General features: G+C 41.3%; 1 protein-coding gene across 1 annotated transcript; it reads right to left on the minus strand.

Moving 5' to 3' along the window:
- Nucleotides 1-85,291: 85,291 nt before the first annotated feature.
- Nucleotides 85,292-86,380, minus strand: ACTBL2 (actin beta like 2; the record flags this gene model as incomplete). The annotated part of the gene is given in 5 exon segments (XM_082651876.1): nt 85,292-85,641; nt 85,644-85,746; nt 85,750-85,970; nt 85,973-86,272; nt 86,275-86,380. Coding segments are annotated over 5 exon segments (1,080 nt in total).
- Between the last annotated feature and the right edge of the window lie 201,978 nt (nt 86,381-288,358).

Genomic DNA, 288,358 nt, shown 5'->3' on the forward strand with positions numbered 1-288,358 from the left:
CAAGCTGCTTTACGAAGGTGTGCTTTGCAGTGACCCACCTTATACTAATTCCCTTTATAATGATCTACTTTGCTACACTCTTTTAAGGCATTTGCTAGTGAGCAGAACAGTAAAAATTCTCATAGCTTTGAAAAATTTCATCTGTCACTCATTGCAAGCCCTACCTTTGGTATCTTCATCTTTCCACATCAGTTGCTATAATTTCTTTCAGGGTATAATTATATATCCATGTTATTTCACTCCCATTTTTGTTACTCATTTCAGGACAAGAAATTTATAACAAAATGACATTCAAAAAAACTGAAGGATATCAATTTTGGGGAAAGACATTATGAAACTACATAGTAAGGAAATATAATATTTTTGACTTAAGTCCATGTGTATTTTCAAAAGGTAAAAGAATTTCACATCATAAAGGAAAATAAATGTAACTCTAAGAATAGCTTTTTTTTTTTTTTTTTCCCTCCCAGATGGTTTGTTAACTATTCTTAGTATGTATTTGATCTTTGGTGTTTTTCCAAAGTCTGAGCCAAAGTGAATATTGTCAAAGGCCATCCTCTTAAATGAGTAGATGGCTCCTTGCAGGTCTTCAGTTTAGTGTAACAAACATTTGTTAATCCCCGCTGCATGCAGGGTGGTGATACGAGAGAGATACAATCAGTGCTTTCTTTCTGAGAGAAAAGGGCACACAAGAACATAAGCAGTAATAGTGTCACTGGAGGAACAGTTATTTCCTTGGTTCTTTCTCCAGGGAAAGAATTCAGTCAGGAGGCATAGAGCAGTTTTAAGTAGCAAGAGTTTTATTAAGCAGAGTGAAAGTACACTCCCAAGAAAGGATAAGAGCGGGCAATCTGCAAACCAGAAGCAGTCCTGCAATGGGGAGGGGTTGAGTTTTTTAGAGTGGTGGTCCCTCCCTGTGTATTGTGTCATTTGACTGACAAATTGATTGACAGCTTTAGGTCATTTAACTTTTCTCTTAGTGTGTAGGTGCTTACCCATAAGCACCCAAGCAAACCCCACAGGGTGGGAGGGGCAAAAACCGCAATGCTAATTTATTATAATTACGGCATAATGAACCCCGGGTTACCCTGAGTCACCTTTTAGGTCTTGGTGCACCTGTGCTAACCTGTGCTGGCGGTTTTATCTTGCTTGGTCCTGATACGGCTGGAAACTTAGAGGTGGTCCTTGACCACAAGAGGGAGGATCTCTGGGCCTGTTCCAACCACCAGTGTCCAGGTAGGGGAGGGAAAGACGAACCATCCAGGATGGGGACCGTTCCTGTCTGACTAGCCACCTACCAAAAGGACAATACAAAGTCGATGCTGGGTCTGTAAGAAGTACTATGTTTTTATAATGTGGGAAACACTGAGCTAGCTCCTGTGGCACAAGTGAGAATAAGAAGCTAAGGTCTTTGTCCTCAAGGGTCTTACAATTTAGTGGGGGAGTGGGGAGGAGGACGATAAGAGCAAGAAGGGGTGGAGGAGAAAGGAATTAAATACAGAAATCAATATAATTACAAACCATGGCAAGTGCTATAAATTAATAGGTTGCCGTGTTGTACATGGCGACCTAGTCTGTGGATCTGTTTCTCTGAGGCAGTGACATTTAAGCCAAGATGAAGGATGATACATCAGTCAAGGTTTCAGCACATGCAAATGATAATATTTGAGGAGAACTTAACACAAGCACTCTTTGCAAAGTCGTGGGTGAGTGTAGAAAATTCATAAGGGGTAGAGCAGCATCTCAAGGATAGTTAACACTGGACCATCCCCTCTCTAGGGCTGAAAGAGTGAGGGGGCAGATTCAGAACTCACAAGGAGAGAGCCTCATGGACAGAAGCTGGGACATTGGACTGAGGAACCATTTCCTCTGAAGTGACTCTGCAGGAAAGGAGCCCGGGAGATAAATGCTGCAGCCTCACTCATCTCCCTCCCTCCTGCCTCCTGCTGGGGCCTCCTGTTGGTTGAGCGTAATGGGAAGCCAGTGGGCCCAGACAGCTCAACTTGTTGCAGCAGAGAGCAGAGTGGAGAAGGGTGGTGAGTAGGTCTGGAGGGGAAAGAGGAACTATATAATGGAGATGAGTATGACTCTATCTATTTGCAGGGAACGAGGTAGAGTAGGGGACTGTGGGTGTGAAGTGTAGGCAGGCAGCGGGAGAGCATGCACAAAGGCCAGGTGGTGAAATCCAGGAGCAGGAAAATCAGTGGTGAGCTGGGTGTGCGCCACAGGTTGGATTTTGGTCTATATCCAGAGAGCAGTGGGAAGAGATTGGAAACTTTTTCATGAGGGGGGGCAGGGGAGGTGGCAGGGAGAGAAGATAAACCGGATGAGATGCGGGCTTTGAAGAGATCCTGGTGGCTGTGCTGTTCAGGAGGGACAGGAGGAGGTCAGAGTTCAAAGGCTGTCACGGTTGCTTTGCAATGTTCGTATATTTTATATTCCAGTATGCTGTATATATGACTCTTTAAATTGCTCTTGTTAAGTTAATATATATAAGTACCTTTCCAGCTAGTACTTTTAATAGCGCCATAATATTTTGTTACATATGTAAGTGCCTTCTTTAATCTTATTGAAGGACATTTAAGTGTGGCCAATTTTCCTCTTCCATGTGGTGCTGCAGTGAATGTTCTCATACCTGAAGAAGAGATTCCTAGAGGGGGGATTGCTGTGTGTGTGCATGTGACTTTTTTTTTTTTTTTGGCTGTACGTGGGCCTCTCACTGTTGTGGCCTCCCCCGTTGCGGAGCACAGGCTCCGGACGCGCAGGCTCAGCGGCCATGGCTCACGGGCCCAGCCGCTCCGCAGCATGTGGGATCCTCCTGGACCGGGGCACGAACCCGTGTCCCCTGCATCGGCAGGCGGACTCTCAACCACTGCGCCACCAGGGAAGCCCGCGTGTGACTTTTTTATAGGTACTGCCAAAGTGACCTTGAAAAAAGCTGTACTGATTTTCACTTGCGAGGAGTATTTCTAACTGAAGGAAAAACTATATATATTTTCATAAACTAGAAAACTATACCTCACTTACAAAAATATATTTTAACTTTTTTCCAAAAACAAATCCTGACTATTCACTTGACATTACCTGAGATGCGTGTCCCTGTACCCATAATATGGCAAGTTAATATCTAAGTGACTATTTATAGACATATCACTTTAGGGGTATGTTCTTTTCTTTCCCTCCCTCCCTACCTCCCTTCCTTCTTTCTTACTCCTCTTTTTAATAAAATAACTTGAAAAATAGTAAACAATTAAAATATTATTTGATTTATAGATCCAGTTTTAGAATTTAAATATGATTATATTACAGAATTAAAATTGTTGATGGAAAATATTAACACAAAACATTTAGAATATATCACAGATTGGAGTAAATTCTAATGGGGAGTTTTTAGTTTTTTCTTTTTAATGGACTATATTATTTTTTCAGTCAGATAAGTTAATATTTTGTTAGTAGCCAATAAAATTTTGGGCAGGTTAACACAAAACAGACAGAAAACAACCAAACAAAGAAACCTGTGAAACTTATAGAAACACCCCAGAACTGATTTATTTATGTTGGATAATTTTGAATTATAAACTAAAAACAAAATGTGCTTGTATTATTTCATTAATCCTAGTTGCATGAATACCAAAATGAAGAGGAAAAGAAAAAACAGTAGTGATTTCTTGAGCAGGGGGATATATTAGTCATTTGGTTGCAAGTGACAGAACCTAACTCCACTGGGACTAGGCACAAAAAGGAATTTGCTCATCACATCACTAGAACACACAGAAGAGAAATGGCTACAGGCACCTGATCTAAACACCAAGTGATGTTGACAGATTGGGTTCCCCCCTTCCTCACTCTGTCCCCCATCCTTTCCCCTCCCTCATATTTCAGCTCTGTTGCTCTCAACGTTTCTTTCTTTCTCATTGCATGTGTCAGGCAAGGTGGCCGCCAGCAGCCCAGGATGCCAGCGTTGGAGTTTAGTGCCCCTGAGGGAAAGGGAGCAGCTTCTTACAGAGGAGACAAGGATGTTTCTGAGCAAACAATCAGCTGACTTGGTACTAATATAAGAAGCACCGTAACCTCTCTGAAATACACTTTCTACACTCCTTCAAGATTTGTGAATTTAGGTGAACGTTGGATGTAAAGTCTGGAGCACAATGCCGTGAATAAGGCAGGTGTCCAATAAATGGTAGTTCAAAACAAAAGAGTCGGGGGGTGGTGCACTTTGGAGAGGAAAGTGGTGGATTCAGTAGTCTTCTTAATAATGTCTGAGGTGCCCATGGGAGACTTAGAAAGAAATCTCTAGCAGACAACCAGTGACAAGGATCTAGAAGCTGGATAATATTTGGGAGAGGTGGTGGTTAGAATTATAGGAGCTTGTTACAGATTTTCAGGCCCCTGTTCTAGCCAGAGAAGCCTCAGCCCCCTCATAGTTACAGATGTGTATTTTGCACTGGGAAGATCTCACTGCAGGAGTGATGCCCTGGAGGTTGGAACAGTTTCTCGCTGGGGACTCTTCTGCCAAAACAGGATTGTGCTCTTCAGTTGTTCTCTCAGGAGATTCTGCCTAGAGCTTGGGTTGATCTTTTTTCCTATCGCAGTTTTTATCCATTGGACGGTGTGGGATTTTCTAAGCTCTCACTTCATTTCTTTGTTTAAAAAAAATTCTTGCCATTCTCATTTCCAAGTGCTATGTGAGGTCACAAGGGTGAACATTACAAACAGCAATGTGACAGATCAAGACAGTTCCTTATGGGATCAGATGAAGGATCTATCTGCAGGGTCCTGGAGGAATCTGTGACTTTCAGAGGGTACAGTCAGCCCCTAACAGTCATGAGGAGAACTCAGGGCAGAGAATACAACCATGGATATATACGAGCGTGGTGTCATGTTTAGCATGGAAGCTGCTGATTCTGAGGAGTCATTTGTAGACTTTACATAAATTTCAGTTTAATGTGGTTGCTCAATTGGTGGCGAAAAGTAATACCTATCATTCAGAATGATGTGTGAGAAAAAGTCATTGCTAAACGGGACCAATGTGGGTAAATTACATTAATAACAGGATGGGTGTATTAGTTTTTATTGCCACTATAATAAATGAGCACACACTTAGTGGTTTAAGACAACACACATTTATTATCTCATAGTTCTGTAGGTCAGAATCCAGTTTCATGCACTTATAGGCATGAGGTCCCCATTTTCTTGTTGGGTCTTTACCAGAGGTGCTTCTCAGCTTCCAGAAGCCACATGCATTCCTTGGCTCATGGCCCCCCTTCCTCCATCTTCAAAGCCAGCAATGGCAGATGGAGTCCTTCTCACACTTTGAATCCCTCTGACCTCCTTTCTGCCTCATCTCTCCTACAGCATCTCTCTGAGAGACTCTTCTGCCTTTCTCTTCTGCTTTTAAAGATTGTGTGATGGTACTGGACCCACCTGGATAATCCAGGTTAGTCTCCCTGTTTTAAAGTCAGCTCATCAGCAACCTTAATTCCACAATGGTATCTGGTTTAGTGTTCGATTGACTCACCAGGGGATGAGGGTCTTGGGCGTCCATCTTTGGAACTCTGCCTACCGTAATGGGTTTCATGGGAGCTGCTTCCCCAGTGGGTCTCTATAGAGTTCTTTAAACGTTCTCATGGTTCTTTCAGAGCTTCGGAAATGCTCTTATGTTTATAGAATGGGAGACACTGATCTATAGCAGATCTACAAGAGTGGAGAAAATATTCCTGTGTGCATGTGTGTGTGTGTGTGTGTGTGTGTGAGAGAGAGAGAGAGAGAGAGAGAGAGAGAGAGAGAGAGAGAGAGAGAATGCGTGAGAGAGGGAGAAAGCAAAAGCATGCTCTTCCTGGAGTTGGATGGGAGGAATGGCTTGGCCAATGGGGCAGTTTCTTGACTTTAGAGAAAAGTCAGGCAGGCAGGGTCAGTGCCAGCACAAATCTGCATCTAATGAGGTTAGTTGAGGCAAGAGATACATCAAAGAGGACAGGTCATTGTTTTTTTGGGGTTGGTTCCGGTTATGTTCAGGAGGTGTTAGGTCTGACTTGTGTCTCCTAAAATTTGTATGTTGCAGACCTAACCCTCAGAATGTGGCTGTATATGGAGATAGGGTCTCTAAAGAAGAAATTAAGTTATAATAAGGGTGGGCTGTAATCTAATATGACTAGTGTTCCTATAAGAAAAGGAGATTAGGGGGGCTTCCCTGGTGGCGCAGTGGTTGAGAATCCGCCTGCCGATGCAGGGGACACGGGTTCATGCCCCGGTCCGGGAAGATCCCACATGCCGTGGAGCAGCTAGGCCTGTGAGCCATGGCCGCTGAGCCTGCGCTTCCGGAGCCTGTGCTCTGCAACGGGAGAGGCCGCAACAGTGAGATGTCCGCGTACCGCAAAAAAAAAAAAAAGGAGATTAGGATGCAGAGATGTTGAGAGGAAGGTCATGTGAAGGCTCAGGGAGAAGGCGGCCGCATCTATAAGCCAAGGAGAGAGAGACCAATGCTACTGACACTTCAATACTGGGTTTCTAGCTTCAGAATTTCTGTGTTTTAAGCCACGCAGTGTTTGCTACTTTGTTACGGTAGCCCGAGTAGACTAAAACAGGTTTTATTTCCATAAGGGAGGCTGAAGATCCCCAGCAGAGAAAAGCCTGTTAGCTCCAGCATACAGCAAATATTGCTCCTTCCCCTGGTGGCAGCTGAGGTTTCCTCTGCGAGCACGGCCCTGGAGAGAACTCTCTAGCTCCTGCTTATGTCTGCTCTGGTTTCCTAAGGGTGGCTCTGGCCATTCCTACCCCAGACATCCCTCACAGGTGGTTGGGGTGATGGCGCATGCTGGGAGTGGGGGCGGGAGGGATGTGGACTCTTGTCTGCTGATTTCAGGGCCTGCCCAGAGGAGGACATGGCCAGCTAGTTCTGTGTACTCAGGCTCCCTTCTTGTCTCCTTCTTCAGGGTCCTGCAACCTGTAGAATGATGATTCTGGCAGCAGGGCTCTGGCACTCCTGGTTTTGGAATAACAGGAAAACTGGGGTGAAAGGTTAGGTGATTCAGATTCTTGTCCCAGTGTTGCAGGTAATTAGAAATTTTACCTTGGACCGGTTACTACTTTTCTTCATCTGTAAAGTGAAATGTTTGGATTCCACAATTCTGTAGTTCTGTGAATCATTAGTAGATGGCAGGGTGGATGGGGGATAGACTGGGAGTTTGGGATTGACATGTACACACTGCTGTATTTAAAATAGATAACCAACAAGGACCTACTGTATAGCACAGGGAACTCTGCTCAATATTCTGTAATAACCTAAATGGGAAAAGAATTTGAAAAAGAATAGATAGATGTATATGTATAACTGAATCACGTTGCTGTACACCTGAAACCAACACAACATTGTTAATCAACTGTACTCTAATATAAAATAAAAATCAAAAAATAAAATATGGAACCTGAGAAACACCACCATAAGAAAATGCAGTGCAAACTCTATCTTCTCTTCCTGGGAAGTGTGAAGCAATTCATAACTGCTTCTGCACTTCTATTACTGTGTTTCATGTAGCTATTCATTTGTTTAGCTAAAAAGAAAGATTTCACAATAACCCTCTTTTTGGACAGGATCAAAGTTCAACTCAGGAGATTCCAGAGACTGGCTATTAATTTGCTTTCTATTTTTAACCACACTTCATTCCAGAGAATAATGTTTTCCTCTGTGTTTCAGTGGGGCTATAGAAACAGAAGTTAGCAGTGAAAACATGCTTCTCAAAAACCCCACGCTGCCCTAGTGAGCACCTACCCTGCAGGGCATGCCCAAGTTCAAAATGTAGAACTCTGAGAATGTAAAATTTTCATCTGTTGTTAATTATTGCTGTATGTATTCAAATTCCTGAAGTCAGATGGTTTGTGTTAGTACATTAAATTTTCATGTCCAGTAAATATTTGTATGCACACCACCCAAATGTGTGGAGTAAACATAATGATTTCCACTTCCTGTAAAGTAAGCTTATTTTGAATTTGAAAATGCTTGCAGAGGAAAAAAAGCATCTAGGCAAAATGACAAGTTTCAGTTTGTAGTCACCTTCCCAAAGATTTATTTGGAGCAAAGCTGAGAGCATGAAGTGCAGGGTCTGTATATAAAACTGGAGAGTCCTTGCTTGGGCAAAATGTTCGTTAGCTTCAGTCTGTTTTCTAATTGGAATGTGAAAATATCTTTTGAGCAGAGTCCAGCCCAATTTTATTAGCTTGGCAGACCATTTTACCCTAATGGAAAATGAACAAAATGTGCACTTTTTTGACATTCAAAATATTTTACCTCTAGACCATGAATTTCTTTGGAAAATTTATATTTCTTGGATGAGATACACTGAATGAATGTGGGGGCTCTCACAGACCCAAAGGTAAAATTTGTAGTTGCTCATCTTATATTTATTGCTATTATCCCAGGTCTTCTCAGATCCTTTTTTTGAGGGGTCACCATTAAATGGTTCTCACAGATTATAAGGAAAAGTTTAAGAGAAAGCTGTGATTTCCAGGATATTATAAAGTAAACATTATAAAAAATTTAAGTAGGAGTTTAGAGTAATTAGGGGCAAATTCGAAGAGCAGGGAAATGAAGGAGAACTAGCCATTTACTATAGCAACAGGAGCAAATATAGAAAATGAAAAGCTTCTCTGTGGCCTTAGGTATCAGTGGCAACAACACGGCAGTGGGGACTTAGGTCTGAAAAAACAAGGAGTTTTACTTGATCATAAGGTACTAAATTTAAACTTCTAGCTGGAGCCCCAAATGGCCCTAAATTAATAGGAGTTTGCCAACTGGTGTGTGTGTGTGCACACATGCACGTGTGTCGGGGGAGAAGGTTTGGGAAGATGTACATACAAGGAACTAATTAGAATGCAAAACAGTGAAAATGTGCTAACTTGAGAGACAAACTTATTGGCAAGGGGTAGAGGGAGGGGTTAATGATGGTTTTGGCTAAAGCAATTGAGGAAGTTTCCATGAGGAAGTGCCGTTTTGTCAGGGCCTTGAAGAATGAGTAGTTTTTGATAAATAGGTAAATTAACAACAATAGCAGTGACAGAAACTAAAATTTGAACATGTTAGGCATTGTGCTAAGCTCTTTTCAAAGTATCATCTCTTATATCTCACAAAAGGTCTAAGAGGTGCATATAATTACTGTCCCTATTTATAAGTGAAGAAATTCGGGTAGACATAACTTGACCAATATCACACTTGAGTTCAAGTGCACTTGAATTCAGATGTATTGCTTCAAGCAACTGTGCTTTTTTTTTTTTTTTTTAAAAGAGAAGGGCAATTTAGAAGGAGGAGAAGCCTTGAGCAAAGAATAAATGAGCAGTTTTGGAGAAATTGCAAGGTTTTGTGTGGCCTAAGTATAGGATGTTTGGGGAAATGAAGTTGGGCTAGATGGCAGAGCCTTGAATAGCATTTCAAGGAGTTTTTTCTTCAGGCAATGGGGAGACATTATGGGTTTTTGCGTAGAGGGGTCATGTGATGTGACTAGCAATTATAGATAAGTCTGGAGGTGGCCTGAAGCATGGGTTTGAGAAGGGAGAGATTGGAGGTCAGGGGAGGTCAGGTTACAGAGCAACTGTGACACACAGGTGTGATGACAGGTGAAGACCCAAGGTGGGGTTGGTGGGAATGAGCGAGGGAAGATGAGGGAGACACTATGGGAAGTGGAACTGGCTGGATATTATAACTGCTTTGTATCTGGGAGTGAGGAGAGAGAGTTTTAGTTTCCACTATTTGGAATATAGTGATGTGACTGACCTAAGGAGTACAGCAGCAAGAACCTGGGAGGAAGACTGTGTATTAGGTTAGAAGCATGTTGAATTTGAGGGGCTATGTAATATTCAGATAGAGATGTCCAGTGGGAATTTGGAAAATCTTTGTCTAGGGCAGGGTAAGAAAATTTGGCAGACGCAACATAGAGGTAAGAGTTGAAACCTTGGAACAGAAATGGGACAAAAGCGAGGAATACCAAGGCTAAATCTCTAAAGAATACCCAGTTTTAAAGCAGTAGTTGGATGAATAGACATCAGTAGGAGAAGACTTAAAAGACAAGGTCAGGAAAAGCCTTATCCAGATTATCCTGGATTCCAAGGGAGAGAGTTTCAGAAGGGAAAAATCATCAAGAGTGAGAGGCAGGTGTATAGCACAAATTCTGAAAAAAGATCATTGGATCAGACGAGTGTTTCTCAAATCTTTTAGTGTCAGGACCCTTTTCCTCTTAAAAATTATTAAGGACCTTGTCTTAGTTAGTTTGGGCTGCTATCACAAAATTCCATAGACTTGGTGGCTTAACTACAGACATTTATTTCTCACACTTCTGGAGGCTGTGAAATCCTAGACCAAGGTGCCAGCACATTTGGTTCCTGGTCAGGGCTTGTTTCCTGTCTTGTAGACAGCCACCTTCTCTCTGGGTCCTCACACGGCAGAGAGAGAGAGGGCTCTGCGCTCTCTTCCTTTTCTTATAGGGACACTGATCCCATCACAGGGACCCCACCTTCATGACCCCATTGAAATTTAATAACCCCCCACTGGCCCCACTTCCAATACCATCACATCAGGAGTTAGGGCTTCAACATATGAATTTTGGGGGAAATAACAGACCCCAAAGAGTTTCCTTTTTATATGGGTTTTATCTATTGATAGTTACTATATTAGAAATGAAGACTGAGAAAAAATTAATTACTTAGAAAGGAATAAAAACTCATTCCATGTTGATGTAAAATAAATTTTATGAAAAACAACTATATTTTGCAAAGCAAAATTAGTGAGAAAAATGGTATTCTTTTACATATTTCGCAAATCTCTTTCATGTCTGGCTTAATAAAAGACAGATGGCTGTTCATAACTGCTTCTGCATTCAATCTGTTGCCATGTTACACATCATGGAACCTCTGGAAAATGCAACTGTGTGTTTAAAAGAGAATGAGAGTGAAAAAGCACCCCACTGTCTTGTCTATTTAGCCTTCCCTACCTCCAACCCAATAGTTCTATTTTAGGTAATGGTTTGTTTCCCTCACTGGATTTCATGCAATTTGTAATTATTTCATTTACTTTGTTTCAGTTTGTTTGTTTTTGGTTAGTTGGCCCTCTTCGACTGTAAATTCCACAAGGAGGGATTGCATCTTACATCTGCCTTGTCCGTCACCATTTCACAGTAGCTCACACTCAGTAGATGTTCAATATAAAATTATTGAGTGAATGAAGGAAATGGATTAAGGTAAATATAGCTAAGGGAGAGTTGAGTGGACCAGCTGGTGTCATTGAGGAGGTTAGGCGTAGCAGTGTGGGTGGTGAGGGAGGGTTTTCCTGATGCTCTGGAAGTGGCAGTAAGACTCCATAGCTGAAAACAAAGTCCTAGCGCCATGCCTTTCTTGCCATGCCCAGGTGTGCATAAGGGGAACACTGCAAGGGGAGGGCAGAGTCGCGGAGAGGGTTAGGGGTGTGGCAGAGTGCTTATGGCAAGAGAGCCTTTCTCTCCCCTCCCTGTGATGGTGAATGAGCCAGGACTGCTCCAACCACCCTACTAGGTCCAAGGAACTAGACTGAGTGTGTCTGTAGGAAGGGAAGATTGACATCCTGCTCCCTGAATGGATGCTTGTGGAGGAACAACTTGCAGCTGCCATTGGCACAGAGGAGAGTAGGCTGAGGGGCCTTGGGGAGAGCATGACATATGTCCCCAAAGGAAGGGAAGAGGTGTTCTTGAACGTGAGACTAATGCTGCTTCTCATCTGGAGACTTCTGAATCTGATAGTCCTGTGGAAGGACGAAAAAGGGTGAGAAATGCTCTTCACTGCTCCACGGCCTTCAGAGGGTCCCAAAGAGACATCAGCAATGCCTGTAACTCCACAGGAAGGAGCACCGAGGTTCAAGAGTCAGGTTGTAGTCACCGGTCCAGGTGAGGTGGTGCTCCATCTGCGCTGATGTGAGGAAGGGCTGGGGTGAAGTGGAACGATACCTAAGAGAAACACACACACACTGTTTTTGTTGATACCGCCATGTCAGTAGATGGAGCCACACTAACCAGAGCAAAATGGGGCCACTTGTCTCCACTGGGCTGTCAGCTAAGATGAACTTTCTTCCCTGTATCTCCCAGCCCCAAACTCTGGAGGTACTAGCCCCAGAAGGAAAAGGTGTGGGTGGGGAAAGGATATGCCCTAAAATTAGACGACTCCCCACCCTCCCTTCCAGGCAGCTGGAGTGAGAGGCGGAGCAAAGGGACAGATCACACCCTCTTCCTGACCAAGTCCCCTGAGGCCCAACATGGAGAAGGTTTTGAATCAGATGTGGATTGGAGGTTTAAACAGAATTGGGCTTTTAATAATTTCAAGTGACCAAAAAATATGAAATGTGGGAAATAGGAAGTGTGGTTGAAAGCAGGAATTAGAGAAAAAGAAAACCATTTTGTGTTAGCACCTCACTGAATTAAGATGTCTTATGGAGGAAGTTATAATTTGTTTACTTTCAGGTTCTATGGGCTTCTGACTACCCTGTGGGCAGTGACAATCCATGTTTTAGTCATCTTGCTCCTCGGCATCAGCTAGTGGTGCCTTATGTGAAATGAGAACACTACCCTACAGGTTCTTGTTAAATTGAGTGGCACATTTCTGTTCCAGGAAACCAGGAACACAGTAGGCTTGCTAGGAAGGGTTGTATGTATTCCTTTAGCCTTGACCTCCCTTAATAGCAGACCCATGAGTGACACAGAGAAGGGCAAACAGCCTTGATGACCAATTCCCTATTAGTTTTATTCTTTATGCTTTTCAATATTTCCTTATTCTAGAGGTAAGTAAGACTAATCAGGTCAAAGAGAACAAGCAAGTGGGGTCGAGATGGGAAAGAGACACATGCCTGGTCATAGCATCAGATTTTAGGAAAAGAAGCATACCAACAGGGGATTAATCTTCAAAATATACAAACAGCTCATGCAGCTCTATGTCAAAAAAACAAACAACCCAATCAAAAAATGGGCAGACGATCTAAACACTTCTCCAAAGAAGACATACACATGGCCAAAAAGCACATGAAAAGATGCTCAACATCACTAATTATCAGAGAAATGCAAATCAAAACTACAATGAGGTATCACCTCACACCAGTCAGAAAGGCCATCATCAAAAAGTCTACAAATAATAAATGCTGGAGAGGGTGTGGAGAAAAGGGAACTCTCTTACACTGTTGGTAGGAATGTAAATTGGTACAAACACTATGGAGAACAGTATGGAAGTTCCTTAAAAAACTAAAAATAGAAATACCATATGATCCAGCGATCCCACTCCTGGGCATATATCTGGAGAAAACCATAATTCGAAAAGATACATGCACCACAATGTTCATTGCAGTGTTATTTACAATAGCCAGGACATGGAAGCAATCTAAATATCTATCGACAGAGGAATGGATAAAGAAGGTGTGGTACATATATACAATGGAATATTACTCAGCCATAAGAAAGAACGAAATAATGCTATTTGCAACAATATGGATGGATGTAGAGATTATCATACTGAGTGAACTGTCAGAGAAAGACAAATATCATATGGTATCGCTCATATGTGGAATCTAATTAAAAAATATAAATGAACTTATCTACAAAGCAGAATCAGATTTATAGATATTGAAAATAAACTTATGGTTACCAAAGGGGAAATGTAGGGGGAAAGGATAAATGAGCTTGGGATGAACACAAGCACACTACTGTATATAAGATAGATGACCATCGGGGACCCACTGTATAGCACAGGGAACTCTACCCAATATTCTGTGATAACCTGTATGAGAAAAGAATCTTAAAAAAATGAATATATGTATTATTGAATCACTTTGCTGTACACCCGAAACTAACACAACATTGTAAATCAATTATAATCCAATAAAATTAAAATATTAAAAAAAAGAAGCATATCAGAGGGATGGAAAGGCAGGTGGAGAGAAGAAGGTGATGGGTGTAGAGTGGACTATTGACTGAGAAAGTCTGTTTCTTTAGAAGTTTACTCGAGAATTGTACTACATGTTTAATAACCCAGAGGATGTATTTACAGAAAACTTGGCAGTGAAAGGTTTTTTTTTTTATTAACATCTTTATTGGAGTATAATTGCTTTACAATGGTGTGCTAGTTTCTGCAGTATAACAAAGTGAATCAGCTATACGTATACATATATCCCCATATCTCCTCCCTCTTGCGTCTCCCTCCCACCCTCCCTATCCCACCCCTCTAGGTGGTCACAAAGCACCGAGCTGATCTCCCTGTGCTATGCGGCTGCTTCCCACTAGCTATCTGTTTTACATTTGGTAGTGTATATATGTCCATGCCAGTCTCTCACTTCGTCCCAGCTTACCCTTCCCCCTCCCCGTGTCCTCAAGTCCATCCTCTACAACTGCGCCTTTATTCCTGTCCTGCCCCTAGGTTCTTCAGAACCATTTTTTTTTTTTTTTTAGATTCCATATATATGTGTTAGCATACGGTATTTGTTTTTCTCTTTCTGACTTACTTCACTCTGTATGACAGACTCTAGGTCCATCCACCTCACTACAGATAACTCAATTTCATTTCATTTTATGGCTGAGTAATATCCCATTGTATATATGTGCCACATCTTCTTTATCCATTCATCTGTCGATGGACACTTAGGTTGCTTCCATGTCCTGACTATTGTAAATAGTGCTGCATTGAACATTGTGGTATATGACTCTTTTTGAATTATGGTTTTCCCTGGGTATATGCCCAGGAGTGGGATTGCTGGGTCATATGGTAGTTCTATTTTTAGTTTTTTAAGGAACTTCCATACTGTTCTCCATAGTCATTGTATCAATTTACTTTCCGACCAACAGTGAAGAGAATTCCCTTTTCTCCACACCCTCTCCAGCATTTATTGTTTGTAGATTTTTTGATGATGGCCATTCTGACTGGTGTGAAGTGATACCTTATTGTAGTTTTGATTTGCATTTCTCTAATGATTAGTGATGTTGAGCATCCTTTCATGTGTGTGTTGGCAATCTGTATGTCGTCTTTGGAGAAATGTCGATTTAGGTCTTCTGCCCGTTTTTGGATTGGGTTGTTTGTTTTTTTGATATTGAGCTGCATGAGCTGCTTGTAAATTTTGGAGATTAATCCTTTGTCAGTTGCTTCATTTGCAAATATATTCTCCTATTCTGAGGGTCGTCTTTTCATCTTGTTTATGGTTGCAGTGAAAGTTTAAAATGGCCTTCCTGTCGCTGGAAATCATCACAGACATGTTTAGATAAGGAGAGCTAGAAATGATGCAGTAAACATCTTTCAACATGATATTTTCAAATCTAATGACCTATTAGGGAGGACTGATGCAATCCATCATTGTCCTCTAAGCTCCAGACCCCATGGAGAGCTAAGCTCAGAGTGGAATAGTATTTAACTCCCAGGCTGAGGACAAGGGCTGAGGTGTCGGATTTTTGAGATATATCGACTGTTGCATAATGGGGGAAAATGACTGTGCCCATATCTGTACTTCATTTTCTGCTCTCTGTACTAGAAGGATTGGTAACAGCTTGGTTCACGCCTGAGTGCGGCAGATCTGGACAGTGGCGGCTTTTAAACTGAGACTCTGTTTCAAGGCAAGAGAAGATTTCATTGACTAGAAGCTATGTCATTTAGAACTAGTGTTGTCAGATAAAATAAAAATGCTCAGTAAAATGTGAACTTCAGGTAGACAACAAAAAATGTTTAATATAATTAAGTACCATGCAACGTTTAGGACATACTTATACTAAAAGAAAATTGAGGTTTATCTGAAATTTAAATTTAACTGAATATCCTGTGTTTTTATTTGACAAATCTGGCAACTCTACTTGGAAGTGTGTCTCATCAGTGATAAGTTGCTTTTCTCTTTTCTTAATTCAAACCAGGATCTGGTCAAGAGTGATAGGAAAACTAACTTCAAATGTTTGGGTTGGTTCTGGAGAACTTCTATGTGTACCAAGCTGAGAACAGGCAGGTTTGCAGACACACTGGACACCCTTGACTTTGCTTTTATAGATGTAATTGTTTTATTGTTGTAAAATATACATAACTTAAAATTTACCATTTTACCCATTTTTAAGTGTACAATTCAGTGGTATGAAATGCACTCACATGGTTGGTAAACCATCGCCACTATCCATCTCCAGAAGTTTTCTCTCTCCCCAGTCTGAAGCTGTGTGCTCATTAAACTGTAACTCTTTGTTTTCTCCCCCCACCCTCCTGTCACTGGCAACCGCCATTCTACTTTCATCTCTATCACTTTGACTATTCCAAGTACCTCATATAAGTGGAATTATACAAGAGTTGTCCTTTTGTATCTGGCTTATTTTACTTAGTGTAACGTCTTCAAGGTTCGTCCATGTTGTAGCATGCATCTTTTTAAGGCTGAGTAGTATTCCATTGTGTGTATGTGTCACATTTTATTTATATAGTCATCTGTCAGTGGAGATTTGGGTTATTTCCATGTTTTAGTTATTGTGAGTAACACTGCTCTGCACTTCGGTGTACAAATTATCTGTTCAAGCCCCTGCCTTCAATTTTTTGAGTCTCTACCTAGAAGTGGAATTGCTGGATCATACAGTAATCCTATGTTTAATTTTGGGGGGAACCACCATGCTGTTTTCTATAGCAGCTGCACCATCTTACATTCCCACTAGCAATGCATGAGGGTTCTAATTTCCCCATGTTCCTGATAATACTTTTCTTCCTCTCCTCTCCCTCCCCCTCCTCCCCCTGTAACTCCTCTTTCTCCTTTTGCTAATAGCCATCTTAGTGGGTGTATGTAGATATAACTTTTTCTTTTTTTTACCCCACTGTGCAACCCACTTCAGCACCCACAGCCTAGGGGCACAGAGGCCAGGCAATAATTTGGGGTCACAGTCTGCTGTGGCTTAGGGCACGATTTAGGGACATAATTTTTAAGGATGGTTTGTTACTTCTGCTATTAGTGTAAACAAGAATAGTTCATTCTTTCTTGTTCTGGACTCACAGTGACTTTTGGCACTGACATAATATTATGTATTTACTGCACAAGATATATCTAAAATGTTTGGATACAGATTTCCCAGTGGGGCTTTTAAACTAGCCCTGAAAGTACAATCAAAAGAGGAGTTCTAGAAGAGTTGCAAACAATGATAGCAGGACATGGCATGAATTTCTTTATTTAAGGTCTAGTTTGTTTGCTGAAACACACACTCATACTCGAACATCATGATTTTGTAGTCATACCTCATAGATCCATACTAAGGGGTCTGGAGAGATTCTGGGAACCTAGACCTAGAATCTTTTCCTGGATATTAGTTCCCAAGATATCTGAATTTTCAATAATAACATGCAGGACAGCAGTATCAGAGAAAGGAGTGGGCTGAATTCAAGGTTGAAATAGAATCTGCTTTCTCCTAAATCTAATTACTAACCACCTTTCAGAAAATAGAGGGTGACTGTTCCTATGGCAACAGAATCCTTAAAGCAAGAAAGCATTCAACGGCCTGACGTTTTTAGCCAGCTCTGCAGTGATGCAGCCTGCTGCTAAGGGAACCAAGACCCAGGGCCAAATGTAACCTCTCTGGCAGCAGACTCTCACTTCACAGCTCTCCGCTCTCCATAGTCCTTCAAAAGACATAGACCTGGGGCTGGCTGTCTTGCCTGTCTTTCAGCCTCCCCCAGACCACTTTCCCAACTTCCTGGTCTGTGTGTGTGTGTGTGTGTGTGTGTGTATGTGTGTATGTGTTTCTGTATCTGTTCATATCCTATCTGTCTTACTCATCTCTCTGCAAATCCAGATTCATTTTCTTCGTAGTTGTCAATGAATCATTCAAAGTGTACTTTTAGCTCAGAATTGAATAATGCCTTAGGAATAAAAAAGATTCTATTATTAAATGTCTCTTGAGCAGGGCTTTTTGGATTGCTTGTTAAGTGCAGGTCACATTTTCTTAGCTGTTCTTTTTCTTTTCTTTTAAAAATGTTTCTCATGGGTGCACCCTTCTGAATTTGTTAGTTTTATTTTCATTGGTACTAATAGTACTTCTAATTGTTGTTTCTTTACTTCTAAGTGAACAATCTGAGTGGCCTGCTTGCCGATTCCCCAGTTACAAATGCCATGTTATTTCTAGTACTCTCAGCCCTACTAAATAAATTCAGTCTTAAATTATGTGGGGCTGGACTCATCGTTTGCTTTATGTTTTTTTTTTTTTTTTTTTTTTTAACATCTTTATTGGGGTATAATTGCTTTACAATGGTGTGTTAGTTTCTGCTTTATAACAAAGTGAATCAGTCATACATAAACATATGTTCCCATATGTCTTCCCTGTTGCGTCTCCCTCCCTCCCACCCTCCCCATCCCACCCCTCCAGGCTGTCACAAAGCACCGAGCCAATATCCCTGTGCCATGCGGCTGCTTCCCACTAGCTATCTACCTTACTGCGTTTGTTAGTGTGTATATGCCCATGACTCTCTCTCGCCCTGTCACAGCTCACCCTTCCCCCTCCCCATAACCTCAAGTCCGTTCTCTAGGAGGTCTGCGTCTTTATTCCTGCTTTACCCCTAGGTTCTTCATGACATTTTTTTCTTAAATTCCATATATATGTGTTAGCATACGGTATTTGTCTTTTTCTTTCTGACTTACTTCACTCTGTATGACAGACTCTAGGTCTATCCACCTCATTACAAATAGCTCAATTTCGTTTCTTTTTATGGCTGAGTAATATTCCATTGTATATATGTGCCACATCTTCTTTATCCATTCATCCGATGACGGGCACTTAGGTTGTTTCCATCTCCGGGCTATTGTAAATAGAGCTGCAATGAACATTTTGGTACATGACTCTTTTTGAATTTTGGTTTTCTCAGGGTATATGCCCAGTAGTGGGATTGCTGGGTCATATGGTAGTTCTATTTGTAGTTTTTTAAGGAACCTCCATACTGCTCTCCATAGTGGCTGAACCAATTCACATTCCCACCAGCAGTGCAAGAGTGTTCCCTTTTCTCCACACCCTCTCCAGCATTTATTGTTTCTAGATTTTTTGATGATGGCCATTCTGACTGGTGTGAGATGATATCTCATTGTAGTTTTGATTTGCATTTCTCTAATGATTAACGATGTTGAGCATTCTTTCATGTGTTTGTTGGCAGTCTGTATATCTTCTTTGGAGAAATGTCTATTTAGGTCTTCTGCCCATTTTTGGATTGGGTTGTTTGTTTTCTTGTTATTGAGCTGCATGAGCTGCTTGTAAATTTTGGAGATTAATCCTTTGTCGGTTGCTTCATTTGCAAATATTTTCTCCCATTCTGAGGGTTGTCTTTTGGTCTTGTTTACGGTTTCCTTTGCTGTGCAAAAGCTTTGAAGTTTCATTAGGTCCCATTTGTTTATTTTTGTTTTTATTTCCATTACTCTAGGAGGTGGGTCAGAAAGGATCTTGCTTTGATTTATGTCATAGAGTGTTCTGCCTATGTTTTCCTCTAAGAGTTTGATAGTTTCTGGCCTTACATTTAGGTCTTTAATCCATTTTGAGCTTATTTTTGTGTATGGTGTTAGGGAGTGATCTAATCTCATACTTTTACATGTACCTGTCCAGTTTTCCCAGCACCACTTATTGAAGAGGGTGTCCTTTCTCCATTGTACATTACTGCCACCTTTATCAAAGATAAGGTGTCCATATGTGCATGGGTTTATCTCTGGGCTTTCTATCCTGTTCCATTGATCTATCTTTCTGTTTTTGTGCCAGTACCATACTGTCTTGATGACTGTAGCTTTGTAGTATAGTCTGAAGTCAGGGAGCCTGATTCCTCCAGTTCCTTCTTTCGTTCTCAAGATTGCTTTGGCTATTCGGGGTCTTTTGTGTTTCCATACAAATTGTGAAAGTTTTTGTTCTAGTTCTGTGAAAAATGCCAGTGGTAGTTTGATAGGGATTGCATTGAATCTATAGATTGCTTTGGGTAGTAGAGTCATTTTCACAATGTTGATTCTTCCAATCCAAGAACATGGTATATCTCTCCATCTATTTATATCATCTTTAATTTCTTTCATCAGTGTCTTATAATTTTCTGCATACAGGTCTTTTGTCTCCTTAGGTAGGTTTATTCCTAGATATTTTATTCTTTTTGTTGCAATGGTAAATGGGAGTGTTTTCTTGATTTCACTTTCAGATTTTTCATCATTAGTATATAGGAATGCCAGAGATTTCTGTGCATTAATTTTGTATCCTGCCACTTTACCAAATTCATTGATTAGCTCTAGTAGTTTTCTGGTAGCATCTTTAGGGTTCTCTATGTATAGGATCATGTCATCTGCAAACAGTGACAGCTTTACTTCTTCTTTTCCAATTTGGATTCCTTTTATTTCCTTTTCTTCTCTGATTGCTGTGGCTAAAACTTCCAAAATTATATTGAATAAGAGTGGTGAGAGTGGGCAACCTTGTCTTGTTCCTGATCTTAGTGGAAATGCTTTCAGTTTTTCACCATTGAGGATGATGTTTGCTGTGGGCTTGTCATATATGGCCTTTATTATGCTGAGGAAAGTTCCCTCTATGCCTACTTTCTGCAGGGTTTTTATCATAAATGGGTGTTGAATTTTGTCAAAAGCTTTCTCTGCATCTATTGAGATGATCATATGGTTTTTCTCCTTCAATTTGTTAATATGGTTTATCACATTGATAGATTTGCGTATATTGAAGAATCCTTGCATTCCTGGAATAAACCCCACTTGATCATGGTGTATGATCCTTTTAATGTGCTGTTGGATTCTGTTTGCTAGTATTTTGTTGAGGATTTTTGCATCTATGTTCATCAGTGATATTGGCCTGTAGTTTTCTTTCTTTGTGACATCCTTGTCTGGTTTTGGTATCAAGGTGATGGTGGCCTCGTAGAAGGAGTTAGGGAGTGGTCCTCCCTCTGCTATATTTTGGAAGAGTTTGAGAAGGATAGGTGTTAGCTCTTCTCTAAATGTTTGATAGAATTCGCCTGTGAAGCCATCTGGTCCTGGGCTTTTCTTTGTTGGAAGATTTTTAATCACAGTTTCAATTTCAGTGCTTGTGATTGGTCTGTTCATATTTTCTATTTCTTCCTGATTCAGTCTTGGCAGGTTGTGCATTTCTAAGAATTTGTCCATTTCTTCCAGATTGTCCATTTTATTGGCATAGAGTTGCTTGTAGTAATCTCTCATGATCTCTTTTATTTCTGCAGTGTCAGTTGTTACCTCTCCTTTTTCATTTCTAATTCTATTGATTTGAGTCTTCTCCCTTTTTTTCTTGATGAGTCTGGCTAGTGGTTTATCTATTTTGTTTATCTTCTCAAAGAACCAGCTTTTAGTTTTATTGATCTTTGCTATTGTTTCCTTCATTTCTTTTTCATTTATTTCTGATCTGATTTTTATGATTTCTTTCCTTCTGCTAGCTTTGGGGTTTTTTTGTTCTTCTTTCTCTAATTGCTTGAGGTGCAAGGTTAGGTTGTTTATTCGAGATGTTTCCTGCTTCTTAAGGTGGGCTTGTATTGCTATAAACTTCCCCCTTAGAACTGCTTTTGCTGCATCCCACAGGTTTTGGGTCGTTGTGTCTCCATTGTCATTTGTTTCTAGGTATTTTTTGATTTCCTCTTTGATTTCTTCAGTGATCTCTTCATTATTAAGTAGTGTATTGTTTAGCCTCCATGTGTTTGTATTTTTTACAGATCTTTTCCTGTAATTGATATCTAGTCTCATGGCGTTGTGGTCAGAAAAGATACTTGATACAATTTCAATTTTCTTAAATTTCCCAAGGCTTGATTTGTGACCTAAGATATGATCTATCCTGGAGAATGTTCCATGAGCACTCGAGAAAAATGTGTATTCTGTTGTTTTTGGATGGAGTGTCCTATAAATATCAATTAAGTCCATCTTGTTTAATGTATCATTTAAAGCTTGTGTTTCCTTATTTATTTTCATTTTGGATGATCTGTCCATGGGTGAAAGTGGGGTGTTTAAGTCCCCTACTATGAATGTGTTACTGTCGATTTCCCCTTTTATGGCTGTTAGTATTTGCCTTATGTATTGAGGTGCTCCTATGTTGGGTGCATAAATATTTACAATTGTTATATCTTCTTCTTGGATCGATCCCTTGATCATTATGTAGTGTCCTTCTTTGTCTCTTTTAATAGTCCTTATTTTAAAGTCTATTTTGTCTGATATGAGAATTGCTACTCCAGCTTTCTTTTGGCTTCCATTTGCATGGAATATCTTTTTCCATCCCCTTACTTTCAGTCTGTATGTGTCTCTAGGTCTGAAGTGGGTCTCTTGTAGACAGCATATATAAGGGTCTTGTTTTTGTATCCATTCAGCTAATCTGTGTCTTTTGGTGGGAGCATTTAGTCCATTTACATTTAAGGTAATTATCGATATGTATGTTCCTATTCCCATTTTCTAAATTGTTTTGGGTTCGTTATTATAGGTCTTTTCCTTCTCTTGTGTTTCTTGCCTAGAGAAGATCCTTTAGCATTTGTTGTATAGCTGGTTTGGTGGTGCTGAACTCTCTCAGCTTTTGCTTGTCTGTAAAGGTTTTAATTTCTCCATCAAATCTGAATGAGATCCTTGCTGGGTAGAGTAGTCTTGGCTGCATGTTCTTCTCCTTCATCACTTTCAGTATGTCCTGCCACTCCCTTCTGGCTTGTAGGGTTTCTGCTGAGAGATCAGCTGTTAACCTTATGGGGATTCCCTTATGTGTTATTTGTTGTTTTTCCCTTGCTGCTTTTAATATGCTTTCTTTGTATTTAATTTTTGACAGTTTGATTAATATGTGTCTTGGCGTATTTCTCCTTGTATTTATCTTGTATGGGACTCTCTGTGCTTCCTGGACTTGATTAACTATTTCCTTTCCCATATTAGGGAAGTTTTCAACTATAATCTCTTCAAATATTTTCTCAGTCCCTTTCTTTTTCTCTTCTTCTTCTGGAACCCCTATAATTCGAATGTTGGTGCGTTTAATGTTGTCCCAGAGGTCTCTGAGACTGTCCTCAGTTCTTTTCATTCTTTTTTCTTTATTCTGCTCTGCAGTAGTTATTTCCACTATTTTATCTTCCAGGTCACTTATCCGTTCTTCTGCCTCAGTTATTCTGCTATTGATCCCATCTAGAGTACTTTTAATTTCATTTATTGTGTTGTTCATCGTTGCTTGTTTCATCTTTAGTTCTTCTAGGTCCTTGTTAACTGATTCTTGCATTTTGTCCAATCTATTGTCCATTCTATCTCCAAGATTTCGGATCAACCTTACTATCATTATTCTGAATTCTCTTTCAGGTAGACTGCCTATTTCCTCTTCATTTGTTAGGTCTGGTGCATTTTTATCTTGCTCCTTTATCTGCTGTGTGTTTTTCTGTCTTCTCATTTTGCTTATCTTACTGTGTTTGGGGTCTCCTTTTTGCAGGCTGCAGGTTTGTGGTTCCTCCTGTTTTTGATGTCTGTCTCTAGTGGCTAAGGTTGGTTCAGTGGGTTGTGTAGGCTTCCTGGTGGAGGGGACTAGTGCCTGTGTTGTGGTGGATGAGGCTGGATCTTGTCTCTCTAGTGGGCAGGTTCACGTCTGGTGGTGTGTTTTGGGGTGTCTGTGGACTTATTATGATTTTAGGCAGCCTCTCTGCTAATGGGTGGGGTTGTGTTCCTGTTTTGCTAGTTGTTTGGCATAGGTTTTCCAGCACTGTGGCTTGCTGGTCGTTGAGTGAAGCTGGGTGCTGGTGTTAAGATGGAGGTGTCTGGGAGATTTTCGCCGTTTAATATTATGTGGAGCTGGGAGGTCTCTTGTTGATCAGTGTCCTGAAGTTGGCTGTCCTACCTCAGAGGCAGAGCCCTGCCTCCTGGCTGGAGCACCAAAAGCTTTTCATCCACAGGCTCAGGATAAAAGGGAGAAAAAGTAGAGGGAATTAGTAGAAGTATGAGGAAAGAAAGAAGGAAAGGAGGGTAGGAAGGAAGGAAGAAAGAAAGAAAGAAGCAAAGAAGGAAAGAAGGCAAGAAGGAAAGAAAGGAGGGAGAGAGGGAGGGAGGAAGGAAGGAAGGAGGGAAAGAAGGAAAAAAGACAGAAAGAAAGAAGATACAGTAAAAATAAAATACAGTATAATAAAGTTATTGAATTAAAAACTTCTTATTTAGAAAAAAAAAAAAAGGGACGGAAAGAACCTAGGACAAATGTTAGAAGCAAAGCTATACAGACAAAATCTTACACAGAAGCATACACATACACCCTCACTAAAAGAGGTAAATGGGGAAAAATCCTAAATCTTGCTGTCAGAGACCACCTCCTCAATTTGGGATGATTCGTTGTCTAAAGGAGGGAAGGAAGGACGGAAAGAAAGAAAGAAAGAACGAAGGTAAAGTATAATAAGGTTATTAAAATTAATTATTAAGAAAAAAATTTAAAAAAAAAACATGGACGGATAGAACCCTAGGACAAATGGTGGAAGCAAGACTATACAGACAAGATCTCACACAGAAGCATACACATACACATTCACAAAAAGAGGAAAGGGGAAAAAAATCATAGATCTTGCTCCTAAAGTCCACTTCCTTAATTGGGGATGATTGGTTGTCTATTCAGGTATTCCACAGATGCAGGGTACATCAAGTTGATTGTGGGGCTTTAATCCGCTGCTTCTGAGGCTGCTGGGAGGGATTTCCCTTTCTCTTCTTTGTTCTCACAGCTCCCAGGGCTAAGCTTTGGATTTGGCCCTGCCACTGCGTGTAGATCGCTGGAGGGCGTCTGTTTTTTGCTCAGACAGGATGGGGTTAAAAGAGCCGCTGATTGGGGGCTCTGGCGCACTCAGGCCGGCGGGGACGGAGGGGCACAGAGTGCGGGGCGGGCCTGCGGTGGCAAAGGCCGGCGTGACTTTGCACCAGCCTGAGGCGCGCTGTGCGCTCTCCCGGGGAAGTTGTCCCTGGATCCCGGGAACCCGGCAGTGGCGGGCTGCACAGGCTCCGCGGACGAGGGGTGTGGAGAGTGACCTGTGCTCGCACACAGGCCCCTTGGTGGCGGCAGCAGCAGCCTTAACGTCTCCCGCCCGCCTCTGGGGTCCGCGCTTTTTGCCGCGGCTTGCGCCCGTCTCTGGAGTCCGCGCCCTCAGCCGCGGCTCGCGCCCGTCTCTGGATTCCGCGCTTTCAGCCGCGGCTCGCGCCCGTCTCTGGATTCCGCGCTTTCAGCCGCGGCTCGCGCCCGTCTCTGGATTCCGCGCTTTCAGCCGCGGCTCGCGCCCGTCTCTGGGGTCCGCGCTTTCAGCCGCGGTTCGCGCCCGTCTCTGGGGTTCGCGCTTTTAGCCGCGGCTCGCGCCCGTCTCTGGAGTTCCTTTAAGCAGCGTTCTTAAACCCCTCTCCTCACGCCCCAGGAAACAAAGAGGGAAGGAAAAGTCTCCTGCCTCTTCTGCAGGTGCAGGCTTTTCCCCGGACTCCCTCCCGGCTAGCTGTGGTGCACTAACCCCTTCAGGCTATGTTCAAGCCGCCAACCCCAGTCCTCTCCCTGCGCTCCGGCCTCAGCTCTCAGCCCCGCCCGCCCCGGCGGGTGAGCAGACAAGCCTCTCGGGCTGGTGAGTGCCGGTCGGCACCGATCCTCTGTGCGGGAATCTCCCCGCTTTGCCCTCCGCACCCGTTGCTGTGCACTCCGCAGCTTGGAAGCTCCCCCCTCCGCCTCCCGCAGTCTCCGCCCGCGAAGGGGCTTCCTAGAGTGTGGAAACTTTTCCTCCTTCACAGCTCCCTCCCACTGGTGCAGGTGCCGTCCCTATTCTTTTGTCTCTGTTTTTTCTTTTGCCCTACCCAGGTACGTGGGGAGTTTCTTGCCTTTTGGGAGGTCTGAGGTCTTCTGCCAGCCTTCAGTAGGTGTTCTGTAGGAGTTGTTCCACGTGTAGATGTATTTCTGGTATATCTGTGGGGAGGAAGGTGATCTCCGCGTCTTACTCTTCCGCCATCTTCCGCCTTCCATCTGCTTTATGTTTTGAATGTCATAAGCAGACAGTGATATGAATAAATGAGTATACATGGACGCAGTTTCAGTCTTTGTCTTAAAGACAAGACTGAAATTTTAAAGTGAACTGGATGGAGTCTTAACAGAAATAAATACATTTTCATGCTGTATTTGACTGACAAGTTATGAATCAGTCTGGGGTATCATTTCAGGAGCCTACCGCCCAGCAGGAGATGGCTTGACAGAGTGTTGTTGGTAGCAGTTACTGGAAACGAATTGTATCATGTTTACATCTAGAACGTTGAGACTCTTTACCAACCTCTTTGCATTTCTTTTTCTGGGTTCACTATCCCTCACCTGAAAAATCTCTTAGTGGGGCATTTGGTTATTTGTTGTTGGCCAACGAACCCTGAAGGACTAGCCCCAGTGCTTGAGGAATAACAAGCTATGAAAACTCTGAGATAAAACATTGTTGATAACAGCCCCTGGTTCTGAGAAACAAACCTGAATTTATTATGCTTGCCAGGCAAGGGAGCCCTGTCTTTAGGAACACAGTCTCTACAAGTGGTGCTTGAGCAGAGCTTATATATGTTGCTAGGAAAGCACAGGCGATTCTAATTAACAGAAGTGGTGACAAGAATACTGCCTGACTCCTAGACCAGAGCAGAGCTGCTGTAACACACTCAGCATTCCATCTGTCTCAGGTTAAAGCTGGTTTATTTTGGCCTTGAAGTTCCTGATTTGATTTCAAACAGCAGGGTTTCTCAGTACTGTACTATGTCCTTGATGCTGATGTGATTTAAAGCACAAGGTTCTTAAGGTTATGTCCTAGATGCTTGCTAGCAGAGCTGTTTTATAGTTTTATTCAATGGGGGTTGGTGTGCAGGGGAGGCGGAGAGAGCCAGCCGTGGTTGGTGGTAGAAAGCAGAGGGGAACATGTTGAAAATAGATCCTGGATCACGGCCACATAAAAGTGCTTGCGCAGGGCTTCCCTGGTGGCGCAGTGGTTAAGAATCCGCCTGTCAATGCAGGGGACACGAGCTCGATCCCTGGTCCGGGAAGATCCCACATGCCACGGAGCAACTAAGCCCGTGCGCCACAACTACTGAGCCCACGTGCCACAACTACTGAAGCCCATGCACCTAGAGCCCGTGCTCTGCAACAAGAGAAGCCACAGCAATGAGAGGCCTCTGCACCACAATGAAGAGTGGCCCCCACTCATCACAACTGGAGAGAGCCCGCGTGCAGCGACGAAGACCCAATGCAGCCAAAAATAAAAATAAAAATAAAAAAAGTGCTTGTGCAAAAGAACAGAGCAGGGGACACATGCTGCTTGAGCACAGGGACTGTCTGTTGGACCTCCACTGCATCCCCCAGGCTTAGCCTGGCACCCAGAACGGAGCAGGTGCTCTCTAAATATTTGTTGAATGAATTCATGGTGGAGGAAGATGAAGAAAACAGTCTGATAGGAGAACAATTTCAGACAGTCGGAGTTCAGGCCCTGGGCCTGTGGCTGGGAGAAGTAGATGAGCACTCAGGTTCCCTGGCCCCCAGTAATTACAGGGGCAGATGCTCCAGCACAGTCACACCAAGTGGTGCCTGAGAGCGGGCCCAGCTTTGCTCTCATGGTGGAGTAGCGGCGAGGAGTGGAGAGAGGCGAAATCACAAGGGGGTTGATAAAAAATGAGTGAAAACACCCCCCTCCTCTCTTTTTTTAACCTTGTCTACTTCAGACACTGTGCTAGACACTTCACAAATGTGATCGGTGGTCCTGACTTTAGTGTCCTTACAGTGAGGGTAATAATCTCCTTATTATCAATGAGGAGTCTAGGGCTGGAGTGGTCATGGCACTCATCTGGGCTCACACAGACAGGGCAGGCAGGCCAGGTCCCAGCCCCGTCTGGTCTGTCTGGCCCCAGAGCCTCTTCTCCTCCCTGTGCAGTCTCCGGTGCCCCCCACTCTCTGAGATGCTCCATCCTGGTGGAGGCCACTGCTGCCTAAAGTAGGAAGTTGACAGGCCAGGTGGGACCCAGAGGCGTTTGCCAGGTTTCCCTGAGCCCGACAAGGGGCAAGGAGGACGAGGGGACAAGGAGGACGAGGTTCAACTTGTGGATGTTGGCTTTGGGGGCCTCAGAGGCCTGCCTTTCCAGTGCCCTGGCTGCTGCTTCCACAGGGTGGGACATGGAGTTGGCAGCAACCTGAGGAACCATACTCTTCATATCTCCATTCTTTTCTTGTTTCACGAAAAAATTAATAGAACTTGAAAACCTGATTTTAAAGTTGGCCTAAATGAGAACTATGCTAAGGCAATTTTGAAACATGAGAGTAATTCGTGAGGGATGCGGAACTATCTTGGCTTACCAGATATAAAAGAATACCATAGAGCTAGAAAATTAAACAATAATGGAGTATTTTTCAGTGGTAATTCGGCAGTATTCATCAAAACTGACAATAAGCAGGAATTTTATTTCTAAGAACTGTTCTATGGAAATACTGGACATAAAAACAATATGCTAGAATGTTCACTGCAGCATTGTTTGTAATAGCTTAAAAGTAGAAGTGCCCTAAACTTCCATCAATACAGTAGTGTTTATTACTTTAGCTTATTTTCTTAATTTTTAATGTAGTATTAATTGAATAGTATCCTAGATTAATTAGGATATGTCACACTATGGAATACCATGGAGCCATTAAAAGGAATTAGGCAGACCCAAATATGCCGACATAAAAAGGTTCTGAAATATATTGGGAATGAAGGAATGAAAAAAAAATCACAGAACAATATTGTGTTCTTAGGTTATAAACACATTGGAAAATATTTGGAAGGATACACACAAATGGATTTCAGTGATTAATTTTGCAGTCAGAGAAAAAGTCAAGAATGAGTCTTTCATGTTTTACTTAATACACTTCTTTGTGATTCTACTCTTCTATAATGAACATATTCATATGTTCTTTGTGTATTTGTAAAACAATAATATGGGGGAAAACAGAACCTGGTGATTTGGGGAATAAGAGGGACAGATGAATTCAAGATTATTTCAAGGTTTCACCCATAGGTGAATTGACCTGAAACTTCATGGACTAGACAGACCCATTGCTGTCATTGGTGTAGACCACCCATTTGAAGCCAGAAGACCCCTGGGCCTAGTGTGAGTTAAGTTTTTGTGGTCAAAGCGAAGATAGTCCCCTAAAGTGGTTTTGGGAGCTATTAAGAAATATTGTTTTATTGCATTCAGATTGAATATAACCTTACTGGCTATTATCAAAGAAGTGTTAGTACATTGAAGAAAGGAAAAAAAAATAGGTTGAAAATTCAGTAAGCTCCAGCAGAAATAAACAAGGCAGTGTCTCTTAGGAAATTATCAGGAGGCTCTGTGTCAGCCTCTGAGATGGGTGAGAAGAAAGCTTCCTTTCAGAGTTGCAGTGAGACAATTCTCTTTTCAAGCAGAAAATGGGCTAGACGACTTTCTTTGACCTAATGGCTTGTTGTAAAACGCTAAAACATTATAGAAGTATGCAGTCTAGCAAGGAATCTTTCCCCTTCATCCCTGTTTCTAATTCCACTCCCCTTCCCATGAATCACTGCTGTTACAGTTTGGTGTAAATGCATCTAGACAGTCTCCTGAGCATACAGGCTCACATATTTGCACACATACACATGCAGAAGCAAACACACGCACGACACATTTGCAGAGTTAAAAATGTATGTAAAATGGGACTTCACTATCATATTGTCGTTGACAGGAAGCTGAAACACTTCCAGCCCAGCCTGGTTCCCCTCTTTGGTGGAGCCTTTCTCTGCGTTTCTTAATGGGACTCTCCATTGTTTTTCTGGAGAGAAGGACTTAAACATAAGTCTTCTATATTTTCACTGACATACTCTGGAGAGCGGTGTAGGGCATCAGAAATGTCACTGAAGGGAGAGATGATGTAAATTTAGCTGAAATGAAGTGCAGAGTTTTCTATTTGGCTAGTTCGTAGCATAGTGAGTTTAAGAATTTGGGTTCCACAAATTTGAGTTTGAATAAGGTTTCACATTAATTATATGACCTTGGGAAAATTACTCAACCATTTAAAAACTCAGTTACCTCATTTGAAAAATAAGAATATAATGGTGCCTATCTTGTAAGGTGGTTTGGAGGACTTAACTGGCTTGCAAAATGCTTATCATATTGAAGGCATGTGGTTGACTGCTCAATTGAGTTAGACTTTATCATATTCCCATTTCAGGGTCACTTTTGAACACCCATACTTCTCTTCTAGTCTATCTGAATACTGCTCTTCTAAGGATTTGACTTGCTTTTAGTTTTGATTCTGGGCTTATGCTCGTTTTCTCTTTTCAATCTATCATCTCCGTTTAACATGCCAAGTCTCCTACATGGCATTTTGGAAATGAACCAAGAACAAACCCAAGTGTTTCACACACAGCTTCTTGAGCTTTCCTTAAATTGAGTTATGGCTGATCATTTCTTGCCCTTTTTAAAAAGCCATCATCTTTTGGTTTCTTTAATGACATAACTTTCCAAGTTGGTTTTTGATGTCAAAGAATTAGGAGCTTCCTTGTGTTTGGACCTGTGCACATTTGGTTGCTTTTGTGCTTGTTGTCACTAGCTCACTCTTGACTCTATCAGCCCATGGAGGATTGCCATATGTTAGTTCGGTATTAAATCGGATTATGCCTTAGCTGTACATCTGTTTCATTGATTTATCTATTCAAAAAATGCTTATTGAGCATCAGTGTGTGCCAGGAATTTTACTATGTTTCAGGGATGTGGTACAGATACAATAGAGATGGCCCCTCCTTCCATGAAGCATGAGGTCTAGCAGGGACTATACACATTAAATGATGAATCCCTAATGTAGCAGTGCCCTGGTGGGGGCTGCACAGGGCTGTGGGTGACTCCTTAACTAGCCTGAGAGATGGACCTCGGAGGGCTTCCCTTGAAGGAAGTGATACTGATGTGAGATCTGATAAAGTGAGTCAAGTGAGGAGTAGGCGAATATTCCAGGAAAAACAACACCATATTCGAAGACCTGGACGTGGGAAAAATCTTGGAGCATTTGAGGAACTGAAATAAAACTAATGATTGGAGAGGAGAGAGTGAGGGTGTTGAGTGGTGAGGTGGGATTGAAGCCATATGAAGGATTCAGTCTTTTCAGGAGTTTCTTTGATGGGTTTCTGATGATAAGTGGTTACATAGTCTAGACGGTTGCTAAGTTCAGTGATGATAGTATATTTGGACCGACCTCATTAAGCAGCAATATTTTATTGCTCTTTGGCGATTAATGAAACCTTGTCTCTGGCCAAGTAAACAGATTCTTAGCATGATATGTTTTAATTCAAGTCAAGAAGACAAAAGTGCAAGTGCTAGTGAATACCTCCAGTTAATACACAGGTAGAAGAACTTGGAACTAGAGAATCTTTCCTTTGTTTGAACAGTCTTATCTGCTCTTTGTTAGTCTTCCTCTCTCTTCTACTTTTCAACTTTTTCAATTTTGTCTAAATGTTATCAAATAGAGTAAACAAAAACCCAACAATAGATACTGCTCCAAAGCTGTGAGACTCAGGGCAACCTCAATGCGTCGGTAGTTAAATTTTTCCTTTCAGTAGCTGTGGTTAGAATTATCTATTGTTACAGCAGGTGGGTAGTGAGGAGTCATCCAAGACCTGTGGAGGCATGTGGAGCTGGGATACTACATAAAAAGGAATTCTAGCCTTTTATTGATATGTGTGTGTGTGTGTGTGTGTGTGTGTGTGTGTGTGTGTGTGTGTATATATATTTTACAGCAACAGAAATCAGTTTATTCTATATGTGAAACAGGAAAATTACCAGTAAGAGATAATAAGCTCCATTTACAATTTAACCCTTGACAGATATTCTTATTGTTTGTGCTTATCCCTTCTATGGGATCAAGGACTCTATCTTTGGAATTTTGGAAGGGTGGGCAAACATATTAGACTTCCTGTGGAAAAGTTATAATAACTAGCACCTTTAAATTCAAAACATTTTGCTGCTGTTATATGAAGGCATATCAGGGGACATTCCACCGTTTAAGAAGTGTTTCTCAAAGAGTGGTTTCAAGTCTGCCTGCTCTGGAATCAGAGTGCTTATTTAGAAAATACGATTTCCTGACCCCACAAAAGAACTATCAAATCCGAATCTATAGCATGGGAGGAGGAGGAATTGGAGAAAGTCTAGTCTTCTATTTTATGTAGAATTTACAAACTTATTTTTATTAACTAAAACCCCTAAATCTTAAGAGTGAAATGATGTAGAAAAATCAGTAAGTATAAAATATATTTATAAAAATAGAATACTCTATAGAATATCTGATATACATTTTTAATTTTAATTGATTCTTCATCATACCTAAAGAGTTTCACCTATGGATTTTTTGGTCTTATTTAAAAAGCAGAACAATTTTTTTCTTAGCAAGAAAACTACTGGTTCCCAACTGCCCAGTCCCATTCTTCTTAGGCAATCAAAATTCTCTTTCCAGCCCAGATTTCTCAGTGAATTCTCCAGTATGTGTATAGCTCTCATTCTAGATATTTCGAGATCTTGAAATCACAGTCTGTGTCTTTAGGGGAGCCATTAAATCCCACATGAGCTCTCTTTCCCTAACCACAGTAGGAAGGACTAAATTGCGTCCCAACACCATTGTTGGCTTACTATTGAGAACCCTTGGAACTGGTTTTTCTTTTTCTGTAGTTTAGTGCGTGCTTGTGAAAAACTATTTTGGGATAATAAAAGATACTGGCAGAAGGATTTTTTTATGTTAAAAGCCAACCTATGGCAGAAATGGCCATTTGACAGCTTTGTGTTGCTAAATTGTGTATTTATAGGTTTATTTTCCTAACATTTGCACTTTTTTGGGGCCGGGGGGAGGGTCAGGTAGACGTGGCCAGAAAATTTTGCACAATGAGGAAACCTTCAGTAAAGAAGTGAATTTTGCTCAAGGAAGGATTCCCAAAGCATAGCATATTCTTGGCCATCCAGAAAAGCATTCTCCCGGGACAGCGGGAAGTGTGGAGATAAAGTAGAATGAAAATGAGTGACGGGAGATCCAAATAGGTAGGAACACGGTAGAGAGCCTAGATTTTGATGAGAGAGCAGAGGGAAAGTAAGAAATAAGGTGTGAGAAGATGATCGTAGGAAAACGGGTTAGAAGAAAGCCCACTTTGGTTGAATTTAAAATGGACCAGAGAGAAACATGGTGTGAAAAGTAGCATGATTGAATGATATCTGGTGTGTGGATGGGGGCGCTGACAGAGGGAAGGTCGATTTCAGAGAGAGGAAGAGCCTTACTACAAGGTAAAAAATGATTCTTAATTAGTAATGACTAGTGGGATTTTTAGCATAGGTGCTGTGATGAAGGGACAATTAGGAAAAAATTATATGGTTATTTTCTCATCCTTCCTAAACACTGGCCATTATAAAAAATAGCGTTTTGAGAGTTAGATGAGAGTTAGATGTTTGTGCATGGCTACTGCAGGGCTTACCAGGGCAACATCTTCTTAGGCTCAGTTACATATTTAGACTCAAGTGATGACTACAGGCCACCTTTGTCCCCCCCGTCACCGTCCCCATCTATACAGAGTGCCAGCAGGGCAGTACCAGGCCCTCCTCTGCCGGGGACGGGGAATTCTTGCAGTGGTATTTACCACTGTCCACAAAGCTGCCCAGGAACCACTCTCTCGGACCCTCACATGGCAGGAATTAAGGCCCCATCTGGTGGGTATGGAAACAGCATTAATTTAGCAGCCTCATGTCCCACAGGAGCCAGTACCTCTTATAACAACTCCCATCACATGTTCGTTCCTAGGTCTGCCCAGTCCACATGCAACTTACTAACCAGGAGTCATTTTTATCATCAGTAATGTGTCCCGGCAACAAAGTAGACCCCATTGAAATCAGGTCAGCCAGGGGACAGAGAAAGAAAGCTAACTGAAGGTCATATTCGCATGTGGAAAGAAAAATGGTTTTGTTAACCCTTTACCCACAGATACTAAACAAGGCTCCAAAGGAAACCAGTATTAGTGGACTCCTGTTAAAATGAGTTGTTGGGGAGGTTTTGGAGTACTGGCCCAGCACAGCTGTGATAAACAAATGTTGGTGTGGAGGTTTATCACTCTGAGAGGGATTACCCCTTCTCGCCTTTGCCTTCTGTCTGGGACTTTCATCTCCCCTTTGTTACTGGACTAACCTACTTAACTCAACACATCAGCTTGGATGTTACCTATTCCAGGAAGCCTTATCTGACACCCCCCACCCCGAATGTGGGCTAGGTACCCCTTTTGTACACTCCAGTACCACCCTTATAATTCTGCACTTTTATGTTCGTCTCCCCTGCACTTCAGAGCAGTTGTTCATTCTTGTATTCCCAGAACTGAGCATCATTCCTGGCACATGGTAGATGCACAGTAAATAATTATTGAATTTAATTAAGTTGAATTGATAGTTTAAAAAAAATAACTGAATTGTCCATTGGGACAAGGAAAAGAGGGAGGGAGGCCAGAGCTCACTCTTGGGCTGGGTTGGTAGAGAAAGATTATGGAATTTCAGAAGGATTTTTAAGTCTGTGTGTGTGTGTGTGTGTGTGTGTGTGTGTGTGTGTGTGTGTGAGAGAGAGAGAGAGAGAGAGAGAGAGAGAGAGAGAAATGAAGAAACAGAACATCAGTAAAATCAGTTGTGCTTTTTCATTGGATCCTTCTTTGATAGTCTTTCAGAGGCTAAGATATAAATTATATTTTCAATTGTTTTTGATTGTCATGTTATCAGTGAGGATTTTCCTGACCTATTTAAATTGAACCTCACCTGTAACCCAGCACTTCCTATTCCCTTTCCAGCTTTACCATAGCACTTACTGCCCTCTGATATGCAATATATAATATTTATTTATCTAGTCCCCTCCCACTACAATGTAAACTTTATAAGGGAAAGAAATTTTATTTATTTTCTGCTGTACTCCTATCACCTAGAATAGGGCTTAGGACACAGTAGGCACCCAACAAATATATATTAAGTGAATGACGATGGGAGTGGTTTTATCTGAATGCAAGTCTATGATGGGACTGAACGATATGGACCTTAGAGGTTTGTAATTTACAGAAAGGATATCCTAATTTCTATTTGCTTTATATAAATGCGTCAAATGCCAAGTTCAACATCTCCTACAGATGAAATTTGCTCTAGCATGTCTAACTTGAAATGATAAAGAAAATAAATATACATAAATGTTGCATAGTGTACTTAAGCCAAACTAGTATAAACAAAATGCAGCATGTGTACCTACAGTACTGCTGTCTCTAGGTTGAGCTAGTTTGTGGTGACAGGGGAATGGCCTGTGGTCTGTGATCTAGAAAGGCCTTCATTCACGTGAAGCTATAAGGCTGCTTAGTGTGCTTCACCATGGTGCTCTCCTGGCCCGTGCATCTCAGTGATCAATCAGTACTCCTGGACTCACATGGGTCATGTGATGCAAGCAGGGAAATGTGGGTTCTCTGAAACCAGAGGGCTGAAACTGGTGGTTCCAATGGTCAGACCCTGCTTCACAGTCCCCATCAGGTCTGTGTAGCCAGGCTACATTCTCATTAGTTATTCCTCATAAAATCCTGCAATGTGGGTCCCCACTTCACTGATTTTTAGACAAGATAACAGGAATATAAAGGGAAACCTACCAAGAAAATTATTTTCTCTTTGAATAAATATTTTGATAATGGCGAGACCTAAATAATAAAGATACAGGGACTTCCCTGGTCCAGTGGGTAAAACTCTGCGCTCCCAACGCAGGGGGCCTGGGTTTGATCCCTGGTCTAGATCCTGAAGGCATGCCGCAACAAAGATCTCACGTGCCTCAACTAAGACCCGGTGCAGCCAAAATAAATAAATATTTTTAAAAAGGTACAAATTAAAGAGGGCTTATGGTTTCATGTGTATAGTTTCCACTCTCTTGAAATGAATTTCTCTCTCTTAGTGTTAGGCAACACCTTGAATTTTTTCATATCAAGATAACTGCTGTTCAGAAACATTGAAGATAGAGAAAATTTTTGAAGAAATGTAAGTTCGATGTACAGGCTGCTTCTGACCTATTTGCTTTCTGTCAAATTCTCTTTTAGGCTGGATGGTCCCACTTCCAGGTGTTCTGCATTTTTTTCACATGACAATTTCTGTTACCTTTCTCCATGTCTGCAGGGTTTTTCTTTCTTCCTTTCCTTTGTTCACATAGCATTTGTTGAGTGACTCCCATACCAGCCACTGAAGTTACATGACTGCAATCTTCTGATCACAGAACTTAGACATTGTTGGCAGATAGACTTGTCAGGTACACTTGTCCTTACTGCAAAGTTCAAGAGGGAAATCAGGCATCAGCCTCACACTGATATTTTTGAACACATGACAGATGTCTGGTAATCCTCTTGGAGGATAGCTAATTCAGATAGGAGGGTCACGTATGTATGCTCTCTACAAGAGACCCACTTCAGACCTAGGGACACATACAGACTGAAAGTGAGGAGATGGAAAAAGATATTCCATGCAAATGGAAATCAAAAGAAAGCTGGAGTAGCAATTCTCATATCAGACAAAATAGACTTTAAAATAAAGACTATTACAAGGGAAAAAGAAGGACACTACATAATGATCAAGGGATCGATCCAAGAAGAAGATATAACAATGGTAAATATTTATGCACCCAACATAGGAGCACCTCAGTACATAAGGCAAATGCTAACAGCCATAAAAGGGGAAATCGACAGTAACTCAATCATAGTACGGCACTTTAACACCCCACTTTCACCAATGGACAGATCATACAAAATGAAAATAAATAAGGAAACACAAGCTTTAAATGATACATTAAACAAGATGGACTTAATTGATATTTATAGGACATTCCATCCAAAAACAACATAATACTCTTTCTTCTCAAGTGCTCATGGAACATTCTCCAGGATAGATCGTATCTTGGGTCACAAGTCAAGCCTTTGTAAATTTAAGAAAATTGAAATCGTATCAAGTATCTTTTCCAGCCACAACGGAAGTCTGTGAGACTAGATATAAATTACAGGAAGAAATCTATAAAACATACAAATACATGGAGGCTAAACAATACACTACTAAATAACCAAGAGATCACTGAAGAAATCAAAGAGGAAATCAAAAACCACCTAGAAACAAGTGGCAATGAAAACACAACAACCCAAAACCTATGGGATGCAGCAAAAGCAGTTCTAGGAAGGAAGTTTATAGCAATACAATCGTACCTCAGGAAACAAGAAATGTCTCAAATAAGCAACCTAACCTTACACCTAAAGCAATCAGAGAAAGAAGAACAAAGAAACCCCAAAGTTAGCAGAAGGAAAGAAATCATAAAGATCAGATCAGAAATAAATGAAAAAGAAATGAATGAAACAATAGCAAAGATCAATAAAACTAAAAGCTGGTTCTTTGAGAAGATAAATTTCATAAACCATTAGCCAGACTCATCAAGAAAAAAAGGGAGGGAGAAGACTCAAATCAATAGAATTAGAAATGAAAAAGGAGAAGTAACAACTGACACTGCAGAAATACGAAGAATCATGAGAGATTGCTATAAACAGCTCTATGCCAATAAAATGGACAACCTGGAAGAAATGGACACATTCTTAGGAAAGCACAACCTTCCTAGACTGAACCAGGAAGAAATAGAAAATATAAACAGACCAATCACAAGTACTGAAATTGAGGCTGTGATTAAAAATCTTCCAACAAACAAAAGCCCAGGAGCAGATGGCTTCACAGGCGAATTCTATCAAACATTTAGAGAAGAGCTAACACCTATTCTTCTCAAACTCTTCCAAAATATAGCAGAGGGAGGAACACTCCCAAACTCATTGTACGAGACCACCATCACCCTGATACCAAAACCAAAGATGTCACAAAGAAAGAAAACTACAGGCCAATATCACTGATGAACATAGATGCAAAAAGGCTCAACAAAATACTAGCAAACAGAGTCCAACAGCACATTAAAAGTATCATACATTATGATCAAGTGGGATTTATCCCAGGAATGCAAGTATTCTTCAATATCCACAAATCAATGAATGTGATATACTGTATTAACAAATTGAAGGTTAAAAGGCATATGATCATCTCAATAGATGCAGAAAAAGCTTTCGACAAAATTCAACACCCATTTATGATAAAAGCCCTCCAGAAAGTAGGCATAGAGGGAACTTACCTCAACATAATAAAGGCCATATATGACACACCCACAACCAACATCATTCTCAATGATGAAAAAATGATCATAGTTTCCACTATGATCAGGAAGAAGACAAGGTTGCCCACTCTCACCGCTGTTATTCAACATAGTATTGGAAGTTTTAGCCACAGCAATCAGAGAAGAAAAAGAAATAAAAGGAATACAAATCGGAAAGGAGGAAGTAAAGCTGTCACTGTTTGCAGATGACATGATACTATACATAGAGAATCCGAAAGATGCTTCCAGAAAACTACTAGAGCTAATCAATGAATTTGGTAAAGTAGCAGGATACAAAAGTAATGCACAGAAGTCTCTTGCATTCCTATACACCAGTGATGAAAAATCTGAAAGAGAAATTAAGGAAACACTCCCATTTACCATTGCAACAAAAAGTATGAAATACCTAGGAATAAACCTACCTAAGAAGACAAAAGACATGTATGCAGAAAACTGTAAGACACTGATGAAAGAAATTAAAGATGATGCAAACAGATGGAGAGGAATAAACCTACCTAAGGAGAATAAACCTACCTAAGGAGACAAAAGAACTGTATGCAGAAAACTGTAAGACACTGATGAAAGAAATGAAAGATGATACAAACAGATGGAGAGATATACCATGTTCTTGGATTGGAAGAATCAACGTTGTGAAAATGACTATACCACCCAAAGCAATCTACAGATTCAAGGCAATCCCTATCAAGCTACCAATGGCATTTTTCACAGAACTAGAACAAAAATTTCACAATTTGTATGGAAACACAAAAGACGCTGAATAGCCAAATCAATCTTGAGAAAAAAAAACGGAGCTGGAGGAATCAGGCTCCCTGACTTCATTCAGACTATACTACAAAGCTACAGTAATCAAGACAGTATGATAATGGCACAAAAATGGAAATATAGATCAATGGAACAGGATAGAAAGCCCAGAGATAAACCCTCACACATATGGTCACCTTATTTTTGATAAAGGAGGCAGGAGTATACAATGGAGAAAAGACTCCCTCTTCAATAAGTCGTGCTGGGAAAACTGGACAGCTACATGTAAAAGAATGAAATTAGAGCACTTCTTAACACCATACACAAAAATAAACTATAAATGGATTAAAGACCTAAATGTAAGGCCAGACACTATAGAACTCTTAGAGGAAAACATAGGCAGAACACTCTATGACATAAATCACAGCAAGATCCTTTCTGACCCACCTCCTAGAGACATGGAAATAAAAACAAAAACAAACAAATGGGACCTAATGAAACTTAAAAACTTTTGCACAGCAAAGGAAACCATAAACAAGACCAAAAGACAACCCTCAGAATGGGAGAAAATATTTGCCAGTGAAGCAACTGACAAAGGATTAATCTCCAAAATTACAAGCAGCTCAAGCGGCTCAATATCAGAAAAACGAACAACCCAATCCAATATTGGGCAGAAGACCTAAATCAACATTTCTCCAAAGAAGATATACAGACAGCCAACAAACACATGAAGGAATGCTAAACATCACTAATCATTAGAGAAATGGAAATCAAAACTGCAATGAGGTATCGCCTGATACCAGTCAGAATGGCCATCATCAAAAAATCTACAAACAATAAATGCTGGAGAGGGTGTGGAGAAAAGGGAACTCTCTTGCACTGTTGGTGGGAATGTAAATTGATACAGCCACTGTGGAGAACAGTATGGAGTTTCCTTAGAAAACTAAAAATAGAACTACCATATGACCCAGCAATCCTACTCCTGGGCATATACCTTGAGAAAACCATAGTTCAAAAAGAGACATGTACCACAATGTTCATTGCAGCTCTATTTACAATGGCCAGGACATGGGAGCAACTTAAGTGTCCATTGACAGATGAATGGATAAAGAAGATGTGGCAGGCACACATATACAATGGAATATTACTCGGCCATAAAAAGAAACGAAATTAGGTTATTTGTAGTGAGGTGGATGGACCTAGAATCTGTCATACAGAATGAAGTAAGTCAGAAAGAGAAAAAGAAATACCATATGCTAACACATATACATGGAATCTAAAAAAAAAAAAAAGTTATTAGGTTCAGCCGATGTAGAGAATGGACTTGAGAACAGGGGGAGGGGGAAGGGTAAGCTGGGACGAGGTGAGAGAGTGGCATGGACATATATACACTACCAAATGTAAAACAGATAGCTAGTGGGAAGCAGCCGCATAGCACAGGGGGATCAGCTCAGTGCTTTGTGACCACCTAGAGGGGTGGGATAGGGAGGGTGGGCGGGAGACGCAAGAGGGAGGAGATGTGGGGATATATATATATGTATAACTGATTCACTTTGTTATACAGCAGAAACTAACATACCATTGTAAAGCAATTATACTCCAATAAAGATGTTAAAAAAAAAAAGATAGGTGGGTCAGCTTAGAGAATCCTCCCTTTGATTGGTCACCTCACACGGTCGCTTGGTGTACACACTGCATGATCCCAGTGGGTGCCGTTTACACAGAAGGCAGTGGGAATTGGGTCTTCTGGGGCTGTGCCCCACAGAAGCTGGGCTCTCCCAGAGGTAGGCTTGGAGGTTAAAGTGCAAATGTGTATTTGGGAAGTACAGAGAATACCAGTAGGGAATTAGGGGATGATACAGAGAAGGGAAGGGACTTCCCTGCGGTGCAGTTGTTGGGAGCCCGCCTGCCAATGCAGGGGACATGGGTTCAAGACCTGGTCCAGGAAGATCCCGCCTGCCATGAAGCAGCTAAGCCTGTGCACCACAACTACTGAGTCTGTGCTCTAGAGCCCATGAGCCACAACTACTGAGCCCACGTGCCACAGCTACTGAAGCCTGCACGCCTAGAGCCCATGCTCTGCAACAGGACAGGCCCCCGCAACGAGAAACCTGCGCACTGCAGCGGCCCCCACTCGCTGCAACTAGAAAAAGCCTGCGTGTAGCTACGAAGACCCAACGCGGCCAAAAATGGATAAATGTATTAATTTATAAAAAAAGAAGACTACAGAGAAGGGAAGGCAATAATACAGGGTGTGCTACCATGCCAGCTACCACAGTGGACAACTGGAGCTTCATCCTGTGGGGAAATCTGGGAAATGGTGGAAATACACGCCTCAGAATGAGCCCATCTGGGGGCCAGGGAGTTGTGGGGTTTATATAACAACTGCCTATAGTCATTGGTTGAAGGTATTAATTCCCTGGCCCTCTGGTCTGCTGCATGTGGGCAGGGAAGATTTCTGGTGAAAAGATCCCTGAGGTGAGAGATACAGGTAATAGCATCTGGATGTCACTTGAGTGCAAACATCCATGGGGATGGAAGGGGCGTATACAGCATTTCTACCAGCAGCCTTGCATTCTGGGTCTGGAAGTGACACAACAAGCAACTCTCTTTTCTATCCATTGATAAATGAGGATGAAACTCTTAATCTGATGTCGATGAAACAGTATGAGCAGAGTGATTAAGTGCTGTTGGGAGTTTAACAGTTCCTGGGTTTTAATCCCATCTTTGCCCCTTATATAGTTTACCTGTGTAATTTTGTCAATTTCTATAACTTCTCTATGCTTCAGTCTCCTCAGTTACAGAACTGGTACAATAAAGTGGTTGTGAGGATTAAATTAGGTGATATAAATAAAACACTTAAACATATCAGGTTGTTAGCGTCAGAGACGAATAAGTGAGTCTCCTCTCATATAATTTAAATTTTAATGGGGAAAATACTTGAGCAATCATATTATCTTAATATAACATGATAAAATTTAGGATAGTGGCAGGCACAAAGTATTTTGAAAGCAGTTAGCACACCCTGAGGAATCAAAATTACTTCCCGAGAGAAGTGATGACTAAACTCCTAGACAAGAGGGACTGGATGAAGAGAGAGACGTGTTACGTGAAGGGAATCGTTTGTTCCATGGAAAGGAATGTGTACCCCACTCACCTTTTTCTCATTTGAGTTGTGTGGGATGCAGAGCCTGAGGAGTGAGCTTAGGCCATTCCTTAAAAGCATTAGCACCTAACAACCTGTGTGAATGCAGGCAAGTCCCTCATCCTCTCCAAGCCCTCGGCTCTCCATCAGACCATGAGGGACCCTGCATAGTGATAAGGGCTCTGGCTCTGGCCAGGCAGGCACCTTGAGAAGCTCTGGTTTTGTGGGTGGCTGTATGGCTGCTGCATCCCACGATTTAGAGGGTTTGTGCTGGGAGTGCCTGCTCCCTCCCATGCTTCCCATATGGAGTTCTCAGCTCTTTGCCAAATTTCTCCCAGCTCCTTGGTGCAGAGGCTGCCACAGCCTGGTCCCAGATGGGCTGTGCTTTAGAATTTGGCTTTTTGGGGTACATTCTCCAGTTCGGGCCTGTGATGTGTTCTTGCTTATGTGGTTTCCATTGGTGCCTGCTGGGATTTGGCTGGCAAACCCCCAGCCCAGACTCAGGATAGAAGACAATGGGAGCCCCTCACAGGACTGCCCCAAAGTGTGGAAGGACCATGCTGTCTGTGTCTTGGGTCTCAGATGAGGTCTTTAATGCATGATTTGGTATCAGAACTAGGCTTCTGGTATTTGAGAGGTAGCACAGCTTTCAAAACATCACATCAGAGGATGTAACGTTCAACTCTGTGACCTCCCTTTCCACTGTGAAGGTTAGTACTTAAGAGGTTGGATAATTTAGTTTAGAGGGAGGATGTTAATATAGTTGCTTCTCTACCCAAGAGGACTAAGATAGCAAAATGAGTTTCAATGCAACTTAGCTGGTCAAATGATTGTGTTAAGACCCACGGAAGTCACCTGGCTTTTCCACCTCAGCTGACCATTTGTAAGGAAGCTACCTGCTCTCATCAGATCGTTTCTGTCTCTAATCACCTATGTCCATCATATTGTAGAGAAGCAAACTACTTATCAGTTAGGACTTAGTTCTCAGTTAAAGTTAGGTTCAGTTAAAGTAGTAGTAAAATCAAAACAGCAATAGCTTAAACAAGGCAGGAATTTGCTCTTTTATCTCACTCTCATATTTCTTTCTCATATTAATGTCAGGATGTAGGCTGGCCAGGGTAGCATGGCTGCTTTATGCCACAAAGTCTGTAGGCACCCAGGCTTCTTCTGTCTGGCTCTGCCATGCAGGACCTCCACAGCCAGGGTTATCTCATCGTCCAAGATAACTGCTCCTGTTCCTGCCATCATGTTCACAATCCAGTGAGTAGGACGAAGCAAAGTATAAAAGACTGTGTGATACCTCTCACAGGTCCCTTCCTGGAAGTTGCATATGCCTTTTTCCCTTAAATACCATTGGACAGAAATCAATGGTTTGGTCCTGCCTAGCTGCAAGGAAGTCTGGGAAATGTAGTCTTTTTTTCCTGGATGGCCACATGCCTAGCTGGAATTTGGGGGTTCTGTTACTCAATGAGGAAAGAGGGAGACTATATTAGGGGACAACTGGCAGTTTCTGTCATTAACCGGATTGGACTCTTTACAGTGGTTTGTCATCTTGGGCACAGAACTGCAATTTTTTGAGCCTCAGTTTTCTTATCTGGAAAATCACTATAATAATATTTACCTCATTGAGTTTTTGCAAGGGTAACACAAAATTAAATAATGTAATGTTTGTCAGAATGCTCTGTCAACCAGAAAACACCATACAAGACATTATTAGGCAATAATTTGTTTTTTAATTAAAAAAATAAATTTCTCTCATTATGAAAATGGACAAAAGGAGGAGCACAGTAAACACATTTTGAATCAAATAGAAATTACTTTGGAGACAGAGGCTGATCTAGGGGAAAATGTGGAGTTTCATCTTGTGAAATCAGGCAGAAACTCTCAAAGGCAAATATTCAAATGTGAGTTTTCAATTGCACATGGAAAGATGATGTATTCCACTCATAAGGAGTTTCCTTTGGTATTTCAGCATCATTAGCCTCAGCTCAAATCTGTAACAGGAGAGGCACTCATAACAACAAGTAGTAACAAAACCTTCAAAGAGTTTTTACAACAGAAAGGCTTTATTTGAATTAGGGGAGAGGGTCTTAAAAAAAGCGCAAATCCATTTGCCTATTTTGCCTAATAAGGTAATACTTTATAGCACATGATGCAGTGCTCTGGGAAAAGAATCAGCATTTTTTTCTCTTTATTTTAATGGGACCTGATGTAATAGGAATGGACTGCAGTTAATATTGCATATAATTATTTATGAGACTTGTAAACACCTCTTATTGCCAAGGCTCCTGGGCATATGGACAAAGTTGGAATGTTAGGTAGTAAATAGAAGCTGACTCAGCAAACACAGCTGCAAGGTCATTCTGTTAGTGGGCTCAATGGAAACACTGGCTCTTCTTGAGGACAGAAGTAGACAGACTCTCTGGGGAGAAAAATGACCAGGTTAGAGGCAATGGCCTCTTCTTTGGCCTGTGTTACTGTTGGGAACCACACTTTGCTGGAGGGAGGAGGTCTCCACAGTTCTTTGTGCCCATAGTGTATGGGCCTTTGCCATACTGGTCACTGAAATCACAGTGCAGCTCACAGAGGGGCTGATTCCATGACCCATGGACCCAGGGAATCACTTGAAGTACAGTTTTCTTGTTTTACGCGGAAGGAGCTGGAGGTGGGGAGAGTAAACTGTCCTCTGATTTTCTTGTCATATAGAAATAGCCACAGTAACACAGTGCTTAAAATAAACCTCGAATCAGGCATATTTGGACACAAATCCAGATTCTGCCAACTAATATCTAGATGTTTTGGAGTAAATTACCTGTATTTCTGAATTCTGCCAGGTTATTTTGAGGATGAAAACAAGATGTAGTAGACACTCAATAAATGCATCTGAGAGCTAGCTAAGGGATATCATAAAGAAGAAGGTCAAATACAGTTGACTTGTAGTTCCTTCTCTGCCCAGTGAAGCAAATGGGGCCTTATACTAAGCATGGTCACGTCCTCAGAGTTTGAGTTTTGAAGGCACCGTTATTTGTCCAGAGCATTCTAACTCAGAGAAAGAGGTAGGTTTATAAACCAAAGCATTATTTATGGGAAAAAAGTCTTCCTGACCTAATTTCTTTACTTTCCTTCATCGATTTCACCTTCAGGTTTGGATGTTTCAGACAGTAGCCTTCAGTGCAACTTTGATGCAACTTTCTCATGATACACAAAACTTAAAACTAATGCTTCACGTTTCTGAGACCGTTAAGAACACAGTTTTATTGGTCTCAATGATACACTGAAAGAATTACAAAATAAACATTTGTAGAGACCTCTGTAGTTTATAAAGTATTTTCATTTGCCAACACCCTGTATAATAGGTCAGGGAGATACTATTCTTTTTCTCAGATAAGAAAATGGAAGCTCAGAGGTTGAGGAACCTGTCTTGGGTCACCTAAATGGAATGGCCGTGCTGTGGTCGTTTAGGTTTAGGTTTCCTGTGCCTCAAGTTCATGCTGATAGCCTATTGTACTCAAGTCTGTGAAAGCCCCATTTCAATAGATCCAGGAGGATATTTGAGTCATTTCCCATAAAGATCAACCTTTACCTTTGGAATTGCTTGGGCCAACTTTTGTTTCATATGCATGTGTTGCTTATCACAATGTCTTGTGTTTCTGTTGCTCATTTCTCTGAGAAAATCCAGGCACATTCCAGACACTCAAGTCTAATCAGCTCCGATAGCAGGGAAGCAGGATTGGACAACCATGGGGGTTATTTGGCGCGTTCCCAGAGGCTGTGGGGTAACCTGTTCATTTCTGGCATTCCTGGAACAAGAATGAGCCCCAGTCACCTGCCATCTTAGGTGTTCTAGGTACTTGGCTCGTTGCCCCCTCTCCTTAGAATCATGCTCACATGCCCCTGCCGACCTCTTGGCTGTCCTCCCTTCTGTGCCTAACTTCTCAAAAAAGTAGTACACACCTGCAAATTCTAATTCCTCTGCTCTTATCTTCAACCTGTCGACCTGGCATTAGCTTTTTTTTTTTTTTTTCCCTGGCATTAGCTTTGATCTTTCCTCTAACTTATTTTCTCCAAAGGTCACCTCCAATATGAAGATCTTTATATGTTTTCTCAGGTTGCTTTCTCCTTCACTTAAACTTGGCTTCATTCCTCTTCTTGAAACTCTCTCTCTCTCTTAAATCTGCTCTGGTTCTCTTTCTAGCTCTCCAGATACCATTTTCTCTCCTCTCCTCTTCTCCCTTTCCTTCCCTTTCTTTTCTTCCTTCCTTTTCTTTCTTTCTTTCTTTCTTTCTTCCTTCCTTCCTTCCTTCCTTCCTTCCTTTTCTTTCTTCCTTCCTCCTTCCTTTTCTTTCTTTCTTTCTTTCTTTCTTTCTTTCTTTCTTTCTTTCTTTCTTTCTTTCTTTCTTTCTTTCTTTCTTTCTTTCTTTCTCCCTCCCTCCCTCCTTCCCTCCCTCCCTCCTTCCCTCCCTCCTTCCCTCCCTCCCTTCCTTCTTTCCTTCTTTCCTTCCTCCCTTCCTCCCTCCCTCCCTTCCTTCCTTCCTCCCTCCCTCCCTTCCCCCTCCAGCATCATTTTCTTCTTACATTCTACAACAGTGTGTTTAACCCATAGTCCTCTAAGCTTTATTCACATTTCCCTCTTACATACAGTTGCTTCTGTGATTTCATCTCTGACCCCAATTTTGAATGACTCCCAAATCCAAGGCTCAAGCTACGTGTTCTTTCCTTGGCTTCCGCCTCTAATCTCCCGATGCCTGTGGCACAGCTTTACCTACGCCTCCAGCCACCACCTTTAACTTGCATCTAAACACTGACTCTTCCTGATCGCTCCCAGGCGTCTTCATTTCTGTTGGTGGTGTCATTCCTCAATTCACCAGAAGCCGATGTTTTGTATTATTTTGGGCTATTCCTTTTTCTTCCTCCAAATGCGACATCAAAACTCTTTCTTCCTAACACCTCTCAAACCCACATCCCACTCTTCTGTTCCCAATGCCATTGTCATGGTTCAGACTGCCTCTATTGCAATGAATAATCTGTCTTTCTTTGGTTTCTACAAACGGCTGTACCATCCTACATGTTGTTGCCCCTGACTAGTTCTCTTTTATTTTCATTTGATATTATTTATCTCTATGCTTTGAGCTGCCACTTCCCTACCATATATTGTTCTATGCACTTCTTCATCCAATTTTAAAAATGAAAGAGTTATAATATAACTCAAACAGAAACCAGTTTGCTCTCTCAAGGAAGCCATAGACTCCCATAAATTTTAACGGGGTCTTCGCTTCCTGATGCCCTCCCCTATTTGGGTTGAATGCAGGTGGTAAGGAAAACGAAATCATCTGTTAGTCTTCTCTTCCTGTGTTGTGGTTTCTCTGGGCTGATTCCCTGGTTGGAAGAACTGGCTCCCACAGTGAGGTTTGATGTGCTGTCTCCGGGCTGTGGTTGTTCCGTATTAGACTTGAATGTATGCACTGCTTAGCCTCCCAGACATGGTTTGCAAAATTCTTTATTGTTTTTCCCTCTGGGGAGCGATAAGGTATAATGTTCCTTATTGATTTTGGAACTGTTTCTACAATACAAGCAAACACTTATCTGAAAAACCTTGTACTAATCACAGAAAAATGTGACCATGTGGGTCCTGGAGTGTAAGAATTTCCATAGCTATAGGTCTGTGGAGAGTTTTCTTCTTATTATTCAGGGTTCTGTTAAAAATAGTTCTCTCAATGGAAAATGAACAATGCAGAAACAGGATATTGGAACTCTTTCTGCATTAGTTCTCGTGGTAGCTTAAGATTAGAAAAACCCTTGCCTGCTATATCTCCCTGTAGGTGACTCAGACCCTAGATTTCCTTGGTTGCTGAGTGTTGAAACGTAATGGAACTTCTAGCCCCATAACCTTAAGACGACTCTGAGGGACTTCCCTGGCTGCCCAGTGGTTAGGACTCTGCGCTTCCATTGTATGGGGAACGGGTTTGATCTCTGGTCAGGAAACGAAGATCCCGCAGGCAAAAAAAACAAATAAATAAAATAAAAAACAGAAGAGTACTCTGAATACCAGAGGGGACATTATTTCTGGCTGCAGGGCACAAAGATTGTTGGTGACAGCCTGGACAGATGCCCTCCCCCACCCACCTGCCCACCTTCCCCACATTGTGTCCTGCCCTTGGTTCTAGTGTTTGCCTCCTGCTTGAGTGAAGAGATTTACGTGAAATCCAGTGGGCCTACCCTCAGACTTGCAGGGCCCAGGACGAGAGTACAAATAGAAGCCCATATATCTTACGTCTAAATAGTGAAAGTTATAAGTCAAGCTACAAAATGTTAAATAAAATATGTTCTATCTTTCTATCTTGACAAACATATCTTAATAATGAACTGCAAGGCCAGGTTTAAATTTCGACTTTTCAAAATCTTCAAAGTCTGGTTCCCAGACATCACCCATCCTTTTCCCTTCCCGGCATCAACTCCAACGAGCACCAGGAGGGGCCTGGCATGCCCACATCTGAGTTCTTTCCGCTCTCCCCTTCAGTTAGCTGCCCCTGGGGCTTATGTGGCATTTGCCAACTATGCAGCCCATTCTCGGTAAAACAGACCTGGGAGGAGACCCTCGCAGGCCCAGCAAGCAGGCTTGGGGATGTTTGGGCAAGAAGTTCCAGGATCCTCAGCGCACAGAGATTGGTCTAGAAGCGGGATGTGAGTGCCCCTTGGCCACGAAGACTCCTTATCCCGTGGAAACTGGTTATAGCCACAGTGGGTGTCCAAGGCAGGACTCCGCTTGCTTGGGTCTAGGAGAAGCACTGAAATGTGTCAAAAATCTGGGAAACAACATTTGGAGGCTCTTTCACTCTGACTTCATGTCATCTGTTAGGGGTGGCTCCCACCTGGTATAGAGAGCACATGAACCCCTCGGACAAGCCTTCAACTATATTATTGGCCTGAAATACCCCCATCCTGTATTTCCTTTGTTAAGTTTTGCCCTCCAGCATCACTGCTAGGCGTCCATGTAACCCTGGTACAATTTCAGCCTTTGAGAATCAACTGTCTGTTATGGTTCAGTGCCAGTTCCAGGGGATGCCGTGCAGTAGAAAGGTAGAGTCCTAGGCTTCCTTTCAATTCTCTCTCTTGCTTCCCAGATGTCCCCCACACGCCCACCCCTTCCTGCGCCGACTGTCAGATGCCTCTTCTCTCATCTCTTTTGTCTCCTTCACCCTGCCCCCTTCCTCATGCTTTCAGTACTTTGAAAATACCACCCCCTTCCCAGCCTTTTCTTTTTACCTCTTTCTTCAGTCATCAAAACTCTCTTTCCTTCAGAAAAGCTGTGTTAAGTGTATGAAAAATTTTCAGATTAATCCGAAAGAAAAACTGGAAAGGTGAAGAAGTTCACCTTTAAGCACCAGGCTGCCTTTGTCCACCTTTGTGTTGTCCCCATTCTCCCTTCTCAAAATCAGCTCTCAGGAAAGAATCCTAATAGATCATATGCGCATCTCTGATGTGGAAGACAAGACCTGAATTCTTCCAAAGTACGTGCCTGCCGTGCCGCTGCTGTGGGGCTGGGGAGTAGTATTTTAGGGCACTTGAAAAGGCTTTTGTCTTGAGGTGCTGGATGCCTGCAAAGCATGAGGGTCCCACCTTCAGGAGTGAGTCTACATGTCCTGAGGGACACTTTGTAGGAAGACTGTAATGGCAACCGTTTATGCCCAGTTTGTGCAAATTGGGATTGTCTTCCATTTAGGCAGGGAAGCGAAATGCATGGAAGCTTCTATTGCGACTGAGCACAAAGTGTTGAAGAGCCTGTTCCCAACGGTTTAGACAGGGCTACTCCCTGCCTTGCGTCGCACCTCCTCCCTCTTCCAGCACTCTGACTTCAGGAGTGGACGCAGCGTGCGCATGCAGTCACAGGTTCTGAGGTGGTGCGTCTGTGTTCTCTGCCGTACCTCCTTTCAGAACGGATCAAAAGGATAGAAAACATAAAGATTATCTTGTCTTTCTGATATAAACAATCTGTGGCTGCAGGAAAGGGGGCTGGAACTTGCGGCCTAGGTATTAATCACATTGATGGTTTGCTTGCCGCACAAACGCCATTTTAGGCCTGCGGAGAGAGAGGCCAGGAAGTGCTCTTCAAGTATGGATACATCAGTAACTGGGACACGTGTGTGTGTGTGTGTGTGTGTGTGTGTGTGTGTGTGTGTGTTCATGAATGTTACCAACTGAAGTGGTATGCAGCTCTATTTCTGTAGTTCTTACAGTGTAGTTGAAGTTACTCCTTCACATTCTCCAGGGAAGAAATTGAGAGATAATTTTAAGTATTGATACAACAGAAGTCTGGAAGATGTGCTCCGTGTTTGAACTTTGGCAAAATGTTTTTCCTTGGAGGAAACTTTGAAGGCTGAATGGTTGTGGATAGAGTTCAAGTTTTGAAGTTAGATCTGGTTTAAGTATTTCCCTGTGTGTGGGGCTGGCTTGCTTATTCTCTCTGATCCCATTTATTTATCTGTAAATGTAATGATAACTTTCAAATCTTTCTGGGTTACTATGAGGATTAAATGAAAAGAATTTATGTGAATTGTACGGCAGGGAGTTGATACTCAATAAAATTTAGAGCCCTTCTATGGCCAGAGACTGCTTTTGCCCAACCAATTTTCATATCCCTGTTTTGTTTAGCACCAGAACCCTGATTGCATTCAGATGGCAGTGTGCTCCGTAATGAGGCCATATTTCCCAGCTTCTTTGGCTGCTAGATATGGTCACGTGACTAAGTTCCAACTAATGAAGTGTAAGAAGTTGTTGGCTGGGAATTCTGGGAAAGTGCCTTAAAAGGGAGACAATCAACTAATGCAGGCTTTAAAAAATCTTTAACTCCCCAATTCCCCTGGAAAGTAGACATGATGGCTGGAGTTGCAGCAGCCATCATGGATCATGAGGCAACCTTGAGGGTGGTACAAAGAACTGTAGAGAAAGAGAGGTATCTGGATCCCTAATGATAGTGTTGAGCTATAGTACCAGCTGAGGACTGCCTACATCCACCTCTTTTTTTTTTTTTTTTAATTCGTGAGCTAAAGAAATTTTTATCTTGTTGAAGCATCTGTTATTTTATTTATTTATTTTTTTGCGGTACGCGGGCCTCTCACTGTTGTGGCCTCTCCCGTTGGGGAGCACAGGCACCAGACGCGCAGGCTCAGCGGCCATGGCTCACGGGCCCAGCTGCTCCGCGTCATGTGGGATCCTCCCGGACCGGGGCACGAACTCGTGTCCCCTGCATTGGCAGGTGGACTCTCAAACACTGTGCCAGCAGGGAAGCCCGCATCTGTTATTTTTGGCCTCTCTCATTAAGCAGTGGAGTGCAATTCCTAAAACACCTTTCCTTTATGCCCATATGCTCTTATTTAATCCTCACATTTATCCTGAGAGTTAGTATAGTTCTTCCTATTTTACAGACAAAGATACTTAAGTAGAGGGAGTTAAATATTTTGTCACACATCACGTGGCTATTTTGTGCCACTGCTGATTTCTGACTCTATTTATTGTACTTTCTACTATGAAGGGTAATCTTGGGTTTTCTCCAGATCCTTCTCTTCTAGGTCTTCTTGGCTGTATGGCATAATGGCTAAGAGTTCAGACTCAGGAGCTAGATTGCCTAAATTTGAATCCTGGTTCTGCCATTTATAGCTGGGAGATTTACATGCAAGTTGCTTGATCTCTCTGTGCCCCAAATTCTTTTCTGTAAAATGGGGATAACCGTAACCTCACAGGGTAGGTATCAGGATCAAAATGAGTTAACGTATGTAAAATGCTTAGAACAGTGCCTGGCATATAGAAAGAACTATGAAGTGTTAGCTATAATCATTCCTTTTTTTCTACAGCAGGCAGACGAATTCACTCACTGGACGCAAAGCCTCTGTTAGGACCATAGCTGATGTTTGAATGCTTTACCATTATTTCTCTCCCTGTTACAGGCTGTGGGTATCCTTAGCTAGTCCTGAGACCTTCCTGAGAGCACATGGGTGCAAGTGGAGGCTCCATGTAATGGCGCCACTGATGGCCTGGGGGGCCCGGGAATCCCTGGGGGTATGACGTGATGTCTGTTACGCAGGGCATGGGAAGAGGGGCTGGTAGGACTCTGGGTGGAGAGTACCAGCGCATGGGAGACTAAAAGCCAAGTAGAGAGTAGAGGCTCAAAAAATTATGTTGATATCTTGGGGAAGAAAAAGATGTTCTTGGCTAGAGGCAGCAGAGGGGAAAAAAAAGAGGATTAGAAAGAGCAGGAAAATCCTCCAGCCTGGTGATCATCCAGATGCTAAGTCCTTGGGGTTTCAGGTTATACCAGCCTGACATGTAAAGTGGGAAGGAGTAAGTGAACAATGGTTTCTTGTGGGTGCATTATCTAAATCTAAATATATATATATATATATATATATATTTGTCATCTGACAGTGAAGACCGTGATGAAGCTTCAGAGGAAGTGGCAGAGCAGAGCAGAGAAGGCGGTTAGAGGACGAGCCACTACTCAGCGCTTGCTCCCCTGTGAGCCCTCAGGGAGGACTCGGCCAGTCCCTCCCATGCAGCCCTGCCCCAGGTCCACCTCCTCCTGAGATGTTAAAACTCGGTAAGATTTCTAGATGTCTGTTACTCTCCTTTGTGATTGTTATGGAGGCCCTCTGTCAGTTTCCTCCTAGAATTTGCTATAAAACTCTTAAGTGAAAGCAGACCTCTGCACTTGTCAGCATGGTCAGTCAGGAAAAGATGGCGAAGACTCTCGCGGTCCGCAGGCCGAGGGGAGCACGGAGAGTGATGGTGACGGGGACCAGGCCTGGCCCTGGGGTTTGCCTAGAGGGGAGCGGGGCCAGGTGCAGGCGTGATCCTGGGGCCTGAGAGCAGAAAGGCTGGTGAGGGTCTCCTCCACTCCCCCTGCCTTGTTTGCCGAGCCACATGGGCAAATTTTGTATCTCTTCTACCACGGTTTTAAGTTCCACTGAAGTTCATTGTCTGCCGTAAAGGGGACACCTCTGTTTTCAGTGGGCTCTGTGCGGCCACTTGGTGGGCAGGAATAAACTTAGTATACTTGGCCACTGCGTGTTAAACCCCTTGTTTTTGTGTTTGAAAGGCTCAGTGCTTTCCTTTTCCCTGCCCCCAGCCTCCAAGTCACATGATGGTGTCGTGTGTCTTACACAGCCCCTCTTGCTCTCAGAGGGAGCACGTTAGGCATGAGTCAGCCCGGATGGGACTGGAGGTGGGGCTGCCTGGAAGCGTTTCTTACCAGCTCCTGGGCGCTGCCCCAGGTCCTACTGGTGGAGGTGGCCCAAGGCAGGTGGGGAGTCCCTGTCCACAGGAAGCAGTGAAGGAAGACTTTGGGAACCACAAGGAATGGGGCATCGGTTGCCAAGAAGATTCAGATCCCCCGGTGCTTGGCATTGCCCTTCCCTTCCCCCAACATCTTGGGGAGTTGCAGTTTGCCTCAGTTCAAAGCTGGTTTAAAGTATCGTAGGACAACCCCCCCTTGTTTATCCCATCTAAGTGGCTCCTGGATCCATTGGAAAAGAACTCTCCAAGGATGTCTTTATTAGTCATATAAATAACTTTGTGGTGTTGTGTGTGTCTGTGCGTACAGAACTTGTCTAAAAGATCTTTCAACCCCTAGGATATCGCCAGGGAATTTCTTAGATAACCACACAGGCGTTTGGGAGAGACGCTCTGGAGACTTAGTGTCCTCGGGGCCCAGAGCAGCTCAGTGGCAGCCTCTTCTGTGATACGAAGGGGGTGGGGGGGAAGGACACGAATCTGAATCCGCAGATGGACCCCCTGTTCCCCCCACCTCCCCGCATTGCTCAGATCTCCTTTCTGAGGCAGCCACGGCAAGTCACTGTGCAGGAGCCACTGTGCTTAATATCTGTTTTAACTCCTTTTGGTTGGGAAGCTATGGGTTGGTTGAAGTTGTCTACCGTTGTGTAATGAACCCCCTAAACAGAGCAGCTTAAAAGAACAATCATCACTGAGTTTGCTCATGAACTTGCGGCTCGGCCGGGGCTTGGCAGGGGCAGCTCGTCTTGCCGCACACACTGTCATTCGGGGGCATTTGAAAGCTGGAGTTGACCTGCTGGCTGGGGGCTGGAGCTATCTGAAGGCTCACTCACATGGCTGGCATTTAACCCTGCCTGTGGCTGGGACGTTAAGTTGGAGTGATCAGCCGACACCTGCGCGTGGCCTTTCCATGCGGCTGCTGCCTTTCTCACAGCGTGGCGGCTGGGTTCCAAGAGCGAGCGTTCCAAGAGCGAGGCAGAAAACGCACGGCATCTCTATGACCTGGCCTCAGATGTCAGTTACCACCATACTCTTTTGGTAGAGGTAATCCTTATTCAATTCCTGGAAACGTTCTTCTTTGACATTCTTTTAATAGTATGACTTCTAATTTACTTGTGCTGGTCTCTTGTGAAAGAGAACTAATCATCCTTGTATTGGGGTGCTTTTGTCACCCATACAAATTCTTTCCCCTTTCAGTGTTTTTCTTTTTGTCATTATGCTCTGCATCTGGGAAAAATTCTTGTTTATCTTCTACATATGATTTAATTTTCTGCATTCTCAATGCTGCTCTTTTATAAAAAAGATTGATTTAAATTCTGTTGTAGTATTTTTATACTCAGAAAGGAGTTAAAAGGTATATTTTTATACCTTTTAACTCTGCAGACTTCTTTTTAACTTTTTTTATGTCTAGTCCTTTCATCCTTTTATTTCTTAAAATTAAGAGTTTGTGTTAATTTTATTAACAAAGAAAGCAACAGCTGTCTGCATTTTTTTTTAAACAGTAAATCTTTCTATTTAAAGATTTGCTACCACATTGCTTTCTTCTACCTCTTTTGTGCTATGTCTACCTTTCTTTTATGCTGCGGAATACTTTCATGGTCCCTATGTTTTTTGTTTTGTTTTTTGTTTACTCATCCTTGAATGAGAAGAGGACTATTCCAGTGTAGTAGTTACTCTGAAAAGGATGGCTATGTTTGTTTGGGTCCTGTCACATCCTCCTGGATGCAGTTAGATTCATCCTGCCAATATGTTCAGCTCAGGCTGGTGCTTTTAGATGATGTTTGTAGTGATCTAGTGGACTGGGGAGATGCTGGAGGGACCTGACACCTGAAGCACCACAGTGAGGAAAATTCATCTCTGTGAATTTTATTTTCTGTGCTGCGGAAGTTGCTACACCCATTGCCAGGTTTCTGCAACCAGACTTCACTTATGGGCATGAGTTGGCACCCGTGGGTATCACCTCTGTTCTGGAGCAACTGGCCAGTAAGTTGAAGAAGGTGCTGATGAAAGGAGGATGGAGAGACCGAGTCCACGGATCAAGAGGATCCCCATGCAGAGAACTCTCTTGTTTCCGCTGGCAGGCTTTTGGTTTGGTGTGTCTTTGTTTGCTCTTGGGCCTCACGGCTTAGCTAACTGGAATGCTGCCCATGAGCTGGGACAGTATGGACACTGAGTGGAGGCAGGTCTTCCTGATTGCCCCTCAGCCTGCCCTACTTCCAGCTCTCAACCCTCCACATGAGGGACTATAGAGTATCCTGACAGGTTTTCCTTTGCTTACACGAAGAGTCCCATCACTTCCTAGGGAAGGAAAATTGGGATTCAGGAGTCAGTGTTTTCCCTCAGTCTGGATCCATCTACCCTTTAGCAGAAACTTCTTGACTTCTGTGTATATAAATGATGCCCTTCTCTTCTCTGAAGCACAAGGCTTTCCCCCTGCTCCACCTCCAGGTTTATACCTTCATGATAAGTTTGGCTCACTTCAGGGTAGAAGGATGTTGGGACTCCAACACTCACTTCACCATCTTTCCCCCACTCCTGGTTTGATAATTTAGGTATATCAACCTCAGGACTATTGACATTTTGGGCCCAGTGAGTCTTTGTTGAGGGGCTGTCTGTGTATTATCTCCTGTTCAGCCGTGTCCGCACCCACTAGATATCAGTAGCATGCTGTCCATCCACATGCCCCCTCCTCCCCATTATGGCAACCAAGATTCTCACCCCTCTGCTAACCCTAGCTGAGAATCATTGCTTTAGAGCTTCTGTAACATGCCATTATTCCCGCTATTCCCAAGCCAACTACAGACCCCAGAGCTGTAAGGCAACTCAAGAGATCACCTGATCCAGGCCCCTTCTATCAGGCAAGGAAGCTGTTGCCCTTTGCACTCAGTAAATGAGGTAAGATGATGAAGGTGTGGAGCAAGAAGCAACTGAGACTTGCCCGAGGTCGCCCCTCCACATTTATTCATGAGAGCTGGACCCAGGTTTCTTGCCTTCTGGAACTTTCCCTATATACTTGTTAGTCCCAGCTCATTAGTAGATAAAGTCTTCACACAAGTGAAGATTTCACACAATGAAACTTCACAAAAGTGTGTAGGATTTCTCTAATCCTGCTTATTTGAGAGAGAAGGAAACACTGAGAACAACTTAATTGACTTCTAAGGTATACATGTGGGCATTTTTGCCCTTGGATCTCATGTTGCCTGAAAGCTATCAGTTCCTCGTTCATTCAGCTCTGTGGCAGGTGGTGCAGGTGAATGATGGGGAGAGATGGACATGGACATTAGAGCTTACCAGCCTGACTCTCAACTGGTTCTCATCAATGTCAAGGAAGAGCTGGTTCTGAAAAAATGGGAGGTAGAGGGAATGTTGCTTAATTTAAATCCAGGGTGTTTGAGAGAGAGGCCGCAGCTCCCAGACAAGAAAATCGTGGCTGGCTTGTTGAGTAGGGAGTGAGCAAAAAATTGTACCGGGCAGACGTAAAAATAGTGCAGGGGAGATAGCGTAATTCTGTGTGACCGCTGAAATGCTAGCTGTTTGGGAACTGAGCAGGTATCACCCTGAGTGTTCGAGTTCTAAGGGGATCGTTAAAGCCCTCATTAAGCTGTGGAGCCAGGGCATCCCTCAAGGAGATGTACTCCCTCAAAACAAGAAGCAGCTCTGCAGTGTCAGCACCTGTATCTCCTCCTGCACCTTCCTTCTCCAGGGAAGAAGAAAGGGTTTATCATGCATGTTTGGAATGTACTAATGCGTGAGCAGAGCAATAAACAAATTCTTCCCTTATTTCTTCTGCTGATCTCATTTCTCAGCAATCTCTGGCAGAATGGTTCCCACTTCATGGGTGAGAAGGAAAAGCAGTCTCCAATAGGTTTTTGGGCCTCCGAGATAGAAGGACACTTAGCCAGAGCTGGTGCCCCTTGGAGTTTCCACCCCCACCGGCATCCCCAGCAGCAGCAGCAGCAGGCGTGGGCAGTAAGATTGATTCCCTTCTGTGGGTAAGGATCCTTGGAACCTGAGCTGCTAGAAGACATAATTCCTGGCTCAGGGGCTTTCAGTCAGATGAGAAAGGTAAGAATAGATGAGAAAGCCAAAACAAAACCCGGCACAACTGCAACCCCAGATCTCGAGATTGTCTATGCTAAATTCCTGTGGAATGGTCCAGGCAGCAGATGTGGCTGCAGACCAAGGCGCTTGGGGAAGGTATCCGGGTGTGGGCTCCTGTGTGTCAGCCTCGGAAGAAAAGGTGGTGCAAACGTCCCATGTGATCACTACAAAATCCTTCAAGGAGGATGTTATTAGTATCCTCATTTTATGGATAAGGAAGCAGAGACTCAAAAAAAGAGAATGAGGTGAACAACCTGTGTATCCTACTGAGTGGCTGGCACTGTACTCAGAATTTATAACAGGGCTTTAATTCCCACAACAATCCTGCCATGTATTATAATGATTTTCACTATTCTAATTTTACAGCGTCGGGAAACTGACGCTTAGCACAGCTGAATAACCTTCCTAAGACCATGCAGCTATTATATGACTTCAAGTCCTAACCTTTTTCCAATTTCATCACATAAATGTGACATTGATGAGTAAAGAGGAAGTGAGGGGACAGTCATGGCAGGGAGGGTAGCATAGACCGAAATGTATCCGATATGTGTAGAAATGTACAACCCAAAGTCTATGATGACCACAGCAGCCTCTCTGTGTGTGAATAGTCAGGAGATAAGTTTGAGAGGTAGGAGGGCTCAGATTTTGTTTTTTTGAACATAAATTTAGCTGGGATGTGTCAGATGGGTGGAAGGGGTGAGTCTGGAGAGCAGCCAGATCAGGTAGACAAGTACCACAAATGTCGGAATGAGTGAGAGGCAATACAAAGGAAAGGCCAGACAGCCTGGGTCGACGGCATTTGGCCTAAGAAGAAACAGTGGCATTAGTGTGAGCCTCAAGATTTTAACCACCAGGACTGGGGGAATGATGAAGGGCAGAAACAGGTAAATTCAAAGAGGCTACTTTTTTAATTGGTGGGTTGCTCTAGGAGTATCAATAATCAATACCACTTGGAACATTTTGATGGAAGCAGATTCTATCAGCTTGATGTATCAAAAATCAAATAATACCCTTAGAACAATGGAGAAACTTACTGGCCAGGAAGTTTGGTTCCATAGGTGTTGAGCTTTTGGTTCTTCTGGGTTGAGTTGGTAGCCTCAAAGCATTTCAGAGAGGTTGCATTTTATGAATCAAATCATCCTTTTAAAGTTCCTCTTAAAAAACAACCTATGTACTGGGAGAAAATATTTGCAAATGATGGGACCAACAAGGGATTAATTTCCAATATATACAAACAGCTCATTCAATTCAACATCAGAAAAACCCACAACCCAATCAAAAAATGGGCAGAAGACCTAAATAGACATTTCTCCAAAGGAGACATACAGATGGCCAACAGACATACAGATGGCCAACCTGAAAAGATGCTCAACATCACTAATTATTAGAGAAATGCAAATCAAAACTACAATGAGGTATCACCTCACACTGGTTAGAATGGCCATCATCAAAAAGTCTACAAACAATAAATGCTGGAGAGGGTGTGGAGAAAAGGGAACCCTCCTACACTGTTGGTGGGAATGTAAGTTGGTGCAACCACTGTGGAAAACAGTATGGAAATTCCTTAAAAAACTAAAAATAAAGCTACCGTATGATCCAGAAATCCCACTCCTGGGCATATATCCAGAGAAAACTGTAATTCGAAAAGATACATACACCCCAATGTTCATATCAGCGCTATTTACAATAGCCAAGACATGGAAGCAACCTAAGTGTCCATCGACAGAGAAATGGATAAAGAAGATGTGGTGCATATATACAATGGAATATTACTCAGCCATAAAAATGAATGAAGCATTGACATTTGCAGCAGCGTGGATGAACCTAGAGATTATCATACTAAGTGAAGTAAGTCAGACAGAGAAAGACAAATATCATATGATATCACTTATGTGTGGAATCAAGAAATACAATACAAATGAACTTATTTACAAAACAGAAGTAGACTCACAGACATAGAAAGCAAACTTACAGTTACCAAAGGAGAAGGGATTAGGGAAGGATAAATTAGGAGTTTGGGATTAACATATACACATTACTATATATAAAATAGGTGGACAACAAGGATTTACTGTATAGCACAGGGAACTATATTCAGTATCTTGTAATAACCTATAATGGAAAAGAATCTGAAAAAGAATTATATATCTATAAAACTGAATCACTTTGCTGTATACCTGAAACTAACACAACATTGTAAATCAACTATATTTCAATTTAAAAAAAGTTCCTCTTGACTGTTAACCTGTGTGGGATCCTAAATTGGCTCTAACTGCTACTTGGATTATTGAGAAACAGGGGAAGGGGAGCATAGGGGAATGACGTGAGTTCGCTGATATCCTTATTCATCCATACTTTCAATATTTATTTATTGAGCACCTACAATCTGCCATGAGCTCTTCTAAGTCCTGGGCACACAGCAGTGAATAAAACATTCATGGAATGTCCAATCTAGAATGCACTTCCTTTGCCAACGGGACCAAGAGGAGGGTTACAGTGGGGTGTTCTGGGGGTTCACATGTATCCTGTGATAATCCCATAGATGTGGTAAAGGCCATGCTGAGGAAAATGCCTGCTCTTCTCTTTTTTTTTTTGAATTTTTGAAACCTGTTTTTTTACAAATATTTTAATTAATTTATTTATTTGGTTGCGGCAGGCAGGCTCCTTAGTTGTGGCTCACTGGCTCCTTAGTTGTGTCACGTGAACTCTTAGTTGCAGCATGCACGTGGGATCTAGTTCCTTGACCAGGGATTGAACCCTGGTCCCCTGCATTGGGAGCGTGGAGGCCTAACCACTGTGCCACCAGGGAAGCCCCTGCCTGCTCTTCTCTTGAACTGCACATTTTGTCCTGAAATTCAAATTCAGTCACGCAGCCCCTGCTTCAGAATATGGTCTTCACATACCCCTTGGCTTTTCTAGAGGGGAGTTTACAAGAGACTGGGTTGCCCTCAACTCTTGGTCTCACTGGAGGCTGAGAAACCCTTTTGCTTCCCCTCTTCCACCTGGCACTTCTGGGACCTCAGTCTTGTCTTTGTGACTAAAAGAGCAGAGTATCAGTCAGACTTGGGACATGACTTCCTTGGAGAAGCTTAAACCACAAGAGTTTATGTAAAGGGCTCTTTATACCTCACCACACTGAGTATAATTTGGAGGAAGCCTGCAGACTCCAGATAAAGTTTTATTCTTTATATATTTATTATCTTTGCCATGGTCTATTTTAGTGAACATGGAAAACAAGCCTTTAGCCTGAATGGAGAGCCAAAAAGTGTTTTTAACTTATAAAAGTCCTAGCCCACAATCTTTATCGTGTTTTCTTTTTTTCTTAAGTTTCTTTGCTTAGTTGGGCCCGGGCCCTTTCTGGCTTGTCTAATTTACGCTTTGGGGGAGATAGATGACCCCTGAGGCTGGTCTCCTACAGAAAGGGAAAAGCTTCTCTCCTCATAGCCCTTCCACATGCACAGCAGGTTTTCCTTGGCCGAGCTGCTGTCTCTCTCCTTGAATGCCTGCTTGTCCTGGGGAGACAGGCACGCTTATTGTTCTTGGAGGAGGGGAGGGTTGAGTTACAGCTTTTCTCTCAAAGAGTCACGCTGTCTCTGAAGCCCCAAGTGGTCTGCTCAAGCCCAAGGGCAGTGTCAGTTCTCAGGGTCTCCACTAGGCTTGCCATCCCAGGGCCCCTACCTTCTCCGCGGGTGGTGGAGTGGAACTAGCACTGGGCTAAGGCGTAACAGCCTTGAATTCAGTCCTGGCTCCTCCATTTATTAGCATCATTAGACAGACCCCTTCACTTTTCAAGTCTTAGGTTTTTCTTCTATAACAAGAGGATGATATCACTTCCTCCGAGAATTGCTGTGAAGACCACGTGTGACAATGGATGTGAAATGCATGTAAATTTCACACACTGTATATACGTTCGGATTCATTCCAGTTTGCTCTGACCCAGGGTTCAGATGATCCACATGTCTCAGTGTTTCTTATGCCAGGGTGGCTGTGGCAACCCATCGGCAGGGATTGGGTCAGTTGATGGATAAGGGAAGGTAGGGGTCTATGAAGAGGAGAGCAGGAGGGAGAGTGGTGAGGAATGTGATAAGCAAACGAAAGGGAGTTTTATAGAGAGAGGGCTGCAGGCCGATGATGGGCTTGTTTTGGGAGGGACTTGGTGAGACACAGAGGTTCAAGCGGTGTTGCTTTGGGGCTCAATGCACAGAGCAGGGAGAAAGCTCTCCTCCGAGCCTCAGCACAGAGCTCAGCATGGCTTCAGCTTGGTGAGGGCTGCTGGGAAGGCAGAGGCAGCCCTGCCTCAGGCATCATGCTGTCAGACAACACTGGCACTGGCAAATACGTCAGACTTGAGTCACTGTCTTCCCAGGGCTTTCCAGGAGGAATATGATGGTGAGGGCTATTTGTGAGCCCAGGAGACATGCCCTGGGTCCTATCGGAGAAAACTGGTGAGGCTGATAGGAGGCTGGAGGGCTCGTGCCATTCAGGTGGGAATAGGAGTTAGTGAAATTGAGTTACTAGTCATCTGTTACACAAGATAGTGAAACCTGAGGAACTGGAATGATGCAGACATAGGGGATCACTATTTTAGGCACCTCCGAAACATTAGGGTAGAGGCAGAAAGGAACGGACTTTAGAGTCAGATAAACTAGGGCTCAAATCTCTGCAACTTCGGGCAACTCATATTGCCTCTTTAATGCGCAGTTTTTTCATTTTTAAAATAGGAATATAACCACTCACCCTGTAGAGTAATTGGGAAAATGAGAGATATTATATATGGCGGGCATAGCAGAATACCCACTGTGAGACAGATAGTCAATAAATTACGGCTCTCTTTATATCAACATCCTTTAGTTCAGGCCATGTGTTCCAATGGTGGCACCGCAGGGGTTGGAACAAATGCTGACTGACATGAACGGATCACAGGGGGACCTTGTCCCATTCCTCAGGACCTGGGGCAGTTGGAGAGCTCTTAGAGATTCCCTGGTATTTAGGGCCAAGGGCCAGAGTGGGTCGGTAGTTGGACAGGTTGAAAAACGTACTTGTCATTCAGCCCACCATCCTGTCCCCAGGAAAACCATGTGTATCAATTTCCTATTGCTGCTGTAATAAACTCCCATAAACTTAGTGGCTTAAAGCAACACAGATTTGTCATTTTATAGTTTTGGAGGTCAGAAGTCCAAAACGGGTCAGCAGCGCTGTGTTTCTTTGGAGGCTCTAAAGCAAGAATCTGTTTCCTTGCCTTTTTCAACTTCTAGAGGCTGTCTGCATCCCATGGCTTGTGGCCCCTTCCTGCATCTTCAAAACCAGCAATGTAGCATCTTCTCACCTCTTTCTCTCTGACTCTGCTTCCGTCATCACAGCTTCTTCTTCTGACTTTAGCTCTTCTGCTTCCCTCTTTGCATTATAAGGACCCTTGTGATTCCTTTGGGCCCATGCAGATAATCCAGGATAATTTTCCCAGCTCAATATCCTTAACTTAATCACAACTTCAAAGTCCCTTTTACCTTGTAAGGTAACACATTCACGAGTTTTGGGGATTAGGATGTAGACCTCTTTTAGGGGGGCATTATTCTGTTTACCACACGTACCTCTAGTGTGGGACTTGAAAGCAACTCTATTCTGGGGTCCAGTTTTGGATCTGGAGAAGGGCTGCTTCTGCGCTAACACTTTCTCTGCAACCCTCATAGTATTTGTGTGGGTGTCTCTCTCCCATTCATCATAAGCAACTTTACATACAGTGATTGTGTCTTGTTAATCAACCTCTTATCTTTTCCCGCTTAGTGTCTAGCATAGTGCTTTGTTCATAGTGGGCACTGAGTGCATATGTTTGCCAAACAAATAAACCACTTGGTTTATGCTTGAGTAATCCTAGGACATTGCTAGTTACAAGGGGGAATCCTGGAAAAGGCAGAGGATCGTACTTGTGGATGGTTTAGACAAAACCAGGGCTTCCTGTGAGTTGGTTCTCCCGAGGGGTCTTGGACTTACTGATTTTCCAGAAAATCCTCCTGATTAGTCGCACTAAAGATGCTGGTGCAGGTGATGGGGTGTGATGGGCTGCCCTCTTTCTCTCCCAGAAGGTGACTTAGGATGTAGAGGTCATGTACCTGCTAAGGGAGGGCCAGTGTTGTCTGAATTAGGATGTTAAGGAGGTAACTTAAATGTTTCTTTAAACACGTTGGGGAAAACTTTTGGAGTAGCTTTTAAAATATAAATATACATTGTAAAGTTATAGTAAAATTAACGTGCGGAATATAAAGCCTGGAGGTAGCCAGTTTCTGGTATGGAAAGAGTGACACTAAGCGAAATAAAGAAGAGGCAGTGAGTCGTCAGAAGTCCTAAGAAGAGAACAGAGGGCATCTGTGTATTGGTCTCCTACAGCAGCTGTGATGGAGTACCAAAAATTGGGTGGCGTAAAACAATGGAAATGGCCAGGAGTCTGAACTCAAGGTGTTGGCAGGGCCGGGCTCCCTCTGATGGCTCTAAGGCAGAATCCTTCCTTGCCTTTTCTAGCTTCTGGTGTCTTCTGGTGATCCTTGTGTTCCTTGGCTTGTACATGCATCGCTCCATTCACATGGCTGTCTTTTACTGTTTCTTCACATCATCCTCCCTCTAGCTGTTCTGTTCCTGTCCAAATTTCACCTTTTCAGAACACCAGTCATATTGGGTTAAGACCTGCCCTAATGACCTCACTTTAACTTGATTACCTCTGTAAAGATCCTATTTCCAAATAAGATTGCATTCTGAGGTACTGAGGGTTAGGACTTCAAGATATCTTTTTGGGGGGACACACAGTTTAACCCATAACAACCTATTAGATCCAAGATGGCAGCTCAAATATTAGATTGGGGAGCAGAATTGTCAAAGGTAGAGGAACAAGCAACCACATAGGAAGAATGGACTGTCAGGATGATTTTAAAGGAAAGACTGGGCCAGAGTGAAGAACCAATGGAATATAGTATTTCTTAGGTCATACCTAGCTTTTATTGATTTAGCATGATTTGAATTGGGGAACTCTGGACACATAAGTAGTCACAAAAGCATACTTACTGACACTTAATTGTGTCAGGAAGTCTATATTGGCTGGAGGTGGCTCTTAAGAGGCAGAGGGGGTTGGGGACAGAAGGGTGGATTGGGGTTAGGTCATGTGGGGCCTTAATGGCTGTTGAGGAATCCATATTTCAGTTCAGTAGGGAGGGGGGTCCAGGGACAGTTCTGTGCAGTCCAACGACACAATCAGAGCTGAGTTTAAAAAGTTTAATCAAAAAGTGGTGGAGGTTAGATTGGAGTAGGGAGAAATGAGATGTGGATTTTCCAAACAGGAAGGCTAGTGCAAGAGATTAGATGAGAGATCAAGAGGGCTTGAACTTAGGTGGTGGCCGTGGGCGGGCACAGGAGAGGAACCGTGTAAGAGTATCATTTTTTCCTAGGGCTGGGCTTGCTGCTAAGGGGAAGGGATCCGAGTCTTACTCAGTTTGTGAGGATCACTGGAGGGGATGGTTAGAGTACCCAGAACCGTTAGATATTTGAGGCAGTTCAGCGAACACAGTTCTTTTCTGAACATGTCATTGGGAGAGAGTCTGGTAAACTGCTGGATGGATTTTGAGAGAGTCAAAAGAGATCAACCCAAGGAATAAGGAGAACTGGGGAAAAGGAATGAATGATCTACATATTTGAAATAAGCCGAGGAGCTAGATAATGTTCTTTGATAGGTTTCCCTGTGTATGGTTCTGTCACACCAAATTAGAAGGTTTCATAGTCTAAGAGAGCCTTCCTGTGGAATGTAAAGACTTCAGACCAAGGGTCCAAAATAATCAAAATCTCTAGAAACACTTATTCCTATTGTGATACCATGTTATTTATTTTTCACAGAAGACTAGATTGAAAAAAAATTGTACTGAATTTTTGCTTTATTTTCTTTGGAATCCATGCAGGGTACAATGGATGAAGTGATAATTGCTAACCCCCATCTCTGGTCAAAATAAGCAAAACTTTGAATTAGACTTGGGAGTTCTCCAAGATACATTACCAAAGGACTTTTCATTCTGCGACTTGAATTCCATTGTCTGTCCTGTGACTAGCTGAATACTCTTTTTGCTGTATTTTCAGAGAAGATGAGTTTGATTCACAAGAACTTCAACATGGTGCAGAAGGCAACATTCATGTTACTAATATCTGTTCTTAGAGCCTGGGAAATCTCTCTGTGTTTATTGACTTCACTAGCTCTGAAAACCAGCATAAACTGAGGCATAAACTGAGAACACAGGGCTTGGAAGCATCTAATTTGGGCTTAGGTGTTTTTGATGTAATGGGTTACCTCTGAAGCCTCCTTGTCTTCTGTTATTGGTCACTAGTAGAGAAAGGCAGGAAGAGGTGTGCTTTAGAAACCAGGGTGTGGTGAGTTGCTGGCTTCAGGTCTCAGGCATGTGACAGCACAGTAACTTTGCATTTGGCAGTTTGCTGTCAAATTGTGGAGCCTTAGGATGTGCCAACCATGCAAATTGTTGTGCTGCTCTCGGGAGCGCGGCCCCTTTACACAGCATGAGGATCATGGGGACAGCAGATGGGCATGGGATGCACAGAGAGAAGACCAATCTTTAGTGGACTTTTCTTGTTCAGAAAGTATTGTTCTTCTAGGTTACTGCTGGTATCCACATCTATCACTGATCAAGGGTCCAGTGGAGAGAAAAGAAAATGATTCTAGGGATATATCATGAGTAGTGATCAAGGCCCAAGACAAGGAGCAATGATTCTGGTTCTAGCTCACAGCTCCAGGTTTGCTGTAAGTATTCACACCACAGCTCCTGCTTTGGTCATGGGCTCCTAGGGGCTCCCAAAGGGCACCATCTTCCAATTTTGATCCCTTTTTTCCTACATACCATGTCTTTTGGTCTCTAGAATTTCTCACAAGGTCAAGAAAGAAAGAAAAAGAGAACTAGTATTTGGAGAGAGGATACTATGTAGCAAGAATTCTTCTACAAGCTTTTGTTATTTCCTTTAATCCTAAGCGTGTTCCTCTCAAGTATCATGATATAATTTTACAGATGATAAAACTGAGGCTTGGAGAGGTTGTTCACATTCATAAAAGGTTTAAGAAGCAGAGCCCAGATTAGAATTCAGGTTTGGCTTGCTGTATGTCACTGTGCTGTCCCTGTCACTTTGCTTTCTGGGCTAGCAGGCAGAAGCTCCAGGCACCAGAGTCTTTTACCACCAGACTGTGCAGCTTTACATGAATCTTCCTACCTGTTCATGCTTGGTTTCCTGGATTGAATATGAGGACAGTAATTCTGACCCACCTCATGAAGATCTGCCGGGGCTAGAGTTTGTTGCAAAGAATAAAAGCTTTAGAAAATATTAAATTAATATTTACCGTAAGTCCACAAACATTGGACAGTATCAATGGAGTGCTTTTCTTTTCATTGCCCTGTCCCAGGCACTATGCAAACCAAGTGAAACAGGTCTGGTCTCAGCCCTCCAGGCACATGTGATAGCCACTTAAGTTAGATTTGTTTTAGGGCAGAAATAGGAAAAAGAAACACATCAGTGACTGTACAAATACAAACAGATACAGAGCATAAACAAACTGGTTAGAAACAAAATGTTCTTGGAGTGAGAGGAGTAAAATTATCTTGCAAAATCCTGAAAGAGAAAGGGAATACTTTGGTTAGAGTGTGTCTCAGTGGGGAAAGAAACCCCTTCTTTCCTGGTAGGTGGTACATTTTCTTGGCGGGCATGGGAAAGTTTGGAAGGCAGCTATGCTCGCCACTATACCGCCAACGTCGCTAATGGGCAGGTTTGAATAAAGGTTATTGGTGGATCAGGAGTAGATGAACAAGCATCCTAGATACAAGAGATGCTTTGAGAGGACAAGTTTAGAGACAAGAATGGGGCATGTTGGAAGGAAAGAAGGGAAGGACCCAGCTAGGAGAGCTGAGTGATCCCAGGGGAGTGCTGCAGTCTGGGGTGTCTTGGGTGCTTTGAGATGTGTGCTTTTTTAAACTGAAGTATTGTTGATTTACAATACTGTGTTGGTTTCAAGTGTACAGAAAAATGATTCAGATCATAAATATATATATATTTCAGGTTATTTTCCATTATAGGTTATTGCAAGATATTGAATTTAGTTCCCTGTGCTATACAGTAGGTCCTTATTGCTTATCTCTTTTATGTATAGTAGTTTGTATCTGTTAATCCCATACTCCTAATTTATCCCTCTCCCCCTTTCCCCTTTGGTAACCATAAGTTTGTTTTCTATGTCTGTGAGTCTGTTTCTGTTCTGTATATAGATTCATTTGTATTATTTTTAGATTCTACATATAAGTGTTATCATATAATATTTGTCTCTCTCTGTCTGACTTACTTCACTAAGTATAATATTCTCCAGGTCCATCCATGTTGCTGCAAATGGCAATACTTCATTCTTTTCTATGGCTGAGTAGTATTCCATTGTATATATATTCCAAATTTTCTTTATCCATTCATCTGTTGATGGACAATTATTTTGCCTCTATGTCTTGGCTATCGGAAATAGTGCTGCTATGAACATTGGGGTGCATGCAACTTTTTGAATTAGAGTTTTCATCTTTTTTGGAGTAGGACTGCTGAATCATATGGTACTCTGTTTTTTGTTTTTAAGGAACCTCCATACTGTTCTCCATAGTGGCTGTATCAATTTACATTCCCACCAACAGCATAGGAAGGTTCCCTTTTCTCCACACCCTCTCCAGCATTTATTGTTTGTAGACTTTTTTGATGCTGGCCATTGAGATGTGTGGTTTGTGTTCTGCTTCTGATCTGTAAGTGGTAAGAAAAGAGAAGCAGAGCTGAGGGCCCTGCGGTGATGGGTGCAGTAGAATCCAGTAAAACATGAGAGGCCTGCCTGGGCCCTGGCTGGCAGAGGTGGTAGTGGTGGTTGTAAGGGCCAGTGTTAAAACTGCATCATGGTGTGTTAGAGTACCCTCTCTACTCCCAACCTGCCTATCAAAACTGTACCCGGCCTCAGTGTCCACCGTGGATGCCACCTCCTCCATGCAGCCTTTCTTGATTCCACCAGACTGGTGTCTTGTCTCATTTCTCTGGACTCCCAATGCTGCTTTTACCTTTTCTTCAGGGACTTCACACATTCAGCTGGACTTCCCAGTTATTTATGTACATGTCATGTCCATCCAAATACTAATCTCCTTCAGGGCAAAGGAGTACTTTATTCATTCGGGGGGTTCCCCTGGCACCCAGAGAAGATGTACTAAACAGTGTTTGTGGAACTGAATAGAAGAAATAGTGAGTTGAGTAATAACGATGTGGCAGCGATGGGAATAGCAGGGATCAAGCCAGTAGTTCTTTCTTTTATAATTTCCTGGGATTTAAAAAAAAATTTTTTTTTTTGGCTGCAGTGGGTTTTCTTTGCTGCGAGTGGGCTTTCTCTGGTTGAGGCGAGCGGGGGCTACTCTTCGTTGCGGTCCCTGGGCTTCTCATTGCGGTGGCTTCTCTTGTTGTGGAGCACGGGCTCTAGGCGCACGGGCTTCAGTAGTCGTGGCAATTAGACTCAGTAGTTGTGGCTCACGGGCTCTAGAGCACAGGCTCAGTAGTTGTGGTGCACGAGCTTAGTTGCTCCGTGGCATGTGGGACCTTCCCGGATCAGGTCTCAAACCTATGTCCCCTGCATTGGCAGGCAGATTCTTAACCACTGCGCCACCAGGGAACTCCAAGCCAGTAGTTCTTGCCCGAGAAGGGGCATGTGTGGGTTCTAGCCAAGACTTCAGATATCTGAGGCTATCTTTGGTCTTCCTTTCCATCCCTCTTGTAGCTCCGCTCATCCTAGTGGGATAATACCGCCCACTCTCCTGCTGTATCCACAGTGGAAAAATGGGGGAAAAGAAGGAAGAAAATATCACTTATTAGGTACCTACTATGAGCCAGAAGTTTCTTAATTATTTGAATTTTCTTGATTATAAAATGACATTGGTTTTGGAACAATATTTTTGGGAAAAAATTAAAAACTACTGTATGTTACATAAATTTGTCAACTATAAGACCCATTTTGATTTTGGTACAGGAATTCTGGGATGTAACGTGAAGCTCGGCAGCCCCATCCTCTGCTTCTCTGGAGCCCTAGAGGTAGGACCAAGCCCTTCTTCAACTCCCCCAAGAACCCGTGTGAGTCAGCAGTGCAGATGTTACTAGGATTTCACAGGAGAGATGCCAAACGGGGTGTGTACTGCACACTTACAACAGACAGCTTACTAGTGCTGTTACTAATGAACTTTGTCAAGCGCTTTGCCACAAGGAGGTCCTTTGATTTCTCTTTTCCCCCGTTGCATCCAACCACGCATGCTTCTCTCTCTCCCACTTCTCCTCTCTAGCACCTGCAAAGTAAACTCCTCTTCTTCTTTTATACAGAGTAGTTCAACTCCGTCTTGTCTACTCCAGCATTCTCTCCTTATCAGCATTCACCCTCTTTTTTTTTTTTTCTTTGTGGTATGCGGGCCTCTCACTGTTGTGGCCTCTCCCGTTGCGGAGCACAGGCTCCGGACACGCAGGCTCAGCGGCCATGGCTCACGGGCCCAGCCGCTCCACGGGATGTGGGATCTTCCCGGACCGGGGCACTGGGATCTTCCCGGACCGGGGCACGAAGCCGTGTCCCCTGCACAGGCAGGCGGACTCTCAACCACTGCGCCACCAGGGAAGCCCAGCGTTCACTCTCTTTTGAAGCCAGTTTAGTAAATACTTTTTATGGCTTGACCGTGCCCTTTGTGATCTCACTCCAGTTCCTGATTTTCTTAATACAGTATATTATTTCTTAAAAAAGTACTGAAATCTCTCCAGGATACCTAGTGAATGGTTTTTGCCCCATCCAGCTAAATGTATCATCTAATTCACTCCTGTTGTTATCTGTGCTACAGAGTAGGTATTATTATTCCCATTTTCCAGACAGAGAAACAAGTGCAGAAAGGTAAAGCAACTTCCTAGTTACAAGGAGTGGCAGAGTCAGGATTTGAATTCAGGTTGGCGGACTCTGAAACCTGTGCTCTTTCAGTACAGAGATGTGCACACATCTCTGTTCAATACTGTACCCCAAAACCCCCCATTTCCCAGGAGGGGGCAAGCTCTCAGCCATTTTATCAGGGGGTAAATGCCAACTCAAAATCTACCAGACCCTGAAAAGCCTCTGGACTAGGGGATATACGAGGGTGGAGGTGGGGTGGGACAGAGAGGAATGGTTTGTACTCTGAACAAGTCTTCATTCGACCCAGAGAAATGGGAATTGTTCTGAGACAGTTGCAAAACTCAGTTTATAATCCAAGGTGGTAGATTAGGGGTTGGGAGTGAGGAGAGCCTCCGAGAGGCCTCCCAGAGGAGAAAGACAAGGGCACCCCTGAAGTGGAGCAGGTGATGGCTGAGGGAGAGACTGGCTGATGGAGGAGATGGCTCCCTTCATTCTGAAAATGTGCCCTTGAAGAAACAAAGGAGCCTGTGGCCAGGAGCTTTATCGCACTCTTGAAGTTGAGAGTTGGGAGACACAGGATTTTACAGAGCACTTCAGAAACCTAATATTAGGTTTACAAAGATTACATTGTTTAGGGAAGGAAAGGACTTTATACTACCTTGTCTGTCTTCTCCTAACCTTTCCGAAGAGCCTGGGGGCTCTGCGGGGGAAGTGTGGAATGTTGTGTGCTGATTGTTTTCAAACTGTTTCCTGTACGCAGAGAGTGATTTTTTTTTTTTTTTAAAGCTAGGGACTTTGGCTTTCTCTTTATTTCTTTGTTCTGTGTTATGCCCTGTGCATTATTTAGACATTTGGCAGAGATGTCGAAGTGTTTGCATTGTAAGTGGGGGATGAAGCTGGAGAGATGGAGAGAAAACAGGAGATAAGAGTTGAGCATCAGGGCCACAGAAGAGGAGGAAGGGGAGAGAGGTGTGTCCTGGGTCCCCAGGGTGGCCGAGGAGGGGAAGTGAGACCCTGGTGCCCTGGCCACAGCTGCTGTCTGAGTCTGCATCCAGCTCTGAGGAGGGTGATTGCCCTGTTTGCTTCCCTCCCCTCTCCCCCATCACCTGTACTCGTTTATTTTCTTGGCTGAAGGGCTGAGGATTTCCTGCTAAGATGAGCTTTCTGATCGGCTTTGCTATTCTTATTTTCCGTTCTTGGAGTTTTTCCCTAGAAAGACATTTTTATTATATCTGTACAGCACTTTTTCCTAACTGAAAATCTATTCTGGAAGTGTCAGAAAGAATGTCTTGGGCCAATGGATCGTGGTTGGTCAGCCTCCCTATTGCAGGCTGGATCTCAAGGCACAGAAATTGCAGGGATTGGAGACAGTGGCAGATGAATCCTCCCAAGGCAGCCCGGCTGCTGGCCTCCCAGGACTTTATCAGACACACTTTTCCTGAAATAGCTTCTTAAAACAACCAGAACACCACATCATTTATGAAATGAAGACCATGTGACATGAAAGAGTATTGGATTTAAAGAGTTTTATGGACATTCTGTTAATGTAAATCCAGTTTTCTTTACCATAAAGGATGTGACTGGAACTCCGAATCTGTTATCTCTTGCCTTCAGATAGAATTCATTAAATTGATATGCAGAGAAACTATATTTTACATTTCTAGGACTGAAGGCACCGTAATTTATTTGAAAGATGTTTATTCTCCAGTAGAGTCCTCTCTGCTCAGTTCTCCTGTTCTTTATGCCTCCCTGGCTAGGTCTGTGTCTGTAGCTTGGAGGAGACGGCTACTGTCCACCAATCTGGTTCATTAACATACTTCTAGCGATGGGTTTAGTGATGACGAGGAGGAAAAAGTCCTAACACTTAAAGCGCTCAGGACAGGAGTACGACTGGAGATGTGCACATACCATGTCTACATATTTCAAAACTAGAAACCAAACTATACCCAAAGCCTGGCCAGCTTCCTGCTTAGGAGCCCTGCAGTCTGTTCCCTGGGACAAGAAGCAAGTGCTCCAGAAGCTACAGGAGGATACTCCACTGGGGACCAGCTCTGCTTCCCAGGAACCAGCAGTGCTGTGGTTCTGCTGGGGTTGGTGGGAGCTGGGTCCATGCCCAGCACTCCTGGCAGGTCACTGGAACTGTCTGGATTCAGGATGGAACTATGGACCAAGTCAAGCTCCTGGAGAGCTGGGAAGGGGTTTTCCTCCACTACACCTCATTTTTTTGTCATGGGCTTTTCAAGTCATTCTAAGCACCTCTGAAAATGATACCACGGGAGCAGAAGAGAAAAGAGGGAGAGGCTGCGTGGTTATTTGGGGAAGTCAGTCTACCCAGACATATCTAGTAGATAATTTATTGTTTCAGCTTTAAACAAAAGCAAAGGCAAAGGCTGTGATACTCTCCTCCTCTCCCGCCATCTGACACAACCATGCCCCAAGGCTCTCGGTCCGCAGTGCCACCTGGCCTGGGGGGCTTGTGCGGCCCATTCCTCCTTCTCCTTTAATTGTCCTTCACTCAATCAATTACCAAACTTTCCAAAAACTTTCTTGTGAGCCTAAAAAGAGAAGGACAATCTTTGTGTTTTGGTGGGGCGGGGGCGGCTTCTGAAGCACAAGGCCCTGACCCAAAAGTCCACTCACTACCTTTCCTTGAAGGGGTTGAAGGTAGGACTAATAATGTGTCCTGCCCGTCAGGCTTGTGTTTCTGTCTGTACACAGTTCTCACTGTGTCTGAAGCTTACCCATGAGATTCCAAATGAAAGCACAACATCCTGTCGTAGACAGAATACTGCCCCCTGCCACCCTCCCCTGCAAAATGTCCATGTCCTAGTCCCCCAAACACATGAATATACTACCTTACCTGGCGGAAGAATTTTTCAGATGTGATTAAGTTAAGGATGTGGAGATGCGGATTATCGTGGATCATCCACTTACTATTTTTTTAAATTGAAGTACAGTCGATGTACAAAATTATGTAAGTCACAGGTGTACAATATAGTGATTCACCATCTTTAAAGGTTATACTGCATTTATAGTTATTATGTGGATCATCCAGGTATGAAAAAAGAGGGAAGCAGGAGAGGCAGAGGAGGAGAAGCAAAGGTCAGAGGGATGTGACTGCAGGCTTTGAAGGTAGCAGAGGGCCGTGAGCCAAGGAATGCAGGTGGCCTCTAGAAGCTGGAAAAGGCCAGGAAGTGGATTCTCCCCTAGAGCCTCCAGAAGGAACCCAGCCCTGCCAACCAGTTTAGATTCCCGACCTCCAGAACTGTAAGATAATAAACTTGTGCTGATTTAAGTCACTAAATTGTGGTAATTTGTTACAGAAGCAACAGGAAATGAATATACCCCCCTCCCAATCCATCTTAATCACCTGTTGCCTCCTTCAAATCATAGCCTCAACCCACTGCCTTTGGGATGCTTTTCCTTCTTTCTGACTAACTCACACCATTTCCCAGTTCCTACTAACACACACCACGGCTTCATATACTTGGATTGGGATTTTGAGAAGTCCCAGTGTACTCTGCAGTGTTTTAGGGGAAAAGAGAACCCCTATGTAACAGATGTACCAGTGAGCCAGGCAGCCAGGCAGCTGTGCAGGGGACCCGGGGTGACAGGCCAGCCGTTGCCTTCTGAGGAAATTGCCTTGATTGGGAAACCAGATTAGTTAACTGTGTGCAGCTCTGTGTTGAGTCACTTCTTGCCGCCCCAAGTCTTGACCTAAGCCTTTACCAAGCATTTCACGTGTGCTGTAGCTGTGCTGCAGACTTGCAAGGGGAGTTAAATGACTGTGTTTGGGCCAAGGTGGTAAAGGGGAAAAGGCCCCTTTGAAGCCAGAGTGTGGGAGGCAACAGTGATAATTAATTTTCCCCGGGGGATGCTCACCTGCAGGGAAGAATCGGAAATACTTTTACTGAGAGAGGCATGCTGTGGCCACAAGGGTTTTAGAATGAAATTCCTTTATGATGTGAGTGTGCCTCTCTGTGCAAATTACTACTTTTCAACCCTAGGATCTGGGACATGCAATAACAAAGTGGAGCTTAGGAGCTTGGTGACACTGGGGACGGACAACGCTAGGAAGAAGCAGAGGCAGCCTATGTGGAGCTAGCTTCTTCACAGCTGGGTCATTGCTCCCATTATACCCAGCCAAGGGCTCAGTTACCTTTAGCACAGGTACTGTAACAGTTAAACAGTAAACAGCGTGTATATCTTTTGCTATGTCCCACCATAATCATTAGGTGTTCAACCACTGCTCAGCTCCTGTGTGCCAGAGAATATGCATAACCCTTTTGATCTGCTATAAAACAGAAGCAGTTTTACAAATTGCATTTCTTATGATGAGCTTAAAGTTCTTTTGAAATACCATGACCCCCTTCATAATGTGACAGTTGTCATACATGCTACACACCCAAATCTCGGCAGTTCTATCTGTAAGCACAACGAAGAACCAGTTTTTCAACACAATCAGAAAGCTGGCTTAAGCCTAGGAAAGATTTTGGTTATTTAAGTGATACTGGAATTCAAACTCTTATGCTAAAGCCAAATAGGTTTCTGTGGGTAGTCCAGTAGGTAGGACTTTGCAATTCAACTACCTACCAGGTAATTCCTCATCTTCAAAAGGAGGGACTGGAAAAGATAGTAAATGATGGTGGAGGTTATGGGAGTGAGTGGTTGTTTTGGAATTGGTAGCAGTTGTGAGGATGTGATGACAGACTGAAGGTGATATTTGAGGTGGGGGGGGGTGTCTGCCACGAGAGAACAGAGTTGGGAAAAGAAGGTAGGAAATGGAGAGTCCACTCAGCAGGCAATGCTCTCCATCAGATCCACGTTTTGGAAGTGCAGATATTCTGGGAACGGTGTGGCAAGAGGAAAGAAGCAACAGCTATGTTCATTTTCTCCCATTCGCCCTCCTTTCTCCCTCCATCCACAACCCTTTACCACATTAGCTGGTTGGAAAATACGAAGTGATTAAAAAAGAACTGATAAATCAAAATTTGTTTTTCATTCAAGAAGTAGGTTCTATAAACAAATAGTCAAGTCGAATTTGTGAAGAAGCTTATGGACATAAGCTCACAGATGCTCAGTGTGTCCCCCTCATGTCACAGCACACGTCAGTCCTGTCCTCTGACTTATTGTAGACCCTTTGAGGGAGTCACTACTGCTGGCTAGACAGGCAGCCACCGTGGGTTCCTTCATTTCCTCAAGGCGTGGGGAAGGATTGGTTCCAACATGACTTCTTAACCACAGTTAATCTCTGATCTAGTAACTGAGTGACACCTTTTTGAAAGTGTTCAGTCTTTTTTGAATAACCCTGTACAGCTTCTTTGGATTTACACCCGTTTGCAGGCTACCATTGCATTCACTTGGTCTCTTCTAGTAGCATTCTGGTTTTGAAACTAAGAGCTAAACCTAGGTGTTTTAGTAACATGCAGTCGTTCTAAAAGGGATAGGAGCACTTATGAAAAAGAAGTCATTAAATTCTAGAAACATACATGGCACACGTAATTAGAGGGAGCTGCTCAGTTGTTTACAACTTGCATTGTGATTTGGAGCAAACTGAAAGGCTTCAGAAACAGGTCTTTTTACTTCTCTGAAATGTGTTTTGTATTACTGTGGGTTTACTGAAATCCTAAGAAGCTCTTAGTAATTTAATGCCAGCTAGGTGAAGAAGTCCGAGCACTTTTGTAGGCACCCATGTAAGAGAGTAGAGCGGCCACTAGAAGTCAATTTCATTATTCTCTTTTCTATTTCTCATTTTATTCCAGCCCAGGACATGGAATGTCTTGGTAGACTGAACAGCTGTGTATGTTGACTCAGAACTGAGAGACAAAATGTGTCCCTGTCTGAGATTTCTGAGAAAGTATTGTGATGAGATTTATTCAGATCACTTAGCAAGTATAAGAAGTGGGAAGTTTCATCATCAGTCCAGGAGCAATCATTTTTGAAATTGTCTGCACTTAGAGAATTAAAATGATAATCTTGACCTGGCTTGGATACTTTTATTGAAAGCTCCAGCGTTTTATGTAGTGTCAACCTACTTTATATAATTTCCTTAGACTTAATTTTTCCTTTCAGTTTGAAGTGCTCAATCTGTTTTGTCATTTAAATTAGAGCCTAGTGGTGAGAGTTGAATTATTTCTTAGTTTTATTGGATTTGGATTTTTTTTATGGCAGTCTTATTAGTCTTTCTAGAATGATTCTGCATAAGAGTTGCTTCTTTTTACTGTTTTTTCTTTATTGCCTGAGATAAATCAAGTATAGCTAAATATGTTTTCTCTCATTATATTAGTTTTGGCAATGTGTAATGGGTCAGTATTAAAAGAATTAAAGAATTAGTGGAAATGCTGCAGGTTTTTTGTGGGGGGAGAGGATGAATCGTTCGGGTTATCTATTCCCTTAAGACTTGTTAGAACCATATTAAGTTACCTAAGCATATTCCCTGGAATGGCCTGATATTTCATCACATTTGAAAGCATGTGTTTCCTTTCTAAAGCTGTAAGCCTTGATATTGCTGGGGCTGGAAATAAAAATTTCAAATGTCAAAAATTTCTCACACTGTATTTTCAAAGAGAACAGACTTCACTGATGTGAGTGGTTGATGCTTTAAAAGTTCTAAGCAAATGTTCACTTTCAACTGAAATTCTGTTCCATCTGCCTAGTGAATCCATGTGAAGCACATCACCCTCAAGTTATAGTCGTTCTTTCTTTGGTGTGGGTCCTCGTATAAAAACCTGGGAAACGGGCCCCACCGAACAGCACGCCAAATAAACATCATCTAATAATGTTGTAGGTTCATTCCAATGTATTTCCCCAGGTCTTGGTGAAAGGTATATACTCCAAGCTTGCTAGGAGAACATAATTAGGGAGTGTGAGAGAGGAGTATATGATCAATCTAGTCTCTTATTCCTATCTTGCAGAATCTTTTGATTCCTCTCTCAGTATTATAGTATGGAATTTCCAGCATCTCAACTTCACCTAATAGGGCCCAGCACTTAGTCCAAGTTTCCACCAATTATGGCAGCACACAATTGGAACCACTATCAATTATTATAGCTATCACATTAAATGCAACACACTCACTGAGAAAACTCCTAAGTATAACTTCAGTCTGATGTAAAACTATGCTTTTCTTTCTTTGGTAGAGCACACTTTTTATCAGATTTTTCTCTTTACAAAGAGCAGAACACTCTTTGTATGCAGATTTCCAAGATTTTTGTCTAAAGAGGTTAGCAAAACCCTACATTTCCTTTTTTGCAGGTAAGCCCTTTCCTCCAGATTTTGACTTCAGAAGTGAGTACCCTCAGTCATGTTGGGGTCTGACTCTGGGTCTAGAAATCGTAGAGGTGACTGTGGAGAGGGGCATGAGAAGAATGGGGGTGCTGGTCATTATGTGTTTGCTCCTTCCCATTGGTTCTTTGTCTTCTCTGTCTGGCTCGGTGCATTTGCTGGCTGACCTCTGGGACTATGTCACCTGCCCTATGGCTTCTTACTGGTTTAGGTCAATGGGAAACAGAGGATCTTGGGCAGTGAAAGGGAAGATAGTTCAGAGTTTTTATTTTCCCTTCCTCTTTCTTCTTTTGCCAGGGTACTGGATGGGACTGTGTTCCTCTATAACCACAGCTCCCATTGGGTGGCCGTCTTGCTGGACAGCTCTCACTGGGTTCTGGTCACACGGCTCCCTTTACTTGCTCCTTTGGGCTTAGTGATGATAATGACTTCCAGCTGTTAGCACAGAATGCCTCCTCATTCCTTGTGTGTTCCTTAATCCTGCCTAGACCTTTGTAAATAGTTTTAAATTAAATTCTTTTCAGTTAAAACCCTTTGGTTATTCTATATGTTACCTGCAAGGACCCTATCTGATAAAATTAACTTTTCCTTTCCAGATACCTCCAACATCTAAGGCTATTTCATTCATATTTGTGCAACCAAATGGTAAAGGCCTCATCAGATGAGGAAAAGATGTTGCTTTGGCTACAAGGGGGTGTGGCTGGATGTTTGGAGTCTCCTAGTTCTCAAATCCTCCTAAATAGCTCCACTCCAATTCTTGGATCCCATCCTTTTCCACCATTGCTCTACATTGCGGTACGCGGGCCTCTCACTGTTGTGGCCTCTCCCGTTGTGGAGCACAGGCTCCGGACGCGCAGGCTCCGGACGCGCAGGCTCAGCGGCCATGGCTCACGGGCCCAGCCGCTCCGCGGCATGTGGGATCCTCCTGGACTGGGGCACGAACCCGTGTCCCCTGCATCGGCAGGCGGACTCTCACCCACTGCGCCACCAAGGAAGCCCTGCTCTACATTTAACACGAACATCCTAGTGAATCTGTGAATTCAATCAGTGGAGTTTGTTTTTTAGGTACTTTAGCCTTATGTCTCTAATAGCTAAAATTTCTTTCAGCTCAGTCTGTGCTTTAAGATATATGTAGTAACTTGCCTTTGTTATTCTGTCTTTTAAACTGGCCAGACCCAAAAGAAGAGGCCATCCACCCCTCTACACAGAATTACTCACATCCTTTATATTGTTCCATGACAGTGAAAGGTTGGTCCTCCACAGCCTTGCCCTCAAAAAGCATTTCATTTTAAGTGATCCCAGGAGATACTTTAATGAACTGTTTCTCATGTCTGCCATGAGACACAAGATGCGCTTTCCTGAATACTAGAGGGATTTTTTTATTGCCTTCAGCCTGAATTGGGCCTGATGACCAATCCTAGATTTGCCCATTTCTTTAAGGGTCTGTTACTTGCAATTTCATTCTCTGGTATCAAAATATGTTTCAGTCAGCATACTTGATTTTAAGCAACAGAAATTGCCTTTAGATAGTTTAAACCAGAAAAGAAAGTTTTAGAAGGATGATGAGTAACTTATAGATTCCACTCAAAAATGGACAGAAACTAATTGGAGAGTCTAGGAAATAAGAAAATTAGTTAAAGTCATGCCAAAGCAATAGTCTGGTTAGGATTCTACCATGGGACCATGCCATGGTAGCCGTTGATGGCCTCCCTGTGTCGCTGAGGCTGTGAATAATTTCTCAACAGTTCTTGCATATTCAGGTCACTTTCTCAGATTGCAAGCGTCAAAATTTCACATTGGAGCATCTGATAGACTAAGTCTAAGCTCTAGCTGCTAGTGAATGAGTGTGAGCCTGGGCCTTGCCTCCAGCTAATGTTCCCACAAATGGGAATTCTTGCTAACTTAAAGGAGTGCTCAGATGCTGGTTAGCTAAAAGTCAAGACAAAACCCGAATGAGGCAATCACTGTGTAACATACCCATCCTGCCTTCTTGACTTCGTGGGTGATTAGAGTCCCTTTGCGGGGCCAATGTTGGAAGAGCAGTCAAGCAGACTGGGTATAATTATTGGCCATGGTGACTCAAATATGGAAGTCATGGCTACTCAAATTGGTGATGGTTTGAATTTTTTTTTAAATAAATTTATTTATTTTTGGCTGCGTTGGGTCCTTGTCACTTCACGCGGGCTTTCTCTAGTTGCGGCAAGTCGGGGCTACTCTTCGTTGCGGTACACGGGCTTCTCATTGCGATGGCTTCTCTTGTTGTGGAGCACGGGCTCTAGGCGCGCGGGCTTCAGTAGTCATGTCACACGGGCTTAGTTGCTCCACGGCATGTGGGATCTTCCTGGACCAGGGCTCGAACCCGTGTCCCCTGCATCGGCAGGCGGATTCTTAACCACTGCGCCACCAGGGAAGCCCAGTGATGGCTTGAATATTGTGATGGACATCATTTATGCTCTAAACTGCTCCTCTCCCTTTCCTCCTTCTCCCTAATATCCCAACTGGTCACAAAGCTTTGTTGATTTGTATTTCCTGCTACCAGAGAGATTTGATAATTTTATTTTTTATTATTTGTAGTTTTGGCTGATGAGTCAAATCACTAAGTGCCATACCTAGTGTCAAACATGAATAAAGTAGTTCTGAGACTAGGTGAAGGGAGAGAATGTTCTTGTTACTTTTACCATCTCTTTTTTAAATTGATACAGTTTCTTTTTCTCTGTTTCAACCTTTGTTTCTCTGAGACCATCAAAATTTAAAAATTGTATATTTTGTGTTTATTTTGCTGCAGATAATTTCTTCCATTTTGATAAAACTGACTATGTAGCCAAGGATGTAATGTTTTGATTCTCATCATTAAATTAATACCATTTTTTTAATAAATAGGGGTATATTTATGATTTCTTCTGGCATTTTACTAACTGATTATCTATAAATTGTAGTTTTCACATATAATAAGCTCTTATTACTCGGGTAAGTGAAGATTTATAAAAAGTTTATATTTCTGTGGAAGCCTTCCTTTTTTGGAACTATAAACCCTGTGGATTGCCCTAGAAGATCCCAGCATTGTTACTGGTAAACATAGCTTTCTCTTCACCGTTGAGGCCTGGTTTTACCTCATGATCCAGGTATGGAAAAGAGTAAACAATGTTGAGTAGCTACTATTTCTCAATTAAAAGAACAGGGGGTAATATTCGGGGATGTTCTGAGTGGGCCATAGAGAATATTCAGGAGACATGAAGTTAAAATATAATGTTGGTGTCTGGCTTTCTCTGTTCTCCCCCAACCTATAAAATAGCTAGGAAAAACCTCTCTTACTGCAACACCCCCATGAAGGGGGTATGAGTGCGAAGTTAACTCCTTTTTGCTGTGTCTTTGTATCGTATCTTCTCCCTTCTTCACCAGATGCTGTGTCATATGGCATGTATATGGTTACAAAGGCCTCATTCCCCATCCCAGAAAGAGCAACTTGACTCTTGACTTACATGTTGTCAAATAGCCAATTAAATAAGATTCTCCATTTTTCAAGTAGTGTTAGGGTGGTGTCTAGATAAAATGTCTGTCATCATATCACACTGGCACATCTGTTGACTAGCTTTAACTGAGTCTAAAATTTTAATATGGTTAGAACAGCAGATTTGGAATGAGATGAAAAACAAGGCAGGCAGCTCAAGGAGCCTCTATAGATTTTTATTACTTATGGTATTAGTTTTAAAAAAATGACAGCTATAGTTCAGACAGGTCCTTCATATTTAAAAAGGAAGTCTTAAAGTATCAGTTAATTTTAATGAGCAGACTCTCTACTGATATGTGTATATATATCCCTAAAGACATTCCAACTATACTTATCAACATCTGGAAGCAGTGTTGGCCAAACCGCATGCTTAGTCTCTAACTTCAAAAAACATTTTTTGAACAGAATCTTTTGTAAATTCTGAAAGGAAGCTGTGAATAGTTACCAGAAAAGTAGACTTTTCAATATATTATAATGTCTGAGTTATTAGGGAGTCAGATGCCTGAAACTCAACTCTAGAGCAATTTGGAGTTTAGAAAAAAAGAGAAAAATACCAGCAAGAATGTGAATAAATTAGAAGAGCTGAATATGCTATTGTACTCACTGAAAAGCCTTTCTTTTCTTCCTTCCTTCCTTCCTTCCTTCCTTCCTTCCTTCCTTCCTTCCTTCCTTCCTTCCTTCCTTCCTTTCTTTCTTTCTTTCTTTCTTTCTTTCTCTCTCTCTCTCTCTTCCTTCCTTCCTTCCTCCCTCCCTCCCTCCCTTTCTTCCTTCCTTTCTTTCTCTCTCTCTCCTTCTGTCTTTTTCTCTCCCTCCCTCCCTCTTTGTTCTTCTCTCTCTTTCTTTTTTTAGGCTAAAATTTTAGTAGCTTCATAACTAGCTCACACTCCAAAAGATGAGGTTGATTGATCCTTTGATAAATCAGAATAATGGGAAACTTTTATTGATAAGCAAAAACTTTTAAAATCCAGCTCTGTAGGCTGAAAGGCATAGGAGAAGTGAATGGAAAAGAGAAAAGATAAAGAAAGGGAAAAGAAAAAATATGCTTTAGAGGAAGGACAGCACAGCAAAAGTGACAGATACTAGCAGACAGGAGCTGAGAATAGAGTGGTAAGAAATAGATAATGCAAAACTGTGACATTCATGATGTATACCAGACTCCATGAATTCACTCGTTTATTCATTCAAACCACATTTATTGAGTTAATCATCTATGTCTGGCATTAGGAAAATCTTGGTTGGTTTAAAGGTGGACGAATACTATCCCTGTCTCTGTCCTCCAGACACTGATTGATGGGTGAGGGTGGGAGAGTGTGGACACATGTTATAAGTGCAATGATGCTATATGCATGCAAATGATACAGTGGGAGCACAAAGGAGGAACTTATCACTTTTCCTTGGAAAAGTTCATCCAGGGAGGGTGGGAATCACTTACAACGGTGTGAAATTCATCTGTAAAGGCTACCTCAGTGCTGTGCCATCTGGTGAACCACTGGTGAATAACAAGCCAGTCATACAGAGTGAAGTCAGTCAGAAAGAGAAAGACAAACACCGTATGCTAACACATATATATGGAATTTAAGAAAAAAAAATGTCATGAAGAACCTAGGGGTAAGACAGGAATAAAGACACAGACCTACTAGAGAATGGACTTGAGGATATGGGGAGGGGGAAGGGTAAGCTGTGACAAAGCGAGAGAGAGGCATGGACATATATACACTACCAAACGTAAGGTAGATAGCTAGTGGGAAGCAGCTGCATAGCACAGGGAGATCAGCTGGATGCTTTGTGACCGCCTGGAGGGGTGGGATAGGGAGGGTGGGAGGGAGGGAGACGCAAGAGGGAAGAGATATGGGAACATGTGTATATGTATAACTGATTCACTTTGTTATAAAGCAGAAACTAACACACCATTATAAAGCAATTATACTCCAATAAAGATGTAAAAAAAAAAAGATGGCATTGATTCTAAAATTTAAAATTGCAAGATAGAATGTTTCCTCATTCAATTCATCCATCATTCAGTCAGCGTTGATGAATAGGAGAATATCCAAAAGACCCTAGGTTTAAATTTGTCTGCATTATGGAATTCATATTTTCAGCTAATGATCCAGGGCTCAATAGTTCTCTCTCTTGGAGGTTCACCTTACCTGTCCCAGAAATTTTCTGTGGATGGGGAGATACGTTTTTTTTCTGTAATTGACAATGTAGGTCAGAGTGTTTGTGAGAACTACTCTGCAAACGGGAATTGTTGCAGCATATAAATTCAAGCTATTATTATTATTGCTATTATCTCTGCCTACCAATGACCTGAAGACCAGTTCATCCATTAAAACCTAACTTAACTGAGATTACAAGGAATGTATAACCTTATCTACTAGCTCTCTTTCTTTTTTTAAAATTTCCTGTTAATGTTTACGTGGTCAAACGTATCAGGTATAAAATTATAACATACGGATAAATAGGTTACACATATAAAAAGTGGTTCTCTCTGGATCATTCTACATTTATTTGGAAGAACTGAGCAGAAATTATAGGAAATTCAGGTATGAATTAATTTTAGTTTATTTAAAATTAATTAAAGAAGAAAGAAAACTCTAAGTCATAAAATAAAGTGCCTTTGGAGGTTAATTTTGGTTAAATGAATTAACAATTGTGTTGTCATATAAAAGAAAATAAGAAACAATCAAATTCTTTGAAAATTTTTAAGCAAAAAATGCATAAAGACTCCAATTTAGAGATTTAAAACACAAATATAAGCTTCCTAACTAAAACGAAAAGAGAAGAAATTCCTCTTTTCCTGAGAATGTGATAATGCCTTAATAAGCAACAACCCTCCAAATATTCTAAAATTTCAGAAAAAGACCCCTGAAAAATACAAATATCTCTGATATTCAGATAATGACAAACCACAGAATAGACTGAAATAAATGTGCTAGTACTTAAAATTGGTTGAAAATCACCATTAGATTCATTACAAAATTTTAGAGAACACAGGAAGACGCACTGATGTTTTCTAAGATGTTGATATCTTAGAGACACTTCACATTAAGAGGTATTGCTAGTTACTGGACATAATAAAACAGAATTATTCTAAAATCTTTCCAGTAATAAAATTGGAAATACTATACTGATACTAGAATTTATAATTTTCAAAGATGCTGCAGCTATGTTTTCCCACAGTGAAATCCTTGATAAGAGAAATATCCAAAATCATGGCCTATAGAAATTATTCAAGACATGCATTATTATGCTAAGCAATAGAAATAAAATTATCCGTGTCAAGCTGCAGCATACTGACATTAATTAATTTGATATTACAGTATCTTTCTCTCTCTTTCTATTTTAAAAGTTAGGCCTTAGCTGTAGTAGTTTTGCTGTTTTACAAGTATAATGAAGTTCGATAAGTTAGACATTAAAATGTGTTTGACCAGCAGAACTCCATTCTGAGCTGAAAATAGTTGATTTATAAACAATATTAATGGAACGCTGCTGTTTCATTATGCTAATTTAATAAGGAAAACAAAATAAGGAGTCACTAAAATGGTGACTGTTGGGGAATTAAGAAATTCACATTAGCTGCTCAGATAGCCAGATTTATCAGTATATTTTAAGATAAAATATTTCTTTAGTGCTTATGTAAATATGGATTTGCTTCATCCATATAGTTCATTATCTCTCTACAAAGAAGTAAAACAAAACCAAAATTCTAATAAGACATGTTTGCTAAATACATATACATTTTTTACAGGGTGGTACAGCCTGCTATGGTTAAATATTTTAAGCAAGAACTAGTATTTAAAGCTTAAAAATTCTGAAAGGACATTCCTCATTTTACTCCTTGTCACTTATTTTCATTTAAGCAAGTCTACATGCCTTTGAACCCTAAAGGTAAAGAAAATAGAATAGGATCTCAGAATCCTCCTTAAATTGATAGAGGTCAAGATATGGTTAGCTGGTGGGGAGCCCACAGTACTTGGATGGAGATGAGTTTGCTGGTTTACCCACTAGCGAGAGTGGAAGATTTACCTTGACTCAATTGCAAGTGGATAAAAGCAGAACCATTGCTATGACCTAGAAGTTGGGGAGAGTGTAAACGCATTGGCATGGAAGCCCATTCAGAAACATTTCCTGTGGATGATGGGAGGACTAGCCTTATCATACTCCTGCTTACTGATCCACATCTGCTGGAATGTGGACAGGCTGGCCAGAATGGAGCCCCCAATCCAAACGGAGTACTTCCGCTCCGGGGGGGAAGGGGTGATCTTGGTTTTCACGTTGCTGGGTGCCAGGGCTACAATTTCCTTCTGCATCCAGTCAACAGTGCCAGGGTACATAGTGCTGCCTCCAGAGCGCATGGTGTTGGCATACAGATCCTTGCGAATATCCACATCGCACTTCGTGACAGAGTTGAACGTTGTCTCATGGATCCCACTGGACGCAGTGCCCAGAAAGGAGGGCTGGAAATGGCTTCAGGGCATTGAAAGCGTTCATTCGTAGTGGTGATCACCTGCCCATCGGGAAGCTCGTAGCTTCTCTCCAGTGAGGAGGATGAAGCAGCACTGACCATTTCTTACTCAAAGTCCAGGGCCACGTAGCACAGCTTCTCTGTGACATCGCGAACAATCTCCCGCTCAGCTGTGGTGGTAAAGTTGTAGCCTCGTTCTGTTAGGATCTTCAGGAGGTCTCTGCCGGCCAGATCCTGACGAAGAATGGCATGGGGCAGGGCATAGCCTTTGTAGGTGGGCACAGTGTGATTGACCCCATCTCTGGAATCCGTCATGATGCCTGGGGTCCAGCCTGGATAGCCACATACGTGGCAGGTGTGTTGGAAGCCTTGAACATGATCTGAGTCTTCTCCTGGTTGATCTTGGGGCTGAGGGATGCCTTGGTGAGGGGGATGGGATGCTCATCCAGTGCCACGCGGAGCCCGTTGTAGAAAGCGTGGTGCCAGATCTTCTCCATATGGTCCCAGTTGGTGACCACTCCGTGCTCAATGGGATACTTCAGGGTCATGATGCCTCTCTTGCTCTGGGCCTCATCCCGCATGTCGCAGTCCTTCTGGCCTACGCCTACCATGACCCCGTGGTGCCGGGGTGCCCTACCATGGAGAACACAGCTCGGGGAGTGTCGTCACCGCCAAAGCCTGCTTTGCACATCCCTGACCCATTATGCACCACCAAGGCAGACAGCTCGTCGTCAGTCATAGTGCTGGCCAGAATCTTCCAGATGAGTGAACAGAAGTTAAATATAGAGTAAGTACCAGACTCTGGTGGGCAAGAGAGAGAATGAACAGGCTGAAAACACTTCAGAGCTGCCTTCAAAGAGGGGAGCCTGTGCTGTGATGACAGGTATTTAAAGGTACACATTGGCACCACCCGTGTCCTATTCCAACAGTTCTCAGCATTTCTGGGTGGGGTTGCCTCTGAGGTATTAATAATAATGATGATGATACAAATCATTAGTAGACCTTCCTTCATAAGGAGAAAATTGCCTACCAAATGGCCAAATCTCAGGTTACTGTAGTTAGGCAACCCACACATGGCTGTCAGCCTGGTTTGGTGCAGTGTCTAGATAACTATGATGATGCAATGGGGGATATAAAAGCAAGATGAAAGGAAGCTAGTGTGAGGTATGGGTAACACTGCCAAAAGGGCCACCGCCTCCCCGATTTACCTTCCGGGTCTATTTTCTCTAACTAGCTTTGACTTTTCATTCTTAATGTATTGTTCTTATGAGTTTGACTTTGCAAACTTTACTTTTTCAAGATTTTTTTTTTCCCATTAGATTTCTAACCCCACAGGATATCATCATGATAGAAACTGTTTTAATGAATGAAAATAATGAATGGCCAAGAGAGGCCTGACAGCTGTAATTATAATGCATTTGTATCGTGTAAAATTTAGGATATTTAACAGACTTCTAAGCCATTAGAGATCAAGAAAAATCAATAAAGTAAACCACTACATGTTTTCTTTTCTGATGTAAATTTCTAATAACCAGATTTCATTAAGCGTTACTCTGGGTGGACACGGTTCATAGAACTAGGTTTATTGTGTCCATGTTGATTGCACAGAGGCCGATTGCTCAGCCATCTTGTGTGACTTACTAAAGTGCAGATTATAAAAATTGTATTTATTTATTTGCAATAACTCTTGAGTTATACAGCAATGAACAAAGTTTAGCGATAAGGTAAATTTTAAAGTGATGTATTTGCACTGATATTTAAAACGGTTTGATCTTCAAGATTCATACACTGTGTTATAACATCAAATGTATCTGTAATTGTTAACATGTACACAATTGAAATAGTAAGTACTATATTAGCTTTCTTTCAATTTTAGGTTATATTACCTACCCCTGATCATTTCATAGGAATAGTATGTCTGAGTTTTAGTTTTAATATAGAAATATAGACAACCTGGTAATATGTGTACCATGATAAAATGTAGGATATTAGTAATGTCTTACAAAGAAAGAACAATTAAGGGAGTTCATTACTTTGTTCCTATACGTATTAGGTAAATAAGATATAATCTCCCCTGTCAGCTCTTCTAAAGCAAATAAATTTTTCATGCCCATGTCTGAGTTCTCCAAAACCTTCCTTTTGGTTAATTAGTTAATCAACTAAATAATGGTCATTTTGTAAGAGGTAGTAGCAGCCCTACAGTACTGGACATATGTGTATCCTGCAGTTGCAAGCTAGAACCAGGCAGTGTCTTTGCCCATGAGCTTCCTGGAGAGTCATGGTAACACCAAGCTGTGAGTGTCTAACCCTCTTCTTTGTCTACAAGTTGATATAGAATTATTTTTCTCTGGATTTTTCCGGTGCTTTACCCTATAATGTGACTTTAAAACCTTCCTTCTGACAACCAGTCATGAAAAAATGTCTGCTTCACTACAAAATCCATAGCTTTGCTTTTTTTTTTCCCACTAGGACTATCTTTTCCCTTAATTTTTTCTGTAACTGCAAAATCATTTCCTCCGTCAACAGAATTGAAGAACTTCACCCTCAGACCTTCACACTGAGTGGTTTTGTGTACTTCCTTTTCTTGTAGCACAACAAAGCTTTTGATTAAAACAATATTTTATTGCTATAGGATGGTGCTTCTGGAAATGTCTTTTTCTTTTTTAGACCTGTTACAAACTACATGCACATCCTACAAGACTGAAGAAAAACCCAAAAACAAAAAACCAAAACCCCACAACATTGCATTTAGCATCAGTTCCTATTTATGAATCTCTAGTGTGGAATATAAAACAAAGCCATGTTGATATAGGAGCCCATATGACACCAAGAACAAGCTTTAGAGTCTACATTTATGATAGCACTCTTCTTAGAATTGCCTTTGAACTGAGAGCTGGATGGTAATGAGTCCACACAGCATAATTGTTGCCTTGAGAGTGAGGCTGAGGTGTGCTTTTGCTAGAAGACAACCCCTGTTTAATTTTGATGTCCCAAGAGAAATTTTCATCAATTCTGTATTCTTAAAATAAGACTAAGTTCTTTTAATTAACCCCCAACAATACAAGAGGAACATATCATAATTCAACAGCCATTTAAAAATATCATCTGTGGGACTGGTTAAATTTTTTAAAAGTAGCAAGAATTTGTACGAGTGAAACATAGGAAGATGGGTTTACAAAGGCTGGGCTCTGGGAGGCTGTGCCTGAAGGTAAGGATTTCATAACCAACTGGAATTTACATACGTTTAGTTAGTTACCTAAACCTAAATCCTATGGGGGCCTTTATGATTAACTTTTGGAAGCCCAGAATATTATTTTCTTTTACATTTGGCCTAGTTTGACTATCACGCAGCTATACAAAATCCCAAGGAGGGAATGGGGTGTGGGATTATACGTAAGGACAATTAGCGAAGGTGACTTGGAGCAGTGCCCTACTCCCCATCACAAGCTCCTTATCACCTTGCCTTTTCCAAGTAACCTTCTAGTGATTAAATCCACAAATACTTATTAAACATCTCCCATGTGCTGGGCTCTGGTGATGTACTGGTGAATAGAACACAGCCCTTATTTTTAAGGGGTTAAATGCCTGGTGGGTGAACATCACCCCTCAGCAGGCTGACATGTGGTCACTCTGCACTGATGCAAGAGTAGCCAGCTTGTATTCTGATGGGGTATGGCCTGGGCTGCACCAGGCTTGTGCCATATTTTGAATATAATTCCCCAGTACACAGATAATCATGGTTGATGTATAGAGAGAAGGAGCATAGCGTGATACGAAGGAGGAGGGAGAAGCCCTTGAAGCTGGGGTGAGGGGGAGGGGAAGGGCGAGGCTAGGGAAGAGGACCCCTGAGCTGAGTCTCAGGATGAACAGGAGGCTGCTGGCGGTCAGTGGAGGAAATATCGCAGGTGTGAATGCAACCAACTTGGAAAAAAATCAGAGAATCAAAAATGTATTTGGAACTAGGTATCTACACAAGCGTCAGTAAGGGTTTGGGATGGGAGTCTGGGTCCCATTAGGCATGAGAGAACTCTAGAATTGGATGTAACTTTCCCTCTGTGCACAGAAGATTTGACTAGGGGCCCCTTGGCCATGTGTTCATAGAGGCCAAGTCTCAGTGATCATCTTCTGTCCCCAGACTCTCATCTCTTAACCAAACTGCTGAGACAGAGTTTTAATGAGGCCCCTTTCTGCTACCACCCTAGGGATTCAATTTAGAACTTGAGGCCAGCTACTTTCCTCCTTGCTCTTTACTTGTTTCTTTCCTTGTGCCCCACTCTCTTTTGTCCTTTGTAGGTTTTGCACACATATATACACCTCTTCCACTGTGTAGACTGCTCTGAGACTCCCCTTCAGCTGTACTCTGCTCTTAGTGGAGATATGATACATGTTTAATAAACAAATACATGGATGGGTAGGTAGTGAGATTTTTTCATGACACACACTGATCTATTCATTGATAGATTGATATAGCTGGCCACTTTTGAAAAATTAAGAACTGCTTTATTTTATAGTTAAATACTGTCTAATATTTACATCTCATATTGATAAAGTGGCTTGAGAACTATAATTGTTCACTCAGGAGAAGACTCTAACTTATAGCTTTAATAATTTCTTATGATAAATCTACCAGAATCAATTACTACTAATAATTATAGTGATTTTCTGTTTATTTGTTTTAATATATAATATTTTATAAAAACATATGAAAAATGTATAAGTACAACAACCACTCCCTCAAATAAAACTCAACTTACCTGTTTTTTTTTAAATTAATTTTTATTGGAGTAGAGTTGATTTACAATGTTGGGTTGGTTTCTGCTGTGCAGCAAGTGAATCAGTTATACGTATATATATATATGTCCACTCTTTTTTAGATTCTTTTCCCATGTAGGTCATTACAGAGTATTGAGAAGAGTTCCCTGTGCTATACAATAGGTGTTTATTAGTTACCTATTTTATGTACAGTAGTGTGTATATCTGACTCACCTGTTTTTTAAGGCAGGCGTGGGCAAGAGGGAGGAAGAAGTGGTATTTTGAAGTGAGGTGAGGTGCCACGTGGTCAGTTCCAGGAAGCACTTGGAAGGATAATTGGGATGTAAGAATTGTTTTAGTGGTGCAGCTACCACAGCTCCCAGCCCCCAGGCTGTGCTGGCCTACTTTCTGTGAGGAAGACCAGTGTTCAGTCCACGGGGTGATAGGGCTCCCCACTGATGCTTAACAGTACTGGAAATGAATTTTATGGCAGTTCTTCCTAACTTTTAACTTTAAAGTATGCCATAGATCAGCTTTTAGCTAGTTCGATTGACTTGTAAACAAAGTTGTTAAGAGGAGGAATGGATTCCTGTGTGCAGTAGGTGAACCTTGGAATATATCTTGACTCTAAGGAAAGAGGAGGAGAAGCAGGGGAGGAAGGTTGTGCAAATGGAAGTGTCAGTATTCACAGCAGCTTGGCCACTGCTGATGTGAAGCATATATTATCCAAGACTGAGGCAAGCTCCAAGCTGTATTGTGATTCTGAAAGGTGGAGAGAGTAACAACAAAATTTGTGAATACTGATCACTTAGTGTGTGCCCATCTCTTTGCTAAATGTTTTCCTTACACACACCAGTTCTTTAATCATCATGACAGTCCTCACAAGGTACCCATCTGAGAAGGATTAAACTGAAGCTTAATGAGAAAAGTGACCAAAGATACACAGAGTGATAGCGGCAGTGTCCAGCAGATCAATTCCAGAGCTTTGCCTGGAGATGGGCTTAAAGAAAGGGTGCAGGGCATCTGACTGGCAACCAGTGAGAGAGGCAGCCAACTAGGACTATGCCTGTGAAGACTTTGTATTCCCTGTTGGGAAACATCATCTTAAAGTGTCCAAATACCATCTTAGAGTGAAGGCCAGGTTGAATATTGAAGTCAAAAGAAAACCAAATAAAATTCTTGAGAATTTTAGCAGGTTCTTCCATGTTATTGATTGGAATATCAAGACCTCTCATTCTCTAAGTGGAGAAAAAGAAATGGTGACTTAATGTCTGGACTGAGAAAGAATCTATTATCTAAAATAAGAAAACAGCATAAGAGTGATTTCAGGAGGGAACAGTAGGATGGGCTACTAAAAAGCAAAAACTGTATCATTATGGTAAATGAATGCTTTTGATTGCAGCCATGTGGGAAGTGCAGTCCTCCAGGTGTCCGTCTTCAGACCCCAAATGGCATTGTCTCCACATATCTAGATTTGACCATGACATGCCAAGGGTGAAGAGTAGAAAGTGTGGCAAGGACTTTCTACTTTCAAGGGATTTAGGAAGCGTGGTGAGCACGGGAGAGCCTGGGGTAACTGAATCCATCTGACGGTCTCTGAAGCAGGCCAAGAGTAGAAGTCAACCAAAACGGTTAGGAACTACAGATTATAGAGGTGAAGGTGGCAAAACTTGAGAATAATAAAATGTTAGGTCAAAATAAAGACCTTAATGATCAGACCATCTTAAGAATATGAGCTGGAGTCAGGGATAATTCACTTGGGAGCTGAGGTAATTCACTGAGTGTGAGGGGACCCAGGGCCTGAAAGGACTTGAAGGGAAGAACTTAACAGACAGAGAGGAAACCACTCTGAATGTCGGTATGATCTGACACAGGCTGGGGCTGGAGAGATCACGGGTCCTTAAGGCTAATTTACTGAGTCCAGTCTTTCATTAAAACTCAAACAACAAAACATGAAAAAAGCCTTTCAGCCACCAAGTTGTGTTTGCTGTTTCTTCTTCATTCTGGGGAGACTGGCTTTGTGACTGCTCAAGTATCATGCCTGATTTCTTGCACATTTTCATTAAGATCATCTATGAGTCCTTGTCTACACAACGGGATTATGATTGTCAAATGCTGGAACACAGCAGTCTCTCTTCTCTGAAAGAGTGTTTGCTGCTCTGGGAATGTGCTGCCCAGGGTCAAGTATATAGAAGGGGAAGACCCAGGATGAGAAGGCTAACTTGGGGTTTGGAGGCAACGTAACTTACTTTCCAAGGGAAAACTTTGACTGGTAGGATATGACTCAATGTAGTTTATTCTTTCTTAAGTCAAGGGAAGCAGTCTTTCTGGGGAATCTCAGGAGACACAGCTAGGGAATCATTTCTGGTAGTTGGGACTAGTAAGGCCTCCTGAGGGTTTTCTTAGTTATCTTTTTGCTGATGGCATGGCAGCACATTATCTGTTGACAGGAATGGGCAAGGAGACCCTTTGGGGTAGAGTTTAGGAGAGGAGGGGACAGAACTTACAGAGAAGGTAGGAAATCTAGAAGAAAGTGAGGGCAGTGGAATATCAGAATTACACCTGCCTGTTGATGGTTTCTCTTCCTTTAGTTATGTCACGAGGTCCAGGAAAAATAACCCTGAAGAAACTACAGAAAAGACAGTCCTGGTATTTGCTGCAGGATCTGGATTGCTCATCGGGGCCAGCCCTCGGTGTAATGCAGAGCATGCAGACAGGGCACAGCTTCTTTGGTCCACATAGTGTTCTACAAAGGTTTTTTAAATTTTTAGTTTAAATATTTGCAACATAAGTAGATTCCTGAATTCCTACTTCTCTTGGAAAAAAAAAAAAGGAAGATCAAGCAACATTGGACCTCATTCCCAAACTACAGCTGAATAGCAGCTACACCCTTTAGCAGGGGTGCGAGTTCTCCTTTCCCCCTTGACCCCCATGTTCCTGTGGCGTTGCTCCCACCCAGCTTCATCCATGCTCCGTGTAGGCATGTGAGTTTAATATGTTCTGAGAAACTGAAGAGGAGCATGTGTTTTGGAGGGGTGGGGAGGGAAAAAGACAGATGGAAGCCTGTGTTCTGGGATCCTTTGTTGTTCTGGGGATGAGCTGGTATTCACAAGAGAGAAAAAATACTATGGGGCTGAATTTCTTTAATTACATGACAACTGCCCAATGTAATACTTAGTCTTTAGGAGTTTAAAAAGGAATTCAATTTGAAATATGGTAAAGGCAAGAGGGGAAGTTCTGTTCTTCATTGTTTTATTGAGTTTGGGATATGGTAGAATGGGTTTGTTTTACAGAAGGAAGGATTTTAACTAAACAATTAGAAGAAAATTGCTGAGAATATAATGCATTACAACTCTGTTTTTTGGTGCACTGTCTCTGTTGCTGCTTTGAAGAGAAAATTAAGAGGTTTAGTGCCTCCAGTTTTCTCCTGTTCTGGTTGGACAGGTTGAAAAAGAATGGACTGAGTTTTTAAATGGTGTTATCTCATTCTGGACCTTTTTTCCTCCTCTTTAAAGCAGGAATTCTGTCCTTATGAGGGAAATGAATGTGTTTTCACTTCTTCAGATCCCTTTCCTCTGAAACTATGAGTTCTTTGAAAAAGGGCACCCAAAGATGCCACAATATAAGAATTTGCCCAAGGAAAGCATTGGTTGAAGCATTCAGAGCAAGTCCTCCTTTTGTTACATCCAGCTATAAATGGAATTTGGGTCAAACTAGTAGAGTATCTGAAATAGACTTTGGGATTGAAATAAAAGAAGAAAAATTATTTTGATGGTATCGCTGGTAAACATTGATGATATTTTCAGTTCTAACCAAAAAGGAAAGAAGAAGGGCTTCAGGTTAGATAGAAGGTTAATTAGAAGTACTGTGTGGGACATAAAAATGCAAAAGAATTCAGGAATATTAACCCAAGGGCAGCTTTGCCAAAGGAAGTGAAGTGACTGAGGAGAGATATAAAGCAGAATTTTATTTATTTTATGTAAATCAAACATTCATTTACGGAAATGAAAGGTTAGCATATGACTCACACGTGAACCTGTCACTCCTTGCTCTAAAACTTTGGATGACTCCCATTCGCTGTGGAACAAAGTCCAAACAGCTTAGTATAGACTTTAGGGCCCTGTATTATCTGGCTCCAATCTACTTCCCAAGCCTGGTATTTCCCATCCTCTCTTCCCCCATCCAGGAATCTTATGTTTCAGGCTTCTGGACTAGTTGCTACTCCCATTCCCTTGGACTCGCTAATATTGGTTACTCCACTGGGAATGTCCTTTCCATCTTCTCTGTCCTTTGGCCTTCCATCAGTCTCAGATGCTCTCCAGTTTCCCCAGAGGAATTAATCTCTTGCCTTTCTCAATCCTATAGCACTTAGCTTATATTCTTGTTGTGGTTCTTATCCCTTTCTGTTTTATGTTATTTTGTACATTGTTGTCTCCCTCACTATACTCTCTAGATCGTGCCCACATTTTATTTCTAACAGTGCCTACCACAGGGTCTTGCAAATTTAGTTGTTTAATCATTGGGTATTGACCTCTACTTACAATGTTTATTTTTAAATGGATACTTGATTGATTGGGTTATGATAACATTCCAACATGTTCTGTGTATAAGTTCTAATTGAACACATCCAATACCAAACTCATCAGCTTCTCCAACATGCTCTGTTTATACCAGTGACCTCAAAATTTTCAAAATCATTCAATTTTCTAATTTGGGGGTCATTTTTGACTTAACCATTTTATGCTTTATTTTTTTTAAATATAATGTGGTATGACATCAAATTCTATTGGGTATTCTTTGAAATAATTTCTATTTTCTTATTTCTGCCCCTATTTGCTCTTAGTTCAGGCCTGGGTCACTTCACGGTTAGCTAAGTTCCAGAGTACTTTGCTGAATAACTCTTCCAACACCAAACCCTTCTGAAGACCACTGCCAGCGAACTCTTAAATCGTGTATACTGAAATCTCCCAGGCTCCAAATTTGCTTCCACATAAACTCTAAACTTCTCTGCCCTGCTCTGGTTCTACAGTAACTATCCAAACATCGTGGTTAAGAACACAGCTCTAGAAGCTGGCAGCGCTAGGCTCATCCCCACACTTACTAGGTCTGTAAACTGGGGCATTTCAGAACTTCCCAACGTCTCAGTTTCCTCTTCTCTAAGCTGAAGATAAGTGTATCTACCGCATAAAGTTGTCTTTGGTTTGGCAAGAGATGATACCTATAAAGCGTTTAGCAGAGTGCGTAGTAAGAGCAAGAGTGCAGTAGGTGTGGGCAACTATCATTACTGCAAAGGAGGTGAAGCCAGGCAGCAGAACAGCCCTGGCAAGGACCCTAATGGGGACTGAGCAGACCCTTTGTATGGTGCTAAGCAAAGGAAGTTAGGGATAGCTAAAGGGAGGTGGACAATTGGTGAAAGACCCTAAAGCCAATACTGAGTGGTTTGAATTCCATAAGCCGGGTAGGGATTGGTCATCCTGTGTCAGGGGTGGCTACAGTGAGTAGAGGTGGAAACTAAATTGTCTCTCAGGATTCATTGATTTAGACAGTGTACAGTCGTAGAAAAAGGCAAGAGGAGTCTCTTACTGATCTAGATGCAGTGCTTTCGTACTGCTGGGGGGTTCTGTTTGCACCTTTGAGCCCGTGTTGGCCTGATGCTCACTGGAGTCCTGTGGTAGAGCTGAGCATGGTCCATGGAGAGGGCAGGGAGGGTCGTGGCAGCCCATGTAGGCTTCTCATAAGTGACCCCACCACGTGAACCATGCCCTTCCTCATAATCAGTGGTGATTATTGGCAGAAACTGGAAACCTATAACTGGTCTCTGGTCCATTAGGCATCAGCAAGGGTTGTTGACATTGTTCTGAAGCACCCAGTTCTGGCCACTTCTTACTGGCTCAAGATGATTTACCTGTCCAGTAAGGACGCTATATATACCTTGCAGTTTTGTTTAGAGCATGAGCATTTGTTTAGGTAGTTAGAATTCTAAATACCTTTTGAACATTTTCTAATTTGTGTCTGAACATCTACAGATCATTTGTAAGAAAAAAATTCACAGTTCTATGTGAATGATAGTTTAGACATCAGCAGAGATCACATATTTATACAATATACAGCATATCTTTACTGTTTGCTTCAGGATGTGTGGTGAATTGGCTAATACTACTGGTTGTCAAGGATGGCACAGATAGTGGCACTGCAGGATCTTGTGTGCTGTACAGAAGAAACCTGCAATCATATCAACTAGGATAACCTTTAGTCCTGTTACATAGGCTTCCTGGCATAGTCCTGGAGACAGCATGGAAGAGAGGAAAGAACACTGACTGCTCCCAGAGCTCCGGGGGGGTTCCAGATGTTTCACTAACCACCTAGGTGGCTTTGGGCAAGCCACTGAGCTGCTGTGACTTCAGTGTCTTCATCTATAAGATGAAGTGAGGAGATTTCTTCTTATTTGGCAGATTGAACATATGTGTTTGTCTACTTGTTCTCTGAAAGCACCACTACACTTTGCAGTAAGGAAGTAAAAGGCAATAAAATCAAGGACAAAGAGAGCAGGAGAAGACGCAGAGCAATAACATTTTGAACGCAGGAAAGGTGTGAATAAGGGTTAAGCAAGCTGACTTGAGGAAACGGAAACCTCAGCTAGGAGTAGGGGAGGCCCAGAAGCAATCATGTTCTTCCTGCAGAGACTCAGCAAGGCTCAGTGATTTGGGACCCCAGGTACTTCTGAAACTGGGGGTACATTCGGGTCAGAAGTAGAAAAATTGGCTAAAGATATGGATCAAAAGCAGATATACAAAGATACCCTCCCTGCCCCTGCCCCATATCTCTGGGGCTTCAGCTGGGAAAGCTGGGCTGACCCATTTCTGGTTCATAGGGTCTTTCATCCTCCAGCAGGCTAAGCCCAGGCTTTTCCCCTTGGCTGGGCAGATTTCCAAGAGAGCAAGTTGAAGCCTGCAAGGATGCTTGAGTCTTAGACTGGGAAATGACACAGCATCTCTTCCATGCATTTAGCTGGGCAAAGCAAGCCACAAGCCCAGCTCAGATTCAAGGGGAGGAGAGAGAGATTCTACCTCTTGATGGACAGGGCTGCAAAGTCACATGAGCTACAAAGGGGAATGGATACAAAGAGAGGAAAACTTGTGGCCAGTTTTGCAAACAATCTACCATAAGACACCATAACGATGGGTTTCCTGAAAAAACCCACAGGTTTCAAACTTGCACCCTAAACAAAAGGCCACATGGGAAAAACGAAAAAGAAAGAAAGATTGGGGCAGAGAACTCAAAACTTATGCAAAGCATTAATAAAAACAATAATTGATAACTCAGGGAAATAATGTGGTCTGTGAAGGCAGGCAGCTTATTGTGGCTGGGGCCTGTCATGGCTGGTATGTAATAAGAAGCTGGAGAAATAATTGGGTGTGAATGTTGGCAGCACTTACGTGAGGGCAGGGCTGCTAGTAACTCACACAGTGTAAACAGAAGCGGCATTTTAAGTCAGTTTGGCTGCTCTTAAGGTCCTGAGAGGCAGTCCAACCTGCCAGGAGTCAAAAGCCATGCAGGGCTGGGCTGTAGCCTCTTTGGGGTAGAAGCCCAGGTAGAGGTGCTTGTTTTTAATTTTCAAAATACAGGCAAAACGGTTCCTGTTGCCAATGCAGCAACTGATACGAAAGCTTTTCCCTTGTCTGCTGAAATCTGAAATTCCACTCCACAGTCTGTTCTCTCATGCTTAGGAAATATCGCATGTGAATTAGTGTGACTTCTCCATTATACTGACAATTTTTCTCTATGCCAATCGCAGCGGAACCAATTTGTATGGTAGAACCACACCTTGTGGAATAGACTCTACTGAGGGGTTAAGTAAAAGTCTGCATAGTGCATGGAGAGGTCCTCAGCCTCCTTTCCCGACTTGCCTTCAAGAGCAGGCCTCCAGCCAGGCTTGCACCACCTGGGCAAGAGAGTGAAGGGTGAAATGAGCCAGAGAGGAAAGATGTACAGACAGTATCAGGTAGGGGTCTATCAAACAATCCCACAGTGAAGTGTATTACTTCAAGCTCCCAGTAGAGCTCCCAGTCAGCTTCTTATTGCCTCACTTTTAAAGTATGAGTGATGGCCAAGAACATTAGTCATCTGAAAACAGCTGCTAATATAAAGACAGACCCCAACAAGACAATGGGAACAAGAGGGCCATGAAAGAAGCTGAGAAAATGCAAGAAACAGAAAAGAAAAGCCTAAAAGAAGTAAAACTATGAATAATATCCTCGGGGAGATAAAAGATGATATTATCTATAAAGCAAGAACAGAATGACGTAAAAAGAAATATTCAGAGAACCAAAAAGAGGTCTTAGAGCTTAAAAACAAGATTGCACAAATAAACATTTTAGTAGCACAATTGGAAGATAAAGTTGAGGAAATCTCCCAGAAAGTACAACAAAATGATAAAGAAGCAGAAAAATAGGGGAAAAGAAATTTAAACAAAACAATCAAAGGATTAATCCAGTAGGTGCAAAACCCAACTTTTTTTTTTTCCGTAAAGGAAAAAAAATCGTTTCTAGAACTGAGAGATGTAAAATTCTAGATTGAAATTTTAAAGTTACAAATAGATGGGAGAATTTATCTCACAGCTCATATCATTGTAAGACTTAAAAATACTGGCACAGAGAAAATGTCCTAAAAGCTTTAGGTGGGAAAAAAAAAACCCAACAGATTACAATCAAATGAATGAGAATTGGAGTGTCATCAGTCTTCTCAATAGAAAAATGAGGAATTCTGAGGGAAAATGATATCCAAGCTACAGTTTCATACCCAGCCAATCTCACAATTAATCTGAGGAAACTAAAGCTTTTTTCAGACATGTAAGGTCTCAAAATTTTATCTGCCATTTACCTCTTCTTAGTTAGTACTAGTATATGTGCTCAAGGAAAACTAGAGGATATATTCCAGGAAAGAGGAAAACAAGGGATCCAGAAAATCAGAAACTCAACTCAGGAGATAAACCAAAGAAGTCTCCAGGATGATGGTGAAGGAAGATTCAGATACAAAAGCTGTGAAACAGGCTTGGAGAGCAACAAATCCAGAGAGAACAGGGGCACAGAAGGCTCCAGAAAGGTGTTACAAGGGGAAGGATAAAGCTCATAGAATTCTAATGTGCTTGATGCATTGAGAAAAGATTTATGCCTTTGATACAGATTTTGGGGATGGATATATAGAATATTAATTAAACAAAGAAAAGAGACTGTTATTAACTCTAAAATTGTATGTACGTAGAAATGTGGATGATACTGAGATGGTCATAGTACTGTAAATATTGAATGATGATTCCATAATAATTAATGATATAATGTACTGGAGTCTGGGGAACAGGGAATTCATGAACATGCAGAGGCATCAAGAATGCTAAATCTGGGCTTCCCTGGTGGTGCAGTGGTTGAGAGTCTGCCTGCCGATGCAGGGGACACGGGTTCGCGCCCCGGTCCGGGAAGATCCCACATGCTGCGGAGCGACTGGGCCCGTGAGCCATGGCCACTGAGCCTGCGTGTCCGGAGCCTGTGCTCCGCAACGGGAGAGGCCACAACAGTGAGAGGCCCGCGTACCGAAAAAAAAAAAAAAAGCTAAATCTTCCTCTTCCTTAATAGGAAGACACAGATAATATCTAAATCTGAAACATCAAGAAATAGCTACATAAATATGTTATTTAAAAATAAGGAGACAAAAACTAAAACGAACATCTAAAAAGAATTATTAGTTGCCTCTGAGGGGAAGAAATTGGTGGTAGAAAGAGGTGGGACAGGGAAATCTATGTGTTTTTTTTTAAATTATAAGCCTTTTATAACGAAATACCTTTAAAATATGCATATGTAACTTTCATAAGAATCAAAAGGTTAAAAAGTATTGGATCCTCACTAGAAGGAACTTTCTAAACTCACCATCCAGAGATAATCACTAATATTACTTTCACACATTTTTCCTACATAGTTGAGACCTTGTAATATACAATTTTGTTTCTTGCTTTCCTTACATATCAGTGTATCACAAACATTCCCCCAGTATTATATAAAACGCAAACAATAAATATCTCGATGAAGAAGAGCTTCTGGTAGATATTCTGGAATATCTTCATAAGATAAAATAATGAGCTAGGCTAGACACAAGAACCATATTTCCTGGAATTGAATGGGGGATGTTCCAATTTCCAGTTATGCTGTCTTCTTATCAAGTCATGTTTCCTTTTTTTTGCGGGGGGGGGAAGGGGTAGTTCAATATATGCGATATTTGAATGTATAAGCATCTGTGTCCATGGAGACATGCTGTCACCTTCAGGAAAAGTGACTCTGTGACATACAAGTTGCTTCAATTCAGTTTCACTGTATTTGGCAGTAACAATGACATCTTGTATATGCATACTGTTCTTTAAAGCTGTCTTTACCTTATCTCACTTGATTTTCAGAATAACTGTGAGATAGGTAAACAGATGATTTTTTTTGTGCAACCCACATTAATACTTAATATAATATAAACACTAATGACAATATCTACCCTAAATAAAACTTTGCATTTGTCTAAGAAAGGGCTTTTTTTGTGTAAAATTGCATGAGGTTCTTTGTTTAGGAGCATTGGGCTGTAGAGAATTCATGGAAACGCTGTAACTCTGATGAAATTTTGTTCCTTTGCTCACTCTGTCCATCCGTCCATCCATCCATTCACCCACCCATCATGTGTTGTCTGTGGACTGTAAAAGACGTCATACGGATAATCAGATATTTTTTGACCAATTATTGAATCATATCTGAGTTATAGCATGAGTTTCTATTCTCTTGCTCTGATGGTAGTTTCCCTGAAGACTTTTACCCTTGAATAGAATAAGCTCAGGATTGTGGTATTTGCAGGATCACAGCAAAGTCAGAGGCAGTAGGTGAGTAGGGCTGCTCCCTTAAAAGAGTAAGGAGGGAGAGCCATCCCCTTTTATGCAAGCACCCTGAACTCTGAGCTGGTCTGGGAACTAAAGGACTGGGTGGGTCAGGATAAAATGTCCTAATCCTAAAAACCAACCAACCAACCAACCAATCACCATTTCTTTGTCTAAAAACACAGAAATAGAGTTCAGAACCCATTCAAAAGGCATGTTGTGAAGATCACAGTAAGTTTTCTCATTGTTTTAAGATGTTTAGGAATCTCCATGGTGAAGGAGTTGGAAGCTTTCTAACTTTGACACATGAAAAATAGTCAAGGTTCAGCCCATCCAGCCTTGGTAAAGCTTGAGGAAGAACACAGGAAAGAATGAAAATGGAGCCTACAATTCTGGGTAAACTGCACTCTTCCAGCTTGGAGTCTGGCTTCTCTGGAAAGTGCAGGGAAGGTGGTGTAAGTTCCCTCTTTCCACTCTTCTCAAAGCTCTTAGAGAAGTTCTTTCAGCCGTCATCTCTATGGACTGTGTGTGTGTGTGTGTGTGTGTGTGTGTGTGTGTAACAATGTGTCTGGCCGGAGAAAGACTTCCATCTACATTCTGGTTCTTCTTAATTTTCATTTCCTTAGAGTCTATTTAATTCTTTAAATTTCGTAATTATTTTTAAAGCAAAGGAATTCCTTTGATTTATAATTTTTTAAGAACTTACCATTGTCTTGCTATGATCCAAAGAATAGGGTGAGTGGAAGAGCAGGTCCTACCAGAGAGTTCTGGGGCCATTGACTGCCTCACCCCTTTCCACCCCAATTAACTATGAGAATAAAAACAGCCACCAAACCTGTTATCCTTATCAGAAACCTAAACGTTCCACTTTATATCACACACGTGAAATAGTGAAAATAAATTAATTGAAGGCACTGTAGACTCTGAGTCATATAGACTTTTAAAAAGTTGTAAACAATTGCTTGCCATACAACCCAAGATATGTTTTTTCTTTTCAGTGTTGTGAATGTGGGAAATATGTGCATTGTATGCCTGCAGACCTTGTGGCTCCTGCCCTTGGAGCTAGGAATGCGGTGCTGTTGAGGATCCCTTTTCATCCCCTAGGTGGCAGCAGCATTCTTTCTGGCTCACGGGGGATATTGTTCTGTAGCACAGAGCACCTCCATTAAAGGGAGAAGCTGCAAGCCCCACCTCTTTAAGTCCTTACACTCAAATTTATGTTGTTCCTTCATATTTACTGCTATTTCTGAGGCAGTCTGACATAGTTAGTCTACTATTTACTAATGAGAATAAATGGCTTTCTCTTTTGTATGGAAAAATAATGGCTTTTTATTTCTAGAACCGTTCATACATCTAGACCAGGGTTTCTCAACTGTGGCATTGACATTTTGGGCTGGATAATCCTTTGTTGTGGGGCCTGTTCTGTGCATTATAGGTTGTTTAGCAGCGTCTCTGGTCTTTACCCACTAGTCACCAATAGCACCCTTACCTACCCTTCCCATCTGTGACAACCAAAGATGTCCCCAGACATTGCCATATGTCCTCTGGGGGAAAACATTGCTCCTAGTTGAGAACCACTCAGCAAGGTGGTTTTAAGTCTTTCCAGAGATTGGACCCTGCATTCCTACCCATTTAATTTTATATGAGTGTGTAAATTAAATCATATATACTTATAGCTTAAACATATTCTGCTTTTTGGTTTATTTGCTTAGAGGATACTTTTTCTAGAGAAGAAAAATAAAGTAGAAAAGAAAATTAAAGGTACAAGTATAGATGTTATACATCTCACCCTGGCCCCAGGAGAAGGTTGAGGTTTTCAAATTATAGTTTCCTGTTAATAATAATAACCACAGACATGTGGTTCTATTACTTTTTAATTCCTTTTGATTTTAACCAGCCTAGCTGAAAGTGAATCATGAAAAGGAGAAATACCATAAGAGGTTATACCTGCAAACAATTTTTCAGTAGTTGAAAAATTTTCAAAGAATTATAGAATCTCAAGTTGGAAAGGACTTAGGGGTAGCTTGGTCCAACTTTGGAATCTCTTAAATCTGGGATGCAGGCATCGGGTGTGAACTGAGTGGAAGGGAGGGGAGTATCATCACAGATGCTCAGGTGTGTGGCCTCTTCTAGGTGAGCAAGGTGAAAGCCAATTTAGAAGAGAGATTTAGTTCTTTGCAAAACAAAACAAAGTAAGGCAAAGTACACAGAACAAAAGCCAGCCCTTCCCTCACTCAGTCTTAGACTGTAAGTTCCCAGAAGAAGATGGCACTAGGACGGGAGGACACTATTAGGGCAGGACCCCCGAATCAGGCCCACCTGAGACAGGGTTAGAACCCAGGTGTGATAACAAAAACTCCACTTATGTTAAGGACGCACTTTTTCTGTTTGATCCAAACACTCTTTACATTATCAGAGCTTTCCAGTGACTGAGTGGGAGGAAGAAATGGATGTGAGACCGGAACCTAAATATGAATAAATTCTAAAGGTGTGTTCCCCACCTCCTCCCTCTTTGGGATGCCTCCAGTTTTAGAGGAGGGAGATACTTCTCTGGGCAACCAACCAAATCAGACTTGGACGTGTATTCAGAGAACCCTGTCAGCTGGGAGAGGACCATGTTCCCACCTTCAGAACAGATATGATTTCCCAAATAGAAGGGATGATTTCACTGGTGAAGAAAGAAACAAAGGCCAGAAAATGAAGTCCACTTGGCATCATTTGGGTCATCTTCATCTGAGCATGTAAAATTTGTGATGGAATCATGGGACAAAACACATGGTATCAAAGGGTTTAATACTGAGTGAGGCCTGGTGGGGGGTGGGGATAGTGTGGAAGAGCAGAGAGATAAGGCCAGTTCAAAGGTACAGGAGGTAGCTGTTCTTTAAAGGCATAGTCACATTTTACTTGAATTTTTCTACATTGTTGGGTTAAGCTCTTTCAAGAATGTCTGTCCTGTTGGGGAATGAGATATTTCCTAAAACTCATTTCCCCTCCCATGAATCCCATCGGTCAAGGACTGACATCCAAACGGTAGCCCTAGAGAGAGCAAGGTCCCAGCGTGAGACACATCTGAGGAGGCCTCCCAGCAGTGACTTGATTCTGTGGCCTCCATCCAAGATGTTCAGATTCAAGTAGCATCTTAATGATCTTTGCACTGCAATATGGGCCACAAAGCACTGTGGGTACTCTGGGAGGCTGGGTATGTAGAGCAAGTGAAGGTCATCAGTGAACTGGGGCCTGGGCCAGGGGTAAAACTCGATTCCCTAATTCTTGTTCCAGAATTCCAGCAGCTTGGCTTCACTGGGGCTGTTCATAGAGCTGTCATTTAATTTTTGGTCACTTATACACTATTTGCTAACTGTTCATAATTCCTGTGCAATTTCACTCATAACGTGGGAAACAAAGACAGCAAAACAAGAGGCCCTTATGCTTTTCTCTGCTGTCATCAGTGGATAAAATTGGCTGGGCAGAGTACAAGCTTTCCCTTGCTACACTAGATGGAATTTTTTTGGAAGAAAATGTATGTGTCTGCTGTTAAGTGCAAATGCCTTGTGAGGTGTCTAAAATGTAGCATTTATCCATCTATTTTTGTGGGGAGATGGATTAGAATCAGTAGATTAATCATTCAGTCAGCGAATATTTGAAAAGATACAAGTCGATGTTGGAGCTTCTGCTAGCCTACACTGAGTTGTACAAATTAGAAAAAGGCAGTCCTCCGGGCAGAGAGAGCCCTGCCCCAGGCCACATGACTTTAGTCTCCATCCCCTCTCAGCTGGGTGCCTTTGTGCAGTGTACAAACTGTACAACTGTACATGACTGTACATTGAGGCGAGAGAGTGGGACATCAATTATGCCCTTAGATTGGAAAATTTCCTGAAGAATTAGGTCTTGAGCAGAGTTTAAAGGAAACAGGCCTCTCTTGGGCATGGCAGACAGGAGGAAGTGGGTGGTTTATTCTGAGGGAAAAACTGTAAGGACCTGCTGGATTCTTGCCCCTGAAGCCTTTACCCCTACAGCTGGGTTAATGAAGGCTCCTTGCTGCTGTAGGAACCATCCTGACTGTAGGGAGAAGGGAAAGAAGGAGCTAAGAACTTAGCGTTGAATGAATTTCCTCACTGTTCAGCTTCGTGGTGCTACTTCATGCCTGTCAAGCACAGCTCCTTGTGTTTTTGATTCCTGCCATGTCTTCAGAGCTTTCTTAGTGGTGGAATTTTGTGCCTGGTTTCTGGCCTTCTCCCCATCACCCCTCGCTGCTTCCCTGTCCCCTCCCCCTGCCCCCTGTACCCAGGACTGGGGCCTATGACCCACAGGCCTTCCTGACTTTCTGGTGGCCTGCATGCTTCCAGGCACCCACGACATGGACTTCTGACCACTGACCTCACCTGTTCAGGTGATATGCTGGATCAAGGGCTCATTTTGGACCTTCAAATACTATTTATGCTTTTACCCCATGAATCTCTCCCCTGGTTTTAGACTAATTTTTAGAACAATGGTTCTCAACAGAGACTGCTCATTAGAATTGCCTAGGGAACTTTGTAGAATTTGGATGCCAAGGATACGCTCTGGATCAGTGAAATCAGGATTTCTGGGGATGCACAGGCACCAGGAATGTTAAACCTCCACAGGTTTATCCAGTGGACCGGCATGATTGAGAACCACTGTTTTCAACTACATCCACTATCTGTCCATCCTTAGATTAGTCAGCCTTTGCTGTGCCGTCATGTTCAGACTTGTGGCTTTCCTGCAGCCTCGTGAGTTGAATTGTATCCCTGGTTCCAGTTCTCCCTGGAGTGGCCTGGCTCCCCACCAGACAACCTTAGATTATGATTATGTTTTGGAGCCAGAAGGCTGAGAGGGGTATCTGGAGACCCTAAGTAAGTCTTTTGTGGTTTCCTTAGCCTGTAATTCTAATAAATGCAGTCCATCAGCCTTGTCTTGCCTAGGAAAGAACATCCTTTGTAGGCAGTCCTCAGTTTATGAATGGGTTGTGTTCCAAAATTTGTTTGTGGTCAGTTGTTAGGGATGTAGAACCCAATTCCCATAGTAACAGAGTTACAAAGGAAAGTGGCAGGTTGCAATAGTCTTCTGAATCCTTAAAACACTGAACTTTAGAACTAACAGATTGAAAGAATCAAGTCACTATTATTAGGTTGAACCGTATGAAACTGACATTTTTGTATATGTCAAAAATGATTGAATGTTGGCAATTTTATATGGGTTCAACCTATAATATGTTTTACTTTAGGCAGGAGAAGACAGTTTTAAGCAATAGATTGGAAAATTCAGAGCACATTCACCCTTATAAGGATCCTAAGAGGATCAGCAACCCTTTTCTTCCTACCCTCCCTCCTCCTTCAGTCTCTCCCCTTCTAGCCAAGTAGGCGAGGAACACAGGGCTTTCAAGGGAGCAGGTATACAATTGAGGAGGGCTTTCCCAGGTGTGGACTTCTCTTAATCCGGCTGGTGACTAGGGGTGGGGCAGGGGAGGCAAGTGAGAAGGGGAAGGTGGGGCTCTGATGTCAGAAACCACGAGGGGAGCAGACATTCCCACAGAAGCCATTTAGGTACCTCCTTTTTTAGAGCTGTCTTCTGGGAGGGGGTGGGGCAGCAGCTGGGGTTTTGCCAGGAGCAGGGCAGTCTGGAGGCGTGGGTGAAGATTAGCATCAATTCCACACGCATGGGCCACATGTCAGCTGAGTGTGTGTAGGTGAGGCCAGTGAAAGTTACCTGCCTTGTTGAGTGATGAGCATGTTTCCTGGAGCCTTGCTTGTGTGCGTTGTCTTACAATAGAAACTGTACATTTTAGACAACGGGCTGCTTTATGAGTCACAGAGTGGCCGTGTGTCCTCTTTCCTACTAATGCAGGAAAGGCCATTCTGTTTTCAGAGCTCAAGATACATGTCTGACACATAGTAGGTACGTAGTAAGGGCTGCCTTGGGAACAAGTAGTGCCGATTATTTTTCCTCTGTTTTCTATGAAAAGCTTGAAGATCGTGAGTGTGATTCCTCTGGAGGGAAACGTAGCAATTCTCAGAAAAATTTGTATCTATTTGTATTACCTAGGAAACTGATGACTTTAGGGGAAGGCTGTATGTTAGTTTAGAAGACAGCTGTTTTCTTTATTTCAACGTTAACTGTATTTTATAAAAGAAAACACCGTTTTCACTGATGCTTGTCCCTTCTCCAATAATCCAAGTTCCTATCTTCATTCTACATGAATTAAAATCCTATTTGTGTCCTACACTCATTCGATAAAGCGGCTTGAGATTTGTGCTGCTCCAAATGAATTTTAGGTCAAGAAAGGGAAATCTCAGAGTCTTAATGGAGTTGGCTGTCCGAGGACAACTGAGGATTTACATTCAGAACAAATAATAATGGAAATGAGATATAAAAAATAAAGATTTGATTGCATGGACTACAAAGATTATGGAAGCTCTTTTTTCTCCTTAGCCAAGCATAGGTGAATAAAAAAAAAATTGGAGGCCATGTACGGGAGCCTTCACAATTGTCTGGGTCACATCTTTCAAAAAGAATGAATGTAGCAGCAAACAAATAACTGTAAATTCCATGGACTCTGAAAAATAGGCTGATCTCTTAGCTTTTGCAAGTGATTTCCATAATGCATTTTCCTTCATCACATTTGAATGCCATCTGTTGCCTGTTTTCATGCGTGAGGTCAATTCTGAATCACTTTATGCAATTATGCAAATACAGTTTCTATGAAGTACAGGAAAGTAATGTTGCTTTCAATCATTTTTGAAAGCCTTCCAGCGATCGTCTCACTCTAGACTAGTAAAACTGTACTGTTCTTTCAATTGTTTAATGTATTTTAGAAGTAAAACTTTGTCAACATCTTTTAGAAATGGTACATCCAGCAGTGGTAATTCGACAACGAAAAGTCATACCAGAGAAAAGATGGCATGTTTCTTTATTCTGAAGGTAACGCAGGGGTCACGGTAAACAATAAAGGCGAGATGAAAGGTTCTGCCATCACAGGACCAGTTACAAAGGAATGTGCAGACCTGTGGCCCAGGATTGCATCCAGTGCTGGCAGCATTGCATGATTCTTCAGTGTATTTGTAAAAGAAAAAAATAAAAACAAAAATAATTTGCTCCCCCCAAGAAAAAAAGTTTTGTTTATTTTTAAGATGGTCTGGAATGGTCTTTAAGTTCTTTAGTCTGTGAGCATTACTAATTGCTACTCCCAGACTGGGGCCAATCTGACTATAATTGTATTTCTGCATAGTAGCCCCAGCAAAACACAGACATATTGTCTTACACATGCTGTGATAACCTTCTGCCCCAGCCTCAGTCAAGAGGAAGGATCATGTGGGGTTTTCTCATTATCTTTCTTCTGTGATTATGCAGCTTACACAGCAGTAGTCATGGACTGATCATAGCACAATACAGGAAGTGACATCATACCAGTACTGCTGTCTAGTATTTGTGTGTCTAGGCAGAGGTAGGGGCTGGGATAAGACAGAGATAAGAAGAGAAAATGTTTTCTCTCTAGAGCCTAATTAGAAGATTATACTTATGTCCAGAGGAACATAATAAAAATACTCTTACCACTGAGGGTACATAGACTGTATTAGACTGCTCAGAGATCAGAGTAAAAAAGGCAAAGATGCAACATCTAAAAATAGAAAGAGGAGTGAGTCTAGCCATAATTAGTGAAGTGGGTAGCTGGTATTGAAGGGATAAAAATTCAGTATATAAGAACTCTAAACAAAATGAACTTCCAGCAACTTTATAAGCAGATACCAAAATAAAGGCTATATTTGAAAAAGTAACAGAGCATCACAGAATGGCATAGAACACCCAGAAAATTCAATTATTCAATTAACACATTTACTGAGCACCTGCTGTGTTTCAAGTACTGTGGTTAGCACTGGAGTACAGCAGTGAAAAACATAGACAGTGTCCCTTGGAGATTATTCTATTTGGGAGGCAGAGAATAAACAAGTAAATGGGCAAATGAATCCATTTATGGTATATGGACAAGTAATAATATAGTTATTACAGTAAAAATTAAAGTAATATAATTCCAGGTAATACAAAGGGCTCTGAAGAAGTTAAAGCAAGATAAAGGAATAGAGCCAGGGGTGGTTGTGTTTAACAGTACAAATTTAGGACAGTCAGGAAAGTCTTCTCTGAGGGGGTTACATTTGAACAGAGAGACCTGAGTTATGTGAAGGAGTGGGCTATGTGAACATATGGGGGAATAAGGTCCCAGGAGGAGAAAGAGCTAGTGTAAAGTCCAGAGGCAGGAGCAAACTTGAAGCATACCTGGAAGTAGCAAGAATGCGGGTCAGAGGGAGTGAAGGGAGATGGGTAGTTGATGAAGCCTAAGAGGTAGGCAGGTCTGGCTCATATAAAGCATTGAAGACCATCAGTTATTATTATACATGGAAATACAATGAAGGATTTGAGCAAAGGTGGATGGCATAATTTGATTCATCTTCAAGAGTTCTGACTGGCTGCTACATCAAGACTAGACTGAAGGCAGAGTGGAGCCAAAGATGGGAGACCCAGGAAGCTTTAGCAGCTGTGCAAAAGGGAGATGATGGAGGCTTGGACCATAGTGGTATCGATGGAGGTGGTAAGAAGGTTTGGACTTGAGGCACATTTTGAAGATAGAGTCAACAGGATTCGCTAATGGCTTGGATAAGCGGTTAGAGGAAAAAGGGGACTCGGAATGACTCCTGTCCTCTGGACTGAACAGTTGTGTGAAAGGGGATTCAGTTTATTCGGAGTGTTTTTTTTAAAATTAAATATATTTAATGTCTAGTTTGGCAGGAAACTTACTGTTTTATTTTTTCAGTGTCTACTCTTAGTTATATATATATATATTTAACATCTGTATAGGAGTATAATTGCTTTACATTATTGTGTGAGTTGCTGCTGTATAACAAACTGAATCAGCTATACGTACACACATATCCCCATATCCACTCCCTCCTGCATCTCCCTACCACCCTCCCAATCCCACCCCTCTACGTGGTCACAAAGCACTGAGCTGACCTCCCTGTGCTATGTGGCTGCTTCCCACTAGCTTTCTGTTTTACACTTGGTAGTGTATATATGTTCATGCCACTCTCCCATTTCGTCCCAGCTTACCCTTCCCCCTCCCCATGTCCTCAAGTCCATTTGCTACACCTGTGTCTTTATTCCTGTCCTGCCCCTAGGTACTTCAGAGCAATTTTTTTTTAATATTCCATATATATGTGTTAGCATATGGTATTTGTTTTTCTCTTTCTGACTTACTTCACTCTGTATCACAGACTCCACGTCCATCCACCTCACTACAAATAGCTCAATTTCGTTTCTTTTTATGGCTGAGTAATATTCCATTGTATATATGTGCCACATCTTCTTTACCTATTCATCTGTCGATGGACACTTAGGTTGCTTCCATGTCCTGGCTGTTGTAAATAGAGCTGCAATGAACATTGTGCTACATGACTCTTTTTGAATTATGGTTTTCTTAGGGTATATGCACAGTAGTGGGATTGTTGGGTCGCATGGTAGTTCTATTTTTAGTTTTTTGAGGAACCTCTATACTGTTCTCCATAGTGGCTGTACCAATTTACATTCCCACCAACAGTGCAAGAGGGTTCCCTTTTCTCCACACCCTCTCCAGCATTTATTGTTTGTAGATTTTTTGATGATGGCCATTCTGACTGGTGTGAGGTGATATGTCATTGTAGTTTTGATTTGCATTTCTCGAATGATTAGTGATGTTGAGCATTCTTTCATGAGTTTGTTGGCAATCTGTATATCTTCTTTGGAGAAATGTCTGTTTAGGTCTTCTGCCCATTTTTGGATTGGGTTATTTGTTGTTTTGATATTGAGCTGCATGAGCTGCTTATAATTTTGGAGATTAATCGTTCTTCAGTTGCTTCATTTGCAAATATATTCTCCCATTCTGAGGGTTGTCTTTTCATCTTGTATACAGTTTCCTTTGCTGTGCAAAAGCTTTTAAGTTTCATTAGGGCCCATTTGTTTATTTTTATTTCCATTACTCTAGGAGGTGGGTCAAAAAGGATCTTGCTGTGATTTATGTCATAGAGTGTTCTGCCTATGTTTTCCTCTAAGAGTTTGATAGTGTCTGGCCTTATATTTAGGTCTTTAATCCATTGTGAGTTTATTGTTGTGTATGGTGTTAGGGAGTGTTCTAATTTCATTCTCTTACATGTAGCTGTCCAGTTTTCCCAGCACCACTTATTGAAGAGGCTGTCTTTTCTCCATTGTATATTCTTGCCTCCTTTATCAAAGATAAGGTGACCATATGTGCGTGGGTTTATCTCTGGGCTTTCTATCCTGTTCCATTGATCTATATTTCTGTTTTTGTGTCAGTACCATACTGTCTTGATTACTGTAGCTTTGTAGTATACTCTGAAGTCAGGGAGCCTGATTCCTCTAGCTCCATTTTTCTTTCTCAAGATTGTTTTGGCTATTCGGGGTTTTGTCTTTGCATACAAATTGTGAAATTTTTTGTTCTAGTTCTGTGAGAAATGCCAGTGGTAGTTTGATAGGGATTGCATTGAATCTGTAGATTGCTTTGGGTGGTACAGTCATTTTCACAATGTTGATTCTTCCAAACCAAGAACATGGTATATCTCTCCAGCTGTTTGTATCATCTTTAATTTCTTTCATTAGTGTCTTATAGCTTTCTGCATACAGGTCTTTTGTCTCCTTAGGTAGGTTTATTCCTAGGTATTTTATACTTTTTGTTGCAATGGTAAATGGGAGTGTTTTCTTAATTTCTCTTTCAGATTTTTCATCGTTAGTGTATAGGAATGCAAGAGATTTCTGTGTATTAATTTTGTATCCTGCTACTTTACCAAATTCATTGATTAGCTGTAGTAGTTTTCTGGTGGCATCTTTAGGATTCTCTATGTGTAGCATCATGTCATCTGCAAACAGTGACAGCTTTACTTCTTCTTTTCTGATTTGTATTCCTTTTATTTCTTTTTCTTCTCTGATTGCCATGGCTAGGACTTCGAAAAATATGTTGAATAAGAGTGGTGAGAGTGGACATCCTTGTTTTGTTCCTGATCTTAGAGGAAATGCTTTCAGTTTTTCACCATTGAGAATAATTTTTCCTGTGGGTTTGTTGTATATGGCCTTTATTATGTTGAGGTAGGTTCCCTCTATGCCCACTTTCTGCAGAGTTTTTATTATAAATCGGTGTTGAATTTTGTCAAAAGCTTTTTCTGCATCTATTGAGATGATCATATGGGTTTTCTCCTTCAATTTGTTAATTTGGTGTATCACACTGATTGATTTGCATATACTGAAGAATCCATGCATTCCTGGGATAAGCCCCACTTGATCATGGTGTATGATCCTTTTAATATGCTGTTGGATTCTGTTTGCTAGTATTTAGTAGAGGATTTTTGCATCTATGTTCATCAGTGATATTGGCCTCTAGTTTTCTTTGTGACATCTTTGTCTGGTTTTGGTATCAGGGTGATGGTGGCCTAGCAGAATGAGTTTGGGAGTGTTCCTCCCTCTTCTGTATTTTGGAAGAGTTTGAGAAGGATGCGTGTTAGCTCTTCTCTAAATGTTTGCTAGAATTTGCCTGTGAAGCCATCTGCTCCTGGGCTTTTGTTTGTCAGATGATTTTTAATCACAGCTACAATTTCAGTGCTTGTGATTGGTCTGTTTATATTTTCTATTTCTTCCTGGTTCAGTCTCGGAAAGTTCTGCTTTTCTAAGAATGTGTCCATTTCTCCAGGTTGTCCATTTTATTGGCATGTAGTTGCTTGTAGTAATCTCTCATGATCCTTTGTATTTCTGCAGTGTCAGGTGTTGCTTCTCCTTTTTCATTTCTAATTCTATTGATTTGAGTCTTTTCCCTTTTTTTCTTGATGAGTCTGTCTAATGGTTTATGAATTTTGTTTATCTTGTCAAAGAACAAGCTTTTAGTTTTATTGATCTTTGCTATTGTTTCCATAATTTCTTTTTAATTTATTTCTGATCTGATTTTTATGGTTTCTTTCCTTCTGCTAACTTTGGGCTTTTTTTTGTTCTTCTTTCTCTGATTGCTTTAAGTGTAAGGTTAGGTAGTTTATTTGAGATTTTTTTGTTTCTTGAGGTAGGATTATATTGCCATAAATTTCCCTGTTAGAACCGCTTTTGCTTCATCCCATAGGTTTTAGATCATTGTGTTTTCATTGTCATTTGTTTCTAGGTAGTTTTTTATTTCCTCTTTGATTTCTCAGTGATCTCTTGGTTATTTAGTAGTGTGTTGTTTAGCCTCCATGTGTTCGTATGTTTTACAATTTTTTTCCTGTAATTGATATCTAGTCTCATAGTATTGTGGTCGGAAAAGATACGTGATATGGTTTCAGTTTTCTTAAATTTACTAAGGCTTGATTTGTGACCCACGATATGATCTATCCTGGAGAATGTTCCATGAGCACTTGAGCAGAAAGTGTATTCTGTTGTTTTTGGATGGAGTGTCCTATAAATATCAATTAAGTCCATCTTGTTTAATGTATCATTTAAAGCTTGTATTTCCTTATTTATTTTCATTTTGTATGATCTGTCCTTTGGTGAAAGTGGGTTGTTAAACTCCCCTACAATGAGTGTGTTACAGTCGATTTCCCCTCTTATGGCTGTTAGCATTTGTCTTATGTATTGCGGTGCTCCTTTGTTGGGTGCATAAATATTTACCATTGTTATATCTTCTTCTTGGATTGATCCCTTGATCATTATGTAGTGTCCTTGTTTGTCTCTTGTAATAGTCTTTATTTTAAAGTCTATTTTGTCTGATATGAGAATTGCTACTCCAGCTTTCTTTTGATTTCCATTTGCATGGAGTATCTTTTTCCATCCCCTCACTTTCAGTCTGTATGTGTCCCTAGGTCTGAAGTGGGTTTCTTGTAGACAGCATATATACGGGTCTTGTTTTTGTATCCATTCAGCCAGTCTATGTATTTTGGCTTGAGCATTTAATCCATTTATATTTAAGGTAATTATCGATATGTATGTTCCTATTACCATTTTCTTAATTGTTCTGGGTTTGTGATTGTAGGTCTTTTCCTTCTCTTGTATTTCCTGCCTAGAAAAGTTCCTTTAGCATTTGTTGTAAAGCTGGTTTGGTGGTCTGAATTCTCTTAGCTTTTGCTTGTCTGTAAAAGTTTTATTTTTTCTGTCAAATCTGAATGAGATCCTTGCTGGGTAGAGTAATGTTGATTGTAGGTTTTTCCTTTCCATCATATTAAATATGTCCTGGCCCTCCCTTCTGGTTTGCAGATTTTCTGCTAAAAGATCAGTTGTTAACCTTTTGGAGGTTCCCTTGTATGTTATTTGTTGCTTTTCCCTTGCTGTTTTTAATACTTTTTCTTTGTATTTAATTTTGATTGTTTGATTAATATGTGTCTTGGCGTGTTTCTCCTTGGATTTATCCTGACTGGGAGTCTCTGCTCTTCCTGGACTTGATTGACCATTTCCTTTCCCATATTAGGGACGTTTTCAAGTATAATCTCTTCAAAAATTTTCTCAGTCCCTTTCTTTTTCTCTTCTTCTTCTGGGACCCCTATAATTAGAATGTTGGTGCATTTAATGTTTTCCCAGAAGTCTCTGAGACTGTCCTCAATTCTTTTCATTCATTTTTCTTTATTCTGGTCTGCAGTAGTTATTTCCACTATTTTATCTTCCAGGTCACTTATCCGTTTTTCTGCCTCAGTTATTCTGCTATTGATTTCTTCTAGAGAATTTTTTTTTTTTTTTTTTTTTTGCGGTACGCAGGCCTCTCCTGTTGCGGAGCGCAGGCTCCGGACACGGAGGCTCAGTGGCCACGGCTCACGGGCCCAGCCGCTCCACATCACGTAGGATCTTCCCAGACCGGGGCATGCACCCGCGTCCCCTTCATGGGTAGGCGGACTCTCAACCACTGCGCCACCAGGGAAGCCCTCTTCTAGAGAATTTTTAACTCCATTTATTGTGTTGTTCATTATTGTTTGTTTGGTCTTTTGTTCTTCTAGGTCCTTGTTAAATGTTTCTTGTATTTTCTCCATTCGATTTCCAAGATTTTGGATCATCTTTACTATCATTACTCTGAATTCCTTTTCTGGTAGACTGCCTATTTCCTCTTCATTTGTTTGGTCTGGTGGGTTTTTACTTTGCTCCTTCATCTGCTGCGTATTTCTCTGTCTTCTCATTTTGCTTAACTTACTTTGTTTGGGGTCTCCTTTCTGCAGGCTGTAGGTTTGTAGTTCCCGTTGTTTTTGGTGTCTGACCCCAATGGGTAAGGTTGGTTCAGTGGGTTGTGTAGGCTTCTTGGTGGAGTGGACTGGTACCTGTGTTCAGGTGGATGAGGCTGGATCTTGTCTTTCTGGTGGGCAGGACTGCATCCAGTGGTGTGCTTTGGGGTGTCTGTGACCTTATTATGATTTTAGGCAGTCTCTCTGTTAATGGGTGGGGTTGTGTACCTGTCTTGCTAGTTGTTTGGCATAGGGTGTCCAGCACTGGAGCTTGCTGGTCATTGAGTGGAGCTGGGTCTTAGTGTTGTGATGGAGATCTCTGGGAGAGCTCTCGCTGATTGATATTATGTGGGGCCAGGAGGTCTCTGGTGGTTCAGTGTCTGAACTCAGCTCTCCCATCTCAGAATCTCAGGCCTGATACCCGGCCGGAGCACCAAGACCCTGTCAGCCACATGGCTCAGAAGAAAAGGGAGAAAAAAACAAGAAAATAAAATAAAGTTATTAAAATAAAATTATTAAAATAAAAATATTAAGAAAGTAATAAAAAAAAGAGAGCAGCCAAACCAGTAAACAAATCCACCTGTGATAACAAGCGCAAAAAACTATACTAAGATAAACATAAAAATCAGAAACTAGTCAGTCGCATACAGCAAACCCCAAGTCTACAGTTGCTCCCAGAGTCCACCGTCTCAATTTTCAGATGATTTGTTGTCTATTCATGTATTCCACAGATGCACGGTACATCAAGTTGACCGTGGATATTTAATCCGCTGCTCCTGAGGCTGCTGGGAGACATTTCCCTTTCTCTTCTTTGTTCGCACAGCTCCCGGGGTTCAGCTTTGGATTTGGCCCTGCCTTTGCATGTAGGTTGCCAGAGGGCATCTGTTTTTCGCTCAGACAGGACGGGGTTAAAGGAGCAGCTGATTTGGGGGCTCTGGCTCACTCAGGCCGGGGGGAGGGAGGGGTACAGATGTGGGGCAGGCCTGTGGTGGCAGAGGCTGGCGTGACATTGCACCAGCTTGAGGCGCGCCGTGCGTTCTCCCGGGGTAGTTGTCCCTGGATCTCGGGACCCTGGCAGTGGTGGGCTGCACAGGCTCCCGGGTAGGGAGGTGTGGATAGTGACCTGTGCTCACGCACAGTCTTCTTGGTGGCGGCAGCAGCAGTCTTAGCATTTCATGCCTGTCTCTGGGGTCTGCGCTGATAGCCGCGGCTCGCACCCATTTCTGGAGCTCGTTTAAGCGGTGCTCTGAATCCCCCCTCCTCACGCACCCTGAAACAATGGTCTCTTGCCTCTTCGGCAGGTCCAGACCTTTTCCCGGACTCCCTCCCGGCTAGCCGTGGTGCAGTAACCCCCTGCAAGCTGTGTTCATGCCGCCAGTCCTCTCCCTGGGATCCGACTGAAGCCCGAGCCTCAACTCCCAGCCCCGCCCGCCCCGGCGGTTAAGCAGACAAGCCTCTCGGGCTGGTGAGTGCTGGTCGGTACTGATCCTCTGTGCGGGAATCTCTCCGCTTTGACCTCTGCACCCCTGTTGCTGCGCTCTCCTCTGCGGCACCGAAGCTTCCCCCCTCCGCCACCCGCATCCTCCGCCCGCGAAGGGGCTTCCTAGTGTGTGGAAACCTTTCCTTCTTCACGGCTCCCTCCCACTGGTGCATGTCCCATCCCTATTCTTTTGTCTCTGTTTTTCCTTTTTTCTTTTGCCCCACCCAGGTACGTGGGGAGTTTCTTGCCTTTTGGGAGGTCTGAGGTCTTCTGCCAGCGTTCAGTAGATGTTCTGTAGGAGTTGTTCCACACGTATGTGTATTTCTGATGTATTTGTGGGGAGCAAGGTGATCTCTGTGTCTTACTCCTTCGCCATCTTGAAGGTCCTCGGGAGTGATATTTTAGATATGTTAAGTTTGAAATCCCTGGTAGAGGCCAACTGGTGATGTCAAGAAGGCGACTGGATATATAAACTGGGTGCTTAGAGGAGACATTAAACTGGAGATATTCATGTTGGGCCCCTAAGTGTATAAATGTCATTTAAAGTCATGAGCCTGGATGAGATAAGTTTAGGGATAATGTGAAGAGAGGACGGGGCCCCGGGGCATTGCAACATTTAGAAGTGAGAAGGAGCAGGGGCAAAGGAGACTGAGAAGCAGTTGCCAGTGTCCAGAGAGCAGAGCCCCAGCAAATGGTTGGAGACAGTTCGAGACTGAGGGTGCTATTACCTCTGCCAAATGCTGCAGAGAGGAAAGGCAGGATGATGGTAGAGATGCCTCACTAGATTTGGCCAGGTGGGTGGAGATCTCTCTCTGTGTCTCTTTGAGTCTGTATATATACACTCCCAGAAAAACTGAGCCAGGCTATTAGAGTATCTCCTTTAAACATGCTTCTGTGCAGACAAAAAAAGAGAAAAGTTAATGAATTGTGGATTGACAATGCGTTAGTTGTTGTTCAGAAGAATTCAGGTGTTTACATATTCATAGGGCACCTAGTATCTCCTATTTCTTAAAATGTCAAAGGTCTTAGGGGGAAAGTACACATTTTCATTAAAATTTTATTGCAACGCTGATGAGTTGAATATGCTTTCATTTATTTTGATCTCCTTCAGTAACAGTTCATGGGGCATGTGGATACAGTTTTGTTTCCTATTAGGCTCGACTACTTTTGCAGTATATACCCATACCAAATCAGTATGTTGTACACCTGAAAGTAATGTAGTGTTATGTGTCAATTATATCTCAGTAAAAATTAAAATAAAATAATGAAGCACAGAAAGCAAGAACTCAACTATCATGACTATTCAGAATCAGAATAATAATAATAGTATTTTAGAGCTAATAGGGATGAAAAACATAGAGGGGTCTTAATATTTGAAACAGTAAAGCAATTTGATGTAATAAAAAGAGTATTGGTTTTGAAGTTAGAAAAATTTGGATGTGAATTAGCTCCACAATTTACTGTTTGATCTTCTGTGAATTTGCAGAGTCTTGATTTTCTAATCTATAAAATAGGGATGAATAGCACTTATATGCTTGTAGAGAGGATTAAATAAGATAATGTGTATAAAGCACGTGGTCCCAGGGACTTCCCTGGTGGTCCAGTGGTTACGACTCCATGCTCCCAATGCAGGGGGCATGGTTTTGATCCCCGGTGGGGGAACTAAGATCCCGCCTGCCGCAAGGCGCGGCAGGAAAAAAAAAAAGCACACGGTGCTGCATAGTGCATGCCTGATACGGGTCAGGAATTTACACCATGTCGGTTGTTCTCCTTTACCAGGCTTGAAGTCACGTCACAAAGGTAGCGTAGTAGGGCTGGGACCAGAGTCCCCACGTCCTGACTTGATTTCCAGACTTTTTCCAGTGAGCCATCACGGTCACGTATGGAGTTGAAGGAAGGGAGACATTTAGCTGCCTGTGTCTCAGCTCTGCAGTCAGAATCATTGGGACCCTCACAGGGGAGTGGTTTGTAACATGGGAACACTCTGAAAACAATCAGAAAGAGGCTGCCCTGTCCTTCAAGGAGTTCTCATCAAATATGGGCATCAGTGCTCACTTGCATAGGGAAATTTAAGTGAGAATCTTTGTATAACAAAGATTTGTGCAGTCTGTTCCAAAATTACTGGTCTTCCAAAGCACTGAGGGACCTGGGCTAGCTTTTTGTCATTTATTCCCAAAGGAAGAAGGATGTTTGCTGAACAGGTACAAGAACTGATCAAGTTTATGCTGTCTGTCATCATTCCCTTCTTCCACCCAGTGCAGGCTACTTATACATATTTTTAAGTCATGCACTTTGTGCATTCTTATCTCTACATCTTGGTTGTATCTTTACCATTTTCCCCCCTCCTCCTCTCTCCATCCACTGGAGATCTTCTTTCACTCTCTTTGACATTATGTAAAGTACCCATCCTCAGAAGCTAGCTGTATTCCAAAGGTTTTCTGGAAATTCCAACACGGAGGAGAGCTCTCCCTCCTCAGAACAATGGGCTACTATTTAATCTATAGAATAAAACTATGCAAATTTGACTGCCCACATTTTCCTGTGGCTGGCCATCTTTCTAAAATTTATACTGATCACACACAGGCCTCTTGACAGGTCATCTTAGGTCCAGTAATGGCAAAAATAAAACTTATAGGCCTGGATCATTTCTATCCACAAAATATATCCAGCATCATCAATGATATGAAAACGTGAACAAAGGATGGCTCTGAGCCACCCTGACCCCTGAGTAGGGTGATGGCTCAGGGCTGGTGCAGGTGGTGCTGATAGCCAGCAGCCCGTTGAGTGAGAGCTCTGTGAGGTCTAGGGCCCCCCTAGATAAAAGATTTTATCCTCTTTCCACTGGAAAGACCATGTCATTCCAGAAACAACTCCTGCTCCCATGTAAATCAACCAATCTGGTGTTCAGTAAACCTAGAGGCTAATGGTAAGATTAAAGTTTAATTATAAGAACACACTGGAGAGTGTGGAGTCCTGCTGAGTGCCTGGGCACACAGGTTGACCAAGCCTAGAAGAGCCAGCATGAATGCTGATGCAGTGGGCTGCTCCGCAAAGAGCATGTGCAATGGGAACAGGTAGATCCAAGTTCACATCCTGACTCTTGACTTAGCAACTAGTTATGTGTTCTTGGGCGAGAGGGTCAATCTCCGTGAGTCTCAGTCTCTTCATCTGTAAAATTGTGGCAAATCCAGCCTCTGCTTGGTTTCAACTGGGTGCACATTCAGCTGGCTCCTCAGCTGAAGGCTGGTTTATATTTTCTAATTTGCCTCCTTTTCTTCAGCATGTAGCTGAGATCAAAACCAGAAATGGAGAGAATAAAAGCAGAAATGGAGTCTGGATGATTTATTTGCACCCAGAGACCTGGATGCTTTTAGAGCCCATGAAGCTGGAGGAAGGTGCATTGCTAATAACTGAGTTGGAATCAAACTGACCTGGGTCTGCAAGATGCAGGTGGCTCCTGTGGCATCACCACGTTGAGCAGCAGTGAAATTATTTCTGCCAAGGCAAACTGATGGTTGCGGAACTATTAGAAACGTTTCCTCCTTAGAAATCTAGCATTCATTAAAAAAAAAAAAGAAATTTTTTTTCACACACACACACACACACTGTATTTTATTTTTACAAGAGATAAATAAACTGACACCAAGCATTGTAAATGTATGACCACAACAAAAGCAACAATGATTGCAATTACCACACACGAAACACTCTCATACTATGTCATAATATTGACATTCAGTCCAGGAATCCTCCACTATAACATCTCCTTTTTGAACCTTAATGTCATCATTTATAAAATAATGGATAATAATACCTCTCAGGATGGCTGTGAGGATTCTCAAAAATAAGGCTGAAATGCCTCACATATATTAGGTGTTTGGTAGATAATAGTTACTTTGTTTTATCTAAAAGGACAGGGTTGAGTATGAGAAGATATGCATGCCAGGAGATATCACAGTCCATAGGTTTTTTTTTTTTCTGTTCAAACAATAATTTTTCTTGTAGGAATGTTGATAGGATTAGCCCAAGACAGTTTTTCCAGCAGTGAAGAGTGGCATGATTTTGCCTGTTTTACTACTATTCATTCAGGTAACTGACATGGTTTCCTGAGTCACAACATTGCATCGGGTCACTCCTGTCCTTAGGACGCTTGTCTGGGTGGGTGAGGGATAGGAGAAGCTTGGTACTACTGCTGCCTCTCCTGTGTTCTTGCCCCCAAACCAGAGCTTTGGGTGTGGGCTCTGATGAAGTGGAGGAATGGTGGGTGTGGGGTGGCACGCCTGCCGTGGGTCAGCGGTTCCCCATGTGCTGCTGACTCTCTCTTGGGTAAGTGGAGCCACATTTCTTTCCTGGCAGCTGCAGAGCCCAAGCGTCAGCAGAGAGCTTTGAAGTTTCCTGGGGAGAAACGGCGTTCTGTAAAGAGAAGGAATTATTATTGCTTCCTGGCTTTGGTGAGTTAGCAATGGTCTGGTGAATTTGGAAAGCAGCAGTTGGCTTCGCATTCAATTGTTTTGACTTATTTTTAATCAAAAATAAAAACTCCTCTTAGTTAGATATGGTTAGCAAAAACAAACAAAATAATATAGACAAACAAAACCCTGACTTCCTTCTTTTCCCCAGAGCTGTGCAAATGTATATTCATGAATCAGAAAGTAAATAAAAGCAAATGAAAAATGGATGTGATTTTGTAACTCTCTCAGAACAAGCAGCAGGAATTTAAATAATATTAAATTTACTGACATGTTTTTTTCAGTGTGTCCTCAGAATTTGTTTTTAAGCCTTTCTTCTCTTTTTGAATAGGCCTTTGGGTGGGGAGTGTTTGTTGCTTAAGAGTGACGCAAATTCAGCCCTCCAACTTCGCCCCTTCCTGTTGCAGCATGGCTATTCTCCCCCCTCCCCCTCCTCCTAATACTGCATATTTCCTTCTCTTCCGTCTGTGTGTGAGGAATAGCTTTCTTGCCTAGTTGCACGCACAATGTAGTTATATTGCTTTTTGCCGGCAGTAGGAATGATCATGTGTAGATATAGGTTTATGAATGTGACTTTTATAGTAGACCTTTAATTGACCCAAGGGAGACACAGTGGATATAGCTGATGCAGCTGGCATGCTTGATTAGAACATCAATATTAGCCTCAGATTATCAGGCTTCTGTTGTATCTAAGGCATTGTGTTAGGTGAGACGGGATGTTTCTTTCTTTTTTTTTGGCTTAAACAACAGAAATATATTTTCTCAGAATTCTGGAGGCTAAAAGTCTGAGATCAAGGTTTCAAGAGGGTTGGTGTTTTCTGAGGCCTCTCTCCTTGTCTCATAGATGGCTATCTTCTCCCCGATTCCTCACATGGTCTCTCCTCTGTCTGTGCTTGCGTCCTGATCTCCTTTTTTTTTTTTTTTTTAACTTTTTATTTTATATTGGAGTACAGCCGATTAACAATGTTATGATAGTTTCAGGTGCACAGCAAAGTGACTCAGCCATACGTATACATGTATCCATTCTCCCCCAGACTCCCCTCCAAGATGGGATATTTCAAAATATAGGAGACACTCCGTGAGTGTCTGCAGAAGGTGTGTCACAAGCGATGCAGACCATGGAAATCCAGAGGGGTGGCATCTCTCCTCACTGGAGTGAGCAGAAGAGGCAGGCTTCATGCAGGAGTAGAATTCACTATATATATATATTTTTTGGGGGGTGTGATTTTTTATTTTTTAAATTTTTAAATTAAAGTATAGTTGATTTATAATATTGTGCTAGTTTCAGGTATACAGCAAAGTGATTCAATTATACATATGTTCTTTTTCAGATTCTTTTCCATTATAGGTTACTACAAGATATTGAATATAGTTCCCTGTGCTCTACATTGGTCCTTGTTGTTTATCTATTTTTTTTTTTTTTTTTTTTGCGGTATGTGGGCCTCTCACTGCTGTGGCCTCTCCCGTTGCGGAGCACAGGCTCCGGACGCGCAGGCTCAGTGGCCATGGCTCACAGGCCCAGCCGCTCCGCGGCATGGGGGATCTTCCCGGACCGGGGCACAAACCCGTGTCCCCTGCATCGGCAGGCGGACTCTCAACCACTGCGCCACCAGAGAAGCCCTGTTTATCTATTTTATATATAGTTGTGTGTATCTGTTAATCCCAAACTCATAGTTTATCCCTACTCCCCCACTTTCCCCTTTAGTAACCGTAAGTTTTTTTCTTTCTATGTCTGTGAGTCTATTTCTGCTTTTAAATAAGTTCATTTTTATCATTTTTTAAGATTCCACATATGAGTGATATCATATGATATTTGTCTTTGTCTGACTTATTTCGCTTAGTATGATAATCTCTAGGTTCATTCGTGTTGCTGCAGCTGGCATTATTTTATTCTTTTTTTATGGCTGAGCAATATTCCATTGCGTATATATACCACATCCTCTTTGGGATTCACTATATATTGAAGTGCATGTTGGAGGGGAGGAGGAAGGCTATTCTAGGCAGAGGGACCACAGGAAGCAAGTTATAAAGGTCAAGAATCCAGAGTTGAACTGGGGGAGAGTGAAGAGACCCATGAAACTAGAGCAGAATTGAGTGTTAGGAGCTTAGAAGGTGATGGAAAACAGTGAATTGTGAAAGGCAGGCATTGAGAGCACATGTGGAGAGAAAATCTGGGGAAAGGAGACCCCAGTTAAACATCTAAAAACAAAATCCTAATTTAAATGAAGGGATCAAGGATTTAGGGAGAATAGAGCCAACAGGTTAGAGAATTGGGCTGAGGTGGAATTAAAAGATAGATTTACATTAAAGGCAGGATTGAGAAGGGGATACAGGGGTGTTTCCTTCCTAACCTCAAACCCTGGCCTCCTCCTCTTCCTGCTTTCAGGCTTGTGGTGCTTCAGAGCAGGACAGTTTAACCTAGTAACTAAGCACGTGTATTTTGTTAATCCCAGTCTACCATATTGGCTCCATGACCTGGGGCAAATTACCTCTCTGTGCTTCAATTTCCCCATCAGCAAAATGGTATAAAAGAGTAGTAGCCATGTCAGTGTTGTTGAGAGAATTAAAAGAGTCAAAGCATAGGAGGTGCTCAACCACTACCTGGGCATTGTTATTACTTGAGGCTCTCCTTTGCTGCGACATTTCCTAGAAACTGGAGGTTGGGGATCTAGCATGCACCATGCATAGTGATCCCCTATTCTGTTAGTTTCCAGGTAACATTAGAAGAAAGTGTGTGAGTTAGAGTTTAGCTGAAATATAGAGACAACATGAAAAGCTTGTATGGCTACTTGTGAATTGAGAAGGTATCACTTGTTTTCTGTATGCAGAATGCTGTACTAAGTATCTGCACTTCTCCTAAGGGGAGAGGAAATTAAATTCAGTGACTGACAGAGCACTAAATGCTTTCCCATATATTCTCTCATTTAGTCGTTATCACTATCCCATGAGAAAGGAATCATTATTCTCTTTTCAGACAAGGAAATAAATTGAGAGCCATTAGGTTATATATCTATAGGCAAAGAGCTAGTATGGGATGCCTAAACCATGTCCCCTGTGATGAGAACAGTGGAAACAATGCTTTGCCCCTCTCCCTCCAAGAAAAACAGGGATTTTTCTCTTGAAATGTTAGAGGACCTGGATGATCACTCAGCATGTATTCCTAACCTCTCCACCTTTGTGATTACAGTTCCTGAATCTCTACTGATCACGGTGGATGGCAGATGAGAAATGTCCGTAGGCTAGTAGCAAATCACTCAGAAAAATTTAGAAGGCATGTTCATAAATTAGGGCATAGATGTCAACACTCTCATTTTCTGCCTGTGGGATGGAGAAAACGGATTTCATCAGGAGATAAACTGGTGTGTGAAGCTACGGTTCATAAAACTGTCACTGAGCTATATGTGAAAGCAAGCAAAGGTTTCTGGAACAATAGTTAGTGCCCAATTTGGATGGTGAAACAGACTACCCTGCCTGGATACTCACACTTCAGTAGTTTGGGCTCCCAATTGGGTGCTGGCCCATAGGATACTTAGTTGAGCCTGTGTCAGCTGTCAGAGAACCACATCCTTCCAGCCTGTCACTGTAAGTGTGTTGGAGGAGGATCCCCATGTCCGGGGACTCATGTCACATTTGCCTGAGGGGAGTGTGAAGGGGCTTGTGGTCCTGTGTGCAGCTTAGTTCTGTGCTTTGCCCCGCTGCCATCTACCTTCCTGTAGAGAAGGGGAGGGTGAGCCTGGTGAGGGTGTGATCCTGGGAAGGTGGTGCGGGGTGGACTTCCTTCAGCCCTAAGGCTCAGTCATTGCTGATGTCCTTTCACACATGGAGTGAGCCTCAAGCCTATTGTATGAGGCACCAAAGTATCATTTCATGCTACAAAACTCTGGCCAGCTCCTCCCTGTTCAAGCTCATAAGCTGAAGAGTCTTCCTAAAAATACCTGTTCTTAAGTTTTTGACAGGGATTGTTTTTAGTCAAAGCATTGTAATTTTTATTCCAAATGTATTTATTTGAATGGAAAACACACATTCATAGAAAAATAACTAAAGGCTACCAAAAGGCATCATGTGAAAACTGCATTTTCTATCCCCACCCTTGCTCAGACCCCTAATTTATTTCTCACTCCTGAGGTCATCACTGTATCTATTTTCTAGAGATATTCTGTATACAAAAAAAGACTGTATGGATAAAGATCTTGTTTTTATTCTTGTTTTTCATTTCTTTTCCCTCCCTCCCTCCCTCCCTCCCTCCCTTCCTCCCTCCCTCCCTCCCTCCCTTCCTCCCTCCCTCCCTCCCTTCCTCCCTCCCTCCCTCCCTCCCTCCCTCTCTTTCTGTCTTTCTTTCCTTTTTTTCTTTCTTTCTCTCTCTCTCTTCATATGAGTTTTCTTCAAATTTTTTCATTTGTCAAAGTATCTTGTATGGCAATTCTTATAGACATATGTATTAGTCAGGGTTCTCCAGAGGAACAGAATCAATAATGTATACTATAAGAAATTACAACTGTTTATTATAAGGAATTGTCTTACATGATTATAGAGGCTGGCAAGTCCCAAGATCTGTAGTCAGCAAGACCCAGGAAGAGCCAGTGTTTCAGTCTGAGTCCAGGGGCTGGAGGAGACCAATGTCCCAGTACATGCAGTCAGGTAGGAGGAGTTCCCCTTATTTGTGGGAGGGTCAGCCTCTTAGTTCCGTCCAGCCTTCAACTGATTGAATGAAGGCCTCCCACATTAGGAAGGACATTCTGCTTAACTTAGTCTACCAATTCAAATGTTAATCTCATCCAGGAACATCCTTCAGAATACCCCAAATTACTTTTGACCAAATAGCTGGGCACTGTGTGGCCCAGTCAAGTTGACACATAAAAGTAGCCATCACAAGCTGTTTTCTTCCTTTCTTTTAATTGTAAGTTTTCAAAAAACAGACAAGTTTTTAGATTCATAGCAAAATTTAGTGAAAGGTATGGAGATTTCCCATGTATTCCCTGCCCCCGCATATGCACATACCAACAGCCTACTCCACTGTCACTATCCTGTACCAGAGTGACACATTTGTTATGACCGATGAACCTATGTTGACACATTATCACTCAAGGATATATACTTTATAAGCTATTTCTCTTACCTTACCTGTAGTTTTCATTCAGTGGAAAATAACTTTCTATTGGAGGCTTTCAAAAATGGAATTGGCTGCTTCTTGAGTACCCTTCTGTCCCTGGAAATTTTCAAATTGATATTGTCTTATGGATGCTGGGAAAGGACTCTTTTTTGCACTCGTTGAGATAAAATCTAGAGCTGTGAAATATGGGCCATACATTTAATTTTACATTTTCAAGTAGCAGGAAGGTAAAAAGAAATAGGTGAAATTAATTTAAAAAATATATTCTATTTAACCCAATATATTCAAAATATTATTTCAATATACAATACAAATAAAAATATTAATAAGGTATTTTATATTCTCTTTTGCATACTAAGTCTTCAAAATCCAGTGTGCATTTTACACTTACAACACGTCTCAATTTTGACTAGCCGCATTTCAGGAGCTTAATGGCCATATGTAGCTAGTGGCTACTGGCTACCACACTGGATGTCACGGGACTAGATAGGACCCATTTCAGTGGTGAGTCTTGTTTCTGAAGTTATTTACAGAATAGCCCAGAAAATGGTGCTGGGCCATTTATGAGACGGCCAAGTGTGGACGAGTGGAGAGAGGTCAGGGCTGAAGACAGGAGACCTGAGTGCTTTCCTTGCAATCATACAAACTAGCAGAGCGAGTGTATGAACTTTGCTCAACCCCTGTATTTCAGTTTTTCACCTTTAAAATGAAATCCATGATACTTGTTTTACTCACCTTGCAGAACTGTTGAGAGGCTCAGAAGAGATAAAACATGTGAAGGTGCTTTGAAGAGTTGAAATCACATTAAATGTGATGTAATTGCTCAAGCAGAGTCAGCCATTCAGTGGTTGCTCTGTTCTCAGTCCTGCCACAGTCTTGTTGAACACCCTTAATCGCTTCATGACTCAGTTTTTCCAACTGTTAGCAGGAAATATTTGAAACAGTCCTTTGAAGTGAATGATACAATGGTAGTAGACACATTACATCGTAATGGTGTGGTTCCTGGGTGGCCCATCACAGCTCCTCAGCCCCAAAACATACCAAAATACAAGAGACATGTGAATAGAAGACATGAAAGAATAGAGGTCAGGACTGTGGGCTGCTTTGCTTCACATTCCAGCTCTGTGCTGGGCTAATTGTGTGACATGGTTTTCATACCTATAAAATGGGGATCGAAATAGTAATTCCCTCATAGATACTATGTGAGGGTCAAAAGCACAAATACACATAAGGGACTTATGACAGAGCCTGGCACGTAGTGATAAATACTCACTATTTTCAGTGTTACAGATACTGCCAAGAGATAGTGCTTATATCTGTTATCAGTTTCCTATGGCTCTTACAATAAATTACTGCAAACTTGGTGGCTTAAAACAATGCACATTTATTTTCTTACAGTTCTGGAGGTCAGAAGTCCAAAATCAGTTTCACTGGACTAAATCCAAGGGTTGGCCGGGCCACACTCCCTTGGAAATTCTGGGGGAGAGTCTGTTTCTTTGCCTTTTCCAGCTTTGAGAGCTTCATTCCTCACATTATTTGGCTCTCGGCCCCTTCTTCCCTCTTCAAAACCATCAGTGTAGCATCTTCAAATCTCTCTTTGTTTTGTCATCAGATCACCTTCCCTCTTGTCAAGTCTCCCTCTTAGGGACCCTTGTGATTATATTTAAAGCCACCTAGATAATCCAGGAGAATGTCTCCATCTCAAGATCCTCAACTTAATCACACTTGCAAAGTCCATTTTGCCACGTAAGGTAATAGTCACAGGTTCCAGGGGTTAAGACTGGAATATTTAGCCTACTACATACTCTAACTTTTTCTTTTTTTAATATTTATTTATTTATTTATTTGGCTGTGCCAGGTCTTAGTTGCGGCATGAGGGATCTTAGTTGTGGCATGTGGGATCTTTAGTTGCAGCATGCAGGCTCTTAGCTGTGGCATGCAGGATCTCGTTCCCCGACTAGAGATTGAACCCAGGCCCCCTGCATTGGGAGTGTGGAGTCTTAACCTCTGGACCACCAGGGAAGTCCCTAGTCTGACTTTATTTTAGTTTTATCCTCACTCTACCTCCTTATCTCCTCCAAATGATGTTGATATTGCTGTAGAAGAAGTAGAATGGCACATAGTTCACATCTGATTTTGCAGACTCTCATGTTTTATTTGCTGTTTCAGTTTGGAGAGTTACAATGTTTTTCTTTTCTAGGATTTTCATTCACTCTGTAAATATAAGAGAGCCTATATGGTGCTAGAAATTGAGCAGAACAGACAGAAACCCAACCTAACCTTATGGGACATGTGGGAGAAAACATAAATAAAACCACCACACAAACATGGGGCTGTGAAAGATAACTGCGGATGACTGTTGAGCATAGAGCAGATACTTTCTGTTTCAACATGATGTTTTGTATGTAACGGGGATGTTATGATTTTGGGGAGGCATTATGATGTAGTTGCTGCAGAAACTTTTCACAATTGAGTTTACACTTGCCTAGAGGTGGGAAACACCTAGGTATATAGGAAAAGGGTTGTTACTAGTGAAAGTAAAGAAATTTCATAAGAACTCTATCTCAACAGGAATCAAGCAGAGGTGAGCACCCCTCTCCAAAATGAGAAAATATTTCACCTGAGAAAATATTTCAGTGAATCAAGTTATTACATTTCTTTAGAAACTTTGAGCAGAGGATTAAGATTGGTTTCTGTTGCTTCATATGTTATAAATTTAAGTTTAAGGAATGGTCCATGCTGGGCCCAGGATTAGTGTAAGAGAGAAAAGAGCTGAAATCAGAATTTATGTTTTAGGATTAATGCTACTGGGAGAGAAATGATGCTTTAAAACCATGTTTTTAAGGTTGCCTCAAGAAACAAAAGTGCTCCCTTCGTGCACCATTGCTACAGGTGCTCAGTGAATGAGAATTTTGTTATTTACCTGTCTTCTAAGACCTGACTGCTAGGTCGGAGCAGATTTATGTTGTTGCTACGCCTTATGGAATAAACGCACTTTCAGGCCACAGTAGTTTCATGCTGGAGGAAGGGTGTAATTGGTTATATTTGATCCTTCAGTGTTTTTAAAAAATGAAGTCTCCTCATGCCATTTTTTCCTTCATACCATCCAAAAGTACTAATTGAGAGTGTCTGAGATAGCACCCGATGTGATTGTCTGGTGACATGCTTCAAATATTGAAGGTAGTTATGTCCTCATTGTTTTATCTTTTGTAGATTGACTAACTATTGTTAATTTCTTTTAAAAAGACATTAAAAAAAGATATTTATTTATGTATTTATTTGTTTATTTATGGCCACGATCTTAGTTCCCTGACCAGGGATTGAACCCTTGCTCCCTGCAGTGGAAGCTCAGAGTCCTAACCACTGGACTGCCAGAGAATTCTCACTCTTGTTTATTTCAGCTGACAGTTTTTAGCACCTGCTTATGCCAAGCAATAGGTTAAGGCTTAGTGTTGACTAAGAAAGGCATCATGATAGTGGATATAGGAAACTGTCCCACTAGAGAGATTAAGTACGTATTTGTAGGTAGATCAAAGAAATCTTCATAGAGGAGATGTATCTGGGGCTGGGTGTTGAAGAATGAGTAGGACAGTTGGGTAGAAAGAGTCTCTTACTTCATCACAGTTCCAAGAAAGTTTCAGGCAGGCTGATGGGGGGACTTCCGGCTAAGGTTGCCCTTTAGAGGATGACCTCTCCCTTTGGGATGGGTCTGCCTCGGTCTCCTCGCCCTACTCAGGCTGACAGCAGCTCTCAGGGATTGTGACATCTGCATGAATGAGGTCTTGGGTTTGGAAGAGCAGTGGCAGGAGACTCAGTCAACTCCTCTGAGCCATGGTTCAAGCCTTACCCACTTGGCCTGCACTTCACAATCCAGACTCACCCCTCTGATCGTGGAACCGATTTACAGTATGGATCATATCCATGGGAAGTGCACAGAGTTTGGTATGTTTGGAGTTTAGAGTATACAGAGAGGAACAATAAGAGGTAAGGTTGGCTGTGGAAAAAAGGTTCAGATAGCGGGTGGCCTTGGAGGCCATGCTAGGGAGTTTGGACTTCATCTTATAGACAATGGGGTTTAAAGCAGAGGAACACATTTATATTTGCATGTTTATAAAATTATACTCCTTATAGTGATGAAGGTAGATTAAAGTGACACAAGACTGAAACGAGGAGACCTGTTGAGAGGTTTTTACAATAGTCCAAGTAATGGATGTTGAAAGGCAAAGGAGTCAGGGCAAATGGAGAGACAGGAGGGAATTTATTATAGAAATTGTGAGGATTGAGGGATTCATTGTCATAGTGAGATGGGTGGAAGGATGGGCAGATCATGTCATTAGTCAATATAGTACACACTGGAAGAGAAGCCGATGGCATGGGGGGAGAATATGAAGTTAAGTTTTGGGACATGTGGAATTGCAGGTTCTATCGCCTATGTTTCCTGATGTGGTTTTTAGACCCTCTGCAATACTGGCTGGTCTCCTCTTGGATACACTCCAGTGCACCTCTCAAATGTGTTGTAAATTCCAATAAATCCGGTTCTGGATGTGATCAGAGCTCAGGGGAATGACAACTACATTTTTTAAATGCAGCCTAGGCCTGCATTAGCTTTTTCGGCAGCAGGCCCATGCTGTGGGCTTATTTTGAGCTTGTCATCCACTCAAGCCCTGACGTCTTTTTCACATGAGCTGTTTTCAAGGCAATTCTTTATTCTGGAATTGATTTTTTTTTTTTTTAACTTAGGTGCAATATGTTTCATTTGTTCCATTACATTTTATCTTGTGAGTTTGGATACATTATTCCAGCCTGTCAAATATGATTTTCAAATGTTGATTGATTCTCTTAGTCTTTCTCTTTGTGATACCTCCAAACTATGTGATCTCTTTGTATTTGAAAAGTGTGTTCCATCCTATTCGATAGAACAAAACAGAAATAATTGAGAGCTTTGTGTCACTCAAGACCTCCTTCTTATTTGAAAGATACCTACTCGTCAGTTCTCTTTGGGAACATGGCTTTTAACTAACCACATTTATCCATTATCAATTTAAAAATAGTACTACAGACATTGCTTATGTGTTGTTGAACTCAGATGCTCTTTGTCTCTAGAATTTCCCTGACCTGCCATTTTAGTGATCCTATCAAAAGGTAAGACTTGTCTTTAATGAGCCTGGGCTGCTACTCAATACTTAACCACTTTCTTTGCTAAGCTCATAAACTATCTGTTTAGATATGCATTTCCCGGGGTTTGATGTCAGACTCATGGGGATTTCATTTTCATAATCTTCTTTTGTCTGTTTTTGAAAATAAGAACTTTTGACTTTTTCAGTCCTTTTGACCTTTATCCTAGTCTCATGTATTCCCTCACCCCTGAGATTAATGTTTTAGCTGTTGCAGGTTCCTTTGGAACTTATTATAATACAGTGGTTAAGGGTACAGTTAACCTGCCTGGGCAAGAATCCTGGCTGTGAAACTTCTGGCAACTTATTTATCCCTCTGAACTCCGATTCCTTGTCTGTGAAATACAGTTAATAACAGTACCTATCAATTAAGTTGTTGTAAGATTAAACAAGTTAATCCACGTAAAGGACTTAGTGCCTGCCATGTAACAGGCACTCAGTAAATAAGCTCTAATGACTCTAGAATGTCATTTGGTCCAGATCTAATATCTGCTTTCTTAACTATTTCCTCAATATGTCTTCTTTCTATTTCCCTATTAACCATGATTATTCTCCTTTTTTTAAGAGTTTGAAGACTTTTCTTTTTGATGAAGATGGAGTTTTAACTGTGGCGTTAAAACCAATTGAAGGGAGATAGACTTGAGTCCAATAACTTGGTTTTCTTTTGGCTTCTAAAGTACAGAATAATTTATTGCTTATTTTATTTCATTAGAATGGCCTGTTACTTGAATATATTTTGGAATTAAACTCTTTCCTTTTGTTTTTGACTGTTGGGAACTGCTTGTTTGCACATGCACTGCATCACCCCTCTGGAGGACATTACTGAGTGTTGGAGAGCAGCGTATAAATGTTTGGGAGTGTCGGTTCCCACGACTGTAAAATAAGGGCCATGGAAGATTTTAGTATGTAGGGATTCTGTAGATTGGTTGGTGTTCCACTATAAGGTCTAAATATAGGGAAAGGTTTAGCCACAAGGGTGCTAAGCCTAGATTTCTAAGGGAGAAAAACATCAGGGCTTGAGGAGCAGGAAGTTCTTCCACAGAGTCTGGGAGACTCCTGGGATTAAGGGGTTCTTACCAATTTGCTCTCATCTCACAGCACCTCTATCCAGAACAGTATCAGGGATCCTGTGGTTGCTTCTTCAAACTGAACTGAAACAATTAACTGATTCTGTGGAACTCAGAATCAGGTTCTGTGAATTCTCCACATATAAAACCATTCTGTGTCAGATTGCTGTAAAATCATCTATTGGAAGCAAAATTCCTTCCATTCTGCAAATAAACAAATGGCCTTGTCCATGAATAAGACAGTCAAGGTTTCTATGCATGAGCCTCATGGAAGGGATAAGCTTTCCAAAGATAAACCAGACTGGACAGATTTAAAGTGATGAAAGCAGATTTTATTCAGGACTGTTGCAATAATGGAAAAGAGATCTCAGTGTAGATCTCCTCATATGGGCTCAATTCTGAATACAGCACGGGCAAGTGGGGATTTATAGCCAAGGAGCACGGTGGGGTGTTAGTGGATGGAAAATCACGAAGAGGAAGCACCAGGGCTAGGGGATTCTGGTTAAGCTGACTTAGCAGGATTCTTGCTGAAGGCAAACTAGGGTGATCAGATATCAAGGGTGGAGGATTTGGTCAGATATTGAGGGTGGAGATTATCTCTAAACTGACTTAGCAGGATTCTGGCTAAAACTGTGTTCTTGAGAATATGCCCAAAGACAGGACCTAGTTGAAACAGGAGGCTCAGAGGAGCTTGATGGAAATTTGGTCAAGGAGGGCATGTTGTCAAGCTCTGAATGAATACTCCTTTTTCTCAAAATAGTTTTGGTAAATTTTCCTTTTTCCTTTTCCTTCAGTTGCATTCAGTGTAGGGCTTGTGGAATCTTACTGCCATGGAGATAAGCTAGCTAGAGAGGATTCTTTAATTGATGCACTATTCATGAGATGAGATGATGAGGAATTTTTTTTTTGATCTTTCCATTCCCCCCCTACTCCTCTCCCCCATGAGCTTGTGCTGCTGTTTTGAACTAAAGCTCAAGAGGAAGCCTTGAAAAATTAGACTATTAAGTCTAAAGTGAACTACAAAGGTTCAAGGCAACACAGGAGACATTAGAGGAAAACTTAGTGAGCCTTAACATTTCATTTTTTCCTGTCTTCACTTGGACACTTTATTTAAAGGATGAAATCAGATACTTCTTTTCTCTGGAGAAATAAAGCCACAGTGTTTTCCCTTTTGTCTCTTGCTGAGACTTATTCAAGGGCCCCAGGAGAGGCAGAACACAAGTGCAGTACCACCTTGTTTAGGTAAATGTTCAGTTCCATTTTCTTGTCTCCACACTCCTCCATTGGTGGCCCCTTCCCCCCTACCCCCAGCTAGGCGTGGTCTTAGTGCTCATTCAGAACCCAGACAGAAATGCCTACTGAGGCTCGCTTTTGTAACTGGAGTCATAAAAATCTCTGAAATGTATTGTGCCAGCCAAACCCAGCTCTGCTCTGCGGAACCCTGCAGACACCTTTATTACTCTCTCCTTTCAGTTTTCCAGAGGGCATCATCACGGTGGCCTTTTATTGAAAGTAGGTTTTTGTCATTTGTGTGCTTGGATGGGAGCCAGCTATTGCCTGAAAAACCTCTGAACTACAAAGGGCTTACGCAGCCGGAGAAGCTTATTCCTAGAAAATTTGAAAATGATCTTCTGTTGCCTAGTACCTGAGACAGTTTTTAAAATGTGATCTCTGCCATTGCTGGTTTTAATTTGAATGGAAAGGGAATTTCCCTCCGAGGGACTTTCATTAGAAAGAGAAGGAGCAGCTCCTGCTGCCAAGCCTCACTCTGCTCAGTTTCTTATTCCTTGAAAATTCAGAGAACTCTGGCTCGTGTGCCTTTGTTTCTGAACCTCAGAAACTTGGTGGCAAAAGAAGACAGCCCTGTTTGCTATTGAAGAAGTGAGGGTCAGAGGGCTTGAGAGGCATTCCCCCTAGGTTGTGAGGAGCCTCCTGAAGAATTGTCTGCCTTCTTACTTTGTTCTTATTAATAAGCCTAAATGAGTGAACGCATGAAGTGGATTTTTCCATTTGTTTTAAGAATTGATTCATAAAGTACTGCTAACCCGTTCATTTTTTTCCCCCCTGCACTTGTCTATATGGAAAGTCCTGATCTAAGTTTGCTCTTCTTATTTTCCTGAACCCATAAAAAATGTCAACTAAAATGGATAAATGGCTATGATTTCATTTCCACTATATATTGCTATTGAGTTAGAGTTGAAACTTTGGGGCTTGTTTTAGAGTCAAATGTAGATCATTTATCACTCTCCACTACCCTTCTTATAGTCATCTCGATAGACCCCTGTCTACTACACATCAGTGGGCTGTGTACTTCAGTGACTCAGAGAAAGTCTCATATGTAGATGTCACTGTGGATTGCTTGATAAAGATGTCTGAGTGGCAAATATCCAGGCAGAAAAGCAAAAGCAAACCAGATAAATAGAAAAAAAAACCCCACAAACTCAATAATCTAGAGACCAATAAATGATCGATGTACAGTGTACTTAAGCAATAAATTGTATTCTAGATTTAGATTTACTTTGACCTTTCTTTTTGCCTAACTTCTGCTTCTTTCACTTTACAAAAGCTGTTCTCAGACTTTCAGGTAAACTGGTCATGGATCCAGATGGGAGCGCTCCCAGATGGGAGCGTGGGTGTTCTTTAGTTGACTCTCCTGCAGCTGGACTGTTAGGCAGCCAGTTCAAAATGACCCCACAGCCTACTGCTCCCATCAAGAGAGTGACCCTAAAGTTGGATGCTTCCATCCAGGGTCAGATAGCCCTCAATAAGATCTGGACATTAGGGAGATACCAGCTTTACTGAATGGTTAATGTAAATTCATTTTCATACATGAAATATATGAATATATAATTATATAAATATGTAATATATGTGTAATATGTAATATAGTTATATAAATATGTACATATTTATGAGTATCCCTCCATACAGCAAATTTAACTCCTAATATGTCAGTATGGTTTACAGCCGATGTTTTCAAGCCATGTTTCATTGAGTCTAGGGACTCCACAGAGGTGCCACAGGTGAGCCACTTGATGGGAGACCCTGAGAAGGTGGACTTTCAGGCTCTTCTACCACAGCTGATCTAGACCCTTTCTGTCTGTTTATACTAGGGCTGTGATGAGGTTCAACTGTGAGAAGAGTTCTCTAGCTCAAATTTTAAAAACTGCAGATTTAAAATGTCATTCTGGTGTGACCTACCAATCTCTTCTAGCTAGGATATTGATGAAAGCTTTCTTGTTGAAAGGATTAGGGTAGCAGCTCTCTTTTGGCCCTAGTCCTGCTACTGGTTCTGATTCTTCTCTGCACGATCCTCTCTATTGTATCCCCACTTGCGATTGTATAAGTCCTTTATACTGCAGAAACATCTATCACACCTGAAGCAGCCCTCTGAGGGGATGCTGTCTGAATGTTTTGTAAAGTCACAACACTTCTCAGAAATGTTTCTAATAGAAATAAATGGTCATTGGACCACCAACCTTGGGGCAGTGGCTTAGTTGGGATCCTTAGTTCTAGCTTTCTGTTTGCTTCTGGCACTGAAGTCTTTTGTTCAGATTGTATTTATGTTTACCTATATATACTTTTCTGATTATAAAAGTACTAACTACCACTTCTGGAAAAGCTGGAAAATACAGAAAAGCATAATAGATTATCTGTAGAATTTATCTTGATGTTATTTCTTTAGTCCTCTTGGTTTTACCTTTGACTTTGAAGAACTTCGCTCTTCACTCTGAATTTACCTCTTAAATTCTCTTTCCTGACTTTCACCTGAACCATGTTATTTTTCCTACATAATTAGAATAACAGAGCCTCCTTTTTCCTTGAAGTTTTAGATAAGACATGCATTTCTGCTATCCTCAGGTTGATCCTTTATTCTTTATTTTTTTAAGTATAAGTTTCAGGTATAGAGCATTTATAGTTCAACATCTGTACACACTACAGAGTGATCACCACCACAAGTCTAGTTACCATCCATTACCGTGTAGTTGAACCCCTTCAACTGGATCCTTTAGTTAGCTCTGGGTTACATTCTTTCTTTCATCCTCTATGACTAACTTCTTTAGCACTTTGGCTCCAATTAAGGGAATGATTTTTCTTTTTCTTCTTCTCTCACTCCTCATACACTGGCCCAGAGTGCACTCTCTTCTGAATGTTTTGATCTGTCTCTCATTCCTCACTTGATAAATTACTTCACTCGCATTCTCCAAATCTCTTTTGAGAGTCTTTTTTTTTTCTTTAGTAGCACTGAAAGGTTTTTTTCCTTTCTAATTTAATTTGTAGTTTTTATTTCATATATCTCACTTCTAAAACGTTCTGCGATCCATTAAAATAAATAAACAAAACAATGATTTGTATAAAGTTACAAAAAGATTTACAGGCAGAGTGGGGACTAGACCTTCACAGCCCCAAATTTCAAATTCTCTGATCTCTCTTCAAATGATGGTGTCTTGAATTACTCCCCAGTGGAAAACGAATAATATCTGAGGATGAAATTTTGATTAATCCTGAATAACATACAGTACTGACTCATGAGCATTCAGATAATTCATTATGACTTCATTTCAGAAGAGCATTAGAACAGGGTGGTCAGAATGAAGGGTGGACTGCCTTGTTCTTCCTGAAATGTACTCTCTTCACTTATCCAAGTACTTCCTATCCTTTGGGAGGATACAAACAATGACATATTTTCAACTTTTTTGGTATCTTAGTAGTGAGGACTTCCCTGATCCCTCCATTTAAAACAGGAACCCAGTATCACCCTGGCAATCCCTTTGTCCCTTCACACATTTTTTCCATAGCATTTTTAACATTTTAAGGTGTATACATTTTGCTTGTTTATGTGTTTATTGTTGGTTCTTTTGTCCCCTCCCTCCCTCCCCCACAGCTGGGTGTAAGGTCCATAGGGCAGGTATATATGTCTGTTTATTCACTGCTGAATCCCATTTGTCTCCCCTACCATACTCTCAAACAGTGGCCGGCATATAGCGGGTACTCCATAAGGATTTAATGGAAAGAAAAAAATCAACAAATGAATTGCTTAAGCCTCAAAACAAAATCAAGCTGGGTAAAGTAATACTGTTATCACCGTTTAACAGATGGAGGAATCCGTTTACCTCGGCTATTTGGCAAAAGTCTCAGGACTCAGAGTTCCCTTTATATCCTGTAAGCAACTAAGCTTTGCAGCTGATGAAAAGATGCAGTGATATACATAATTCATGGAAATGCCATGGAATTCATTTTACAACTCTAACTATAGACCCAGATGTTTGATGAGAACACTGCTTAAGACCCCAGCATATGCAAATTGGTTAGATCCTTTAGCCAAATGACAACCATGAGCAAACAGGACACATACCCTGTACATTAGACCAGTGTCTGACGGCTGCCCTCGACACTGTCAACACTTACACTGGTCTGTGTGTTTTAGAGATTCCCTGGCAGCATTTGTCATGCCGGGAACTTGGCAAACAGAGTCTCTCCATGGAAATAAGCTGGGAGGTTAATTTGGTTTCACTCCAGCTGGTTGAAGCTCCATCACCTGCTGAGTCGTTATGTGGTGGTTATTGTTCCTTTGCTCCATATCTACAGTCTGGCTGTACCATGTGTGTGGATGGTTACTATTAATAACCATAGTGAGTTTATGATTTTGAGCCAAAATTTTTTTTTATTTTATCACAATAGGGATTTGCTTTTGTTCTGAAATGTTAGGTAGATCTCTATGCCAACCATCCCAGGGCTGACTTGGCTGTTTATACTGGTGAGGATGTCTGATGGCCTCCTTTTTGTCTTCTCACTTTTTTATTGGTACTGGGCATGTTCTAGTTTAATTGTACAGCTCTAATTTAAAAGTAATACTTGGTAGATAAAAAGTATTGAAGAAGAGAAAAAAAATCAACAAGTGAACTTTTATATTACTAGTAACAAAATCTTTTCGTTTTAGAAGTACGTTGCCTATTCTATGAAAGAAAAGGCTGTGATATCATGTGTATAGTAGTATTCGTGATTACTTCCTATTGGTGGGGAAGTCTGGTAGGAGTCCCTGTGTTAAACTGAGAACAGTCTAACAGAAAGAGGATATGAGGACTCTCACTACTGTGCAAATTCCCAAAAGGCAGGGGAATGGACAAGTTTAGCTCTGGAATAATTTGCAAAAATAATAACACCCACTAAAATTGTGCTAGGTCAAATAATAATATGTGTCCTTTCTATGTTCTGGTCCTTTGCAAAAATAATAACACCCACTAAAATTGTGCTAGGTCAAATAATAATATGTGTCCTTTCTATGTTCTGTGTCCTTTCTATGTTCTGGTCCTTTGCCAACGCAGGTGTGCACACATACACATACTTGCACACTCTTACGCCCAAATATTCACAAAATTCCCCCTTATACATGGTTCCTGAATACAGTTCCATTTGTCCCTTTTAGAAGCAAGTGAACACTGAGAGACTATGGTAGTTCATGGAGGGAAATGTCCTGACCAGATATAGATCTCAGCTTTTGGTCCTGGCCCTTCTATAAATTCACTGTGTGAGCCAATAATTCTTCACAGCTTTAGTGTTGTTATTATAAACAGAGTTGATAATCTCTGTTGTACCAAATGCACAGGGTTGTATGAGATTCAGGTGAGACAGTGTGTGTGAAAATTGAGAATTATAGAGTATTGTTCACATAAAGACATCATGGTTGTTTTGAGTCTGCATTGCAGCCTGGTCAATGCAGGATGACAAGCAGGGGTAGTTCAAGCTGCCTCTCAGGTGTTCAGGGTAGCATTTGGGAATCCCAACCCTCACCCTTCCTTTTTCTGGAGAACCCTACTGAGGGAGCACACAGTAGGAAACAATAGCCAAATGGGAAACTAAATACCACTTTTGATGGGTAATTTTATGTATTAACTTGTCCGGGGTAAGGGGATGCAGTTAGTTGGTACAACATTATTTCTGGGTATGTCTGTGAGGATGTCTCTGGAAGAGATTAGCATTTAATTCAGTAGACTTAGTAAGATCTCCCTCACCAATGTAGGTGGGCATCATCCAATCCGTTGAGGTCCTGAGTGAAGCAGAAAGGCAGAGGAAGGGCAAGTTTGCTTTTTCTGCTTGAGCTCAGGCATCAGCTTCTCCTGCCCTTGGACACTGGAACTCCTGGTTCTAGGGCTTTCAGAGCTATAATCTCGGCCCCTTGATCCTCAGGCATTTGGACTTGGACTGAATTACACCACTAGCTTTTCTGGTTCTCTGGTTTGCAGATGGAAGATCATGGGACCTCTTGGCCTTCATAACCACATGAGCCAATTCCTATCATAAATTTCCTCTTGTATATGTCTATACATATCCTATTAGCTCTGTTACCCTGGCTAATACACCACTTTATTAATATTTGATAAGCACCCCAAAAATCTCATTTTATAAAAGCTGTATTGGAATAGGTTAGGCTCTAGGGCTAAGTAAGGCTTCCTATTTGATTGCTCTTGAATCTGACAGTCCCATAATCATGAGCAGAGGAGGTGGAAGGGAAGGAATGACAGGGTGGAGTGAGACGGAGAGCAAGTGAGAGTGAGCAGGCAAGCTGATAGTTGTAGCTATGAGGGAAAGAGGTGAGCCCTGCAGCCCAGCCTCAGTCATCACCTGTGTGGAGGCAGGAAAAATGTTAAGGGCTCCTGCTTTCCAGGCACAGTCACTCCCTGTGTCTTGGTCCAGTCTAAGTCCTGGACTCAGAGGGATTAGATGAATGATTTCCCTGCCTTGGAGTTGGAGGTGAGGGGTAGCTTATGAAGAGGTAGGCAGAGGGGTGTAAGTGTGTGGCCAAGGGACAGAAGTTCCCTCTTTACTGTGTCTGCTCAGAGAAGATGTATTCCACCCCAAAGGGGCATGGGAAGGAAAGAATACGGAGCCGTGCTGATGATAAGGGGCTCTTTATGGGACTCCAGAGGAGCTGTCAATTTATGACTCCAAAGAAATCTCTTTGCTGGTAGTTTGGTACCTTGTCAGGGTCATAATGCTAGCCAATCTCAGAAGAAAATCTAGGAATAAGATGGTGGACGTGTGTGTGTGTGTGTGTGTGTGTGTGTGTGTGTATTTATGAGTGTTTATTTTCCTCCTGTCTCCTAAAGATGATACATGTGTGAAACCTTGCTAGCAGTTACTTAGAAACTGTGTCTTATGTTTCCATCTTATAAGTACATGGACTGCATTGTAGGAAACTACTCCTGGGGGCATAGTTGGAATGTCTCTAAGAAAGCAAAGGTCTTTTTCAATAACTGTTGTTTAATGCAGTGTAGATTTTTCTTCTTTTTTTTAAGTTCTCAGAGATAAAATGAAGAAATGAGACTAAAGACAACAGGGTATTTTAAGAACTAACAGGCTGTATGTTTCAGTTTTTGTTCCTTCATTCAAAGTTGGCTAATAATGGGTAATGTAGGTATTTTATTCACATAGGAGGGAGGAGTAGAAATGCCTGTCTTCTATTAGTGAATTTTAAAGTTTTGTTTATTTTTGACTTTTTAAAAGTTAAACATTTTAAATATCTCTTGGTTAAAATCTGAATTTTTAAAAGAAAATTTGATGAGACTAAAATAGAAAATACTCTGCTTTTTATAGTGAATTCTGTTAAATGAAAAAGCTAGTGAAAGAGATTCTAATGAAACAACATCTAATGATTTTACACTGTTGATTCTAAATGTCCAGTGGGATTTCATGATTTCAACTAATTCTATCCCTTTACTCATTTAGTAGGTTATACATAACAATTAAAAACCCCAGAAATCAAAAGAAAGCTAGAGTAGCAATTCTCATATCAGACAAAATAGACTTTAAAATAAAGACTATTACAAGAGACAAAGAAGGACACTACATAGTGATCAAGGGATCAATCCAAGAAGAAGATATAACAATTGTAAATATTTATGCACCCAACATAGGAGCACCTCAATACATAAGGCAAATGCTAACAGCCATAAAAGGGCAAATTGACCGTAACACAGTCATAGTAGGGGACTTTAACATCCCACTTTCACCAATGGACACATCATCCAAAATGAAAATAAATAAGGAAACCCAAGCTTTAAATGATACATTAAACAAAATGGACTTAATTGATATTTATAGGACATTCCATGCAAAACCAACAGAATACACTTTCTTCTCAAGTGCTCGTGGAACATTCTCCAGGATAGATCATATCTTGGGTCACAAATCAAGCGTTGGTAAATTTAAGAAAATTGAAATTGTTTCAGGTATCTTTTCTGACCACAACGCTATGAGACTAGATATCAATTACAGGAAAAAAATATAAAAAATACAAACACATGGAGGCTAAACAATATGCTACTAAATAACCAATATATCAATGAAGAAATCAAAGAGGAAACCAAAAAATACCTAGAACCAAATGACAATGAAAACATGACGACCCAAAACCTATGGGATGCAGCAAAAGCAGTTCTAAGAGGGAAGTTTATGGCAATACAGTCCTACCTCAAGAAACAAGAAACATCTCAAACAACCTAACCTTACACCTAAAGCAATTAGAGAAAGAAGAACAAAAAATCCCCAAAGTTAGCAGAAGGAAAGAAATCATAAAGATCAGATCAGAAATAAATGAAGAAGAAAACAATAGCAAAAATCAATAAAACTAAAAGCTGATTCTTTGAGAAGATAAACAAAATTGATAAACCGTTAGCCAGACTCATCAAGAAAAAAAGGGAAAAGACATAAATTAACAGAATTAGAAATGAAAAAGGAGAAGTAACAACTGACACTGCAGAAATACAAAGGATCATGAGAGATTACTACAAGTGACTATATGCCAATAAAATGGACAATCTGGAAGAAATGGACAAACTCTTAGAAAAACACAACCTTCAGAGACTGAACCAGGAAGAAATAAAAAATATAAGCAGACCAATCACAAGCACTGAAATTGAAACTGTGATTAAAAATCTTCCAACAAACAAAAGCCCAGGACCAGATGACTACACAGGTGAATTCTATCAAAAATTTAGATAAGAGCTAACACATATAGTGCTCAAACTCTTCCAAAGTATAGCAGAGGGAGGAAGACTCTCAAACTCATTCTGCAATGCCACCATCACCTTGATACCAAAACCAGACAAAGATGTCACGAAAAAAGAACACTAGAGGCCAATATCACTGATGAACATAGATGCAAAAATCCTCAACTAAATACTAGCAAACAGAATCCAACAGCACATTAAAAGGATCATACACCATGATCAAGTGGGGTTTATCCCAGGAATGCAAGGATTCTTCAATAGACACAAATCAATCAATGTGATACACCATATTAACAAACTGAAGAATAAAAACCATATGATCATCTCAATAGATGCAGAAAAAGCTTTTGACAAAATTCAACACCCATTTATGATAAAAACTCTCCAGAAAGTAGGCATAGAGGGCACTTACTTCAACATAATAAAGGCCATATATGACAAACCCACAGCCAACATCATTCTCAATGGTGAAAAACTGAAAGCATTTCCTCTAAAATCAGGAACAAGACAAGGATGTCCATTCTCACCACTATTATTCAACATAGTTTTGGAATTTTTAGCCACAGCAATCAGAGAAGAAAAAGAAATAAAAGGAATCCAAATCAGAAAAGAAGAAGTAAAGCTGTCACTGTTTGCAGATGACATGATACTATACATAGAGGATCCTAAAGATGCTACCAGAAAACTACTAGAGCTAATCGATGAATTTGGTAAAGTAGCAGGATACAATTAATGTACAGAAATCTCTGGCATTCCTATACACTAATGATGAAAAATCTGAAAGAGAAATTAAGGAAACACTCACACTTACCATTGCAATAAAAAGAATAAAATACCTAGGAATGAACCTACCTAAGGAGACAAAAGACCTATATGCAGAAAACTATAAGACACTGATGAAAGAAATGAAAGATAATACAAACAGCTGGAGAGATATACCATGTTATTGGATTGGAAGAATCAACATTGTGAAAATGACTCTACTACCCAAAGCAATCTACAGATTCAATGCAATCCCCATCAAACTACCACTGGCATGTTTCACAGAACTAAAACAAAAAATTTCACAGTTTGTATGGAAACACAAAAGACCCCGAATAGCCAAAGCAATCTTGAGAAAGAAAAACGGAGCTGGAGGAATCAGGCTCCTGACTTCAGACTATACTACAAAGCTACAGTAATCAAGACAGTATGGTACTCGCACAAACACAGAAATATAGATCATGGAACAGGGTAGAAAGCCCAGAAATAAACCCATGCATATACGGTCACCTTATTTTTGATAAAGGAGGCAAGAATATACAATGGAGAAAAGACAGCTTTTTCAATAAGTGGTGCTGGGAAAACTGGACAGTTACATGAAAAAGAATGAAATTAGAACATTCCCTAACACCATACAGAAAAATAAACTCAAAATGGATTAAGACCTAAATGTAAGGCCAGACACCATTAAACTCTTAGAGGAAAACATAGGCAGAACACTCTTTGACATAAATCACAGCAAGATCCTTTTTGACCCTCCTCCTAGAGAAATGGAAATAAAAACAAAAATAAACAAATGGGACCTAGTGAAACCTAAAGGCTTTTGCACAGCAAAGGAAACCATAAACAAGATGAAAAGACAACCCTCAGAATAGGAGAAAATATTTGCAAATGAAGCAATTGACAAGCGATTAATCTCCAAAATATATAAGCAGCTCAATATCAAAAAAACAAACAAACCAATCCAAAAATGGGCAGAAGACCTACACAGACACTTCTCCAAAGAAGATATACAGATTGCCAACAAACCCATGAAAGGATGCTCAACATTACTAATCATTAGAGAAATGCAAAAAAAAACTACAGTGAGGTATCACCTCATACCAGTCAGAATGGCCATCATCAAAAAATGTACAAACAATAAATGCTGGAGAGGGTGTGGAGAAAAGGGAACCCTCTTGCACTGTTGGTGGGAATGTAAATTGATACAGCCACTATGGAGAACAGTATGTAGGTTCCTTAAAAAAGTAAAAATAGAACTACCATATGACCCAGCAATCCCACTACTGTGCATATACCCTAAGAAAACCATAATTCAAAAAGAGTCAAGTAGCACAATGTTCATTGAAGCTCTATTTACAATAGCCAGGACACGGAAGCAACCTAAGTGTCCATCATCAGATGAATGGATAAAGAAGAAGTGGCACATATATACAATGGAATATTATTGAGCCATAAAAAGAAACGAAATTGAGTTATTTGTAGTGAGGTGGATGGACCTAGAGTCTGTCATACCGAGTGTAGTAAGTCAGAAAGAGAAAAACAAATACCGTATGCTAACACATATATATGGAATCTAAAAAAAAAGGTCTGATGAACCTAGGGGCATGACAGGTATAAAGATGCAGACGTAGATAATGGACTTGAGGACACGGGGAGAGGAAAGGTAAGCTGGGATGAAGTGAGAGAGTAGCATTGACATATATATACACTACCAAATGTAAAATAGACAGCTAGTGGGGATCAGCTGCATCACACGGCGAGAACAGCTTGGTGCTGTGTGACTACCTTGAGGGGTGGGCTAGGGAGGGTGGGAGGGAGACGCAAGAGGGAGGGGATATGAGGATATATGTATACGTATAGCTGATTCACTTTGTTGTACAGCAGAAACTAACACAACATTGTAAAGCAATTATACTCCAATAAAAATGTTATAAAACATGTGCTTGGCATTGTGTTTGGAACTTAGTAAGTGTCCCATAAATGTTAGTTACAAGGATGATAACAACAATAGTTAAACTTAAGCATTTCACAAGCAAAAAAAATTTAAAACCCTGCAAATGATGGTAGGTACCGCAAAGGGATTTAGACAAGCATCTTCTGAGAAAAATATAGGTCTCCCAACCCAGACGTTTTAATTCACATATATATATATATATATATATATATATATATATATTTAAGGTATCTTTATTGGAGTATAATTGCTTTACAACGTTGTTAGTGTCTGCTGTACAACAAAGTGAATTAGCTATATGTATACATATATCCCCATACCCCCTCCCTCTTGAGCCTCCCTCCCACCCTCCCTATCCTACCCTCTAGGTCGTCATAAAGCATCCAGCTGATCTCGCTGTGCTATGCAGCAGCTTCCCACTAGCCATCCGTTCTACATTTGATAGTCAATTCAACAATTCTAAAAAGTAACAAAATTAACAGACAGCTCCTGCTATAAATCGAGCACAGGACTAAAGACTGTTGTGAAGAGTGGCTTCAGCCCACATATCTTCATTTGTTTAGACTTTTGAATGAGGTCCTGCACATGGTAGGTGCTCAGTGAAGAAAAGGAGCCAGTCAGCAATTTATGACACTAATTTTCACCCCCTCTTTCTTCATCTCACTGTACTTTTTTTTTAGAGGAATAAATGACACTAAAACTACTGCTATCACCTAGCCATTTGGAAGAACATTCATCATCTTTATTTTTTCCGACCTCCCAAAGTATAAGTGAATTTATACTCTAGCAAACTAGTGGGAAGAATGATATACTGATATGTTTATGCAGGATCAAAAAATGAATTAAAAGTTGAATTTAATCAGTGTGTGTGTTTGTGTGTGTGTCTGTGTAGTGTTTTGATAATCTAATTACCTACTTCTCTTGAACTGATTGATTATCTTGGTGTCATATGGACTCTGTGAACTTCTCAATATTATCACTAACCATTTTTAAGAATTTGTAATATTCTTATTGTGTTCTTTTTTTTTTTTGCGGTACGCTGGCCTCTCACTGTTGTGGCCTCTCCCGTTGCGGAGCACAGGCTCCGGACGTGCAGGCTCAGCGGCAATGGCTCATGGGCCCAGCCGCTCCGCAGCATGTGAAATCTTCCCAGACTGGGGTACGAACCCGTGTCCCCTGCATCGGCAGGTGGACTCTCAACCACTGCGCCACCAGGGAAGCCCTCTTATTGTGTTCTTAATTATCTATATGTACTGTCAGTTCTTTAAAAAATTTCTCTCGCTTTTTCCTTTAAGCAGGAGACCAACAAATGATTCCAATATTTGCTTAATTGTTGAATAGTCCTGGGACAGAAAAGAAACTAGTCATACATTTTGGCTGGCTCTGTATTGGCCATCTCTGCAGGGTTCAATTAGATGAGGTGCTGTGGGCAATAGAGCAAAGCATGGAGTGTGTCTGTAATTGATGAGCCTGTATGTCCTGAGTGGTTTGGGGAATAAGACTCATTTCCTCTAGCTCTGCCATATGAAGAATTTATCGTCTATTTGGAACAGATAAGGCTAATACACAGGAAAATACTTGATAAAAATACTCAATTATATGTAATTGCGTTAGCTGGGGCTTGGGCTAAGCTGCTTTATCTAGTGTCTCAGACTGCAGTGACTCGAACAAGAAAGGAGCTTATACTTCTCCAGGAATCAGTTGTCCAGCCCTGAAGGTGAGCTGGGCTTCTAGCTCACCTTTTTCTTGTTATTCTGCTGCGGGTGAATCTGGCTTATCCCTGCCTCTTCCACACTCCAGCTCACGGCAAGGCCAGAGAGACAAAGTAGAGCATGAGCAATGCCTTTTTAAAAAAATCAGCATTATCGAGGTATAGTTTACAGAAAGTAAAATGTACCTATTTTAAGCATACAGTTTAGTGGATTTTGACATATGTTTACACACATTTTACCATCACCTCAGTCAAGGTACTGAACATTTCCCTCACTCCCCAAAGTTCTCTTGAGCCCTTTGCAGTAAATACCATCTACTCTTAGCCTGAGGCAGCCACAGATCTGCTTTCTGTCATTATGGATTAGTTTTGCCTGTCCTAGAGTTTCATATAAATGAAACTATACATTGAGTATTTTCAGCCTGGGACTAGGGTGATGCAAATGAGGTGCTTAAGATGCATATTTAAGCAGACACTCACTCTCAGTTTCATGCTAGTGACAACGCAGCAATGCACCCTGTACTGCACTCCTTTGTATCTGTTCCTTTTGCTTGGTATACTGTTTCTGAGATTCATTAATTTTGTTGTGTGTATCAGTAGTTTGTTCATTTTTATTGCTGTGTAGTATTCTATGTTGTAAATACACTATAGAATCTTTTCATGTGTTTGTTGGCCATCTGTATGTCTTCTTTGGAGAAATGTCTATTTAGGTCTTCCATCTATTTTTTCATCGGGTTGTTTGTTTTTTTGATATTGAGCTGCATGAGCTGTTTGTATATTTAGGAGATTAATCCCTTGTCAGTTGCTTCATTTGCGAATATTTTCTCCCGTTCTGAGGGTTGTCTTTTTGTTTTGTTTATTATTTCCCTTGCTGTGCAAAAGATCCCATTTGTTTATTTTTGTTTTTATTTTCATTACTGTAGGAGGTGGGTCAAGAAAGATCTTGCTGCGATTTATGTCAGAGTGTTTTGCCTGTATTTTCCTCTCAGAGTTTTATAGTGTCTGGCCTTACATTTAGGTCTTTAATCCATTTTGAGTTTATTTTTGTGTGTGGTGTTAGGGAGTGTTCTAATTTCATTCTCTTACATGTAGCTTTCCAGTTTTCCCAGCACCACTTATTAAAAATCTACAAATAATAAATGCTTGAGAGGATGTGGAGAAAAGGGAACCCTCCTACACTGTTGGTGGGAATGTAAATAGGTACAGCCACTATGGAGAACTGTATGGATGTTCCTCAAAAAACTAGAAATAGAACTACCATATAACCCAGCAATCCCACTCTTGAGCATATACCTGGAGAAAACCATAATTTAAAAGGCTACATGCACCCCAATATTCATTGCAACACTATTTATAATGACCAGGACATGGAAACAACCTAAATGTCCATCAACAGAGGAATGGATAAAGAAGGTGTGGTACATATATGCAATAGAATATTACTCAGCTATAAAAAGAACGAAATAGTGCCATTTGCAGAGACGTGGGTAGACCTAGAGACTGTTATACAGAGTGAAGTGAGAAAGAGAAAAACAAATATTATATAATATTGCTTATATGTGGAATCTACAAAAATGGTACAGATGAACTTGTTTGCAAAGTAGAAATAGAGACACAGATGTAGAGAACAAACTTATGGATACCAAGGGGTGAAGGGGGTTGGGATGAACTGGGAGGCTGGGATTGACACTATTACTAATACACTGTTATGTATAAAATAAATAACTAATGAGAACCTATTGTATAGCACAGGGAACTCTACTTCATGCTCTGTGGTGAACTAAATGGGAAGGAAATCCAAAAATGAGGGGATATATGTATATGTATAGCTGATTTACCATGCTGTACAGCAGAAACTAACACAACATTGTAAAGCAACTATACTCCAATAAAAATTAATAAAAAAATAAATACACTGTAGCTTGTTTATCCATTCTATTGAAGGACATTTGGGTTGTTTCCACTTTTGGATTTCTAAGAATATAGCTGCTATGAACAGCTGTGGACAAGTATTTTTGTGGACATAAGTTTTAATTTCTCTTGGGAAAATAGAAGTGCAATTGCTGGATGATGTGGGAAGTACATATTGAACTTCACGAGACTGCTGAACTATTTTCAGAAGTGGTTATAGCACTTTATACTCTCATCAGCAATGTAAGAATTCCAGGTACTTCACAGCCTCACCAACACTTCTTATTATCAACCTTTATTTTAACTAGCTATTCTAGTAGCCATGTAGTGATGTCCATTGCAATTTTAGTTTGCATCCCCCAGTGATTAATAATATTGAACATCATTTATGTGATGATTGGCCATTCATGTATTTTTGTGTGTGAAATATCTGTTAAAATCTTTTACCCATTAAAAAATTTGGGTTCTCATCTTAATATTGATTTTTCTGTTACAATATCCATGTCACATATATGTACTGTAAATATCTTCTCCAAGGTAGCTTGTCTTTTCATTTAGTTAATGGGATCTTTCAAATAACTGAAGTTTTTAATGTTGAAGTATTCCAATTTACTAATTTTTTCATGGTTCTTGCTTTATGTGGCCTAAGAAATCTTTATACAACCCAAGATGTCAAAACATAGTTTCCTATGTTTTCTTCTAAAAATACTATAATTTTAGCTTTAACATCTTGGTCTATGATCCATTTTGAATTACTTTTTTTGTATGTTGAGAGCTAAGGGTTAAAGGTAACTCTTTCCCCATACAGATATCCAGTTGTTACAGCACCATCTGTTGAAAAGACTACTGTTTCCTCATTGAATTACCCTGGCCCCTTTTGAAAAGTAAACTGTCCATATTTGTGTGGTCTATTTCAATGATCTAGATGTGTAACCTATACAAATACTACACTGTCTTGAATACGTAGCTTTAGAGTAACTTTTGAAATCAAATAGTGTTTTCATCCAACTTTGTTTTTCCTTTTCAAAATTGCTTTGGCTGTTAGGTCTACTGTATTTCCACGTGATTTTTAGGACTGGCTTTTCAGTTTTCACAAAAGATGCTGCTAGGGTTTTTACTCTGATTTAAATATATAAATCAATTGTGGTGAGACCTGACATCTTAAGATCTTTAATTTCCCTTGGCAATGTTTTGTAGTTTTCAGTATACACATCATAGTTAAATTCATCTCTATGTATTGGGTTGGCCAAAAAGTTCATTTGGGTTTTTCATAACATCTTATGAAAAACCCGAATGAACTCTTTGGCCAATGCAATATTTCATGTTTTTGTTGTTATTTTAAATGTATTGTGTATTTTTCAAAAAATTTTTTTTCTCATATATAGTGTAGGCGAGGAAAAACTTTCATTTACCCTCTATGTTTGTGACTGGGGCCTGTGAATTAAACTGACAAAAGACAGATTAATGGGAGAAAAGGAATACAAATTTATTAACATTTTTATGTTCACAGGAGCTTACAGAAAAGAAATGAAACTCAAAGAAGCAGTTAGAGTTTGGTCTTACATTTCATTTCAGCAAAGGGTGATAAATTGTGCAGCATGACTAGACAATGGAAAAAGGGTTTGATCTTCTAGAGGCAGTAAATGCGGGAAGTAAATATATAAGGAAGCTAATGGAAGATAAGGGTTAGTTAGTAAGGTTTATTTATGCAGACTCACATTGGTGCCACCTTCCTGGTATGGGAGTGAGGAGGGGGACATCTTCGCAAAGGGAAATTTATGCCCTGCAGGTGGGGGAGGGCAGAGAGCTTTTCCTGTGTTTGCTTTTTCTCAATTGCCTTCATCTCAAAATAATCCTTATGTCAAAGTAGCATGTTTGAGGTGGAATATTCTGATCCACTTCAATATGAAGACAATATTTGTGTATTGGCTTCGTATACTGCAGACTTGCTAAATTTACTTATTAAATCTAATAGCTGTTAAAATAAACTTTTAGAGTCTTCCGTAAAAACAATTGTGTCTTATGTGAATAAAGATAGTTTACATCTTCCTTTTCAAACTGTACAGGTACACCTAGTATATTTTTTAACTTTATTTTATTTATTTTTTGTATGTTTTCTTTACAGTTACTGATTTTTAAAAAAATTTTTATTGGAGTATAGCTGATTTACAGTGTTGTGTTAGTTTCAGGTATACAGCAAAATGAATCTGTTATACATATACATATATCCACTCTATTTTAGATTCTTTTCCCATATAGGTCATTACAGAGTATTGAGTAGAGTTCCCTATGCTATACAGTAGGTCCTTATTAGTTACCTATTTTATATATTGTAGTGTGTATGTGTCAATTCCAATCTTCCAATTTATCCCTTTTTAAAAAATCACTAGTTTTATTGTGCTTTGCAGATATTACATTTTTACAAGTTGAAGGTTTGTGGCAACAGTGCTTTGTCAGATTATGGTTAACATTTTTTAGCAATAAAGTGTTTTAAATTAAGGTATGTACATTTTTAAGACATAATGTTATTGCACACTTAATAGACTACAGTGTAGTATGAATATAACTTTTATGTACACTGGGACACCAAAAAATTCCTGTGACTCACTTTATTGAGATATTTGCTTTTGCAGTGGTCTGGAACTGAATGGGTTCACTGCAATATCTCCAAGGTATGCATGTATTGTACCTTTTATTTATTTTATTGCTTTAATTACACTGGTTAGGACCCCCAGTGTAATGTTGAATAGAAGTGGTGAAAGCAACATCCTGCTTATTCCCAATCTTAGGGAGAAAGCATTCAGTTTTTCACTCTTGTGTATGATGTAAGTTGTACGTCTGTTACAGATTTACTTGAAAAAGTTGAAAAAGGTTCCTTCAATTCTTAGTTTGCTGAGAGTATTTATCACAAGTTGTTATTGAAGTTTTCAAATGTCTTCTGCAAATATTAAGACGATCATATGGGTTTTCTCTATTATTGTGTTAATATGTTGAATTACACTGATTTATATTCAAGTGTTAAACTACAGTGTATTCCTGGGATATTCCTTGCCCCATCCCCCCCTTCCCCAACTTGATCAAGATATGGTACAGACGGTCCTTGACTTACTATGGTTTGACTTACAAAAGTGATACACATTCAGTAGAAACTGTGCTTTGAATTTTGGTCTTTTCCTGAGCTAGTGATGTGCAGTACCATACTCTCTCATGGTTCTGGGCAGTGCCAATGTGCCTCAACTCCCAGTCAGCCACACCATCAGGAAGGTAGACAACACATATACTTAAAACTATTCTGTACTCATACAACCATTCTGCTGTTCACTTTCAGTCCAGTATTCAATAAATTATATGACATGTTCAACACTTTATTGTAAAATAGGCTTTGTGTTAGATGATTTTGCTGATTGTAGGCTAATGTAAGTGTTCTAAACATGTTTAAGGTAGGTTATGCTAAGCTATGATGTTTGATAGGTTAGGTGTATTAAATGCATTTTGACTAATGATATTTTCAAGTTACAATGGGTTTATTGGGATGTAACCCTATTGTATGTAGAGGAAGATCTGTACCAATTTTATACATTGTGAGATTCAATTTACTAATATTTTGTAAAGACTTTTTGTGTTTATGATCATAAGGGGTACTGGTCTTTTTTTTTCTTGTGATGTCTTTTTGGTAGCAGGATTATTCCGGCCTTATAAACTGAATTGTGACATGTTTCTTCCTCAAATTTTTTGAGGTACTTTTGAAAGATGGTATTATTTCTTCCTTAAATATTTTATAGAATTTAACTGTCAAGCTATCTGGGCCTGAAGTTTTCTTTATGGAAAGTTTTTTATTACAAATTTATTTTCTAATATAGAATAGGATTATTCACATATTCTTTCTCTTCTTGTGTCTGTTTGGTAGTTTATTTCTTTTGAGGAATTTGTCCATTTTGTCCAAGTTGTTGGATTTATTGTCATAAAGTTGTTAATAATCTCTTATGTGTCCCTTTTAGTATCTTAGAATCTATAGTCATATCCCCTGTCATTTCTGGTGTTGTAATTTGTGTTTTCTCTCTCTCTTTTTAAAATAAATCTAACTAGAAGTTTATAAAATTTATTGACATTTTCAAAGAACCAGTTTTTGATTTTATTGATCTTCTCTATTGTTTGCTTATTGTATGATACATTTATTTCTACTCTTTATTATTTACTCCCTTTTATATAATTTAGGTTTAATCTGATCTTCCTTTTCTAGCCTCTTAGGGTGATAGCTTAGGTTATAGATTTTAGTCTTTTCTTCTCTAATATATGCATTTAAAGCTAAATATTTTCCTATAGGTACTACATTACCGCATCTCACAAACAAAGATATGTTATGTTTTATTCAGTTAAATATACTTTCTAATCTCCTTTCTGATTTATTCTCTGACCTATGGGTTATTTAGAAATGTGTCACTTAATTTCCAAATATTTGGAGATTTTCCAGATATTTGGTTTTCATTGATTTATTATTCTCTTGTGGTCTGAGAACATATTATACATAATAGCAATCCTTTTAATTTTTTTTTCAACATCTTTATTGGGGTATAATTGCTTTACAGTGGTGTGTCAGTTTCTGCTTTATAACAAAGTGAATCAGTTATACATACACATATGTTCCCATATCTCTTCCCTCTTGCGTCTCCCTCCCTCCCACCCACTTCATCCCACCCCTCCAGGCTGTCACAAAGCACCGAGCCGATATCCCTGTGCCATGCGGCTGCCTCCCACTAGCTATCTACCTTACGTTTGTTAGTGTGTATATGTCCATGACTCTCTCTCGCCCTGTCACAGCTCACCCTTCCCCCTCCACATATCCTCAAGTCCGTTCTCCAGTAGGTCTGTGTCTTTATTCCTGTCTTACCCCTAGGTTCTTCATGACATTTTTTTTTCTTAAATTCCATATATATGTGTTAGCATACGGTATTTGTCTCTATCTTTCTGACTTACTTCACTCTGTATGACAGACTCTAGGTCTCTCCACCTCATTACAAATAGCTCAATTTCGTTTCTTTTTATGGCTGAGTAATATTCCATTGTATATATGTGCCACATCTTCTTTATCCATTCATCCGATGATGGGCACTTAGGTTGTTTCCATCTCCGGGCTATTGTAAATAGAGCTGCAATGAACATTTTGGAACATGACTCTTTTTGAATTATGGTTTTCTCAGGGTATATGCCCAGTACTGGGATTGCTGGGTCATATGGTAGTTCTATTTGTAGTTTTTTAAGGAACCTCCATACTGTTCTCCATAGTGGCTGAACCAATTCACATTCCCACCAGCAGTGCAAGAGTGTTCCCTTTTCTCCACACCCTCTCCAGCATTTATTGTTTCTAGATTTTTTGATGATGGCCATTCTGACTGGTGTGAGATGGTATCTCATTGTAGTTTTGATTTGCATTTCTCTAATGATTAATGATGTTGAGCATTCTTTCATGTGTTTGTTGGCAGTTTGTATATCTTCTTTGGAGAAATGTCTATTTAGGTCTTCTGTCCATTTTTGGATTGGGTTGTTTGTTTTTGTGTTATTGAGCTGCATGAGCTGCTTGTAAATTTTGGAGATTAATCCTTTGTCAGTTGCTTCATTTGCAAATATTTTCTCCCATTCTGAGGGTTGTGTTTTGGTCTTCTTTATGGTTTCCTTTGCTGTGCAAAAGCTTTGAAGTTTCATTAGGTCCCATTTGTTTATTTTTGTTTTTATTTCCATTACTCTAGGAGGTGGGTCAGAAAGGATCTTGCTGTGATTTATGTCATAGAGTGTTCTACCTATGTTTTCCTCTAAGAGTTTGATAGTTTCTGGCCTTACATTTAGGTCTTTAATCCATTTTGAGCTTATTTTTGTGTATGGTGTTAGGGAGTGATCTAATCTCATACTTTTACATGGATCTGTCCAGTTTTCCCAGCACCACTTATTGAAGAGGCTGTCCTTGCAATCCTTTTAATTTATTGGAACTTTTTATAGCCAAGCTATAAAAGTAAGTGGTCTACATTGGTGAATGTTTCACAAGCACTTGAACTAAATGTATATTTGGCCATGATTTGGTCTAGTGCTCTAGTAAATATCAATTAGGTCAAATTGGTTTACAATATTTTAAAAAATGTTCTATATCCTTATTGATGTTCTCTCTGCTAGTTCTACTAATTACTTAGAAAGAATTGAAATCTTCAAAAAATTTAAGATAACGTCTTTTTTACAAGATGTGGAAAAATTGTATAATTGATTTCCACTCAAACTCCATTGGTAGAATTTAAGTTATATGTTTAGACAAAAGTTAGGAAATGTAGTCCCTAGATGGGACTCATATACTTAGATAAAAAAGAGGATGCTATTACTTAAAGGAAGAAGAGAATGATGAGAAACTTGGGGAAAAATTACTCTCTGCCACAGTAATTAATTGTAACCTACCTGGGACAGACTACACATTCTGTAGGAATTCAGAGGAAGGAGTCTTCAGTGTGAGAGGAAGTTGTTGGGTAGCGAGACTTCAATGCTGGAGTAGGGCTAAAACAGACAGGGGATATAAGGAAGTTATTAGAAGGAAAGTGACAGGAGTAGAAATGAGCATAATGTGTGTAGCATACAATAGAGGAGAGGTTAGGGGGCTCCAGGAGTGAATTAATCTTGCAAGTTACTGGGAAATAAGGTTGGGAAGGCATATTGGAGGGTAGAATTAGGGACGGCCTTACATAGCCAGATAATGGACTTTAGATTTGCTTCAGCAAGCAGGAATTTAGGTTTTTGAGCAGGGAGACCATCTGATGGCAGAGGTGGTTAGGCTTATTTATCAGGGTGCTGTGTATCCTAAGGTAAGAGAGACCAGCAGGTGTCATATTCCAGGGGTGAGGTGATGAGGCTTCAGTGCAAATGGAGAGAATGCAACAATATTGATTTATTCTTTGCTGGATATATTGATATGTGCGCCAACTCCTACTCCCACTATGGCTACTAGAGACAAGTCACATGGATTGGTGAGGTCTAAGGGACCATGCATTGATGGGGAGTTTAAGAGCTCATCATCTCAGTCTTACTAACTGCCAGAAGGTACCAAGTCTCCTTTCCAGGGGAAACAAAGCTCTTTTGGAATCACAGTTGAACAAACACATCAGGAAGTTCTTTTTGTGACTCAAAGTCCAGTTCATTCCCAACCATCAGGCTTTTTTGACCCATACAAATGCTGTAAGTCACCTTAGAACAATGAATAAACTAATGGGAACAAAAGCTAAGCTGTTTGCCCTGTCTTTGGGTAATGATCAGCATCTGCTTCCCGGGGAGCACATTTTCCTGGGGAGTGTCATATTTCCTTCCATATGTGGCTGCTGCTCTGCAGGCTTCCTAACATCCTCCCGGCTGTCTTTCTATTTGGTAGCCAAATATCTCCAACTCTGTGCTTATTATTCTATATTGGGGTTGCCGTGGAAAATAAGGGAAACATGAGGCAGCTAATGACCACATCGTGGATGAACCACAGCTATTTGAGTTCACATCTAGTTCTTTAGTGTCTCTGAGGGTGGATATGGTCTCAATTAGGTTAGGAATGAGGTAGGAGGGATGGAAGAAAGACACAGCCTTTCCTTGATCTATGGCTTCTGGGTGGGATTCAAATCCACATCTCTCTACAGACCTGCACACTGAAGTCAAAACTCCCTACATGAGTCATCTGTGGGCTGCTTATTTTGTTTCCCGGAGCTTAATTCCAAGGCTGCATTCCCTCCCTCACCCTGCTTTCCACCTTCCCTTAGCATATCAACAGATAGAAAACTGCTCAGGCACCTTGTGGATATGGAGGGAAAGAAGAAAAAAAGAAAGGAAAGAAGAAAGGATAGAAAGAAGGAAGGAAAGGATATTCTATCATCAAGGAAGCATTAAACGAGATACACTGTGGGCAAAAGAAGACAAGAGTAGATACATGCACATTCTGTTCCACTTGTATTTCCTTCCCTCGCCCCAAAGATTCTCCTAGCCCTAAGTAGAAAACAGACAATTGGGCTCTGCTTTTCCCATCTCAACTCCTAACCTGGCAAAAATAACAACATTAATTTGCTGGTGCAGCTTCTGTGGTGAGGTGGAGATGCCCAGCATTCCACTTTTGACCTTAGTCTTGATGCAGAACCACCTCTTTCATGTGAATGCTATTTGGTCATCATGAGGTTTGCTAGGGTATGGATCTTCCCCTAAATGACCACTAGTCTGACCAAAATCAGCTTTTATGAACAAACATCAAGGGTAATGAGTTAATGAGAGCAGCATACTTGGTTAAGCAAATTTTATTTTGTCTTCAGGAATCTATTTTATGGATGCAAAGAAGTGCACTTAAATACCCTGTGGTTCTGATTAGCCTGCTTTTGGTTAACCCAAACATGCAGTTAGGCAAATGTGATCCAGCTTGCCCTTTAGCCCTGAGGCTAGCTTTCCCAAACTCTGGTGTAAGCAGTAAATGGCTACACTCAGAGGACTTTTATAATGTGGAGTGAATTTGTTTAAAGAGGGGTTACTGCTGATGAACTTCCTGGTAACGTGTCGCTGAAGGAGAATCCAAGTGTTGGACAAGAATTAAACATTAATATTTTCTCAAATCTGTAGTTTATGCATGTGAGCAAAGCCATGTGATTTTATTAAGTTGATGGTACAAAACATGCCTAAAAGTGATTAAGAGAAAGTACTATATACTTGTTTTTTTTTCCTGGTGATGTAAACTAAAGTGCCTGGAAAATCATAAAACGGGCTTTGTAATAGTTATGCTTAGGGTGCAAATTTGTCGTCTTTGGGGATGTTACCACCATCTCAAATTCTACATTATTGTCTTCTGGTGAATGTTAGTCCTTACCATATTCAGCTGTGATAGAGGGAGGCGTCAGTCCCCACCTTCTTCCTATCAACCCCCTTAGATGTTCAGGATTTGTAGGTGGCCACAGAGGGACAACTGTATTAGCGTGAAAGTGGAGTGAGCTGAGAGAAGTTGTGGCTTGCTGTGGTGAAATTCGGAAGAGCGAGATCTCAGGAGAAGGGCTGGAGATTACTGATGAGGACCAAGCACTTAAGTATGTATGTGGGCTCTGTCCCCTTCCCCCCACATTTTTTTTAACCTGGAACTGCAGCTAACTGCCCAGAAATAGGTTAACGTCTGTGTCACTCGGGGAGCATGGTGGCGTAAGCCCTGGGACTAGATCAGCCTGTGTTCAGTTTCTGGTTTTGAACTTACTGGTGGCTTTGGGCAAGTGCTGTAGCCCCTGAGTTTTAGTTTCTTCATCTGTAAAATGGGTGGAATAATAAAACTGTGCTGGCAGGCTAGTGTAAGGATGAGTGGTACTGTATACAAAGGGCCCAGTGCACAGTAGGTACTTAATAAATGGTAGCTATTATCTGATGGGCAAGTTGATATTGCCTCCCTTTTACAGACTGTTAACTAAGAAAGAAAAGTTAGGTGGTCTGCGGTGAGTCTGTAGTATTTTTGAGAATGCCTTAAACATCCTGGGTAGCAGTGGGCTGTGATAACCGGAATAAGAGAACGTGTTGTATGAAAGAGAATAAAAGCTTTAACACGAAGTACTATTTCAGACTCCTTACTGCTTTTCAGCTGTGACAGAAGTACTGCGCACAGCAGAGTGTGTGGGATCTGAGACGCGGCTGTGCTGGCTGTTTGTGAGGCAGAAATGTCTAGATGCACATGAATTACAGTCTTTTGAAATCTTTTATGTATATTTGAGTCTTGTGGAGGCATCTTTAATACTGCTGATTTAGAATTTAAGAGAGAAACCATTATTCCTTGTTTGTCCCCTAAGTGCCTTGCTCAAGTGTTTTGGTTTTTTTTTTCCCTCCCTTTCCCACTCCCTTTTAAATTCTTCTGGGTCCCTGGTATACAAAACAGGGGTTTTCCTTTGTTATTATCTTGAGCATACTTGCAGGACACACACAAATCTTAATGAAGTCACCTTATCCAGGCCAGTCCAGCTCCTCTCAGAAAGCTCTTGAATTTCATTTGCCATTTAAAGAGAAAAGGTTTAAAGCTGTGTGAGGTGGTATGACTTCAATGTTTGAGAAGTCTGCCTTGGCTGACTATCTAATACCATGCACCAGGGGGAATAAAAAACTCATTGTAACCGGAACAGCACTGACTCAGAGACGTGTTGGACAAAACATGACCCCTTAGGTAGCAAATGCGTCGAGGATGGCAGACCCCAAAGTGAGGGGAGGCAGTTTGCCGACGAGGGTCTTGGGAGGTCTGGTGGCCCTTAGGTGGGAATGATTCTGGACAGAGGGAGCTGGTGCAGCAAGACTGCTGGGAGGGCCACTAGTGTGGTGTGGAGGACAACTTAAGGGTTAGAGTTTGAAGAAGTTTTAAAGTAGAATTTAGCGTGGGATGATAGCTAAGGATATTTTCTCCATCCAGCCAGCCAACCAGCCAACCAGCCAGCCATCCATCTGAATCCTCTTTTTGGAGAAAGGTAAGACACTTTGCCACATTAATAATACATTGTCTTAAGTAAAAGGGAGGGTGTACTTGAAAGGTTGTGACTCTCCTAAAGACATGCTTGTTCTGTCACTGACTTCTGGAGTGCACGGGCTGGACTTCAGAAAATGCTGTTTTAGGAAGAGAGGGAACTTCTTGGAGAAATCAGGCTTGGGGTGAGCTCTAAGAAATCCCATCTAAGTTTCTTGAGGTCTGTGTGGATGATGAGAACTAATCTTACTTGTGACTGGAAAGGACTCTCCCTTCATTCCATTGCTGTCGGGCTCCACAGAGCTGTTCACAGATGGGTCTCTCTGAAATGAGGACATAAAAAACGTGCCTTGGAAAATCACACATCTCAGGAACACCTAGATGCTTAAACGGACATTTTGTCCTTGATGAAGCTGAGACAAAGAAAGACTCACCCCAAGCCCATCACATGAAGCCCTCAGTTCCCAGTCACAGGCTCTGCTTCTGAATCTACAGTGATCCTTCTGTGTCCAGCCTTGGCCCAGCGTCAGTCACGAACAGCTATGGTGCTAAAAACCCAGGTCTGATTGTGTCACTGCTCAGGAATTGTTACTGTCTTCCCAGTTTTTCAAAATAAAGTCCTAATGTCTTTATTTGGTATTTGAGCTCTTCCTCTTCACGAACCGTATGCTCTTAAGCAAATAGAACTACTTGCATGGCTCCCTCTGTACCACAATATCCTAACTCTGTTTTCAGTCATTCTAGTTTTGCTCTGGAATGCTCACCTCCACATCTTGCTAGAGTCAAATTCCACCTGTCTTTTAAGGCCTATTTTACAGGTTGCCTCCTCTGGGAAGCTTTTTTTTTTTTGACCTCTCTGCTAGAAATGATCTCTTCCCCCTCTTAATTCACATAGAATTTTGTTTCTACCTCTATTATTTACAATAGTGATTCTCATACTTTGCTAATAATGAGACTCACCTGCAGGTACTTGTTAAAAATAAGAAACCTGGGCCCCATCTCAGGCTTATTGAATAAAGCCTCCAGGGGACGAGTCTGGGAAGGAGTATTTTTAACAAATGCCCCAGGAGATTCTTCTCATCAGAGAAGGGAAATATCTTAGAATACTTGCCACTCAGACTGGTTTTTGGCTAGCAGTGTCAGCATCATCTGTGTGCTTGTTAGAAATGCAGAATCTTGGGGGCCAGCCCAAATCTCTGAATCAGGATCTGCGTTTTATTCAGATCTCCAGGTGATTCCTATGCAGGTTAAAGTTTGAGAAGCACTGTCTTACCATACCTTTTACTTGCCACTTCTATAATTAATCGTGCAGCCAAAACCCTCTTATCATCTCATTAATTACTCAAAGCAACTATTATTCCTATTTTTTCAGATGGGTTTTTAGAAACTTCTATTAAATTGAATCATGTAGAATGGTAAGTGTTAGTTTTTTTGCCTTGTCTACAAAAAGGGCAATTTCATATGTCTCAATTTTTTTTTCGGTACGGGGGCCTCTCACTGTTGTGGCCTCTCCTGTTGCGGAGCACAGGCTCCGGACGCGCGGGCTCAGCGGCCATGGCTCACGGGCCCAGCCGCTCCACGGCATGTGGGATCTTCCCGGACCGGGGCACGAACCCGTGTCCCCTGCATCGGCAGGCGGACTCTCAACCACTGCGCCACCAGGGAAGCCCCATATGTCTCAATTTAATAGTAAGTAGTGGTAGCACTGGGATTAGAACTTGGGTAGTTTGACTCTGGAGCCCTCTAGTAAACTTTATGCTATTATTATAACTATCATATATGCCAATGAATGTTGGTTTTCAAAAAAGAAAAACCCCTGGATTAACATACATTATTGAATTCCAAGGTTAGTACATGACAGTGTTCTGGAAATGGAAATGTGCTTATATAAACAGTATGAATATGAGATGGATATGGGGGGAGAAAGAAATAGAAAAGGAAGCAACTGAAATTACATACTTTTACCTCCACTTAGTCCATATGGAGTTGGAGACTACAGGTATTAATGCTAATTTTCTTCCAGACATATGGGACTGAACTATCCTTTGTTCTGACTTAGAATTTTCAGCTTGGTTTCAAATTTTAAGAACTGCAATTTCAGACTATGACTGGAATACAAAGTTGTTCTGTCTCTTAATTTTCAGACAGAGTAAGTTTACAGTAATAGGCTTGTATGGTTTTGTGTGTTCAGGGGCCAAAGTTTGGAAAATCTGTGGGAAATTGGAAAGGGAAGGAAAGATTTCTTGCCAAACTCTTTGATACGTTTGATCCTTTAGAGTGACTAAATACACAGTAAAGACACAACAAAGAATAGACTTTCATCAAGAGGCCAATGTGCAGTTGCCTCCCTCCCCCCCAAACAGGGTATAAAAATGTTTCCTATTTGAGAGTTATAATCAACTAATTTTTAGTGTGTGTGGTTCACAGAAAGACCGAAGTTTCTTAAAAGGAGTACTTGTTTCCCTGTGATTTTTGCTGACAACCCTTAGCATGCTACAGTTCTCAGTTTTAACAAAAGGGCTTTATGTGAAAAATCCTTGCTATATTTTAACATGATAAATGAGTCAAGGTGGGACTTCCCTGGTGGCACAGTGGTTAGGAAACCGCCTGCCAATGCAGGAGACACAGGTTCGATCCTAGGTCTGGGAAGATCCCACATGCTGCGGAGCAGCTAAGCCTGTGCACCACAACTACTGACTCCTGCTCACCTAGAGCCCGTGCTCCACAACAAGAGAAGCCCGCGCACCACAATGAAGAGTAGCCCCCACTCGCCGCAACTAGAGAAAGCCCGCCTGCAGCAACGAAGACCCAATGCAGCCAAACATAAATAAATAAAAAAAAAAAAGTCAAGGTGGTGATGACTTAGGCATAAGAGGAAAAACAAGGTATGCTCTCAAGACACTTAGATTACTGGCCTAGGACCTGGCAGGAGTAACTGGAGATAACAACTTCCCGAATTGTAGTTGGAAAGGAGTCTGTGAGAATCCCACTGTGGAAGTGGGTCAAGCTGCTTTGTTGATGCAGTGGGGTTATGGGGTGCGTGTGCCTGAGCTGTGCAGCTGTCCCTTGGTACAGAGTGGCTATAGATTAAAATGGACCTGTGGCAAAATAATATTCTGGACCCCCATGCATTTTCCAGCATGTTCTTCTGCAGTAAAACTTCTCATAAAATATCTTGCAGTTCCAGAAAACTGGCGTGAATGTTTCATCAGAACTCATTTATGCCAGTTTCACACCTTCCCCTCAATATTTACTTTGTATGCACCGCTCATACATTTTCAGAAGAAGGTGAATCTCAAAGGTTAAGAAAATGACAATTTCTTTAGTGAATGAAGCTAACAGTTACTGGTTGCTTTTTCTTTTTATGTGATTGATCTCTTCTAAACATGAGAAGTGTGGCCTTAAATTCAGATTGCTTTAGGAATGTGTTCTTTAGGAGCTGTGACTGAAGCACTCTCAACTTTGATCAGGTTAAAAATGCTATTGTAGTTTTGTTTTATGTTTCTATAACTGAGAGAAGGGACGTGTTCTATGTGTTCTGTGAGTAGGCCTTTGTATATCAATACCTATCACCTGTAATCATATAAACACAGACGTTTCTCTGGGCCTCAAACTGTGTGTCTGGTCCCATGCTTATGTAGGATTTAAAGAATATTGTTCTTGAACACTTTCTTTTTTAAAAAAATAGTCTAAAATAAATTCTCCCTCAGAAAGTTTAGAAGGAATGAATAAAACTAAAGAATGAATAAAAAGCAGGAACATACATTATTTAAGAACTTAATAAATTAATTTCCTATTCAACTATAGGCTTAGGGGGAAGAAGGAACATACAGGAGAGTGGTTCTAGTTCTGCCTTAATAATGTGATATTGGATGTTTTCCTCTGTCTACGGTCTGCTATCACTTCTTACTCCTGGTATATAGTCATGAAAATACCTTACTTCACAGGACTTGATTAATAAGAATACACAACCAGATATCATTAGTTTACCATGACCCTTAATTCATAAGTAATCATAAAAGAAATGCAGAGGAGAATCCTCAGTATGTCTTAGTATCCTTTGGATTAATCAGAAAAGTTTCTCAAAGTCACCCTTGCTATTCCCATTGGAAAGAACATTAAAATGAGAGAAAAGAGTCCATTGGGTCAAAAGCGTTTTACGTGTGGCATGTGCACAAGAGTAAACTGTGAATACTCTAAAAGCGAAAGGTTGGGACTTCCCTGGTGGTGCAGTGGTTAAGAACATGGGTTCTTAACCAATGCAGGGAACATGGGTTCGAGCCCTGGTCCAGGAAGATCCCACATGCCGTGGAGCAACAAAGCCTGTGCACCACAACTACTGAACCTGTGCTCTAGAGTCTGTGAGCCACAACTACTGAGCCTGCATGCCACAACTACTGAAGCCCATGCGCCTAGAGCCTGTGCTCCACAACAAGAGAAGCCACTGCAATGAGAAGCCCATGCACTGCAATGAAGAGTAGCTCCCCCTGGCAGCAACTAGAGAAAGCCCATGGGCATCAATGAAGACCCAATGCAGCCAAAAATAAATTAATTAATTTTAAAAAAAAAGTGAAAGGTTGAGGCACATGGACTGTAAACCCAGTCTACCAGAATTAAAGCCGTGAAGACCAGAAGGCTTCCCTTGGAGAACAGGTGTTACAGGTTGAATCGTGTCCCCTCCCCCACCATTTAATATGTTGAAGTCCTAATAACCCCCTGGTTCTTCAGAATGTGACCTTATTTGGAGATAGGGTCTTTACAGAGGTAATACGTTAAAGTGAGGTTGTTAGGGTGAGCCCTGATCCAGTATGTCTGTTCTCCTTTTAAGAAGGGGAAATTTGAAGCGCGCACACACACACACACACACACACACACACACACACACACACACACCCCATCATGTGAAGATCAAAGCAGATGGGAGCAATGCTTCAAAAGCCAAGGAACTCCAAAGATTGCCAGATTCTCCCTTACAGCTCTTAGAAGGAACCAACCTTGACAACACCTTCATTTTGAACTTCTAGCCCCAGAACTGTGAGACGATAAATTTCTATTGTTTCAACCACCCAGTCTGTGGTACTTTGTTATGGCAGCTCTAGCAAATTAATACAATAGGGTAGGAATTAGACCTTGAAATTCTATTCATAGGAACCTGTGCTATGTCTCCGAACACCACCATTCCCCAGACCTTGGCAAATAAAGCTCAAGAACTAATAGCATATTGAATTGTTCCAGATGATGGCTCCATTGAGCAATGTCTTAAATAAAACCTTCCCTGATTATCTCAGCTGCAGCAATAAAGCTAAGCAAAATTGACGAGGATGATCTTTCGGTTCACATACCAAAAAACGCGCCTTCTGATGTGCTAATGAAATCTGGGCTGATTGAACAAGAATTCATCACTGAACATAGTTACTCTCATTTTTCTAGGTCACTAGATCATAGAAAGAGGCTGATTGATTCACACCTGAATTACGCCAATTTGCATAAACTAATGAAATTGCAACTCAACCAAGGTTGTGAGGAGTTATCTAATTCATTATGCTGACAGAAGGGGAGGAAAAAGAGTGTCAGTCCCCTGGGTAGCCATCAATGTTACTCTCCCATGATCTAAAACGTATGGGAGAGAATTTTAAAGGTATGGGTCATCTCAGCCACTGGTGAACAAGCTACACTGGTATAAGAAATAAGTATAAGCCAGACATCAGAAATAGAGTTGGTTCCTGAAAGGATCCAGCCAAGAAAACATAAGCCACACCAGATACTTTAATACAGGGAATTTAAAAATTCACTATAAAGGTGTTAGAAGGACTATACAAGCAAACAGAGGAAGGTGAGGCTACCCAGAGATAGGGCTGGAGGGACAAAGTGAGGTGCTGGTGTTTCCAGAGCCTGGAACCCTGGGGTTAATGACAGGAGATGGGAGATCATCGAAGGGAACCAGCAACTGCTGGAGACCCTGTCCACAGCAGGAAGAGGGGAAGGTAATACCCTGGCTTCTATCATCTTCTCAGCCTTGTCTTTTTCCTCCCATTGCTGAACAGAGATGGAAGCATCAAGATGGCCAGGAAACATAGTTGGCTGGTGTTAGCTCCTTGAGTGAATGAAGGTGGGGTGGGTGGAGGCAGGGGAGGAATATCAGTTTCCCTTTGCTGCTATAGCCAATTACCCGAAACTTAGCGGCTTAAAACAATGCAGATTCATTCTTGTATATTTCTAGAGGTCAGAAATCCAAAATCAAGCCATCAGCAGAGCTGTGTTTCTTCTGGAGGCTTCTGGGGGAAAATCTATTTCGTTTCCTTTTCCAGCTTCTAGAAGGTTACCTGCGTTTCTTGGCTCGTGGTCCCTTCCTCCATCTTCAGAGTACATCACTCTAACCTTTGGTTTCCTTGTCACATCTACCTTTTTTTTTTTTTTTTTACTTTGATCCTTTTGCCTTCCTCTTGTGATTGTACTGGGGAGATTCTCCTGTATTACACAAATGAGCCCATCTCCAGGTTTTTAACCACATCTGCAAAGTCCCTTTTGCCATGGAAGGTAACATGTTCATAAATGCCAGGGGTTAGGATGTGGACATCTTTGGGAGCCATTATTCTGCCTATTACAAGAGGGAAGGTAACAAACTTGGGGGTAAATGAGCAAGTGACTGGCTCAAAAGGCCTCTTGCCAGCTCTTAACAGGCTCTTTCTATAATCTCCAGATGCTTTTTTGCACATCGTACCATAGTATTTCACCTAGCCCAATTCTTAAAGAGTAGTCCTTGGATTGGTTTTTGGAGGCAAAGCAAGTTCACTCATTTACAAGATACCGCACTGAAGGCTTAATGAAATGTTATCCTCGAAGACCTTGTTGGAAACTTTTATTTAATAGAATTATGTTTGAACCAGACAAATGCTAAGGTAGAAGCAGAGGATGGAAAAGAAAGAAATAGGGTTTACTTCAGTCCAGGGGCCTCTGGACATTGGCCAAGCAGACCCCTAAATGAGGAGAGCCCTGTATGTGAGCTGAGTTGTCAAGAGAAGGGTTCTGGCATCTTAGTGTACCTCTTGTTCATTTCTTATGTTTTAATTTTGTGTCTTGTGTGGGAAGAAAACTAGCAGGAGCCTTCCTGCCTTTGGTCTTTAAACCTGTCCGTGGGGATGGCTGGAGTAGCGTGCCTCACCCAGCTGCTCCCACCCATGCCAGGTCAGCCGCACGCAGAGATGAGCTGTTTTCAGAGGAGGTGAAGACCCAGTCAGACCATGGATCGACTCCAGGCAATTGGGAAATGTGGAAATATTTTTCAGAGAAAACAAAACCCAAACTCTAGTAACATAAAGCTTATAAGTGGTTGCTTCTCTCCTTCTTCACTCTTCCATCCTCTGAGAGTTTCCTGAGCACTCTCTCTCTTCCACTAATGAAGACGATGCTGTCTCGTGGGTGGCAATGCCTCCGACATGAGATTTCCCAAGCAAGGAAGGGCCCACAGGGAAAAGGTGGCAGATGCAGCATATTCTCCTATTAATTCTACCTAGAAATTTAGGAAGAATGATAATTGTGAGACAAGCCCAGACCCAGCTAGGCCCAACCCCAGGGGATTTTCTTTTACTGATTGAGAAATAATCTCTTCAGTGTTCATCTTCGTAGTTGTGGTGGTCTCAACTATGCCAGAGAGTATTATTTTGAGTCAGTGCATGCACTGTAAGAAGAGATCCAAATTCTCTGAATAGTGTAGGTCCCCGTGTTTCAGGAACATGGTGAGCACTTGCCCAGCCAGTCTCCCACAGGACTCCCTCTGCGGTCCCTCTGTTTCATATTCAGTGAGGCCTGGTAGAGGGAATGGTGCTGGTCACAGATGCTCTTTCAGTCTATCTTGGTCTTTGGAAAGGGAAGCTCCAGAAGAGAAAGGGTTGGGATCATGAAAGGGCTTGGCCCTCATGTGATAAGTTGCTCTGGCTGGTATTTATATTAGTCCACAACCTCCTGGCTGTGGCCATTTGGCTCCGGTAGCCACTTCTAACTTGGGATTGTGAAGATTCACAAGGAGCTGGCAGCAATGCTTGATAACTGAGGAGGAAGCCCTTTTAAGGTATTCAAACATGATGGTTAGGAATGAGATTTTTAAAAAGCTGATCATGGTCTAGCCCCCTCGTATCTTAGTAGGACATCAGAACCTTGGTGAGGATAAGGGACATTTGTTTTATTATTGAAGTATAGTTAATTTACAATATTATATTAATTTCAGGTGTATAATATAGTGATTCAATATTTTTATACGTTACAAAATGATCACCACAGGAACATTTGTTTTTAGAGGGGTGTGTGTGTATGTGAGAGAGAGAGAGAGAGAGAGAGAGAGAGAGAGAGAGGGAAGGGAGGGCGGGTGGGAAGGAAGGAACAAGAGAGAGAGAGCATGCAGGAGTTGTGTGTCTGGCTGGCTGGTAGGGGCAGTAGGATAGGGAAAAGGAAAGTTTGACAATAAGTAGAGTCTGGAAATAACACTTTTCTGCTGAACCTTTCAAGGGTCAAGTGCCCCTGTAATGTCCTCCTTGTTGGCTGCCGAGTGACATAGGTAGGCAGTCAAGGAGCTAAACGTATGGGTCTGGTTTGATGTTCTCAAGTGGTATGGGACGAAGTTGGTACCATTTGGCAATAAAGACATATTTATGGGTAAAATGTACTCTTGGAACTGCTTCTAACTTTTTGATCCTAGGAGGCTTATTGTACTTGCTATACCAATGGACCCTAATCTTAAATGAAAGGTCATTCAAGACTGTGTAACAGTTAGTGCTTTTTTGTTTTGTTTTGTTTGTTTTTGAGCAGCTTGAAAGTATATTGACTTTAACTGCTTGGAGACACCTGTGTTGTCATGATATCTAGACTGTAGTCTATAGCACCAGGTTTTCTATGAAGACCCCAGTGTGTGGTATGTGGTGGCACTGGTGGTGCTGGTGTGGGCTGTGTGTGTAGGGGAAGGTTATAAGGAAGTTCGGCGATAAATTATGGTCTCTGTATCCCTTGGTGTCCTGTTTAGTTTATTGAAAAAGAATTTGAGCAAGAAGAGCATTTTCTCCAAAAATAAATCTTTCTGAAACTTTTAGCTCTTGTAGTTCTATACACTGAGCACAGGGTCTGTATTTCCCTGTCCCTGCTTACTTATCTCTTGACATGCAGAATATGCTGTATTATCCTCAGTAGTGAATGGAAACTCAGAGAAAGGCTATTGGCAAGATAACCATAATCAAACAATACAATGTCTTGGTTCAAATAAAAGAGTATGTGTAGAAATACTTAGTGAACTGAAATGAATCTTTATTTTTAGCTTAAGCTTAAATATTTGGTATGTTTAAAAAATGCTCCTTGAAATGAAGTGATTCAAAATTGGGAGATTAAAGTCAGCATATGGACTTAAGAAATGTAATTGTTGTAAATAAACATAAGATTTACTGTCTTAGCCATTTTACAGGGTATGGTTCAGTGGTGTGTAGTATATTCACACTGTTGTGCTATCGATCTCCAGAACATTTTCATCTTGCAAAACTGTAACTCTGTATCCATTAAACAGCTAGTATGATTTGGGCTGCTAAGGAACATTCATCTGCAAGCATTGGCTGGAAAACCTGCTTTCAATTCTTTTGGATATATACTTAGGAGTGGATATTCTGGGTCATATGGTAACTCTTATGTTTAACTTTTTGGGGAACTGCCAAACTGCTTTCTCCAAAGCCTGAATCATTTTACAATCCCATCAGCAATGTACAAGAGTTCCAGTTTCTCCAACACTGGTTACTTTCCATTTTTGAAAATTATAGTCATCTTGGTAGGTGTGAAGTAGTATCTCATTGTGGTTTTGATTTGCATTTCCTAAATGACTAATGATATTGAGCATCTTTCCATGTGCTTATTGCCCATTTGTATATATATCTTTGAAGAGATGTTTATTCAAATCCTTTGTCCATTTAAAAATTGGGTTGTTTTGTCTTTTTGTTGTTGAGTTGTAAGAGTTCTTTATATATTCTGGACATGATTTGCAGATATTTTCTTCATTCTGAAGGTTGTCTTTTTCACTTTCTTGATAGTATTCTTTGCACAAAAGTTTTTAATTTTGATGGAGTCATTTATTTATCTTATTTATCTAGTTTTTATTCTTTTTTGCCTGTGCTTTTGTATCATATCTAAGAATTCATTGTTAAATCTGAGGTCATAAAGATTTACTCCTGTTTTATTCTAGGAGTTTTATGCTTTTAGCTCTTATATCTAGGATATTGATCCATTTTGAGTTAACTTATGTGTATGATGAGAGGTAAGGGGCAATTTCATTCTTTTGCACATGGATTCCCAGTTTTGCCAGCACTATTGTTGAAGAGATTGTTCTTTTCACGTTGAATGGTCTTGGTGCACTTGTTGAAAATCAATTGGCCATAGATGTACAGGTTTATTTCTGTATTCTCAAATCTATTTCGTTAGTCTACTATCCTTTTGCTAGTACCACACTCGTTTGATCACTGTAGCTTTTCAGTAAGTTTTTAAAAAAATTTTTGTTGGAATATAGTTGCTTTACAATGTTGTGTTAGTTTCTGCTGTATAGAGAAGTGAATCAGCTATATGCAGTAAGTTTTGAAATTGGTAAGTGTGAGTCCCACAGCTTTATTTTTCTTTTTAAATGTTATTTTGGCTATTCTGGGCCTCTTGCAATTCCATATGAATTTGTTAACTGGATTTTCCATTTCTGCAGAAAAGACTGTTGGAATGTTGATAGGGATTGCATTCAGTCCATACATCACTTTGGGTAGTGTTGCCATCTTAAAAAATATTAAGTCTTCCAATGTTTAAACATGGGATGCTTTTCCACATATTGTACTTAGGTTTTCTTTAATTTCTTTCAGCAGTGTTTTGTAGTTTTCAGTGTATAAGCCTTTCACCTCCTTTACACTGACAATATTTTATTTGGAAATTTACTAGTAGAAGATTTTTCATTACTGCAGTGTATGTGTTTTAAGCTGAAGGTAAGAGAGAAGTGATAAAAAATAAATTTGAAATCTTGGTTTATGTGAAATGTTAGATAAATGGCAACTTCTTAATAAAGAATGGATCTTAAAGGACGTATTAACAAAGAAGAGGAAATTGACATTTTAGATATAATTTTTATACTTATGGGTTAATTATGGGTAAATCTCTTAACTTTTGGATATCTAAAATTTCCACCTTTGGGATCCTATTCATTCCATCTCATTAATAAGCTGGAGAAGATGGTAGGTTGAAAACACATACCAACCTCTCCTCCCTCTCCAAAGTTTTGAAATGGCAGACATTGTTTTGAAAAATATAATGAATTCACAACTATGGTAGAAAACAAAAAATGTGATAAAAGTTAGCCATAAATTTAATATTTATATTAGGGTTAATGTAGTAAAAGAGCAGTGAAAATAAAATGCAAAAACATATGTGGGGGAAGAAAGTACTGCAGATAAAAGAGTATTTCTGGAATTCCCTTATGCTCAAAGTCCCAAAAATCAAAGCACAGAGGTGAACCTGGGATAGTCATAGGGAAAATAATTAAAGAACTACACTTGGAAATTCTTTGTCTCCCTCTTCTCTCAGTTTAAACTGAGGAGGAGCCAGAAGTAGAATTTTCTCCTAAGATACAACTCAGAGACTTGTCTAAAAAACAAAATAACCTGATTAAGGAGCACTCCCCAAATGAGTGTTGAAGCCAGATAGAGAAGAGAAGCAGATTGAAGCAATATAAAATCTCTACAAGTATAGAAGAAAGTGGAGGAGGGTGAAGGAATGGAGCAGTTGACTTCAGTGATTGCTTCTAGAATAAACTCTAACTCATTGAGTTGGGAATTCCAGGATAATCACTGCTTGGGTGGTGGAGCTTGACAGAGAGAGCTGGATAGTATGCTACAGACCATCTCTAAGAGGACTGAGGAATTCCTATACTTAAAACAATCTACCCACATACTCCACCCAAATTCACATATCACCTCACCTCCCCATGCAACCATGAAGGGCTAGCTGTTGTAAATAGAATGTTTACTTATTGACATGAAAACAGGAATTTGCATACACAGATGCAGATACTTAACCAGGAATCACTAAACACTTGAGGAAGACCAGTATTGTAAAGGGAAGGCACCAAATTTAATAAATAAAAGAATTAACGCAAGAGAAATTAGAGTTCAAAGGAAAAACAGCAGAAGGATTTCAGATAAGCTAAATTAAAATTCTCAGAAGAATTCTGGATAATTTTACTATCATGGACCAAGAATGGAATGATATGAAAAAACCAATTAAAATTATTAGCATTTAAAACTGAGAGGCAATTACAGAGATCAAATACCAGATGGGCCGTATGTTGGGATGGTCACAACTGAACGTGCAATTCCTGAGCTGGAAGACATACCTGAGGAATGTCCCCAGAACTCAGTTTTAATACACAAAGAGAAAAAATGTGAAAGAAAGGTTAAGATATGAAAGACAGAATTATTTGGAACTTCGAGTTTTTTATGCAACAAAAACACATATGTTTAGAGCAAATAAGACATTTATTAAACAGGAGCCTTCAGAGAATGTACTCCATTAAAACAAAAACATGTACCTAACAAGGAGGAAGATTTAGAAAAAAAGAAATATCTTCTTTAAATATTTCCTTCTCTGTTTTGCTTCTTCTTTCTGAAACTTGGCGGTTTCACGAGAGGCTGTTTCTTCCTCAAAAGCCCCGTCACACCACAAAGCTTGGAGTTGGGGTAAATTTTCTTCTTGTCTCTGGTTGCTCTTCTCAATAATATCCCCTTTCCTAAAAATCCTAGTTATGTTGAAGTCCTTGAACTTCAAAGTGTACCCCACACTACATTTCCTTGTTGCAGAAATTCCCTCAGTACTGTGACTCTTCCTCGTTCATTGAAGACTTGCTTTCTTTCTCTCCACACTTAAGTTGTAACTCCTAGAAATTTCATCATCCAGTAAGTTCCTTAGTTTCTCATTTCCGGTCGTCATTTTTTTCCACTCCCATGGTCATCCTTTCGACTTCGTCATAAATTGCAACTGTATCAACTTTGAAATCTCATTGTCAAGCTGTCTTCTGTCTCTTCAGCTCAATATTTGACCCCTTCAGTCTTTTGGGGTCTTCAGTCTGCCAGTTTTCCTGTGTTACAACCTGCTTGCCATTGCCATCCGTCTCTACTTCTTACCCAGCTTCCATGGTTCCTCACCATGATCATCCACTTTTAAACATCCCCAAGCCCCTTTCCAACTCTTGCTTTTTACATGAACAAAAATCCTCAACCCTCAGTTAAATCCAAATTTACAACTTCTCTACATCTAAGCAGCTGAACGTAGCTCTAGTAAAACACAATCTTTCTAAGTGGTCTCATTTTATGTTGTTGACTGGAAATTTCCTGCATGCTGTCATTATTACTCAGTATTTCTAATATGGATCCCTCATAATTTTGCCTTTCCATTTTCCTGATCAGTATTTCATGACCTCTTCTCCTTCTTTAAACCAACCCTCCAATCTTCCCCACTCATCTATACTTAGCTGATGTTTGACTCTTATTTTGTTGGAAATAAAAAAGGAAATATACATAACCTCGAATATTTCCATCTACTAATCTGTCTGTATCTGTGTCCATGTTCTCTGTCTTGCCTCTTGTTATAATGGACAAATCATCATATTCTCAACTAAGGTGAGTCTCTTTGCTTACCCACCAGACTCCATCCCCTTTTACCTGCTCCATGACTTCTCCCTGAAGTTTTCCCCACTCACTTTGTATGACCACATTTCTTCTCCACCAGATCATTGCCCAAAGCCTACTAAGGTGTGATATTGTTGGTCTTGAAAGAATCCTCCCTTAACACTATATTCCCCTTTAGTTACCCTCTATATCAGCACCAAACTTATAACTCTCCTTCCCTTTAGAAAAAACATTCTTGGAAAAAGTATCTATACTCACTGTTTCTACTTCATTATCTCTTATAACCCACTTTATGGTCAAGTTTTGAACCACATATCCCACAAAATTCACTCTTAGTTGGTCAGTAATAATAAACAACTTGTCAAATCCAGTGGTCAATTCTTCGATCTCACATGGATTCCTCAGCAGCATTGTACAGGGGAAACCCCTCCTTTCTTCTTTATATCTTATCTTTTCTTGGTTTCCAGAGCACTACACTCCTAATTTTCTTCTACTCACTGACTGGCTTTCACTGTCTTCTTTGCCAATTCTTTTCTCTCTTCCTTATCGATATATTTCAGAATGGTCTTTCCCACATTCATTGTATTTCACCTAATATTACTTTTGAAAAAAGGAACTCGTTTTAGAGTAGAAGGCATATATAATCTAAAAATAAATTATGTAAAATATTAGGAAGAGGGAAAAGGAAAATTGATCAAAAGGTACACAAATATATAAATTTCAAAACAAGAAAGAAAATATGCATAGTTACTGCAGTCCTTGTTTCATCTGTTCACAAGGCTATGGTTGAAATTTGTACCTATCTTCATTCATGCTATTTTTGTCCTCATCCAGAATCTCAGTTATTCAGGATTTTTTTTTTTTACTTGATGAGGTAACTAGACTGTCTCCTGAGAAGTCTGAGCTCTCTCTCCAACCATGTTGGATTTATTTAGAGTCTGAGTCGTTACAGGTCCTATTCATACTGGGTTACTTTAAAACTTTATCATGGGGCATAGATAGAGTAGAAGGTGCTCCAAAGAATTCCCTGGGTTCCACATATCATCTTTTTGCCTCTTCGTTCTGTAGCAACCCTCATTTCCTCTGATAATACAGAACAGTCATTCCAGGTGGGAGAGTAATCCCCTTCTTTGATGGTTGGTTCAGTGGCGTAAGAGGCCTTAAGTGACCAGGAGGCCAGTTGCAACTTCTCATTCAGTGGAACACTTGTCATGTCTCCTGGTGGGACTGCTTCTCCCTTGGGAACTAACACCTCTGTCTAGCAACTCCAAACACATAAAGAATGAACATATCATGAATCGATAATAAGTTATATTAATGAAAAAGCCACTCCTACCTCTATCCTTGCCTCCTGGACTTATTCTGACTAGAGTGGAAACAACATTTATTGCATATTCTCTAGGACCATAGACTACAATTTGTAGGACAGCACAAGCCTGGCAAGGTGCTGTTTCCAGACGGTGCTGTAATTGAATTTTAAATAGGCTAGTCCCTCATTCCAAAGCAGCAGCTTCTTCTGGGTGATGGGGTACATAGTAAGACCAGTGGATCCTGCAGGTATGAGCCTGCTTCCTCCCTTGCACATTCCATTTCTCACATGAGTCATCATATTGGCTGACCTAACTGTATCCAGAACCTACTGGCAAGAAAGTCTAGACTTCCAACATCTGTAATACAGTGGAGAGCATAGAAGGGAGTGGGAATGGATGCTGGACACCACTAGACAACATTAGTGTATACAGCTTGCTCTGTTACATGAGGTGGGTCTTTGTGCAGACGTACCTTTGCTAGAAAGACCTTCCCTGGCCACATTATATGAAATACCACCCTTCTTTTTTTCCTGTTTCCTCACTTTATTTTATAATGCAAATGTAACTATGGAAAACACTGATATTTAGTTACATGCTAACTTGTTTATTGCCCATTTCTCCCACTATTTATGTAAGTGACATGAGAGAAGAATATGTGGTCCTAAAACAATTCTGGAAATATAGAAAATACTCAGATATTTGTTAAGTGAATGGAAGAAGCAATATGAGCAAAGGAACCATTAATGCTGCTAGTTAAGCAAAATTAATGTATCATAATAAATCTGGAATTTAATTATGAAGATTTTAACTTAATAGACAAAGCAAGGTACAGAAGAAATTTAAAAGTGTGCTGAGATTCTTTTTCTTTTTTCTTCTTTGTATCTGTATATGGGCATGTGTATGGGGATGAGATATAGATACTCATTAACACTGGAGGTTGACAGGGAAAAGTGTTTAAATATGTATGTAAAATTTCATACTAAGAAGCTTCTAGTTAAAGTTGGTGAATCAAACATATTTGTTAGCCTCCAGTCCCTTTCAAAAACCCATTATAATTATAGGAAAAATATTTTTTAAAGCTATAATCCCACAAGAAAAAAATAGACCTGGAGAGGAGACAACAGCAACATTTTGGAAGCTGGAAAGCAGAAGGGTGAAGGGTTGCTGATCCAGCGAAACAGAGAGAGCTGACTTTTAAACTGGCAGTGGGAAAGCAAAGAAACTTGATATACACTGTGGTCCCCCAGTCTTAGGAACTGGCAGTGCCAAGTGCCTCTGGAAGTGGGAGGCAAAGGCAGTGCTTGGTCGAGGATGGTGGGTTGAAACCTTGTTTGTTAGTAGTAGGCTCCTAGATCCTAACTCATCCCATGCACTTGCAGCCTGCCTCCATCCCCTCCTGACAGTGGCTGTAAGTTTACTGTATGAAGTGTATAAACAGAAGGTCTGGACCAGGGTGCAATAGGTAGAATTGAGGGTGGGGTATTGAAAATAAGGTGTTAAGTGAGAGTTTACTTTCTGACTGTTAAGACCACCAACCTTCTTCCCCCATGTTTTATTGTTTGCCAGATTTATGCCTTTCTAGCATGGCACATAACCAGTCCAAGAAAAGATGTAAAAAAGACCGACACTGGGGCTTCCTCAACGTGGTGGCAAGGGCAGACATCCCTCACAGTAATGCCCCAGGCACAGCATATCCCCAGCTTTATAGCACCTCACTCTAAAAATGTGAGTGGATGGAGAGAATCACTAGACATTTAAGGGGAGACTCTGACATGAAAACTAGAGACCAGGAAAAAAATAGAAAAAGAAACTTGGGAAAACAGAGACCGTGCAGGAAGATGAAACTTAATAAATAAATAAAAAGAGTAAACTTACTCTCATTAATATCCTTGGAGAAATAAGGTATTCCATTTATGATATAAAAAGCAGGAAGCTATAAAAACAAAACATTTAAAGGACAAAAGTAAGATTGTTTGGAAATTAAAAACAGGAAAACAAATTTAAAACTCAGTAGAAGATTTGCAAGATAAAGTTGGGAAAATCTCCCAGAAACTATATAGCAAAAAGACCAAAAGATAGACCAGAGAGAAAAGAAAATTTAAAGGACCAATTCAAGATTTCCAGATGTTTCAGAAAGTGAGAATGGAGAAAACAAAGGGAAGGACATTTAAAAAGTAATCCAAGAAACATTTCCAAAGCTGAAGGAGTGTTTCTAGAGTGAAAGGGTATATAAAATGCTCAACACAATGGATGAGAAATCTCAGAGATGTGTGGACAAAGAGAAGTGGAAAAAGAGAGGGGAACAGGGATAGAAGGAAAAGGGATGGAGGGAGAGGGAGGGGGGAGGGGCAGAAGTGTGGGGGGAGAGGGAGGGAGACAGGAGGGGGAGAAGACGAGAAGGAGAAGAGATAGAAGAGAGAGGGAAAAGTTTTATGCTTTTATAAGTTCTCATATTTTTATAATTATGAAGAGATAAAAGGTTCAGAGATTTTATCACATAAAACTTCAAAATTTGTGTCCACAAGGAAACCAATTAATGAATGGCAAACATGAGACCAGGAGGGAATACTTGTAATCTATGACAGAAATGATGGCTTAATCTATATTACATAGAGAATATCTACAAGTCAATAAGATAAAGACACTTCAATAAGAAAACAGGAAACAGCAGAGAGTGGCAAGTTGGAGAAGAAACACAAATGCTCAATTAACAAATAAAAAATGCTCAATTTTACCAGTAATCATAGAAATTCAAATTAATATATTCTAATACCATTTTTGCCTATCTGATTGGGAAAACATTTTCATGATTTGTAGTATCCATTGTTGCAAGACGGGTTGGGGAGAAGTAGGGGACACTCTCATACACTAGGTAGGAATCCAAATGGCTGCCACTTAAAAAAAAAAGACATTTGGTAGTATTTATTAAAATGATAAATATATAAACCCTTTGACCAATCAGATCTATCCTTTAGCATCTGTCCTACGGAATACTGCCAGAGGGGCACAGAAATACATTTATAACTATGTTCAATATAGCGTTGTTCATAATGGTGAAACAATGAAGGAATGAATCTAAGTGTCCACCAGCAGGAGATTAATTAAAAACAATTGTAAGAAAAACAAAAAAGAAAAAACAATTGTAAGTTCATACAGTGAAAGAGTACCTCCTTATGAAAAAGAATGAGTCTGATCTCTATACACCAAATCTCAGTTTAAGGAAAATTCAGGCAGTGCTAATAGATATTGAGGATCCACAGTGTTTTGCTGATGAGTGCAGTTGCTATGGAAATTTCACGTAAACCCAAACTCCTTTGGGAACGAGTGAAACAGGCTTTCTTGAAGAAGTGAGTAGGTGGGAAGTAAGTGTCGTGCTAGAAAAGACTAGGAAAGCGGGCAGGATGGTGTGCAAAGGAGCAGAAAAAAGGAAAACAGATAATTTACCGAGGATGGAAAAGAGACCTGCTCACCTACGGTGGAAGGTCTCGGTAAAGACAGGTCTGCCAGTCAGGGGACATCCACTTGAAGAATGTTGCTGCCTTGCTGTTCTCTTTCCCTGAAGAAAACCTAGAGATCCAAGTAGAAGACACTTTGATGAATAGATGATTCATACGAAAGAAGAAAGTTCTTGGTTTTAAGTGTCATCAAACCAGGGAAGAAATTATGTGCAAGAGTTCTGTAATTTCTGCCCCACCCCAAACATAATTTAAAAATAGGAGAGTCAGTTGCCTCTCTCTTACAGAGTTTAGATCAGGTTTTGGAAACCTTTAAATGTAGTTGGCCAAAGTTCTGCCCTCTTACCTGCTGGCACTAAGAGGGCAGTGAATCACATCCTGCCTCCGGACTCCCACTTATAGGTGTGGATAGGAGAAGAGGAAGGGAAATTTTATGGTAGAATGGGCCAAGTTATATCACTTGCCCATCGTTGTCCTTGAATGTCACACAGAGAAGACAGTGATGGCCTGTCTTCTGTGCTGGGATCATGTTTGCCCCTCTGGATTCTGCTCTCCCCTTTGAATCCTGCTTTCTGCTCTGGGAGACTGACTTATGCAGATTATTTCAAGAACTCCCTTGACTTTGGACTTCCGTTTGGGTTCAACCAACAGGGGCACCTGCAGGAGTTCTGCAGAAGGGCTGAGAGGGAGTTCAAGCTGTGATTGAACTCCGCTTCTGCTACGCTGCCCCAGGCTGGCTGTTTCCCTCCAGTTAAAGGTCTCTGCTCCTCACAGGTGGCCTGTCTCTATGCAAGAGCCCTCTCTTCTGGGTTGTTTCACTGCTCAGTAATTTTCGTGATCCTTTCTAAGTCTCTTTTCATGCTCTTTACTGTATGTATGACCCCGAACAAGTCTCTAAACCTTTTTGAACCTCAATTTTCTTATTTATAAAGTAGTTTAAGAAAAGGTTACCTGTGTCATAGGGTTCTTGTGACAGATGAGAACAAGTACTGTTAACAGTACTGGTGGAGCTGGTGTGTCTCGTGTAGCTCATGACCTATAAACTTCAGCTTTTCTAGTCCTCATGCTTCCCTCTTGTTAGCATCACAACAGCCCTACATTCCCTCCCTGATCATCACTCCAACAGTTTCAGTAGTGGAGTCTGTCTCTTGTTAGTTTGTAATACCAGCTACTTCTCATGTTTACAGTTACATTTTGGTATTTGGGTAGTTTTTTCCCAGGAAGCATCTTCTAATGCCATGACTCTAAACAGTACAAACAATGTAGATACCCCAGCTGAAAACCTGAAGGACATTTTCAGATTTGGGAATGGCACTGGTGAGCAATATAACTGTGGTACAGGTCAGGAAGGGCTGGACGGAAGAGAGAAAACACTTTCCCGCTATTCGATGTTGTCTAAATGCCACGTTTGGAGAAATAATAGTAGTATTTCATTGACACATTTTAATACCCCAGAAGGGAAGCCTGCATTTCTGTGGGGCAGAGACTGCCTCCCCAAATCCATTCGCTGCTTCCTGCCAAGCTGGTGTTAAAAGGTAAACTGAGACATATTAAACATTTCAAGAATTTACTTGAGCAAAAATTGACTTGAATCGGGTAGCATACAGTCTAGCAGATAGAAAGGAGCTCCCAGGAATTGTACGAAGTGAAACACTTTTATAGTCAGGGGGGAGCAGGAGAAGGAAGTTATAGAAGGCAAAAAGTGGGTTGGTTATTGCAAGGTGACTTTCCTTCAGGGGGTGGCAGGGGTCTATCTGGCAGAGTACCTAGGTAGTGCTGATCAGATGATTCCTGACTGACTGGTTTAAGACTCCATTTCTGGGAGAACAGAAACTGTAATTAAGTCTCTGTTTGGTGATGTGGGGCTTAGCATAAGGAACTCCATTTTGGGCTGTTGTCTTGCTTTTAACACTGGCACTTTGCTGCTTGGTAAAAGTCAACCTTTTCTGCTTCCTTGTCCCTAAGGTGTGGCCATGGACTAAGTCTGGACAATGAAATGTGATATGGAAATATGCTGTGTTGTCCCAAGTATTCTTTAAGGGAGGGGGCAAGTTCCTTCTTTATTCCTTCCTTTTCCCTGCTGTTTGGAATGCAGGCACAGTGGCTGGAGCTCAAGGAACCATCTTAAAACCATGAGTTGGCAAGTTGAGGATGGAGAACGGCCACAAGAGTGAAAGCCTGGGCTCCTTACTGTGGGTTCACCAGATTAACCCTCAGTTGCCTGCCTCAGGCTCGTATTATGTGTTTACACCACTGTTGTTATTAACTTCTTAAAAAATAATGCAGCCCAACCTAGTTTTAACTGTGCATCTCATCTCTGAGTTTGGGATATTGGAGACAAGAGCCTAAGGATGTTTCATTTTTCTTGGATTACAGTGAAGCACTTGGAGAGGTAGAATTCGTATGCATTTCCGGATTTTAGGACTTTTCTTGCCAGTGATCCATGCTACTGCCATAATGTTCCTTCTTTCTCTCTCCTTCCCTCTCTCTTTCTCTTTTTCTTTTCTTTTTTTTTAAATACTGCGGTTCAGGGTTAAGTATTCCAAATCTGGTCTTTATTGGGGTTTGGATTATAGTATTATTTGGAGGACTCTTTAATGTGTTTCCAAAGCCACTGCCTAATTGTAGAAATTTAGTGTTGAAAAACAAGAGAACCCTGCTGTAAGCAAGAGCCCAATAAATTATTCAGAGTTTTTAAAGGCTGCTTTATCATCAGATGTTTATAGTTTCATGGCTCAAAGCACAGAGAAAGAACATACAAGTGCCCTTCAAGCTGTCCTCTTGATGATGGTGAAATGTCACTGCAAGCCCTGCTTCTCTGCCCTCACTGTTTGCTCTGTCCCTGGGATTTAATGGAGGTGGCAGTTTAATTATTACCATAAGCCCACCCAGGTAGTTAGATACGGGTCAGTAATAACTCAGTGAAGGAAGGAGCTACAGCAGCACAGAATGGGTACAAGAACAATTAGTCCTTTTTAGGCCAGAGAAGAACCAATATTATAACATAAACTCCTCAGCTCTAACATTACCACTTTCCCTAAGTGATCATAAAATAAACCAGAATCTAAGGAAAACTGTGAGACGTGTGTAATGCTGCCACACAAAAGACCTACAGATGAATGTGGATCAAACTAATTTTCAATGCACAACCACGTGGTTGAATACCAAAAGAAGCCAAAGAATACCCAAAAAACCAAGTCAAACCAAAGCTGCCAAACCCCCTACCTAAACAATAGCGTCATAGATGAGATATGAAACTGCTGAGTTTTTTGTTTTGTTTTCCTTTTGGCAAGCTCAGGGGAAGTGCCTGTGTGCTGTGGCTTGAAAAGCAATTATTTATAAATTATGAAAGCATTGCCTCTGTTCATGGATCCATATAATCTCTGCATCTTGACAATTAGGAGGCAGAAAATATTACAGATAAGCCCTCCCTCGTGAGCTGGAAGGAGAATGGCTGGTGAGATGTTTCCAAATTGGTTATTTTTGGTGTGTTGGGGGTGGAAAGGGAAGAAAGAGTGTTGAGGAAGTTGGGAAGCCTGAAGTACCCAAGTAATGTTTGATTTGTGAGCAGAGGGTCTGCACTACTACCTTATCAGTCTATTGAGGTCACTATTTTCTCTCCTCAATTTGATGGTCCATGTTCTTCAGTTTGTTCTACACCAGCATTTCATTTTTACCTGTGCTTCCTTGAAATCACCTGTGATGTGCCTCAACCAGGAGGTTGTAGGGTACAGTGGCTGAACGATGGATGCAGGACATAGGCTCTGAGAGTTAGAAACTTGGTCCCCCACTTCCTAGCAAGTGATTTTGGGCAATGGACCTCCTTTCCTATCTGTGAAATGAAGACATGATTATTAAGATTAAATGAGTTATTACTTGTAAAGTGCTTAGAGCAGCATCTGGTATACAGTAGGTGCCATATAAATGTTAAAGATTTTAAAAAATAATTTTTATAAACATCAGAGTTATAAATTAACTACTCAGAATGGATAAATGAATGAGACATTACCATCTCTGCAATTGAGGCAAAATGTGTGTGTGTGTGTGTGTGTGTGTTTGTGTGTGTGTGTGTGTGTGTGTGTGTGTAATCATGGTGGGGATTTGGTAGAGTTGGGACTCATGAGGCAAGAAAATGCCTGAGAATCTCTGGTTTTACACTCTTACCAGTATTTTGATCATGGCATCTCCAGCAGTGAAGGCCTCACCAAACATCCCCTGGATTTCAATGTCATGTGTTTGATCAGGAGATACAGAGAGGAGGTGAGGTGTGCAATGAGCTGTTACACAGTGAATCCATGTGGGCAGACATGGGCCATGCTCTTCTGAGGCAGGGTGGTCAGAGCAAAAGCGTTAAAGACACAAAGAGAGACAGGTTCAAAAGATGTGGCCTCACCGTGAAGGGCTGTACACAAGCCTGGTTGCCAGGCCAGTGCAGCAGGCAGCACCCAGGAGTGGTGGTCGCTGGGCTGCTGGCAGACCCCAGACAGGCCCAACAGATGGGGCAGGGGACAGATGCTGCCAAGCTCTCATGACCAGGGTCAGAGGATGCTCCCCATGAAACAGTCTTCCAGCCATCTTCCAGCAGTGGTTACACTGGGAACAGCATCTGTTTTGAAGGCAGAAAGAGAGAGGTTCTCTGCTCTTGTTTCTCTCAACTTCAATTTCATCTGTAAAATAGGGATTTTAATAACAATTTCAACTTCATCGGTTTGTTGTAAGGATAAAAAAGTGAGTGTAAAAGTCCTTTAAAAATGGAAGTACAGTTTACTGATATCAGTTAATTTTATATAGATGATATATACAATTTGTGGTTTGTTTATAATGCGGGATTGACAGTATACAGTAGTGATATACAGTAGTGATAGTCCTAAAAAGTGTGTAATGATTTTTTTCTCATAGATACCAGCTCCTTTAGGAGACAACACCATGATGTATTAATTTCAGTGATTTTTCACTCCTTTGTTCTACAGTGCTTTTCTCTAATTAGATGTGGAACAGAGTATCTTGTTCCTCAAATAAATCCTGTGGGAAAGAATCATTTTATAAGGGAATGTAGTGCCTCATTAGCTTTTTTTTTTTTAACCTGAAGTCTGCTCAAAGTAAGATGCTGGCATATGCTATTGTGCTGTATTTACACACCTCCACTCGCTCACCCTGCCCCCTTACCCTGCTCTCCTCCCTCCTCCCCCCCCAGGACCACAGCTCCCTGGTGGGTGACAGCGCAAGTAGCTGGCTTGCCAAGGTTTGGGGAGATGCCATTTGTGGAGATGTTTAATTTAAATAATCCCCCACATTTTCTGGGGATAGTCCCTTTTTAAAACAGCACCATATTTACACTGTTTATTAGAGGACTCCTCTAATCAGTTATCTAATTACTCAGTCTTTTTAATTTTTTTATTATGATTACTTTTTGCAGTACGCGGGCCTCTCACTGTTGTGGCCTCGCCCGTTGCGGAGCACAGGCTCCGGAGGCGCAGGCTCAGCGGCCATGGCTCCCGGGACCAGCCACTCCGCGGCACGTGGGATCTTCCCAGACCGGGGCACGAACCCGTGCCCCCTGTATCGGCAGGCGGACTCTCAACCACTGCGCCACCAGGGAAGCCCCAATTACTCAGTCTTGATAAACTTGAAATGACTTGAGATGAAGTCAATTTCATAGTAAATTAATGGTAAGTTATTTTGAATAACTGTGCACTATCTGATAATTTTTTAAAAACCAATTCCTTTAACAAAATAAAATCAGGGAATGAAATAAGACCCAGGAAGTCTTATTACGTTAAAGAGAAACATCTGAGATGTTTTGTGCTGCTTCTTTGAAAACTATGAAAGTAGAGTGAAACCATCATCTATGAAAGATAAAATCACTGGAAAGGACTTTAAAGGTTTATAATTACTTGGTAAAAAGATTTATGAAATCTAAAAACTAAGGAGAAAGAACAGAGTGAATCAATCAAATATCTTTGACGCATGTGGTAAAGCTTCCTTGGAGTTCCTTATAGACTGGTTTTTAAAATACAGTATTTGATGAGCTGGGAAGGTTGAGCTAATTTTTTTAAGTTCCTCCGGTAAACTTGATTTCATAGGCAGATTTTTCTCCACATCAAGTATCTATCTTTCTTTATCTTTTAATATATGTAGGGTTCTTTTGCTCTTATGTAAACACAAATTGTAATCTGTATTCCATATTTTACACAAGGAGCTTTCTTTTTTGAAATTCTTTCCCAATAGAGAAACAAATTTAAAAATGATATATATGTGTGTGGGATACATGCAAAATTTAAAAATTTGTTTCCTTACATGTATTTAGGTGAAAAACATGAATTTACTCCTAGGTGCAAGAAATGCTGTATTGCTTCTTCTTCCCCCAAGTTAAAATAAATCTGGATCCATGATCACATTTGCCAAAATACTGCCGTATGTAACTTTAGTCATGGTTTTGGAATCTGTATCATTCCCTGGGGCTTACACCAGGGAATGTGGTTGACAGAGAAGTCATGAGGCCCCCTGCAGATCATGGAGCAAGGCCTGGGTTTAGTTTCTTTTTTTGTGGTACGCTGGCCTCTCACTGTTGTGGCCTCTCCTGTTGCGGAGCCCAGGCTCCGGACATGCAGGCTCAGTGGCCATGGCTCACGGGCCCAGCCACTCCGCGTCATGTGGGATCTTCCTGGACCGGAGCACGAACCCGTGTCCCCTGCATCGGCAGGCAGACTCTCAACCACTGCACCGCCAGGGAAGCCCCTGGGTTTAGTTTTTGGTTGTCGTTTGCTTTGGTCCCTCTGTAATACCCTGAGTGTTGCAGTTGAGTCTCCTTCTCCATCATCTGTGGTGTACCACTCCACCCACTGGGTTCCCAGATGCTCTCTCAGTGATTCAGGCTAAGACACAGCAGAAACAGGCAGTACTCAATCTACTCTCCTGGCTAGTGTCAACGGGGCACTCCAGGGAGCCAAGCTTCCACCCCAAGCAGCAAGTGGAAAGCGGTGGGGTAAGGAGACTGGTCTTCAATTAATCAACAATCTAATTCCACATCCTCAGTTCTCTCACTGATTCAGGCTAAGCCGCAAGTGCCCTCTCTGGTACTCCATGGCTTCAGAAGTGAATGACTGGCTGTCTTTGAGTCAAGAATGATGCATGAGTGCCTTACTCTCCAGAGCTTCCCCCCAAGTCGCTGTTCCTCTTTTTCACACATGGGAATTCTAGAGCCCTTCTTTCTTTACTCACCATATTGAGTTCTTTGCTCTTCTGCTACTTCTAACTCTAAAACTTCTGGGAGTCTAGACTTTTTAACACAAAGGCCTATAATTCTATTGTGGGATAAGAGAAGCTAGACTCCAGGGCTTAGAGGTTTTGTAGCTCTCTGAAGTGGAGGAAGAAAAATGAGTCTGTACCACAGCATTAAGGACAGAACATGGATGGATATCTCCATCCCCACCCTCTATGCACATATGTGAGATGGAGAGTAGGACCATCCAAAGGAAACCACAATGGCCTAGGATCCTTTCATGGACCCCTGGCCTTTAGTGGGCACTCTACGATGTTATTTGGCAATATTCCATCTCATTTCATAGAGATGTGGCTCTATGGTCTTACTATGTGAGCCCTGGACAGAGAAAATTGTGGCAGTAGAGTAAAGTATGGAGTTCTAACTCTCTTTGGGTTGTAAAACCAATCTCATTGCTCTGTAGTTGTACTGTCGTTAGTGTTGCAACCCAATAAAACTTACAACCAAGGTGATCTGACACATTCACGGAAGATCAGCTCCTCTAATGAAGGTATAATATATTTAAAAGGATATTTCCATAGCTAAAACAAATTTTCACTTTTAATTTTATTTTCTTTTAATGCTGTTTGTTTTCTAAATAGGCATCGATGGTGATTTTTCCCTTTCATCAGAGATTCAAAGGTAAAGGCCTCAGGACTGGTTTCCCTATGTTCTTCCCACTTATGCCATTCCGTCTGTAATTCTCTTTCATAAACATGCTTTTCTCTCTCCCCTGCAAGCAGAAGTTTCTTAAACAGTGTCTCCTAGTCCCAGGTGGGGGCAGTTCTTAAGCCAAGGTGGGGACAGCAGAATCATAGCAACATACTAGGTACTGTATTCCTGGGACAGAAGTAGGGGCAGATTCCATGAATGAGCTGGTGGTGGTGGGATGAAGCAGGGACAGAGGGGGTAGCACCAGGTCACTGTTAAAGACATAGGAAAAAGGAGGTATCATAGTGAGACTGAAGAACTTTGGATAATAGGTATTTAGTGGTCTTGGGACAAAGGAACTGGAAAGAATTAGAGAAAAGGAGAGAGAATATGGGAACAGACGTGTTGGAGTCCAGGCAGGAAGGGCTCCAGGTGTCAGGGAGCCAGCAATGCTGAGCCATATTCTGCTAAGCAGGGACCAGCTTCTGTAAGTTTGAATAATGCACTCCCAGCTCCCCGCCCCTCCCCCCCCGACTCCTCCAAGATGTCCATGTCCTAATCCCTGAAACCTGTGAATATGTTACTGTACATGGTCACACATTTGCAGATGAGATTATCCTGGATTATCCTGGTGGGTCCAGTGAAATCACAAAGGTCCTTATAAAATGGAGGCAGGAGGGGCCAGTATCAGAGAAGGAGATGTGAAGATGAAGGCAGTGGTCAGGTTAGTGCAGCCATGAGTCAAGAAATGTGCACAGCCTCTAGAAGATGGAAAAGGCAAGAAATGGATTCTCCCATAGAGCCTCCAGAAGGAACACAGTTCTTCTGATGGCCTATTTTGAACTTTTAACTTCTGGGACTAGAAGATAATACATTTATGTTTTAAGCCACTAAGTTTATGCTAATTTGTTATAGAAGCAATAGGAAACGAATACAGCTTCTTAAACTCCTATTGCAGAGGTCAAATATTCTTATTCTATAAATGGAGATTGAAGGCTTGAAGGTGGAAATTCAGATGAGAGGGTGATGGAAGTGCAGATGAACTTCACTCCAAGTACAAATGATGACATATAGTCCCCTCCTCATTTCGCCAGGAAAGAGGAATTTTAAAAGCAGAAATGTTCTAGGCCACTGATACTGAGAAGAGTTTGAAAAGGGAAGGCTGAAGACATCTTTGGTGGGCTTAACCATTTTGTCGCACACTGGCCCTGGTACAATTTATCTCCACGTTTGAGCAAACAGAAGCAGGGCTGGAGGCTTTTGTGTCACAGTCACCAGGACCCTGCTCTTTGGTCTCCTACAAACTTTGCAGAGCAAATCACCACTTTTGAGGCTGTCTGAACCTACCACTTGTGCCAAGGGGACAGGTTGGTACAGTTACAGACGGCTTCTAGTTGTTTTGGTGCCACCTACCCATCTCTTCTTCCACTCCAGTTTTTTCTAGAACGTTTTTTATCATTCAGTTACAATTATCTGCTTGAGATGCAGATTCCTTGTCTTTAAGTATCAATATTAAGTTTAAATCACTATTTCCCACTGAAGGGAAGTATATTGACTTTTAGGCAGTATTGACTTTGAATTATTTATGTTCATTTATTTCCTTTGCATGAAATAAAATACTCAGAAACTGTGCATTTTGAATTTAGAACACAAGTATTTTTTTAATGTAATAAGCTCTAATTAGCCCTGGTAATGAACCTAAAGTTTGGTTTCGTTAGCCCCAGCATTTTGCCCTGAGCTTTCCTGACAGTAATTTGACAAGATGTAAAATGAACTATATTTTAAAATCTCTCCAGCGCTGGGATCTTATAATTTTTCAATTAGGAATAGAACAAATGTCTCCAATTAAGAATAAAATAGAATTAATTATTTTCTTTCCTCTTTTATAGAAAAAATTATGAGGCTTTATTTGGCTTTGAAAGTCTCATAGTAAGTGCTTGTCACATTATGAATAGGGCCAAAGTAAGTGTAATTGTCAAACCTCATTAATGTGTATAAAGTTGGGGAGAAAAACCAGTGTGAATTAGAAAACTGGCTCATAGAATAGTGTAAATAAGTAAACTTGTTTTACTTTGAATATCTAAGGTACATGGAATAAAGCTTATATTTAATAATAGCAATGATGATTATGCTGATGATAATAATAATAGTACATGGAATAAAGCTTATATTTAATAATAGCAATGATGATTATGCTGATGATAATAATAATAAAGTTGTAATGGCTAACACTTATATAGTGTTTATTACGTCCCAGGCACTGTCCTGAGAGTTTTACATTTATTAAGTCATCTGATCCTCACAAGGAGTCCCTGAGCTAGGTACTGTTATTAACCGCATATTATAGATTAGGAAAATGATGCACAGAGAGGTAAGTTGTCTAAGAGGTTAAGTAACTTGCAAAGTGAAGGGTGGTATTTAGTTACCTTACTTTTAATGAATTAATACTTATTTTAAATGAGCTTTGTAAATGCCTCCCTTTGGCTGTTGGTGAAATGAAATAAGTAGGCACTTTCAAGACCGAATCTAGCTTGGATAGACACATGGTTCTGTAAGCAAACCTTTATCAGGCTGTGAAGCACTGCAAATGCGTGTGTATTTCCCAGGGAATAAATGTGGGAAACACCATTTTTTTCCCCAAACCCCCAAATAGAAAATTTGTAATGCTGAAATTTAGAGTGATTGATAGGTTGGCATTTACCTTTCTGCCTCCCATGGATTTCAAGTATAAAGGAATATCTAGAGCATAAACTGTACAAATTATTTTTGGAATACTGGAAGAAGCATCAGTTGCAAAAATTGATATGCAAATTTTAAATTATGCTTTGTTCATGCTAAGTTTGTTCTCTTAGCCCCTCTATTTGGCAACAGAAGCCTTATTCTTAGCCTTCAACTTCAGTCACTGTCACTGCATTCAAGTGTCTTTTCTAGAAGAAACTAAGTACTCAAATTGTCAGTATGTCATCACATATTCAAGGTTTGCGATTAGCCTAAATATAATAAAATGGATTTAAAGTGTAGAGTCATAGGTGCCTTGAAACATAAGACAATGTGAAGCATGTCTTTATGTACTTCCAGTTATACATGGAAAACCTAGTATATTATGAATATGCCTTCAATTACTTGCAGCTGTTTATTTGAACACTCAGAATTTTGGTTGGAATGAGATTTGAAGAAGGTTATTTTATACTGCTGTAGAATTGTGAAACATGATATGAACAAAGCTGTAACTTCCTGCACTTCTGAGAGCTATTTTGTATTCTTATACATTATTTTTGTAAACTAAAGTATATGCAAGAGTTAGTGTAACTTTGGGTACTTCCGGTGGCCTTGGGCAGTAAAATAGGCTGTCTCATTGGATGGTTGTGAAGACCCTTCTCCTCATGTGTTTTCTATATAGCAGATACCACCTTTACATTATTGAACTAATTTAATCACCACCCATATGAAGTAGGAACTGATATCATGCCCACCTGATAAGTGAGACAATTAAAGCCTAGGGAGATTAGGCAATTGGGTAAGTGATGCATCTGGGTCTGAACGCAGGCAGGTTCTGGGCTCCGGAGCTCAAGCCCTTCGTGGCTACGACCGTGAGGATCAAGTGGAACACATAAGGCTTTGAAAAGCACATAGTAGGTTCTCCGTAGGTGTTACACAGCTTTGAGTAACGTAAAAGATATTAGTGATAGGGCTTCCCTGGTGGCGCAGTGGTTGAGAGTCCGCCTGCCGATGCAGGGGACGTGGGTTCGTGCCCCGGTCCGGGAAGATCCCACATGCTGCGGAGCGGCTGGGCCCGTGAGCCATGGCCGCTTAGCCTGCGTGTCCGGAGCCTGTGCTCCGCAATGGGAGAGGCCACAACAGTGAGAGGCCTGCGTACAGCAAAAAAAAAAAAAAAGATATTAGTGATAGCAGTGAGTGGATTAACAGTGAACATTTTAAATTCTCTTAAAACAGATTTGTGGATTTTCAAGTTTTAATGATTATCTGTGCAGCTCTTACTGCATTTCAATAAGTAAAAGACCCTCTGCCTGTCTAGGGTTCTCGGGAAACAGGTTCTGAGATGGAGAGTTGTATGCAGCAGGCTTGTTGGAGAGTGCTCTCTGGAAAAACATGAAAAGTAGTGAGGAAGACAGACGATGGGGAGGGAGACAGTGATTCACAAAGTGGTTGCAACTGAGGTCTTACCCAACTTTACTGGGAGCTGAGATGGCCTTTCAGAGTCGTCCCAAGTTCAGGCTGGGGACCAGGCCTTCATATTACCACTTTAGGCAGTCATTGGTCATCGGCTGCCCCCTGGAAGAGGGTGTACCCGTGGATGAGACAGTTCCCTGGAGTGGATGCAGGCTCCATGAGGGATGCAGCTGTGAGCCATCAGCAGCTAATATTGCCAGCAGCTGGGAAATGAGTTCTCTAGCCCTTAAGATGGGATCTGGGTGGGATACCACACCCACTAGAAAAAGCAGAAAAAGTCACAAACAGATAATCGACTAAAAGTGAAAATACAATGGCAAAGAAAATTATGAAAAACTTAATGCTCATTAATAAGGAGATATAAATTAAGACAACTGTTTTCTCCTGTCAAATTGGCACAGGTGAGAAAAACACTCAGCTCCTATTCAACGTAGTGAGAGTGCCCCAAGTTAGGCATACTTTCTAATTAAATAATCTATTTAAAAATAATTTCAAACTTATAAAAAAGGTTGTAAGTACAGTACAATTAAACCTCACATCCCTTCACTCAGATTCTCTGAGTGTTAACATTTCACCACATTTGTGCAATCAGTGTGTATGTATCTCTATCTCTGTATCATAAGTTGCCCCTTGTAAACAGAGTTTTCATCTCTTAAGCCAAGGGTTTAACTGTAGAGACTTGGAATTTAGACCTGAGTTTGAGTCCCAGTCACTTATCATTTTATGTGACCTCGCGCAAGACAGCTTTTCTCAGAGCGTCTGTTTCTTTTTTTCAATTGAAGTACAGTTGATTTACAATGTTGTGTTAATTTCTGCTGTACAGCAAAGTGACTCAGTTATACACATATATATACATTCTTTTTTGTTCTTTTCCATTATGGTTTATCTCAGGATATTGAATATAGTTCTCTGTGCTATATAGAGTAGGACTTTGTTGTTTATCCCCTCTATATGTAATAGTTTGCATCTACTAACCACAAACTCCCAGTTTATCCCTCCCCCACACCCCTCCCCCTTGGTGATCACAAGTGTGTTCTCTATGTCTGTGAGTCTGTTTCTGTTTCGTAGATTAGCTCATTTGTGTCATATTTTAGATTCACATATAAGTGATATCATATGGTATTTGTCTCTGTCTGACTTACTTCACTTAGTATGATAATCTCTAAGTCCATCCATGTTGCTGCAAATGACATTACTTCGTTCTTTTTTATGGCTGAGTAGTATTCCTTTGTATTTATATACCACATCTTCTTTATCCATTCAGCTGTTGCTGGAAATTTAGGTTGTTTCCATGTCTTGGCTGTTGTGAATAGTGCTGCTATGAACATAGGGGTGCATGTATCTTTTTGAATTACAGTTTTGTCTGGATATATGCCCAAGAGTGGGATTGCTGGATCATATGCTAATTCTATTTTCAGTTTTCTGTGGAACCTCTGTACTGTTCTGCATAGTGGCTGCACCAACTTACATTCCCACCAACAGTGTAGGAGGGTTCCCTTTTCTCCACACCCTCTCCAGCATTTGCTATTTGCAGACTTTTCAATGATGGCCACTTTAACCAGTGTGAGGTGGTACCTCATTGTAGTTTTGATTTGCATTTCTCTAATAATTAGTGATGTTGAGCAGCTTTTCATGTGCTTCTCGGCCATCTGTATGTCTTCTTTGGAGAAATGTCTATTTAGGTCTTCTGCCCATTTTTCAATTGGGTTGTTTGTTTTCTTGTTGAGTTGTATGAGCTATTTGGAGCTTCTGTTTCTTTTGTTACAAAATGAAGATAACATTCTTCTGGTTTCTTTTGGTGTTTAGATTAGGACCTCCAAACAGACCCTGGTAAGGTTTCAGTAAATGTTAGCTGCTATCATTATCATCATCATTATCATTGGCTCCTTGAGGGCAGGGACTATACCTCACACATTTGAACCCTCAGACTTGAGTGCAGCAACTTGCGATGATGGGTTGCCCAGAAATGTTTCTGGATTGATTTGCTTTTGTACTCAGTACGTTATGAGGCTCAGGGACATGGGGTGGTGGATGGGGGCTCATTCTGAGGGCTAGAGACTTCAGTGGGAGAGGCTGGAAAGAATGAAAACGGGACTCAGATGCTGGAAACTTTGCTAATGACTCTGCTTCAGCCAAAATAGGTGATTCATTGCTTGACCAAATAAAAGGGTATTATTCAAGAAATTCCCCTCTCTCCCTCTTTGAACCCCCTCATGAATGTTTGGCCTGTGTCTGTGATCTGCTACACAATATTCTGGAACAGCAACAACAAAAGCTGGTGAAATGGACAAGAGGAGAAACTGTTGACATGCTCAGTTCATAGCAAGGGAACTATTTATAACCATAGAAATGCTCACCCTCAGCCCCCGCCTGTCTCCTTCAGTGGACTGCTCTCCACATTCTGTGGCTTTGGGGACACCAAAAATGTGGTCTTAGCGGGACTTGCACATCATGGTCAAGAGGCTAACCCAGGAGGGTGAGGACAAATGGCAGCAGATGTGAAGTGATGCATATAGGTGGGGAGGGCTTCCGTTCAGAGAATGTGGTGTGAGGTGATGCACGAGCCTACATCAGCTTTGTGTTGCTTGGCTGTATATCTACCCAACGCATTTGCCAGATGTTCCTTTAACAGTGACAGGCAACCGATTTCAAGCAGATTAAGCCCCGGGGAGAGTTATTGGTGTAGTTTACAGAATTCAAGGAAGAGCTACACAAACCAGGGCAACTCCTGGGACCTTTGAGGGCTCAGGCCTGCCAGGGTCTCCCTTTCATCTCTGTTTCTTTCTGAGGCTTGTCCTCATTCTACCAGCTTCTTGTGGGCTGGGGCAGAAGAATGGTCAACCTGGTCACCTTATAGCCAGCACCAAGGAGGACAGAGATTGTTCTCTTCCAAGACGCGTCTGAAAAATCCTTGGGGAAAGCCCCTGGCACAGCCGGGGTTAGGCACCCACCCTTAGTACAAAGCCCTGGGGGAAGCTGTGATTTGCTGAGCCCACCCTGGGCCCAAGGGGACAGGTCTGTTTCCAGATGAAGGTAAGAAGCCAGGAAGCCACCCCAGTTTGGAGAATATTATCTATTTCTGCAGAGAAAATTGAAGGCTCAGCATCACCTCCCTGACACCACTTTGGTTGCTCCTGTAGCATTTTGACCCCATAGCTTAATACACAAACATAGAGGCCTTCTCCTTGACTCTGAGCCCTTCCTACCTCAGAGAGGTGTGCCCTGGGTAACTTTATCCCAGCCTTTAAAACTGTCCCCGCTCCCATCTGCCTGGACAAATGTGATCAAAGTAAGTCTAGGCCTTTGCAGCCCCTCGTGGGAGACGTCTTTGGCCTTCTTATTCCTTTTATTTTATCTCCTGGATTCCTTCCAGCTGACAGATATTTAATAGATGACTTTTGTGGGTCAGAAATATGTGTTAGGTGTTATGAGAGATGAAAAGAAGAAAAGAGGGTTTATACCCTGGAGATGCTCAGAGTCTAGTTAGAGAGATAGTTAGCAAACAAAAATATCATTACCATAAGTGTGGCAAGAGAAGGAGATGAAAGAAGGAAGCACAAGCATCTCAACGTATGGCAGGTATTGGGAGGGAGCGTCATTTATAAAATGAGGTCATGGAGTTTATTAGTATTATATCGCTGCTATAACACATTACTACACACTTAGTGACTTAAGACAACACATAGTTATTCTTTTACAGTCTGGAGGTCAGAAGTCTAAAATCCAGGTATTGGCAGATCTGCATGCCTTCTGGCAGTTCTAGGGGAGAATCAGATTCTTTCTCTTTTCCAGCTTCTATGAGTTTCCTGCATTCCTCAGCTCAGAGACCCCTTCCAGCAGCAGTTGCATCCCTCTGACCTCTGCTTCCATCAGCACATCCCATCTCCGACTCTCCCACCCCCTCCTTTTACTTATAAGGACCCTTGTGATTACACTGGGCCTACCCAGATAATTTAGGATAATCTTTATCTCAAATTCCTTAACTTAAAAACATCTGCAGATTACCCCTTTCCATGTAAAGTAACATGTTCACAGGTTCTGAGGATTAGGACATGGGTATTTTGGGTGGGGGACATTATTTTTCCTGCCACAGAGGGCTACATTGTCTTGAAGGTGTCTCTCTTTTTTTTTAACTTTAATTTTATTAGAGTATAGTTGATTTACAATGTTGTGTTAGTTTCAGGTACACAGCAAAGTGATTCAGTTATACATCTATTCATTCTTTTTTAGATTCTTTTCCCATATAGGTTATCACAGAATATTGAGTAGAGAGTTCCCCGTGCTATACAGTAGGTCCTTGTTGGTTATCTATCTTAAAAATAGTAGTGTGTGTATGTTCACTCCAAGCTCCTGATTTATTCTTCCCCCCAACACGTTTCCCCTTTGGTAACCATATAAATGAACTTATTTGCAAAACAGAAACAGACTTACGGATATTGAAAACAGAAACACAAATCTGGAGCACCAATCACTTCCTTGTTCAAAACCATTCGCTGGCTCTGTTCACACTGTCCCTGGAGTTCTTTGCCCACTTACCACGTCCTCCTCTCTTGGGCCCTCATCAGGCTAACTTCTACTCATCCTTTAAGACTCTGGAAGCATGAAGTTCTCTTTTAACTCCAAAATTCCACTGGTTGATTGGAGCCATGTCAGCATGATTTGTTTCCTTTAATTACTAGCCCTGACTGTATACTCTCATTGTGTTTCATTGTGCTCAGTGAAGAGACAATTTTGTGGAGTTCCAGTTCCTTCTGTATATCTTGACCTTTGGGCTGCTACAGAAGGAGTCATGTGGGGGAATTAGAATATCTACTGACAAGGGTTTGAAAACCCAAGCTGTTTTTGTGAGAAGCACAACAGTAACTAAAGGACATCTTTTGTCCCCTGCTCAGTTACAAAGCAAACCCTGATCTTACAAGCTTACTCTTTCCTCTTACATTATGGCCTATCTGTATCAAATGAGGCTTGGAAAACTGTCACAAGAGAACACACTTTCATTACTGTAGCCTGAAAAGCTTGGGGACTGTGTGAAGGTAGAGAGATGGAACATAAAGATGGGCTAAGTATATCTGCTGGAAACGGAGCAAGAAGTTGATTAAGGATTATTTGATTCTTCGCCATTTATGCAAAACAACAGAGGCAGAGGAGGTCCAGATAGTACCAAACAAGAGATATTTTGGAAGTCCTTGATATTCAGCTTTGAAATAGAATCTTTGTTTTTATAATGCTCTTTCACAATGACCTATTGCTTTGGCCACTTAAAATTAGATGGTTTTCCCTGAGCCAAACCAGTTGTGGGGCTGATGTGAGGCTGAAGGAAGTTGGCTCAGGACCGACTAATTGGCTGGAAGTATTACTCCCTCTTTTGTGTTTTTAAGCTTTCTCCCCACTAGCTCCTTCTTCTTCTTCTTTTTTTTAAAGAGTTAAGACATAAGTGACATAAGTTGTATTAATTTCAGGTGTACAACATAATAACTTGATATATGTGTATACTGCAAAATGATCACCACAAATAGTTTAGCTAACATCCATCATCACACATAGTTAAACAAAATTGTTTTCTTGTGATGAGAATTTTTAAGATCTAATCTCTTAGCAACTTTCAAATGTACAGCACAATATTGTTAACTACATTCATCGTACTGTACATTACATCCCCAGAACTTATTTGATATCTGGTAGCTGGAAGTTTGTACCTTTTGACTACCTTCACTCATTTTGCCACTCCTTACCGTCCACCTCTAGCAACGACCAATCAGTTTTTTGTATCTATGAGTTCAGTTTTTTTTTTTTAGATTCCACATAGAGCTGAGATCATACAATATTTGTCTAACTTATTTCACTTAGCATAATGCCCTCAAGGTTCATTCATGTTACTGCAGATGGCAGGATTTTCTTCTTTTTTATGACTGAAAGATATTCCAGTGTGTGTATATCACATTTTCTTTATGCATTCATCCATTGATGGACACTTAGGCTGCTTACATGTCTTGGCTATTGTGAATAATGCTGTAATGAACATGGGGGTGCAGATACCATTTTGAGTTAGGATTTTGTTTCCTTTGGATAAATACCCAGAAGTGGGATTGCTGGATCATATGGTAGTTCTATGTTTAATTTTTTGAAGAACCTCCATACTGTTTTCTATGGTGGCTGCACGAATTTACACTTGCACCATCAGTGTACAAGTGTTCTCTTTTCTCCACATCCTCATCAACGCTTGTCATTTCTTGTCTTTTTGATGATAACTGTTCTAACAGGCATGAGGCGATATCTCACTGTGGCATTGATCTGCATTTCTTTGATGATTAGCGTTGTTGAGCATCTTTTTGTGTACTTTTTGGCCATTGTATGTCTCCTTTGGATAAATGTCTATTCAGATCCTCTGCCCATTTTTCAATTGGGTTGTTTATTTTTTTCTATTGCATTGTGTGAGTTCTTCATATATTTTGGACACTAACCCTTTATCAGATGGCTCCTTTTTATTTGTATTTAAACAGTTGCTATGGACACTGTGAGTTGCCTACCCAGTAGAATTCCTTGCCCTCTTCCTTCCTAACATGACCTGAATTTTGTTCAGGCATCCACCTCACCCTCTTGCAAGACAAGTTGCTCAGAGGATGCTATCTTACCCTTCAGCTCTGGAAAAGGGAACCTGATTGGTCTAAGTGTAGTCCCATCACCCTGGCCAGTGATTGGTTCAAGAATGGGCATGTGACCCAAGTCTGGCCAATGAGAAATGAGGAGTTTCCTGGTAGCTGTGGAGAACACTGTTTGCTTTTAAGAAAGACACATGGAAAGCCACTCTCTTTCTCTCTAGGGGTGAGAAAAAAGAAGCATGTGGCTTTAAATACCATCAGTGAAATTATACAACCATGAGAAAAAGCCCTAACAAAGCAGCATTACAAAGACTGGGATGATGTACATGGGAAAAGAGAGGGACAAAAGGAAACTGAATGCTTGCTCATGGTTTTGAACTTTTTTGATCAACAAACTCTGGATCTTACCTTGTCTCTGAATTTTCTGTTACGCAATACATTCCCCTATTGTTTATGCTATTTTAAGTTTTCTTACTTGCAGCTAAAAGCATCCTAACAGGTATACTCTTCAAGTAGTCATTGTGGTAAATAAGTCCACACTAGCTCCAAGCCTTGGCCTCCTAACCCAGGAACCCCAGCTCCTTTTTCAATCTCCAGCTAATATATGGAAGTTCTAGAGGTTCTTGACTCAATATGGGCAATCCCTCAATGCTGTCCTCGTGATCTCTTAATGGTACTAGTCCTAGAGGGCCTCTGTTATTCCTTAGATACCTTTTTTAAAATTAGGAGAATGCTCCCTCCTCCTGTTATATGCTCAGTTGGTGACAAGAGTGGTCCCAAGCAAGGCTGCTTGAGCTCCAAAATCTTAAAGAGATTAAGAAGCCAACTTTATTTAAAAAGAAAACTTAGACACACAGTTTCCTGTTGACCTTAAGGCTCTGTAGCTACATTCGGCTAGACCAGCACTGCCATTTTAAGTTTTTGACTAGGTCTTAAAAAGGTCAAAAGAATCAGATAAAATTAATTTTAATAATATATTTTTTAACCTAGTATATCCAAAATATTATCATTTCAATATGTATTCAATATAAAAGGTCCTCTCTAATGACCTCATTTTAACTTAATTATCTCTGTAAAGACTATCTTCAAATAAAGTCACATTCTGAGGTACTGGAGGTTAGAATTCCAATGTAACCTTTGGGGGAGACACAATTCAACTCATAGCAATTGGGAAAAGCAGAACTTCAATGACTCCTCTAAGAGGGTCTCAGAGTCTCCCAGATGTCCTCAGACCACCCTTGGAGAGATGCTGCTTAAACCCATCTCTTATGTTTCAGCTTAGGAGCCACTTCTCTGCAAAGCCCTTCCTGACCCAAGCCCATGTGAGCTGCTTCTCCTGTGTTCTCTGCAGCCCCTGGGCTTCCTCCCATTTTCATAGCATTTATCATACTATTTTGGAATTCCTTGTTAAGGGGTGTATTAATCAGCTTGGAGTGCCATAACAAAAATACCATAGACTGGTGGCTTAAACAACAGAAATTTACTTTCTTGCAGTTCTGGAGGCTGGAAGTCCAAGATCAAGCTGCCATCAGGGTTAGTTTCTGGTGAGACCCCTCTTCCTGGCTAGTTAGCTGCCTCTTGCTTTGTCCTCACTCGGCCTTTCCACTGTACATGTGCAGGGAAGGAGAGAGGGTGTGAAAGGGAAGGCAGGAGGGGTATCTCTGGTGTCTCTTCCTCATTTTATAAGGACAGCAGTCCTATTGGATTACAGCCCACTCTTATGGCCTCATTTAACCTTAAGTACTTCTCTAAAGGCTTTATTTCCAAATACTGTCACATTGGGAGTTAGGGCTTCAACATATGAATTTTGGTGTACACAATTAAGTCCATAACAAGAAGTCATTTCCTTTTACTGAACCTAACTATAAAAATCAATGATCTATTGACCAATGGTCAGAGATCACTATGTTTAAGTTTTGTTTTGAGCAATATGGCAAAATAGAATTTAACATGTCTTTTGTGGGTTTTAAATCTCTTATTAAAAGAAATCCCTGAGGGACTTCCCTGGTGGCACAGTGGTTAAGAATCTGCCTGCCAATGCAGGGGACATGGGTTCGAGCCCTGGTCCGGGAAGATCCCACATTGCCGTGGAGCAGCTAAGCCCGTGCGCCATAACTACTGATCCTGCGCTGTAGAGCCGGTGAGCCACAGCTACTGAAGCCCGTGTGCCTAGAGCCCGTGCTCCGCACCAAGAGAAGCTGCCGCAATGAGAAGCCCGCGCACCACAACGAAGAGTAACTCCTGCTTGCTGCAAGTAGAGAAAGCCCGCGCGCAGCAGCGAAGACCCAACACAGCCAAAAAATAAAAATAAAAAAAAGTAAATTAAAAAAAATAAATAAATTCGCTGAACTCTCTTTGAGAGAATTGTTTAATATAATCCTCTTGGTACAGATACTCTCTAAGGCATATGCTTTAGATCAGTGATAGTAAAGGGTAGTTTAAAAAAGTAAGTTATTAAGACGTTCATTAAAATACGTTAAATCGCTCTGTGGCAGATATATTTGCCAGCGTCCATAAAAAAAACGTTTTTATAGTGCCATTAGAAGTTCCTAAAATATAAATTGCTTAGAGAAATACATGAGATTATAGCTCAGAAGGGAATCTAATTGTCTGTAAAATGTTTGGGACATCACATTACTAAAAGTGGGATTATTTATATGCTTTTTAATGGTGAGTTAATGAACAATACACAACAATGCAATAGAGGAACCACGATTTATTTATTCTGGACCAAAAGTGGTGGAAGAGATTCTGACTGTTTGTACACAGATAATGAATTCTAAACATCCTACTCCTGTTCTCTCCCTCCCCACATATGAATGTCGAAAGTGGTTAAATTACTGTGCAGCCTGGTTCATGTAATTCTGCGGCCACCCGCCTGCCCCCTCAGCTCTGTTCACAGGCCTGCCTTCTTTAGAGATAAAACCCCAGTGATCCCCAAGCCAAGAGTGTCCGCATCAGTGAAGATCTATGAAAACACACTTTTATTAGAAACATATTTATTTTGAACTGAACTTCAAGTGATTTAAACTTTATTGGCCCTATTTGGCAAGACGGTCACTGCTGAGGTTACAGCTCCTTTTGCTGCCGCCTTTTGAAGTCAGGGTCAGCTCTTGTGGCTGGTCTGGATGGCAGGGCGTTCTGCATTTGACTTATTCTGACTTTCAGGAGAGGAGCCGTAACACGTGTGATTGTGACTGAATGTGGTAACCTTCTCCATCTTGTCCACTGAATTGACTTGCATTTCTTCTTAGCTGCCATGGCCTACAAACAAAATGAGGGAGCGTTCTGGAAGAGATTTCATCAGATTCCCATTGCCTGAGTCACACTGTTTATCCCCCTCTCTTCTCCTTCTGCAACCCGATTCGTAATACTCTCCCAACAATAACTAATTTTTCTAGAACCACTTATCTGTCCGTCCCCCTGCCTACTTGGAGAATACCTGGATATATATGGATGTCATGTTGGTGCTTGCTATTTTAGGTACGTGGATTCCAAGTGAACTTTGGAATCTTTTTCTTGTATTTTTTAATTGGTTGAACTTAAAAAAAGCCATTAGCAAGTATTCTTTTTACAAAAATAATAGTAATTCTATTGTAAGAAAATTTACTGAATTAGTGTATTTTTTCAACAGTTACTGAAAGTTAACCTATTGTATGTGAATCCTTAAAATCATTTAGATAAAGCAGCCTTCCATATTCAGAATTGTTAAGGCTTGTTAACCTATGAGTCTGAGAGATTTAATTAGTGAGAGGATGAAATTAATTAAAGGTAAAAAATAATAGTAATGGTAGTTAAAATATTTACTCGGGATTTCTGTGGGATATTACTGAGTAGATAGTTTTGTTAGTAACAGTACTGGCCCTTGACACACTGTTCCCTCCATGCTAGGTCCATGTAACCTTCACAACACCCCTAGGGATACATTCCAGCATTCTCTCTGTTGTAAACCTGAGGAGGCAAAGCACAGGGTGGTTAAGTGGCTTGCTCAGGGTTACACAGCAAGGAAGTGGTGGGGTTGAGGTTCAAAGCCTGACATCCAGGCTCCTGAGTCGGTGACCTTAGAAGGGCAAACTACCAAGCATTTGCTGAAGGCACACGTGTGAGAGAGGCAGATTTTATATTCAGTGCCTCATTATGTCAGTTTTGAGGCTTCTTCCAGTGGACTGTGCAGGGCCTTCATCCTGACTCTCTGTTGCCTGGGCAACCCTGCCAGGCCTCTACTGTGTGTGCCTATTCTTCCTTCTCACTTTCCTGTCATCAAAAACTTGTCAGTCTTGTTTCTCAGTCTTCAAAATTCTGACATTTGTATGTTGGTTTTGATTAGCAAAACCAGGCCTGATAACATATTACTGGAGACATGTAATTGCTCCTAGAGAGGGAACGTCTGATAATTTATAATGTTCATGCATCCAACAGGCCTCTAGTAAACAGAATAGTAATAAAACATGGTGAGGATTTCAGGTCATATCAGTAGCTACTATTTATTAGGCACTTACTAGATGTAATGGACTCCTATAGGATTTCTAATCCTTTAACCATAATGTGAACTTGGCATTGTACGCTCAATCTATAAATAAGGAAGTAGGCACGGCAACCAAATTCCTTGCCCATGGTTACAAAGGTGCAGCTCAGGCTTTCTAACTCCTGGTTCTCTCCTTCTTTCACTCTGACTTATCTTCTCCCTGTTCCCACAGGGCTCTCCAGACAGGGATCTTAATGCGCCAGGTCTGGGGCTCCATCTGAGGTGGTCAGTAACCTCTCAGAAGAGCACAGCTTGCCTCCTTTTTATATTCCATTTTTCTCCCTTCCTTCTTCTTTAGGAAACTCTTTACGAGAAGGGTTCACAGTACAATATTCTTCCTCTTTTAACATGCTACACTCACAGTCTCCTCCCCTCCCCACCTCCCCCCTTCCCCCCTACTTCTTCTTCATTTTATATGGAACTCACGTTCCAGAAATGTTGCCTTATCATTGTTTTAATCATTTGCTTGCATTTCTTTGGAACAGTTGCAGTTATTGCTTTGAAACTTCTAGCAGTAGTCTAGATTTTCTTCTTGAAAAATCTTAGTTTTATTTGAACAATGGGTAAAAATGGCACTTTGCCACTTATCTTTAACGTTGCATGAATGATTTGAAGCTTTCATACCTGAATTTAATATCTGTTCAGACGTGTAATCATTTCTGGGTGATGGAGTGACTAGGGGAAACCTGCACTGGGGTGATGAGCAGCCATTTTTAAAGGACAGATAAGTGACATAGAAACTGCCCTTTCCCTCTCTGTGCCCTTTGTGGATGCCTAATCCTGAATCTGACATACTCTCCACGGCACAACTAGAAAAGCCCCTGCCGATCATTTTCTAATTGTTGCACCTCTGTGTAGAGTCAGCTGCTTATGTGTTAAATGTGTGTTGAGCAGAAAGCTGGGGTCTTTTGGGTAATGGAACATCTTGCTCCATTAGTAAGTACTTTAGTGATGTCACATCCCCCCTTTATAACACCCATGCTACGATTTTTAGTGGGAGTAGAAGCAGGCTGGCCTGTCCTTCAGGAATATCGGGAACATCTGACCGTTAATTTTTATATGAAGAGATAAAGGGGGTAGTCCTGGGCAAGACTGTCCCGAGGCACCGTGCACCAGTGTCGCAGAAATCCCCATCTGTGCTCTTAGTCACAGCTCCCTCCCGAGTGCCTCTTGTGTTCCCACTGGACTCAGGATCCTCCAGTTTAAAGTATCCTTTCTGACAAGGTTTTGCTTCCCTTCTCACTGTTTGGCCTCTTGATCTCTTCCTGGCTTTATTCCTTCCCATGCGTCAGTCCCCTGGACGGTGGTCTGGAAGCCTCATTATCGGATCCAGTGGTGCATTCTATAATTCTAGAGTTGGGAGAAACTTTAGAGATTATTCTAGCCCAGCCACTGAGCCAATGAGAATTAGACCCAGAGATTTAAGGTGAACTGCCAGACTGGATCTTCCCTCCAGGACTGCTTAGTGGAATCAGTTTATGTTGATCCTTCCATATTGGAAATATCTTTGTTTACATTTTAACAGGGACTTTAAGTGCTAAAACTAATGTTTACTAAACTTGGCTAATTATTCAAATCACCCGCGTTGTGGTTCTGATTCTCTATGTCTGGGCTGGGAGTCAGAAACTGTACTCTTAATAGGCCCAGGTAAGGTGATGATTAGCGTATGTTGGAAAACTGCATTAAACCCAAAGTCTAACTTAATAACATTGCACATTCCAGCTAACCAGTCAGGCTAATGGACTGTGGAGTTTTAGGTGATCCAGCTTCCCTAGCTCACATTGCTCCCCTTAGAAGGCTAATGTTGACTTGAAAACTGAAGTGCTCTCTTTTATTGAAAACTGGAGGTGCAGGAAAATGGTTTCCCAAACTCTAAGGATCCAATGAGTATTTGTTGATGTAGAAAATATTAGCATAATCAGGGAATGGGTGAAAAATAAATGTTTTTCCAGGTGGTACTAGAATCCCTCATAGAGAAGGGCCTGCCTTTGTTGAGGGCTGTATCTTGTAAGGCATCTCAGATAGAAGGTAAGAAGGCAACTGTAGAGGTTGCTAAATCATACCTCACTAGAAAAAAGTGGGAATTTGGATTTGGGTAAGAGCAGAGAAGAGAAGAGAGGATAGAAGAGGAAGAGACTGGACAGTCAAGTGAAGTGACCATAACCATGTACAACAAGCTACCCTCTTATTCAGTCTTCAGCTGTTTGTGTTGTTGCAATATTAACACCCTTCTCAGACCTCTAGCAAAGCCACTTACCCACGGGGGTGAACATAAGGACAGGAAGTGAGATGTACATCTGAATTCACGTATGCAGAATCCTGACAGAACATATAGGATTACATGTAGACTAAATAAATCAAAACAATTCAGTGAGAGAAAGAGCTTGGATTGAGGGCTGTCCATGGGTCATAGCGTTGCCAGGCATTCTCTCTATATAGAACATGACCATGTATTTCATGATTTTGTCCTGAAACATGTATCAACTTGCTTAGGATGCCCTAACTGTCCTATATTCAGTCTTTTCCAATAATTGCCGAATTCTGCCATTGAACTGGGTATCCTTTATTTTTATTTGAGAAATCTGGCCACCGTACCATAGGACCATAAGTGCTCTAGTAAATGTGCAGAGATCTTAGCAAGGACATTGGGCTTTCCGTAAGTGGTGAATGGGGTTTCAGACAATCTTATCTAAATTATCTAGGGCAGAATGATTTTAGTAGACACTGAAGTTATAATTACAACTGGCCAGTCAAATCCAGTGGCTCACATTAGAGTCATTTGGGAGCTTATAAAAAATCATGCCCAGGGCTTCCCTGGTGATGAAGTGGTTAAGAATCTGCCTGCCAGTGCAGGGAACACGAGTGCCAGCCCTGGTCAGGGAAGATCCCGCATGCCGCAGAGCAACAAAGCCCATGCGCCACAACTACTGAGCCTGCGCTCTAGAGCCTGCGAGCCACAACTTCTGAAGCCCGCGCACCTAGAGTCCGTGCTCCACAACAAGGGAAGCCACGCAATGAGAAGCCCATGCACCGCAACGAAGAGTAGCCTTCACTTGCCACAACTAGAGAAAGGCCGCGTGCAGCAACGAAGACCAATGCAGCCAAAAATAAATGAAATCAATTTATATATAAAAAAATCATGCCCAGGCCCCATCCCTAGGATTCAGGTCCATATGGTCTCATGTGGAGTCAGGATCCAGTATTGTTAAAACTTACTAGGGGATTCTAAAGTGAAGCCAGGATTGAGAATCACTGGTCTGGAGAGAGCCTATCCTTTGGGAAGTCTTAGGCATATACAGCTGTGATGGGCAAATGTCAAAGATTGGGAGATGAGGTAGAAAAGGGGGAGGGGGATGAACTCCAGTGAGGGGACTATTTCCACTGGGGTCTAACCACCTGCTGGAAGATCTGGACCTGGCTAGGTCTCTAATATATGTCAATTGGAAACCTATGATGTATGATGTTCTGTATATAATTCTACAACAAAAGGAAAGAAAAACCAAGAGTTTTTTGTCCCCACTGTCAGGGTTTAATCAAGAAACAGACCAGTGGGAGTCCTAGATTAAGAGATTTATTGCAAAGAATTATATGATTGTGCAAATGCTCATCTGATTGTGGTGGCTGATAAGGCAAGTTTGAAATCCAAGGATGTCTGAAGTCTATATGGTTGGCCATCAGGAAGGTTAGGCTGGAACTCTTGGACATGAGGTGACGCTACTGTCCATACGCTCACTTTCTTCTTCTTCAGGAAAGCCTCAGATCTGCTCTTAAGAAGTTTCAGCTGATTGAGTCAGGCCCCCAGACTACCTAGGATAATCTCCCTTCCTGGAAGTCAACTGATTATGGACTCTTATCACATCTGCAAAATGCAGTCCCTCAGTATCTGAAGGGGACTTGTTCCAGGATCCCCCATGAATGCCAGATTCGGTGGATGCTCAAGTCCTTTATATAAAACGACATATAACCTACACACATCCCCTCATATACTTTAAACCATCTCTAGATTACTTACAATACCTAATACAAATGCTGGGTAAATAGTTGCAAACACAATGTAAATGTCATATAAATACTTGCTGGCACACAGCAAATTCAAGTTTTGCATTTGGGAACTTTCTGGAACATTTTTTCCTGAATATTTTTGATCTGCAGTTGGTAGGCTCCATAGATGCAGAACTTGTGGATACAGAGGACCAACTGTACTTACACAGAAACACCTACATTGCTTGATTGAACAACTGGAGACTATAGCCTAGCCAAGTGGACACATAAAACTATTACACCTACCTCATACTTTTTTGGGGGGTAAAAACAAAGAACATAAAATTTACCATCTTAACCATTGTTAAGTATACAGTAGTAGTGTTAACTATATGCACGTTAGTGTTTAATAGAGATATTTTATTTTGCAAAATGAAACTTTATACCCATTGAACAACGACTCCCCATCTCCCCACACCCTGCTGCCTATCTCATACTTTTAATTCTTTCCTAAAACTCCCATGAAGCTGCTAGACTGCAAGGATTCAATGCAGAAGGAGGAAATGTGCTGTGAGGTAGTTTGGCTGAGGTGACCCATCCTTTGTTATCACTCTTCCCGCTAGTGTGACTCGAAGCAGCACAGGAATGATGGGGAGACTCAGGTTCAGCCCCTGTCACTTATGTCATGGTGGAGAGAAGCAAGGGAAGAAAGAGGGACAGAAAGAAATGAGGGACAGAGAGCTGAGCTCCTGCTCAGGGCCTGTGGATTAGACAAGAAACAAGTACACCAAAGAAGCTGGAGACCCATTTGTAATTTTGGGGGGACCATTAGGTGTGAGGCCCTAGTTTCTTTCTTTTTTGTTATCGAAGTTTAGTTGATTTACGATATTATATTAGTTTCAGGTGTGCAACATAGTAATTCAATATTTTTGTAGGATGTACTCCATTTAAAGTTATTACAAAATATTGGCTATATTTTGTGTGCTGAGACTATGTCCTTATATCTTATTTTATACATAGTATCAATAGTTTGTACCTCTTAATCCCCTACCTTTCTTTTCCCTCCTAATTTCCCTCTTCCCACTGGTAACCCCTAGTTTGTTCTCTATGTCTGTTAGTCTGTTTTGGTTTTATTATATTCATTCCTTTGTTTTTCTTTTTTAGATTCCACATATAAGTGATGACATACAGTATTTGTCTTTCTCTGTCTGACTTATTTCACTAAGCATAATACCGTCTAGGTCCATCCATGTAGTTGCAAATGGCAGTATTTCATTTTTTAATGGCTGAACAGTATTCCAGTGTATATATACATACCACATCTTTATCCATTCATCTGTTGATGGACATTTAGGTTGCTTTCATATCTTGGCAATTGTAAATAATGCTGCTATGAACATTGGGGTGCATATTCCTTTTTGTTGTTGTTTACTTTATTTTATTTTTTTCTGTACACGGGCCTCTCACTGTTGTGGCCTCTCCCGTTGCGGAGCACAGGCTCCAGACGCGCAGGCTCAGCGGCCACGGCTCACGGGCCCAGCCGCTCCGCGGTATGTGGGATCTTCCCAGACCAGGGCACGAACCCGCGTCCCCTGCATCGGCAGGCGGACTCTCAACCACTGCACCACCAGGGAAGCCCCGCATATTCCTTTTTGAATCAGTGTCTTAGCTTCTTTTGGGTATATAGCAGGAGTGGAATTGCTGGATCATGTGGTACTTCTATTTTTAGTGTTCTGAGAAATCTCATACTGTTTTGCAAAGTGACTGCACCAATTTACGTTCCCACCAACAGTGTACGAGGGTTCCTTTATCTCCACATCCTTGCCAACATTTATTATTTGTTTTTTTGATGGTAGCCATTCTGACAGGTGTGATGTGATATCTCACTGTGGTTTTGATTTGCATTTCTCTGATGATTAGTGATGCTGAGCATCTTTTGATGTGCCTGATGGCCATCTTATATCTTCTTCGGAAAAAAGACCTATCTATTCAGGTTTCCTGTCCATTTCTTAATTAGGTTGTTTGGTTTTTTGATAATGAGTTATTTGAACTATTTATATATTTTGGATATTAACCAAATGATATTTGACATATCGTTTGCAAATATTTTCTCCCATTCAGTAGGTTGTCTATTTGTCTAATTTCTTTTAATTGAAAATGCACCTGTTTCCTTTCTTTCAGGCATAGGAGCTGTTAGTGAAATTGAGGTTGTGAGTGTGATTTCTCTCTGAGTCATATAACTTTACTGATTCACAAGAACAGATAGCATCCCTCACCCTGTAGAGTCCTTTTAAATGCTGCCATGGCTTCTGGGCATGGAGGAATGTAAACAGCTCAATTTAACATTTATTCCTAATACTGAGAAAAAAACATCTTTCTCATAGTCACACGTTTTGCAGAAGGAAAAACACCCTGGGTCAAGAGTTAGGAGGCACAGGTGCCTGTGCCTGGCTCCGTCATCAGCTGTTTGTGCCTTAGTTTGCTCATCGATAAAATGGTGGAATAGCTTGAGTTGGAGGGTCTTTTCTAAGCCTGTAGTCTCCATGATTCTAAAGGGCAGTATACTCTGTCCCAGAAGTGTTTAGTGCGAACGGTGGCAGGGTGGTTAGTTGGTCCCTCAGATTTACTGGGATTTCAGCCTTTTGCTTAACACAGTTATGCCTGGAGGAACTCCTGTTCAGGATAGGTGGGTATGAACTTTAAGCCAAAGAGTTTCAGCTTTACCCTGTATTTGAACAATAAAATTATTGTCCAAACCTGGGACACTTTTGAGAGTGAAAGGAGTGCTTTTAAGAATTGTATCAGAACAGTGGATGTAAGCTGGGTCTATCCTGGGCAAACTGAAAGTCAAGGTCACCTTGGTTGTAAGCAGTGAGGAATCATGGAACGGTTTTAATGAGGGAAATTATCTAATTTTTCTCAGGTTAATAATTGAATGAGAAAATATGTGTTAGCATATGTGGCAAAGCAAGGTATACTTACTACTTTTGCCTAAGGAAGATTCATCTGCTGCTATGCATTAAATGAGTGGAGGGAGAGAGACCAGAGACCAGGAGACCAGTAAGAGCCACCAGAATCATCCAGGCAAGGGATGATGAGGGCCGAGCCACTCTGGGAGAAGGCCAGGGAATTATTATTCTTAGGCAAGCAAGAGTCACAGTAGCAGCGAAGAAAGATGAATCCTACTGAAGCTATTCAGAAGAAAATCATTACCTCTGTGTGATGAATAAAGAGAATAGTCTTACTGGTGGTTATTAGAAATCTCATACTTTAGTGACTCCAAATGTAGGGGTTGGTTCTGAATAATCATTTATTGCTCAGCAGCACAAAGAAAGCATCGACTCCCTGAACTTTGAGATCCTGCTCTGGCCTTTTCTCAAAATAGAACCACTTGGTAGCTTTCTCAGCCGAATGCCCTCATTTCAAGTCAGGTCGGTCAGAGAGATGAACTGGATAAATGTTTCTGGAGGTATTTGGTCATGGGGCTGTATCATTAGGACTTGTAAAGCATGTCTAATTTCCTTAATGGATTATAATGTCTTGGAAATGGCTGTAATGATCTATTTACACAAAACGCCTGAGTGCACAGACCATTTGTATAAATAAGCAATTATGTTCCCTATTGTCAGGATAGTTTTGGTCTGAAGATCAGTTACCTGACGCTTTTAGTCTATATTGTTAATTCAGGCAGGGATTATATCCTGACTATTATAAATCTTCAAATAATCATTATGAATAGCAGCTGCTCGGATCATGGATATTTTTACCCAGATATAAAGCCTGCCTGCAAAATCTCATTTAAGATAGGAAGTGACATGGAGGAGTCCAAAGGAACATTCCTGGGTCTGTTTTATGTGCAGTTTTGGTAGGCCCTGGAGTATGTGTGTGTTCTTGTCTTTTTCTGGGAAGGAAGGAAAAAATACCTAGGCTAATACTGGTCAATGCCAAGAACTACATCTGAGTACATTCTTCCATTTGTTGTGAGTGTCCCACCGCCAACCGGAATTTTCTAGTGTCTGCACCTCTTCACACTCACTGGCAGTCTGTAGTTGTGATCGGAGAGCTGAGGGAGATCCGGTGGAGGGATGATGGAGAACTCTTGCCTCCTTTATCTGACTGGCATCCTTCAAAATACATACTTACTTAACTGAAAATATGTTTCTCCCAATATTCTCCAGTCTCAACTTCACTTCTGATTGCATTAGCCCTTTGCACCTTTATCATTCATGCCTTTCTCTTCCATCCTCTCTTGCCAGTAGCATCCATTGTTGGTAATTGATGTGTTTAGTCGCTTCTTTATACCCTATCTTGTGTCAGAAGGGTCTTAATTTTAGTTTTAAAGGTACGCATGATAAAGAATGAATGAATTTAAAATAAGAGATGCAAGTAAAGAAAAAATAAGGTAGGAAAGTACAATGGAGTCAGAAGTGAGGTTAGTCCATAAAAGTCCTATGCTGCAGGCACAGGGGAACCATAACTTAAGCCCTAAATCTAACAGCCAAATGGGAACAGGAAGCACGGCCTGAACACATTTTACAGACTCTATTAAGTAAGATCAAACTAGTCAAATAAGTGAAACAATGATTTCTGACACTGAACTCAGAAAATTTCCCTGGTGTCCTTATAGAGAGGACACTGTGAAGTGAGATAGCAGGCAGCTCAGCTAACCTTCCATTATTGAAAAATCAGGTGCTTTACATGTCATGTTGGCTCTGAATTGAATTCTTGTCATTCCCTAGTTTGTATTAGGATCCCTGCATATGTGCCTGTTGGGACCTGGTGTTGAGACTGGTTGGTCCTTCGTGAAGGGGTTATCGCTTTTTCCATTCCTTTTGCTCTCCTGTGAGCCCGTGATGCCCAGGATTCTCCCAGGATTCTCCCAGGAGCATCTACGGCTTTCTTTTAGTGTTCCGTGCTCCCTAGGGTAGGTGACCCTTGCAGGATGTATTCGTTTCCTATTGTTGCTGTAACAAATTAGAACAAACTTAGTGGCTTTAAATAATGCAAATTTATTATCTTACAATTCTGGAGGTCACTGGGCTAAAATCAAGGTAATAGGAGGGGCTTGAATGCTCTAGGCTTTCCCTGTAATCTAGAGGCTGCCTGCATTCCCGGCCTCTGGCCTTCTCCAGCAATCATATCACTTCGACCTCTGCTTCTACCATCACATCTCCTTCTTGGATTCTGACCCTCCTGCCTTTGTCTTTCACTTATAGGAGCTTTGAGATTACATTGGGTCCGCTTGGATAATCCAGGATCAAAGTTCCTTCTACCATGTAAGAAACAGGTTCCTAGGATTGCTTAAGATGTGGGTAACTTTGGGTGGATGTTGGTATTTGCCTGCCACCCAAGAGAAATGAGAACAGGAAGGGTGGGTTGTGTGCCATCCTATACTATCTGAGCTTGCTTGCAAGTGTCTCCGACAGGCTCCAGGCAGAAAAACTGGGCTGTGCTCAGTAGGGGGAACTGCATATGGAGACGTAGAAATAGAGATGATTCAGGAGCTGAAGACAAGGGAAGGCAGCTCAACTCAGAGCTGAACTACCAAAAGAGCTGTGAGCGTGTCTAGGTGGAGGGACCACAGGAGCAGGTAACGCTACCAGAGCCTGGGAGGCAGGGCCGCCAGGCTGCAGCTGAAAACCCTCAGGAGGAGGAGCTGAGGTCGAGGAAGAGGCATAGGCACCACTGGAGACATTGCCTCCACTGCGGACAGCGGGGACACATACCCTGGCTCCTCTCGCTTCCCAATTACCCATCTTCCACTAGTGCCTTCTACTTATTGGCTGAACCAACTAGAAGCTAGTAGGCAAAGGAGTACAAAGCTGTAGTCGATCTGAAGCCTAAGAGGGGACAGACAGGCTCCGGATCTGAGAGCGAACAAGAAAATGGCCCACACGTCACACGTCGTGATGTGTGCACATGTGAATAACATCGGGGTGGGGGGACATCTGGTACCATTTTCTTTAAATCTATACATAAGTTCTGGTTGTCAATACAGTGAAGAAAAGAATGTAAGTGTGTGTGGGGGGGTGGTAGTGGGTGGAGGGAAGAGTAAAAGCAACTAATTTTCACTTTGGCAGGATTTACCAGAGGAATAGACTTGAAAGACACTTTGTAAAGGGCGAAGTTATTTTTATGAAACAGAATGGGTAGTTTGTTCCCCCTGCTCCCGCATCTTAATTCCCCCTCCTTTTTCTCCCTCTTCCCTTCTTCTCACCTCCTTTCCCCTCTTCTCTTTCTTCTCCCCCTTCGTTTCCCATTTCTCACTCTCTACCCCCTTCCTCCCTCCCTTTCCTTTTCATTCTGTCTCTCCTCACTCCCCTCTCTCCCCCACATTCCCTCCCGCTTGTTCTTGCACCCATTTCTCAGAGCACTACTTCCATTAGTCAATAGGCAGCTTCTTCTAAACAGTGATGACTGTCTCCTCCTCCTTCTTTTCCTTGTCTACCATTCCACTTACTGATTTCAGTGTTCTCAAGGCCGGGAACCCCACAATTATTTTCATTAACATGTCTTTTTAAGTTTCTACCTTAAGAAGTATTTTTAGGATCTCTCCTAGGACCCAAATCAATGTGGTATTGAATCCCCCATAAGCCCAGTTATCTGGACTCCTCTCTACCTTCAATTTCCTGATATTTTCCTGGACATTCCACAGTGTCTTTTGTTTTTGTTCTTGTGAGATCCATTCCCTGAGGGGAACTGTGGGTCTTGACACGGCCAAAGATCATGTCATTGATCCTCAAGTAAAAGAAGCATAAAACATAAACCATATGCTTCTGTTGAGATTATAACCACCGTTCAACTCTCTTTGAGATGTGTTCAACACCTCAAATGGTTTAGACTCTTTGCTGAAGGGAAATGAGGAAAATACTTTTCATGAAAGATGAGCTTCTGGTGGAAAGAAATTGAAGCCTTTGATGCAGTCAGCCTTACCCAAATGTTCTCATCTGTAATATATAAAGTAATTGGTTGATTAATTTTTGGACCTCTGGGGCAGAACTTTGAAGTCACCACATTCCTCAGCATTAGTACTGCTGTTGATCTGAAGCCACCCAGGAGAGACGGCACAGGATAGCCTTTCATTCCAGATTTCCCAGGCTTCAACTCTGGCTCTACCACTTACTTTCTGTGTGACCTTGAGCAAGTTGCTTAACCACGCTGTACCTCAGTGTCCTCAACTATACAGATAATAATAGCATTTGTCTCCCTGCACCGTTGACAGAATTTAAGTCATTATAAACTGCTTAGAACAATGCCGGGTACATAGTAACAGCTCTAAAGGTGTTTGCTCATTATTTTTCTGTATTTTTCCCCTTTCTCCCTGATAGCCCCTCCCATAAGCACTTGTTCTAATGTGTTTGTGTTCTCAAGGATGTATGTATTCTTCTAATATATGTAATGTTGTGTGTGTGTTTATATCTGTGTGCTTGATTTCACTTTAGGCTGTATATTTTGTTTTGTTTCTGTACTTTTGAGGTGTATCCATTGGGCTATGCAGTTGACCCTTGAAAAACGTGACTGTGAACTGCATGGGTCCACTTATACGCAGATATTTTTCAATATTAAATACTACAGTACTACAAGGTCTGTGGTTGGTCAAATCTGTGGATGTGGGAGGAACCGCAGATACAGAGGGCTGAATATAAGTTATGCATGGATTAACCCCTGCGCCGTCCAAGGTCACCTGTATTGGCATCTAGCTCTTTATTCCTCCCTGCCTCATAGCACCCTATAGTGTGCGTCTATCGTGTTTACTTATCCACTGACCTAGTGATAGTAACCGAAGATGCCTCTAGGTACCTGCCCCAAATGATTCTGTGACTAGCACACTTGCAGAAGAAGTGGGATCAGTGGATCACAGGGCATTTAGTCTTGCTATGAATATGCCAGATTTCCTCTTCTCTGTGTTATTCATGTACCTTGAGCTTTTGCCTCCAGGTATGATTGAATGCTTACAGCAGACCAATGCCCCCACCAAAGCTTAAGGGGTTTAGAAAAGCTAGATTAAAAAAAAAAATAAAAAACACGTCTAAAGGCATTGGAGATCTTTTGAGGCAGTCAATACTTATGGGGACAAAATCCCAGAAAAAGGGGAGGTGAATGAATGTTTCTTGGGCATTTTCCAATTCCAGATGTGGGGAAGATGTTGCAGAGCTGGGAAAAGAACTGTTACTAAGAGGAAGAGAAACCCGCAGAATTTCTGCCAGTCTAGTGGGGTTTGAAAGGCAAAACTTAAAACCCTGGGAGGTCAGAATCCTTTTGAGAGGGGAGGAGTGGAGAACTGAACCTAACACACTACCTGTTTTCCCTCAAGACATTTGTTGAATACTGATGCTAAACAGGTAGTAGGCTAAGAAGCCAAGCAGGACAGCTCCAAAGATAGAGTGGAATTTTCAACAGGTCTGTGGGCTGAGAAGACAAGGATTAGACTACCAGACACACCAGGGGAAGAGGACCTGGTGAACACCCCGGGTTTTATCTGGAAGCCCTGGTGCACTTATCTTTGGAGGAGAGGAATACGGTGGTAGACAGAGCCTTGCTGGAACTGTAACTCATCCATGACACTGCTCAGTCCATGAGTGGATTAAGGTGGCCACCTCTATTTTATCTGCCTAGCAAAGAAAAGGGCTAACCCTTTCCAGAAGAAGATAACATCGTGTACAACATCTGGCATTCAGTCAGAATTTACTACACATACCTGAATCTTGAACAAATGATAAAAAGAGGGAGGGAGAGAGGGAGAAAGAGAGAGAGAGAGAATGAATTAAGTAGTAGACCATAGAAACAGACCCACAGGTGATACAGATCACCTTGATAGACAAGGGCTTTAGCATAGCTATAATTAATATGTTTACATGAATAGGCTGGTGTACTTTGCCATTTTTCTATTAGATTTCACATATTTTTCTTGTTTTTTTCCCTCCAGTTCTTGATATATTGATATTTCAGCTACTAATCGTTGTTGACTTTAAATATTGTCCCTATTCTCAGGAATTCCTAGAATCTCCTTTTTTAAAATCTAATATTTTATGAAGTCACAACTTTCAAACAGTTAAAAGCCTACAGAAAGGGGAAATATATTAATTTTGTACCTTTTTCTTTTTTTTTTGCGGTACGCGGGCCTCTCACTGTTGTGGTCTCTCTCATTGCGGAACACAGGCTCCGGATGCGCAGGCTCAGCGACCATGGCTCACGGGCCCAGCCGCTCCGTGGCATGTGGGGTCTTCCCGGACCGGGGCACGAACCCGTGTCCCCTGCATCGACAGGTGGACTCTCAACCACTGCGCCACCAGGGAAGCCTCAATTTTGTACTTTTAAAGAGAAATAAATAATAAGAAATCTTGTTAAACCATAGCGCCTTTAGATTTTGAAGGCTTCATTAACTCTTTTTTCTTGTAGAGACATTGATTTTCTTCTTTATTATTGTTTGGTTTAATGGTGCATTTTGGGGATTTTAAAGGCCCATAGTCTAACTGCATTACTAATTTTGGACATTTTTATCCATAATTACATATTGGATTATAAAACAGATGCTTATTTGAGCTTTTGTTACTTCTTTTAAAAGTGTCTATTTTTGGTCAAGCATTAACAATAAATATAGACTCTGTATTTGAGACAAGCTGTTATTTACCCTTAAAAAATGATTTGCTAACAAGACATTCAGAATAACCTTTTCTTGTTTCTGCTAAGTTATAAACAGTTGTTATTCACCTTATTGTATACATGTAACTTGGATAAATTGAGCATTATTTCTGCAGCATAAGCAGTGAACTCAGCTTTTCCTACAGCCAGTAATGGTGGTGACAACGAGATGAAAATGCAGATACCATCCCTTGGTGGATACTGGAAGGACCAGTTTTGGATTGACTCTCATGGAGTGGAATATTTTCAATTATATTTCAAATATTTGGAAAATTTGAAATTCATTTGGAACACTTTAAGCCTAAGACTGCCCCTGAGCTGTATTCTGGTCCTGATGCTGTTTTTGTGAAGTACATGTAGTTGCAAGGAAGACTATGAGGAGAAAGAAATAGAATGGAAATGGAATTTCACGTCTTCATTTCAGCTTTTCTCTTTCTGAAATGGCTTAAACACCCCCCCAACCCGAGACAGCCCTTTTCGTATCTGCTCCCTGTCTCTGCTTTTTCCTTCCCTTTCTTAATGTACATTAACATTTTCTAGAGATAATCAAGGGTTGAAAGCAATATAATGCTGGCTCACATCTTTTTGAATGTTTCTTAGAATAAAACTTGAGCTTACAGGCATAGAAGTATAACATGGTGCCCTAGCTATAATTCCCGAAGCTTTTAAAACCTTGATGGAAGTGGTAGAAAAGGAAATAATTGTCATTTCTAAGCTGCATAAAGTGTTAGTCTTAAAAGAGGTAGAAATGTGACTACTCTTTTGGGGTAGACGTCTATATTTGTTTGGAGAAAACTAACTAAATAGAGTCTTTAACTAAAGACAAATGCAAAAGTAAGTGTCCACTTGGGGAAAACAGAGAAGAAACTATTAATTTGACTGCAAGTGTTTTAGCTGGTTTAGTGATAGCAATTGTTTTGTACAGTTGAATCAGAGATACATTTTTGTGGGTTTTGTTTCCAAGAAATGCTTTTTTTTTTTATCCTAAGTATGGATTTAGATATTGCTATGGGGGTAAATTATTGCTTATGCTAATGGAAGGGTGTATAGGTATGTATGTATCTTGTTTGAATGCTAACAAAAGCCCAAAAGCTGAGGTAAAATAGACAGCAGGAGAGACGACCAAACCTATTCCTCCCCACACACTGTAGGAGCCATCGTAGAAAGAAACGGGACCAGACCAGATGAAGCTCAACCTGGACTTCCTTTTAGCTGGACTTCTCCATGGCTGCTCAGGTGGCAGACACTAAAGTGAGCTCTGTCAGCCCTCCTCACAGGCCTGGAGCTGGGCACAGGGTCACTTCTTCAGTTCTTGTTTGCCAAAGCATCAAAGACCAGACCAAAATGGTGCAGATGAACTGGTTTGCAAGGCAGAACTAGGGCCACAGATGTAGAGAACAAATGTATGGACACCAAGGGGGGACGGGAGGGTGGGATGAATTGGGAGATTGGGATTGACATGTATACACTGCTATGTATAAAATAGATAACTAAGGAGAACCTGCTGTATAGCACAGGGAACTCTGCTTCACTAGGCTGTACAGTAGAAAGTAAAACAACATTGTAAAACAACTGTACCCCTCCCACACCAAATAAAAAAGACCAGACAAGACTGAAGGGGGTGAAGGAATGTTTTCCACCTCTGAATGTGAGATTAACATGCACGTTCAGGAAGGAGAGGAATTAATGATGGCCATCATGGAGATAGCCACTATAGTCTTAAGTGAGTGACTGCAAGACTCAATAACCCGGCTGTGAGGAATGAAGAGGTGTTGAGCAGCTGAATTTTGATGTCATTGGCTTTGGGGGCCACAAGGTGAGGTTACAGTGTGTTGGAGGTGAGGTTATCTCAGAAAGGTGAAGATGTCTCCCTGGTTAGCCACAAGAGGCTGGTTCTGAGAAGGTGAGCTTTAGATTGGCTCCAGGGGGAACTTTTCTTTTCTGGTCCTCATGGCTGTTTTGATTCTGGACTGTAATGAGGCTGCTTAAATTCACTCCAAGCAGTTGGAATGAAGTTGGGACCTGACAGGTGGAGCTAGGTAAGGGAGCTGGTTCTGTAGGGGGCCCCATGAGAAGGACCCTTCACTGCATTACACTGCTCTCAGGGGTTACCTTTCATGGGGAAAAAAGGTAAATAGTGCCCCCGCCCCCGGACTTGTGCAACGTAAGGCATGTGGACAATGAAGTGAGCCACATCTGCTAGCAGTTGTAAATTATTCTCGGTGTTACATCTTCTGATACTGACAGCAGTGGTATCTACAAGGGAACTGGGGTTCTCACTTCCTAGGGCAGAGATGTCAGGCCAAGGGATGGCATCATTTAGACCTGGAAGATGGCAACAAGAGACAGCAGATGAGTAACAGAAAACTTGTTCTCAGATCCCCAGGAGAAATAAAAGGACCTTTAGGAATATTTAAGGAAGAATTCCCCTCCATCCACAAAAACACTAGAATGCTTGCTGGTAAAGCAGGTGGTACAGAGATGACTTTGTAATTATTGCATGTACTAGTTTCCTGTGACTGCTGTAACAAATTTGCATAAATCAGGTGACTCAGAACAACAAATTTATTCTCTCACAGGTCTGAAGGCTGGAAGTCCAAAATGAAGGTGCCAGCAGGGTTGGTTCCTTCTGGAGGCTCTGAGGGGGAGTCCATTCCATGCCCCTCTCCCATCTTCTGATGGCTATGGGCAGTCCTTGGCTTGTAGACACATCACTCCAATCCCTATCTCTCTCATCACAGCTTGTCATTGGATTTAGTGTCAACTAGGGTGGCCAAAATGATCTCTTCTCAAGATCCTTAACTAAATTACATCTGCAAAGGCCCTTTTTCCAAATAAGGTCACATTCACAGGTTCTGGGTAGACATACCTTTTCAGGAGTAGGGGTACCATTCAACCCACTATAGAACATAAATATAGTAATTGTCCATGTTTGTGTTTTGAAGGTAGCTATTGAGACTCCTATGGTATGAATGATGATTTGGAGGCATTTAAAAGTAATGGTTGTTGAAATAACTGGAGGTTATGAGTACATGTGTGGGTATATGTGCCAGAAAAAATTTCCAAGATTTAGACGTTGAACCTATAACTCCTAAATTCACAGAATCTCATACTTTTCCCCTTTCAGTCTCTCCTCATCTTGAAAGAGAAGAAAAGTGCAAGAGCAATGAAAACAAAGACAAATTAAAGAAAAAGAGAGGGGGGGGGGAGAGGTGAAAAGAGAGAGAGAGAGGAAAGAAAAGGAAAGGATAGAATTCATGTTTTTCTTAGGTTGCTAGTTTATTGATAACCGTATTGTTTAGTTGCAGATTCACTTTCTTTTCTGTCATATCTTCTTCTCTAATATGTTGTCTCTGCCTGTCTTTCCTGACCCAAGTAGCTAAACACGGTGAATGCAGAAGCCACAACCACAGTACTCGTCCCAGTACCAAAACCACTCTAGTTATGTGGTCAGGGTTGGAATTCAAGGGCGCAGTTAGTGGGGCTACAAGGAGCTCAGCGCCCTCTGTTTTCTCAGAGGCCGTGGCTCTCCTGGGTTGTAGTCTTGGTCTGGAAGTTATTCTTTTTCTACTAAGGGGCTGATAGAGGTCTGTTTTTTTTTTTTTTTTTTCCCCCAGAGGCTCTTGCTTGCTTGTGGTTGAATGAAGACTTACTCGATAAGTCATGTGAAGACAATGTTACTTTATGGTCCTGATTCACTCTTGTTCATTAATTTCTGTGCTTAGAGAGTGGTGATCCCTCAGTATAGTTTGCATTTTTACGGGGTCTAAGTCCTATTAGTACTCTGACCTAAATGTAACACACATTCCATTCAATACAAGCCACCTTCTATTCTCTAACTGACTCCAAACTATTGACTACAAGTTTGCTAAACCATTCCCATAAGGGTTTCATGTTCATATAGCGCCATCAACTCAATCATTATAGCACTTACCTGGAAACTTTCTGTTTTGCCCTTGATTGTAAAGCCATTTATTCTCATGTGTTTGCTTGGTATGTCCTGTCTTTAAAAATTTTGTTCAGCTATTTATTTAATAAACATTTTACATGTTGCTGCTGTGTGCCAGGCTCTGCACCAGGTGCCACCTATTCAGAGAGATAAGACATGCCTTGACCTCAAGAGGCTCGTAGATACCTAAGTAGACAGTCATAGTCAATACGACACTGTTAGGGAGAGGCCCTGGGTATAGAGAGTCCACAGCCTTCTTTAGCGTTAAGAGATTTAGAAAAGACTCCTTGGAGTAGGTGATGCTCAAGTGGAGGTTTGGAGAATGAAGAAGAAATATTCAAGTCAGGAGTGGGGAGGGAGGTGCCGGGTACTGTAGGCAGAGAGAATAGCAAGAACAAAGGTGTGGAGGAAAGCACCCAGCTTGGCATCTTCAGGGTGCAATAAACAACTTTTTTTTTTTTTTTTTCTGCAACAGGGAGTGAAAGGAAATGATGACCTGTGAGGTGGACAAAGTTTCCAGAGGCCAGATCTGTGTCTATGACGCCAAAAAGCTTGAACTCTCTGTTTAAGACCGTGGAAAACACTGAAAGGGATGAGTGGGAAAGGACACGGGCAATTTTGCATTATGGAAAACTCTCTGGTTTTGGCTACATGGTTTTGAGGCTGACAAGCCGGAGACAGGAAGGGAAGTGTGAAGTGATGCGGGGCTGGATGAAGGCAGTAGTGGCAGAGTTGGAGAGGAAAAGATTAAGATATACACTTAGGAAGTTGGCATGTCTGGCTGGTGGAACCTTTGTGAGGTCTGAAGGAGAGATGGGTCAAGCATGATTGTTAAAGAGAGGCAAAGAGAGAGGAAAGGGGGACTTACTGAGGGAGCATATTCCAAAGCAGGCTGGAGGCGATGGCTCAGGACCAAGGCCGGGAGGTGTGCCCTCAACAGGGGAGCAGAACCGCCTTGGGATCTAGCCTCATCCTTTCTCCTGCCTGGGCCTCTGGTCTTGATATGGGCAGGCTCTGAACTCCAGCTTGGTTTGCCCCCAGAAGCCCCCAGTTCCTGTTCTGGTAAACTCTGAAATACCGTTTTATAACCACATCTTATTTGTTCTGTTTGACTTCAGAGTACAGAATGGGGCTGTGTGAGTAGAAGTTTCAGGACAGTTCAGCCCTTCGTGATCTGATTCTGGCTCTTTGGTGGGAGAGCTACTCAGGGCACAAGGATGGGGAGATGGCAGAAGGTGGGAGACGCTCTTGCATGTAGTTTATAGCTTTGTGGAGCCAGAGAGCAAGTTACAAATTATGTTTCTGTGAACATGCTAAGGAGTGTGGGAGAAGCATGTCTAAATAGTTGTCAGCGCAAGCTGGGGCTGAAGTGAAAATCGGGAGCTGTGAGCTGAGCCTGGGGTTCAGAGAACCAGGAGAGGCAGGAGCGTGGCACCCTGACCCAGACGACGTAAATGGGAGTGGAAAATACAGGAAGAACCAGAGACTAGTAGGAGGCTTTTGCCATGTCCCTGGCAATGTCATGCGTAGATAGAAAAGATCCTTTGCAAGGTCTAAGATAGCAAGCACATATAGAAAACCTTTCCCGAAGTTGGAGTTGCCCAATGATAGCAGAAAAGGTCAGTGAGCGTGTCATCCCTGGAATTCTTTAGCAGTCTGGATGACCCCGTGCTGGGGTTATTGGAGAGGGCTCCATGCAGCAAGGCAGTTGTGAGTCTCTACCACTTGGAGATGTTCTTAATCTGTGATGTTCCAGGAATGGCTCAGGGTGTGGCCCTTGCAGCATCCTTGGCTATTGCTCAACTCAAATCAGGTGGTTGCAGGAGAATGACGACAGATTTGGACCTGGTTTTTCATTATAACTTGGAGAAAGGAGTTACATCGACTGTACTAAGCTTAAATTCCTTTAAGTGGATATCACTGTAACAGGAAAATAAAATGTTTTGGGTTTGGAATTATGTATTCCAAAGGGACTCTTTTGATGTTTGTTAGAAGTAAAGATTTTCAGCCCTTCTGCCATGTAGGCATTGTTTGCCCAGCATTTACGAGCAGCAGTGATTGGAGTAAATGCTATGTTTAAGGAACATTAGTGGGCTTTATTGCAATTTCATAAAGTTAATGAGTTCATTTTTAGGTCGTTAGAAGGTTTAAGTTTTTCAGGGTGTCTCTAAACTCCTGGGAAATGGCTCAGCTAACCTACTGGTTGTGTAAGAATGCTTAAACATTAATTCCTTAAGTCATTTGTGTTTGTGTGAACAAGAAAATCTTTAGTGACTCACCTTATCCCATTAATTATTTTGATAAATATGAAGAATACAGTGAACAATTTGCAATGAGACCAGTGCTTGATTCTGAAGGATCGTACATGTGGTAATACAAAAAAGAAGCAGACGTAAAGTACACAACCAAAGGCAACAGAAACAGGCATAAGCAAAGTATACTGAAAACTGTGCATCCGGAGACTTATTTGGAAGATGAATGCTTTATAGCTAAGCACTAGCTATTTCTTTCTGGTTAACTTGGCACGGAACAGTGCCACTTCCAAGTGTTATTTATTGTGTTCTCTCAAGATATTACCGTAGTAAGCAATATGAACATATTAAAATTTTATATGTGCTCCAGTTCCTGTCCTCAGGATATAGTGTTTTCTTACTAGAACGACATGACGGCCATTGTTGCACTCAGCATTTGGCAGAGATGCAGAGACCCGTGCTTTCTAGTGGATTTACATAATAAAACTCTCATTCAGTGAGAGTTATTGAATTATGGTTCAATGAAGGGGGAAGTACAAGCCTAATTTGATTAGACATTTATATACTTAAATTTTCTGAAATATGTCTCCTCTGTGTTGCCAGTTCCTCTTTTCACTTAGAGGTGGTCTGACCTGTTCTGGAATATAGAGGTGGAGTTGAGACATACTTTTCCTTAAGTATAAGGAAGAAAAGATAAAAAAAGAAAAAGATTTTATTTTCATAAGCTTGAACATAAGTGTAAGTTTTTGCTGTTCTTCATATGCTCTGTTTTGGACTCTGAGAACTAGTCACTGCCGTTAGAAGTTAACATGACTGCCATTAAAAGTTATGTGACTTTCATCTTTTTTATGACCCGTTTACAACTGGGCGTTCTGTCCTGCTTCATCAGGGTGCTCAGGCCCAGTTCTGCAGTTGTCTGAGTGCTTAGCCTCAGCCTACACAGAATTCCTCTCCATGCACGTCCGCTGGCTGGAGTGAGCAGACATCAATCACTCATGTGAAGGCACATTCCCATTCTAAGCTCTTCAACATTTGAGTGGACGATAAGCCTGGAGATATATATACAAGGTAAAAAAGCCCTTAGAAATGCTTCACAAATATCTGTGGGTTTTTTTTCTTTTGTTTTTGATGATTTTTAGCCTGTAACGGGGAATATTTCCACATGGCTACATGTTCACTGGGTTTGATCAGTTTGATGGATTCACCTGATTAGTTGGCATGTTTAAACAGCTTATTAATCCCTTTAAGTACTCGGGAAATTTTGCTTCCTGATCTAAAATGCAAAACAGTAAGTCTCGATCTTCCTCATCTTTGAGCTCATCCAGAATTGTTGAGTATACCCATGGGAAGGGGTGGCAGATTTTAGAGACCATATTTATAAGATGTTAGGGTAAGTAAGGCCATATCTTAGGCCCTTAGAACTCCTTTCCACTTACATTTTTTCTGGATAAATACTATTTGTTTTATTCATATTTAACATATTCTATAAAGATAATTAAAAATCCTCAAGTTTCTCCCTAAGCTCCTGCTCCAAAAAGAAGTTTCTACCAAAACCCTCCTTTAGAGCACAGATACTAAAACAAAATGTCTTTTATTTTCTGTTTTATTTGTTTCCAGTTATCAAGCTAACGATTAGTACATCTTAGCTTGGAGATATTAGAGCTAAAAGAGACCTGAGATTTCTCTATCTATTCTCTCAATTTATCATTAAAGAGCATAGCATGAAGCAAAAGATTAGGCTGATTTCTATCAAATTCCAAGGTCTAGAATTGAACTTGGAGAATGACCATAATTAGAATTCAAAACAGATTTAAGAGGAAAAGTTACACAGTGAGAATGATTCAGCTGGGAAAGGGCTAGGAAGGACACATAATAGTGCTATCTATATACATGAAAAACTATTTCAGCTCTGCAAGTGGTTTTCAAAAATCGTGGTAATGAATTTGGTAATGGTAATGATTCAATACATTATTGGTAATGATTAGTGGTAATGATTCAATACATTATTGAATACAATAATGAATTGTATTCAACCTATACAGTTCGCAGTGTTTGTCTCTCGCTTTCCATGATTTGCATCACTCCAGATCAAACCTCACATTTCAGTCTAGCCCTTTGACAATTATCTGGAAAGTCAAATGACTCTCAGAGCCTGGGGCCCAGCACAAGCACTACTCACGGTTGAGGCGGATCTAAAGCCATACCAAGCGAGGTCTGTTTGGGAGAATAAACAGAGCAAGGGAAGCAAAGTGGGAGGGACGAACTGAGGCGTTAACCAGAAGGCTTACTTGGAAGGAAGAAGGTAGATAAAGATGGAGTGAGTCTCAGGCTCTCCCTCTCTGTATGTCACCTCTCTTCTCTTCCATCAACCAGGTAACTTTCACTTTCACTGCTTCCTTGTAGTTTCTGCTTCCTGAAAACATCAGCTTACATATGGCATCATCTTGCCGCGTTCTCTCTGGCTCTTTTCTGCCACATGACATGTCCTGATGCCCTTTTTAGCTCCTGCCCCTATTACCAGCTGCCTCAACTCTGGATTTCCCAGTGCTGAATTCTGAAGAATGGAATTTTACTGGTTCACATCATCTTTTCCCACCAGGTCAAAGACTGAAGCCCAGTCTATGGATGGATCACCATATTTTTTTTTTTTTTTTTTTTTGCGGTACGCAGGACTCTCACTGTTGTGGCCTCTCCCGTTGCGGAGCACAGGCTCCAGGTGCACAGGCTCAGTGGCCATGGCTCACAAGCCCAGCCGCTCCACGGCATGTGGGATCTTCCCGGATCGGGGCACGAACCCATGTCCCCTGCATCGGCAGGCGGACTCTCAACCACTGCTCCACCAGGGAAGCCCGGATCACCATATTTTTGAAGGCACAAAACCTGATCCAATTGACTGTGGGTCACTGGGTCACATGGTACAAATGTGGTCATTTATATCACAGGGGCTGTGGGTAGGCATACTCCTTCAGGAGGGCTTGTGGATGGCGGGCCTCAAATCTAGTAATGACTCAGAGGGGACAGGTCAAAGCCACACAGTTATGAATGGCTGGGGGGACTCTTGTTTCCACCCCAAGGCTTTTCCTTTCTGTCTCAGTGCTTCTGCTAAAATAAAGCTGGGTATATCAGAATTCCTCACTTGGCTTTCCAGGGGATGCAAAAGAGCCTTTCCCATATGTATAGATTTTTTAGATGTTGCTCACTTCACAAATGAAATGTCAGGGCAAAACCCCTCATATATAGTGTATAGTATGAAAAATATATGATAGGAAAGCTTAACTGCTGATTTGGGTCTCAATAAACTTGCTTCTTTCTCCTCTCATACTGCAGTGCGATGGGATTAGGACTTCTAAATGAGGCAGGAGAAGAGGGTGAAAGATGTTTTCTTTTTCCTTCTGGATCTCTCTAGGGGTTGACTTAAGAAGCTTGGGTCACCTTGATGGCATCCTCTAAGCCAGTCTGAGGAGCGTCACGTTCTAAAAATGGCATAGATACTAGAGAAAACATAGCTTCCATTTTGTCAGACACACGTTTCTTGCAGTTTGATAATGCTGCTGGCTGCGATAAGTTCTGTTGATGGAAAATGGGGAAACTGGCTCAAAGTTAAAGGTATGGGGGGTGGGGAGAGGAAAAGGAAGAAATGAGAGCGAGTGTGTGGTGTGTGTGTGTGTGTGTGTGCACGTGTGTGTGTGTACACACGCTGGAGACCTGGGTATTTTATAGACATTCTGACTATCAGAATTCTGACACAGAACATCTGACACAGATTTCTACTCACTATATGTGAAAGAAAAGTTTCTCTTTCCCAGGGATGGTGCTATGTTTTAAAGGGATTTGTACGCAGAATTTATTTCGCTCAACTCCTTCTTTGCATGGGATATTGTTAACTTAACAAGATAGTGTAAAGAGCATTGGACTGAAGTCAGAAGACTTGAATTCTGGTCCTAGATCTGCTACTAACTAGCTGTTTGACCCTGAGAAGTGACTGTACCTGAATTACAGTCTTTTTCTGAGATGAGAAAGGTGGAGTAGATTCCTCACGCAAGGTCCCTCCCCAAGTGCTAAGATTCTGTGATTCTATGAAATCAGACCATTGGAGAAGCATACAGCAGTGTTCTCCTGCATGGGTTATGAATGGTAATTAGAAGGTTGAAATCTGCTGTAAGATTATTTTTTAAGACTATATTTGTGCTCTGTCTTAGGGGTGTCAGTTTCTCAGGAAGATGATAGAGAGGAACTTTGGGATAAGCGTCAATTCACTAGAGCCTGTCCCTAACTCTCCACAGCTATTTGTAATAATTTGAGTTCAGAGTTCTTGGAAAATCTTTTTGTGAGAAAGGATATTTGATACAGAAATTATACATAAGTAGGAAGTTATCTGTATCAGTCAGAATGTATGTGTGGGGAAAAGGGCATGGGGCAGGGAGAAAGAGAAAGAAAAGCACTAGTTTGTCTACGTAGATTATTTAAGAAAAGGGCATCAACTGATAAAAAAACGTTAAGCGTAAGATGGGAGCTTAGATGGTATCTGCTGAAAGTAATCTGTTCTGTAAGTTATAGTCATTTGTCAAGATAGGGACTGTGAGAATAAAGCAGATGGATAGGAAGGATGTTCAGGAAGATACAATTTTCATCCTAGGCAAAGGTCCAACAGATGAGATTGATATTTCAGCCATGGAGTAATCGCTTTATTAATAAATGAACCATACCATACCCAAACTTTGAGTGAGACACCTGGAATAGGACAGCTTCAGAGACCACTCTGATTTCATTTATTATTCCCATTATCTGCTAATGAGTCCAGAAATTTCTCAGACCTTTTTTGTCTGAGAAGGTATGGTTTCTTCATCATTATTTCTTCATCATTATTTCTGAGAGGTGGTTCACTTTCCTCCAGGAAAATAGAGTTTGGAAGAGAAAGAGAAAAAAAAATTAAAACTTTTAAAGAAGAAAAGGGCCTCTAATGTGTTTCTCGTTTTGTCCTCAAATAACCTTGTCTACCATGGAATCAAGTTAAAGAAACTTAATTAGGTTTTCGAAATTCAAAGAGAAGATAAAGAATGAAAGTTAAGTGTATCAGAAATCATTAGCTCTTTAGGCAAACAATTGTACTCACTAGAAAGACTTTAGATGGAAAGTCAAATTACGAAGGTCATTCACTATGGGATGGCAGTTGCATTAAACATTTAACTGATTCAGCCATGGAGATGTAGAGCAGGTAGACATTCTCAGAGCATTTGTCTTTATTTATCCCTCATTTTCCGTTTAGTCTTTAGCCATAAGCACAACCAGACACATTTTTATAAATTTGTGTATTCTGTATTCATGTAGATCTGGAACATAAGTTAACCATTTGGCTATCTTATTGACAGAATTTATAAGAAGTCATAAATTTGTTTAAAATTTAAAAATAAACACTTGCATTTTAAATTTAGAAGATGAAAATAAGCCCCCCAAACTCAATTCATCAAGTATCACTTGAGCATTCTACATTTACTTAGAAAGGGAAGATAAGAACTATAAAGGAGAAAATTGGTTGCTTGAAATATTTAATTTGGAGGTGACCTTTATGATATTCTAGATTGGCAATGTAACATCTGAAGGAATTCAAAGTTATAATAATAAAAACTAATTCACTGAGGCCAGACACTGTGCTGAATGTGCTGTAGACATAATGTCATTTAGAGAAAGGGAGATTTACCTGGTGAAGCGAGATTAGTGGGAGAAGGCTGCTTAGGATGGAGAAGTTTTGCTTCCAGTCTTGAAGGAATTGTAGGGTGTGGCTCAACAGGAGTTTGAGGCGCAGCCTTCTGGATCGGGGTATAGGATAAGCCAAGACCTGCAGGCAGGAAGGAAAAGCATATAAAGTATATATGTGGCATGGAAGGGCCCCTGCCCGGGACAGGCTGGAGGGAGGAGTGGTGAGGGGGGACTAATGTGGGCACAATTTGTCAGGCTAAGGTTTGCCAATTAACTCTAATTTGGAATAATTTTGCAGTAAATCGTACTGTCTTGTTAATGATGGACTTTTCTCTTCCTTTCTTTTGCTACTAAACTGTCCGTCGTGAAAAATGTGTAAGAGAGAATGCAGAATAACAACAGTTTTGATTGTGGTTATGTTGCCCAAGGGATAAAAAACAGGTGATAACTCTAAAAACCCTATTGGGAAATCCAGAGTTCTCATTGTGGGGCTCGTCCCTTAATAGTCAACACAAACGCTGCTGCTGTTTTCTTCTTTTCCTTCAGGACTCTAACATTTTCTGGTCAAGTTGTCACACTTTTCAGTCACGTACTTTATTTTGTTCCATCTTATTCCTACCAGGGATTAAATACTTTATTCGGAATGTTTATGCTACTTTTCTGGTTATATTTCTCCTTTCCAGAGCAAAGAAGGAGGGGGAAATGACTTAAAGACATTTTCAGGAAGAAAGAGGGACAGAGTTTGCTGAGGTGGAAAAATAAACGTTGCGTATAATTGTTTTTTGTGCTATGAAATAGAACTGCCTTCTAGGGAACAGTGGCCCCAGTGCTGGGTACAGGGCCTGCTTCAGAGAGAGAAAGGAAGCCTACTTCAGGGTAAACACACCCCAGTGAGTAACTGGAACTTTCGTTCTTCCAGATTGTTTTGTGAAGAACATGCTGCCAAAATCCTTTTTTTTAAAAAAAATTTAACTGCTTCCTTTTTTTTTTTGCGGTACGCGGGCCTCTCACTGTTGTGGCCTCTCCCGTTGCGGAGCACAGGCTCCGGACGCGCAGGCTCAGCGGCCATGGCTCACGGGCCGAGCCGCTCCGCGGCATGTGGGATCTTCCCGGACCGGGGCACGAATCTGTGTCCCCTGCATCGGCAGGCGGACTCTCAACCACTGCGCCACCAGGGAAGCCCTAACTGCTTCTTTTGAAGTGCCATTTTTTTTTTTTTAATTTCAAGGAAGTTTATCATCCTCTCATTTCTTCTCTTATTTATTTTTTGAATTATGAACCCCAACGTCTGGAGGACGAGGACCATTAGTTTTTGTATTTCCCAGATATGATAGTTTTATAGTTCATTCTGCAGGTTTATCGAGAGCACTCCAGTGAAATCTAATCTCCAGATCACCTTTGTTTGGTTCTAAGAAACTGAATGTGTTTCTTGATCGTTTACCTGCCCCGTCTTCTGAAATCATTGATTTAGCCTCTTTCGTTCATGTGTAGCTGCTCACTAGTGATCAAGCTGATTATCTCTTGGACAATTATGCATTTTCTCTGTTTTAAAATGGCAAAAATACAACATGATTTTAAGAATAATCATGCTATAATAAAGACATGGAGGGAAGGCAAAAGTTTTTAATCCTCACACTCTGAGTCATTTAAAGAATTTTCAACTTGCTTTAAGTCATTTGCTGCTTTTTTATTGGAGTAGAATTGAGTTACAATGTTGTATTAGTTTCAGGTGTACAGAAAAGTGATTCTTTTTCAGATTCTTTTCCATTATAGGTTATTACAAGTTATTGAATATAGTTCCCTGGGCTCTACAGTAGGTCCTTGCTGTTTATTTTATATAGAATAGTGTGTATCCGTTAATCTCGAACTCCTCATTTATCCCTCCCACCATCTTTTCCCTTTGGTAACCGTAAGTTTGTTTTCTATGTCTCCGAGTCTATTCCTGTTTCATAAATAAGTTCATTTATATCATTTTTTTAAGATTCCACATATAAGTGATATCATATGATATTTGTCTTTCTCTAAGTCATTTGTTTCTTTAAATCCGGGAGATTTGGTTTCTGAATTTGAATTATCTGTGGTACAGTGCATGCTGACCCATAGACTTGCTATAAAACAATTTAAAAAACTAAAAACACGATATCGGGGCATCATCTGTGAATGTAATTTTCTAGTCATCTAGAAAATTGCCTTTTAAATAGAAGAGCCATTTCAAACTTATAGGGGCATAAGTAACATAAAAATGTTAATATTTTAGCTGTGTGTTCATTTCAACTTATAGACAACATCCCATTTTTCAAAATTTATTGCTTGGTTCTAAAGCTGGGCGTATCAAATTTTAGGATGAAACTAGATTGTTTGGATAGATTCTGCCTCCTTTAAAATACATGGTCATTACAAATAACACAAATCTTCAGCATTATAATCTGACTGCTTAGTAATGACCTGGACTGAAAATTCAAATAGCGGCCAGTCTATAAAAATAGCGGTGATGTAGTGTTTTCTCTCCAATCAGTTTAACTGAATAATGAACAGATTCAGTACTCAGATGGGATATCACCAACACAACGGGAAAATAACCAGGCTTCAGGGCACAATAAAACTAAATTTTGGTGTGTGAAGCTCAGTGATAGCACCATAAAAATTCTAGTCAGTGCTTCGCTTATTGCAGTGGAAATTTGTATACTGTATAGATGAATATCACTAAAAATAGGGTGAAAAAAATAATGAAATGTGTGAACATATACAGAACGGAGAGCCCTCAGACAGTTGAACACAGCGTGCAAATTTGGCTTTCCTATAATTTTATATGTGGCATGATTTATGGTTCCCCATTCCTAAGTAGGATTAGTTTCTTTTACTTACCTCTTATTGATAGTTGAAATGCAGTATACTTATTTAGGTAGTTTTGAATGCAGGGAGCAGAAAGCCAAACTCAAGTTTGTTTAAATGCATTCTCTTACATAGAAAGTCTAGTTGTAAGACAGGTATTAGGGTTGGTTGATTAGCTGGTTAGCTGTGTGATCGAGACCAAATTATTATTTAGAATACTTAGCATAGTGTTAAACAATAATAAATTCTTATTAATTGCTAGATTGATTATAGTTTTAATAACAAATGGCAAATATTAAGGGAGTAGTTCTATTCTGGCCAAATAATTCATTTTTCATTTGTTTTCTCAGTAGCTTGTGATTATCTCGACACCATAAGTTTTTATTCATCTCCATATCCCCCAGCACTTAACATTGTGCTAGCAGGTGAGTGAATGAATGGAACAAATGGGAAACTGATGAAAGAGTTTATATGCCATGAAATTCTTCACTGCTGCACTTCAGACCCTGTTTTCTGAAATAATTTTTCAGTGATTTGATCATAGTTTGATATGATATGTTTAATTGGAATTATAATCTGAGCTCTCTTCCTCATAACTCTTTTTCCTCCGTCCTTGTCTCAATGTGAATAATTCCTGAGTGGGTAACTCTAAACTCCACCTCCTTTTCAAATTTCAGTCCTGGATGTCTCTACCAGGATGTTCTACCAACACCGCATACTCCATATGCAAGGTGTGCTAGAAAGTTAGGTGGACTGGGAGGCAAAGGACCAATGCTTAATTCTGTCACTTCTACTAGCTGGCTTGGTGACCTTGTCAAATAATTTAACTTTTCTGGGAGCCAATTCCCTCAACCCAGTGTGAGGCAGTAGCTGCAGTAATGGTTTCCAAACTCTACCTAGTACAGTTCTACAAGAGTTCTGAAACACACCAAAAGCTGTAAGTATTTAACATTGCCTAAGCATTACTTATACTAGGTTTGAAAATGTAGACCTTAAAGGAGATAAGTGAAAAATGCATCATAATTCTCTTAGGCAATTCTCTTAAGTAGTTATACGGAGGCTTTGTTTAGAAGGCAGTCGGTTTGAATTTTGCCATCACAGCTCCATTGGCAATGAGATAGAGCCTTAGTATCGTGGGAGTGCTAGGGAGGCCAGTGCAAGCCACGCAGCCAACTTTCTTGGGAATGACTTATGTCACTGTTTGGGCCAGTTTTTAAGAAAACCCTGTGTCAGCAATTTCTGTGATGGTCACTGTGCCTTGCTGAGCTGCTTCATCTAGAACAGCCTGCTTCAGGCTGTGTTCATGTCAGGTCACACTGTTCCTCATTGCAGCTTCCAATAGCCCAGGTGCCAAGGCCAAGAGATACTAGAATATGAACACAAAGCCCACTTGGCAGGATATACATGTTATCAAATCAGAGGCCTATGGCTACACTGTCTTTGGGTCAGGATGGGTGGTCTGATTTCAGTGGGACTTGGCATCACAGCATGCAAAGTTATTAACTTCCTGGAGCCATTGTTTGGGAGTAGGATATTATGTTTTGATATCAAATATGTCAAAGTATACCATTTTTTTTACATCTTTATTGGAGTATAATTGCTTTACAATGGTGTGTTAGTTTCTGCTTTATAACAAAGTGAATCAGCTATACATATACATATGTTCCCATATCTCCTCCCTCTTGCGTCTCCCTCCCACCCTCCCTATCCCACCCCTCCAGGTGGTCACAAAGCACCGAGCTGATCTCCCTGTGCTATGCGGCTGCTTCCCACTAGCTATCTACCTTACGTTTGGTAGTGTATATATGTCCATGTCTCTCTCGCTTTGTCTCAGCTCACCCTTCCCCCTCCCCATATCCTCAAGTCCATTCTCTAGTAGGTCTGTGTCTTTATTCCTGTCGTACCCCTAGGTTCTTCATGACATTTTTTTTTTCTTAAATTCCATATATATATGTTAGCATACGGTATTTGTCTCTCTCTTTCTGACTTACTTCACTCTGTATGACAGACTCTAGGTCTATCCACTTCATTACAAATAGCTCAATTTCGTTTCCTTTTATGGCTGAGTAATATTCCATTGTATATATGTGCCACATCTTCTTTATCCATTCACCCGATGATGGACACTTAGGTTGTTTCCATCTCCGGGCTATTGTAAATAGAGCGGCAATGAACATTTTGGTACATGACTCATTTTGAATTATGGTTTTCTCAGGGTACATGCCCAGTAGTGGGATTGCTGGGTCATATGGTAGTTCTATTTGTAGTTTTTTAAGGAACCTCCATACTGTTCTCCACAGTGGCTGTATCAATTTACATTCCCACCAACAGTGCAAGAGGGTTCCCTCTTCTCCACACCCTCTCCAGCATTTATTGTTTCTAGATTTTTTGATGATGGCCATTCTGACTGGTGTGAGATGATACCTCATTGTAGTTTTGATTTGCATTTCTCTAATGATTAATGATGTTGAGCATTCTTTCATGGTTTGTTGGCAGTCTGTATATCTTCTTTGGAGAAATGTCTATTTAGGTCTTCTGCCCATGTTTGGATTGGGTTGTTTGTTGTTTTCTAATTGAGCTGCTTATAAATTTTGGAGATTAATCCTGTGTCAGTTGCTTCATTTGCAAATATTTTCTCCCATTCTGAGGGTTGTCTTTTGGTCTTATTTATGGTGTCCTTTGCTGTGCAAAAGCTTTGAAGTTTCATTAAGTCCCATCTGTTTATTTTTGTTTTTATTTCCTGGGAGGTTGGTCAGAAAGGATCTTGCTGTGATTTATGTCATAGAGTGTTCTGCCTATGTTTTCCTCTAAGAGTTTGATAGTTTCTGGCCTTACATTTAGGTCTTTAATCCATTTTGAGCTTATTTTTGTGTATGGTGTTAGGGAGTGATCTAACCTCATACTTTTACATGTACCTGTCCAGTTTTCCCAACACCACTTTTTGAAGAGGATGTCTTTTCTCCACTCTACATTCCTGCCTCCTTTATCAAAGATAAGGTGACCATATGTACGTGGGTTTATCTCTGGGCTTTCTATCCTGTTCCATTGATCTTTCTGTTTTTGTGCCAGTACCACACTGTCTTGATTACTGTAGCTTTGTAGTATAATCTGAAGTCAGGGAGCCTGATTCCTCCAGCTCAGTTTTTCATGCTCAAGATTGCTTTGGCTATTTGGGGTCTTTTGTGTTTCCATACAAATTGTGAAATTTTTTGTTCTAGTTCTGTGAAAAATTCCAGTGGTAGTTTGATAGGGATTGCATTGAATCTGTAGATTGCTTTGGGTAGTAGAGTCATTTTCACAATGTTGATTCTTCCAATACAAGAACATGGTATATCTCTCCATCTATTTGTATCATCTTTAATTTCTTTCATCAGTGTCTTATAATTTTCTGCATACAGGTCTTTTGTCTCCTTAGGTAGGTTTATTCTTAGATATTTTATTCTTTTTGTTGCAATGGTAAATGGGAGTGTTTTCTTGATTTCACTTTCAGATTTTTCATCATTAGTGTATAGGAATGCCAGAGATTTCTGTGCATTAATTTTGTATCTTGCTACGTTAGCAAATTCATTGATTAGCTCTAGTAGTTTTCTGGTAGCATCTTTAGGATTCTCTATGTATAGTGTCATGTCATCTGCAAACAGTGACAGCTTTACTTCTTCTTTTCCAATTTGGATTCCTTTTATTTCCGTTTCTTATCTGACTGTTGTGGCTAAAAATTCCAAAACTATGTTGAATAATAGTGGTGAGAGTGGGCAACCTTGTCTTGTTCCTGATCTTAGTGGAAATGCTTTCAGTTTTTCACCATGTTGGCTGTGGGTTTGTCATATATGGCCTTTATTGTGTTGAGGTAAGTTCCCTCTATGCCTACTTTCTGCAGGGTTTTTATCATAAATGGGTGTTGAATTTTGTCAAAAGCTTTCTCTGCATCTATTGAGATGATTATATGGTTTTTCTCCTTCAGTTTGTTAATATGGTTTATCACATTGATTGATTTGCGTATATTGAAGAATCCTTGCATTCCTGGAATAAACCCCACTTGATCATGGTGTATGATCCGTTTAATGTGCTGTTGGATTCTGTTTGCTAGTATTTTGTTGAGGATTTTTGCATCTATGTTCATCAGTGATATTGGCCTGTAGTTTTCTTTCTTTGTTACATCCTTGTCTGGTTTTGGGATCAAGGTGATGGTGGCCTCGTAGAATGAGTTTGGGAATGTTCCTCTGTCTGCTATATTTTGGAAGAGTTTGAGAAGGATAGGTGTTAACTCTTCTCTAAATGTTTGATAGAGTTTGCCTGTGAAGCCATCTGGTCCTGACTTTTGTTTGTTGGAAGATTTTTAATCAGTTTCCATTTCAGTGCTTGTGATTGGTCTGTTCCTATTTTCTATTTCTTCCTGATTCAGTCTTGGCAGGTTGTGCATTTCTAAGAATTTGTCCATTTCTTCCAGGTTGTCCATTTTATTGGCATAGAGTTGCTTGTAGTAATCTCTCATGATCTTTTGTATTTCTGCAGTGTCAGTTGTTACTTTTCCTTTTCCATTTCTAATTCTATTGATTTGAGTCTTCTCCCTTTTTTTCTTGATAATTCTGGCTAATGGTTTATCGATTTTGTTTATCTTCTCAAAGAACCAGCTTTTAGTTTTATTGATTTTTGCTATCGTTTCCTTCACTTCTTTTTCATTTATTTCTGATCTGATTTTTATGATTTCTTTCCTTCTGCTAACTTTGGGATTTTTTTGTTGTTCTTTCTCTAATTGCTTTAGGTGCAATGTTAGGTTGTTTATTCGAGATGTTTCCTGTTTCTTAAGGTAGGATTGTATTGCTATAAACTTCCCTCTTCGAACCGCTTTTGCTGCATCCCATAGGTTTTGGGTCGTCGTGTTTCCAGTGTCATTTGTTTCTAGGTATTCTTTGATTTCCTCTTTGATTTCTTCAGTGATCACTTGGTTATTAAGTGTATATTGTTTAGCCTTCGTGTGTTTTTACTTTTTACAGATCTTTTCCTGTAATTGATGTCTAGTCTCATAGCGTTGTGGTCGGAAAATATACTTGATAAGATTTCAGTTTTCTTAAATTTACCAAGGCTTGACCTGTGACCCAACATATGATCTATCCTGGAGAATGTTCCATGAGCACTTGAGAAAAATGTGTATTCTGTTGTTTTTGGATGGAATGTGCTATAAATATCAATTAAGTCCATCTTGTTTAATGTATCATGTAAAGCTTGTGCTTCCTTATTTATTTTCATTTTGGATGATCTGTCCATTGGTGAAGGTGGGGTGTTAAAGTCCCCTACTATGAATGTGTTACTGTCAATTTCCCCTTTTATGGCTATTAGTATTTGCCTTATGTATTGAGGTGCTCCTATGATGGGTGCATAAATATTTACGATTGTTATATCTTCTTCTTGGATTCATCCCTTGATCATTATGTAGTGTCCTTGTTTGTCTCTTCTATTAGTCTTTATTTTAAAGTCTATTTTGTATGGTATGAGAATTGCTACTCCAGCTTTCTTTTGGTTTCCATTTGCATGAAATATCTTTTTCCATACCCTTACTTTCAGTCTGTATGTGTCTCTAGGTCTGAAGTGGGTCTCTTGTAGACAACAAATATATGGGTCTTCTTTTTGTATCCATTCAGCCAATCTGTGTCTTTTGATGGGAGCATTTAAACCATTTACATTTAAGGTAATTATCAATATGTATGTTCCTATTCCCATTTTCTTAATTGTTTTGGGTTCGTTGTTGTAGGTCTTTTTCTTCTCTTGTGTTTCTTGTCTAGAGAATTTCCTTTAGCAGTTGTAAAGCTGGTTTGGTGGTGCTGAACTCTCTCAACTTTTGCTTGTCTGTAAAGGTTTAATTTCTCCATCAAATCTGAATGAGATCCTTTCTGGGTAGAGTAATCTTGGTTGCAGGTTTTTCTCCTTCATCACTTTAAATATGTCCTGCCAGTCCCTTTTGGCTTGCAGAGTTTCTGATGAAGGATCAACTGTTAACCTTATGGGGATTCCTTGTGTGTTATTTGTTGTTTTTCCCTTGCTGCTTTTAATATGCTTTCTTTGTATTTAATTTTTGACAGTTTGATTAATATGTGTCCTGGTGTATTTCTCCTTGGATTTATCCTGTATGGGACTCTCTGTGCTTCCTGGACCTGATTAACTATTTCCTTTTCCATATTAGGGAAGTTTTCAACTATAATCTCTTTAAATATTTTCTCAGTCCATTTCTTTTTCTTTTCTTCTTCTGGAACCCCTATAATTCGAATGTTGGTGCGTTTAATGTTGTCCCAGAGGTCTCTGAGACTGTCCTCAATTCTTTTCATTCTTTTTTTCTTTATTCTGCTCTGCAGTAGTTATTTCCAGTATTTTATCTTGCAGGTCACTTCTCCGTTCTTCTGCCTCAGTTATTCTCCTATTGATCCCATCTAGAGTATTTTTAATTTCATTTATTGTGTTGTTCATCATTGTTTGTTTCATCTTTAGTTCTTCTAAGTCCTTGTTAATTGTTTTTTGCATTTTGTCCGTTCTGTTTCCAAGATTTTGGATCATGTTTACTATCATTATTCTGAATTCTTTTTCAGGTAGACTGCCTATTTCCTCTTCATTCATTAGGTTTGGTGGGTTTTTATCTTGCTCCTTCATCTGCTGTGTGCTTTTCTGTCTTCTCATTTTGCTTATCTTACTGTGTTTGGGGTCTCCTTTTTGCAGGCTGCAGGTTCGTAGTTCCCGTTGTTTTTGGTGTCTGTCCCCAGTGGCTAAGGTTGTTTCAGTGGGTTGTGTAGGCTTCCTGGTGGAGGGGACTAGTGCCTGTGTTCTGGTGAATGAGGCTGGATCTTGTCTTTCTGGTGGGCAGGTCCACGTCTGGTGGTGTGTTTTGGGGTGTCTGTGGACTTATTATGATTTTAGGCAGCCTCTCTGCTAATGGGTGGGGTTGTGTTCCTGTCTTGCTAGTTGTTTGGCATAGGATGTCCAGCACTGTAGCTTGCTGGTCGTTGAGTGAAGCTGGGTGCTGGCGTTGAGATGGAGATCTCTGGGAGATTTTTGCCGTTTGATACTATGTGCAGCTGGGAGGTCTCTTGTGGACCAATGTCCTGAAGTTGGCTCTCCCACCTCAGAGGCACAGCACTGACTACTGGCTGCAGCACCAAGAGCCTTTCATCCACATGGCTCAGAATAAAAGGGAGAAAAAGTAGAAAGAAAGAATTAGTAGAAGTAGAAAGAAAGAAAGAAAGAAAGGAGGGAGGGAGGAAGGAAGGAAGGAGGGAAGTAAGGAAAAAAAGAAAGAAAGAAGATAAAGTAAAATAAAATAAAGATAAAATATAATAAAATTATTAAAAATAAAAAGATAATTATTAAGAGAAACCAAAACAAACAAACAAAATGGACGGATAGAACCCTAGGACAAATGGTGGAAGCAAAGCTATACAGACAAAATCTCACACAGAAGCATACATATACACATTCACAAAAAGAGGAAAAGGGGAAAAAATCATAAATTTTGCTCTCAAAGTCCCCCTCCTCAATTTGGAATGATTCGTTGTGTAAAGGAGGGAGGGAGGGAGGGAGGGAAGGAAGGAAGGAAGGAAGTAAAGAAAATAAAGTACTATAAAATAAAGTTATTAAAATAATTATTAAGAAAAAAATTTTTTTTAAAAAAAAGGAAGGATAGAACCCTAGGACAAATGGTGGAACCAAAGCTATACAGACAAAATCTCACACAGAGGCATACACATACACACTCATAGAAAGAGGAAAAGGGGAAAAAAATCATAAATCTTGCTCTCAAAGTCCACCTCCTCAATTTGGAATGATTCGTTGTCTATTCATGTATTCCACAGATGCAGGGTGCATCAAGTTGATTGTGGAGCTTTAATCCGCTGCTTCTGAGGCTGCTGGGGGAGATTTCCCTTTCTCTTCTTTGTTCTCACAGCTCCCAGGGGCTCAGTTTTGGATTTGGCCCCGCCTCTGCGTGTAGGTCGCCAGAGGGCGTCTGTTCTTTGCTCAGACAGGACCGGGTTAAAGGATCCGCTGATTCGGGGGCTCTGGCTCACTCAGGCCGGGGAGAGGGAAGGGTGCGGATGCGGGGTGAGCCTGCGGCGGCAGATGCCGGCGTGACGTTGCACCAGCCTGAGGCGCGCCGTGCGTTCTCCCGGGGGAGTTGTCCCTGGATTCTGGGACCCTGGCAGTGGCAGGTTGCACAGGCTCCCCGGAAGGGGGATGTGGAGAGTGACTGGTGCTCGCACTCAGGCTTCTTGGTGGCTGCAGCAGCAGCCTTACCGTCTCATGCCCGTCTCTGGGGTCCATGCTTTTAGCCTCGGCTGGCGCCCGTCTCTGGAGCTCCTTTAAGCAGCGCTCTTAATCCCTTCTCCTCTTGCACCAGGAAACAAAGGGGGAAGAGAAAGTCTATTGCCTCTTCCGGACTCCCTCCCGGCTAGCCATGGTGCACCAACCCCCTGCAGGCTGTGTTCACGCCTCCAACCCCAGTCCTTTCCTGGTGCTCCGACTGAAGCCCGAGCCTTAACTCCCAGCCCTGCCCGCCCCGGCGGGTGAGCAGAGAAGCCTCTCAAGCTGGTGAGTGCCGGTCGGCCCTGATCCTCTGTGCGGGAATCTCACCGCTTTTCTCTGCGCAACCCTGTTGCTGTGCTCTCTTCCGCAGCTCTGAAGCTTCCCCCCCCTCCGCCACTCGCAGTCTCCGCCCGCGAAGGGTCTTCTAGTGTGTGGAAACCTTTCCTTCTTCACAGCCCCCTCCCACTGGTGCAGGTCCCATCCCTATTCTTATGTCTCTGTTTATTCTTTTTTCTTTTGCCCTACCCAGGTACGTGGGGGGTTTCTTGCCTTTTGGGAGGTCTGAGGTCTTCTGCCAGCGTTCAGTATGTGTTCTATAGGAGTTATTCCACGTGTAGGTGTATTTCTGGTGTATCTGTGGGGAGGAAGCTGATCTCCGGGTCGTACTCTTCCGCCATCTTCCCGGAAGCTCCATTATTTTAATGTACAATTTTTTCTAGGTTCCTTTCCTGATTTTTTTTTTCTTTAAAGAGATAAAACGGAAACCTTTTTATCCATGGCTAACTTGAACCTTTCTGAACATGATCCTGCCCATTCCATATCTGTTCATTATTATCAGGCCAACCACCCACACACAATGAACCCATGACTTCATGGAGGCAGGTCACAGACACACTGTGGTGTTCATGGACAACGAGCTTGTAGTCCCACTGATCCTTTCCTGCCTGGATACCACTGTGATCCTAGCACAGTCCTACTTCAAAGCTTTGGCTAAACTACCTCTGGCTTGAGTGTTGTTTTAGGTATGTGGATTTGATGCACCTGTGGGATCTACAAGTGGAATGCCCAGTTGGAAATTGAAGGTGTATACTTGGAGCTCAGGGAAGAGATCTGAGCTGGAAATTTGAAATTGGAATTCATCAACACTAGGTAGCTATTGAGATGACTGAAGGAGATGAGATAACTTAGGGCATGTGTGGAATGGGACGGGCGTCTGAGAAAACTGGAGACACGTGAAGCATGAGCTGAGCTAAGATGACCAAGAGTGATCCTGAGAAGCGTCATTATATTGCTTCCTAATAAGGTAGGCTCTGTCTGAGAGCCACTTTTCTGCTTCCTTCAGAATGTAGGCCCTGACCAGCTTTACCCTTCTTCCTGTTAATCACAGCTTTAGATTGAGTTGTTTGAATCTGTGTTGATAAATTCCTTGTCAACCTATTTTTCTTAGTCCAGAGGTAGATAATTCCCTCCTTATTGGTCATTCCAGTCATTTGGCTGAATTCCAACCAGGATTTTTTGAGGTCTTTCTTAGAAGACTTGCAGTCAGTAGCAGTTAGAGACATAGTTCACATTTCAAGTATGGAAGTTTAGATTTTATCATGTGGATAAAGTGTCATTCTCAACAGGAGGTGATTTTGCTCTCTATGGAACATTTAAGAAATTTTCACCACTGTGTGTATGTCTTAATGATTATAGATTGTTGGCTCTGAGTGTATGCAATCTCAGAAATGAAGCTTAAGTGCAGACATACCTTAGTATTGTTAACTGTTCGGATTATTAACTGTTGTTCTTATTCTGTTTTCCAATCCAGGGTCAATTGTACACTAGATATGTTCAGTTTGGGTCCTGAAATCTCCTTACATATGACCATGTTAACAAGTGTGAACCAGCTATCACATATAGCTAGTCAAAACACGTGATCACTAATAGAGAATCGGTACTCTGTTCTTGTTCTACACAGTACTATACAGATTTAATAAAATTTCATGCAAGATAAAAGACACTGGTATTTTAGTCAGTCTTATATCCTCCTTGTGAGCAAATATTTCCATTCTTTTTTTTTAATATTAAAACATATCTCATGATTGCTGTTGCTACATTCATTGGCCCCAGGTTGGAAAACATCAGACACAATAATGTCTGGAGCTTCCAGCTTTAACATCATTTGATTAATGTCACTTTTTATATTGTATTCTGGCTCCTATTCATGAGACTTTTAAATTTAAAAGTCATGTAGCCATTTATATGTTTTGATCTTAATACCAACGTTTAGCACTGCAACTCTTTCACAGTGGGACTTTATCAGTAACTTCAAGGTGGTTTGTCACTTTGTTCTTAAGTCAAGGTTTTGTTAAGTAAAGTTATATCAATTTTTTTAATGAAAAGAATTGTAGAATAATATATCTTATAAATCAAACAGATACAGAAGGGTTAACTGCAGAGAGATGGGCCAGAATTGTAGGACTATGATCTGAAAATAATCATGCAAGGTCGAGGAAGAGGTAGGCACTAGTAAGGTAGTGGGAAATCACAGACCTTATCGTTAGTGAAGAGAAGAAATCCACATAGTAGAAAGGTGCAGCATGAGAACATAGAAAATGATAATAGGCAGGCAGGCAGCACAGAGAAATTCCAAAGGAAAGCATCAGGAGCACTGATCCTTGCAGTTCCAGGTGGGTAGTAGTCATTGGGAATCAGGCAGATCCTTGCAGTTCCAGGTGGGTAGTAGTCATTGGGAATCAGGCAGATCCTTGCAGTTCCAGGTGGGTAGTAGTCATTGGGAATCAGGCAGATCCTTGCAGTTCCAGGTGGGTAGTAGTCATTGGGAATCAGGCAGATCCTTGCAGTTCCAGGTGGGTAGTAGTCATTGGGAATCGGGGTAGAGTTAGTAGGGCCTCAGTCCTGGAGCAGCTGACCTCTGGGCAGTTATCAGCATTGGGGTTTAAGTACAAGAAAACAAGGTAAGAAACATGTACGTCAGGTGGCATATCACCTGGAGAAAGCCCCACTTAGGAGAATATGGAATCAAGGTCATAGCTAGACAAGGAATAAGTGCGATGAAGTCCCCAGCTGGTGACAGCAAGTGACAGAAATCCAATTCAGTCTAGCTCAAGAGAAAACGGAAATTGTAGGGTCATATAATTGGAAGTCCGGGGTAGTTGTTAGTTTCAAATATCCACAAATGCTTTGTGCGCATGGAACCTAATTCCCTTCTCCTTGACTGAAGGCTGGATATAGTGGCTCACATCTAATTAATAGAATACAGTGGCAGAACAGAGTGTAGCTTTGGATGTTGTAACTTTTTGTTTGCTCTCACTCTTGGGTCACTCACTCTGGGGGAGTCATGTTGTGAGGACACTCGGGCAGCCCTGTGGAAACACCCACTTGGCAATGCATTGAAGCCTTCAGCCAACAGCCATCTTTGAAGTGGATCCTCCAGCCCCAGACAGACCTGAAGATGACTGTAGCCTGACCTGTACCTGGACTACAGCTGCACGGGAGACCCTGGCCTAGAACCACCCAGCTAAGCTACTCCCAGATTCCTGACACTCAGGAACTTGGGAAATAACACATTATTGTTTTAAATTGCTAGGATTTCGGGTAAATTGTTATGTAGCAGTAGATAACTAAGAAAGGATGGTGCCGTTTGAGGCATAGCTAGATCTTGGGTCTCAAATGCTAAAGTCAATGAACCATGTTATTTCTGCTTTTCAACTCGGCTTTCCAATTTTTTTTCCTTTGTCCTCAAATTAGCTCTGTATGTTATATAGGCACTGGTTTCAGGTAATCATAAGCTCATTTGCTTATGGCTCATGATTTAGGAGAGAGATTCTGTTTTTCTCTGGGTCCATAGATGATCTCTTTTTTTTTTACAATTAATTAATTAATTTATGGCTACACTGGGTCTTCCTTGCTGTGCGCGGGCTTTCTCTAGTTGTGGTGAGCGGGGGCTGCTCTTCCTTGTGGTGTGCTGGCTTCTCATTGCGATGGCTTCTTCTGGTGTGGAGCATGGGCTCTAGGTGCGTGGGCTTAAGTAGTTGTGGCACGTGTGCTCAGTAGTTGTGGCTTGTGGACTCTAGAGCACAGGCTCAGTAGTTGTGGCTCGCAGGCTCTAGAATGCAGGCTCAGTAGTTGTGGTGCATGGGCTTAGTTGCTCTGCAACATGTGGGATCTTCCCAGACCAGGGCTCGAACCCGTGTCCCTCGCATTGGCAGGTGGATTCTTAACCACTGTGCCACGAGGGAAGTCCCATATATGATCTTAAGGTAGAGTTCTTATCTGACTCTATGGATTCATGTGTCCACCATGCACCCCCCTGTCCAGGGAGATACCATAGAATCATTGCTTGAATCAGGTCTTGTGCTTACCTTGTGGCCACACATGGAGTCTCATTGTTAACATCCTTCTTCCAACCATATGAGATGTGACAGAGCTAATTAATTCCCTCATTGCAGGGTGTACTGCCAGAAGAAAGGAGATAGGAGTGCTGGTGAAGAGAAGACAAGAGATGCTTGGCACAGTGGAGTCAAGTAGGATTACAGAGAATATTGTGCCTTTTTTCATTTACAGCTACTCATCCAGAGTAATCTCAATAATATTAAATAACTGACACATAAGCTCAGAAATTCTCAAAAAATTCTTAATATCAACTATTGCTATTTTCTAACAAACTTGCCTATTCCAGACATGCTTAAGAACCAAGAAGTAAAATAAACATAAAAGTAAAGAGTCATGTAGCACAATGTTCATTGCAGCTCTAGTTACAATAGCCAGGACATGGAAGCAACCTAAATGCCCATCGACAGATGAATGCATAAAGAAGATGTGGTACATATATACAATGGAATATTACTCAGCCATAAAAAGGAACGAAATTGAGTTATTTGTAGTGAGGTGGATGGACCTAGAGTCTGTCACACAGAGTGAAGTAAGTCAGAAAGAGAAAAACAAATACCGTATGCTAACACATATATATGGAATCTAAAAAAATAAATGGTTCTGATGAACCTAGGGGCAAGACAGGAATAAAGACGCAGATGTAGAGAATGGACTTGAGGACATGGGGAGGGGGAAGGGTAAGCTGGGACAAAGTGAGAGAGTAGCATTATGTATACACTATCAAATGTAAAACAGATAGCTAGTGGGAAGCAGCCGCATAGCACAGGGAGTTCAGCTCGGTGCTTTGTGACCACCTAGAGGGGTGGGACAGGGAGGGTGGGAGGGAGACAAAAGAGGGAGGGGATATGGAGATATGTGTATACGTATAGCTGATTCACTTTGTTATACAGCAGAAACTAACACACCACTGTAAAGCAAATATAATCCAATAAAGATGTTAAAAAAAAGTGTATATATATATATGTATGTGTATATATATGTATGTGTATATATATGTATGTGTATATATATGTATGTGTATATATATGTATGTGTATATATATGTATATATACACACGAAGGATTTGTTTCAAGGAACTGGATTACAGGATTGTGAGGACTGACTAAGCCGACTGAGCCCAGAGTTCCCAGGGCAGGTCGTCAGGAAGGGAAGATCATGAGCAGGCTTGGGGTCTCCCTCTTTCCCTGCCTGCTGTCCACAGGCAAGAGTCTCCCTCTTCCTTCACTCTCCTCCTTACTCCTCCCTCCCCCAGCGAAAGCCTAAGTTCTCTTTTAAAGCCTCTCAATCCACATACCCTGGATAATTTCCCTTCCAACTGATTGAGGCCCACAAGGGATATCTGTGAAATCTCTTCACAACAGCACCTACATTATTCAATCAAATGACTGAATAACTGGGCTCTTTCCCGGTGGCGCAGTGGTTGAGAGTCCGCCTGCCGATGCAGGGGACACGGGTTCGTGCCCTGGTCCGGGAGGATCCCACATGCTGTGGAGGGGCTGGGCCCGTGAGCCATGGCTGCTGAGCCTGCGCGTCTGGAGCCTGTGCTCTGCAGCGGGAGAGGCCACAACAGTGAGAGGCCCGCGTACTGCAAAAAACAAACAAACAAAAACTGAATAACTGGGAACTGTTGTTCAGTTTAAACAAGTTAACACATCAAAAAACATCACAGTGCTTTATATGAATATTATTTTATTCCTTGCAATAATAACTTTATCTCCATTTTGTAAATGAATAAATAGAGACCCAGCAATGTCCAGTAACTTGCCTAAGGGCTCATAGTAAGTGACATAGCTAAGTTACCAAGCCAGCCCTTCTCTCTTCTAAACCTGAGCTCTTTCTACAATGCTACTTGGCGTCGGCCACATCTGGTGAGACCTTATTTAGAGACCAGAACCAGAGGTAAAGGCAGCTATCCACGGAGGACCAATGGCTATTGAGGTGGTCTGGTGTGATACCTCTACTCAGATGGAATGGCCCAAACTGGGTAGTAACAGACAGTCAGATTCTGTGTGTTGGGGAGTTTAAAAGTGAGACTCAGAAAGGGATAGAGACATAAAGGGTAGAAGCCCAGATTCACACACACAGAAAAGTGTCAGCAGGAAACATGGGGCAATAGAAGTCATGTACAAGCAGAAACAGAGAAGGTGGAAAGAGGGAACAGGTTGGTAGTAGCAAGACAAGGAAGCCTCCTCCAGGATGAAGCTCCTCCTTAGGTCCTCACGTAAGGGATGCAGGACACAGGTGGTGTCTATCACTGATGGGCCACAACTGAACATGCCCAATAGCCTTCCTACTCAGGGTGGATCATCTTAGGCACTACCTGTGAGCTTGTGGGCCATACAGACACTCAGGCCCCACCCACACCTACTGAATCCAAATCTGTAATAAGAGCCTCAGCTAATTTGTGCGCACATTAAAATTCAACAGAATACGTGATTCAGTCATGGTAGGCTGCATCAGAACACGTTCCCAAATTCTTTTACCTGGTGATGGCTGTGCTAAGGGGCGCATAGTTTCATCCCGTATATTCTATGAACTCCCACTCTTCCTCCCCCGTAGGGAATATGATAACTGGGCCAGAAGAGCTGGGCTGTGTGCCCTGGACAATAACCTAGTTCCCTATGAGAGCTGGCTTTGGGAATGCTGAGCCTTCTTCAGTATTTTTTGAATTTTTATATCATCCTCCATTAACTGAGGAACCTGAGTGCACAGCTGTTCCTTGCAACCTGATGGATCGTGACAAATAGTCTGGGTGATTTAATTTGCAAAGCTACAGGGATTGTAACAGTAGTAAATTAAACCTGAGAAAAAGGGCTTTTAGAAATAGGTACACTGAGAGCAACAGGAAGCGGCTGATGACAAGCAACTCCCGAACATAATACCCTGTGCCATTCTCTGTGGGTGAAAATAGCCCCGCCGGCCTCCCTCCAAAGGATCTCTGGCCCCCTCTGTATTGCAGAAGGTATAGTACATGGTGATGATAAGGATGGATGAGTCATAAGAGGAGGGTTTAGCTGCCCACAGCGTACTGATCAGGAAGCAGGGAAGTTTAAAATGCATGTTTAAAAGATTTTCAATAAATGTAATGACAATAATGCACAATTTGGAGCTTCTCCAAAATCTCAGCTCTCTGGAAAACAGATGACCAGGATGACTCACTCTCCAGGGCTCTGGAGTATAAGGTGTACTGACATACTCATCACTCCTCCCACCCCCAGGGAGCGTGTTTCCCACAGCCCCAGAGGAAGCAGCCACAGGTGCTAATCTGTCCTTCCCTTGTCACCAAGGCTTATTTTTCCCAGCTGGGCCCATCAAATCCGCTCTCTCGAGAACCTGAAACTGGGACACACAGCCTTCAGTTGGTGTTTGTCAGGTGCATGAGGTGAGAAGCTACATGAAGATGGGTCTGGGTTCACTAAGGTTTGCCAAAGCACAGAAAGTTGGCAGCAGAGTGAACATGAGGTAAAAGCCCTTCAGGCCCATGAGTCTGGAGCTCGAAACTGCTCTCGGTCCCTCTCACTCATTCTAATTCTTCTGAGGTTCTACTATAGTACCTTCTCTGGATCCCAGGAAGTACCCTGTGTCCTTCCAGAAAAGTCCACTGTTTTTGGTTAAGCTAATTTGTGTAGTGTCTGTTCCTTGAAAACAGTTGTTCCTTGTTGAAGAGGTGTTTCACACCTAAAAGCCATAAAGATCCCTCATATTTTACTAGCAACAGGTTGTGGTGGCTATGGGACAAGATGGCGTACAGGGGACGGTGCAGAAAGGAGGAACATATCATCGTCATGTGTGCCAGACTGGCAGCGGAGGGAATGGGCCGTTATGCTGACCAGATAGCAGGCCACAGGTGCCAGCCTGGAGTCCCAGGCAGAGGCCAGAGACTGAAGGCCCACAATGGGTGGGAGGACCTGGGAATGTGCCTGGCCTCAGGGTTCAAGCTGGGCATCAGAAATAGGCTGAGGTAGATTTGGAAACAGCACCTGAGGATGGGGCACAGGTGCAGGAGGGCTTACCTCCCAGCAACAAAGGTGATAAAGCTCTGCCCTGATCGTAGCAGCTGTTTTAGTGGAGGTGGGAATAAGGGGTGCTGTAGGCCCAGAGATCACAGCCCTCTCGGGCCCACCAGAAACATGGGAGATCATAACTTCTGCGTTTCCTGACTCTACTGTTCAGTAATCCTCTTTGGAGTGCAGACATTTTATTTCCAGGCTACCACTACAGAAGCTATTCATTAGGTGCTTAGGGTCCATTCTATAAATTTGACTCTCTCTCTCTCTCTGGGAAAAAGCAGCATATTGTTTCTGTCCCTTTTCCAAGGATAACCTAAGCTTGCTTGAGGCTCATTCCTGCCCATTTGACCACTTGATATCTCTCAAATCACGGCTAAAGCTGACCAGCATTTTTTTTTTAAGTGCCTGGAGTGGGCCCAGGCAAGTTCTGGATAGCTACTGAGAATGCATTTAAATCAAGCCTAAATAACCTCTGTAAACTCTCAAGTACTTTTTTTTCCTACTGTGTGTGATGTCATAATGAAGAGAAAGTGAATATATATGGATGTATGTGTGTGTTGGTACAAAATTCAGAGAACCAAAGAGGGTGCGTTTTTAAAAATTTCTCAGAAATTTCAGAAATTTAGGACATTAGTGGGAATGCTCACTGTTGTGCCGTTTATTAAGATGGGACCAGTTTTAACTTTCTGATGTGCTATTCAGATACTTTAGAATTTATCTGTCTGCCAACTTTTAACTTGCCATTTATTACTCTCATTTTCATTTGGTAACAAACTGTTTTGACAGACAATTTCAGATTATATCTTCCTATTCGGAAGCTAATAATTTTCGAAATTCTCTGACAAATGGTTGTCACGTGTTTTATGTATCAACATCAAATATCTACATAAAAGAGAAAATGGGCTCCCATCTCCTCTATTCAAACGACTTGTCATTTCTTAAAATTTATTGCAAAACATATATTTATCAAACATATATTAGGTACCTACTATATTGGCACTCTGTGCAGTGACAGGGCTAGACTCTTCTGGAAGTATAACATTGGAATTAAGAGCAAGGCTTTAGAATCTGTCATAGGATGGGTTCCCCCCAGAAGCAGCTCCTGGAACATGTACTTGTATGCAATTGGCTCATGAAGGACTTGCCTCCATGGGAGAATGAAGGAGCTGGGGCAGCAGGCCAGGAGGGGGAGGGAGTGAAGCAAGGGTGTGATCTCAGGCAGAGTCTCTTGCAGAGTGGCTTTGCCCCAAAACCCCTCCACCTCACAAAAATCAGTATAAAGGTGTCTCAAGGGAGCTGGGCAAAGCATCAATATTACTCTCTATAGAGGCAGAGCTTAAATATGAATGCACAGCCACAACGAAGGAGGCAGTAAGGAGGAAGTAAGGGCTGAGCCCTGGGGTCTGGAGAGGAAGAGGGGGGGTAGCCTTACGTGGAGGGCTGTCTCCCTCCACCGCCTCAATATGACAGACCCTTCCCTCAAGCGGTGCTGGACGAACAGGAAGCGCCGATGCTAACTTGGCTAGAGGTGCGAGGCAGAGCAGAACCTGTGCGGGGTGCACAGGAGGGCGATTCCCCAGCTGCCTGGCAACCATGGAGAGGTAGGGAAGGAAGGACTATTCCCGGCTTCAGCTGCTAGACTGGGACAAGCGTCCTTATATAAGCAAGGTCTGTGAGGTCGGTGTAGGATTTGGGATCATTCTCTATCATCTTCCCCCTTCCCTTCCTCCTTTAACCACAGATGATATGGGCACTTTCTAGGTTTCTTCACATATGGTTTCATATGAAATCCCAGCCTAGATAAAGGTATTCCTCTTTTTAAAGTAATCACAGAAATAACAGTACACAAACCAAGCATCAGACTCTCAGGCAGGACCAGACACCCATAGCTTAAGAATTAGAGTTCTTTCCTTCTTCAGCTTCATGCAGTCATAAACCGTCAAAACATTAAACGCAGTCTGAATTCATAAAGTCTTCCTCATTCCCTTCCATGGCCCTTGGCCCTCCTGCCTCTGGTTTTATGGTGTAGGGGGCGTGGGACGAGGCGTACTCAGATAGGAGGCACAGGTGGTCTGGGATCGGGGGCTGTTTCAGGGTGGTGAGACTTCCGTTGTCCCTGGATCCTGCTTAGCTCATGTGAGAACACAGAGCACTTCTGTGGCCATCATGGGGCAGGAGGGGTGGTGTGCCGGCTTCCTTTAATGGATGGGGGAAGGGTTTCAAAGTGTGTTTGGATGCTGTGTGATGGGGATCAGAATGACGGTCCTACTTCTGTGACTGAGCTTCTCTGTGATTGAATGACTTGATGGCAAGTGTGGATGCCTGCATCCTATCAGGCCCTGTGCCCTCCCTCTTCTGTTTTGCTCTAGTTTTCAAGGGGCCATGGGTGTCTTTGACAAGACAGCTCTTCAAAATAAAGGCCAAATGATCACAACTCATGCCTCCCACCACTAAGAAGGAGGCACAACATCCGACAGGTCTCTTTGGGTTCTGGAGGTGACATGTTCCAAGTTCAGGAGCACAGAAGTGGCCTGTGACTGATACAGAGGCTTCCAGATCTGAGCGGGGCCCAGAGAAGAAAAGGGCTCTGCAGCAGGTGCAGTGCGTGATGCCAGCAGCCCTGCCACCTTGACCTCGTGCACCGCAGACTCTCGGGTGTTAGAGAGCTCTGCGGGGAGAAAGATGTGTGGGGTGTGCAGCAACAAAGGCCCAGGGTTCTAGATCTAGCCCCTGCCGTCTGCAGTAAAGAGTATTTACTCTTCATAATACAGCTCTGACATGCTACAAGGCCCCAGTAGAGAAGCAACGACTGCGCATGGGACATCTAGTGACTGTGTCATCCAGCTGCCCATCCTGAGTTGGGCTCTGATGGACCCACCAAGTAATAAATTCAGCACTCCACCGTGAGATAGAAGTGGTGCATCTGGGATGGGCACAAGCAGGGACAGAGGACGCAAGTGAACATGAGCAGGTGACCCAGGCCCTTCTGTGATTCACTGTGTTTGTACCACTGCCCTTAGCTCACATCTAAGACTGCATGGGGGCTTCCCTTCTGACCAGCTGTTGGGGGATAAAAACGGCCAAGCTTGGGCCACAGCTGGGCAGCTTGGTATGTAGGTGCAAGTGAAAACAGACCGCTGCTGTACTTCATCCCATGACAGGGATGGCCCTGGAAGAAGTGGTGAGCAAAAGTCTTCCTTGTGGGTGCTAGGTGGACTGTATGATTAAACAGTATGATTAGTCATTATTTTCTACAGGATAATAGAAGAAAGTGGTACATCACGGGTTAGGTTTTGGACAGGTCATTTTGGTGGTAAGTAAGAGGGGAGCTTTGGTTGATGAGAGAGTAGCACGGTGGTATGGGAGAATGTTGTGACTGACAGTGCCAGCTATAGAGAGAAGTGGTCCAAGAGAGTTTTAAAGGTAGATGTCTCTCCTGTCAGTATGCTGCAAATAGATTTTTAACATAGGCTCTGGTCATGATTCTAGCTCTTCCAGATCCTTTCAGAGAGGCTTAGAGAAGATCGAGGTAAAATCTTTTCTTGGAGTGGTATATGTCACATGAACTTATCTATCTGGTGAAATAAGGGCTTCAGGTAACACAAAAACAGTTTGGTGTCTCCTTAGCAATGAGGACAGAATGGGATGGAGGGAACCTGAGGACTTAGAGAGGAAGAGGAGAGGAGAGATTAGGGAATACAGAGACTCAAGTGTGTACCCATTTCCATGTCTGGTATTGATTGGATCTTCTCTGGGGAACTCATGTTAAGTTTTCAAGATTGATTTTTGTTTTTGTTTTTAGAGAAGCAATAAGGAGAGAATCATTCATTTGGGATGGAGGTAATTTTGGTGCTAACTAGTTTTTTCACTTTGGGCAAATTCTTTCTGGTCTTGGTTTTACTGTTTTTAATCTAACCAGTTGAATTCGGTGAACTCTGAAGTTCTTCCTAACTTTTGCCTATATACTTCTTTGGATCAGGCCTCTGGGGCAACAGAGACACTGAAGCAATTAAGAATGGAAGGGGTGAGGAAAGTAAATGAATGAGGGTAAGCACACGTCACAAAAGAGGAAGGGCCCATGAGAAGGAGGAAATGAAAAACTTTAGGGATTTATACTTATAGGAAAGCAATGTTTGATTGATTATATGTTCATAGAAATATTTTGAGGGGTGGAAGAATATTTGCGAACATTTGTCAAGTTGTTTACATGGTTGCAAAGCCCAATATGCACTTTGAGGGTAAGAAGAGTTGATGTTTAAAAAGCCAAGAGAGGGTGTATCTTTGGTGAATCGTCTGTGTGGGGAGTGTACCCCTGCTCCCAGCACCAACAGAATATGGGGTGCTTCCCTCTCACTTCAGGCTGGCGAGAGGGGCTGTAAGGCGGCCGATCAGAAAGCTTGATGTGTGGATTTGGGGGTGCATGCTGGTCCTCTGCGGAAGGTAGTTTGGAAATGAAAGACTGGCTGAAGCCACGCATGAATGCAGGGCAAGAACGAGGGTTGCATATTTAACATTTGCCAACAATGTGTGACCTTCCTCTGGCCAAATGGGGGCCATGAAAGGGAATTAGGTTGGAGCCTCCTGCGGTGGGTTCTGCAAGGCACTGAGGGTCCAGAGTCTGAGGCTCTAGGATTTACTGCTAAGGCAGGAGCTGATGTGAGGGACGTAGCAACCGGTCAGCTAAAGGAGATCATCGTGGACCTCTGAGGAATCCACAAATGTTTCCCCAAGGTAAAAAGTTGGCTTTGGTCCTCCGTCAGACGACCAAGAACATCAACATTGACCAAGTCAACTGGGTCTTCCCGGATCTTCTCTTTCTTCCCTCTCTTCTTACAACCCTGCAAATTTGGGCGTGGGGTGGGGAGAAGCTGACAGGAAAGTTGAGTTTCTTCTCTTTCTGTTCTCCCAGCAGGTTTCCAGACCCAGGCCGGCCCAAGCTAAGAGAGTACAGTTTGCTGCCCTATTTTAAAATACAGTTCCAGGTTTTTATGAGGGGGGCTAAGTAGGAGACAGAGCAGGACTCACTCCCACAGTTTCTTCTGGAAGTCACGAACTGACGATGCGCAGGCAATAAACCTCATTCTACAAGCTTGTCAGTGTACGAAGCTGCATAAAACAGTGGTCTATTAGTACTAAATCTTAAATTAGCTACTGGATTTTTAGAAGTACAGGACAAGAGCCAAACGAAGAAGTTTCTTCTAAATCTATAGCAGCTCCAGGCAGCTGAGAGCTACCAGCCGCTAGTCTTATGAACAGATATTCTGGGATTCCTATTTATAGAGGCCGTCTTGTCACATGGGCAAGCCATGTTTTTCTGGCATTGTTCCTTACCGTGTCATGGACCTTAACTTTTGGAATGTCCAACACCTTTTAGTAAGCTTGAGTAGGTTTTTAACCAGGCCAGCATTGAATCTTGGGATGTAAAGCTTACAAGGGTATTGAGGCTCTAATGCCCTCATTTTACAGAGGGGGAATGGAGGATCCTAGCGGTGAAAACATTTGTTAGTTACGGAGTTAGGAACACATCCAGGCTTCTTGACTCCAAGTCTGGTGCCTTTCACATATCATAAATTTAAACTAAGGATTTTGTTTTGTTTGAGTTTTGGATATGAGAGGGGCTGAAAGTAGGTTTGTTGTTTTTTTTTTTAACCATACAGTTAAACAAACTAATAATTTTATAGCGTCTAAGGCTGTTGTATCATTTATATAAACCAGAGGAAGAAAAAACAATTTCTAATCTCTTAGCACTCACCAGCCATATCAGTAAAAATAAATTTAGAATGTCATGAGCTCAGTAACTTTGAGAGAGACTCAATCCTGCCCGTCAGGTACAGTCTGAATACACATAGGTATATCACTCTGGACATGGATTCTGCCTCTTAGGAGGTGTGTGGCTCTGTGTAAGTCACTAAATTTTCATGAAATTGTTTCTTCTTCTGTTAAAAAGAAGAATGATCCAGATTGGTTCATATGTTAAAGATATTTTAAATTGTAAAACACTTAATAAGAGTAAAGTATTACAGTTGTTTTCAGTTATTGCCATGTGGAAATTGTAGAGAGGCATCCTCTTCCATAGACATTTGTTACCAGGACCATTATGTGGGTGGTATTTGCAGGCTGGTCTATGAGGTTGTGCCCCAGGGGTGCAATTATTATAGATCATAGTATGAGTGGCGCCCTCAGTGGCTTTAAGCTACGTGGGTACCCTGTTACCTGCTGTGTTTATTTCCTGCTGGACTCTTGGGATGCACATGATGTAGTCATAGGCATACTCTGCAGAACATCTCCCGGGTGAACATTGCCTTGGTAGAATACCTCTTGGTTTTCTAAACTTCAGAGAACATATTTATGTCTTAAATCAATATTTTCAACCCAAGTTTAAAAGAATTACATTTATATTCCTAAAGATACAACCAAATACTTTTTACAAAATGGTGTGTGAGAATTTCGTGACTTACATTTTAAACTCAACTGATGGGAAGTCAGAATCCCATGAGGACAGTTCGAAAATGTACCAAATGTCAACACAAGGGAGCTTGAAGGTCTTAAGAGAGACATTGGGATGTTGATGTTCCTAAAGGAGACTGTGATCACAGTGTCATGTTTCATATGAGCCACTGACTGCCAGGTGCTATTGTGTGCTCTGCTGGTCCTGAACACGTTTCCACAGTGATTGACATTGCACATCCAGTGGAACAAGTTCTGCACTTTGCAATTCCTCGGCATGAGGTTTTCTAAGAGCTCTTTGACAAGCTTTTAATCTGTCTCTTCAAAACCAGCTTACTTTGCAAGAGCAACAATTGTCACTTTGTCTTCAACCCCCTCTTCAAAGTCTCACGTAGGCCACAAACGACAGGGTTAGTTGTTTACATGCACTGTTCATCTTTTGTGGAGAATACTTTTGATATGACTTTTTATTGAGCTCTAGAACTAGTCCTTACTCATAAATATTTGACTCTTTGGAGAGTAGCGGAGTGCCCAGCAGAACAGCATATACCTTTAGCTTTCCTTGCAGGTAGGGGGTAGCCATGTGACAGAATTCTAGCCAGTGAGGTATAAACGGAAGTTGTTGGGGAAGCGCCTCAAATGAGAAGCATGTGCTTATTTACTCTAGCTTTTCCTTTCGTCTGAAACATGGACATGATGGCTGGAGCTTTGGCAGCCATCTTGAGAACATAAGAATATGAGGGTCAAGGATAGTGAAAGGGAAAATTCAGAAGAGTGTGGGTCTCTGATGACATCAAGGAGCACCATAACAGACCTGTATCAGCCCCCTTTGGATATCTTTTATATGAGAGAACAATAAATCCCAAAATATGCTCAATAATACAGTGTTGGTGGGTTTGGAACACAATTTCTAAGTGATAGATATATCTTGTCTATTTTTGTCCAACTCCTCCTCAGATTGTTCCCCCATCCCTAAGTTGAAATGATCGTCGTACCCTGGCCAAGCCAGTTCCTTCGTTTCTTTCAGGACATTTCTCAGACTTACATCCTACGAAAAATCTTTTACTTTTCTTCTTCCTTTCTGATCAGCCTTTTAGTTAACAAAGGTGTAACTTTTTTGGTGTTTGAGTCAATCTCTTCTATGTATAATATTCTTTTCTATATAATCACTTTCGTGTGTTTTCTATCCCTCAGGATGTAAAGTCATTGGGAACAGATATCTATTCTAGTTTATCTTGCTATGTCCCGTTACTCTCCAGCATTTGGGCCTAGCAAAGTGGTGAGTCCTACAAACTCTATGAATACTGACTGCATGCATTTTGTCAAAACTAGAGAAACATGGGGTGGAGACTGATAACTGAGCAAGTCTTGATCCTTGCTCATGTGAATCAGACTTGGGTTGTAGAGCAGGTGATGGTCCTGCTGCCTCATTCTACAGTCAGCTGCAATGGTCCCCATTTCCCACAGAAGGGGAAGTGAGGTCTCCTGCTCTCTCAGGAGTGCCCACCCCCATCTGTCTCTGGGCTTCTCCCAGGGCTTCTAGGGCATTTTTCTTCTTCCTCTTCTTTCCTTCCTCTTCTTCTTCTTAACTTTATGCAGTTCTTTTAAAACAAAACTAGAAAGCAAATTGAGAAATTAGTTATAAACTGACCTTTTCCAGTGCATATCTTTGCCCAGAAACAACCCCCTTTGTGTAAACTCACCATCTTTTACTTGTTGCTCAAATGGCTCCTCAAATTCTTTCTTTTCAGGAAGTCTTCTTTCAATGGACTGAAAGTATGAGGGCCAGCCTACTTAGTATTTGACCATTCAGTAAAGATGTATTGAAGTCTACTATATGCTCAGTACTTTGAGATGATCCTGGGGGAGTGAGCATCAAGTGTAAAATGAAGTATGATTTTTGACCTAAGAAAATATGCAGTCTGGTTAGGGAATTCACATCTGCAGAACTCGGTAAAGCTAAACATCCTGTCATAAAGAGGTTTAAGATAATGTGCATCCTTTCTCTGGCTGGGCATATCACGTCCACCCCTTACCCCTTATCCAAAGGGACAAGCCATGGACTCGTGAAGTGCCTACTGAATCCTCTCCTTACTGGTCAGCTCACTTTCCACACTTATTCTTTAACTGCTCATAATATAAGTTACACCTTATTAACTGTGTGCATTTATAATTGGATTATTGTTTCAAATACCAATACATTAATCAAAGAGCAGATTATAAGCCCTTGTATGGCTAACATTGGGTTACATATCTTGGGAGTGCAGCAAGGGCTGACTGTAGGATGTGGTCTTACCTGTTTTCTTCGTCACCTCTTTCAGGAAGCCTTTGCTGACTCTGTCCTACCCCTGGCAGAGTTATTTATGCTGAGTTTCCATTGGAGTGATGATGATGATTAATGTTAATTGAGATTTAGTAAGTGCCAGACACTGTGCTGAGTACTTTACTTGTTACCTCATTCAATCCTCCCAACAAACCAAAGCAGTATGTAGTGTTATTACTCTATCTTTACAGATGAGGACACTGAGGTACAGTTAATCAACCTGACCAGGGCTGTACAACTAGTAAGTGGGAGAGAGACATTCCAATGCGGGTCGTCTAGTATAATCACCTCTGGTTTAAAGGTAAGGGGGTTGCATCGATCTGCTTGGGCTGATACCATAACAAAATACCACAACAAAGCTCCATGTGGTTTAACCAACAGATTTATTTTCTCGTAGTTCTGGAGGCTAGGAAGTCTAAGATCAAGGTCCAGCAGAGTTCTGTTTTTGCTGAGAGCTCTCCTCCTGGCTAGCAGATGGCTTCCTTCTCACTGTGTCTTCACATGGAGGAGAAAGAGCGAACTTTCTGTTATCTCTTCTCCTAAGGGCACTAAATCCCTTAATGAGGGCCCCACTCTCATGACCTCTTCTAACCCCAGTTACCTCCCAAAGACCCCACATCTAGATACCATCACACTGGGAATTAGGGTTTTAACATAAACATTTTGGGAGGACAGACATTCAGTCCGTAACAGGAACCAAGGCTTGGGGAGATTATATAGTACAGCCAAGGTCAGAATTATTAGGTAGAAGGGCAAGTACTGGATCCCACATTTCTGGAGGTGCGTGGGCCTTTGTGTTACTTTGAGTTAATAAGGCAAGAGGATAAGCAAGAACAGGGTGGATCCCTGGTACTGTCAGACATTTTGGATGCCCAAAGAACATTGCAGGTCAGGGCACCTTAACCCTGGTAATTGTAAAGATAAACATACCTCTTTCTCTTCTGCTATGTTATGTTTGCAATATTTTTACTTAGGCAGAAAGAAATAGACCTTCTTTTCTTCATCTGATTCAATTCATAATTAACCTCTAATAAATGAAAGCCTGGTCTTTAGAAAAAAACCTCTCTCTCCTAATTTTTGAGATTATATCTTAAGTAGGAATTTTATAGAGCCGTAATGTTTTTGTGAGGCTTGTAGGTTCTTGCCAACGTTTTCAATATTGTATCAGTCAAGATTTCAATGGGAAACAGATGGCACATTAAGATTAGGTAGTTTGAGAGGAGTTTGATGAGAAGTCTATTTAGAAGGGTGTGGGCATGGCTTAGGAAAAGCAGCAGAGATGGTGTGTACTCCTATGCCATGGTTCTTGTTGATACTGTCAGGCCTGAAGAAACAAGTGAAAGGAGAGGTAAGGGAGACCCGGAGAGAGAGAGGTATACGGAGAGGGCTGCCTGACAGTGGGGGAGTTCAGCCAACTCATAGCCCATTATGGGGACTCCCTGGGGAAAAATCACCTACCCTCACTCTCTTCCCACTTCTGATCTCCTGAAACTGTGTCCCACTGGCTGAATCTAACAAGAGCCAACAGCAAGGGGTTATGTTGATGTATTCTGAACATGTCAGCCTCCTGGGGCAGGGAGCAGAGTTTAGAAGGATGAAGAATTAACTAGGAGGATAAAGGGAGGATATTATCCCAAATACCATTTTCAGTGAGGTGGAGATTTAGGAAGTGATCCTGACTGCCATTTAAGCTGTTCTGCCTTTTTCTGTTAAACGTCATAGATGGTATATAACCTAGCGATTGGCATGGTTCACTTTAGTGTGTGAAATGAGAGAGAAAGGGAGGTAGGTTGACTTTAAATATCTTCCTTACCCAACGAGAATGGAGAACGAGGTACTCCATCCTACCGTACTCAAGAATGGGGTTTAGAGTTGCTATACATTAGCGATACAGTTAAAATAAAACTTTTCATTGATTAGGCAAGTGGTCCTTAAGATCAAGTTATTGGTGAGAAATTCAAACCAGTTTATGAGTGCATTTTGTAGAAATGGCTTTGACGGCCAATCTGAAGAGACTCGATCTGATAAACTGTGGCCCTCTGTTTCTACGCTACCGGGAAGCAGTAGTCCCTGGAGTCAGGGGATGAAGGGTTGGTGTCCAGCTCTGCCACTTACTAGGGCATAGCCAGGGCATATCGGATCATCATAGCTTCTTCCTTTGTGGACTGAGGAAGATAATCATGCCTCTGCCAAAGGATTGCTGTAAAGACATTTAGCAGAGTGTCTGGCACAGAGGAAGTGTTTGGCAGATGTTAGATGTTCTAGCTCCGGTGAATTAGGGAATCTGGCCAACAAACAGCAGACAATCCTTTCCTAAATAAGGAAATGATACCTTCGTTAGAATGCTGGCTTTCTAAAAATGAAAATGAAGTTTCAAAGGGGACATGTGCCTTCTCCAGAAAATGATTAATTATGGGTATTTTTGCAGTCGATGATACAATACAAATAATTAAATCAAAGTTTGCCTGGAAACTGTGGAAACAGACTCAAAAGCACACGGAGGTGTCAGGCTGGAGGTGAAGAACTGAGAAGCAGAAGAGGAGGGGAGGAGAAGCAGCTCTCTGCTACCACGGGGATTTTGCTATGGCTGGGGCAGCCCGTTCATAGCTTCAGGGTCAAAGGCAAAGAGGATGTGCACAGCTGTCACTCCTGTGACTCTGTGAGATCCAGGAAATAATGGGGTTTTTTTGGGCAATCTCCATCTACTCTGCCTCCAATAACTTGGTGAAGTAGGGAGGCATGCTCAAGTGGTCCCAAACCCTGTGGCATAAGGAAGTGGTTGATCAGCATAGGAAAGGGAATTCCTTTTCTTTTTAATTAAAAAAAGATGATCTTTACTAAAACTTAACTAACTTAAATAAGCCTCACATGCTTAAATAATACACAAATAAAAGATAAAATCTCCTGTCTAGACAGTATTTCTGTTTAAGTAACTCTGGACTATTTTTAAGGACTGTTACCAAGAACACTCTTTCTGAGACTCCTAGAGTGGGCTTTCCCACTCTGATTTCCTCTTTTTATTTGGTCTCAAAGACTCTAGCAGTTTTCTTCTGCCCTATCCTTTGACCTCCTTATCTCATGTTTGAGAGTCATGTCCTTCTGACTCTTCTTGGATTTCCTACCAAGGCAGTTCTCTTCCTACTCACCCCCCTCCCATCTTTTAGTACAACTTCCAAGGCAGTCTGCCGTCATGACGACACAGGCAGATATTCTTTCTCCTTGTGATTACTAAACCTCGAGTCTAATTCCCCTATAATATAATCTTCATTTCTCCTACCTCTTTCCAAATTAAACCATTTAATTTACTCTCTGTAGAATGAATTTCATTATTTTCTGTATGTCACATCCCTTTTCTTAGAGATTGTTATTCTGTGCAGTGAAGATTTTTAGGAGTTTGTGAATTTATAAAACCAGAGCTTGAAAAAGATTTTCACTTGTTTCAACATCATATAACATCTGAGGAAGGTCAAAATGAAGCTTTCATCTGTACAATAGGGAAAGAAATTTTAAAAGGGCTCCAAGTGAAGTGGCACTGAGAAACTGAAGAGACTTATACACGACCAGTGCCAAGTAGGTCTAAGGGCAAATCTCGCCCTTGAATAAAACACCTAATTGAGGAGCGTGTCACTCACGGTGCCTCCTGGGAACTGGAGGAAGAACGTGTCCTCCTTCTCATGGACTCAGTGAGATTCTGCCTCCTACAGAGAAGTGGATAACAGGGAGCAGAATCTCATTATATATCAGTGCTGGGATGTGGAACTGCTATCTGGGGACAGTTGGAAGGGAGCCTTAGTGCTGGCAAGGGTAGCTCAGTACTTGGGCTCTATGAGGCCAGATTTAAAGCTCATTTAACAAATACGTGGGATCAATAGCTTTGGAATGATATTTTTGTTATTCTTCTTTGATCCAAAGGATTGAGGAAAGTGTTGGTTTACAGAAGAGAACTGAATGATTAATTGACCCAAAGGGCTTGTAGCACTTTCGCTGAACAAGCTAGATGATTCAGTCTTATTCAGTGCTGACAAAGGATATGGAGCAAACTGGCAGCAGGATGGTCCCCCTTTATCCACCCACCTTCCATTGGAAGCTGGTTGCCTGCAGTGCCTAGAATGTGTACTCTATATAGAGTACAGCTGGCCACTGGAAGATGAATAAAACTTTGCTTTATTGCTGGGTCTGGAACAATTGCCATGGGGGGCCCATCTGTATCAGTTTCCTATTACTGAATGATAAACTACTCCATAACTTAGTGGCTTAAAACAGTAACTATTATTTCTTACAATTCTCTGGGTTGTCTGGGCTCAGCTGATCCTTTTTTCTGTTCTCTATGGTGTCAGCTAGGCTATCTTTTTTTTTTTAACTTTTTTTTTCTACTTAAAGATGCATGTTTTTTTGTTTGTTTGTTTTTGTTGTTTTTGTTTTTGTTTTTGCGGTACACGGGCCTCTCACTGTTGTGGCCTCTCCCGTTGCAGAGCACAGGCTCCGGACGTGCAGGCTCAGTGGTCATGGCTCACGGGCCGCTCCGTGGCATGTGGGATCTTCCCGGCCTGAGGCATGAACCCGTTTCCCCTGCATCGGCAGGTGGACTCTCAACCACTGCGCCACCAGGGAAGCCCCCTTTTTTTTTTCCTTTTTCTTTTTAAATTTATTTAATTTATTTTATTTTTGGCTGCGTTGGGTCTTTGTTGCTGCGTGTGGGCTTTCTCTAGTTGTGGCGAGCGGGGGCTACTCTTCCTCGTGGTGCATGGGCTTCTCATTGCGGTGGCCTCTCTCGCTGCGGAGCACAGGCTCTAGGCACACCAGCTTCAGTAGTTGTGGCACGCAGGCTCAGTAGTTGTGGCTGGTGGGCTCTAGAGCACAGGCTCAGTAGTTGTGGCGCACAGGCCTAGTTGCTCCGCGGCATGTGGGATCCTCCTGGACCAGGGCTCGAACCCGTGTCCCCTGCATTGGCAGGGGGATTCTCAACCACTGCGCCACCAGGGAAGCCCCAGCTAGGCTATCTTATGTGGCAGCATCATTCTGGTGCTTGATACAAAGTGATTTACTAACGCATTTGGTGGTTAGTACTGGCTCTTGGGTGGGACTTCTCTTTACATGTGACGTGTCCATTAGAGTAACTGAACTTCTTTTTACAGTGGCTCCGGTTTCCAAACAAGAGTGAGAAGAGAAGCTACCTGGTCTCTTGAGGCCTGGGTCCAGAACTCAGCATGAGTCACTTCTGTCACATTTTATTGGCAAAACGAACCACACGGTCAGCCCAGATATAGTCTTGAACTCTTGATGGGCATGTGCCTAAAGATGGGAATATTTATTGGTGGCCATCTTTGCAGAGAACACACCATACCACCAATGGCAGGTAGGTGACATCAGCGTTGGTGGCAATCACAGCACCTCAGATACTGAGCCTAGGGCACAGAGACACAAGCACAGGTCTACTGAAATCGTTCTGGATTCCATAAGCACACCTGGCAGCCTTTTACCTCACTAAGATTGCCAGGTCAAGTTTGCAGGTGATCTGATAATCACAGGTACAGAGATCTTTTTGACTCATTCTACAGAGTAAACTGTCCCAGTGAGAAGGAGCAGAGAAAATGCACAATGATTTAATGATCCCAGAAATTCTTTAGCTCAAAGTAGCAGCTAAAACTTTGGCCATTGGTTTCAGGATTAAGAGACTTAGTCATAGTGGAGAACAGAGGGCTTTGGAGAGTCAGACCTGAGGTTGAATCCTGACTCCATGACTGATTAGCTTTGTGATTTTGGGCAAATCACCTAATTCTCTGAGTCTCATTGTTCTCATCTACAGTCTGGGGATTACATCCCTTCTCATACAGAGTGGCTGAGAATATAAAGTACCTGGCACACAGCTTCTTATATAAAAAGTGCTTAGTGAATATTAACTATTATTATCTTTGACTCATCTGGCTATGAAAATATGGCCATGACTTTAGGGTTTCCTAAGGAGCCATCAGTGCCTCTACCTTCACCCACCACCAGTTTATGTAAATATTTTGAAAGAGTACAGATCTTTCCAATTCTGTGAATATATAAGTGGGTCCTCCTCTTCCAGATTGGCTGGCTCAGTAAAGAAAGTCTTTGAGGTAACTTTTCCTTCTTCCTATATTCTTTCCCAACTATCACTGAATGTACTCTTCCCCATGTTGAAAGTTCAGGAATTCAGCAACTCTGTCCATTGAAGCATGGTTACACATTGAACATATCAATGTGTAACAAGATTTATTCTGTCCCTATTCTGCTTTTCTTGGGGGATATAAAAATTACTGATTAGGATATAAAAAGCAGATTCATAAACTATCCTGTTAGGAAAAGAAGCTATGGGATTTTAACATTAAACCTCCACTGTTTGCTCAGACACTACTGACTTCAGTTGCTTTTCCCTGTTATAGGACCATCTGTCAGATCATACAGCAGCATGTCCAAATTTGGGGATGTGAAATTATGGACGCTGTAAATATTGGTATTAGAAAGTGAACTTCCTGACCACGATTTCTTATTGTACTCTCCTAGGAAATATTTTTTCTTCTGCCCCAAAGACAGCTGAGGGCTCTACGGTCTGTCTGCCAGTTCTTTTCTTGACTGCCAATCACTGCTATCTTATCTCATTACTTTTTCTTGCTGAATCAGACTTTTGTCTCTCAGCTCCAGCAACATGAGCCATCGTCTTATTTTGATACTGAACAGATCTTCCTTTTTAAAGGAGGGAAGAGGTTAAGATGCTAAATGAACAGGAAGACCAAACCCACGCTCTTCTTAGGATTAGACCTCAAATTTCTTCTTCTCACGTTATGTTATTTAATCCCAATAGCTAGTAAGTAGCTGGGGAGAAGCCATTTGGACATTGTGCATTATCCCCCTTTTAGGAAGAATGGATTTTGCTCCTCTGTCCCTTCAATACAACTCAGAAAATTTCCCTGCATCCTGAAAAGAAATGCATTGCATTTCTAAATGGTTAGGAGTCCTTGCAGCTTTCTAAACATGCATCCTATAAAGGTCTCTGCTAGGAGCTCTGTAAAGGTAGAGATAAAACATGTGTTTCCATTTGCTTCATACTCTAACAACAGAAATGGTTTACTTTTCTGTTTGATCTTTAACTGACTGTGGAGGACCTTTTGTTTTTAGTCCCCCTGCCCCAAATCACTTCTCTCCTCCCTCAGTTCCTCAAGGACAAAAATAATGAGTAAACAAACACGTACACAAGTACAGTTTGTTTAACCCTAAAGTAAATCCCATTTTAGCTTTGTTGTCAGGCAAAGGCCCATTTTTATAAGGTGAGTAAGCATTACCTGATTGTTTTTAACAAGCGTTTTATCGTTTTCTTGTATTCATCTTTTTTGGGGGTGTTTCTAGCATTGCTCATTGTTAAAGATCAGGTTTGCCAGGAAGTAGACGCTGAGAAGGAGTGGTGTGCAGGAGATGTGTGGGGGAAGGGAAGGAAGCAGGGTTGTGTAGAAGAGAAGTTGACTGTGGTGCAGTCTCAGTAAAGGCCTCAGCTAACTCTGGGGGAGCTCTAAGGCCGGAATGACCCTTCAGCGTTTTCTGCAACTGAGATGAGGGGCCCAGGATGTTGTACACCCATGTCAATCAGCCACTGGGTGAAGGCTGGCCTCAGGAATGGGATGTGACTTATTTGAGGCAACTTTCTTCAACCTAGGGCTATTCCAAGAGAGGGAGAGGTGACAGTTGAAGTTGAGGGCTGTGAGCTGCGGGACTCCCAGCAGCTGGAGGAATGAGTTCTTCTGTCCCACAGGGGATTCTGGGAAGTACATCACAATCTCCATGACATCTTAGATCTGGGCAACTGGATCCTTGCCTCAGGTTCTGTATTTTGGAAAGCTCCATTCTGACCTTTCTCCTTTCTCCAGCCTTGCCTCTCCTCAAGGGGCAAGGGCCTTAGGGCCCAAAGACTGCATCCCTCCTCACTGCACTTTGGGTACTCAAGACCCAGAAAGCCCCAAGCTTTCAAGCCTAGGCCACAGAGGTGGCCAAGGGACAGGCATTGGGGAGGGTAGGTGCACACAGTGGGCTGTCCCCAAGCAGCCACACGAGGCCCTTCATATGTAGAACCGTGGGGAGTGGTAAGAACACAGCATTTGGGGAGGGGTCCATTTGTACTTGTGCTCTAGGCCCTGTAAATGTTGGGCATCTGCCCTAATTGATAGCTAGCTCTAACTCTTCCTTACAGCTGGAGAAATGGAGACAAGCAGGAAACTCTTCTCTGGTTACAGAGAGGCATGAGCTCAGAGATGTGACTGGACCTCTGGTTATTGCCACTAGACTAGCTGCTCTCCTCACCAGAAATTGTTTATTTTCAGTCAGATGTAGATGGCTAAACTCTCCTCAGAAGACTTGTCCCTCACTTTCTTTGTCTCATAGAACTATTTGTGAGGATTAGAGTAAAAGTCTATAACTCTGCAATTCCCTGGAGAAAGGTGCTGTAAAGACACAAGATATTATAGTATAATCCTTAGAATACACTAATGCTAATGGCCAGGGAGCAGAGACCCTGAATCGTGAGTTCTGCTTGGCTTGCTCAAATGCCAGGTTTAGCGTCAGAGCAGTCCATGATTGATAGATCAGTGGTAGCTAAAAGATGATGAGCTTTTGTAAATGGGTGACTAGCTCCTAAAGAAAGCCACATATTTTACCTGATAACACCCAAGTAAAATAGTTATTTCAGCTTTTAGAAATGTTGCCATCAATAACTTGAGAAGTTTTCCATCTCGGAATTCGGTGCTATAATTTCTTTTCATCTATCACTGCTAAATCTCCTATTTACTGAAAACACCTTCCAAAGTTCTCTAGAGGTTAACCCTTAACCCAGTATCCAGGCAGTCCATAACTGGCATCTTTTTTGCTCCAGAATCACATTTCACAACAGATTTCACACCAGACAGATGACTCCTGTAAAAAATCTTCAGAAGGCAGGAGGGCCTTTTGCATCCTATACAGCTACACCCAGATAGCAAGGGAGCTGCTCCACTCCAGCCAGCACCCCTGGAACTCATCTCCACTCCTACCCAATGGTGATATGTGCTGTTCAATTAACAGTCTCCTTTAAATTTACTGTCTTCTTGGTTTCTCAGTTTGCTGGCTTCTTGAAGATTTTCTATTTAGTGAACGAGCAAATGATCTAGAATTATGAAGAAATATGTCCCGTGAAATATTGTCCTTGCTTCATCTAGATAGAAATAGCCAGGCATTCTGTTCCCTGTCCCACTCCCTCAACAAAGGTAGAAGAGCACTAAGAAAACTCAAAGTTCCAGAGACTGTATATCTCCTGTGTGTATATAGGTATTTAGGCAAACAGTTGCCCCAGGAATTGTTATCGGTGAACTGAATTTACTTAAATGAATAGACTTTAGATGCTATCATATCACAGAGAAGCAGAATCAGAGGAGGGCCTCTGATTCTGTGTTGTCACTAATTCTGTCATCTTGACACTCAGCTCCCTGCCTATAAAAATAAGAGCTTGGGGAGTTAGGTAGATCAGTGGTTCCTAACCTGAGTGTAGCACTATTTTAATATTTCAAAAAGCCTAAGTAAAATAATAGTTTGTAAAAAAAAAAAAAATCTATGTCAGTGGTACATAGGCTAAATAAAATAGAAAATTCATTTTGCTTTTGATTGGAATACTATCAGCCCAGTATGGCAATTGTGGTTTTCTTTTGTGTTTTTTAGAAGTTTTATAGTTTTACATTTTACATTTAAGTCCTCAGTGCATTTTTTTTTTTTTTTTGTGGTGCGCGGGCCTCTCACTGTTGTGGCTTCTCCCGTTGTGGAGCACAGGCTCCGGACGCGCAGGCTCAGCGACCATGGCTCACGGGCCCAGGCGCTCCGCGACATGTGGGATCTTCCCGGACCGGGGCACGAACCCACATCCCCTGCATCGGCAGGCGGACTCTCAACCACTGCGCCACCAGGGAAGCCCCTCAGTGCATTTTGAGTTAATTTTTGGTACAAGATGTGAGGTTTAAGTCAAGGTTTATGCTTTTGCCTGTAGATATCCAATGACTGCAGCACTAATCATTAAAAACATTAATGATTTGTTTGCATCTTTGTCACAAATCAATTGCTCATATTCATGTAGATATAATTCTGGTTTTCCTATTATGTTCCATCGGACTGTGTGTCTTTTCCTTCACCAGTACCACACTGTCTTAGTTACTGTTGCTATACAGTTGACCCTTGAACAATGTGGGTGTTAGAGGTGCCAACCTTCACACAGTCTAAAATCCACGTACAACTTTACAGCTGACCCTTAATATCCACGGTTCTGCACCTACGTGGATTCAACCAACCGTGGATCATGTGGTACTGTAGTATGTACTGTTTGTTGAAAAAAAAACCACGTATAAGTGGACTTTATAAGTGCAGTTCAAACCCATGTTGTTCAAGGGTCAACTGTATAATAAACCTTAACATTGGGAAGAGTGATTTCTTCCACTCTATTCTTCTTTGTTTAAAGTTGTTTTGGCTATTTCAAGTCCTTTCTATTCATTTTAGAATAAACTTGTATATTATAGAAAACACCTTACTAAGATTTAATAAAAATTGTGTTAAGCCTATAGAACAATTTAGGGAGAATTGTCATCTTTACTGTGTTGAACCTTGTAATCCATGAACGTGGTATGTTTCTCCAAGTATTTAGATCGTCTTTGATCATCATTTTGTAATTCTCATCATGAAGATTCTATACATGTTTTATTAAGTTTATACCTAAGACTTCAATTTTCTTTGGAGCAATTATAAATGGTTTGTATTTTTCATTTGAGTTTCCGCTTTTTTGTTGCCAGAGTAGAGTAGTGCAGTTAATTTTGATGTTTGATCTGCATTCTGTGAGCTTGTTGAACTCACAGTTCCAGGACGTTTTTTGGTAGATCCCTAGGAATTTTCTGCATAGCCAGTCGTGTCATCTGTGAATAGAGACAGTAACTCAGCCTGATGAGTTTTATTTCTTTTTTTCCAATATGTATGTTTTTTTCTTTTTCTTCCCTTATTTGTAGTGACTAAAAATTCCAGTAATATCTTGAATAAGAGTGGTGAAAGCATATACCTTGTCTTGTTCCTCCTCTTAGAGGGAAAGAATTCAGCCTTTGATGTATGAATGATGTTAGCTATAGGTTTTTGCGTAGATGCTGTTTATGAGATTAAGGAAGTCTCCCTCTATTTGTAGTGTGCTAAGCATTTTTATAATGAATGGATTTTGAATTTTGTCAAATGCTTCTGAGTCAGTTGATATGATCATATGACTTTTCTTCTTTGTCCTGTTAATGTGGTTGATTACAATGGTTGATTTTTGGATATCAAACTTCCCTTGAATACTTCAATAGAATAAATCCCACTTGGCTGTGGTATACTATTCTTTTTACTTACTGTTGGATTTGATTTCCTAAAATTTTATTGAGGATTTCTGCTCTGCTTTAAAATAACTTTTGTTTAATTTCTTAACCTATTTTCCTGTGTAGCTTAAAGATTGGCAAATGCCTGAAGGTGGAAATCTCCCGTGTGTTGAGCTCATGTTAGATTAGTTATCTATAGTTATCTGTAACCACAAACACTTTAGCTGGAAAAATCACACAAGAATGTAATCTTAACTGTTTCTTTGGAGAATGTAAACAGAAAATTATATAATTGGAAAGATAAGGCAATACCTATAGAAACATCCCAGCTATAACTTTTCCTATTTATTTATAGGCAGAGTTTGAAGATTCTAATTTGAATCCATGTTGCATGTGAGACCATGACATGTCCACAACTGGTAGCCCATAAAAGCGACTTGTACATGAATTCATGTATAAAGAGTTTGGATTCCATGCAGAGCACTATTCTAAGATTACCAAGTGTCAAGCTTCTTTCATGATTTCCTTTATTATGTAGCAGATGGAACTTCCCATAGCTATTGGAATGAAGATATGTACCACATGTTTTTCTTCGACCAAATAAACCCATGTGAACACATGGCGTGATTGGGACCTCAGAGGATAATCAGATTAATTATTTCTTCAGTGTATCTTGGGGGGAAAGTGCTATAGGAGACCCTTGATCTAAGCCATCTCACATGAGTAGGCTATTGATGCAATCTTTGCAGTCACTTTTAAGTGAAGGAGTAGAGGCCCAGAAAAAAAGGTCACATTTTATAATCTCCAATTTATCGTGTTGGCTTTGCCTTCGTTGCTTATAATTCTAGGTCATAGGATTTAATGAGCCTCTGTGTATGAATAGGAATTCATTTATGCAAACAAAATATCTCTTTAGGGGCTGGATGATTTACTAGGCAATTATCCTATTTAGCCCAAGAAAATATAGGTTTTTGGGTGAATTGCTGGTCATTAAAAGAATCGTCTTACTGATTTAGAATTTATGGGAACATTTTGTCTGTAGGAGATCTGATAAAAAAGAAACCATATTTTTGCTTTTTATGCAGCTGGACCTGTAACCACTCAAAGACGTAGACTTTTCAATGATATATGTTTCATTGATTTGAGTAATATTCTATTTGTCCTCTGAAAAGCACTGCATCATCCCTAAGCAGAACAGGAAGAATAGCTTTGGCTGCACTCCATTTTCCAGGATAATTTTCTTCAAAGAAGACTGATTTCAGATGACTTTGAAAGCTCTTTTCAAAGTGCTTCCTGGATATTCTCTTTAATGATGGTGGAAATGCTGTTTAGATTATGTCTGACACTTCTGTACACTATTCACAATGCTTCTACCATTAAAAAAATGTGTTCCAGGCTTATGTTCTTGAGATTCAATAAGTTTATTACATGTTTTAATAGCACAAACAGATTTTCTTTGCTATTTAATAACAATCAGAAGAAGACAATTAGTCCAGAGACAAAACAACAACCATGGATAAATTCAAGTTTTTCCATGATGAATCAATGCCTGAATTCCCATTTATGTTTTTCTGCCTACCATCTTCTCCTGTGGACTGCAAAATGATGAAGTAAAAGCTTTCCAGTTTACCCGTGGTGAAAACCATTATCACTCTGGAGAGCCTTCTTATGATAGGAACACCTGAGCTCTCTGTAGATTTAGCTGTCTTCATAAATTCTTAATGGAGTTATTCCTGGTATCTCGCAGTGAGATTATCATTCTTACCAATGAAACTTTCTTCTTGTTTCCAGGTTGAGTGGTCTTTTAGAGACTTGCATTTATAAAGAGACCTCCATGAAGAGAATCTTATCGATGTGTTCACCTTGCTTTCTTAAGAAGCCAAAGGTATTTCTATTGTTTTTTAAAAGTCTTGAGGTGTTTGATTATAAATAGCTGTTCGATTGCAAGCATGATTCTCTGTGCAGTATTGGTTGATTCTTTTATTTCGATGACAAGGGCTGTCACCAACAGATAATAACTTATAGCACAGACATTATTTTAAGTGCTAACGAGCATATAAGTACATTGCTGTTCTCATGCATTATAATCAGGACAATGCAGGTATTTTGGGTAAGCGTGCTCACATTCATCCATGCATTAGAAATTAGGTGCTACTAATTACTCACCAGTCTCCCTTCCGGGCTCCATTCAAATGATAAATAGCAACAAGAATATAATCAAAGATTAAAATCATAGAATTAGATTTATTTATGGAGTAGACAACTTCCCCAGAACTCTCAAAGTGAGGAACTTCCTGGTAAAGCTGAACTGTAGCATGAAGTTACTCCTTGTTCTAAATCTAAGGGAGAGCTGGATTTTCTTATCTAACATTTAGCTAGCTAACTGAAAGGACAATATGGCCTGTTCCCCAAAAATCTAATTGTTTATAGAACTAGAAATAACTACCTTTCCTTTTATAATGCTGTGATCTCATCCATCGAGTGACACAGGCCAGCAAAGGTAAGACTTTCCTTGGTCTCACCAGTTAGATTAATTCAGAGGAGTGAGTGAGCAGGGGATAGGGGGATTGGAAACATTAATCCCACTTCACCGCTCCTCAACTGCAAGTGAAAAGGAAGCCACTTCCCCTTAGCGGAATCAGGAGGAGTGCAGTGGCCGTGAAAATGTGCCCCTCGGGTCTCCTACCGCAGGGAGCCTAGTTGGACAGCCCCTCCTTATGCTCTGCTTTGAAATTCATTATTATATTTGTGCCTGGGTCTCACTTTCGGAAGGCTGTTCCTAGCCAGTGCTGAATGGGACAGGGATGCCCAGGCAGACCCACTTTGGGGAGTTAAAAGTCTTGGACAGGTGATTTTGGCCTGAAGGACTCCATGCTAGCTTTACTGGACTTTATTAGAAATGCACTGCAGTGTAAGACCTGTCTTCCTCCCCGCCATTTTTTCTTCCTCCTTCCTTTCTTCCTTCCCTTTCTCCTACACAGGGGTCAGCACTGCAGTTTGATGCTCTCCCAGCTTCCTCCAGCTTCCCTCCTCCATTGCCCCTCACTGGCATTTTCCTAGTACATCCTTTTCATCTGTAATCCTATCTTGTTGTCTGCTTCTCAGAGGACTGGGAAAAATTCAAGGAGCAAAGTCATAGGCTATCCATCAACACCGAACATAGACACATATAAAATAATTGCAAGAAGTGCAATACTGTGTGAATTTGCACGCATCGAAAGCTATTCCTCAGGACTAAGAGAAAAACTGGATCTTCTGCTGTGTTAACCCATCATATCATATTTGCCAGGTAGGCAAAGCAAGAGAAATAAACCTAGGGGAAGGGGGAGGAAGGGGATGCAGGTTTGGTTAGAAAGAAAGAAAACTGCATCAAACTGTTTCCCTGCCGTGGAAAGGGGCACAGACTCAAGAATGGTCAGTGCCTGCAATTTTCTTTCAGTTTCAAATGTCCGTAGGAGTGCACTTCTTCCTCATCACCCTGAAGAGCTGACGGCAGCCTGGAGCTCATAACTCGCAGGGCACCATCCTAGGATTCAGAGAGCAGAACCCCACTGAAAAGCCATTTAGTAATGCAAGGTCGCAGGTAATTTACAGCCCAGACAGTCAGCTTGTTTTGAAGCCCTGACCTTTGGTAGACCTCCCCCTTTGCATTGCATGCTTTTTCTGTAAATAAAGATCACACAACACCTTTTCTCATCATATACAAATAGCCAGTGCTATTAAGCTACATGACAGAGTCTCTGCTTTTATCATTTTGGTGGATGACCCTATAAAAAGACATTAAACCTAATAAAAAATAATGCATCTAAGCACTGTATCCTGAACATCTGAATGAATATATTTCCTCTGTGGCTTCTTCATCTTAAGTTATGATAGCAGGAGCTTGACTGGTTATTAACCTTATAGTCTTTCACTGAGGGTCTTTGGTAGAGTTATCTGTACTCAGAAAAGGAATGGCCAAAGGAGAGCAGAATAATTTGCTGGCTTGGTAGCTCAGAGCATGTGTTTCATGTTTAACACAGATAAATCTGTAGGCTGGGACACCAGAAGATACCTACTTCTAAACAAAACTAGGGTTAATGAAATAGCACAGTGGATAAACAGGTCATATTCCAAAAATGTTTGCTATGAGTCATCCTTAGTGAAATATGGGCCACTGTCTCTTGCTTCCTTAAAATTCAGTGTTTCAGAGAGTAAACTGTGTCTGTGGGATGTGTGCTAAGTGTGTATATTCTGCTCAAACTTTGATTTTCTTGATTCTCCTACACTTAATAGGTTAGGTGGGTTGGATATAAAGACTGAACAGCATTATACAGTGTACTTATAGAAAGTGATGGTAAGAATAACTCACACAGAAGAAAGTATCTTTGAGAGTTTTATTTCTAAACAGTCTTCCAAAATTACCGGTTTGGGAGATCAGAGGTGCAGAAGAGATTGTAGGGTGGCTGGAACCCGAGCCATGGGCAAAGTGTCTACTTTGATATGTTGTTTTCTCTCCGTGTCTCTTCTTCCTTCTATCATTTTTACTCTAAGTTTGATCTCAAGGAGCACGAAGCCTAGATTTTGTGCTGTTCAAAAATTATTTTGATTCTAAGAAAATATATCTAGCTCAAATAGGAAATGATGCCTCATTTTCACCACACAAACTTAATCCAGCCTCTTACACCTTTTACAGAGGAACCACAAGATGAAGCCTTTAAATAGTACAAAAAACACCCTTCCCACAAATCTCTGCCCGCTCCCATGGGGGAATTCTGCTTGCTCTTCCTGACATTTCTGATCTCATGTTTTTATCCCCCTGAAGAGACTTGGAAGGTGGGTCTCAGCCTTCCTGCTTTTCTACCCTCAAAGACACTGCGTCATGGGGATGGGGTGTAGTAATCTGAAAAACAAGCAAGGCTTTCAGAACTGATTAAACATGCATGTAAAAAACTCTCTATATTAAGTCATTGAACAGGAAAATTAAATAGGACAAGTGAGCAGGTGGTAAATGAACGAAGACTGATGTGAAAAGTGATGTTTACATAAATAGCAGCCTAACTAATCCTTTGAAATATGAACGTAAAGACTTCAAGATGTCTAAAACCTTGGATATCCCAAGTTCCAGGCATTTCAAGGGCTTCAGCATCTTTTAAACTTTCCCTCTCAGCACCCTTTAAAGCAAGGAAGAAAAGAACAATTTTCCTTCACAAGGTGAGATTTAAAACTACCCTTAGATCTCTCTCAGAATCGGAATGCATGTTCTCCTTGACCCAGCACAGGAACTGTAACTCTCCAAAAATAACAAGTTGTTTTCTTGCAACTCGTAGAACAAAACTCAGTCACACCAGAAAGTCTCTGAAAAGAATGACTTCAGAGGGTGATTTTGAAAGTGAACAGGAACTTACCTGAGGGTAGAAACAAGGGATGGATCTGGCTTAACTACATAAAACAAATGTGTGTGTGTGTCCCTCTCTTCTCACATCCCTTTCTAAGCCACCTTTTTTTCAATTTTCAACATTCTAATCAGATATGTTACATGTTAATTGCAAACCTTCTACTTGTGATGTGAATGAAGTTTTTGTGCTTTGATATAATAAATGCTTGATAAAGAGATTTACTTGGAACCTAAAATTATTGAAAGAATGGCATCAGAATCAGAAACTAGATATCTTGGCACTGTCATTATTTTAAATTCCATGTTTCGATGAAACGATTCAGAAACCAACCTGTTTTTGTTGTTGTTGTTGTTTATTACTTTTTTTGGGAGGGGGCAGGCAGGGGGAGGGATGGGATTTGTGGTAAAGAAAGGTAAATATCTGGACTGTCAAGTCCAGAATGTATGCTAGGCCCTGGGGAATTAAGCAAAGAGTAAACTAGTTCTTCACCAACTGTTTCCCTTTTCTTCTTGGCACGTAGACTACATTTCCCGAATACATATCCCTGCAATTAGTGACAACCAAGTGACTAGTTCTGGCTGATGGGATGTGGGTGGAAATCACGTAGGCCACCTCCAGGCCTGGCCTATATATTCCCTAAAGATCTTCCTTATGTGATCCCTTCCCTCATCTGCTAGCAGAATACAAAAGATCCAGTGAAAGACTCTGGGCGCTAAGGAATAGCAGAGCCACTAGACCAAAGGAACCTGAGTTTCTAGATCACAATGTGCAGCAGAGCCCCTGCTGACCTGGAAGGACTCTGATGTGAGAAAGAAGTAAACCTGTGTCGTGCTAGGCTATGATTCTAAAGTTTCTTTGTTACGGCAGTGAATCTTCCTGACCAATACAGAGAACGGTCCAGGGGTATGTGGAGTGGGTGTATCAGAGGGTATGGTAGGCAGGATTCCAGGGTGGCCCCCATGACCTCTGCCTCCTGGTGTTACTCCTGTGACTATGCTACGTTCCATGGAAAAAGGGATTTTCCCGATGCACTTAAAGTGACCCATCAGTTGGCAAAGAGTTTAATTATTTGGGTGGGCCTGACCTAATCAAAAGAACCCTTTAAAAGCAGAGAATTTTCTCTAGCTGGTAGCAGAAAAGGGAGTGCAAGAGATGTGAAGTGTGAAAGGGGTTTGACACTGAAATTATGTGGCAAAGATCTGAGAGGGGCTTGTAGGAGCTGAGAGTGGTACCCGGCCAACAGCTGGCAAGATAATGGAACCTGTCCTAGAGCCACAAGAAAATTAATTCTGCCAGGAGTCTGAGGGAGCTTGGAAGTAGGTTTTTCCTTAATTGAGCCTCTAAATGATGTTGACTAAAAAAATATTCACAGCCTAAAACTTGAGTGTTATGTTTTATTCGGCGGGAATTTTTAGGACTTCAAGCCTGGGAGGCAGCATCTCAAGTAACCCTGAGAGGACTGCTCCTAGGAGGCGAGGGGGGAGCCAGGTTATATAGAAGTTTTGTAACAAAGGGCAGGTAGTCTGCATGTCAAAAGATGACTGTTAATTAAAGGAAAACCAGATATCTCAAGTTAAGGAATTTAGTGCTTTTCTATGTATGGGAAGATGCAAGAGTCTGGGCTCACTGAAATCATTCCTTTGATATTGCACCTCAGCTCTCTGGGGCCAGTATCCTGTGTTTTCACATCCTGAGTTTCCTCAGGGCTCACCTTAGGGAGTGGCTGCAGTCTGATGGCTGGTAGACGGCAGGTGTTCTTTCCTTCCTGAGTTTCTTCAAGGCTCACCGGCTTCACGTTGGAGGACTGCAATCGCTGATGACTATAATGTGCTTGGTTAACTGATATGGCAGGAAATATTCCATTTCTCAAAGAGGATGCAGCCAGGGGACATCTTGATGTCAGCTTTATGAGATTCTCGGTAGAAGACTCAGCTAAAACATGCCTGGATCCTGACCCATGGTAATGATAAGATGATAAATATTTATTGTTTTAAACCATTAAGTTTGTCGTAATTTGTTCTCTAAAAATAGAAAATTAATGTGGAGGTTGATGAGTGCTATGTCTAAAATATGTGGTAAAATGAGGATTGATCCAGGCTGGTATCAACATTTAAGGGGTTAGATCTGTTGGACAGGCCCTGGCAGCAGAGGACAGTGCAGTGGTGTCATTCACAGCCTGATGGATTCTTGTGCTGTGGGTCTAGGGTTGAATTGGAACTCTGGCCAGACCCCACGTCTTGCCAACCAAATGGCCTGGAGTCACAGGTTGAGTGTGAATCTCAGTGACAAAAACTGAGCTACAGTTCCTGATTTAATGAGCAGTTTCAAGGTACTTATTTACTTATGATTCTTCAGAATTATCTCAGAGGGGTCAGAGAGAGGCTGAGTTGCCTTGCCTCCCCGTCTGTATTGTAGCCTAGCATTTACATGTAGGCCTGCATTTAGGTGTTTATTTTTGGAGTTGCACATAAAAATTAATTTGGAAAAAATACTTTATTGCACACACTGTTAGAAACTCCTAAGTTTAGGGAAAAGCTGTATATCTTTAGGGAAATGTGAGAGCCTGTTATACATAGAGCAGCAAGAGTAATTCTACAGCCCCAAACAAAGTGGCGGTAGGGCCCTGAATTGATCACCAGGCCTGGTTCTCATTGACTCAGGATCTGGCTTGGACTGCGTCTGAAGTAAAATGTTCTTTGTGCAAGATTGGGGCAATCAAGGACCGACTAAGGTCTTGTTTGGCTTTACTATTATTAGTTTTTTATTGAAGTATAATTAACATATAACTGTTAGTTTCAGGCATATAACATAATAACTCAATATTTGTATATATTGAGAAATGATCACAATTAGTCTATTTAACATCTATCACCATACATAGTTATAAAAATAGTTCAGCTTTAAAAGATCCCCTATGTGATACCAGAGAGGAAATGTAATAGATAGAGATGTAGATATATAATAAATACCATGTATATAAATTCCCTGACCTGCTCACCTAGTCTAGCTCATCTTGTGTTGCTTCTAGTCTTCTTCCTAACAAATATTTATTAAATACCTATGTGTGCCAGGCCTTGCGCTTAGAACTGGGGATTCAAAAGTGCCCAGGGAGGTCACAGAGAGAAACAATGATTGTGTCAGGTTCTCACTGGGTTAGCATTTTGAGTGTGGTAATTCCATGGCAAAGGAGCCATACTATCTCCAGTTTGACATGGTGCTGGCATTCAGGAACAGTACTCTGGAGTGACAAGAAGTAAGGCAGCAGTGACCTGGGAAGCCCAGATCTCTCTCTCTTTTAACTCACTTAATAAGATCTGTAGCATAAGCACCTGTACATGTAAAATTTTCTCCTCCTCCATCATGAGAGGCCCTAAATGTACCTACTTGGTTGCCATTAGGATTGTTAATATAATTCAGCTTTAATTGTTGTTACAGTTGCACCTGCTGCAGTGAGTTAACCTCGGGCAACTTCCTGGAAAGCAGACTTGCTAAATCACTGCTGGGTAAGGGTGATCATGAGCTTTGTAGAGCAGAGGGACAAAGCTCCACTCTGCAGACTCATCCTCACGTGGCATCTTCACCTCTCAGGGCACTGTCATGCTCCTGCCTGTGTCATTTTCTTGTGCTAGTTTACAGAAGGGGAAAGCAAGGGGAGAAATCCATGTGCTGGCTCAGCTGCCATCAGAACTTGGGGTGACTGTTCTGACTCACAGCCTGGAAGGGAATGGGGGTCCTCTCATTGTTTTCTGCAGTCTCAAGGGACAGTGGGGTTCTGTTTTATTGCTTCAAGTGATAAAATGGGTAGAATTCTTTACTACCAAGTGATGAGCAGCAGTAAAATTAAGTAATCCTAAAAGGAAAATATGTCAAAATGAAAGGCATCTTCAAGTATGATTTCTCTCTTGAGAGGTCAAAGACCTAGGTCTTAGTGGAGGAAGCTATTTTCAGCATGCATGTGTCCACGTGCCCATTGATTTGGAATTCTTACATCAGGCCTTGTTTCTGGACTCGTCTACTTCCCCCTGGTTACAGTGTTCTAGTTATTTATTGCCACATAAGAAACTACCTCAAAGCTTAGTGCCCTAGCACAATGATTTGATATTATCTCTTATGGTTCTGAGTTGACTCGTTCTTGCTTAGAGGTCTCTTCTGTGGTCACATCCAGTTGTCAGCTAAGCCTGAAGCCATCTGAAGGCTTGACAGCCAGCTAAGCCTGAAGCCATCTGAAGGCTTGACAAGGCTGGATGCTTACGTGGTTTCTCCACTCCCGTGTCTGGGGCCTGAACTAGGATGACTACTGGACAGTTGGGTTAGCTGGAACTGTGGCCCTGAGTGCCTACATATGCTGTCCCCAGCATGGTGGTCCTGGGGGCTCAGACTTCTTAGATGGCAGCTCAGGGCTCCAGGCAGAAGCTCAAACTTTCTTTTGACCAAACTTCAGAAGTCAGCATAACTTCTTCCACATTTACCCACATTCTATTAAGCAAGACACAAGCCAGCCCAGATTGCAGAAGAGGAGACTACACAAACGTATGGATATGGGCAATGTGGTTCACTGGGAGGAATCATCTGTAGTATTTTGTATGACATCAAAGAAGAGTTGAGGGATTATAAAATCCCCAAATCTTATTGTCAGCCGATTATGAGGGTCCGTTAGCATAAAGGACCCAGCCTTAATGGATCTGACTAAACTTTATCTGCTAAGGTTATGAACTTTACTGTCTCTGGTTGAGCCTCTACTTTCTGGAAAAGCAGACAGTTTGCTCTGAATTGGAAAATTTTATCCATAGTTTCCTGGACAGCTTTCTCAGCAACAGCAAAATCCACACTTGATCATTTTGTTGTTTAAAATAAAGATGCAGTGAGAGAATTATGATTTCTCATGGCTATGCAACTTAATACAGATTTTGCTTTGTTTGTTGATGAAAAAATATTAGGGAAGGCATCATGTGTAGTAAGTAGCTCCTCTGTGAGGTGCTTGGGAGGGAGAGAGGACACTTAAGCAATGGTTTCTGTTGCTTGAGGAACAGGCCAGTTCTGCAACCAAAACTTACAAGTAAAATTTGCACCTTAGAAGAAAGGTTGCAGCCTAAAATTTAGTTGAGAAAACAAGACATTGCATCTAGGGAAGAATAAAGAATGTAAGAAATTGCTAAATAGTACAGTATAGCTTCTATGGATTTTATGGCTTTCTAGTTATTCCTCATCCTTACTTAGATCAATGGAACTTTAGGTTTGAGATTGGAGATAAGCTTATTGGATATTTTCTTTCCAGTAGTTGCTTTTACTGGCACTCAGGATGAATTGAGGATAAAGCATTTATCCTCTACATCTGCATTTATAATTCAGTTGAGTTTTGATGTACAGCCAGTTTATACTAAAAAATTGATACCTGGAAGGAAAAATAATTTAATAATTTAATTTAATGTCACAATGATTTATTCCAGGTTGATGGTTATTGATAGACTACAAGACATTCTCTGCCCAGAATTGTTAATCAATAATTGGACCAAAAGAGAATTAAGCTCCTCCAGTGATGAGTTCTGTAGTAGTCCCATGGATCACAAAAGTAAGACAGAATTAGTTTTTTCCCTCAAGGGAGTCACAGTTTACTGGAGAAAGCAACACACAACAGATAATACTACGACTGCAGAGTACACCCTCTAAAGAGTTATAAGCAAAATGGTGGAGGAAAGAATACTGTGGCAACTACGAGGGTCACTGATGACCTGAGGGTGGCAGTGTTTGTGCAGATTCTTCAAGGCTCAGTGAAAGCAGTTTACTCCAGCCAGAGAAGAGCCTGTTCAGAGAGGCAGGCAATGGTGAAAGGACCCAGGATGTACAGAGACTAGTTAGACTCATGGGGGGCTACAGTGCAGGGTGTGTTTGTGGGTTGGGGTAGGTTTGGGGTGCAGGTGAGAGAATTAGCAGTAAAGGAAGCTGGAGAATAGTCAGGGTCCAGATGGCACATTTGGTGTGTTTGTCTCAGTCAGGAGTAGGGTTTGGATAGTTGTGGGTTGGCTAGAACACAGATAAAGAGAGAGAAAGTTTGACAAAACCCAGCTGCCAAACAATATGGTTATGCCAGGATTTGGTAACTGATCTCAGCTTGTTTCACATCTGGAAGATCAGTCTAGGAGGACAAAGGACAAGCAGTATGCAAACACCACTAGTCAAAGGTTGAAAATGAGTCCAAGATCAGGATAAAACACAAAAGCTTGAGCAGTAGGCACAGGAATCTATCAGCTGCCTTTAGTCATGTAAGACTGGCCCTCAAGGGCAGGAATGCCAGTCCATGAAAGAGGGTGGGGCTTACAGGCACTTGATCCTCTGGAAACAGTCCAAGAGTCTAGGGACTTGACATTCAAGACCCAATCAAGTTGATTATGTGGTGATCCAGTGAGTCCCTGGCTTAAAGCTTATTCATAATTTCTGCACTGAGACACTGTCTCTGGGGTATGTTGAAAGGCTAAACCTAAGGAAAGAATTAAGAAGCCCAGTGGTTAGAAGTGTCAAGACCATAGTAAAGCTCAGTTTTTCATACACAGGTGTATTAGCGTTCTCCATAGAAACAGAACTAATAAGGTGTGTGTGTGTGTGTATGTGTGTGTGTGTGAAAGAGAGAAGGGGGAAAGGGAGGGAGTGCACATATGTGTGGTTTTTGTAAAACCATCCTGGAGATTCTTCTCTTTACTTAGTAATTGTATTTTTTAGACTAAAATGATTGAAGGGTGGCCAATCAATTTGTTTTAGCTGTATTTAATGATTTATGCCAGTTGCTTCCTCTGGTTGGCTAGTTGCTTGATATACCAGTGAGTGTATCGAGAGCTATAGATGTCAGTCAAACTGGTATGGAGGTGTAGGCTAGAACCTTTCTACTCTAAGTATGGATCAGTTGTAGAACCAATAACTTCACTTCACCTGGAAATTTGTACAAAAGCAAAATTGTATGGCCCTCCTGACCCGCAAATCAACACCTACACTTTAATAAGAACCCCACGTAATTCATTTACACATTAAAATTTGAAGAACATTTGTTTAGAATACGTATTAGTGGCATTACTCATATGACCAGCTCTGTGAAGCATCTTCTTTACTCACAGAAAATGAAAAAAAAAAAAATGCAGTGTTACAACTCCATTTTAAAAATCAGTGTAGGGTCAGTGCTGCAGCCTGTGGAGTGAAAACCACATTCACAGAAAGAGAGACAAAATGAAAAGCCAGAGGACTATGTACCAGATGAAGGAACAAGATAAAACCCCAGAAAAACAACTAACTGAAGTGGAGATAGGCAACCTTCCAGAAAAAGAACTCAGAATAATGAGAGTGAAGATGATCCAGGGCCTCAGAAAAAGAATGAAGGCAAAGATCGAGAAGATGCAAGAAATGTTTAACAAAGACCTAGAATAATTAAAGAATAAAAACATATCTCCAGAATTTACAAGCAGCTCATGCAGCTCAATATCAAAAAAATAAACAGCCCAATCCAAAAATAGGGAGAAGACTTAAATAGACATTTCTCCAAAGAAGATACACAGATGGCCAACAAACACATGAAAGGACGCTCAACATAACTAATCATTAGAGAAATGCAAATCAAAAATACAATGAGGTATCACCTCACACCAGTCAGAATGGCCATCATCAAAAAATCTACAAACAATAAATGCTGGAGAGGGTGTGGAGAAAAGGGAACCCTCTTGCAGTATTGGTGGGAACGTAAATTGATACAGTCACTATGGAAAACAGTATGGCAGTTCCTTAAAAAACTACAAGTAGAACTACCATATGACCCAGCAATCCCACTACTGGGCATATACCCTGAGAAAACCCTGGGCATATAATTCAAAAAGAGTCGTGTAGCACAGTATTCATTGCAGCACTATGTACAGTAGCCAGGAAATGGAAGCAACCTAAGTGTCCATCGACACATGAATGAATAAAGAAAATGTGGCACATATATACAATGGAATATTACTCAGCCATAAAAAGAAAAAAAAGGACAAACACCTAGAAGAATTAAAGAACAAACAGAGATGAACAATACAATAACTGAATTGAAAAAGACACTAGAAGGAATCAATAGCAGAATAACTGAGGCAGAAGAATGGATAAGTGATCTGGAAGACTGAATGGTGGAATTCACTGCCATGGAAAAGAATAAAGAAAAGAGAATGAAAAGAAGTGAAGACAGGCTAAGAGACCTCTGGGACAACATTAAACGCAACAACGTTTGCATTATAGGGGTCTGAGAAGGAGAAGAGAGAGGGAAAGGACCCGAGAAAATATTTGAAGAGATTATAGTCAAGAACTTGCCTTACATGGGAAAGGAAAGAGCCACCCAAGTCCAGGAAGTGCAGAGAGTCCCAGGCAGGATAAACCCAAAGAGAAACACACTGAGAAACATAGTAATCAAATTGACAAAAATTAAAGACAAAGAAAAATTATTGAAAGCAACAAGGGAAAAACAACAAATAACATACAAGGGAGCTTCCATAAGGTTAACAGCTGATTTCTCAGCGGAAACTCTAAAAGCCAGAAGGGAATGGCATGATATATTTAAAGTGATGAAAGGGAAGAACCTACAACCAAGGTTACTCTGCCAGGCAAGGATCTCATTCATATTTGATGGAGAAATCAAAAGCTTTACAGACAAGCAAAAGCTAAGAGAATTCAGCACCACCAAACCAGCTCTCCAACAAATGCTAAAGGAACTTCTCTAAGTGGGAAAAACAAGAGAAGAAAAGGACCTACAAAAACAAACCAATAACAATTAAGAGAATGGTAATAGGATCATACATATTGATAATTGCCTTAAACGTGAATGGATTAAATGTTCCAACCAAAAGACACAGGATCGCTGAATGGATACAAACACAAGACCCATATATATGCTGTCTACAACAGATCCACTTCAGACCTGGGGACACATACAGACTGAAAGTGAGGGGATGGAAAAAGATATTCCATGCAAATGGAAATCAGAAGAAAGCTGGAGTAGCAATACTCATATCAGATAAAATAGACTTTAAAATAAAGAATGTTACAAGAGACAAGGAAGGACACTACATAATGATCAAGGGATCAATCCAAGAAGAAGATATAGCAATTATAAATATATATGCACCCAATATAGGAGCACCTCAATACATAAGGCAACTGCTAACAGCTATAAAAGAGGAAACTGACAGTAACACAGTAATGGTGGGGGGAATTAATACCTCATTTACACCAATGGACAGATCATCCAGACAGAAAATTAATAAGGAAACACAAGCTTTAAGCGACACAATACACCAGATAGATTTAATTGATGTTTATAGGACATTCCATCCAAAAACAGCAGATTACACTTTCTTCTCAAGTGCACACAGAACATTCTCTAGGATAGATCACATCTTGGGTCACAAATCAAGCCTCAGTAAACATAAGAAAATTGAAATCATATCATGCATCTTTTCTGACCACAATGCTATGAGAGTAGAAATCAGTTACAGGGGGAAAAAAATGTAAAAACACAAACACATGGAGGCTAAACAATACATTACTAAATAACCAAGAGATCATTGAAGAAATCATAAGGAAAATAAAAAAATACCTAGAGACAAATTACAACAAAACCACGACCATCTAAAACCTATGGGATGCAGCAAAAGCAGTTCTAAGAGGGAAGTTTATACCAAGCTTACCTCAAAAAACAAGAAAAATCTCAAAAATCTAACCTTACACCTAAAGGAACTAGAGAAAAAAACAAAACACAAAGTTAGTAGAAGGAAAGAAACCATAAAGATCATAGCAGAAATAAATGAAATAGAAACAAAGAAAACAATAGCAAAGATCAATAAAACTAAAAGCTGCGTCTTTGAGAGTGTAAACAAATTGATAAACCTTTAGCCAGACTCATCAGGAAAAAGAGGAAGAGGACTCAAATCAATAAAATTAGGAATGAAAAAGGAGAAGTTACAACGGACACCACAGAAATACAAAGCATCTTAAGAGACTACTACAAGTAACTCTATGCCAATAAAAAGGACAACCTGGAAAATATGGACAAATTCTTAGAAAGGTATGAACTTCCAAGACTGAACCAGGAAAAATAGAAAATATGAACAGACCAATCACAAGTAGTGAAATTGAAAATCTTCCAAAAAACAAAAATCCAGGACTAGATGGCTTCACACGTGAATTTTATCAAACATTTAGAGAAGAGCTAACACCCATCCTTCTCAAACTCTTCCAAAAAATTGCAGAGGGAGGAACACTCCCAAACTCGTTCTATGAGGCCACCATCACCATGATACCAAAACCAGACAAAGATACTACAAAAAAGAAAACTACAAGCCAACATCACTAATGAACATAGATGGAAAAATCCTCAACAAAATACAAACAAAGAGAATTCAAAAACAGTCATACACCATGATCAAGTGGGATTTATCCCAGAGATGCAAGGATTCTTCCATATATGCAAATCAATCAACGTGAAACACCATATTAACAAACTGAAGGAGAAAAACCATATAATCATCTCAATAGATGCAGAAAAAGCTTTTGACAAAATTCAACACCATTTATGATAAAAACTCTCCAGAAAGTGGGCATAGAGGGAACCTATATAATAAACATAATAAAGGCCATATATGATAAACCCACAGCAAACATCATTCTCAATGGTGAAAACCTGAAAGCGTTTCCTCTAAGATCAGGAACAAGACAACGATGTCCACTCTCACCATTATTAGTCAACATAGTTTTGGAAGTCCTAGCCACGGCCAGCAGAGGACAAAAAGAAATAAAAGGAATACAAATTGGAAAAGAAGAAGTAAAACTGTCACTGTTTGCAGATGACATGATACTATACATAGAGAATCCTAAAGATGCTACCAGAAAACTACTAGAGCTAATCAATGAATTTGGTAAAGTAGCAGGATACAAAATTAATGCACAGAAATCTCTTGCATTCCTATACACTAACAATGAAAGATCAGAAAGAGAAATTAAGGAAACAATCCCATTCACCATTGCAACAGAAAGAATAAGATACCTAGGAATAAACCTACCTAAGGAGGTAAAAGACCTGTACTCAGAAAACTGTAAGACACTGATGAAAAAATCAAAGATGACACCAACAGATGGAGAGATATACCATGTTCTTGGATTGGAAAAATCAACATTGTGAAAATGACTATACTACCCAAAGCAATCTACAGATTCAATGCAATCCCCATCAAATTACCAGTGGCATTTTTTACAGTACTAGAACAAAAAATCTTAAAATTTGTATGGAGACACAAAAGACCCCGAATAGCCAAAGCAGTCTTGAGGGAAAAAAAATGGCTGGAGGAAATCAGACTCCGTGACTTCAGAGTATACTACAAAGCTACACTAATCAAGACAATATGGTACTGGCACAAAAACAGAAATATAGATCAGTGCAACAGGATAGAAAACCCTGAGATAAAATGACACACCTTGGTCAACTAATCTATGAGAAAGGAGGCAAGAATATAAAATGGAGAAAAGACAGTCTCTTCAACAAGTGGTGCTGGGAACACTGGACAGCTACATGTGAAAGAATGAAATTAGAACACTCCCTAACACCATACACAAAAAGAAACTCAAAATGGATTAGAAACCTAAATGTAAGACTAGACACTCTAAAACTCTTAGAGGAAAACATAGGCAGAACACTCTGACATACATCACAACAAGATCTTTTTTGATCCACCTCCTAGAGTAACGGAAATAAAAACAAAAATAAATAAGTGGGACATAATGAAACATAAAAGCTTTTGCAAAGCAAAGGAAACTATGAATAAAATGAAAGAACAACCCTCAGGATGGGAGAAAATATTTGCAAACAAATCAATGGACAAAGGATTAATCTCCAAAATATATAAACAGCTCATGCAGCTCAATATTAAAAAAAAACAAGCAACCCAATCAAAAAATAGGCAGAAGACGCAAATAGACATTTCTCCGAAGAAGACATACAGGTGGCCGAGAAGCACATGAAAACATCAACATCAACATCACTAATTATTAGAGAAATGCAAATCAAAACTACAATGAGGTATCACCTCACACCAGTTAGAATGGGCATCATCAGAAAATGTACAAACAATAAATGCTGGAGAGGGTGTGGAGAAAAGGGAACCCTCTTGCACTGTTGGTGGGAATGTAAACTGATACAGCCACTATGAAGAACAATATGGAGGTTGCTTAGAAAATTAAAAATAGAATTATAATATGACCCAGCAATCCCAGTACTGGGCATATACCCAGAGAAAACCATAATTCAAAAAGACACATGTACCACAATGTTCATTGCAGCTCTATTTACAATAGCCAGGTCATGGAAGCAACCTAAATGCCCATCGACAGACGAATGGATAAAGAAGTTGTGGTACATATATACAATGGAATATTACTCAGCCATCAAAAGGAATGGAATTGGTATTTGTAGAGATGTGGGTGGATCTAGAGACTTTCATACAGAGTGAAGTAAGTCAGAAAGAGAAAAACAAATATCATATTCACACATATATGTGGAACCTAGAAAAATGGTACAGATGAACTGGTTTGCTGGGCAGAAATATAGACACCGATGTAGAGAACAAACATATGGACACCAAGGGGAGAAAGTGATGGGTGGTTGGTGTGACGAATTGTTTGATTGGGTTTGACATGTATACACTGATGTGGATAAAATTGATGACTAATAAGAACCTGCTGTATAAAAAAATAAATAATAGAAAATTCAAAAATTCAAAAACAAAGGAATGGGAGGAGCTTCAGGATTACGGAAGAGTAAGACGTGGAGATCACTTTCCTCCCCACAAATACATCAGAAATACATCTACCTGTGGAGCAACTCCTACAGAACACCTACTGAACGCTGGTAGAAGACCTCAGACCTCCCAAAAGCCAAGAAACTCCCCACGTACCTGGGTAGGGCAAAAGGAAAAAGAATAAACAGAGACAGGAGAATAGGGACGGGACCTGCACCAGTGGGAGGGAGCCGTGAAGGAGGAAAGGTTTCCACACACTAGGAAGCCCCTTCGTGGGCAGAGAGTGCAGATGGTGGAGGGGGGAAGCTTCGGAGCCATGGAGGAGAGCACAGCAACAGGGGTGCGGAGGGCAAAGCAGAGAGATTCCCACACAGAGAGTTGGTGCCAACCAGCACTCACCAGCCTGAGAGGCTTGTCTGCTCACCTGCTGGGACGGGTGCAGGCCCGGAGCTGAGGCTTAGGCTTCAGAGGTCACATCCCAGGGAGAGGACTGGGGTTGGCTGCATGAACACAGGCTGAAGAGGGCTAGTGCACCCCAGCTAGCTGGGAGGGAGTCCAGGAAAAAGTCTGGACCTGCTGAACAGGCAAGAGACTTTTTCTTGCCTGTTTGATTCCTGGTGCGTGAGGAGAGGGGATTAAGAGAGCCGCTTAAAGGAGCTCCAGAGATGGGCGCAAGCCATGGCTATCAGCATGGACCCCAGAGACAGGCATGAGATGCTTAGGCTGCTGCTGCAGCCACCAAGAAGCCTGTGTGCGAGCACAAGTCACTATCCACGCCTCCCGTCCTGGGAGCCTGTGCAGCCCGCCACTGCCGGGGTCCTGTTATCCAGGAACAACTTTCCCAGGAGAGCACGCGGCGTGCCTCAGGCTGTTGCAACGTCATGCCGGCCTCTGCCGCCACAGGCTCACCCTGCACTCCATACCCCTCCCTCCCCCCAGACTGAGTGAGCCAGAGCCCCCTAATCAGCTGCTCCTTTAACCCCGTCCTGTCTTAGTGAAGGACAGATGCTCTCAGGCGACCTACACTCAGAGGCAGGTCCAAATCCAAAGCTGAACCCCGGGAGCTGTGCGAACAAAGAAGAGAAAGGGAAATCTCTCCCAGCAGCCTCAGGAGCAACAGATTAAATCTCCACAGTCAACTTGCTGCATCCTGCATCTGTGGAATACCTGAATAGACTATGACTCATCCCAAATTGAGGAGGTGGACTTTTGGAGCAATGATATATTTTTATATATTTCCCTTTTTCTCTTTTTGGGAGTGTGTATGTGTATCCTTCGGTGTGTGATTTTTGTCTGTATAGCTTTGCTTTTACCATTTGTCCTAGGGTTCTATCTGTTTTTTTTTCTTTTTTTAGTATTGTTTTCAGCGCTTGTTATCATTGGTGGATTTTTTTTTTTGGTTTGGTTGTTCTTTCTTTCTTTTTTTTAATTGCTTTAAAATTTAATAATTTTTTTTTGTTTTTAATAACTTTTAAATTTAATTTAATCCTTCCTTCCTCCCTCCCTCCCTCCCTCCCTTCCTTCCTTCCTTCTTCTCTCCCTTTTATTCTGAGCCATGTGGATGACAGGCTCTTGGTGCTCCAGCCAGGCATCAGGGCTATGCCTCTGAGGTGGGAGAGCCAAGTTCAGGACACTGGTCCACCAGAGACCTCCCAGCTTGAAGTAATATCAAATGGTAAAAATCGAAAATCTCCCAGAGATCTCCATCTCAACGCCAAGATCCAGGTCCACTCAATGACCAGCAAGCTATAGTGTTGGACATCCCATGCCAAACAGCTACCAAGACAGGAACACAACCCCACCCATTAGCAGAGAGGCTGCCTAAAATCATAATAAGGCCACAGACACCCCAAAGCACGCCACCAGTCGTGGACCTGCCCACCAGAAAGACAAGATCCAGCCTCATCCACCAGATGAGGCTGGATCTTCCCTCCACCGGGAAGCCTACACAACCCACAGAAACAACCTTAGCCACTGGGGACAGATACCAAAAACAACAACAGAAACTACACCTGCAGCCTGCAAAAAGGAGACCCCAAACACAGTAAGATAAGCAAAATTAGAAGACAGAGAAACACACAGCAGATCAAGGAGCAAGGTAAAAACCCACTAGACCTAACAAATGAAGAGGAAATAGGCAGTCTACCTGAAAAAGAACTCAGAATAATGATAGTAAAGATGATCTAAAATCTTGGAAATAGAATAGAGAAAATACAAGAAACGTTTAACAAGGACCTAGAAGAACTAAAGAGCAAACCAACAATCATGAACAACACAATAAATGAATTTAAAAATTCTCTACAAGGGATCAATAGCAGAATAACTGAGACAGAAGAATGGATAGGTGACCTGGAAGATAAAATAGTGGAAATAACTACTGCAGAGCAGAATAAAGAAAAAAGAATGAAAAGAATTGAGGACAGGCTCACAGACCTCTGGGACAATATTAAATGCACCAACATTCGAATTATAGGGGTCCCAGAAGAAGAAGAGAAAAAGAAAGGGACTGAGAAAATATTTGAAGAGATTACTATTGAAAACTTCCCTAATATGGGTAAGGAAATAGTTAATCAAGTCCAGGAAGCACAGAGAGTCCCATACAGGATAAATCCAAGGAGAAACATGCCAAGACACATATTGATCAAACTATCAAAAATTAAATACAAAGAAAAAAATATTAAAAGCAGCAAGGGAAAAACAACAAATAACATACAAGGGCATCCCCATAAGGTTAACAGCTGATGTTTCAGCAGAAACTCTGCAAGCCAGAAGGGAGTGGTAGGACATATTTAAAGTGATGAAAGGGAAAAACCTACAACCAAGATTACTCTATCCAGCAAGGATTTCATTCAGATTTGATGGAGAAATTAAAACCTTTACAGACAAGCAAAAGCTAAGAGAATTCAGCACCCCCAAACCAGCTTTATAACAAATGTTAAAGGAACTTCTCTAGGCAGGAAACACAAGAGAAGAAAAAGACCTACAATAACAAACCCAAAACAATTAAGAAAATGGTAGTAGGAGCATACATATCGATACTTACCTTAAATGTAAATGGATTAAATGCTCTAACCAAAAGACACAGACTGGCTGAATGGATACAAAAACAAGACCCATATATATGCTGTCTACAAGAGACCCACTTCAGACCTAGGGATACATACAGACTGAAAGTGAGGGGATGGAAAAAGATATTCCATGCAAATGGAAATCAAAAGAAAGCTGGAGTAGCAATTCTCATATCAATCAAAATAGACTTTAAAACAAAGACTATTACAAGAGACAAAGGAGGACACTACATAATGATCAAGGGATGAATCCAAGAAGAAGATATAACAATCGTAAATATTTATGCACCCAACATAGGAGCACCTCAATACATAAGGCAAATGTTACCAGCCATAAAAGGGGAAATCGATAGTAACACATTCATAGTAGAGGACTTTAACACCCCACTTTCACCAATGGACAGATCATCCAAAATGAAAATAAATAAGGAAACCCAAGCTTTAAATGATACATTAAACAAGATGGACTTAATTGATATTTATAGGACATTCCATCCAAAAACAACAGAATACTCTTTCTTCTCAAGTGCTCATGGAACATTCTCCAGGATAGATCATATCTTGGGTCACAAGTCAAGCCTTGGTAAATTTAAGAAAATTGAAATTGTATCAAGTATCTTTTCTGACCACAATGCTATGAGACTAGA

Source organism: Grampus griseus (assembly GCF_964374135.1).
Source record: "Grampus griseus genome assembly, chromosome: 3".
Classification (NCBI taxonomy): domain Eukaryota; kingdom Metazoa; phylum Chordata; class Mammalia; order Artiodactyla; family Delphinidae; genus Grampus; species Grampus griseus.